Source organism: Muscardinus avellanarius, assembly GCF_963383645.1.
Source record: "Muscardinus avellanarius genome assembly, chromosome: 2".
NCBI lineage: Eukaryota > Metazoa > Chordata > Mammalia > Rodentia > Gliridae > Muscardinus > Muscardinus avellanarius.
Genome location: NC_137787.1, coordinates 108,866,470 through 109,126,659, shown reverse-complemented (window position 1 = coordinate 109,126,659; position 260,190 = coordinate 108,866,470). Strand labels below are relative to the sequence as shown.

Genomic DNA, 260,190 nt, shown 5'->3' with positions numbered 1-260,190 from the left:
TGAGTTTGAAACCCAGGGTCATTCGACCTCCAAGCTACACCCCCTGCTCTATTTTATATTCTATTTTATATTATTTTGAAACAGGGTCTCACTGAGTTGTAGAGGGCCTTACTAAGTAGCTGAGGCTGTCCGCAAACCACGATCATCCGGTCTCAGCCTCCCGAATGCTGGGATTACAAGCGTGAGCCACCACGCCCAGCTCTTATGTCTTATTCTTTACAAATAATTTGCAGTGTTTTAAAAACCCTCTGTCAATTTGTTTAATCTTCTGATTTTTGTTTTTACTTTGATAATCATAAGCAACATATTTAGCTGAAATCCTCAAAGAGATCCTGTGGGGGCCAGGAGTGACACAGCACACTTCATAATGGGAAAACAGATACAAATAGACACATAGAGTCACCAGATGGGCCCAGACAGACTGGATGGGAATTGCTGTCTGTTGTCTAACAAATAGGGCAACAGGACAAGAACTCATATGTACAGAAGGAGACAAGTCCCCTAGATGAAATTTTCTGGTCTTCACTTAATGGTGATTTCAGCAAGAGAGATGCCCTGAAGTCCCCACGAAGGAACCAACCAAATGCCTCTCACTAAAAAGGATGGGGCTAGATATAAAGAATCAAAGGGCCATGAAGTACACTCCAAGGAGAACTTACCTAGATGGCCAAGGTTGTAACAACTTACTATATTCAGTTTTCCCCCCATTTTTACCTAGAGAATGAATTTTACCTTGGTGTCTGTCTCAGACACACACATGCACTTGCCATTCATACACACCTGACTTGACACCTAATGAATTCCAGTTTTGTGTACTTTGGTCACTACTCTGGGAATTCCAAAGGGAGTGATCAGACCCCTCTGATACAAGACCAGACTAAACCCCAACGTGGCTACCATGATTCAGATGTCAGCGCTGGAAAATGACCTGTTCCATCTTGGGCCTAAGACTTCAGTGGCTGTTAACCATGGAGTCAATCGCCTCCAGGCAAGGTCTTCCACATGGTGGCAAAAAGGCCTCCAGTGTGCTCAGTGGATGGACATTTGCAATGGGGAGACCAACTCCCAAGCCACAAAGGGGGGAAGCAAAATTTGGTCTATGGTATGGACCATACTGGTCTGAAAGTGCCTCCTGGATAGCTTTGCCAAAATACTGCAGGAGGCTAGGCCCTGGAGACAAGAAAGGAGACAGAGGCAGAAGTGGGATAGCAGGTTACTTTATTCACCAGTGTGGCTCAGTAAGCAAAGCTCTGGATCTGAGCCCCGAGCTCAGAACATGCAAATTCTTTTATCCATTCTGTCACTTGATTTTCTTAGGGGAGAGGTGAGTGTGAGACTTGTTTTACCTAGTGCGAGATGCAGAAACCAAACAGCAGTTCGTCTGTGTATTGTTTATCTCATTTTCTAGCAGTTCTGCCTGGGAAAGTTCTGCTAGTTCAACTTTGAGGGGCCCTGTGAAGGCTTTATTCTTGTATCTTGTTCCTAGGCTTCTTGCCAAGAGTAATCTTTAAGGACATAATCGAGTTCCTGCCTCAGTAATGGTCATTAAGATCTTGCATTTTGCCTGTAGTGGTGGTGCACACTTGTAATCCCAGCATTCAGGAGGCTGGGACAGGAGGGTCAAGGTTTGCAGGCAGCCTCCGCTACTTAGTGAGGCCCTCCGCAACTTAGTGAGACTCTGTTTCAAAATAAAGAATAAAAAATAGGGCAGGGGGGATATAGGGTGGGGGAGACGGTAGCTCAGAGGTCTAATGCCCTGGGTTCCATCCCCAGACCTGCCCAAAAAAAAAAAAAAAAAAAAAAAAAAAAAAAAATCTTACATTTCTTAAATCAATGTATCAATGTTTAAGTAGAGTTGACTATCAGCAGTTAGGAATTTTGGGTTTGGGTTGTAAATAATGTGAAAAGGAAATTTTCTGGCATTTTCATGAACTTTTCTGGTTTCCACAGACTTCTGAGTCAGTCTTGCATCCAATTTTTTTTTTTTTTCTTCTTGTTTTGGTATTGGAGATTGAACCCAGAGGCATTTTACCTCCAAGGTATACTCCCTCAGGCCCCCCCCCCCTTTTTTCCTGCTTTGAAACACGGTCTAGCTAAGTTGCTGGAGCTACCCTTGATCCTGTGATCCTCCTGTCTCAGCCTCCTTAGTACTGACATCACAGGCCTGTGTCAACGTCGGGGCATGTTCAGCTTTTCTACCCTGTGTCCACACACACTGTTGGTCAATCCACCCTTCTCCTGTAGGAGATGCTGCCTTTTTCTTTTGCATATTGCCAGTGTAAATGGGGAATTTTAATTTTGGGGCTTCCATTATGTTTCATTGACCTAATTGTTCATTAGTGCATTGGCACCACGCATTTAAATTTCTTTTTTTCTTTTGCCGCATGGAGCTTGATTGCCATGGCAGAGCCTAATGGCCTAATGGAACTCAAATGGAAGTCCATTCTGATTGGGGAGAATATTCCCGCTGCCATCACCTCCTTCCACGGTTAAATTTCTTAAAAACCCTGCTACCAACAAAGTGCCTACTAAGTGGGGCCTTGAGGTAAAAATAAGACGATAAAGGAACGGCTTTGCTGCCTGGACTCTGCACTCGTCCCGGAGGAAGAGATTCCGGGTGGACGCGGGTCCCAGCCGCGTCCTGTGCGGCCGTCGGCGGTCAGGAGGGTCAAAGCTGCCTTTTATGGTGCTGTTGGTGGGTTTCCGGACTGTGCTTCAGCTAACGGGGCTGCAGGCGGCGAGAGCCCAGCAAAGTGACCCTCAGTCGCCGTCCAGCGTCGCGGAGGCCGCGAACCTGCCTGAGTCGGAGGGATCCCGCTAACGAGCGGCTGCTCGGGAGGTGCTCGCCCGGCTGTTTTAAGCATCACATATTTAAAATGGAGGAGCTCCCCTAGCGGCTCCCATATGGTCTAGCGGTTAGGATTCCTGGTTTTCACCCAGGCGGCCCGGGTTCGACTCCCGGTATGGGAACGGTTTCTTTTAACTTCTTAACTCGAAGACTTCCAAGAACCCAGTGTGAAAATCACAGAACTTTTGAGTGTTTTGCTTCCAACTTGAAAATGCGCGTCAGAAGTTTGGCTTCCCAACACTAGCACACCTCAGGCCAAATTTGAAATTCCTCCTCGTTAAAATCCAGAGAATCTGAGGACTAGCGAACTGTGGGCTTATATAAGCACAGCATCAGCTCGTGACTTTGTCTAGCAATAACTAGCTAATTATATTAGATGCTATCTACATTGTAGATGTGAATAGAAGAATAAACGTTGAAGTTTTTATTAGATGCTCCGTGGCAGACATGTAGACATGCTTTACCCTCCTTGGTTTTGGGCTTTTCTCTCTCTTTTTCTTTTTTCTTTCTTTGGTGGTACTGGGGATGGAACCCTTATACCTCCGGGCTGCACTCCCAGACCTATTTTATATTTTATTTGGAAACAGTGCCTCTTAAGCCAGCGAGGATGGCTATGAACCTGCGCGATCCTCCTGTTTCTGCCTCCCAAGCGTGGGGAATTACAAACGTGCGCCACCATGCCCGGCTCCTTCCTTCCTTTCTTCCTTTCTTCCTTCCTTCCTTCCTTCCCTTTCCTTCCTTCCCTTTCCTTCCCTTTCTTTCTTTCTTTCTTTCTTTCTTTCTTTCTTTCTTTCTTTCTTTCTTTCTTTCTTTCTTTCTCTTTCTTTCTTTCTTTTTCTTTCTTTCTTTCTCTTTCTCTTTCTTTCTTCTTTCTTTTTCTTTTTCTCCTTCCTTCCTTCCTCTTTTTCTTTTTTCCTTTCTTCTTTTTCATCTTTCTTTTTTCTTCTTCTTTCCTTCCTCCTCCCCCCCCCCCCCGCCATACTGGGGATCAAATCTAGGACATTTCACCAATGAACTATATCCTCAACCCCTCCCCCCTTTTTAAAATTTAGAGACAGGGTCTCACTAAACCGCATGGGCCCCCCACCCCCGTGGTACCGGAGATTGAACCTGGGGGCATTCTACCTTTGATCTATACCCACAGCTGCCCCTCTCCCTTTTTAAAATTTTTATTTTGAAACAGGGTCTTGCTAGGTTGCTGAGGCTGGTCCATCTCCTGTGATCCTCTTGTACAAGGGTGCACCATCACACCTGGTTTAATCTGCTGTTTTCTACAGCCTTTGAGAATGAGCTCTGGGAGCCAAGGTGACTGGGTGACTTGGTACCATTTTCTCTTGCCTGCCCTCAGAACAAAACAGCTTTGCATTTGACATGAAGTAGGTAATACCTTTAGGATCACTCAGGCTTAATTTTTTCCCCTCAAATCTTTATTTATTTTCTGTGGTATTGGGGATTGCACAGGGACATTCTGCCTCCAAGAGCTACACTCCCAGTCCTATTTTTTATTCTTCTTCTTCTTTTTTTTTTTTTTTTTTTTTTTTTTTTTGCAGGGCTGGGGGTGGAACACAGGGGTATTCTACCTCCAAGCTACAACCCCTGCCCTATTTTTTTTTTAAATTTCTTTATTTTGAAACAGGGTCTCACGAAGTTGCAGAGGGCCTCACTAAGTAGCTGAGGCCATCCACGAACCGTGATCCTTTGGTCTCATCTTCCCGAATGCTGGAATAACAAGCGTGCACCACCACGCCTGGCTTTTATTCTTTATTTTGAAACAGGGTCTCACGAAGTTGCAGAGGGCCTCACTAAGTAGCTGAGGCCATCCACGAACCGTGATCCTTTGGTCTCATCTTCCCGAATGCTGGAATAACAAGCGTGCACCACCACGCCTGGCTTTTATTCTTTATTTTGAAACAGGGTCTCACTAAGTTGTGGAGGGTCTCACTAAATAGCTGAGGCTGGCTGCAAACCTGCGATCCTTAAACCCTGTTTCCAAATAAAAAATAACAAGGGCTAGGGGTGTAACCCTGAGATAGAATGCTCCTGGGTTCAGCCTGGAATATTGGCTCACATTTGTCATCCCAGTACTTGGGAGGCTGAAACAGGAGGATCACAGGTTCATGGCCAGACTCAGCTATTTAGTGAGGCTGGAGGTGTAGCTCGGTGGTAGAATGACCTTGGTTTCAACCCGCAGGCAGTACCACCAAAAATAAATAAATAAATAAATAAGTGAAAAATAATTGTTGCAGAGCGAGGCGTCAGAGCACATGCTTGTAATCACAGCTACTCAATTGTCTGAGACAAGTTCCAGGCCAGTGTGGACAATTTAGTGAACCTCATTTCAAAATAAAAAATAAACTGGGTGTGGTGGTGCACACTTTTAATCTCAGCATTTGGGAGGCTGAGACAGAAGGATAGCAGTCGTGAACAGCCTTAGCTACTACTTAGTGAGGCCTTTTGCAACCCAGTGGAAAAATAATAAAATATAAGGCTGGGGGTATATTTTGGAGGTAGAATACCTCTGAGTTCCATCCCCAGTACCCCCCCCAAAAAAAAAAAAAAAAAAACAGCCATAATGGTGCACTGCCCCAGCAATTTTTTTCAGTACTGGGGATGGAAGCTAAGGGCATTCTACCTTTGAGTGATACCCCCAGCCTATTTTTTTATTCTTTATTTTGAAATAGGGTCTCACTGAATTGTTACGGGCCTCCCTAAGTAACTGAGGCTGCCTGAGAACCTACGATCCTCATGACTCAGCCTAATACTGAGATTATAAATATGTGCCACCATGCTCATCGTCTCAGCAACTTAATGAGGCTGTCAGCAACTTAGTGAGATACTATTTCAAAATAAAAAATAAAGTAGGCTGGGCATGGGGGGCACAAGCTTGTAATCCTAGTATTTGGGAGGCTGAGACACAAGAATCGCAGGTTTGCAGGTAGCCTCAGCAACTTACAACCTAGTGAGACACTGTTTCCAAATAAGAATTTAAAAAATTGGGCTGGGGGTGTAGCTCAGAGATAGAATGCCCCTGGGTTCAGTCCCCAGCATTGCAATAAACAAACAAACAAACAAACAAACAAACAAATGGCCTTGGGGATAGCTCAGTGGTAGAACACTACTGGGCTTAATCCTTACTACAAAAAAAAAAAGTGGTATATGTACATCTGGCATAAAATCGAACAGGTAAAAAGCATACCCTTTTCTTTTGTGTTTGAAAGTGTTCTCTGAAGTCCATCGTAAACAATGGAATCCCTCTCAAGATGGAGTTCCTCCCTGCTCAGCAACTGCTTGTGAGAGCTTGTTGGTGCAGTCATGGGGATGGAACTGAGGACCTCCTGCATCTTGGGCAAGTGCTGGACAACTGAGCCATATCTGAGCCCAAGCCCATCCCCCCAGTTTTGCATAGTTTTGAAAGTACTGGCTTTTAAACTCAGAAGCACTCTACCACTGAGCTCTACCCATAATCCTTCTTTTTATCTTGAGACAAGGTCTTGCTAAATTGCTGAAGCTGCCTCCAACTTGTGATCCTACTGCCTCCGCCTTCCTACTATCAGGGTTTAAAGGCCTGCAACACCAGGTTAATCTGTTTCTAAGAAATCTCATTCCTGTTGGCATTTTTATAAAAATATACCATTCAGCAGGGCATGGTGGTGTACACCTGTAATCCCAGTACTTGAGAGGCTGAGACAAGAGGATAGAAGGTTTGTGACCAGGCTCAGCAATTTAGGGAGACCTTGCTCCTAACTTAAAAAAAAAGGCCTGGGGTATAGCTAAGTGGCAGAACGCCCCTGGATTCAATCCCCACCACATGTGTGCACACACACATCATTTAAATTCACATGAAATTGAATGGCTTGACTTGCAGTCTAGTTTTATGCTGCTTATTATTGAGAACTAGCTTTAGTTTAGACTGAACATGGGGATGGGGTGGGAGATTAACATTGCCTGCATTCGAAATTGAATGAGATGAGCCTTCATGCCCAACACACCTTCCAACTCAAATGACTATAGTGTTTAGGATTCTGGCCATAAACTACTGATTCTGGATCTTTTACAGGTAGGTCTGAAAAAGAGTCAGCCTTAATAAATATTTATTGACTGGGAGTGTAGCTCAGAGGTAGAGAACTGGCCTAGCTCGTGCAAGGCCCTGGGTTTGACCCCTAGCACTGCACAACAAATGAAAACAGAGGGCTGAGACCCCGCAGAACCCTGAGGCTGCCTCCAGTTTTGTAGCTGGGTGCCCAAAATGGTGCCTGGGGATGGAACCCAGGGGCACTCTACCCCGAGCGACACCCCCTGCCCGATTTTTTATTCTTTATTTTAAAACAAGGTCTCACTAAGTTGCAGAGGGCCTAAGTAATGGTGTTTAAATTGTTACAAATTTATGGATTCTCTTCAGGTGTGCTCCAGTTTTGAGAACCGAGAACGAAGTGTTATATCTACCTCTTTCTGTCAAAGTCTATTACTGGCAGTTAAGACTTTGTGCATCAAAATGCTTTTTTGTGTGTGTATGTGTAGTAGAGATGGAACCCAGGGGCCTTCTACCTCCGGATTACATCCCAGGTCTATTTAATATTTTATTTGGAAACAGGATCTCACTAAGCTGTTGAGGCTGGCTTCAAACCTGCGATCCTCCTGTCTCAGCCTCCCAAGTACTGGGATTACAAATGTGCGCCACCACACCTGACTTTCCTGCATTTTCTTGATCAAGCTTTTAAGAGAATTATGTTTGATGGCCTGAAACCACTGTGCCCAGCCTGTTCTGAGATAGAGCATCTTTTTCTTTTTTCTTGGTACTGGAGATTGAACTCAGGCATTCTACTTCCAAACTACATCCTCAGACCTATTTTTTATTTTTATTTTGAAACAGTGTCTTGCTAGGTTGACGAGAGTCTCACTAACTTGCTGAGGCGAGCCCAAATTTGCAGTCTTCCTATCTCAGCCTCCCAAGTGTGCGCCACCACGCCCGGCTGAAACAGCATCTTTTAACTCAGATACTTGCACCAGGCATCCTGGTCTCCTCCTAACATCATCACTTTATTCAGGGTGAAAGAAAACAGAGCATGTGAACAGCTCCCAGGGACGAGAAGCGAGAAGGTGAAAGGGTAAAGGCTAGAAAGCTGAACATGTCTGGGTACAACAGGATTTTCCAATCACAGACAATTAAGCTGAGCCTGTTTACCTGGGCTGTTAGTGCCAGTTGTGACTGCTGGCAAGAAGACAACCTCCGAATGTCACTGTGCAGTTTAATTACTATCACGAAATCTTCCCTCCTTCCTTTACTTGCCTTCTTTCCTTTTTTAAGTTTGGGGATTGAAACCAGGTGCACTCTACTGTTGGTCTGCCACTTCTTACCCTCTCCTTGGGGCCTTGTTGGAATTTGCATTTTTTTTTTTTTTTTTTAGTAAACATATCTACTACCTCTTAAGTCGTCTCCCAACTGGTTAACTTTCCCCTGAGGACATGCACCATGGAGACAGAGTAAGCAGCTCCAGCTCCCATGCAGGAAAAACAGAAAGGCAATGAGAGGCCCCCGCCAAGTAAGCTTGGAACCTTCTGTTTCCTGAGATTCCCAGTTTGCCGCGTGCACGTTCCAAGTGTCCCTCCGGCCCCCCACAGGCTGCTCTGAAAACCTTCTTGCTCACTGGGCGGCTAGCCATCACTCCTGGGCCCTCGGTCACTCCCGTCAGCAGTGACTAAGCTTCTGTCCTACTGTGTGACCTCTGTATGCCGGCCTGGTGCCCCAGAGGATTTTTGGCAAAGATCCACTGGATATACGTGTGAAGTTTGTTTCTATAGCATTAGATGAGTCTCCTTTAATTCTGTCTTATACACATCACGGTTTTCATTTGTCCATATCCCTCCAGGGATATGAATATCCACCCTGCTCCATAGTACTGACCAACTAAAAAAAAATTATTTCAAGATTTTTTTGTTTTTATGCATGGTGAATGGTTTAAATGTTTATTAACATATATTTTAAAAATGTTTTTATATTTTTCCCTATTTTTTCACTATCATTTTGTTACTTTGCTCTATTTTGTTTTGAAACAATTTCTTACAGTTTCTTCTCATTACTTTTTCTATACTTTCTTCTCTACAGCCAAATTCCCTCATTCTTTCTTTCCCTCTTTGTTTCCTGAATCTATTTTTTTCTGCCTTTGGGGTCGTTAACTTGCTACCTCTCCTCTGTCTTTTTTCCATTGAATATTAAAAACTTTCTCTTGCCTTCCTAGCCCATATTATTTTTTCTTAGTGAATCACATTGCTACCATCATTTAGAAATAGTTTTTAAGTCTTTGTCCTTACCATTACTGCTATTACAATGAACAGCTGTCCTAGTTGGAGCCTGGTGTTTAAAATTGTCTAGTTTGTGACTGGATGTTGTCATTGCTGACCCCACCATTCCCGTTTTGGGTGTCTTTAAATGGGCTCCTGGGCCAGGTGTGGTGGCACCCAGTTGTAATCCCAGTATTTGGGAGGTTGAGGCAGGATTGCGGTTCGAGGACAGCCTCGGCTACTTATTGAGTCCCTCTGCAACTCAGTGAGACCCTGTTTCAAGATAAAGAATAAAAAACTAGGGCTGAGGGTGTCGCTCAGAGGTACAATGCCTTGGGTTCCATCCCAGTACCGCAAATAATAATTTAAAAAAGGGCTCCTGGCATTTAGTTTAATGTCTATTGTTCATCACTGTGATGACGTGTTCTTAGGGTAGATGTTTTGCTGCTGAGCTATTTCCCCAACCAGGTAAGAGATACGGACTTTGGTACACCAATCATCAGCAAGAACTAATGGGGGGACTATACTACAAATAGAGGTGCAAACCAAAGGATCCTCAAACTGGCTGATAATGGACTAAGCTCTGAAACCACCAGCCCCAAATGAACCCTTCTTTTTTCTAAATTGTGCATGTCATATATTTTGGTCACAGCGAGAAGAAAAGCTGACTAGAACAGAAGACATCTAGAATTAGGAGGACATCTAGATTAGGCTCCTTCAAAGTTCCAGGCCGAGAATCTTAATTTCCAGCTTGCAAGGCCCAGTGGTCTATGGCCCAAGATATGTGTGATCATAAGAAAGCCTGAAATATCAGCCGTGAAAACCAAGAGCATTTGAATATTCCTAAATTGGCTTAGCATGGAACTCTGAGGGAATTGGGAATTTTAAGGGCCAGGCTGGGATTCTTCATTTTGATAGTTCTGGGCCCACTGCATCAATAGCCCAAGATTTGTGCAACTGTAAGTTCACCTAAAGCAGCAGCTATGAAACCAGTTATAAAAACATTTGTAAGCTAGACTAATATTGAATTCTGAGAGCAATAAACATTTTTATTTATTTTGGTGTTGCGGCCTTCTACCTCCAAGCTACACTTCCAGCTCTTTCTGTAATTTTTTATTTTGAAACAGGATCTTGGTAAGTCGTGAAGGATCTCACTTAAGTTGCTGAGGCTGCCCTCAAACCTGTGATCCTTCTATCTCAGCCTCCCAAGTATTGGGGTTGCAGGCATGACCTCTACACTTGGCAAATGTTAATTTTTCTAATAGCCAGTTTTTCCATTTCCTCCTTCCTGGGTTCAGTGGTCTGAAGAGCTTAACATATGCATGACTGTAAGAATACTTAAAATAGCAGCAGTGAAACAAAGTTACATGAACATTCCAAAGTTGGAATTAAATTGAATTCTAAGAGAGGGCACTGAGATTTTTTTTCATTTTTTAAGTTGTTTTCATTAAAATTTTTTTTTGAGGTACTGGGGATGGAACCCAGGGGCATTCTACCTCTGAGCTACACCCCCAGCCCTATTTTGTATTCTTTATTTTGAAACAGGGTCTCACTGAGTTGCAAAGGGCCTAAGTAGCTGAGGCTGTCCGCAAACCGCAATCCTCTGGTTTCAGCCTTCCAAATGGTGGGATTACAAGCATGTACCACCATACCTGGCTTCTTTTCTTTTAAACCCAAGGGCATTCTACCTTTGAACTATACCCCTATCCCTATTTTATTCTTTATTTGTAAACAGGATTTAACTAAATTGCTGAGAGCCTCACTCATTGCTGAGGCTGGCTTTGGACTTGGGATCCTCCTGTCTTAGCTTCCCCTGGAATGACAGGTGGTGCCACCAGGCCGAGTTAAATTGTGCTTTGGCCCATATGTGTAGTATTATAAGAAAGCCTGAAACAGCAGCCTTGAAACCACAGCTATTGGAACAGCCCTATGTTGGGTTAGCATTAAATCCGGAGAAAGAGCATTAGGAATTGTCCTTTTAAAAACTAGGTTGTAGCTGGGTGTGGTGATACATGTTTGTAAGACCAGTACTTGGTAGGCTGAATCAGGAGGATCACAGGTTCATGGCCAGCCTTGGCAATTTCATGAGGCCCTTTGTAACTTAGTGAGACCTCCGTTTCAAAATAAAAAGTAAAATAGGGCTGGGGGTGTAGCTCAGAGGTAGAATGCCCCTGGCTTCAATCCCCAGTACCACAAAACAACAATAACAAAAAAACCCAAACAAAAAAACTAGGTCATAATTTCCAGTTTCAGGCCCACCAAGGATGTACTGTTACCATGAGTCAGTACAGAGCCTTGGCAGGTATACCCCAAACACAAGTCATTAAGCAGATATATAGGGCTGGGAAGTAACTAAGTGGTGAAGCTTTGGTCTATCGTATGCACTGCCCTGCATTCAATCCCTAGCACTGTAAAAAGAAGAAAATGGAATGCATTTGTTCATACAACTCTTAAAAATATAATAATAATTCTCCTATCCCCCCATAAGAATAAAGTCAAAAGTCAAGATAATTTTTTTTTTTTTTTTTTTTTTTGGTGGCCTGAGTTCTACCTCTGAGCTACATTCCTAGACCAATTTTATTTCTTATTTGGAAACAGGGTTTCACTAAGTTGCAGAAGGCTTCACTAAGCAACTGAAGCTGGCTGCGAACCTTATGATCCTCCTGTCTCAGTCTCCAAGTACTAGGATTACAAGCATGCACAGCTCACACTAAATTTTTCTGTAGAGTGACTAGATCCTTTAATTTTCAACATCTCTTAAGTTTTGAACCTGATATAAAAAAAGAACAAAGAGCCAGGCGTGGTGATACATGCCTGTAATTTTAGTACTTGGGGGGCTGAGACATGAGGATCTCAGGCTTGTGGCCTGCCTCAGCAACTTAATGAGACCCTGTTTGAAAATAAAGAATAAAAAAATAGAGCTGGAGGTATAGTTCGGAGGTAGAATGCCCCTGGGTTCTATCCCTAGTACCACAAAACAAACAAACAAACAAACAAACAAACAAACAAACAAACATAGATATCAATATGGACTTAGAAAAAGAACCAATATAGGTATATATGAAAGCTTTGACTTTCTAATGGAATAAATGCCAAAATAAAATAACTTATTTGAGAAAAGCAAGTGAACTGTTTGATGTCAATACTAAGAATGTAGGGACAGATATTCTCATGTTTGGATGAAGCATAAACTGGTATAATCTTCTCCAAGAACAGACATAATATAACAATGCAGGTGCTCTTTTACCTAGTAGTCCTACTGCTAGGAATTTATCTTATGCATATGCAATGACTAACATAATTGTGTGTGTAGCCCAAATTGGAAATAATTGTGAAAATCTATTAAGAAATTAAGTATGGTATACCCATGAGGGAGTACTAGGCAATAATGAAAAAGTGAGGTGGGCTGGGCAGCCACTTAATCCCAGCTACTTGGGAGGCTGAGGTAGGAAGATTTTCTTTTCTTTTTTTTTTTTTTTGGTGGGTCTGGGGATGGAACCCAGGGGCATTTGACCTCCGAGCTACACCCCCTGCCCTACTTTTTTATTCTTTAGTTTGAAACCGGGTTTCACTGAGTTGCAGAGGGCCTCATTAAGTAGCTGAGGCTGTCCGCGAACCGTGATCTTCCAGGTCTCAGCCTCCTGAATGCTGGGATTACAAGCGTGCGCCACCATGCCCTGCTAAGATTTTCATTTTCAGGCCAACCCTGGCAATTTAGCAAGACACTGTCTCAAAAAAAAAATAAATAAAAATAAAAATAAAAATAAAAAAATCTGAGATGTAGCACCTGAATTCAATTTCCAGTACCACAAACCCACACAAAAGGAATGAGGTAGGCCTGAATATGCTGATATGGAAATATTCCAAGATGAAAATGAACAAATATATACATATATACAAATGTACAAATAAACATTTTTCTCAAGAAAACACAAGAAACTGGGCAGACGTTGCCACTGGCAGTCAATCTCTTCAGACATTCCCTAATTTCTAAATACCCGTCAGTTCTTACTTGCACTCCCTTCCCTCAAATATACACATTATGAGCCAGGTGTGGTGGCGCACGCTTTGTAATCCCAGTACTTGGGAGGCTGAGAGAAGAGAATCGCAGTTTGCAAACAGCCTCAGCTACTTAGTGAGGCCCTCTGCAATTCATGAGACCCTGTTTCAAAATAAAGAATACAAAATAGGGCTGGGGGTGTAGCTCAGAGGTAGAATGCCTCTGGGTTCATCCCCAGTACCCCCCCCCCACACACACACACAACACTATGTGAGCCAGTCTTTACTAGAAATATCATACCTAGCGTTCTCCCCATCCCACCTAATTACTCATTAATGAACACAGTATTGTTAGAAAAAACCAACAACTCCCATAAAATAATCTTGAAAACTCCTATATTTCAGATTACTAAAACACATCTTTATTTTGCAATTGAACATTGAATCACAGAGTTTTTTCATGTTTGTACCTGAACGACTATTCCTCCAAATGAAAGACAATGAAATATGTGCAATAACATTTCACATGATATAAATTGATTAGGACTAAACACTTTAATGCAAACCAGCATTTTTATCTTATTTGCTGTTGATATTTGTAGATGTTTTAAAAAACATAAAAGGCAGGAATTCTGATTTTTCACTGAAATTAAGACAAATACAAAAGGCCTTTCAAGTAGACTGTAAGTGCAGGGAAGAATGCTTAGTGGTAATTTTGGACTTATCTCTGTTGACTGAATTCAAGCTTATAAATTTTAAATGAACCCTTAGCTTCTTTGCCCCTTATGAGAGCAAACCATGAGCCCCCCCCCCCCCAATGAGGGTAAAAGGCAGTCTGAAAAATTAAGGGACTAGTCCATTTTGTAACCAGTTCAGTGGAAACAAACATGAAACAGCAAGAGAAATGTAAAATTATAATAAGGAAATAAACTAGACTTTTAAATAAGCAGCTTTTCCACTTCATATTTACATATAGCACCTGTTACAAGAAAAAGATACCAAATTAAAATACCCTCTACATATTTTTAAAACTATTTAAAAATATCATTGAGTATACAGTAAACTATATCAGTCCTAAAATTAAATCTATACTGCAGAAAATAAGGACTAGCTTTTCTTATTTGAAAATATTATAACATTGTCACAACCACAATATCCTGATGCTAGAGAACACTGGGTTGGATGGTTTTTATTTTTGTAAGCAGATATATTTTACCAGGAGAAGATGCAAACAGCTTAATGTAAACTGTTTAGCATCTGAAATCCTGTCCTTTAGTTATAAATGGTCAGGATTTCTTGTCCTTCTCTACTTGTGGTACAGTATATACTTAATCCCTAGGTACTCCACAGAAAACAGATTTCCAAGTATTCATGTAATGTACACAAAATTTGAAGCAGGAATGATTACAGTAAACCAAGCTTGTGTGAAGCTAGCTGAGAGAACTCAAGAGTCCAGTAACACAATCAACTGGGTAGCCTTTATTGTACTATATAAATCACAGAAAGGTGGCAAAGCTAAGATCACATGAGTATCTCTTAAATATCAAATACACCATTACTAGATCATTGTAAAGCATTTAAAACTTGGGTCCAACCTAATGAGCTCTAATACCAATTAATTTTCTCTGTATTTACAATATTTCTACGATAGATTTAATCTTTAAATGTATAAATTAAGTCAGTAGTAAGCATGAAATAAAGTGCTATTTGAAATCCAAGAAATCAACTTTAGCAAGAAAATTTGACCTATTCTACAGAATACAAGAATTAATAATCTTGCCAACTCACTGAAGGATTGGGAAAGACAGGTGACAGAGGGTCACATAATTGGGCAGGAATTTCCTTGCCTAGGAAGGCAAGTAAGTGGAGCACTACAGTTCAAGAGTACAACCCAAAAGTTTCTTGTGATGAAGGTAAAATGGGCTCAATTTTGAAACCACAAACCAGCAATTATTTGGGTCTAAAGGTGAGCAGGGATCTCTCCTCTTTCATGGCTTCCTGCTAATCATTTAGCCAGTGGCATATAACTTATGCTTATCACTAGTGCTAGATTTTTGGGAACTCTCAAGGTTGAGGGAGTCTGACACAATCTTTTAATGGCTATCACAAAAGATAATATGGGAAGATTTACCTTCCAGTTGGTCAGGGTATTTACAGAGTAAAAGCAGTGATTTTTAAAATGTTGGCGTGTTGGAAGCAGGAGTCAATATAGTCCCAACAGAATCAAGTTTAATGAGTGACAGTAAGTACTACCTTCAAAGAAGTCACTGGATAAACTAATCATGCCTATAGAAATTGGTTTAAAAATAAAGTTTTTCACTCAGCTGCATTAATAAACTCTTATTAAGACACCTCTGCTTCAAGTCAGAGTTGGGCCCAATAGTCTATGACACTAATAATAAAAAAGTCAGAACCATTTTTTTGGGTCAGTGGCCTCTGCACACAATTATGGCGGTGAATCTTAGGCACAATTTTCTGGTTTCACCAAAGTCAGATCGTCCCAATGATGTCCTCACTTGTAGTTGCCAGTGACAAACCTTGAAAAGTTTTCCCCATGGTATAGCCACACACCACCATGATTAACCCTAAACACAAACACCTTCCACACCCCAGAGATCGAAAATTAAAACATTTTACATTTAAAAAGTTACATAAAAATTTCTATTCTAGAGCCCAAACAAACCAATAGGAAAAACAATGTATATATTTGAAATGATTCAATGATTGCTCATTTATAATGAAAAATGACTTTTCTACTAAAATTACTTTTTTATGATGTGTAATATTCTTCCCTTTCTTCTTTCCAATCCACTGTGGATTTTTTTTAAAACAAAGAGAGTGTTCTTAGAATCAAGTCATAATTCTAATAACATTTGAAAGATACATTCATTTTCTTTACAGCATGAAAGACATACAAATAGCATTTTATCCCTTTAAAACAATCAAAGTAAACATTTTCAACATTTTGTCAATAGAAAAATACCTTCTATATCATTTACACAACAATAGATAGGAAAACTCTACAGTGTTTGACTGAAACTTTATGAGCTTAACAAGGCTTTCAAACATTTTCATTTTTGGATTGGAAATTTAAAAAGGTTTCAGGAAGTTAAATATTTGAACTCTTCCTGAAAATTATAGTCTTTAATTTGCAAGATGGCTAACTTTCACTCTGCAAGTTAAAATTTTATTTACTTATTGAAGCACTGAACCATATCTAACCAGTGCAGATGGGCAGCACCTCAGCAGTATTAGTTCTGGATGCCTGGTTAGTTTGGATGACTATAATAAAAACAATGATGACCCAGTAATCAGCAACATACTGCAGTTAAAAAAAAAAAAAAGCAGCAAATTAACATAGGGAAACAGTTAAAATTTTGGTGTCTACCCAAAATAAGTTCACCAAGAATGTGAAAATAAGACATCTAATTTTTGGCAGAAATAGGGACTCTTAATGTTACCAGAAACAAGACAGGAGTCCCTGTCAGGGAAGCACGACCAGCAAACTGAGTCAGGGTCCTAATTCGGATTACGACTGCAGCCTACTTATAATTTCTAAGTTAAGTGACATCTCCTCAGGTTGTCACAGTTATGAAGTAAAAACAATGCCTGAGTACGTTTCTCAAGTTGAAACAGACTAAAATTCAAAAGCATTTGTGATATTCACGTTTCAGTTACTGAAGTTTCGGTATAATGTAGAGAACACTTGACTGAGAATTGGAGAACTTAGATTGCTGAAGACCTGACTCTCTTACATCCATCACCACTGCGGGCCTCTGTCTCCTTGCCTATAAGAATAAGAAAAGTGGAAACTGGACAAAATATTTCAATTTCCTTTCAGTTCTAAAGTTATAGTACTTCTAGTGAAATCAGGAGACTTTTTCTCAAATTCCTAATTAGACCAGATCAGACTTGCAGCCAATGATAAGCAACTGTCTTCTAAAAAAAGTTCTCCCTGCTTGTGGGCATAAGCCTTTAAGAAATAGCATGCAAATATAAATGAACTAAACTCTATGTATAGGTATCCATTAGTACCTGAAATCTTCAAGCAAATGTCTTACTGGCTTCATATAACTTTATGCATTTAAATCAGTTTCCATATAATAAATGTTGTCTTTATTTTTAAATCAAAATGATCAACCATTTCCCTTACTCCCATTTGTCCTAACAAATCATAAGGAAGAAAAATTTTTGAGGTTGTTTGCCTCAATTTTAAATTGCTGCATTGGCTTAACAAATACAACTGGTTCTTCTTGTGAATGAAAAGTCTATTCCAAAAATAATCTTTATCCTATTTACAGTATTGACACAAAACAGATGCTCAATAAAATGCTTCAACACTGAAAAGCCAACCTAAATCAGAGAGAAGTTTTTCACTCAAACTTCTTGCCATTTACAAAAGCTCCTTGGATTTACCAATACTGATTTCCACCTGTCAGAACAAAAACCAGCACTCTTTCTCAAGTGATGTGGGGGAGGGTGGCTAGAGGAGCAGGAGAGTAGCTTAGACATAAGAAATTTGGCATTTTACCACACAATATTACATTGACATGGATGGAGTCTAGAGCTACTAGGTATACGAAAGCTAGCTTTACTTCTAGAAACCTACTTTAGATTGATAAACAGTTTTAAAAATTCTTAGGTGTAATAGATAAGTCTTATCTGTTAGGTATATAGGGAAGCTTAATTAATATAGTCATTTAAAAAGTATGAAGCATAATTCATTTTGAATTTAAGTAAGATCCTAATAAGTATGCCTTTTTAAAAGTCTCTCTTGTACACAATACTGATAGGTGATAGTTCCCAGATGGAATATTCATATGTGAGAAATATAAATATAATACTATGCTTCTAATGCAGTATCACTTAAAGACAGGCATCGATGATTTAAAAGGGAGTGGTGCCCATTGCCAACAGTTACCTCACAAGTGTAAGCAAAACCTAAAGGTAAAGAAATGCCAAACAAAGTATCTTCTTTATGTCTACACAACTGTTATCTTTTTGCCTGTGGCTATTACATTTTGTCCATGCATTTGGAACAAATTTTAACTCTGGCAAAAGAAAACAACCCTCAACTGCAAAACAGTTTACTATGGCAACCCTCAACATAACTTTCCTTTTTCACTTTTCAACTTGTTATGTTGGAGAGTGACTTTAATTACACTTATCTGTTGGTAGAGAATGGAATGTTCGAATAAGACTATAGTTAATTTACTCTCTTATACTGTCTCAACTGTGAAACCAGGGAATAGATGGGAACTTCTCTTTGATGTAAGTTGTATTTTATTTTCTTTAAAAAGATTTGACATGTTTTAATATGATAACTCATCTGGCATCTTGGTTATTAACGTTCAGAAGCTTAACTTTCTAAACTTTATTATTATGGATTTTGAGTATATAAAATGACATCATTTAGATTTTATCAAGGATATTTACATGTACATGTTCCTCCTCATACTAAGTGGCATTCCAAAATATCTACCACTGGGACTATCAACTTTACCAAAAATATACAGAAATATTCAGAAACTACGAGAAAATGAATCTAACAATATCTATATAAACTAATTATATAAAGTAATATTTGAGTAGGTGAGCAAATTTTCACTTTTATTAAATGGGAATTTTGAAGTTCTCTCTGTATACTTAAAACTCTAAAAACCTGAAGAATACATATAAGGACATGTGTGTGCATGTGCACGCAGAGTGTCTATGTTTACATATCCTTAAATAGGAGTCAGATCCTCAATCAGGCTGGACAATTGAATGTCTCCTTATTAACATGCTTAAAACTTAATAAGTACATAAACTGGAGTAATTTAATTGTATATAAAAATGGAAAAAACCTCACTTTAGTTATTGAGGGGGCTATATCTAGAATCAGTAATATTTAATTCCTCATTTGAAGAATCTCAACCAAAAGACCGGTGTGAAAAAGCTTGATATTAACTGAAATGAATATTTAAGAGTAAATACTTTAGTTATGAAGGAAAATAAACCACAACTCATTAACTGCTCTCTAACTTAATCTTAGAGTATCAATGTTTTATCTTTAATGCACATGTCAGATGCCATTTTAGGGATAAAATAAATATGAAATATGAATAATAAAGCATCATTTTAAATTGAGCTGAACTATAACCCCTGTCCCTCAGTAAAGGAATGTGCATATTTGAACAATTTCATAGCAGCAGAGCGTGCACTCAGAACACAAATTATTTTTGCATCTTATGGCAAAATACAAGTATTGAGTAAGAACTAGAATCTTCCTTACCCTTCTTTGACTGCATAACTGTCAATACAACAAGCTGTTTTTTTAAAATATGAACTTATTCAAAATGCATAAAAATGTAATTAATGTACAATATACTTACATACCTCCTTAGTGGGGTCAAATGAGTGCCTTTTTCATTAGACATACAAAGATATCTCAAGGCACTTAAGGGGTTAAGACACAATGCATGCATTCTTTTACATCAAGTAAGTGAAATCACATGATTTGGAATAAGCCAACCTTATGATAAATATAAGCTACATTATTAAATCCAAGAAAAATTGTAGATTCATATTTATACTTTTATAAGATGCTGGTAAATGGACAATGTGCAGCATTTCCTGGGAACAGCAAATTCCACCTTTCTTCTTCTGAACAGCAGGTCTCTAACAGGGAGTGTGTGGGGAAAGATGTGCTGCATCCATAGGCAGTGTATTGGCTAATACTGAGAATATTGCTAAAATAAAATCTGGTAATTGGTAGAGTAAGTACATGAACCACTGGAAAAGACCAGAGCTGACTCCTGTTGTTTACTTCTTTTTGCTTTCAAGATATAGTTGTATAACAGAGATGATGAGAATTCTGAGCCTTGTTTATGGCAATTCTACCAGAAGGGGACTGCATGGCACCACCACAAAATTTCATAAATTACCCTGAACATACTCAGTTATTCATTATTTGTTCGGAGCAAAGCATGAAATAGTCTTCAAACACATGAATTAGAGATTTTGAAAGAGTGACATTTTTAAACATAAAGTGCAACAGTGCTGAAGTTTTCAAAGTTTTTCTGAGTTCTTCATTTTCCTGTGAGATGCCATTTTCTGCAAGCAGTATTATATGGCACATCAGTGTAATGAAAAGCAGTTTTCCAATACATATACCAGACCTTTTCTTTTCTTATTTATTTGTTGATGTCATTAAGGGTTTAATAAAGCCTTCTTCATAAACTTTCAAAATAGCTTCACAAACAAATCTGTATTGACTCTGAAAAATAAAATATAAAAAAAGAATTGATCAAAAGAAAAAAAAAAGACAAACATCTCACTTGGCTTGCTTATAAAAGAAATACAAAATAAAACAGCATAGATACACCATTTTTTTCTTGAGACAGCCAAAAATAAAGTCTGACAATGCATTTTAATGGCAGAACACACTCATTTATTGCTGGAAGAGATGTTAAAATATACCTACAAATAGAAATTTGAAAGCATCTATAAATGGTATTAATTTACATTTTTTAATCCAGCAATCTCACTTCTAGAAATTTATCTGAAAGATAAGGTACGAAAAAAAAAACCCTGAAAATACTTATTTACTTCCTGGTTATTTATAATAATCGAAAAGGTGGAAATGATCCAAACTGCCATCAATAAGGGTATGGGTGGCTGGGTGTGGTGATACATGCCTGTAATCCCAGCTACTTGGGAAACTGACTCAGAAGAATGGCAAATTCAAGATCAGCCTGGACAACTGACTGAGATCTTGTCTCATTAAAAAGGAATTAGGGGCCGGGCATGGTGGCGCACGCTTGTAATCCCAGCATTCAGGAGGCTGAGACTGGAGGATAGCGGTTCGTGGACAGCCTCAGCTACTTAGTGAGGCCCTCTGCAACTCAGTGAGACCTGGTTTCAAAATAAAGAATAAAAAAAATTAGGGTAGGGGGTGTAGCTCGGAGGTAGAATGACCCTGGGTTCCATCCCCAGACCCGAAAAAAAAAAAAAAAAGGCTGGGTGTGGTGGCGCACACTTGTAATCCCCGTACTTGGAAGGCGGAGACAGGAGGAGGATCGCGCAGGTTCAAAGCCAGCTGTGATGGCTTAAGAGACCCTGTTTCCAAATAAAAAAGTATAAAAATAGGTCTGGGAGTGTAGCCCAGAGGTAGAAGGGCTTCCAGGAACCCCAGTACCACCAAAAAAAAAAAAAAAAAAAGGAATTAGGGTTCGCTGGGTATGGTACACATGCCTGTAATCCCAGTAAAGGGACAGGAAGATTGCAAGTTTGAGGACCACCTCAGCAAGTAGTGGGACTCTCATCAACCTAGCAAGACTGTTTCAAAATAAAAATAAAATATGGGTAGGGATGTAGCTCAGAGGTAGAATGCCCCTGGGTTCAAGCCCTTGTACTAACACCACCACCAAAACAACAAAAACAATGGGCTAGGGTTGTAGCTTGGTTGTAGAGCATTTGCCTAGCATGTGTGACATCCTAGGTTCATTTCCTAGCACCACAAAGACGGTGGTGAGTTGTGAATGGTATACCCTCACAGCGGATTACTACCTAGCTGAGAAAGAAGGGAATACCATGAGATTATTCTAGGATTTTTTTTTTTTTTTTTTGTGTGTGTGTGTGTGTGTGTGGTATTGGGGATAAAACTCAGGGGCTTTCTACCTCCAAGCTACCCCTTCAGATCTATTTTATACTCTATTTGGAAATAGAGTGCACTAAGTAGCTGAGAGTCTCACTAAGCTACAGAGGCTGGCTTTGAACCTGTAATCCTACTGTCTCAACCTCCCAAGTACTGGGATTACAAGTACGTGCCACCATACCCGGCTTGAATATTTTGTTAAGTAGAAAGAACCAAGGTATATAGAATATAAAAAACATATTACTTTTTATAAAAATGGGAAATATAAACATCTGTCTCTATGCTTTATAAAAAAGCGAGAGAATAAATCATAAAAAAAAAGAAAGACAGGCATGGTAGTACAGTCTTAATTTAGGAGCCAGGCGGATCAGGGTTTGCGAACAGCCTTAGCTACTTAGTGAGGCCCTTTGCAACTTAGTGAGACCATTTCAAAATAAAGAATAAAAAAATAGGCTGGGTGTGTTGCTTGGAGGTAGAATGCCCCTGGGTTCATCCCCTGTACTGCGGGGTGGGGGGTAATCAGTACTTGGGAGACTGAGACAGGAGGATCACAGGTTCATGGCAAGCCTCAGCAACTTTGAGGCCCCTTAGTGAGACTATTTCAAAAAAAAAAGAATAAAATAGGGTTGGGGGTGTAGCTCAAGGGTGGAATGCCCCTGGGTTAATCTCCAGTAAACACACACACACACACACACACACACACACACACACACACACACACACACACACTTCTGTAAAGAGATGAGGGAAGTGAACAGGAGAGTAAGAGAGATTAGATTTCATTAAAAATAGTTTCTTCTTTTATAGAATTTACTTTGTAATCCTATATAATATTATTTTTTCTTTTTGGTACCGGGGATGGAACCCAGGAGCATTCTACCTGAGCTACACCCCCAAGGCCTGTTTTTTATTCTTTATTTTTTGAAAAAGGGTCTCACTGAATTACAAAGGGTCTTACTAAGTAGCTGAGGCTGACTGCAAACTGTGATCCTCTGGACTCTGCTTCCCGAATGCTGGGATTACAAATATGTGCCATCATGCCCGGGCTCCTATAATTTTTTTTTTTTTTTTGCAGTATTGGGAATGGAACCCAGGGGCATTCTACCTCCAAGATACACTCTCAGTCCTATATTTTATTTTTTATTTTGCAACTTAGGCTCACTGAGTTGCAAACAGACTCACTAACTAGTTGAGGCTGTCCGCGAACTGTGATCCTCTGGTCTCAGTCTCCTGAATGTTGGGATTACAAGTGTGCGCCACCATGCGTGGCTTAAATTGTTTTATATTACACAATTAATTTAAAAATCTCTGATTATTGAAAATAGAAAACAAATCAATGAGCCGGGCGTGGTAGCGCACGCTTGTAATCCCTGTGCTTGGGAGGCAGAGACAGGAGGATCGCAAAGGTTCGAAGCTAGCCGTGCGCACTGGCTTAGGAGATCCTGTTTCCAAATAAAAAATGTAAAAATAGGTCTGGGAGTGTAGCCCGGAGGTAGAAGGGCTTCCAGGAACCCCAGTACCACCAAATAAATAAATGAATGAATAAATAAATAAATAAAACAAATCAATGCATATATCTAGTTGATGACATAATCACACAAAGGGAAGTTACTTCAAAGGACTTTAAAAGTAATTTGTGTATCTCCTGTAGGCTCTATTACAAGGCCAAAAAGAACTGGAAAAACTGAAAATCATACTGTTTAAGGTGATAATGTTAGTTTTGGGGTGTGTGTGTGTGTGTGTGTGTGTGTGTGTGTGTGTGTGTTTGCAGTGCTGGGATGGAACCTAGGAGCATTTTACCTCCAAGCTATACTCCCAGCCCTATTTTTTATTCTTTACTTTGAAACAGGGTCTCATTGAGTTGCAAAGGGCCTCCCTAAGTAGCCAAGGCTGTCCGTAAACTGGGATCCTCCTGTTTCAGCCTCCCAAATGCTGGGATTATAAGTGTGTGCCACCATGCCCAGCGTGCATATGTGTGTGTGTGTGTGTGTGTGTGTGTGTGTGTGTGTGTGTTATACTGGGAATCGAACCCAGAGGCATTGTACCTCTGAGCTACATTCCCAAGCTTTTGAAAAATTTTTGGTTTTGAAACAGGGTTGTTTGCTGCAGCTGGTCTTGAACCTGATCCTCCTCTCTCAGCTGCTCAAGAACTGAGACTACAGGTATGTACCACCAGGCCTGGCCTGGTATCATTCTTAAACTGTGGTTGTGCAATGTAAAATAAAACAAAAGAGTACTTAAAATAGCCTTCATTAGTGGTATTAGAGAGAACCAAATTCTTGTTATAAAAGAAAAGAGAGAAAGATGGAAGATAAAGAGGTTAAATAAAAACACTGTGGTTCTAGCCGGGTGTGGTGGTGCAAGCTTGTATTCCCAGTACTTGGGAAGCTGAGACAGGAGGATTGTGGTTTGAGACTAGAGTCAGCTACTTACAACTTTCTGCAATTTAGTGAGACCTTGTCTCAAAATAAAGAATACAAGCTGGGCGTGGTGGTACATGCTTGTAATTCTAGCATTTGGGAAGCTGAGACAAGAAGATAGATGTTTGTGGACAGTCTCAGCTACTTAGGCCCTTTGCAACTCAGTAAGACCGTTTCAAAATAAAGAATAAAGCTGGGCATGGTGGCGCACGCTTGTAATCCCAGCATCTGGGAGGCTGAGACCGGAGGATCGCAGTTCGCGGACAGCCTCAGCTACTTAGTGAGGTCCTCTGTAACTCAGTGAGACCCTGTTTCAAAATAAAGAATAAAAAAGAAAAAAGAAAAAAAGGGCAAGGAGGTGTAGCTTGAAGGTTGAATGCCCCTGGGTTCCATACCTAGACACCCCCCCACACATAAAAAGAATAAAAAATAGGGCTGGGGGTGCAGCTCAGAGGTAGAATGCCTCTGGGTTCCACCATCAGGACCAAAAACAAAACAAAATAAAACAAAAACAAAATAGGACTGGGGGAGTAGCTCAGAGATACAATGCCTCTGGGTTCTATCTCTAGTACCCCCCCCCCACACACAGACACACACACACACAAGCTACTGTGACTCTGAATCAGAATTAACTTATGATAAATGTGTCTGGCAATTGAGCACTTCAAGAAATAAATAAAAGCCAACAACAATAAAAACCCCTATCTTAAAAATCAGTCAGTGTTTAAAATCACTTCTTAGTAAAAGAACCACAAATTTTTGGAGAAACTATTGATTCCAAATCTAGGGCATAAAATGTAATAAGTCAGACCTAGAGATAATTTTTTTTTTTTTTGAAAGCAAAGAAGATAACAAAGTTACTAGGGTCTGGCTAGTACAAAAGGACTCAGGAGCCAAGGTGAATAGATTCCCATTGAATAAAAATGAACAATTCAGGCATCATTAAGAAACATAGTAACAATGAGTTGAAACACATCAAATTAAGTTTAAATTCAAGGTTTCAAATAATACCAAAATAAATAAAACTTAAGTCATCACACCATGATAGGATGATACTTGAAAACCTGGGATGAGAATATAGCTCAGTGGTAGAGTGCTGGCAAAGCATGTTTTAGAGGTCCTGGATCCAATCCCCAGCACTGGGGGGAGGGGGGATAATAGGATGGGGAAGGGGGGAGGAAAAAAGGAGAAGATAGACTTGTGTGTGTGTGTGTGTATGTGTGTGTGTGTGTGTGTGTATGTATGTATGTATGTATGTATGTATCTATCTATCTATCTATCTATCTGGTGGTACCGAAGGTGGAACCCAGAGGCTTTCTACCTCCAGGCTATACTCCCAGACTCATTTTATATTTTATTTGGAAACAGGGTCTCACTTAAGTTGCTCAGAGCCTCACTAAGTAGTTGAGTCTGGCTTCGAACCAACATCCTCCTGTCTCAGCCTCCCAAGTGCGGGGATTACAAGCGTGCGCCACCACGCCCAGCTGGAGAGACTTGTAAATAAAGGGAAATAAGGCATTTAGTTTACCTTGCCCTTTATATATAAATTACCCTACTCACTGACCAAGATGAAAAATTTTCCTTTAAGGAATTACTTCAGCTAATAAAGGAAAAAAATTTGAATACGAATAATGATCAACTAAGAAAGACAGTTACATATTGTGCTTCTGAAGAAATAATATACTAAGCCGCTCACGCCTATGGATCCATTCAACTATTTTAGAAAATACAGAGAACACCACTATCAGGATATAAATAACCCAAACCCAGATTCTCAGGGACTATATGGTGCAAATAACTTGGTTTGTTCACCAAATAAATTGTAAGAAAAAAGACAAGAGATGGGCCAGGCGTGGTGGTGCACGCTTGTAATCCCAGCACTTGGGAGGCTGAGACAGGAGGATCGCACAGGTTCGAAGCCAGCCTCAGCTACTTAGTGAGGCTCTCAGCAACTTAGTGAGACACTGTTTCCAAATAAAATATAAAATAGGTGTGGGAGTATAGCCCGGAAGTAGAAAAAAAAAGATAAGAGATAGAGGATGAAGCTTTTGATAAAAGAGGAAATATAAACTAATCAAAATATGCAGAACTATTTGAATCCTGATTTTAGACAAACTGTAAAAACAAAAACCCAGCATGGATGTTTTGATCTAGCAATTTCACTTCTGGGTATATATCTGAAAGAAATGCAGAGACATTTGTAGATACATGTTCATAGCAGCATTATTCACAACAGACAAAAGGGAAAAGCAACCCAAATATCCATTGATTGGTAAATGGATAAAAAAAATGTAACACACGCCAGGCATGGTGGCACATGCTTGTAATACTTACACTTGGGAGGCTGAGACAGGAGGATTGCTCAGGTTCGAAGCCAGTCTCAGCTACTTAGTAAAGCTCTCAGCAATTTAGTGAGACCAAATAAAATATAAAATAGGTCTGGAGTACAGCCTGGTAGAATGCCCCTGGGTTCCATCCTCAGGACCAAAAAAAAAAAAAAAAAAAAAAAAAAAAAAAGTAACACACACATGTATGTATGTATGTACAAAATGGAATACTATTAGGCCTTTAAAAGAAAGGATATTCTCAACCAATAACAACCAAAGAAATAGAAATGGCAATAAAAATTCTTCCACCAAAGAAAAGCCCAGGCCCAGATGGGTTCCCAGCTGAATTCTACAAAACCTTCAGTGAAAAACTAATACCAATACTTCATAACATGTTCCGGGAAATTGAAAGAGATGGAACTCTTCCAAATTCCTTCTATGAGGCCAGTATCACATTAATCCCCAAACCAAATAAAGATACCTCAAGAAAGGAAAACTACAGACCAATATCCTTAATGAACATAGATGCAAAAATTCTAAACAAAATACTAGCTATACGCATTCAAAACTATATCAAGAGAATAATACACCATGACCAAATCGGTTTCATCCCAGAAAAACAAGGCTGGTTCAACATACGCAAATCAATACATGTTATTCACCACATAAATAGAACCAAGAACAAAAATCACATCATCATAGCAATAGATGCTGAAAAAGCATTCGACAAAATCCAACACCCATTTATGTTAAAAACACTGCAAAAAATTGGGATAGAAGGAAAGTACTTCAACATCATCAAGGCAATATACTGCAAACCCAAAGCCAACATTATATTGAATGGGGAAAAACTGCAAGAATTTCCGCTACAGTCAGGAACAAGACAAGGATGCCCACTATCACCACTCCTTTTCAATATAGTCCTTGCGACTCTTGCTGCAGCAATCAGACAAGAGAAGGAAATCAAAGGAATCCACATAGGAAGAGAGGAAGTAAAATTATCCTTATTCGCAGATGACATGATCCTTTATCTGGAAGACCCAAAGAACTCAACCAAAAGACTTCTGGAGCTGATCGACAAATTCAGCAAAGTCGCAGGTTACAAAATCAACCTAAAGAAATCAGTGGCCTTTCTTTATGCCAACAATGAATCCACAATGAAAGAAACAAAAACAACAATTCCATTCACTATAACCTCAAAACCAATAAAATACCTAGGAATAAACCTAACCCAAGATGTAAAAGACCTCTACAACAAAAACTATAAAACATTAAAGAAAGAAATAGAAGAAGACCTTGGAAGATGGAAAGATCTCCCGTGCTCATGGATAGGCAGAATAAATATCATCAAAATGGCCATTCTGCCAAAACTGATCTATAGGTTCAATGCAATTCCCATTAAAATACCAGTGACATTCTTCAGAGACCTAGAAAAATCAATCATGAACTTCATATGGAGAAATAAAAGACCTAGAATAGCCAAAGCAATTCTCAATAACAAGAAACACGCAGGAGGCATTACAATCCCAGACTTCAAACTATACTATAGAGCAATAGTAGTAAAAACAGCATGGTACTGGCACAAAAACAGATAAACTGACCAGTGGATTAGAATAGAAGATACAGAAACAAACTCACACATCTTTAGTCAATTAATCTTTGACAAAGGGGCCAAACACATACGCTGGAGAAAAGACAGCCTTTTCAACAAGTGGTGCTGGGAGAACTGGCTATCCATTTGTAAAAAGATGAATCTAAACCCCTATATCTCACCTAACACAGGAATCAACTCAAGATGGATTAAAGACTTAGAAATTAGACCTGAGACTGTGAAGTTAGTAGAGGAGAGCATAGGTTCAACACTACAACATATTGGCACAGGCAGTAACTTTCTCAACAAAACCTCCAAAGCTCAGGAAATTAAAGCAAGAATAAACAAGTGGGATAACATCAAACTAAAAAGTTTCTTCTCATCAAAGGAAACTATCAATAACCTAAAGAGGAAGCCGACAGAATGGGAAAGGATCTTTACCAGCCACCATTCTGATAGGGGGCTAATATCCAGAGTATACAAAGAGCTCAAAAGGCTCTACACTAGCAAAACAAACAACCCAATCAAGAAATGGGCAAATGAACTAAAGAGACACTTCACAAAAGAAGAGATACAAAGGGCTAATAGATACATGAAAAGATGTTCTTCATCACTGGCCATCAGGGAGATGCAAATCAAAACTACACTGAGATTCCATCTAACCCCAGTCAGAGTAGCAAGCATAAAGAAATCAAACAACAACAAATGCTGGCGAGGATGTGGGGAAAGAGGAACTCTTTTACACTGTTGGTGGGAGTGCAAACTAGTTCAGCCACTATGGAGATCTGTGTGGAGATTCCTAAGAAAGGTGGGAATAGATCCACCATATGATCCAGCTATACCATTCCTGGGTATCTTTCCAAAGGGGTTGAATTCAGAGAAATACAGCAACATATGCATACCTATGTTCATAGCAGCACAATTTGTAATAGCCAAAATATGGAACCAACCCAGATCACCATCAACAGATGAATGGATAGCAAAACTGTGGGAAATAAACACAATGGAATTCTATTCAGCCATAAAGAAGAACAAAATTATATCATTTGCAAGAAGATGGAAAGCCCTGGAGAGCATCATGTTAAGTGAGATCAGCCAAGCACAGAAGGAGAAGATAAACATGTTTCCTCTAATATGCCCAAACTAGAAAACACAAAGGATACCAGTGGGACTCCAGATATTAGTGGGGAAATACTAGCTAAGTTTTAATGGAAAGATAGGAGAGGAGAAAGGCCGATCTTGATTAATGAGGGTCTACACCTGATCATGTGTAAAATTATGAATAAGACATGGTTAACCTGGACAACCATTGGTGGGAGGGGGGAAGAGAAAACGGGGGTGGGGGGGGGAAAGGGCACCAAATATAGTGTAAATGTATACTATTTATGTTCAATAAAAAAATTGTTAAAAAAATAAAAAAATAAAAGAAAGGATATTCTGACATATGCTACAATGTGGATGAACCTTGAGGATATTAAGTGAAATAAACTAGTCAGAAGAAGACAAATACTATATGATTTCACTAATATAAGAGGTATATTGAGTAGTCAAATTCAGAGAAAAAGGAAGCAAAACAGTGGTTACTAGAAGCCAGAGGAAGGGGAAAAAGTAGAGGAAGGGTATTAAGTTTTGGTTTTTCGATTAAGTTTTGGAATTGATGGTAGAATACAGTGAATATAATTAACATTACTTAACTGTGTACATTATTAATGGTTAAAATGAAGCTGGGTGTGGTGGCTCATTCTTGTAATCCCAGGACATGGGAGGGTAAGACAGGAGAATTGCAGGTTTGAGGCTACTGCATGGTAACTTAGCAAAACTCTGTTTCAAAATAAAAAAGAGTTAGGGGTATAGCTCAGATGTAGACACCCCTAGGTTCAGCAGTTATGCCTCACCCATACACAAAGGTTACAATTTTATGTCATGTATATTTTACCACAATCCAAAAGAAAAAAAATATGTAAAATTATAAAATTAAAACTACTGTTGGCAAACTGAAAGCTTTATCCTTAAGTTAAGGAAGAGAAAAGTATCCTGGTCTCACCACTTCTATTCAACACTGGATTGTAGGTTCCATGTAGGCAACTTACATAAATATGAGAGAGCCAAAGCCGGGTGTGGTGGCGCACACTTGTAATCCTAGTACTTGGAAAGGCTGAGACAGGAAGATTGTGGTTCGCTGAAAGCCTCAGCTACTTAGTGAGACCCCGTTTCAAAATAAAGAATTAAAAAAAAAAACCAACAAATAAAAAACCAAGAACAAAGAAGAAAGAGAAGACAAGGGACAGTTAGCTTGGAAAGAAAACTATCTCAATTTGCAGATGACATACTCTTGTAAAAAGAATTCTAAGAAATTCACTCACCCACATTAAAAAAAAATTACTGGTTCATAAATTATTTCAGCAAAGTGTAGGCTATATGGTCAATGTATAAAATCAACTACATTTCTACAACATTATTAAAATAAATTAAAGATCTAAATAAACAAAAACAATCTGTAGTTTGGAAGATGAAAAATAATGCAATCATTATTAAATTTAGTTAGCTTTTCTACAGAAAGGACAGACTGATTCTAAATTCCATATATACATGAAGAGATGGCTGGGCATGGTGGCGCATGCTTGTAATCCCCACACTTGGGAGGCGGAGACAGGAGGATCACGCAGGTTCGAAGCCAGCCGCGCTGGCTTAAGAGACCCTGTTTCCAAATAAAAAAATATAAAATAGGTCTGGGAGTGTAGCCCAGAGGTAGAAGGGTTTCCAGGAACCCCAGTACCACCAAAAAAAGAGTCAAAGGGACTTGGAACACTTAAAATAAGTCTTGTGCTGGGTTGTGGTGGTACATAAAACCTGTAATCCTAGTACTTAGGAGGCGAAGACATGCCTGCCGGTTTGAGGCTAGCCTTAGCAACTAAGCAAAACCCTGTTTCAAAACAAAAACTAAGAAAAGGGCTGGGGGAGCCAGGTGTGGTTGCTCAGGCTTATAATCCTAGTATTTGGGAGGCTGAGACAGAAGGATCACAGGTTCAGAGCCAGCCTCAGCAACTTAGTGAGGCCCTCTACAACTTAGTGAGATCCTATTTTCAAATAAAAATAAATGTCCCTGGGTTCCATCCCCCAGTACCACATACACACAGAAACAAAAGGAGTGAGGAGATATAGCTCGGAGGCACCAAGAAGAGCTGGAGATTTATATTTCCTAATTTTAAATTTTACAACAAAAGTATATTAATAAAACTAGTGTGGTACTAGAAGAGGAAGAGCCATACAAATCAGTACAGAAAAAAAAGAAAATCCAGAAATAAATCCTTTCATTTTGGTCAAACATTTTTGCAAAGGGCTCTGAGACAATTCAAGAGGTAAGAAGAGTCCTTTCAACAAATGGGGCTTGGACAACTGGACATGCACATGCAAATAGTAAAGTTGGGATCCTACCTTATATCATATATAAAAATTAACTCTAGATGGATGTGGTGGCACAAGCCTGTAATTCCAGTACTTGGGATGCTGAGAAAGGAGAAATGCAGGTTCTAGGACAGCCTCAGCAAGCAGGGAGACTCAACAACTAGTGAGACCCTATTTCAAATGCCCCTGGGGTTTAATCCCCAATACCAAAACCAACCAACCAACCAACAACTCAAAATGAACCACACTCTTAAATGTGAAAAAACTATAAAAGACTCTTAGAAAAGAGAGGAGTAAATCTTTGTGACCTTGGGTTACCTACCAGGCAATTTTTTTTTTTTTGGTTTTTGCAGTACTAGGGATTAAAACCAGGGGCATTCTACCTCTGAGCTACACCCCCAGCCCTATTTTTTTATTCTTTATTTTGAAACAGGGTCTAAGTTGCAGAGGGCCTAAGTAGCTGAGGCTGGCCATGAACCTAGGTCTTCCAGTCTCAGCCTTCCAAGTACTGGGATTATAAGTATGTGCCATCACGCCTGGCTCGGCAGTGGTTTCTAATTATAATAACAGAAGCATTATGTAATAAAAAACAGACAAACTGAATTTCATGAAAATAAAAACTTTAGTGCTTCAAATGATAAAAACAAAATGAGAGAATAGGAGAAAAATGTTCAAGTCATAGATTTTTTTTTTTTTTGTGAGTGTGGTACTAAGGGTGGAACCCAGAGGTTTTCTACCTCCGGGCTATACTCCCAGACCTATTTAATATACTTTATTTGGAAACAGGGTCTCACTAAGTTGCTGAGAGCCCCACTAAGTAGCTGAGGCTGGCTTCGAACCTGTGCGATCCTCCTGTCTCAGCCTCCCAAGCGCGGGGATTACAAGTGTGCGCCACCATGCCCGGCACAAGTCATAGATTTTAAATGGGATGTATACCCAGAAAATATAAACTCAAATATAAAACGATAACCTCACTAGAAATAGTTAAAAAAAAAAAAAAAGCCAAGCGTGGTGGTGCACACTTGTAATCCCAGCATTTGGGAGTCTGAGACAGTGAGACAGGAGGATAACAGTTCGCAGACAACCTCAGCTTTTTATTTATTTATTTTTTTAATTTTAATTTTAATTTTTTTGTGGTACTGGGGTTCCTGGAAGCCCTTCTACCTCCGGGCTACCCTCCCAGACCTATTTTATATTTTTGAAACAGGGTCTCTTACGCCAGCGCGGCTGGCTTCGAACCTGCGCAATCCTCCTGTCTCCGCCTCCCAAGCGTGGGGATTACAAGCGTGCGCCACCACGCCCGGCGCGACAACCTCAGCTTTTTAGTGAGGCCCTTTGCAACTCAGTGAGACCCTGTTTCAAAATAAAGAATAAAAAATAGAGCTGGGGGTGCAGCTTTTACCGAAAAAAAAAAAAAAAAAGGTAAAAAAAACCCGGCTATAAAAATCCTTAACATCATTAGGTATTAGGAAAATGTAAATCAAAGTCACAATGAAATACCATTTCATATCTAGCAGTGTGCAAAAAAAGTCACATGAGTTTTGATATTAGGAAAACAGAATCTCATATATCATTATTGCATATATAAAATACTGCAGTTGGCTGGGGCTGCTGCTCAGTGGTAGAATACTTGTCTAGCATGAATGAGGCCCTGGATTTTATCCCCAGCACCAAAAAAAAAAAAAAAAAAAAAAAAAAAAAAAAAAAAAGAGTCACTCTGTAAAGTCTGGCAATTTCTTAAAAGGTTAGCTATAAAATTATCATACGATTTAGTGATTACAATGCTAGGCATACTCAAGAAAAATTAAAGTATGTTTACATAAAATGTACAAATGCATGTTCATGGCACCATTACCCATAAAAACCAAAGAATGGAAACAATCCAGATGTTCATTGATGAATGAATGAATGAATGAATGAATGAATGAATAATGTGTGATAGTAGCATAAGATTCAGAAATAAAAGAAATGAAATTCTGATACATAATAATTAAAAGAAGCAAACTATGATTTCATTCATATGAAACATGAAGAATACAGCAGTCTTTGTATGGGGGGAGGTTTTAGGGGGAATTAAGGAGAATATGAGGGGAAATGGAATAACTGTTAAAGAGTGTAGAGTTTCTCTGTTAAGTGATGAAAATGTTCTAAAATTAGATATAGTAACAGTTGGAAACTTCTGTTATGTGCTAAAAAAACTACTGAAGTAAATACTTTAAAAGTGTGAATTTTAAGCTGGGTGTGGTGACGCACACATAATCCCGTACTTGGAAGGCGGAGACAGGAGGATCGCACAGGTTTGAAGCCAGCTTCAGCTACTTAGTGAGGCTCTCAGCAACTTAGTGAGACCCTGTTTCCAAATAGAATATAAAATAGGTCTGGGAGTGTAGCCCAGAGGTGGAAAGCCCTTGGGTTCCATCTCTACTACAAAAAAAAAAAAAAAAAAAAAAAGGTGAATTTTAGGGTATATAAATTATATTTCAAAAAAGCTTTTCTATAATAAAGATATAATTTTTATGCAAAAACTGGAAACTTGAATACTATTTGGTAACTTTTGTGTGTGTGTGTGTGTGTGTGGTCCTGTGAATTGAACCCAGGGGGCATTCTACCTCCAACTGACTGACATCCACAGCCCTATTTTTTACTCTTATTATTTATTTTTGTGGTACTGGGGATGGAACCCAAGGGCATTGGATACCTCCAAACTACACTTCCAGCCCAATTTTTCAGTCATTTTAAAATTTTGAAACAGGTTCTCACTGAGTTGCAAAGGGCCTCACTAAGTAGCTGAGGCTGTCTGTGAACTGCAATCCTTTGGTCTCAGCCTCCCAAGTACTGGGATTACAAGTGTGCATGCGATACCATGGCTGGCTGGCTGGCTGGCTGGCTGGCTGGCTGGTGCGCGCGCGCATGCTCTCTCTCTCTCTTTCTCTTCCTTTCTTTACTCTTTCTCTTCTCTCTCTCTCTCTCTCTCTCTCTCTCTCTCTCTCTCTCTCTCTCTCTCTCTCTCTCTCTCTCTTGTGGTACTGGGGTTCCTGGAAGCCCTTCTATCTCCGGGCTACACTCCCAGACCTATTTTTACATTTTTTTTTAAATTTGGAGACAGGGTCTCCTAAACCAGCGCACGCGGCTGGCTTCGAACCTGCGCGATCCTCCTGTCTCTGCCTCCCAAGTGCAGGGATTACAAGCGTGCGCCACCACGCCCGGCTACTCTTTCTCTTTTCTTCTCTCTTTCTTTCTTTTTGTGGTAGTGGGATGAAACCCAGGGGCATTCTACCTCTGAGCTACACCCCAGGCCTATTTAAAAAGGGTCTCACTGAGTTATGAAGGGCCTTGCTAAGTAGCTGAGGCTATGTGATCCTCAGGTCTCTGCCTCCCAAATGCTGAGATTACAAGCATGCACCACCACACCAGCTATTCTATATTTTTGAAACAAGTTCTCACTGAGTTGCAAAGGGCCTTAATAATTAGCTGAGGCTGTCTGTGAACTGCAATCGTCCTATCTCAGCCTCCCAAATACTGGGATTATGAGTGTTGTGCCACTATGCCCAGCTCACTATTTGGTAATATTAAGAATTTTTTATTTGTCACTTTGAGGTGACAATGGTATTTATTTAAAAAGGAAAACCATAGGCTAGGTATGGTGGTGCACACTTGTAATCCCAGTACTTGGGAGGCTGAGATAGGAGGATTACAGGTTTGTGGCTAGCCTCAGCTACTTAATGAGGTCCTCTGCAACTTAGTGAGACCCTATTTCAAAATAAGGAATAAAAATTGGGGTTGGAACCAGGAGTGGTGACACACGCTTGTAAACCCCGCGCTTGGGAGGCGGAGACAGGAGGATCACGCAGGTTTGAAGGTAGCCGTGCTGGCTTAAGAGACTCTGTTTCAAAATATTAAATAGGTCTGAGAGTGTAGCCCGGAGGTAAAAGGGCTTCCAGGGACCCCAATACCACCAAAAAAAGGGGGGTGGGTTGGGGTGCAGCTCAGAGGTAGAATGTCTCTGGGTTCAATCCCCAGTACTAAAAAAGTAAATAAATAAATAGGAAGGAAAAACAATCTAATCTTTTACAGATATACCTTTGAGCTACACTCCAACCTTATTTAAATTTTTATTTTGAAACAATGTCTAGCTAAGTTACTGTGAGCTGGCCTCTAACCTGTGATCTTCCTGTTTCAGTTTCCCAAATATTGGGATTATAGGCATGCACCACCATGCCCAGCTCACAGTAGTTTAATTAATATAAAATATAATCTTAACACTGATTCTAAAATTTCATGATTCCTCCCCCTCCTTTGATTCCTAAAGCATAATTAGACATTGGTGGAAAATAATAAAATAAACTTAATTTCTAGGACTTTTATTGTTACAATGTAAGTTCTTATGAGAAATAAGTTCTTACTCCACTGCAGCTGTCTCACTGAAAGTAAGCCTACAGGATTCTCCAGTTCAGTGATACTGTTCCCATTCCACATGTGTAATACACAGCAAGTTTCTCCGCATCTGTTTAAGCACTCAAGAATTAACACAGTAGACACCATGCATATTAGGAAAATTATTTCTATAAAAGGTCAGATATTAAATATTTTAGAAATCGAAGCCATAACTTTGCTGTTATGTGTCAAAGCAGCTGTTATGGTCTGGATATATAATACTCCTTGAAGATTTCATATATTGACATTCAGAGGTGATCCATAGATGTCACCTGGACTATGATGAACTGAAACTTAAAAGCCTCCAGACCTTTAAGTTGTGGATGTCAGGTATATTAGGTCACACCAGGAAGAATACGGACTGAAACAGCAGCCAAAAATAATGCATAAATAAAAACATGTGGCTAGGTTCCACTAAAGCTTTATTTACAATAAAAAGTGGCAGGAATCCCTGCTTTAAAATAAAAAATAAAAGGAACTGGGGGCATAACCTGGAATGCCCCTGGGTTCAATCCCCAGCACCAAAATAAAGGAAATATAATTTAGAATATACATTGATAAAAATGATAATGCTGAAGATAAAACATTACATATAAAGTACTGGACTTACAGGTGTCTGGATCATCATGGCTCGCTGGTCTCTCATTGTCCTTACAATGTCTAGAGGGTAGACTGGCTGGTTGCATTCGATAAGACACATAGCTGTTTCCATTGTAATAAGAACCCCGGTTCTACCAATTCCCGCACTAAAAGGACAAATAATGCATAAAATCTTACTGATCCATAATACAAAGAACAATTTCACTTTAAGGTATGATATTATAGAAGTAGCAAGTTACTTTCTAAATAATAGGCTTATTATAACCTTCCTTAAAATGCAAAGTAAGAGAATTATAATAAATCATTCACTAATGCATAAAAGATTTTTTTTTATCTTAAATAAGTAGTTTTTTTTTCTTCTGGTACTAGGGGCATTCTACCTCCAAGTGACACCACCAGCCCTATTTTTTATTCTTCATTTTGAAACAGGGTCTCACTGAGTTGCAAAGGGCCTCACTAAGTAACTGAGGCTGGTTTCAAACCTGAGCAATCCTCTTGTTTCAGCCTCACAAATGCTCAGATTATAAGTGTGTGCTACCACGCCCGGATAGTTTTTTTTTTTAAAGTCATTTATTCATTGCTATACTGAGGGTTTAATTTCAGAGCTACATTCTCAGCCCTATTTTAAATCTTTATTTCTGAAACAGGGTCTCTTAGTAGCTGAGGCAGGTCATGAACTTGTGATCCTCCTGTCTCAGACTCCCAAGTACTGGGATACTTGGGATATACCTGGCATTTTCATCTTAATTTAAATTTACCTGGCATTTTAATCTTAATTTAAATTTAATCAGATTTAAGAAATACTGAAAGTATAATTGGCAAACATGAATATAGCAGCTCCGTGAGACTTAGGATACGAAATGCTCCGTGAGACTTAGGATACGAAATGGCCAAACAGGTTTCACCTTTCTTGCCACTTTGTTCCTCAAATATTGGGTCCTCAATCTATTTTGATGATTTGAAAGTTTACTTCTTTAAATGTGTTGAGGAAAGCCAGGCGAGCTGGCGAGCATTCAGGAGGCTGAGACAGGAGGATCTTGGTTAGTGGACAGCCTCAGCTACGTAGTGAGGCCCTCCGCAACTTAGTGAGAACCTGTTTCGAAATAAAGAATAGAAAGTAGGGCAGGGTGTGTAGCTCAGAGGTCGAATGCCCTTGGATTCCATCCCCAGATCCAAAAAAAAAAAAAAAAAAAAAAAAAAAAGCTGAGCAGACCAAAGATATCCCAAATGTCCCCTGAAGAAATCACTTTAGGAAGGAAATAATTTCTGTCTTATAATCTCCCTGTGAGTGGAAGTCAAAGTTGGAGTTAGTGTATTTGGCTCTTTGAAGGCAGAGGCAGAATGGGAGCTGGGTTGGTTGAAAGGAAGAATAGATTGCCGCTGTTCACCCACCCAGTGCTCTTGGAAGTGGCATATTGTACAATGACATCTGGTGGAGTAATTCCAAGAAATGTAGTAATACCCAAAGAATGCCCTAAGAAGGGGTATGGGGGCACACATCTGTAATATCAGTACTTGGGAGGCTGAGACAGGAGGATCATAGGTTTGTGGCCAAGCTCAGCAACTTAGTGAGACTATTTCCAAATAAAATAGGGCCGGGGGGGGGGCAATCCCCAATAAAACACACACACACACACACACACACACACACACACACACACACACACACGGAAGAAACACCTTGCTAAAAGGGAGGGAATTTAAATTTCAGATTGCATCCTAATGCCTATGTTATGATCTGAACCTGTGCCTTAAAACTCATGTGCTGAACTTAGTGACCAACGTGACCATATTAAGTGTAGGCAGTCTAGGGGGTGATTAACTCATGAGGGTAGCGCTCTCACAGATGGGAGAAGAAACCTCATAAAAGGGCTTGAGGGAGTGGGTTCACCTCTATGCCTTCTATCCATTCCATCCCCTCTGCCATGAGGAGACAGCATTTGCCCCCTCTGGAGGTTGCTGCATAAGGGCACTATCTTGGATGCAGACAGCAGCCCTAACCTGATACTGAATTTGCAGATGCCTTGATCGTGGATTTCTCAGCCTCCAGAACTATGAGAAATAAATTTCTGTTCTTCATAAATTATCTAGTTTCAGATATCTTGTTATAGCAGCAGAAATAGACTAAGAGAGCATACAATACTGTTCGAAAACACATTCTAATTTCAGAGATGTTGAAATATAAAAAGCTTCTAATAATCAGTGTAATAGTTACTATTTCTATCTCTTATCATATAGTTTCTTCCAATTATGTCAGAATATATCCTTTATTTTCTACCCGCAAAGCACAGATTTAAGTAATTATTACAGTGACAATCACAATATAAGGACAAAATGAAAATGCATTCCTTTATAAAAAAAGATCTAGTCAATTATTCATTAAAAAAACACAGGAAATAGAATACCTGCAATGAACAACAATAGGTTCTTCTTTGCCGGCCCTCTTATTTCGGACATGACAAACAAAATCCAGAAAATCACTTGAATCATCAGGGACTCCATGGTCAGGCCAGGCTATGTACTGGATCTGAGTAAGTGGACGACTCTCATTTTTCTAAGTGCAAATAAAAAATTATGTACCTTGACTCAGGAATTTTCTTTAATATAATAAGCCAGGTGTGGTGGCACATGCTTGTAATCCCAGTACTTGGGAGGCTGAGAAAGGAGGATCCAGGTTCACAGCCAGCCTAAACTATTTAATGAGGCCCTCTGCAACTTAGTGAGACACTATTTCAAAATAAAGAATAAACAATAGGGCTGGCGGTATAGCTTAAGAGGTAGAATGCCCCCGGGTTCAATCCCCAGCACCACATACATAAATAAATAAATAAAACATGCCATTTTAAGTGTGTGTGTGTGTGTGTGTGTGTGTGTGTGTGTGTGTGTGTGTGTTGTTACTGGGGATTAATTCTTAAGGTGTTCTACCTCCAAGGTATACCCCCCAGCCCTATTTTACTTTTTTTTTTTGGTGGTACTGGGGATGGAACCCTTCTACCTCTGGGCTATACTCCCAGACCTATTTTATATTTTATTTGGAAACAATGTCTCTTAAGCCAGCAAGGCTGGCTTCAAACCTGCCTGATCCTCCTGTCTCCACCTCCTAAGCGTGGGGATTACAAGTGTGCGCCACCACACCCCACTTACTTTTCATTGTAAAACACTTCACTATTGAGGCTGCCTTCAAGCCTATGATCCTCCTGTCTCAGCTTCCCAAGTACTGTGATTATAGTTGTATACCACCATGCCCAGCTTAATTTAAAAAAGAAAACAAAACCAACTACTACTCCCTTCAAAAATATAATATGTAAACATAGTATAACCCAAAATGTCAACAAAAAGGAAAAAATTATACTAAGCAATGTCCATTTAAAAGCACTGGTTATTTGCATTACCACCATTACAATAAAGAGACCTAGAAAACCCATGAACTAAAAAGTAATCAAGACTCAGGGTAGCATCCATCTGTCCATCATTCATTAATGTACATATTTATTTATGGGTGCAAATTTATTTTCCCAATTATATTTGCTTCAAACTTTAAAAAGTAATTGTCTTGGCTTAGTTCTGAGATACTAAGGGTAAATATAAAGAAAAGCCACTATGGTATATAAAACTGTCCCTCAGGTGCTAATCTGTAAGTGGAATTTAATACAAAGATAACTATTTTCTCTTTCTTTTTGAGGCACTGGGGATTGAATGCAGGCAGGGCCTCACTCATGTTAGGCAAGTACACTAACACTAAGATATATTCCCAGTCATTTTTTTTTTTTTTTTTTTTGTGGTACTGGGAGTGGAACCCAGGGACTATACTCCCAGACCTATTTTATATTTTATTTGGGAACAGGGTCTAAGTTGCTGAAAGCCTCACTAGGTAGCTGAGGCTGGCTTCAAACCTGTGTGATCCTCCTGTCTCAGCCTCCCAAGCGCTGGGATTACAACTGTGTGCCACCACGCCCGGCTTTCCCAGTCAGTTTTTAAAATTTTGAGACAGGAGGGATCTTATTAAATTGCCTAGGCTGGTTTCCTTTCTTTTGGGTAGATACCCAGAAGTGGTATTGCTGGATCATATGGTAAGTTTGTTTCCATGTTTCTGAGGATCCTCCATACTGTTTTCCAAAGTGGTTGCACTAATTTGCAATCCCACCAACAATATATTAGAGTTCCCACTTCTCCACATCCTCGCCAGCATTTCTTGTTGTATTTTGAATGATTGCCATAGAGTAGGAGATAAGTGAAATCTCAGAGTAATTTTTATTTGAATCTCTCTGATTGCTAATGATGTTGAGCATTTTTTCATGCATTTATTGGCCATTTGAATTTCTTCTTTTGTGAAGTGTCTATTTAGTTTTTTGATTGGGTTGTTTTCTTAGCACCGAGATTCTTGAGTTCTCTGCATATTCTTTGTATATATACTAGAATAGTTTCTGTATATTCTAGTTCTCTGTATATTCTGAGTTCTCTGTATATTCTCCATATTAGTCCTTTATCGGAGGAGTAGTTGGCAAAAATCTTTTCCCATTCTGTTGGGTCTCGGTTGAGATTCTTGAGTTTCCTTTGCTGTACAGAAGCTCTTCAGTTTCATGCAATCCCACGTATTGATTAGCCTTTTAGTTTCGTGTGCCTTTGGGACTTGATAAAAGTTTTTATCTGTGCCTATGTGTAGCAGTGTTGGACCTATGGCCTCTTCAAGGAGCCTCAAGGTCTCTGGTCTAATTTCCAACCTAATGCATGTGTATCTATGTTCATAGCTACACAATTCACCGTTGCCAAACTAGAGAACCAGCCAAGATGTCCATCAACAGATGAATGGATTATAAAACTGTGGGATATGTAAACAATGGAATTTTACTCAGTCATCAAGAAAACTTAATTACATCATTTTCAGGGAAATGGATGGAACTGGAGGACATTATGCTAAGTGAGATCAGTTAGTCACAAAAAAATAAGAAATCGGATGCTTTCCCTAATATGTAAAAGCTAGGGGAAAAAAGGGTCATAAGAGAAACTCTAGATGAAGAAAGAGATTCTATAGATAAGCAAATAAGGTGACCTGAGGGGATAAAAGGGGGAGCCAGGTGTGGTGGCACACAGCACCAGCATTCGGGATTGTAATTCCAGCATTCGGGAGGCTGAGACAGGAGGATCGCAGTTCATGGACAGCCTTAGCTATTTAGTGAGGTCCTCTGCAACTTAGTGAGATCCTGTTTCAAATAAAATATTAAAAAACAGGACAGGGGGTATAGCTTGGAGGTAGAATGCAACTGGGTTCTATCCCCAGACCTGCCAAAAAAAAAAAAAAAAAAAAAAGGGGGGTGGGTGGGTGGGAGGGAAATTCTCTAATGCACATGATGTATTTTGGCGGGGGGGTGGGTGTGTGTGTGTGTGGATCCCAGAGGCTTTCTAACTCCGGGTTAAACTCCCAGACCTATTTTCTATTTTATTTGGAAACAGGGTCTCACTAAGTTGCTGAGAGCCTCACTAAGTAGCTGAGGCTGGCTTCGAACCTGTGCGATCCTCCTGTCTCCGCCTCCCAAGTGCGGGGATTACAAGTGTGCACCACCACGCCCAGTTCCTTTTCTTTCTTAATATTGAGGGGACTGTGAAAAAGCTCTTTTTTTCTTTTTCTTTTCTTTTCTTTTTTTTTTTTTTTGTGGTACTGGGGGCGGAACCCAGGGGCTTTTCTACCTCTGGGATATACTCCCAGACCTATTTTATACTTTATTTGGAAACGGGGTCTCACTAAGTTGCTGAGAGCCTAAGTAGCTGAGGGTGGCTTCAAACTTATGGGATCCTCCCCTGTCTCAGCCTCCCAAGCACTGGGATCTCCTCTATTCTTTTAAAAAAGGTAAATAAGCCAGGTGTGGTGGCACCCGCTTGTAATGCCCATGCTTGGGAAGCTGAGACAGGAAGATCGCACATTATTGAAGCCAGCCTCAGCTACTTAGTGAGGCTCTCAGCAACTTAGTGAGACCCTGTTTCCAAATAAAGTCGAAAATAGGTCTGAGAGTATAAAACAAAACAAAACAAAAAAAGGGAAACAAGCCAGGCATGGTGGCGCACACTTGTAATCCCCACGCTTGGGAGGCAGAGACAGGAGGATCGCGCAGGTTCAAAGCCAGCCTTAATGGCTCAAGAGACCCTGATTCCAAATAAAAAATATAAAAATAGATCTGGGAGTGTAGTCCAGAGGTAGAAGGGTTCCATCCCCAGTACCACTACCACCACCAACAAAAACAAACAAACAAAAAAGGGAAACAACATGACAGCTTTCAATTTCTTTTTCACTTTCAGAGACATACCCAAATATTTTACTGATAGTACTTGATAGTACTTGGAGAACTGTTTTATAACCAAACATACTCCTGGTATAATTGTTATGAACAGATAATGTAGTAAATAGTAATAAGTATTATTTATCAGAATCTCTTTTCAATGACTACATGTAGAAATTGGAAATGCATTTATTATAGTATAGAAGCATGTGCTTTATAAAATTCCAACGTATCTCAATAAAGCAGAAAAACAGTTTAGTGATTTTTATAACACTTTCTAGTAACCAGTACTCAGATTAAAAATATTTTCAGATTTCAAAGTTTTTACAATGAACACAGTTCTTTATTATATTATTGTTATTGTTATTATTATTATTTTTCATGGGAGGACATTCAAGCTGCCGATGTTTCACCAGCATTTACACTGTACAACAAAATTTTTAATGTGGCATGAGGAGCTTAAAGGCATCTCGTGACTTTAATTTGCACTTCCTTAGTGACTACTGGTGCTAAGCATCTTTTCATGGGTTCATCTGCCATGTATATTTCTTTTTGGTGAAGGGTGCAAACACAATAGTTCTAATAAATGAATATCCTGCCTTCCTACCTCCTGGTTAAACAGTGTCATTTTCCTGAAGATATAGGCAGGGTTTCCTTCTTCAGAGTGACAGGTGACTTGGTAGCATCCATAGGACGAACTTCCTGTGGGTTCTGGCCAATATTGATGACACTTAACCTGACCAAGAGAATTTAACAAACAAATTATGCACATATAAATTTAACTTTTCCAATTTTTTTTTAGTTGGTTGGTTTTACAGAATTGGGTGATCAAATCCAGGGGCAAGCCGGGCGTGGTGGCGCACACTTGTAATCCCAGTACTTGGGAGGCTGAGACAGGAGGATCCCAGGTTTGTGGCCAGCCTCAGCTACTTAGTGAGACCCTGTCTCAAAATAAAGAATCAAAAACAAAACAAAAATAGGACTGGGGATGTAGCTCAGAGGTAGAATGTCCCTGGGTTCAACCCCTAGCACTGCAAAAACAAAAAACAAAAAGCAACAAAAAAAGTTCCTGGGTTCAGTCCTTAATAGAAAAAATAAAAATAAAAGTTTTCCAGGTTTATCCATGTTTTAGCAGGTATCAATACTTCATTTTTTTATACTACATTTCTATTTATTGTCAAATATCAAGTATAGGAGTATATTACATTTTATTTACTTATTATTTATTTATTTATTTATTTATTTATTTTTGTGGTACTAAGGATAAAACCCAGGGGCATTCTACCTTTGAGCTACAAACCCAGCCCAACTTTTTATTCTTTATTTTGAAATGGTCTCACTAAATTGTGAAGGTTCTCACTAGATGAGGCTGGCCACGAACCTGTGATCCTACTGTCTCAGCCTCCCAAGTACTGGGATTACAAATGTATGTCACCAAGCCAGGTGTGGTGGCGCACGTTTGTAATCCCCACGCTTGGGAGGCTGAGACAGGAGGACTGCACAGGTTCGAAGCCAGCCTCAGCTACTTAGTGAGGCTTTCAGTAACTTAGTGAGACCCTGTTTCCAAATAAAATATAAAAAAGGTCTGGGAGTATAGCCCGGAGGTAGAAAGCCTCTGGGTTCCACCCCCAGTACCACCAAAAAAACAAAAACAAATGTACGTCACCATGCTGGCTGTAACATTTAGTTATGACTTACTCTGCCACGTTCAACTTGTGTAGTCAACATTACAACCATGGAGGAGCCTTGTTCCCAAGTCATTTGCCAAAAATCTGTGCAAGTGTGTGGTAATGGCCCTTGACAAGCAATGTACTGATTTATAATACTTGAAGAAGGAATTTCCATCTAAAAAGAAAAAGATATCAACATAAAATCTCTTGCATTATTGCTTTTCACTATGATTGGCAATATAAAAATCACTCACTGATTGTTATATTGAAGGCAACTAATCTCAAACTATCAATCAGTAAAAAATCTCTATCAACAATTTCTTTTTTCATTTTTCTTGGTACCAGGCATTGAATCCAGTAGCTACAAACCTGGCCTTAATTTTTATTCGTGTGTGTGTGTGTGTGTGTGTGTGTGTGTGTGTGTGTGTGTGTGTGTGTAACCCAGAGACTTTCTACTTTTGGGCTACACTCCCAGACCTATTTTCTGTTTTTTATTTGGAAACAGGGTCTCACTAAGTTGCTGAGGCTGGCTTCGAACCTGTGTAATGCAATCCTCCTGTCTCAGCCTCCTAAGTACTAGGATTACAAGCATTTGCCTGGCTTATTCTTTATTTTGAAATAGATTTTCACTAAATTGCAGAGGACCTCACTAAGTAGCTGAGGCTGGTGGCGAACCTGTAATCTCCCTGTCTCAGCCTACCAAGTACTGGGATTTTAAGTGTGTAACACCAACACCTGGATTCTATCAACAGTTTTTTATTTTACCTGTAGAAGAAATTTCTTGGCAATATACAATAACACATATTTATCTTTCAACTAGCAGAAAGAGGAATTTAAATGTAAATATTTCCCAAAAGACTTTTACAGTTTTGAGAGCATATTTACAGAGAACCTTGTTTCGAAGTAAAAAAATTAGTAAAGAAAAATATTTACCTGTAAAGAGTTTACTGGTGAATTCTAGAGGAAGAAAAATCCTCCCATTTGTTTAAGCTTGGAGTTTGGATATAAAACTTTAAAGGATATTAGAAGAATTTTTAAATTTACTGTTTTCAGAATGAGGTAATACAGTGAATATTTTGGGGAAGATACATCATCATAAACATTTGAGGTTAAAAAAATAAGGTGATATTGTACATGACAATTTAAGGACCACTAAAGGATGAACAGAGAAAGAAGTCTCTCCCATTTTAGTCTCTAGAGTTAAAAGCTGGAACCATTTCCCTAATATCTAATACATCCTTTAAAAATATTTTGTAACCAACTTAAAAATGTACATGTTAAGCCATCTTCCTATTTTTCTATAAAACTATCTTAAAATGGTAGTTTATCATGGTTGGAACCCAATCCAGTATTTGCTCTAGAAACAATGATTTACTATTTGCTAATTCAATATTTACAAAGACTTTATAGAATATAAGTGAAACAAGACTGGCTACGTGCCAACAACTGCTAAAGCTAAGGAATGTGTATCTGAAGGTTCAGTTTACTTTTTGCTGACATTTTGTACATTTGAAATTTTATGTATTACAAATGAGTGACACTTTTCCCCCCCTCAGATTGCGAGTAGGGACCTTCCTTACAATGTTATGTTCTACACAGTTGACCATTCATTAGATAGCCTGTTACATCTCCAATGATTTAAAAGGCACCTTTACCATAAATGAAGGTCTAGTATTTATGTTTGATCTGTTTCTGAACTTGACTATTTTATTTGACAGCTCTGTCCGTATACTAGTACCAAACTATTTTCTTTACTATAACTTTCTTAATATTTTCTCAAAATCTGGAAGTTTTTTTTTTTGTGTGTGTGTGTGTGGTACTGGGCATGGAACCCAGGGGCATTCTACCTCCGAGCTACACCCCTAGCACTAGTTTTTATTCTTTATATTTTCAAAGAGGGTCTCACTGAGTTGCAAAGGGGCCTTGCTAAGTAGCTGAGGCTGTCCACCAACTGTGATCCTCCTGTTTCAGCCTCCCAAATGCTGGGATTACAAGCATATGTCACCACACCTGGGTTGGAAGTTTTAATATTCTATATCAAGATGAGGCTTTTCAAAAAAAAGGGAATTAAGCCTCAAAGTTTATGGTGGTCCCTTATTATTTCAATTAACAAAGATATAAGAAAATAAAAACTTACATTTATATAGTTTGCATTGATGTAGTCTTCATTACCTTTTAAAATGACTCGTGTAGCATCATCTGAAAAATTTTAAAAGAAACAAAAAAAATTTTTAAATTGTTGTTGTTTGGTTTATTTGGTGCTAGGAATTGATTCCAGGACCTTGTACATGCTAAGCACTACCACTGAGCAACACTCCCAGCCCAGAAACAATGTTTTCAGAAAGTTATTTGAAAAAGATTAAATTTAATAGATTATAGGTACTTACAAGGCGAAATGTCTCTGTATCTATTTTTGGAAATGTTCTGAGGTAATCTGGCACAAGACATTGTCATTCCAGGTTTTTTCCGATACAGTTGCTTAAAAAAAAAAAAAAGTATCTGTCCAATAACCCCTCAACAATTTATTTTGCATTTCAGACTTGTTTCTGTACTAATAGAAAACAGGTTTTTTTCCTTTGAATATTTCATCCATACCACAATGGACCTCAGGCTAGTAAAATACTGAACCAGAATTGCAAAACTGAGTTCTGTAGTTTTTGACATTATGTATCATACTTTGAAGAATGGTAAAATAATTGAAAAACATTTTTGCTTACAGCAAGAAGTATCTAAAAAGTTCTGAATAGCAAATCTTCAGAGAATACTTGGCTTCCATTTGATTTGGAGATATTTACAGTATGTGAACTGATAAGTGCTCTAATGTTTTATAATTACAAACACTACACATATACATCAGAGCAACAAATATTGAGAGGCATTTAAGAAAATATAAACCTAGCTTTTTAATAAATAAAACAAATCAGGCTCACATAATCTAAATAAAGCATTTAAAGACCACTATATGATTATTAATCAAAACTCAGGGAGCATTCTTGTTCTTCAGGTAGAGTGATCTGAGAGTTTCATGACTATGCTGACAAAAACTAGAGAAAGATTATGATAAAGTATAGACCTCAAATATAAAAAATATTTTCCTTTAACTCAGAATTTAAGTCTACTACAGTCTAGCCTCATGTTCTATCTTTCTTAACTACTTAATTACAAAAAATTTAATCTGATGACACATATACAAAATTCCTTTATCCCCATAGTTTTAAAAAACAGCTATCTATACAATCATAACTTTATATAATCATAAGTCAGTGTTATGGGAGAAATTTTAAGACAATGTATTTCAGATTTTTTTTTTCCTGGTACTGGGGATGGGCATTCTACCTCTGAGCTACACCCCCAGTTCTACTTTATTTTTTATTTTGAAACAGGGCCTCACTGAGTTGCTGAGGCTGGTCTTGAACCTGCGATCCTCCTATCTCAGTCTCTCAAGTACTGGAATTACAAGTGTGAGCCACTGGTATTTCAAACATTTCTCAGAATACCATTTTAATTTCTAAGTTATAATGAAAGTAGGATGATCAGGTAGTGAGAAACCATGAAACTAAATAGAAGACATGGGCAAGCATTATTTTCTATGCAACTGTTATTACTTACATCAAATTGTGTCAAGACTGTCCCAGTGATAAGTCCTTCAGCTAGTTGGATCATAGATTCTTGCAGTGAATGGTCATCCTGATGGACACTATCTAGTGGGGTTTTGTCAGGAATATACTGGAAATCTGGCTCATTTTCTAGCTTTTCTTCTACTACATCATACACAGCTAAAACAAAACAAGAAACACACACAGAAATCTTAATGGAATTCCTAAGAATCTACTAGATATTTTTCACTTTTGTGTCAGAAATATTTATTTCTGAATAATTAAATGAATCTGATTCCAGTAAATAGGAACTGAGAAGAGCTATGCAGTTAAAGGACTTTTCTGTACCTTTGGGTATAGAAGAGTTCTACTTAACCATATGTCCGAAAATGTGTGAAAATTGAAGAGACATTAAGAAAAAGAGGAGATGCTCTTAGAATAGACCTACGTTGCCGGGCGTGGTGGCGCACGCTTGTAATCCCCGCACTTGAGAGGCGGAGACAGGAGGATCACACAGGTTCGAAGCCAGCCTTGCTGGCTTAAGAGACCCTGTTTCCAAATAAAATATAAAATAGGTCTGGGAGTGCAGCCCAGAGGTAGAAGGGCTTCCAGGAACCCCAGTACCACCACCACCACCACAAAAAAAAAAAAAAAAAAAGACCTATGTTTAAAATTTGTGGGATGCTCTTAGAATAGATCTACTCTTTTATTTGTGGTATCTAGGGCAAGAATACACATAGAAATCTATATACTATATGTCTCAATAAATTGAACACACTGCTAAACAATGTATGCTCTATCCTTTTCCCTGACATATTTAAAAAACAATCTGTGAGGCCAATCTCCGTGCTCATACTAGTATGAAAAGAGTTAGACAGACCCAGGCCTATAGCCAAACAAACATCTCTTTTCACTCTCAGCTCCACTGTGCCACATAGGGCTGCTAAGCACACAATTAAACGTCCCAGCCCACATGTACTCTTACATCTCTCTAGACTTTCTTTTGCAAACTACTGCCTCTTGGCCACCTGTTGGCCCAGGGAACACATATCATGTGATCCAGCCTTGGGAGAAATGAATATGTGGAAATTTCCCATGACCACCTAAGAAATGGGCTGAGGGCCTATATGGGCAGAATGAAGGTTTAAGAAAAGTGTTTTAGAAAGGTAGAAGTGGCTACAGGTGATGGCTTAAAAAATCCCCTTAGTCTTGTACAATTCTGACCCCACTGGAAAAGACATGGCTGAAGCAGAAAAGCAGAGCCTTCTAAAATGTGGAATCAAAGACAAGGGCCTCTTCCACCCTTGCCTAGGGGTCTGGTTTATCCTCAGATATGTATACATCTTTTAGAAAAAGAAATTTCTAAACTAAAGAAAAGACAAAAATATATGACATTTTGCCCAAGAACTAATGGGGGGAAGATCAGAAAAACAAAAACACAATTTAGCAAACACAATTTTTTTTTTCTTTTTTGCGGGTCTGGGGATGGAACCCAGGGGCATTTGACTCTCAAGCTACACCCCCTGCCCTATTTTTTATTCTTTATTTTGAGACAGGGTCTCACTAAGTTGCAGAGGGCCTCCGTGAACCATGATCCTCCAGTCTTAGCCTTCCAAATGCTGGGATTACAAGCGTGTGCCACCTCGTCCGGCACCACAATTTTAAATATATATATATATATATATGTATATTTTTTTTTTGTGTGTGTGTGTGTGGTACTGGTGCTCCTGGAAGCCCTTCTACCTCCGGGCTACACTCCCAGACCTATTTTATATCTTTTATTTGGAAGCAGGGTCTCTTAAGCCAGTGCGGCTGACTTCGAACCTGCGCGATCCTCCTGTCTTGCCTCCCAAGCGCGGGGATTACAAGTGTATGCCACCACTCCCGGCACAATTTTAAATTTTGATTATAAGCTGTTTTAAGTAAAAATGGGTATGACAGACAACACTGAAATGGAATAGTGATCCTGGCCCAGATTCTAACTCTAAAACAGTAAAGCCAGAAGTAGGGCACAGGTGGGATCCTCTCTTAGTTTAGAGCATAAATAAGGCAATTTGAAAATATAAGAAAGACATGCCTTTGCCATCACATAGATTTTTGTTCATATTCTGGTACTGTACTGGGTCATCAATCTGAGAGCATATAACTGAATGTCTTGTACCAATGTGTCTTAACCCTAAAATTAGGATAGTCATCTATGATGGATTAAATGAGAACATACAAAAAAGCATAGGTAGATAGAAAGCCTTTAAATTATTATTTATTGTTATTATTTTAAAGTACTTTAGGAGCTATTATCAAAACAGAGTAAGTAAAACAGAATATTATTCTTGGCATAAATTTTAAGAAAGTTTATGTGACAGGAAATACTTTTTAATGAATGAGTCACCTTAGCATCAGACGAAAATTAACAAGTTCCTTGAAAAACCAAAATAGAATGTTCTGTTGAAATCCCTTTAGTTTTTCTTGAAAGCCAATTATAGACCATGAACAGAGAACACAAAGGAGAAAAGCTCAAGTGAAAATGCCTGTTTTTACCCAAGAGATAAAAAAAGGATTTTTTTTTAAAGTAAAAAATAACCTTTTTATAGCCGGGTGTGGTGGTGCACACTTGTTAATTCCAGAGCTTGGGAGGCTGAGAGAGGAGGTTCGCACAGGTTTGAAGCCAGCTTCAGCTACATAGTGAGGCTCTCAGCAACTTAGTGAGAATCCTGTTTCCAAATAAATTATAAAAAGTAGGGCTGGGGATGTAGCCCGGAAGTAGAATGCTTCTGGGTTCCATCCCCAGTACCCTTAAAACAAAACAAAATAAAAAAACCTTACAAAATCTCATAGCATTAGGTGTGGTAGATAATAGGTAGAATTATAGTTACATTTTACTTTTCTATGGTACATGGTAACATGGCATGAGCCAATAATTACTGTGCCTAAAACTTATGATTAATAGTAAACTGGAACAATACTAGAAGAATTTTTTCTTAAGAGGAGATTAATAGTGTTGAGGGACCTTGAAAACTATGTCCTATAAACACTGGCTGAAGGCTCTACAATTGTTAAACTAGAGAAAAGAGGGAGAGGTTTCTGCTTTTAAATATTGTCAAAAAAGCTGGGCGTGGTGGCGCATGCTTATAATCCCCGTGCTTGGGAGGCTTAGACAGGAGGATCACATAGGTTTAAAGCCAGCCTAAGCTACTTAGTGAGGCTCTCAGCAGCTTAGTGAGACCCTGTTTCCAAATAAAATATAAAATAGGCTTGGGAGTATATCCTGGAGGTAGAAAGCCTCTGGGTTTTATCCCCAGTACCACCAAAATAAATAAACAAACAAATAAATAAATAATATGAAAAATTGAAGAGAGACTAAATTTATTTGGCATAGCTCAAAGTGACAGAACTAGGAACAACAGGATTGAAAGAAGAGGGACTTTGATTTCAATTAATAGTTCAAAATACACAGGGGTGGAAAGCACTGCTTCAGGAGCCACTGAGCTTTCTACATTGTTAAGATGCTTTTGAGGGTGCTATAGAGACTTATGCAATTGGCTAAGAAACGTGACCTTGTGATGCTTAATGTTCTCCAAACCTAGAACTCTGCCATTATGAATTAACAGGTGAACAGCAAACAACATGATTAGGCAGGTGGACTTCAACTACTGAAAACATAGATAAGGTTAAAAAAATTTATGCTTATTATGAAAAATTTCTAAATATTTTACTGAGTACTTAATACTACTACTAGAGCAACTAGAAGAATAAACATATTTTAACTATGTTAGAATAAGGGAGAAAAAGCCTTTTAGAAGATAATATTCTAGCAGAAACCTGAATAAAATGAAGTCCCAAGTCATATAAAAATCAAGAAGAATTTGTTGGGTAGAGGGAATAGTAAGTATAAAGAGCCTGAAATACAATGAACTGAAACACCTAAAGAACAATAAGAAGGCCAGCAGACAGAGTACACAAGAGGAGTGGGAAGTAAGGGAGCCAACAATCTGAATTTTTCTCCAAGTGTGAATGGAAGCTACTGTGCTCTAAAGAAAAACTGATATGATTTATAGTGGCTGCTCTGTCCAATAAAAAGTATTAATGAAGCCAGGCGTGGTGGCTCACGCTTGTAATCCCAGCATTTGGGAGGCTGAGACCAGAGGATTGAGGTTCATGGACAGCCTCAGCTACTTAGTGAGGCCCTCTGCAACTCAGTGAGACCCGGTTTCAAAATAAAGAATAAAAAATAGGGCAAGGGGTGTAGCTCGGAGGTCAAATGCCCCTGGGTTCCATCCCCAGACCCGCAAAAAAAAAAAAAAAAAAAAAAAAAAAAGTATTAATGAATTATGACAAAGATCCAGTGCTACAGAGAGTACTTACCATTAGGTCGAACTAGAAGCACAAGCTCCCCAGAATGTATCTCACAAGAAGCTTTAATAAACAGCACAACTTGATCGTGAGTATGTTCTGTAATATCCCGACCATTAATCAGTACAACTTGGTCCCCTTCATTCAATCGAGGGACACAGAGGTCAGCCTGTAATGTAAGGCAGGTAAGGTTTCAGATCTGCAAGTGGCTTCCTGAAAGTACAGGAATTCATTTTTATAGACTCTATTACAGGAAAATGAAAACTACATATAGAAAAGCATCTATGCATTCATTTATCTATTTCAAAAAGGAGAAATCTAGTTTTCTCATGAAGATACTATTTTTTCCTCTTCTTCCTACCTGATCATCTGATTATACCAAGGTACATACATACAGGCACCCCTAACTTTGTACTATTTAGATACATACAAATCTCAGTTACCATGACTTAAATAACACTCATCTCCCAACAACATGGTTCAAATTTTAGTTACCATGATGTGTTAACTGACTGCATAAAGTAAAAACTTTGTTGCTAGCTCCTCAGTCCAAAAATCACCTCATAAATAGGAGATACACATCATGATGAGTGACTATATCAAAGCTTTCAAAGTCTATTGGTAATTTGTCAATGCACATCTGTTTTCAGTTCATGGTCAGAAAGCAAGGTATGTATAGTTGTGTTCTTCATCTCCCAGTGATCGACCCATATTAAAATTGAATAATTTAGAGCTGGGCATGGTGGTGCATTGCTTGTAATCTCAGTACTTGGGAAGCTGAGACAGGAGAACAGGTTTGCAACCAACCTCAGCTACTTGGTTAGGCTTTCCACAACCTAGTGAGACCCTGTTTCAAAATAAAAAGTAAAATATATGGCTGGGGGTATAGCTTGAAGGTAAAATGGTCCTGGGTTCAATCCCTAGTACTGCCAGAAAAAAAATTTACAGAGGGAATTGATTAAAAAAGATGGGCAAAGAAACAAAATGTGATTAATCCTGGAAGTGAAATTTGAATCAAACATAAATGGAGTTAAAAATAATACGTGACTATGGAAATGTTGACATTACTGGTGTTTGAGAGATTCTAGATAAGCAGCTCAAGAACTCTTGTTGGCACTTTCATATTAAGTTAGAAGAATAAAATGTTTGGAGTGGATCCAAAGGTAGAGAGGTTCATGAAAATTTTGTCTAGGCAAGAAAAGATGCTCACTCTGTACTCTAAGTTTTGTGACAAGGAGACAGGCTCTATTCAAATTATTTATAAGTTTTCACAAAGAAGTAAAACTTATTATTTCTCAATGTTTCTTATGGGTTGAATTACATGATAAATGAACTGTATCAATATTTTCTCATTCATATATGCTTTATAAGAAACAGGAAGAGAGATTTTAATGCTTAGATAAAGAATTTAAGGGCTGGGGAGGTAGCTCAGTGATAGAGTGCTTGCCTAGCAAGCACAGGTCCATGGGTTCAGTTCTCAGCTCTGAAGAAGAAGAAAAAAAGGATTTAAAAGTCATGGGAACAACCACAATGATTTTTTCCAATTGATCATCAAGATTGCTGCCTGATGAAAGATGGCGACCAAGAAAAGCGGGGCTTAAGAGCCCTGCTAACAACCAATCTCCATTACCACAAAATCAGCGCCTTTCATAGCCAGAAAACACCATCACCAGAGAAACAAAAAAATCACCAGGCTCCAGAGAGAAAGCGGACTGAGAACAGAACTCAGAGCCACAGAGAAGATACACCGGCCTCACGCCCGAGGATGCGGCAGCAGCGCCATACTGCCGGCGGCAGCGGCGAGTTCACTGGACAGCTACAGCAGTCGAGGTGAGCCGCTGCAGAACAGCCAGGCGGGATTTTTCAGCGCAGGGAGCATCTAAAGCTCCCAGTGGCTGAGCTCAGCACACGCTGCAGGGACTCAGAGTGGAAATCAAAACCAAGAAGAAATACGCCAGCCTCACGGCCAAGGGCGTAGCAGCGGCGCCATATTGCCACCGGCGGCAGCAGCAGCGAATTCACCGAGTCCAGTACAGCTACATCTGCGAACTCAAGAACAGTGAGTCAAATTGCGGGCCACAGAGGAGAAATCCCAGTACTGTACTCCCAGGGACTTGACCCAGTGGGGGAGTGGCGGTGGCAGAGATATCACACCATAGGAGAATGTGCAACCTGGCACCCCCCACAGTCTAAAGCAGCCTCTATCGACTCTCTGGGTCGGAGACTCTGTGATACAACCCAGTAAAGGAGTAGTGGGGTCTGAGATACTACAGACTCGAGATCCAGAGCACCTTAAGTGAAGCCGTAGTTACCCAGGGAAGAACCCAGAGAAGGCACAAACTTCCAAAATCATGGGAAAGAGGAATAACACTGGAGCAATGAATGCCCACAACCCCACAACATCAGAACCCGATAAAACAGAAAATCAGAGATTTCTAGAAGATCAAATCAGGAAAATAACTGTAGAAATAATAGAGGTGCTTCGAAAAGAACTCAGAGAGAGCCAAAAAGAGATAAAGGATGCAATTAATGAAGTAAAGGCCTCAATTCAAAGCACAAACAACCGATTAGAACACATGGAGAACAGAATCTCGCTCTTAGAAGATGATCATTCCAAAAATGAACGCATAGTTTCTAATCTAGAAAAAAAAATCCAACAGCAGGAATCTGACATTGAAGAAATATGGGCCCATTTTAAGAGAGCTAACCTAAGAATAATTGGAATAGAGGAGGGAAAAGAAAGTGAAACCAAAGGGATCAACAATCTCTTCAAGGAAGTAATAGCAGAAAATTTTCCAAATATAGAGCAAGAGGTTGATACACAGGTCCAGGAAACTTATAGAACTCTCTTTAGACAGGATCGGAGAAGAGGATCTCCACGCCACATAATTGTCAAAATGACCAATGTGGAAGCCAAGCAGAGAATCTTAAAGGCAACAAAAACAAAGGGCCAAGTGACATTCAGAGGCAAACCAATTAGAATCACTCCAGACTTCCCAAACCAAGTCATGAGAGCCAGAAGGGCTTGGAGTAACATATTCCAAACTCTGAAAGAAAACAACTTCCAGCCAAAAATTTTCTACCCAGCAAAACTTTCTATCAAATTAGATGGAAAAATAAGAAGCTTCCATGACAAACAGAAACTGAAGGAATTTATGTCTTCAAAACCAGCGCTAGAGAAAATACTCAAAGAGATTAACTACAAAGAAGAAATAGGTAACACACACCAGAACCAGAGAAACAAGATTTTCCATCCAACAGACAACTAAGATTGGTTATCTGTGGAGATTCATTATTTATGTTAGTCTTTTACCTATCTCTAAATTGTAATGTTTGCCTTTATTGTTAATTTTTAGGATTTCTAGTTGGAATATTAATATACCTTCAGATATAGCATTTGGAAATATTTTATCCAATTCTATTAGTAACTTTTAACTCTGTTTACATTGTCTTTGGATATACAATATTTTTTTATTTTTTAGGGTGTTTGTATACTCTTCTGTTGCCTGTGCCATTGAAATCATATCCAAGAAATCACTGCCAATTTCAATGTTGTGAGGTTTTATGACCCAGATTTTCTTCTAAAAGTTTATAGTCTTAAGATTTATATTTAGGTCTTTTATCTATTTTGAGTTAATATTTGTATATGGGATTAGGTAAGGGTCCAATTTTATTCTTTTCCATGTAATTATTATTATTCAACAATATCTAGTTAAAAGATTATTATTTCCACCACCAAATGTTCGTAGAAACCTTGTCAAAAATAACTTGACAATATAGGGAAGAATTTAGCTCTAGGCTTTTATTTAACTCCAGTGGTTTATATATCTGCCTTTAGAACAGTACTACACTGTTTCAATTATTGTAGCTTTATATGGTTTGAAATCAGAAAATATATATCTTCTAGCTTTGTTCTTTTTCAAGATCGTTTTGGGTATCTAGAATCCATATTCCATATTAGGATAGATTTTTTTCTGAAAAATAAATAATATAAATATATGATAGTTTCACCTAAAAAAATAGAAAAAAATATTCTCTGGTAAGAAAGAAAGCAAAAAGAAATATTGAAATGCTATCTTTAAATCATCAAACGCTTGGTATCAGACAAATGAAACTGTTATGTGAGATTATCATTTTTAATTTTGGATAAATTGCTATAATACTAGATGTTAACCACTAAGCCAAGCATGGGAAGGAGGGATGGGGAGGGAATGGGGTGGGGATCGGGTGCTGGCTGACTGGGTGATGTGTGCATGTATGTCTACAAAAGTATGTACCCCACTATGATGTATGAATACAGTGCACCAATAAAAAAAAAAAAAAAAGATTGCTGCCTGACGCCAAGTGTGATGGCACATGCTTGTAATCCCAGCATATGGGAGACTGAGACAGGAGGATCACAGGTCTGCAGCTGCAGGTCTGCAGCTAGCCTCAGTCACTTAAGTGAGGCTCTCTGCAACTTTGTGAGATCCTGTTTCAAAATAAAAGAATAATAGAGCTGGGGTGTAGCTCAGAGTACACGTGTAATGCCTCTGGGTTCCATCCCCAGTATATATATATATGTGTGTGTATATATATATATATTGCTGTCTGATGAAAAATCAACAAGACAGGAAAAGATGGAGGAAAAGAACAACACACAGTATCTTAGCAGGTCCCCAAAGGTAAATTAAAGAAGCATTTGTACAGCAATATACTGACGGAAGAAGACCTTAAGGAAAACATGGTGGGAAAATTGGAACTACCAACTAGGCAGGAAAAAAAATTCTGATTTCTAAAATATAAAGAGACGCCAAGCTGGTACACGCTTGTAATCTCAGTACTTGGGAGGCTGAGACAGTAGGATCATAGGTTCAAAACCAGCCTCAGCTACTTAGTGAGGCTCTCAGCAACTTAGTGAGACCCTGATTCCAATACAATAAAAACAAAAAACAGACTTAAAACTAACACAGGGCAACAGAATGGGCTAGCAACTTGGGACTCTCTGCGGCTTAGCAGGTCTCCACAGGCCAAAAGACAGTTTTCTCAGTCCTTAACAAAAACAGAGACCCACCAAATTGCCAGTGGTCAAAGCAGAGTGAGCTCGAATGAAATGAACTAGGTTTGGCTGGTCCCAGAGTCTATAGCTTAAGTGAAGCATAGTTTCACAGGAAGAGGTAATTGGAGCACAGATTATATAGACCTGTAAGAAGCTCTTTGTTTAGACTTTCCCAACCAGCAGCAAACTAATATTCCCTGTAGAATACTGTTCATTTAGCCGGGCGTGGTGGCGCACGCTTGTAATCCCAGCATTTGGGGCACTGAGACAGGAGGATCATGGTTCACGGACAGCCTCAGCTACTTAGTGAGGCCCTCTGCAACTCAGTGAGACCCTGTTTCAAAATAAAGAATAAAAAAATAGGGCTGGGGGTGTGGCTCGAAGGTAAAATGCCCCTGGGTTCCATCCCCAATACCGCAAAAAAAAAAAAAAAAAAAAAAAAGGAATACTGTTCATTTTTTCTAGTTTTTTCTTTTCCGTCTTTTTGCAACAAAGTGAACATCCACATACAACTGACAGCCTGCCAGGTATGGAGATGCATACCTGTAATCCCAGTACTTCGAGGCCGAGACAGGAGGACTGCAGGTTAGAGGACAGCTTTAGCAATGTAGGGAAACTCTCAACAACCTACCAAGACTCTGTTTTAAACCAAAAGAGGGCTGGGGGTATAGCTCAGAGGTAGAATGCCCCTGAGTTCAATCCTTAGTACCAGAAGAGGGGAAATGAAGTTAATAGGGAGGGATGAGAGACAGAAGTGAAATGTGGGGAGTACTGTAGGAAAAGGATAGGAATTGAGATGAGGGTGAAAAAGGAGAGATGGGAAGATCTAAATAAATGACAAAATACAAAGAATTTGACAGAACTCCAGTACAATATAAATTGTATGCGGGGGGGGTATTGAAGTTGATAGTATCAAATAATTCACCATTCTTATCAAACAACTGCTCAATATTCTTTCTGGAGAATCTGAGGCACTGCTCACCCCACTGTGCAGGAACTTCTATGCTACAAATGTCACTGTTTGACATTACTTATCAAGTCCAGATGCCTCAAAGCAGAGTCTAGTTTGCAAGTAGAATGGGCAGGGATCTTTTTCTATTGAGGGGCAAATTTCATCCTTAACTCGGATCTATTGTTGTTGCTGGTACTGCTGCTGACCTCCTGGCATGCCCCTGTCTTCAGTTAGATCAAGTGGAGCTGTCCCCTTGCCCAAGGAGTCCCCAACAGTGTGCTTACTGTCAGATTCCTGCTCCTGCTGGCCAAGGTTCTTATTTTGGGCATGAGGCTGGGAGGGGTTTTTTGTTGTTGTTGCCACCAAACAAGTATTAGCAAATTCAAAAAACGGATACAATTCCTTGAATCTTTTCAGATCATAATGGATGAAATTAGAAACAAACAGCGAGAAGAACCATGAGAATTACATAAAGACTAAATGATACACTTCAATGAGGACCGTATCAAAGAAGAAATAAGGGGAGATATTAAAAATTCTTAGTATCAGCCAGGCGTGGTGGTGCACGCTTATAATCCCCGCGCTTGGGAGGTAGAGACAGGAGGATCGCGCTGGTTCGGAGCCAGCCTTGCTGGCTTAAGAGACCCTGTTTCCAAATTTAAAAAATATATAAAATAGGTCTGGGAGTGTAGCCCGGAGATAGAAGGGCTTCCAGGAACCCCAGAAAAAAATTCTTAGTATCAAATAAATAGATAAAGCCTACCAAAATATTTGGAACACTACAAAATCAGTTTTAAGAAGAAACTATGACACTGAGTGCCCAAATTTGCCCCCTCCCTGAACTCCAGAAAGATTCCAAATAAATAACCTAATAATGCATTCTCAAGGTCCTAGTAAAACAGGAAAAACGTAATTCCAAAGTCAGTAGGAGACAGAAAATAATTAAAATCAGAGCTGAAATTAATGAAAAAAATAAAAATATTACAAAAGGTTGCATCTTTGAAAAGATGAAAATGGATAAACCCTTAGCTAACCTAACCAAAAGAAAATGACTTAAATCAACAAAATTAGAGATAAAAAGTTATCAACACAGACACCCTAGAAATCTAAACGATCATTAGAAACTATATTGAAAACTTATATTCTAATAAACTAAAAAACTTAGAACAAAGTTCTAGACACAAACTACCCACATTAAACCAAAATGATTTAGGAAACTTAAACTAACCAATGATAAACAAAGAGATTAAAGCAATATTTTTCCAAAAAGAAAAAAGACCACAACCAGACAGGTTCCAAGCTGAAATCTACAAGAATTTTTTTTTTTTTTTTCGTGGTACTGGGGGTGGAACCCAGAGGCTTCCTACCTCCGGGCTATACTTCCAGACCTATTTTATATTTTATTTGGAAACAGGGTCTCACTAAGTTGCCAAGAGCCTCACTAAGTAGCTGAGGCTGGCTTCGAACCTGTGCGATCCTCCTGTCTCAGCCTCCCAGGTGAGGGAATTACAAGCATGCGCCACCACGGCCGGCTTCTACAAGACATTTGAATAACTAATCCCAATGCTCCTCAAATTATTCCATGAAAGAGAAAGAGATGAAACAGTCTCAAGCTCATCCTATGAAGCTAGTGTTATCTTGATATAAAAATGAAATAAAAACAAAAGAAATAAATTACACATCAATATTATTTTTATTATTTTTTAGAGCACTAAGGATGGAACTCAGGGGCATTCTACCTCCAAGCTAAATCCTCAGCCCTATTTTTTATTCTTTATTTTGAAACTTGGTCTCACTAAGTAGCTGAGGCTGGCCACAAACCCACGATCCTCCTGTTTTAGCCTTCCACCGAATCCTGGGACTACAAGTGTATGCCTCCATGCCAAGCCAAATCAGTATTCTTAATAAACATAGATGCAAAATGTCTTTATTTTTGTGGTACTCAGGGTGGAACCCTGGGGCATTCTATCTCTGAGTTACATCTCCAGCCCTATTGTTTATTTTTCATTTTGAAACAGTCTCACTAAGTTGCTAAGGGCCTTATCCTAAGTAGTTGAGGCTGTCTGTGAACCTGCAACCCTCCTGTCTCAGCCACCCAAGTGTTGGGATTACAAGCATGCACCACCATGCCTGGCTGGAAATTTTCTTAATAAAATACTAACAAATCACATTCAAAACAACATCAGGAATATTGTGCATCACAACCAAGTTGATTTCATTCTGGGATGCAAGGTTGGTCCAACGTATCAAGTCAATGGATGTAATTCATTATCTACATAGAACTAAGAACAAGAATCAAATGATCATTTCAATAGACCCAGAAAAAGCATTTGACAAAATCCAACACTTGAAGCCAGGCGTAGTGGCACCCACTTGTAATCCCCGCGCTTGGGTGGGAGGCTGAGACAGGAGGATTGCACCAGTTCGAAGCGAACCTTAGCTAATTAGTGAGGCTCTCAGCAACTGAGACCCTGTTTCCAAATAAAATTGAAAATAGGTCTGGGAGTATAGCCTGGAGGTAGAAAGCCTCTGGGTTCTACCCCCAGTACCCCCCCCACACCCAACACCTATTCATATTTTTTAAATATGCTGAAATTAGGGATAGAAAAACTTATCTCAACATCAAAAAGGCAATATATGATGAAACTAAAGACAAAATCATACTAATGGGAAGAAACTAAAAATATTTCCTCTAAAATCAGAAACAAGGCAAGGATGCCAACTATCACCCCTCCTATTCAATATGATTTTACAATTTTAGCGAAAGCAACTGGGCAGGAGAAATAAAGGGATACAAATAGGGAAAGAAGTGAAATTATCTGTTTGCAGATGATATGATCCTATACTTAAAAGACGACAAATATTCAACCAGAAGATGTCTAGAACTGATACACAAATTCAGCAAAGTAGCCACACAAAATCAACTTCAAAAGCCAATAGCTCTTCTATGTATCAATAACAAATCCACTGGAAAAATATATGAAAAACAATTCATTTATAATAGCCTAAAATAAAATAAAATACTTAGAAATAAATCTAGCCAAGAAAGTAAGACATTTACAATGGAAATTACAGTTTACTGAAGAAAGAAATTAAAGACCTTAAAGATGAAAAGATATTCCAGGTTCTTGGACAGGCAAAAAAAGTATTGTCAAAATGGCCATACTACCAAAAGCAATTTACATATTCAATGCAGTCCCTATCAAAATATCAATACTATTCTTCACAAAAGTAAAAAAAAAAAAAAAAAAAAAAAAATTCTATGAATCCTAAAATTCATGGAGAAAAAAAGACCCAGAATCACCAAAGCAATTCTGAGCAATAAGAATCATGCCAGAGGCATCACCATACCTGTCTTCAAATAATATTGCAGGGCTATGGCAATAATACCATGGTACTGGCATAAAAATACTTATAGGTCAATGGAATAGAAGATACAAAGACACACTTATGGCCAGCTGATTGTTGACAAAGGTGTCAAAAATAAACACTGGAGAAAAGGCAGCCTTTTCAACAAATGATATTTGAAAAACTGGATATCCAGTTTTCTTTTTTGTTGTTGTTGGTTTTTTGTGGTATTGGGGATGGAACTCAGGGGCATTCTACTTCTGAGCTACACACTCAGCCCATTTTTTTATTATTTTCAAACAGGGTCTCACTGAGTTGCGAAGGGTCTCACTAAGTAGCGGAGGCTGACTGCGAACTACAATCCTCCTGTCTCAGCCTCCCAAAAGCTGGGATTACAAGCGTGCGCCACCAAACCTGGCTGGATATCCAGTTTTAATGTGAGGGTACCAAATTAAGAAGCTTCTGCACAGTAAAGGGAACAATCAAGAATGTAGATGGCTACTTTTATTCTGGTAGAAGACTAGTATCTAGAATATATAAAGAACTAAAAGAAAAAAGACAACAAAAAATTAATAAAATGGGCAAGAACAATAAACTTCTCAAAAGAAGAAATACAAATGGCTGACAAATTTATTTTAAAATGTCCAATATCATTAGCAATCAGGTAAATGCAAATCCAAGCTACACTGAGAATCTAACTCCAGTTAGAATGGCAACCATCAAGAGTACTTTAAACAAAGCCAGGTGTGGTGGCTCACACTCGTAATCCCAGGATTTGGGAGGCTTACACTGGAGGATCAGGGTTCACAGAAAACCTCAGCTACTTCGTGATGCCCTTTGCAACTGAGTGAGACCCTGTTTCAAAATAGAGTTAAAAATGGGGCTGGGGGTGTAGCTTGAAGGTATAATGCCATTGGGTTCCATCCCCAGTACCACAAAAAAAAAAAAAAAAAAGAAAAAAAAAGAAAAAAAGAAAAAAAGAAAAAGAAAAAGAAAAAAGAAAAAAAAAAAGAAAAAGAAAAGAGTTCAGAGATGCAGGGCATGGTGGCACATGCTTATAATCCCAGCATTTGGAAGTTGAGACAGGAGGATTGAGGTTTGAGGACAGCCTATTTTACTTAGTGAGGAACCCTGTTTCATTTCTTTTTATTTATCTATCTATCTATCTATCTATCTATCTATTTATTTATTTATTTTTGGTACTGGGGATGGAACCCAGGGGCATTCTACCTCTGAGCTACACCCCTATTTTTTATTCTTTATTTTGAAACAGGTTCTCACTGAGTTGCAGAGGGCCTCACTAAGTATCAGAGGCTGTCCATGAACCGAGATCTTCCTGTCTCAGCCTCTCAAGTGCTGGGATTACAAGTGTGTGCCACCACGCCTGGTGGAACCCTGTTTCAAAATAAATAAAAATTAGGGCTGAGGGTGTAGCTCGGAGCCCTGGGTTCCATCCCCCATTACCACCAAAAATAAATAAATAAATAAATACATTTTGAAATAGAATCTTACTAAGTTACCCGGGGCTGGCCTTAAATTTGTGATCCTCCAGCCTCAGGCTTACATGTTATCATGTTGCAGGTGAAAGTCACCATGACAGCATGTTCTATCTTTTCTACTTACTGGAGAAATACATATCTTACTGTCATGAATCAGACAATTGAAAGGGCAATGAAGAAAGTGAAGAACAACAGTGATTCCAGGTGATGTACTGTTAACACATCTGGCATGTTTCCAGGCTTGCTATATGACCCAATGTACACTTTAAAAAACTGGGTCATGGCCAGGCATGGTGGTCCACACTTGTAATCCCAGCTCTTGGAAGGCTAAGAGAGGAGGACCACACAGGTGTGAAGCCAGCCTCAGCTACTTAGTGAGGCTCTCAACAACTTAGTGAGATTCTATTTCCAAATAAAGTATAAAAAACAGGTCTAGAAGTATAGCCTGGAGGTAGAAAAGCCCCTGGGCTCTAGCCCCAGTACCACACACACACACAAAAGAAAGCCTGGACCATGAAGCCAGGCATGGTGGTCAGTACTTGGGAAGCTGAGACAGGAGGATCGTGCAGGTTTGAAGCCAGCCTCAGCTACTTAGTAAGGCTCTCAGCAACTTAGTGAGACCGTTTCCAAATAAAATATAAAAAATAGGTCTGGGAGTTTAGCCTGGAGGTAGAAAAGCTCCTGGTTTTCATCTCGGGATGAGTACCAGAAAAGAAAACAAACAAACAAACAAACAAACAAACACGAACCTAGGTCATGTGGGTGAGGAAGCACACATCTACAACCCCTGTACCCTGGGATCCACAATCAATCTAGAACTGTCCTATCATGAACAGAAAGTTCAACAGATTATTAAAACTAAATGATGAGTAATGGTGGATTTGTTATAAAGGGCACTGGGGGTACATATAGTGTTTTCCCTTTTTTTTAGAATGTTCATATTTAAAAAATTTAAGAATGTTCTTATAGTATTTCTATTTAAAGTAATTTTTTTAAAACAGAAAGCAGGCAAATATAATATATTTGAAACTATTCTAAATATAAAATTAGTAGGCAAACAAAATCTCATAAAACTATAACTCTATTTACTGTTTGTTGTTTAAACACTGTTTTGATAGAACCTGTTAACATTTTGGAAACACTGAGTCATTGTTTCTTTATAAGATAAAGAACAAATAACAATTAACTTGCCAGCAATTTAAGAATCAGGAAACATCAGTTTATACTCAATAAATTAAAAGATATAATTAACATTTTCCTTTATTTAAAATATAATAAAATATATTCTTGAAAACAGAATTTACTTGGAAAGTAGGAATTACTCACAGGTGTTCCTGGTGCTACTCGGGACACAATTATAGGCATCTTCTGATCATACCCTCCCTCAAAAAGAGAACAAGTAATTAGTTAATTATGAAAATAAGATCTTCATGGAAAAGCTGAGTAAAACAAATTCCAGATTACCTTTACATTGAATCCAAACCTTCCATTTTCATCAGGTTTCATTTTGATTAGAACAAGATTATCATTTGGAATACCACCATTAGGCTTGAAAAGACAAAAATAAATAATATATAATTTTCTGTATTTATAACCTATCTTGACTTACATAAAGTGTGCTTTTTGTTTGCTTATGTTATCATACCTAAAAACCATTAATTCTAATTGAAATATTCAGTAATGTACTTTTTTTTTTTTTTTTACTAATAACTGTTTTATTCTCTCATGCCTTCTTAGTAAGAAAAACACTGGCAAATGGAAAGAAATTTGTCTCTATTTCCTTTAATTCCACCCTACTAGTCAGGTTTCCATCTCTACCACTCCACTACAACTATTAATTAAGGACACCAATGATTTTCACACTTCTTGGTTCTTACATCATTTGACTTAACCTGTAGCATTTAATGAAATTATTCATTAATTACTTTATGACTTTCTTCATACCAGCTGGTTGCTTACTTTGCCTTCTGCCTTAATGTCTGCATCTGCTCAATCTCCTTTGCTTGTTTCTTTTAGCTCCCTCATTTTTACAATTGTGAGGACTAAAGGCTCAGTGTCTAAAATCTCCTGCTTAGATTTCCCTCCCTCCCTCCCTGCCTCCCTCCTTCCCTTCCTTTCTTGTGGTACTGGAGATGGAACCTAGGGGCCTTCTTCTACCTCCGGGCTACAGCCCCAGCCTATTTTATATTTTATTTGGAAACAGGGTCTAAGTTGCTGAGAGCTTCACTAAGTAGCTGAGGCTGGCTTTGAACTTGTGCGACCCTCCTGTCTCAGCCTCCCAAGTACTGGGATTACAAACGCATGTCACCATGTCCAACTCCTGTTTAGATTTCTACACACATTTTCTTAGTGATCTTTGTTTTGTGGTTTTAAATACCATCTACGTCACTGACTACTTACCAGTGTTCTAATTCTCCCTTCAAGTTTAGAATTATACATCCAACTGTCTTCCTCTCTAATTGGATTCCTAATGGGCATTTCAAACTTAACATGTCACAAACCGAGCTCCTGATATTTGAACTGTACCTCTCCATCTGCAGCCTTTCACATCTCAGTAGAATCAAGGATAACACCAGTGTTTTTAGCCTGAAGAGTTATAAGGATGAAAAGTTGGCATTTACTGAGATATGAAAAGCTGCAGATGGGGGATTCTAACAACTTGACATTTTGTCATGGTAAAAGCATATTCTCTGAGGCAAAACTACTAGAATAATTTATAAATTATTTTTTAAAACAAAGTGATCATATTCTAGAAACCTGTACTTAAATTCAAAAGTTTGATAGAAATCATAGAGTCTCTGTGCACTAAGGAATTATATAATAAAATTAGTGGTACTTAATACATTATCAGCATTTATTCTAAAAGTGTAGGTATGTTTTATTTTTATTTTTAGTGGTACTGGGGGTGGAACCCAGAGGCTTTTCTACCTCTGGGCTATACTCTTAGACCTATTTTTATACTTTATTTGGAAACAGGGTCTCACTAAGTTGCTGAAAGCCTCACTAAGTAGCTGAGGCTGGCTTCAAACCTGTGTGATCCTCCTGTGGCAGCCTCCCAAGCGCTGGGATTACAAGCATGTGTCACCATGCCCGGCTGTGTAGGTATGTTTTACAAGACTGGAATTAACACAAATTTGTCAAACACTAATTTTTTTTTTTTTTTTTTTTACTAAGGTACTGGGGATTGTACCCAAGGGTGCTATACCACTGAGCCACATCCCCAGCCCTTTTAATTTTAAGTCAGGGTTAGGGTCAGTTGCCTAGCTGGCCACAAATTTGTGATCCTACTGCTTCAGACTCTACAGTCTCTGGAAATACAGAGGTGTGCCACTGTACTTGGCAAGAACTTAAGTTTCTGAACCAAAAGGTATTTTACAAGTGAAAATAAAAGGAAACTCATAGTTGAGTTACCTCATGGTATAACTCATGAACAAAGAATATGAGGAAAAAGAGAAAATACTATAATTTTTAACTAAAATGTGCTATAGTGACAAAAGTAACTACATTTAGTATTTTAAAATTTCAAAGAAAGAGTATTTAAAGAAGCTACTTACAGTAGACTTTTCAGGAGAAGATGGAATATCAAATGTTTCATTCGTATGGTTTTTCAGATCTTGTTGAGAATGTGAATAATAAATTTGGTTCCAACTGTTTTTCTTAGATTGTTTGGGTGGTAAAGCTGGAGGCTGCCCATCTTCAGGGGTCTCTTGTGATCTAGATAAGAAACAAGGGGAATATATGTGTATATGAAGTGGTTTTATAGTTTTGTTTGTTTAATCTACTAGGGATTAAACCCAGTAGTGTTCTACCTTTCAGCTATACTCCCAGCCCTATTTTATTTTTCATTTTTCCCCCCCTGGTACTGAAGATTGAACCCAAGGGCATTCTACCTTGGAGCAGCACCCCCAGCCCTTTATTTTATTCCTTATTTTGAAACAGGCTTTTACTAAGTTGTGGAGAGCCTTACTAAATAGCTGAGGCTGGCTGTGAAACTGTAACCCTCCTGTCTCAGCCTCCTAAGTACTGGGATTACAAGCATTCGCCACTAAGCTTGTTTATTTTTCACGTTGAAACAGGGTCTTACGAATTGCTCAGGGCCTTGCTAAGTTGTTGAGGGTAGATCTCAAACCCGCAATCCTGTCCCAGCCTCTCAACTACTGGAAATATAGGCACTCATCACCATGCCCAACATGGAATTGATTTAATTATCTATCTATCTATCTATCTATCTATCTATCTATCTATTCTATCATTGGTACTAGGGATTGAACCCAGGGGTGTTTTACTCCCATCTACAATCCAGCCCCTTTTTTGTTTTAAAGTATTCTCACTAGGTTGTTGAGAGTCTTGCTAAATTGCTGAGGCTAGTCTTAAATCCACACTCCTCCTGTCTCAGCCTCTCAAAGCCTCCCAGGTACTGGGACTATAGGCATGTGCCATCACATTTAAAAAGAGTTGTTTTTTAAAAGTTAGGGCCAGGACTTCCGGGAAGATGGCGACCGAGAAAAGCAGGGCTTAAGAGCCCCGCTAACAACCAATCTCCATTACCACAAAACCAGCGCCTTTCATAGCCAGAAAACACCATCACCAGAAAAACAAAAAAACCACCAGGCTCCAGAGAGAAAGCGGACTGAGAACAGAGCTCAGGGCCACAGAGGAGACACACGCGCCCGAGGACGCGGCAGCAGTGCCATACTGCCGGCGGCAGCGGCGAACTCAACGGACTGCTACAGCAAGCCGAGGTGAGCCGCTGCGGAACAGCCAGGCGGGATCTTTCAGCGCAGAGAGCATTTAAAGCTCCCAGTGGCCGAGCTCAGCACACGCTGCAGGGATTCAGAGTGGAAATCAAAACCAGAGAAGAAAAAATACGCCAGCCTCACGGCCGAGGGCGTGGCAGAGGCGCCATATTGCCACCGGCGGCGGCAGCAGCAGTGAATTCACCGAGTCCAGTACAGCTACATCTGCGTACTCAAGAACAGTGAGTCAAATTGCGGGCCACAGAGGAGAAATCCCAGTACTGTACTCACTGGGACTTGACCCAGTGAGGGAGTGGTGGTGGCAGAGATATCACAACATAGGAGAACGTGCAACCTGGCACCCCCCATAGTTTAAAGCAGCCTCTATCGACTCCCTGGGTCAGAGACTCTGTGATACAACCCAGTAAAGGAGTAGTGGGGTCTGAGATAATACAGACTCGAGATCCAGAGGACCTTAAGTGAAGCCATAGTGACCCAAGGGAAGAACCCAGAGAAGGCACAAACCTCCGAAATCATGGGAAAGAGGAATAACACTGGAGTAATGAATGCGTACAACCCCACAACATCAGAACCCGATAAAACAGAAAATCAGAGATTTCTAGAAGATCAAATCAGGAAAATAACTGTAGAAATAATAGAGGTGCTTCGAAAAGAACTCAGAGAGAGCCAAAAAGAGATAAAGGATGCAATTAATGAAGTAAAGGCCTCAATTCAAAGCACAAACAACCGATTAGACCACATGGAGAACAGAATCTCGCTCTTAGAAGATGAGCAATCCAAAAATGAATGCATAGTTTCTAATCTAGAAAAAAATATCCAACAGCAGGAATCTGACATTGAAGAAATATGGGCCCATCTTAAGAGAGCTAACCTAAGAATAATTGGAATAGAGGAGGGAAAAGAAAGTGAAACCAAAGGGATCAACAATCTCTTCAAGGAAGTAATAGCAGAAAATTTTCCAAATATAGAGCAAGAGGTTGATACACAGGTCCAGGAAACTTATAGAACTCCCTTTAGACAGGTTCAGAGAAGAGGATCCCCACGCCACATAATTGTCAAAATGACCAATGTGGAAGCCAAGCAGAGAATCTTAAAGGCAACAAAAACAAAGGGCCAAGTGACATTCAGAGGCAAACCAATTAGAATCACTCCAGACTTCCCAAACCAAGTCATGAGAGCCAGAAGGGCTTGGAGTAACATATTCCAAACTCTGAAAGAAAACAACTTCCAGCCAAAAATTTCCTACCCAGCAAAACTTTCTATCAAATTAGATGGAAAAATAAGAAGCTTCCATGACAAACAGAAACTGAAGGAATTTATGTCTTCAAAACCAGCGCTAGAGAAAATACTCAAAGAGATTAACTACAAAGAAGAAATAGGTAACACTCACCAGAACCAGAGAAACAAGATTTTCCATCCAACAGACAACTAAGATTGGTTATCTGTGGAGATTCATTATTTATGTTAGTCTTTTACCTATCTCTAAATTGTATTGTTTGCCTTTATTGTTGTTAATTTTTAGGATTTCTAGTTGGAATATTAATATACCTTCAGATATAGCATTTGGAAATATTTTATCCCATTCTATTAGTAACTTTTAACTTGTTTACATTGTCTTTGGATATACAATTTTTTTTTTTTAGGGAGTTTGTATATTCTTCTGTTGCCTGTGCCATTGAAATCATAACCAAGAAATCACTGCCAATTTCAATGTTGCGAGGTTTTATGACCCAGATTTTCTTCTAAAAGTTTATAGTCTTAAGATTTATATTTAGGTCTTTTATCTATTTTGAGTTAATACTTGTATGTGGGATTAGGTAAGGGTCCAATTTTATTCTTTTCCATGTAATTATTATTTTTCAACAATATTTAGTTAAAAGATTATTATTTCCACCACCAAATGTTCGTGGAAACCTTGTCAAAAATAACTTGACAATATAGGGAAGAATTTAGCTCTAGGCTTGTATTTAACTCCAATGGTTTATATATCTGCCTTTAGAACAGTATTACACTGTTTCAATTATTGTAGCTTTATATGGTTTGAAATCAGAAAATATATATCTTCTAGCTTTGTTCTTTTTCAAGATTGTTTTGGGTATCTAGAATTCATATTCCATATTAGGATAGATTTTTTTCTGAAAAATAAATATATAAATATATGATAGTTTCACCTAAAAAAACAGAAAAAAAATATGCTCTGGTAAGAAAGAAAGCAAAAAGAAATATTGAAATGTTATCTTTAAGTCATCAAAAGCTTGGTATCAGACAAATGAAACTGTTATGTGAGATTAACATTTTTAATTTTGGATAAATTGCTATAATACTAGATGTCAACCACTAAGCCAAGCATGGGAAGGAGGGATGGGGAGGGAATGGGGTAGGGATCGGGTGGGGGCTGACTGGGCGATGTGTGCATGTATGTCTACAAAAGTTTGTATCCCACTATGATGTATGAATACGTGCACCAATAAAATAAAATTAAAAAAAAAAAAAAGTTAGGGCCAAGCTACACACACACGAGTTAGGGTCAAGTAACCCAAATAATGATGATGTCTAATAAGAGATGGCCTTTGAATACCATATTTATTTGCAAAGTGCCACTTTTAAGTAAAAACTTTCTCACCTTAAAGTAGTAAATATAATTTATTAATTTATCATCAGTTATATGATTACATTTCTTTGAGGTTTTCAATGTAGTCATGAGAAAACAGAGAATAAAGCAGGCAAAAAGAAATCAGAACTGCAAATTGGGCTGTGCTGCCATAGACAAAACACCAGGTATAATCGAAAGGACTAAGTCAGTCTTTTCTTCCTTCCTGTACTAAAGAGTGAGCTCATGGGTGTTCTATCACTGAGACACATCCCTATTTCTTTTTAATTCTGAGACAGGAATTCACAAAGTTGCCCAGGCTGGCCTCAAACTTGCAATCTTCCTGCCTCAGTCCCCTAGAAGTTGGGACTATATGCTTGAATCACCGTGCCCAGCTGGTGTATTCTCTTTGTAACATGACTCATGAGAGTAATGAACTCAATAATGTGACAAGGACTAGAAGAGTATTGAAGTCCTCACTGCAGAGACAAAACTGAATGAAAGAGTCAAGTGTATGGTTTAAGATGAGAAGGCAATATACAATTGGCACTAGAGTATATAATTCTCAACGGTGGTAGCAGGAATTAACAACAACAACCCACAACAAATTAGATATCATAGGCACAATTTCGAGGTAGAAAGTTCTTTAAACAACAAGTACAATATATATAACATTAGTTGTGAATTTTCCACAAAGGCCAGAAAGGAAGCCAGCAGTTTAACTTGTGTCCTAGGAAGCAGACAGCCATGGAATTGGAATTTGGAAGAAAGTTAAGAGAATAGAAAAGAGAAAAATGGTTCTTGAAGCACTGACCATTACTATGGTTATTATCTATCTCTGACATGGCAGGAGGGCCTTTCCTGGGAAATAAAAGGATTACCAGCTCATTGCCTAAAGATAAGAGAGTTGATATATCAAGCCATGAGGTTGGGGCTGTGGTATTTGGGCACATACTTCATCTAGTATTTACTGACTTTTGTTGACTAACAACAGATGCCTAGCATTTAAGCTGTAAGGTCTTGAGAAAGTGGAAATATACTGAATTATATAATTGTTCAAAATATTCTTCATCCTCCCAGCTGCCATTAAGCTTGACCATGTGACTTGTTTTGGCCAATAAAATGTGGATAGAAGTGCAGGGTGTCACTTTTGAAAAAAAAATTATTATTATTATTATTATTATTATTATTATTATTAGCAGTACTGGGGATAGAAGCCAGGGGCATTCTACCTCTGAGCTATATCCCCAGCCCTACTTTTTATTCTTTATTTTTTTTAAAAAGGGTCTCACTGAGTTGCAAAGGGCCTCACTAAGTAGCCGAGGCTGTCCACGAACCACAATCCTCTTGTCTCAGCCTCCTAAATGCTGGGATTACAAGTGTGTCACCATGCCTGGCTTGAAAGAAAATTTTAAGAAACAGTTCGTGATTCCTTCTACTTTTTTCCTTCCCATGGCCAGGCGACTAGCTATGTCCCAAAAAGGGACTACTGTCACTTCCATCCTGGAATGAAGATAATGTGAAACAGTGCCACAACTGTCATATGACAGACAAGAAAAAAATAACCTCTGTTATAAGACAGTATAAGTTAGGTTCATTTGCTATCACAGCATAATTTAGCACAAGATAACTGAAAGGTCACTAACAGAATGGCCCCTGGACACACTCTTTATTAGTAGAGAAGGTGTGAATTTCTTTAGAGGTTGGCTGCTAAAAAAAAAAAAAAATCTGGTAGATATGGGGATTAACCAATGGTGTGGTTGTACATTTCCCCAGAGAAGATTTTTTTTTTTTTTTTTTTTTTTTTTGCGGGTCTGGGGATGGAACCCAGAGGCATTTGACCTCTGAGCTATGCCCCCTGCCCTATCTTTTATTCCTTATTTTGAAACTGGGTCTCACTGAGTTGCGGAGGGCCTCACTAAGTAGCTGAGGCTGTCTGCGAACCATGATCATCCAGTCTAAGGCTCCCGAATGCTGGGATTACAAGCGTGTGCCACCACGCCCGGCTCCCAGAGAAGATTAAGAAAACAGTTTTGAAAATTTCTAATAAAATATAATCACTAAGTCAGTAAATAGCAGTAACCTATACGCAATCTAGATATCTGTACAGAAGTACTTCAGAGCACAAATGCTCTAAATTCTGAAAGTCTATAAGGACATCATCACAACACACACTCACCCTTTTCAGCAAAAATTTACTGCTGTTTGCCTTAATGGCCGGGGAATCTAGATTCCAAACAGCAGTTTTTACTCTGTTCATTTCTACTGCCAATAACCCAAATCCCTAAGGATTAATACATTCAAGTGTTTCTAGACTAGAGAAATACTTCTGTAATTCAGAAGAGATCTCCATAGATTGCCTACTACATAGGATTAGGATAGATTAAAATGAACATCCCGGCTGGGCGTGGTGGCTCAAGCTTGTAATCCCAGCATTTGAGAGGCTGAGACCTGGAGGATCGCGGTTCGCGAACAGCCTCAGCTACTTAGTGAGGCCCTCTGCAACTCAGTGAGGCCCGGTTTCAAAATAAAGAATAAAAAACAGGGCAGGGGGTGTAGCTCAGAGGTCAAATGCCCCTGGGTTCCATCCCCAGACCCGCAAAAAAAAAAAAAAAAAAAAACCAAACAAAAAAACATCCCTGGCCGGGTGTGGTAGTGCACGCTTGTAATCCCAGCATTCGGAAGGCTGAGATTGGAGGATCGCAGTTCGCAGACAGCCTCAGCTAGTGAGGCCCTCTGCAACTCAGTGAGACCCAGTTTCAAAATAAAGAATAAAAAATAGGGCAGGGGGTGTAGCTCAGAGGTCTAATGCCCCTGGGTTCCCCCTCCCCCCGACCTTAAAAAAAAAAAAAAAAAAAAAGGACATCCCCTTAGTAAAACCTTACAGATTTCAGAAGTAGAGGATGAAGAGCCGGGCGTGGTGGCGCACGCTTGTAATCACCGTGCTTGGGAGGCTGAGACAGGAGGATTGCGCTGGTTCGGAGCCAGCCTTGCTGGCTTAAGAGACCCTGTTTCCACATAAAAAGTAAAAAAATAGGTCTGGGAGTGTAGCCCATGGGAGTGTAGCCTGGAGGCTTCCAGGAACCCCAGTACCACCAAAAAAAAAAAAAAAAAAAAAAAAGGTAGAGGATGAAAAGTCTCTAAAACTTATCAAAACCAAAGTCACTGGACTTCCATACATAATAAACAGCAGGTCTCTAAGCTAACTGAAACCTAAATATAATCACTTAGGCAAGATGATTAAAAATCACTCTGTATGCCATTCATTCAAGAGACTTTTGATCTCATCACATCATCAACAGGATTATAAGTTTGCACCACCACGCCTGGTTACAAAATAAGATTGTGCTAAAACTATTAAATCTTATATTTTCAAAATAGTTTCAGAAGTGATTTTTACTGTGTACTTCTGATTAGAAATCATTTCACTAAATCAATGGTTATAAATCCATGGCTGGAGTGTCAATTTTGGTCAACAGACAACTGGTTCATTCATCAGTTTTGTAAAAGCCATGTGTTAATGACTACATTTTAAAACTTAAATACAAGTTTGGATTTTCAGAATAAAAACTTTAGAAGCTCTAGGAAGAAGACTACATTTCCAGATGTCTTTTAAGCACTGGATAAAACCAAGTGGTAGTAATTGCCGTTGATGGGGCATGGGCACTCCAAAGAAATTCCCACCCACTATTGCTCATCAAAATCCACTGTGTATTTGAGAACAATCTTTCCTTAAACTTTCAGATAGACAGGAGGCACATTCAGGAAGGAAGCTCATGTATACAGACCTGGGTAGGGATATAAACCAAATTCTAAAGAAAAGGTAAGGAGAATGTAGTCTAGACAGAAGTAGAAGATAGAACAGTAAAACTATTTTGGGACGCAAACCCAACTACCTTCTTCTTGTATTTTGCAATATTCCTATTAAAGTAATTTCTCACAAAGTGGCAAATAAGCTTTTCAAATATCTGATAGCTTGATAGTTAAGTTGGTATGGGGAGCTATTCTTTTCTGTCTGCAGGTCTGAGGATGGAACCCAGGGGCATTCATACCTCCAAGCTACACCTCCTGCTCTATTTTTTATTCTTTGAGATGGGGTCGCACTAAGTTGCGGAGGGCCGCACTAAGTAGCCAAGGCTGAACGCAAAACCCTCTCTAAAGTAAAGGCTAAGAGCTATACTACTCTTTGGTATCTTTCCAAAAGAATTAAAGACAAGATATGACAATGATATATTCATACCCATGTTTATAGCAGCACAATTCAAAACAGCCAAAATATGGAATTAATCTACATGTCCTCCAACAGATGAATCAATAAAGAAAATGTGGTCTATACACATAATAGAGTTTTACTTAGCCATAAGAAATAATGCAATGTCACTTGCAGAAAAATGGATGCAACTAGAGAATATTATGCTAAGGGAGAGCAGCCAGTCTCAGAAAGGCAAGAATCATGTCTTCTCTCATATGTGGGAGAAAGAGAAAACTGGAAACAAAAGAGACTTCAGAAAACTTAGGAGTCCAGTAGAATAGTGGAAGGAGGTCAGAGTATTAAGGAGGGGAAGGGAAAAGAAGGCTTGAGGAGAGAAACAGATGAAATAATGTTATGATTATCTATGAAGACATTATTACCAATCTCACTTACATATAAAAGAAAGGAGGAGTGGGGAGCAGGGCAGAATGCAATGGGAAACATACCAAGTGATATGTACATATAAGAATGCATCACTTTGAATCTCAGTAGATGTATAACTAAAATACATCAATAAAGTCAGGCATGGTGGTGCACGCTTGTAACCCCGTGCCTGGGAGGCTAAGAAAGGAGAATTGCACAGGTTAGAAGCCAGCCTCAGTTCTTAGTGAGGCTTTCAGCAACTAAGTGAGACCCTGTTTCCAAATAAAAATATAAAAAAAAATGGGTCTGGGAGTGTAGCCCGGGGATAGAAGGGTTTCCAGGAACCCCAGTACCACCAAAAGTAAAAATGGGCTCAGAGATTAGCTCAGTGGTAGAGTATATGCTTAGAATGCTTGAGGCCCTGGATCCAATCCTTAGCACACACAAAAAGTAAAAAATCATAAATCATAATGTATAGATAAAATCCCTAAAAGTACTGACTCTATTTCAAAATAAAACAATAGTGCTGAGAGTGTAGTGCAGGTTATCTTAAAGCTTATCTTTAAAAAAATCTAAACCAAAGATGGCGACCGAGAAAAGCGGGGCTTAAGAGCCCCGCTAACAACCAATCTCCATTACCACAAAATCAGCGCCTTTCATAGCCAGAAAACACCATCACCAGAAAAACAAAAAAACCACCAGGCTCCAGAGAGAAAGCGGACTGAGAACAGAGCTCAGAGCCACAGAGGAGATACACGGGCCTCATGCCCGAGGACGCGGCAGCAGCCTCATACTGCTGGCGGCAGTGGCGACTTCACTGGACGGCTACAGCAAGCTGAGGTGAGCCGCTGCGGAACAGCCAGGCGGGATTTCTCGCCGCAGGTAAAATCTAAAGCTCCCAGTGGCTGAGCTCAGCACACGCTGCAGGGATTCAGAGTGGAAATCAAAACCAAGAAGAAATACGCCAGCCTCACGGCCAAGGGCATAGCAGCGGCGCCATATTGCCACTGGCGGCAGCAGCAGAGAATTCACCGAATCCAGTACAGCTACATCTGTGTACTCAAGAACAGTGAGTCAAATTGCGGGCCACAGAGGAGAAATCCCAGTACTGTACTCCCTGGGACTTGACCCAGTGGGGGAGGGGCGGTGGCAGAGATATCACACCATAGGAGAACGTGCAATCTGGCACCCCCCACAGTCTAAAGCAGCCTCTATCGACTCTCTGGGTCGGAGACTCTGTGATACAACCCAGTAAAGGAGTAGTGGGGTCTGAGATACTACTGACTCGAGATCCAGAACACCTTAAGTGAAGTCATAGTGACCCAAGGGAAGAACCCAGAGAAGGCACAAACTTCCGAAATCATGGGAAAGAGGAATAACACTGGAGCAATGAATGCCCACAACCCCACAACATCAGAACCCGATAAAACAGAAAATCAGAGATTTCTAGAAGATCAAATCAGGAAAATAACTGTAGAAATAATAGAGGTGCTTCGAAAAGAACTCAGAGAGCCAAAAAGAGATAAAGGATGCAATTAATGAAGTAAAGGCCTCAATTCAAAGCACAAACAACCGATTAGACCACATGGAGAACAGAATCTCGCTCTTAGAAGATGATCATTCCAAAAATGAACGCATAGTTTCTAATCTAGGAAAAAATATCCAACAGCAGGAATCTGACATTGAAGAAATATGGGTCCATTTTAAGAGAGCTAACCTAAGAATAATTGGAATAGAGGAGGGAAAAGAAAGTGAAACCAAAGGGATCAACAATCTCTTCAAGGAAGTAATAGCAGAAAATTTTCCAAATATAGAGCAAGAGGTTGATACACAGGTCCAGGAAACTTATAGAACTCCCTTTAGACAGGATCGGAGAAGAGGATCCCCACGCCACATAATTGTCAAAATGACCAATGTGGAAGCCAAGCAGAGAATCTTAAAGGCAACAAAAGCAAAGGGCCAAGTGACATTCAGAGGCAAACCAATTAGAATCACTCCAGACTTCCCAAACCAAGTCATGAGAGCCAGAAGGGCTTGGAGTAACATATTCCAAACTCTGAAAGAAAACAACTTCCAGCCAAAAATTTCCTACCCAGCAAAACTTTCTGTCAAATTAGATGGAGAAATAAGAATCTTCCATGACAAACAGAAACTGAAGGAATTTATGTCTTCAAAACCAGCACTAGAGAAAATACTCAAAGAGATTAACTACAAAGAAGAAATAGGTAACACACACCAGAACCAGAGAAACAAGATTTTCCATCCAACAGACAATTAAGATTGGTTATCTGTGGAGATTCATTACTTATGTTAGTCTTTTACTTATCTCTAAATGGTATTGTTTGCCTTTATTGTTGTTAATTTTTAGGACTTCTAGTTGGAATATTAATATACCTTCAGATATAGCATTTGGAAATATTTTATCCAATTCTATTAGTAACTGTTAACTCTGTTTACATTGTCTTTGGATATACAATATCTTTTTTATTTTTTAGGGAGTTTGTATATTCTTCTGTTGCCTGTGCCATTGAAATCATATCCAAGAAATCACTGCCAATTTCAATGTTGTGAGGTTTTATGACCCAGATTTTCTCCTAAAAGTTTATAGTCTTAAGATTTATATTTAGGTCTTTTATCTATTTTGAGTTAATATTTGTATATGGGATTAGGTAAGGGTCCAACTTTATTCTTTTCCATGTAATTATTATGTTTCAACAATATTTAGTTAAAAGATTATTACTTCTACCACCAAATGTTCGTGGAAACCTTGTCAAAAATAACTTGACAATATAGGGAAGAATTTAGCTCTAGGCTTTTATTTAACTCCAATGGTTTATATATCTGCCTTTAGAATAGTACTACACTGTTTCAATATTGTAGCTTTATATGGTTTGAAATCAGAAAATATATATCTTCTAGCTTTGTTCTTTTTCAAGATCGTTTTGGGTATCTAGAGTCCATATTCCATATTAGGATAGATTTTTTTTTCTGAAAAATAAATATATAAATATATGATAGTTTCACCTAAAAAAAAAATAGAAAAAAATATTCTCTGGTAAGAAAGAAAGTAAAAAGAAATATTGAAATGTTATCTTTAAGTCATCAAAAGCTTGGTATCAGACAAATGAAACTATTATGTGAGATTATCATTTTTAATTTTGGATAAATTGCTATAATACTAGATGTCAACCACTAAGTCAAGCATGGTAGGGAGGGATGGGGAGAGAATGGGGTGGGGATCGGGTGGGGGCTGACTGGGCGATGTGTGCATGTATGTCTACAAAAGTTTGTATCCCACTATGAGGTATGAATACAGTGCACCAAAAAAAAAAAAATCTAAACTATGGAGAGAAGAAAAATGGCAATGGAAAGACACAGCATATCTCACTAGCTGAAACAAATTAAAGACAACTACTGAGAAGGCAGTGTCTTAATAAACAAAATAAATATAGCTTACGACTCAAAACAGACACAGGGACTACGGTGGGAGAAATCCAGTAACTCTGAAGTGTGAGATCCACTGCAACACTGCAAAAGAGCGAGCGGAAGGTCCTGCTGCAGACGCAGGCAGCTGCTGGCACCATCACGGGCCACCGGCCCAAATGGGCTACCCGAGCAGCCCCAAGAATTTCAGAAAAAAACCCAAGAGTTTGAAAGCGGCCATAGAGCTCCAACATCTTAGGCTGCGAGCTCACCCAAACACCTGAGCGGCACCATTTGCCCACCAGAGGTGGCACCCGCAGAGGCCTAGGGAGACCTTCATCGACCCAGAACCAGACCTGATTACACCATGTGCGCAAAGAAAATCAGCAGGATCAAGAGGTGCAGCCAGCTCACCAGAGCCTAGGCTGGGCTGCCAGGTAACAGCATGAGCTCAGATGAGCCACAGGTCCCAGTGTGCACCACTGAGTACCACCGGACATGGTGAGAACTGTGTGTGACAATTGTGCGCTAAGGGACCAGGGAGACACAGGAAAGGTGCTTAAGGCACGATACCTGAACAGGGCCACAAGGGGTCACTCCAAGCAAATAAGAGATATTGGAATATACTCCAGAAGCTATCACAGCAAGCAGGCATTCAGAAATTATACCGACCGGCCCCATGTTAGTAAAGTAGTAGGACTGTTTCTTTTTCTTCTTTTCTTCCTTGTTTTTGTTTGTTTGTTTTCAGTTTTGGGGGGTTTGTGGTTTATTGTCTTGGGGGATTTTTTTTCTTTTTTCCTTTTATTTGGGTTTCTTGTCTGTTTGGTTGATTCACATTATTATCTCACACAGTTGCTAGTTCCATTTTATTTTAATCCTGTTGTTTTTCTTAATCCTATTTGTGCTCTTTTGGTTGCTTATTTTTGTTTTTGTTGATGTTGTTTATATTTGATATATAATAGTTAGCCTTTGTATCTTATTTTGTTATTTTACTCGTATTTGTTTGCTCCTTCCCATTCCTCCTACAAAATTCTCCACTCCAGCCTAGCTACTATCTTCTCTCAAAGCTCTCTTTGTCCTTTAACTGTACCTCTTTGTCTAAAATTCAAACTTTATCACAACTCCATACTTAAATATTCTACTAAGTAAAAGAGTCCTACTATCCAAACTTCTCCCATTCTCAACCGGATACAACCTTAGTATATTTAAATTCTTCCTCAACCTGATTATATCCTCTACCTTACCCGACTCTTGCATCCATCACCCTAACTACTCCACCATCACTCAACTCTCACCACTGGATAAAGTACTGCTTACCTGCGGACTCTTCTAAATTCTTACTACTAAGCCTGAATTAAACATAATACCCACAAACGATGGGAAGACATCAGAAAAACGGGCCTGAGAACCTTGAAAATATGAGGAATAGGAAAAGTGATGAGATAACAGAAATCACGAATACTGACCTACAAGAAATACAAGAAGGGGAGTTCTGAGTCTTGATCTACAATATGATGAAAGGATTTAAAACAAGTCTATAGGAGATGAAAAAAATTAGAAACACTAAGAAAGAATCAGAAGGAGGTCTGGAATGAAATGAAAAGAGTCAATAAATGAAATGAACATAGCAATAGAAAGAAATTCTGGAAGATTAGATTAAATACAAAGTAGAATATCACAGAAGACAGTTCATCCAAAACCGAAAACATAGTCAACAACACACAGAAGTCATTACAGCAACAAAACCTAAATATCCAACAACTATGGGACAACATGAAGCGTCCTAACTTATGGATAAAAGGCACTGAAGAAGGGATAGAGGTACAGATCAAGAGCATTCGTAATCTCTTCAGAGAAATAATTTCAGAGAATTTTCCAAACATGGAAAGACACTTGGATCTTCATGTCCAGGAGACATAAAGAATACCATTAAGACAAGATCAAAGAAGGACCTCCCCACGCCACATAATAGTCAAAATGACCAACATAGAGGCCAAGGAAGGAATCTTAAAAGAGTGAGAACAAAAGGATGGGTGACATATAGGGAACAACAATAAAAATCACCCCAGACTATACAACCCAAGTCATGAATGCCAGAAGAGACTGGTATGATGTGATTCAGACTCTGGAAGAAAACAACTTCCAACCAAAACTGCTATATCCAGCAAAACTATTATTCAAAATTGATAGAGAAACAAAAGTGTTTCAAGATAAATAGAATCTCAAAAAATTCATGAATTCAAAGCCAATACTAGAGAAAATACTTAAAGAAATAAACCATGAAGAAGAAAAAAGAAGCAGACTTCAGAACCAGTGAAGAGAGAAAGGCAATCAGTGGGACATCTAAGTAAATTAGAAACAACAGGCTACCAAACAGAAGACAGAACAAAAAATGACAGAAAACAAAAATCATATTTCAATAATAACTTTGAATGTCAAAGGACTTAACTCACCAATTAAAAGACATAGACTGGCAATGTGGATTTAAAAACATAATCCAAATATATGCTGTTTGCAAGAAACTCACCTAAGAGCCAAAGACATTCACAGACTGAAAGTGAAAGGATGGAAAAAGATATACCATGCTAATAAAGACCAAAAATGGGTAGGGGTAGCAACGATGATCTCCAACAAAACAGACTTAAACACATCAGAAGAGACAAATCAGGGCACTTCCTGTTATTAAAAGGAACAATCCACCAAGAAGATATGATAGTAAATGTTTATGCCCCAAATGTGGGTGCACCCATATTTGTAAAACAAACCCTCCTGGACATCATATCTCAAATAGACCCAAATACAATAATTCTGGGAGACTTTAACACACCTCACACACCACTGGATTGATCTTCAAGGCAAAAGATGAGTAAAGACTAAAACTAAAGGAAACTAAAAACCAAATGGATCTAATAAACATATACAGAATATTTCAACCAGAAACTACAGAATACACATTCTTCTCAGCAGCCCATGGAACCTTCTCCAAAATAGATCACATCCTGGGACAAAAAGCAAGAACCAGCAAATTCAAAAGATGTAATATAATTCCTTGCATCTTTTTTAGACCATAATAGAATGAAAGTAGAAATCAACAACAGGAAACCCAAAAGAAACTATTTAAATACATGGAGATTGAATGATATACTACTGAATGATGAATGGGTAAGACCAGAAATTAGGGAAGAAATAAAGAAATTTTTGGAAATAAATGAAAATAGAGACACAATTTACCAAAATCTATGGGGCACTTTGAAGGCAGTATTAAGAGAAAAGTTTATATATAGCATTGAGTGTCCACATAAGGACAGAGAATCGCCAAGTAAACAACCTACTGACACAACTCAAGGACCTAGAAAGACACAACAGTCTAATCCCAAAGCCAGCAGAAGGCAGGAAATTATTAAAATCAGATCAGAAATAAATGAAATAGAGAACAAGAAAACAAAATTCTGGTTCTTTGAAAAGATTAGTAGAATTGATAAACTCCTGGCCAACCTAACCAAAAGAAAGAGAGAATCAACTCAGATTATTAAAATCAGAAATGAAAAAGGAGACATCACCACAGACAGTGGAGAAATTCAAAGGATTATCAGAAACTATTTTGAAAATTTATACTCCATTAGACTAGAAGAAATGGAAGAAATCGATAGATTTCTAAGCACATATAACCTACCTAAACTGAACCAAGAGGATATAACAAGCCTAAACCAACCAATAGCAAGCAAAGAAATAGAAATGGTGATAAAAATTCTACTGTAAAAGAAAAGCCCAGGCCCTGATGGATTTCCAGCTAAATTCTACAAAACCTTCAGTGAAGAACTAATATCAATACTTCACAACTTGTTCCGGGAAATTGAAAGAGATGGAATTTTCCCAAATTCCTTTTATGAGTCCAGTATCACATTAATCCCCAAACCAAATAAAGATACTTCAAGAAAGGAAAATTACAGACCAATATCCCTAATGAATAAAGATGCAAAAATTCTAAATAAGATACTAGCTATACACATTCAAAACCATATCAAAAGAATAGTACACCATGACCAAGTTGGTTTCATCCCAGAAAAACAAGGCTGGTTCAACGTACACAAATCAATACATGTTATTCACCACATTAACAGAACCAAGAAAAAACACATCACCATATCAATAGATGCTGAAAAAACATTCAACAAAATCCAACACCTATTTATGTTAAAAACACTGCAGAAAACTGGAATAGAAGGAATATATTTCAACATCATTAAGGCAATATACAACAAACCCAAAGCCAACATCATACCGAATGGGGAAAAACTGCAAGAATTTCCTCTAAAATCAGGAACAAGACAAGGATGCCCACTATCACCACTCCTTTTCAATATAGTTCTTGAGACTTTTGCCGCAGCAATAAGAGAAGGAAATCAAAGGAATTCAAATAGGAAGAGAGGATGCTGGGCGTGGTACGGTGCACGCTTGTAATTCCCTTGCTTGGGAGGGGGAAGACAGGAGGATCATGCAGGCTTAAAGCCAGCCGTGCTGGCTTAAGAGACCCTGTTTCCAAATAAAAATATAAAATAGGTTTGGGAGTGTAGCCCAGAGGTAGAAGGGCTTCCAGGAACCTCAGTACCACAAAACAAAAACAAAAACCAAAAAAAAAAAAGGAAGAGAGGAATTAAAATTATCCTTATTTGCAGATGACATGATCCTTTATCTAGAAGACCCAAAGAACTCAACCAAAAGACTTCTGGAGCTGATTAAAGAATTCAGTAAAATTGCAGGATACAAAATAAACCTAAAGAAATCAGTGGCTTTTCTTTATGCCACAATGAAAGAAATAAGAAAACAATTCCATTCACCATAACCTCAAAACCAATAAAATACCTGGGAATAAACCTAACCAAGACCTAAAAGACCTCTACAACAAAAACTATAATAACATTAAAGAAAAAAAAAAACAGAAGACATTGGAAGATGGAAAGATCTCTGTTGCTCATGGATAGGCAGAATAAATGTCATCAAAATGGCCATTCTGCCAAAAGTGATCTATAGATTCAATGCAAATCTCATTAAAATACCAATGACATTCTTCATTGACCTAGAAAAATCAATCATGAATTTTATATGGAGAAAGAAAAGACTCAGAATAGCCAAAGCAATTCTTAGCAATAAGAACCATGCAGGAGGCATCACAATCCCAGACTTCAAATTATACTACAGATCAATAGTAGTAAAAACAGCATGGTATTGGCACAATAACAGGCATACTGACCAGTGGAACAGAATAGAAGATACAGAAACAAATCCACACACCTACAGTCAATTAATCTTTGACAAAGGGGCCAAACTCATACGCTGGAGAAAGGACAGCCTTTTCATCAAATGGTGCTGAGAGAACTGGCTATCCATTTGTAGAAAGATGGAACTGAATCCTTATCTCTCACTGTGCACAGAAATCAACTCGAGATGGATCAAAGACTTAGAAATTAGACCAGAGTCTATGAAGTTATTAGAGGAGGACACAGGCTCAACACTCCAACATATAGGCACAGGCAGTAACTTTCTCAATAAGACCTCCCAAGTTCAGGAAATTAAAGCAAGAATTAACAAGTGGAATGGCATCAAACTAAAAAGTTTCTTCTCATCAAAGGAAACCATCAAGAACCTAAAGAGGAAGTCTACAGAATGGGAGAAGATCTTTACCAGCCACCACTCTGATAGAGGGTTAATATCCAGAATATACAAAGAGCTCAAAAGACTCCACCCTAGGAAAACAAACAATCAAGAAATGGGCAACTGAACTGAATAGACACTTTACAAAAGAAGAGATACAAATGGCCAATAGATACATGAAAAGATGTTCAATATCATTAGCCATAAGGGAGATGCAAATTGAAATTACGCTGAGATTCCATCTAACTCTAGTCAGATTGGCAAGCATAAAGAAATCAAGTAACAACAAATGCTGGCGAGGATGTGGGGAAAGAGGAACTCTTTTACACTGTTGGTGGGAGTGCAAACTAGTTCAGCCACTATGGAGATCAGTGTGTAGATTCCTTAGAAAACTGGGAATAGATCCACCATATGATCCAGCTCTACCACTCCTGGGTATTTTTTCCAAAGGGGTTGAAATCAGAGAACTACAGTAACATATGCATATCTATGTTTATAGCAGCACAATACATAATTGCCAAAGTATGGTGTAGGACCAGAGTGGAGCCATGACAGGCTTCATCCATACAGCAAACGCTAGGCCTGACTTTCAGTTTCCCAGGAATACAACTAACAGTTAAGTGTCAGTTTTGGCACCTGGGTCAGGATGAAAAACTCCCAATCAACCTCAGGAGGCACAAATCAAATGGGAGGCACCAAGTATCTTGTCCAGTTGCTTGTGATAACAGCAGCAAAGATTCCTTTTCGTTTTAGATAACTTCTTTGTAAATCACAGCCTGAGTGACTGAAATGTATAAAACTGCCTTGAAAGAAAGACTCGGGGTCCTTGTCAAGACTCCACTGCGTTGGAGGGACTTGGACCCTAGCTTGAGCTAGTTCCCCAATAACCCCCCCTTCCTGTCTTTGCACTATTGTGTGTGGTGGTGGTCTCTCTCCCCCAGGGGTCCCGGACTTTGAGTATAACAATGGAACCAATCCAGGTCTCCATCAACAGATGAATGGATTTCAAAATTATGGGAAATACACACAATGGAATTCTACTCAGCTATAAAGAAGAACAAAATCACGTCATTCACAAGAAGATGGAAAGACCTGGAGAACATTATGTTAAGTGAGATCAGCAAAGCACAGAAAGAGAAGGGACATATGTTTCCTCTAATATGCCCAAACTAGGGAGCATTGGGGATACTACAGGGACTCCAGATAAGGGAAGGAATATTTCATCTAAGTTTGAATAAAATGATAGGAGAAGTAGAAGGCTGAATTTGATTAATGGAGGAACTACATCCAAACATGTGTAAAAGAATGAATATAGCATGGATACCCTGGAAACTCATTGTTGGTAGGGGGAAAGGGAAAACGGGGTGGGGGGAATAGGGCACCAAGCACAGTTTAAATGTATACCACTTATTTCAAAATAAATAAATTAAAAAAAATCTAAATTATGTATAAGTTAAAATGCTAAACATCAATTGCTAAAGTATTCTTGGCTCCTTAAAAGCAGCAAAAGATAATATATTTGAGTCTATTAAATGTATTTTCAGCTGGGTGTATTCCCAGCATTTGGGAGTCTGAGACAGGAGGATCCCAGTTTGTGGACAGCTTCAGCTACTTAGTGAGGCCCTTTGCAACTCAGTGAAACCGTGTTTCAAATAAAGAATAAAAAAACCGAGATGGGGCTGTAGCTCGGAGGTAGAATGCCCCCTGGGTTCCATCCCCAGTACCATAAAACAAAACCAAAACACAGGAACAATTTAAGATTGCATTCATTGCATTCTTCTGGATGTTAAATAAACATTAAATTAATAAATATAGAGTACTAAGAGTTAAAATTCTAATTGGTATGTGATTATAATATAAGGCTATAGAATTTTTAGGTTGTGTTTTGACAAACAAGTATTAAGAACATAAAATGTTTTATCTTATTTAAAAGAATTAATATATCTACATTCAAACATTTTTATAAGGTTTTTTTTTAAGTTGAAAGTTTAAAAACTTGTTACAACAAAAGGAAACCCAATAAATAATAGTAGGTATCTATAGGTATGAGGTGTTTTAATGAAAATGTTAAAAGAGGGAAATGCTTTTAGATGGGAAAGGATTTTGTATGGCCAAATTCTGTTTTAAATGACTGAATTATCTCATAGGGGGAAGAAAGAGCAAAATCACAAAGTTAAGCAAGTCTTAATGATTTTATAGGATAAAATTTAGGAGAGAAATTTTGTATGTGTAGTAAAGCTGTTTAAAATTCATTTTACCTAGACTGCTGCAGCCTCTGGAATTAATTTCTTTCTTTCTTTCTTTCTTTCTTTCTTTCTTTCTTTCTTTCTTTCTTTTTTTTTTTTTTTGGTAGTACTGGATGGAACACGGGTATTCTATGTCTGAACTATATACCCAGTCCTATTTTATTTATTTTGAAACAGGTTCTCAATAAGTTGAGGTGGTCTTTGATAAGTTCCCGAGGCTGGATGCAATCTGTAATCATCCTGTCTTGGCCTCCCAAGCACTGGGATTACGGTGATTATATTACCATACTTGGCTTATATACTCCATTTCTAAATAATTTTTTTAAAATAAGTAAACTCCAGGTTCACTACCCCAACTTCTTGACCACAGTGCTATAATATCTACACAAATATTTGAGTATAAGCACTAAATATAAAGAACAATCAGCAACCAGGGGTTAGAGAAAAAGGAGAAAACAAAACTCTTAGGGATAAATATGTACATTTACAAATATATAAACATTCAGCAATTGCATAAATACCATCTTGTATCAAATACCCTAATTTCCCAGATTACTTCAAATTAAGCAATTTGAAGCATTTGAAAATACAAAATTAGGAAGCAAAATAAAAAAGTTCTTACAATGATGATTCCAGAATTATGCTATTAGCTTGTGTTGATGATGGAGATCTCTGATTCACAAAATTTTCACTTGGGGAAGTATGAACCACATGGTCTACCAAATGACCAACTGAAGATGGTCGCAATCGGGTTCCCTCTTGTGTGAATACAGAATTGCGACTAAATGAAGAAGAAGAAAAACTGAATAAAAATATGGTTTAATTAAACTTTTCCAAGTTTCTTAATTCTATGACTCCATAAGTCATTGGGTAGTGTTTTGGAAACTATGTTGACTAAGGGGAGTCTCTGACATAAACAGAGAGAACACAGAATGGGAAGTCAGGATCTGAAATGCAGTCAACAACCTGCTACCAGGATAATCATTTATTATCTCTACCCTAGTGTCTATATTTTAGTATCTTAGTCGAAATTTACAAAATTGATTAAAGTAAATGCCCTAGAAACATCTAGTCCTAATTATCTTTCAATTCTTATATTTTTATTTATGGGATACTGAGTCCTAAGAATAGACAATGACTTGTATTTCCATCCTTAAAAGTGTCTTTTATATAACTATTGCCATTTTAATTAATAATTGCAATAGATATTACAACATATTGTGTACTAGGCACTGTTTTAAGAATTTTATAAGCCAGGCATGGTGGTGCATGCTTGTAATCCCAGTATTTGGGAGGCTGAGACAGGAGGATCATGGTTTTGGAACAGCCTCAGCTACTTAGTGTGGTCCTTTCCAACTCAGCGAGAGACTGTTTTAAAATAAAGAATATGCCGGGTGTGGTGGCGCACGCTTGTAATCCCCGCGCTTGGGAGGCAGAGACAGGAGAATTGCGCTGGTTCAAAGCCAGCCTTGCTAGCTTAAGAGACACTGTTTCCAAATAAAAATATAAAAATAGGTCTGGGAAGTGTAGCCCCGATGTAGAAGGGTTTCCAGGAACCCAAGTACCACCAAAAAATAAAAATAAAAAAAGTAAAGAATAAAATATTGGGCTGGGCATGCATCTCGGAGGAAAAATGCCCCTGGGTTCCATCCCAAGTATCTCAAAAAAAAAAAAAAAAAAAAGAATTTTACATATTACTTCATTTAATCTTCAACACTGTATGACAGCTATTGTAACTTTGTAGATGAGTAAAATGAGATGAAAATTAATTAACTTCTCCAAGGTTCAAACAACTTAGTTTTCCTGTTTTTTAACCAACACGCTGTGCTGTCTCTTTAAGAATTAAATAATTTTTGCCAGGCATGGTGGTGCATGTTTGTGATCCCCGTACTTGGGAGGTTTAGACAGGAGGATCTGGGATTACGGGCAGCCTCAGCTACTTGGTGAGGCCCTTTGCAACTCAGTGAGACCCTGTTTCAAAGAATAAAATAGGGCTGGGGCATAACTTGGAGGTAGAATGCCTCTGGGTTCTGACCCCAGTATGCAAAAAAAAAAAAAAAAAAAAAAAAAAAAAAATTAAACAATTTTCAAATCATATCTAAAATTGTTCTGTTACTCAGAAAACTTAATGAGAGCTACTGCTAATCAGTTACTTGAATCATCTGGTTTAAATTTACTGTGTCTTCTACAAATCACTATAATCATTTATTGGTGCTAAAAGAGCAGAAAAAGGAGGTTCTGAAATTTCTTCAAACACGCTGATGAATCTCTGAGTACATGCAATATTTTATAAGGAAAAAAGACTTAGCAACCTGCAATTGAATTGGCAAGTTAGAAACTAATGAATCAAGTTTTTTTTTTTTTTTTTTTTTTGCGGGTCTGGGGATGGAACCCAGGGGAATTTGACCTCTGCGTTACACCCCCTGCCCTATTTTTTATTCTTTATTTTGAAACCAGGTCTCACTGAGTTGCAGAGGGCCTCACTAAGTAGCTGAAGGTGTCCGCAAACTGTGATCCTCCAGGTCTCAGCCTCTCAAATGCTGGGATTACAAGCGTGCGCCACCACGCCCGGCTAGGAATCAAATTTTTCTAGCAGTAAGAAAGACACCTAGGTATAAAGTTGTGTAAACCATCTAGTTCATATACATACCTTTTATGTTCAATATGGTAGTTTATTCCTCAGACAACAACACCTACCAGTTTACTTTCAGAGGTTAGTACAAATTTATTGAACATTAATGTGTATAAAATATTTCTAAAGGAAGAGTTATTCAAGTCTTGTATAAATTTAAGTATAAGTTAACCTTTCAGGTTAACCAAGTATGTTAATATGCTGAGACACATCTGTTTACCATTATTTTAATTACATATAACACACTTGTTAATTTTATAAAATTAACACAATCAGCATCTTTGGCTATAGGCTTCTTATGTATTACTAGTAAGTACACCAAAAATATACAGCTTCTGGGAAAAATGCTAGGCTGAAGGATATACTCAGTAAGTACTGAATCACAAGTTCTTAGCACAGCTACACCTAAGCTTATGAGCATTAGTGTTGGAAATTCTTTTCTAGGTCACAGAAAGAATGAGGTGGGCTTTTCTGTTTTGCTTTTGCAGTGAGAAACCAGGGTCTTGCACCTAGGCAAGCACTCTACCATTGAATTACATCCCCAACCCTGGGCTGGGTTTGTAAGTAAGAGAAAGGCAATCACCACTAAGGCATATTTATTTACTTACATTTACTAATTTATTTTTTTGTGGTACTGGGGATGGATCTCAGAGGCATTCTACCTCTGAGCTACACACCCAGCCCAATTTACTTTTTATTTTCATACAGGGTCTTGCTAAATTTTTTAGGCTGGTCTTGGATCTGTGATCCTCCTGTCTAATTCTCCAAAGTACTAGGATTACGAGCGTGTGCCACATGCCCTGCTTAAAGTATTTTTAAACAATTATGCTTCCTCAGAAATTCTGCTGGGAATGTACATGGAAAATGATTATATAGACAACAATCATATAAGATTTAAAACCCACTAATAGATCTTAACTAGTTCCCTAGTTACCCTTACTGTAAATATCAACTACTGAGGAAATTCAGGGTCCTTCTTCAATACTCCTCATTCCTCAAGGCTATTCCATGCCACTTTTGCAATGAACAGCAGGAAAAGAACAAATAATGCTCTGAAACAACAAAAATATTTGACCCAAAGAGCTAATTTCTTAAACATATTTTGGCCTTCAGGCAATGAAAACATATAGCTAATAGTTAGAAATCAGCAAAATGGAAACTTGAGGACAGTTTGTACTTACTGATTAGGCGTTCCAGGTGGAGACCGTGATGGAAGGCTTTGTGTTTCTAACTTGTCATCAGATATTGAATTTCTGCTTACTACTTCCCAATCCATTAATTTCCGTGCCAAAGGCTTACTTGGAGATCTGTAGAAATAATTTAAATAATATTTTGTTTTATAGGCCAACCTATGAATCAAACCCTAAAATTGTTTCAATAGATTATATTCTAGTCAACATCTTACTTATAATAAATTAATTCATTTAGATGTTATTGACCAAATCATTTCCTTAAAAAGTACTTTTCTTTTATTAGAAAGTAAAGACAGGCCATGAAAGAATATAACAGAGAATAGAGAAGAAAAAGAAAATATGAGAAGAAAAAAAACAAACTAAATGTTTTCTCAGATGTTCTCAGTATTATTGCTATTGCCCATTCCTAGAGTATATGAAACTTTATCTTTTTTTGGATGTACTGAATAATTTCTACCAATTTACCTGAATGTCTTTAAATCCTAAAGCTCTGCCTCAGCGACTATAGGACAAAAAAATGGTAATTACACATATGACATTTTTTGGGGAGGTCCTGGGAAGTGAACCCAGAGGCATTCTACCTCCAAGATACACTCCCAGCCTCTTTTATTGTTTTGAAACAGGTTCTTGCTAGGTTGCTGAAAATCTCACTACATTGCTGATGCTGGTCTGGAACCTGTGCCCCCCCCTGTTTCAAACAACTCAAGTACTGAGATTACAGTGTATACCACCAAGCCCAGCTACATCTATTTGTAGTTCTACGTTTCTTATATATAGTAGACAAGTAAAATTTTTTCATTTCTTTTTTACAAAAATATTTTGGGAAGATAATTACTGTGTCTTGAGGTAAAGAGTAGAATAATATGTTTTATTACCTATTTATATAAGTGTCAGCTACCATAATGATAAATATGAGAACTAAAAATAACTGTTAAGAAAAAGATCTTGATATCTTTGCAAGATCAAAAGATACTGATTTACACAGAGATCATAAGCCCTTAGAATATTAAAAACGTTAACTAAGCCAGGCATGGTGGCACATGCTTGTAATCCCCGCGCTTGGGAGGCGGAGACAGGAGGATCACGTAGGCTCAAAGCCAGCCGTGCTGGCTTAAGAGACCCTTTCTCCAAATTTTAAAAAGTATAAAAATAGGTCTGGAAGTGTAACCCGGTGGTAGAAGGGTTTTCAGGAACCCCAGTACCAAAAAAAAAAAAAAAAAAAAAAAAAAAGTTAAATAAGTCTTTTTCATATTAAAATTCAGATATTGGCCAAAATTCACTAAAAATGTATGACATCTATTTAAATGACTTTTAGACATGCAGAGTTATATAGAGGCTAATAAGTTACTTATATCAAATATATAATAAATCATCTTACGAAAAGCTTATTTTTATTGATGTATATACAATCAATGTTCTTTTCTACAATATATCATAATAAAAAAAATATACCCTGTGATCCTACTAAAAAAACTAGGTAATAAAAATTTAGGTGAAGACCAGTGAAAATCCTATAAATTGTTTTAAAGAGGACTATATTAATGAATTGTTTTAACAATTAATGAATTTAGTTTAATGAAGACCAGGATTCAATGGTCTTCATTATGTGAATTGTGGATTTTTCAATAAAATAAATTAGTGCACTGAAGAGCTTTTCCTTTTTAGCTATCAGGATTGCTCCCTCACAGTTGGCCTTCTTTAATTTCGCTCCTCATATACTATGTATATACATTTTTGTATAAATAAAAAATTATCAAGCAAGGCACAAAGTAATATTACATTGAAACAACAAAATCATTACATAGCAAATTCTAATTTCACTGCCAGCCAAAAATTCCTTTCCAATATGTTAAATATGTAATATGAAAGATAGACTGGCCTAAAAAGCATAAGGTTAATTAAACAGTATTCCAGAAAGTGTCATGCACATAGAAGGAAGCATTAAAATAATTATGAGCTGGGCATGGTGGCGCACACTTGTAATCCCCGCGCTTGGGAGGCAGAGACAGGAGGATCGTACAGGTTCGAAGTCAGCCTCGCTGGCTTAAGAGACCCTGTTGACAAATAAAAATATAAAGTAGGTCTGGGAGTGTAGCCTGGAGGTAGAAGGGTTTCCAGCAACCCCAGTACCACCATACACACACACAATACTTATATGAGTAAAAAAGAACAATAATCAATATTTAAAATCATGATGAGTAGGCCTGAATCCTAGGTTTGGCCTTCCATTAGCTAAATCATTTAAGTTTATGTATTTAAATTTACTAGTACACTGCAATTTTTGTTGTTGTTGTTGTTGTTGGTGGTGGTGGTGGTGGTGGTGGTGTGTGTGTGTGTGTGTGTGTGTGTGTGTGTGTGGTACTGGGATGGAACCCAAGGGCATTCTACCTCTGAGCTACACCCCAGCCCTATTTTTTATTCTTTACTTTGAAAAAAGGTCTCCCTAAATTGCAGAGGGCTAGGAAGCTGAAACTGTCTGTGAATCAAGAGCCTCCTGTCTCAGCCTCCCAAGTACTAGGATCACAAGCATGAGCCACCATGCCCAGCTACTATGATGTTTATGATCTTTCTTACCTCTAAATTTTATGATTTTCAAGTATCTAAATTTTCAGTGCAATGTTTCAGTCTATCAATTTTATGAAACCATGATTAACTTACTTATGAATGCAAACCACAAAAGTGTTCTATTACTTCAGGAATTCATAGCTAAAACTTCTTTGGCATGATGACATATCCTTAACTTAAAAACTGCCGGGTATGGGGGTGTATGCTTTTAATCCCAGTGCTTGGGAAGCTAAGACAGGAGGATCGCACAGGTTCAAAGTCAGCCTCAGCAACTTACTTAGTGCCGCTCTCAGCAACTTAGTGAGAACCTGTTTCCAAATAAAGTATAAAATAAGTCTGGGAATACAGCCCAGAGGTAAAAATAGCCCCTGGGTTTTACTCCAGTACCACCAAAACAAAACAAACAATAAAAAAACACACAAAACTAATGGGCATTTTCTTAAAGAAGTGGAATGTTATCAGTCAAAACAAAAATAAAAAACTTGACTTAGATTTCATTTTCTGCAAATGCACTCAAAGCAATTTAAGCATATTTACCTTAACATGAGTTGAAATGGAAAATTATTCATCTTAGTCAAAATAAAATGAAAATATATTATCTCATTGAATTTTTAAAATAAAAACTTAAACTTAGCCATAACTTTCCACTTACGGATGTTCCAATAGTAAAAGCCCCTAAGGTTTACAAAAATATTTTCCCTGATATATCACACTACTAAATGGAAGCTATGAGAGTTCACTACCTGTAGTTAGATTATCAACTACTTTCATTTTCTAAGAAAAGAGAAAAACTCTTTTGAAGGAAGAAAAAATCCAGCACACTCACCTAGTATAATGTGTCAGGACACTTTATTCTTGTTAATGAACTAAACATGTCTGGAAATGTTTTGAATTTAAAACTAAACTTCAGGTTAATTTTACTTTATTAACAGTTTTAACCTCAGAGACCCACCCACTTGAGCTTGCTGTCTATATTTCCTGTTGAGTGTAGAAATTTCAAAGAAAAAAATACCACACTGCAGTGTGTTTACAATGTGGTAAATTTATTTTCTGACCATGGCACCTTATTTTTCTGTGTATGAGAATTTTGTTTTGCTCTCTACTTAGCATATTATTATATGATAATTGTAAAAGTATAAATTCAATTCAAAGAGTTAATATATAAAAATATAGAATAACATTTATTATTGCTAAAATATTATTATATGAAAAGTTTAAAAAAATCTATTCTATCTATACTGCCAATAAAATTTTTTTTTTTTTTTTTTTTTGGTGGTACTGGGGTTCCTGGAAGCCCTTCTACCTCCGGGCTACACTCCCAGACCTATTTTTACATTTTCATTTTTGGAAACAGGGCCTCCTAAGCCAGCGCGCGCGGCTGGCTTCGAACCTGCGCGATCCTCCTGTCTCCGCCTCCCAAGCCCGGGGATTACAAGCGTGCGCCACCACGCCCGGCATACTGCCAATTAAAATTTTAAGAAAGACAAGAATTCTGGAATTCTCTAATACTTTACTAAAATGGCCCATGCCTATTAAAACCTCATTCCACTAATGACTCAATGAGAATGCATATAATTCCAGCAAAACAAAAGGAATAGAATATTCACTTGAGGATTAATCATACTGGAACTTTAGATATCTATTAATTGAACTAAGCAAATTGTTTTTATAAAATAATCTATTAACTTCACTTTTTTGTGTGTAGTACTGGGGATGGAACCCAGGGGCTTTCTACCTCCGGGCTATACTCCCAGACCTATTTTATATTTTTTAAATTTGGAAACAGTGTCTAAGTTGCTGAGAGCTGGCTTTGAACTTGTGTGATCCTCCTGTCTCAGCCTCCCAAGTACTGGATTACAAGCATGCACTACCACGCCTGGCTTAACGTTTTAATAAAATACATACCAAATGAAAAACTAAGATGTAGGTATAACTCCGTATCTCTAAACTGTGATATAATTAAAAATATTAAAACATATTTATAAAGAAACCATTTGTAGGGCTGGGGCTATAGCTCAGGTATAGCACATGTACAAGGTCTCAGGTTCCATCCCTAGCACCAGGGTTGGTGGGGGACCACTTACATGTGATATTACCCTTAAGATATAAATACATCTATAATTCGGTGCTCAAAGATATCATACTACAACCCAACTTGTCATCAAATCTCACATTTCATATTTTGTGTAACTATTAAGTAAGAAAAAAGATTGTTATAAAAAAGGTTTAAGAATATTGTTATGGTAGTTACAACACTAAGGAAAATATTTTGATTTTAAAAAGTACTGAAATGAGTATTGCAAATAAGGTACTAAGAACTGAAAGATTCTAAATTAGAACAATGAAGAATTATCCTCTCAAGAGCAATTTCATATGAACATTTACTGTACAAGTCTTTAGTAGTAACTAGAAAGGATGGTGTCTAGTTCTGTAAGAGGATTTTGAGTAACTACGTAATTGTCTCTCAGGATAAAAATCTCTGTTCTAACTTTTTCTCTCTTCCAAAATAACCAAGCAACTGATATGACACTAAGACTTATGCTGAATAGAGAAAAAGAAATTTCCCTCCTTAATCTAAAAATATAATAAACTGATTTCAAAACTTTTCTGACCAAATGATGAAATGAATTATCCAAATTCAAGTAAACTTAAAGAAAGCAAAATGCTATATCCCTGACAAGCTGAATCTTTCCCCTATCATAGCATTTCAGACAGTTTTCCTGTTGGGTAGATTGCTCACAGACAAATCTGAATAAAGGTAACTCCAGAAAAAAGAAAATAAATTTATCACTCAAACAGGGAAAAAAATTTTTTTCAATAAAGTAATTTTTAAATTTTCAAATAAAAACTCCTTACTTCAAGGAGTTCTACTCTGGAGGCATTGAAAACTAATTCCTGTCTTTAACATACTTCTATCCAGTCGGTTATCAACTTTTGTTAGATACCTCTAATGTCTCCTATTCTTTATTCCATTGCCCGTGTTTTAGTTCAGGCTTTTATCATTTTCACTTGTATTACTGCAATTACCTTCTAATTGTTCCCCAGACATCCAGTCTTTACTTATTCCATTCTATATCCTTGCTCTTAAAACTATTTTCTAAGCTGGGCATGGTGGTACACTCTTGTAATCCAGCATTTGGGAGGCTGAGACAGAAGAATCTTGGTTCAAGGACAGCCTCAGTTATTTAGTGAGGCCCTTTGCAACTCAGTGAGATCCTGTTTCAAAATAAAGAATAAAAAATAGGACTGAGGGTGTAGCTCAGAGGTAGAATGCCTCTGGGTTTCAACCCCAATACTGAGAAACAAAACAAAACAAAACCCAAAAAACTATTTTCTAAAACATAAATCTGATAATGTCATTTTCCTTATTATTTAACAAGTTAGTTCTATCAGACCCTAAAAAGTAAAGACAATAAAAAGCAAACAAATGAAGTTATTTCTTAACAAAACTATTTAAATATAATATGGAAATGAGCTAGCTAGATAACATTATGAAATAAGCCACTGTATTTCTCAAAAACGTTTAAAAGTGAAAACTTCCAATAAAATGTTATATTAATCACCTACTTGATTCAGCCGATTCAAAGTAACAATATTTGGCAGATGACTAATTCTCATATGTCTAAAAATGAATCAATGAACTAGACAAACTAGTTTATCATTCCTTCAACATAACTTATTGTATAATTATGTGTAATTGTTTAAAAAAGTTTTAATAATTTTATTTCTTGTAAAAAATTCAGACACTGAAATAGAATTGGCTTACCTTGCAAATACCCTGTCTTTATTTGCCTTTTCTTTGCCATACTGAACTGACTGGACTTCAGTTCTCCCACTGAAATACATAAATATGCACAATATCTTAAAGAGAACTACAAGATAAAATGACAACATACAACATGATTATATTACAATTTTGTATGAGACAAGACATTTATATAATGAAGGGGAAGGGAGCAGAATAAGACTAGACTACATTCCAGGTCTACTTGTATAGATGAAGATTAATTATAGTTCCTTCAATAATAAACAAAGATGTGTTCCACAGATACTTCATTTTCTGAAATTTATTTTATGAGTGAAATAATTTTGCATGAGAGGCATTCCTTCCCTGTTATGTCCTGCAAAGATACTCTCTCTAGAGACAGAGATAGGTTGCCATGCCCTACCTCAAACAAACCCCTGCTCTCCCTGCTACAGGTCTAGGATGTAGCTAGTGTCTCCACTATTCTAAGTAAGAAGTTAAAATATGGAGGATATTGAGAACTGTTCTTTTTCTGGGCAAGTTTTTCTTCCTTTCAGACTGCTTATGATCATAAATATGAGAACTGGTTATAGTTTCAATTCCTTCAATGTTCAGATACAGGGCAATTCCAGATTTTTGAATGCAGAAAGGAACTAAGAAGCCGGCTGTGGTGGCGCATGCTTGTAATCCCAGCATTTGGGAGGCTGAGATCGGAGGATCGCGGTTCGCAGACAGCCTCAGCTACTAAGTGAGGCCCTCCACAACTCAGTGAGACCCTGTTTCAAAATAAAGAATAAAAAATTGGGGAGGGAGTATAGCTCGGAGGTCAAATGCCTCTGGGTTCCATCCCCAGACCCACCCAAAAAAAAAAAAAAAAAAAAAAAGGTTCTCAAAGAATTTTATTATTTGGAACATTCCATTACTCAATTTTGAAAGAATGTATTCTAGTACTTAAAATATAACCACGTACAACTGTAGTTATCTAATTCATATAAAAGCAGCCAAATAGCCTGGCGTGGTGGCGCACACTTGTAATCCCAGAATTCAGGAGATTTAGACAGGAGGATCGTGGTTCGTGGACAGCCTCAGCTATTTAGTGAGGTACTCCGCAACTTAGTGAGACCCTGTTTCAAAATAAAGAATTAATGCCGAGTGTGGTGGCACACGCTTGTAATCCCAGCATTCAGGAGGCTGAGACCAGAGGATTGTGGTTCTTGGACAGCCTCAGCTACTTAGTGAGGCCCTCTGCAATTCAGTGAGACCTGGTTTCAAAAAAAAGAAAAATAGGGCAGGGGTGTAACTCAGAAGGTCTAATGTCCCTGGGTTCCATCGAATGCCTCTGGGTTCCATCCCCAGACCCACCAAAAAGAAAAGAAAAGAATGAATTAAAAATAGGGTAGGGGGTGTATCTCGGAGGTCGAATGCCCCTGGGTTCCATCCCCAGAACCACAAACAAACAAACAAAATGCAGCCAAATATAGATTTCCAAACCTACATAAGCAATTTTATAACAATTTCCCCTGAATAAGTATCAATGAATTTGAATTGAACAGCATATTTGTATCATTTTAATAAAAAATAAGAACAGCATATTTGAATGCTCATAATTGAAGTTTCCTAAGAAATATATTTCTTATAAGAAGGAGGTAAAATGTTAAGGTTCACCACTGTTCTGTCTTAGCCTCCTAAATTATTGGGATTACAGGTGTGTGCCATTGTACCTGCCAGACCTATTTTATATTTTATTTGGAAACAGGATCTCACTAAGAGTCTCACTAAGTAGCTGAAGCTGGCTTCGAACCTGCGCGATCCTCTTGTTTCAGTCTCCCAAGTACTGGTATAAAGTGTGCACCACCACACCTGGCTTTTTAAAATAGTATTTCAACATTTTAAGTATAATAGTAACAGTACTGCCAACCACTGTTGATTAGGAAAAAAACAAAAACAATGTTTATTTAGCACATTCAAGTTAAGAATATGTCCAATTAAATATGTCATGCTGTCATTTCTACATATTTACAAGACTTAGTCATTTTGACAACTTATAAATACTTTAGAAACATTTAAAAAGTTCTAAGGGACCACAAAAACAAAGCATAAATGTTAAAACTATAAATATGTATGGTTTGTATATATACACTAATTTCATGTGAATTTATCTGCCACAGGCCTCAATTCTGTCTTTTTCTGCTCTGCTATGTGTAGCAAGAGACTATGAGTGATCAAATTCTATTTCCTAAATTACTTTGCCACTTGTCTGTTAGGTTCTACTTTTAGAAAGCACTGGTAGAAGATCAGAAAGTAGAGAAAGTAGCCGGGCATGGTGGCGCATGGGGGAGACAGGAGGATCGCGCTGATTCGAAGCCAGCCTCGCTGGCTTAAGAGACCCTGTTTCCAAATAAAAAATATAAAATAGGTCTGGGAGTGTAGCCCAGAGATAGAAGGAAAGTAGAGAAAGAGGCCAGCTGTGGTGATATATGCCTATAATCCCAGTACTTGGGAGACTAAGGGAAGAAGATAACATGCTGGAGGGCAGTGTGCAGTTATTCAGCAAGACCCTATCTAAAAATAAAATAAGGCTGGAAGTGTAGCTCAAAGGCAGAATATCACTGAGTTCCATTCCCAGTAACTCCCTTCGACCCAAAAATAGTAGAGAAATGCAGGGCAGCAAAACAGAAGATGCTGATGACTGCTTTTAACAGTCATGGGGACAGGGCATAATGAGAAACAGCATCTTTATACATGGCTTCATCATGTATGAAGTTGATTATTAAGTCAACTTGATGAAGTTGATCTTCATCATTGATGAAGTCAGTACTTCTCTAGTACACTGGGAATGGACTGTGACAGTGGCTCTAACAGTGTCCTACCAGGTCCAGGCCTGGAAACTCCAGCCCAGAAGTGACCCAAGCTTTTTTTTTTTTGGTGGTACTGTGGATGGAACCCTTTCCCGGGATACACTCCCAGACCTATTTTATATTTTTATTTGGAAACAGGGTCTCTTAAGCCAGCGAAGCTGGCTTCAAACGTGCGTGATCCTCCTCCTGTCTCCGCCGCCTCCCAAACACGGGGAATTACAAGCGTGCACCACCACGCCCGGCATGACCCAAGCTTCTGATCCTCGGGCATTACCCTTTCTTCCTATTTGCTTCTCAATAACCTTCTTTTCTCTCTTTTGCCCAACACTTGTATAAACAATTCCCTCAATTAAATTCTTTTGTTTGAAATATCAAAAGGGCTTTTAATTTTGTGACTCCTGACAGATATTAGTTGTCTAGTGAAATGGAAAATTACAGACAGGCATGGTGGCACACACCTATAAACCAGTACTTGGGAGGCCGAGACTGAAGGATCACAAGTTTGAAACCAGCCTCAGCAACCTACAAAGATCTCGTTTTAGAATAAAAACTAAAAAGAGGACCTGTGGGTATATGAGAGACAGAATGCCTTGGGTTCAATTTCCCAGTAAAACACACACACACACACACACACACACACACACACACACACACACACACACACACTTAATCAAAAGGTTATATTAACAAATTGAATTTCATAATAAAGGACCAATTTAAACAATGAATCACAGCAAAGTTTATATTGCATATTGTCCATACTACAGTCTTTAGGGGCCTAAAATGCAAAACTGTCCCAGTTTAGAACATCAAATTCTAATAGTAAGATCTTTTGAACAATTAGAGTGAAATAAATACATACACAAACACTTATATGCTACTAAAGCAACATTGAAAAGCATAAAATTTTTTTTATGCTACAAAAAATCATAAACATCATTAATGGTAAAAAATCATTCTAGAATTCACATAAACATTAAAAAGGCACCAAATATAGATATATTTTATTATAATGCGATTATGGGATATATATCACTTTTCTTTACCTTTTTTTTTTTGGTGGTACTGGGGATCCTGGTAGCCCTTCTACCTCCGGGCTATACTCCCAGACCTATTTTATATATATATATTTTTATTTGGAAGCAAGCCAGCGAGACTGGCTCCAAACCAGCATGATCCTCCTGTCTCCATCTCCCAAGCGTGGGGATTACAAGCGTGCGCCACCACGCCCGGCCACATGTCACTTTTATACTTTTTTTTTTTGGTGGTACTGAGGATGGAACCCTTCTACCTCTGGGCTACACTCCCAGACCTATTTTATATTTTTTATTTGGAAACAGGGTATGTTAAGCCAGCAAGGCTGGCTTCGAACCTGTGTGATCCTGCTGTCTCCACCTCCCAAGCGTGGGGATTAACAAGCATGTGCCATCATGCCCGGCCACCTTTATACTTTATATTGGTAAAATGCAATTCATATATCATAGTGAGATTCAAGGTGATACAAACGTACATGCACACATCCCACAACCATTGTCATTTTTAATTTGTATTTTATTAAAAAAAATTTTTAAGCTGGGCATACTGGTTCATGCTTGTAATCCCAACATTTGGGAGGCTGAGACTGGAGAATCATGGTTCATGGCCAGCCTCAGCTACTTAGTGAGGCCTTTTGCAACTCAGTGAGACCCTGTTTCAAAATATAGAATAAAATATAGGGCTGGGGGACACCAGCTACAAGCTCAGAGGTAGAAGGTCCCTGGATTCTATCCCAAGTACCGAAAAAAAAAAAAAAAAAAATTAAGGCAAGTCAAGAAATCCTCTTGCCTAACCACCCTTCTCCCCCAATATCTGGGACTACAAAGAAGGAAAAAAAAAAAAAAAAAAAGAAAAAAAACTAGAAAAACCTTAAGAAGTTGATATATTAACTTAAGTTGATATATTAAGCCATGGCATATGCACGTTATCCCAGTACTTGGGAGGCTTGAGAGGGGAGAATCGTAGGTTCAAGGACAGCCTCAGTAAGTAAAGAGACTCTTATCAACCAAATGAGACCCCTGTTTCATTTTTTTTGTTTGTTTGTTTGTTTTTTGCAGAAGTGAGGATTGAACCTAGGGGCATTTTACCTCTGAGATACACACCCACTCTTAATTTTTTTTTTTTTTAAATTTAAACAGGGTCTCACTAAGCGGCAGAGGGCCTTACTAGTAGTTGAGGCCAGATACAAACCTGCAATCCTTCTGTCTCAGCCTCCCAAGTACTGGGATTATGAGTGTGTGCCACCATGCCTGGCTGTTTCAAACTAAGAAAAAAAAAAAATAGGGCTGGGATTTAGCTTGGAGGTAAAATACCGCTGAGTTCAATACCCATTACTAAAAAAAAAAAAAAAAAAAAAAAAAAAAAAAAAAAAAAATCTTGATGTATTAATATTTAAAGCTATATGTTAATAGGGAGTCAAATACCTCCTCCCATTGCCCCCCTTTTAAAAATTTATAGTGGTGTGTGTGGTGGTGCACGCTTGTAATCCCAGTACTTAGGAGGCTGAGACAGGAGGATCCCAAAGGTTTGAAGCTAGCCTCAGCTACTTAGTAAGGCTCTCAGCAACTTAGTGAGACTTTGTTTCCAAATAGAATATAAAAAGGTATGACAGTTTAGCCCAGAGGTAGGTAGATCCATCCTTAGTACCACAAGAAGTTATATAGTATTTATTTTACTTCATGAAAGTTTATACCAGTTTAGGCTGGGCATGGTAGAGCACGCCTGTAATCCCCACACTTGGGAGGCAGAGACAGGAGGATTGCGCAGGTTCGAAGCCAGCCGTGCGCGCTGGTTTAGGAGACCCGGTTTCCAAATAAAAATGTAAAAACAGGTCTGGGAGTGTAGCCCAGAGGTAGAAGGGCTTCCAGGAACCCCAGTACCTCCAAAAAAAAAAAAAAAAAAAAAAAAAAAAAAAAAAAGAAAAGAAAAGAAAAGAAAAGAAAGAAAGTTTATACCAGTTTAATTTTATTCTGTAGTCATCATTCTCACAGTTGTCAAGAATGCTAAAAAAACTTTATTCTTAATGCTTTTACTAGAATTTTGCTTGAGTTATTTTGATTTTCTTTTGGTTGGCTTAATTTCACAATTAAGTAGATATTTTCCAGGGGATCTAAGACATTACATTACATAAGGTTTTACATACTGAACAATGTATGCTATGCTAATTTTGGACTTGAATGGCAACCTGGTTATGCTTAATATTTTTTATTTTTTGTAGTAGTGGGGATGGAACCCAGGGCATTCTACTTCGGAGAGACACCCCCAGCCCTATTTTTATATTCTTTATTTTGAAACAGGGTTTCACTGAATTGCAAAGGGCCTCACTAAGTAGCTGAGGTTGTCTGTGAACCTGGATCCTCCTGTCTCAGCCTCCCAAATGCTGGGATTATAAGCTTGGCTTATGCTTAATATTTTTTAGTCACTTTTTTCTTTAAGATTTCACAAGCAAAGGGTGGTCCATAAACTTTGTAAGCTAAAACAAATGGCCTATACATTCTTTAAAATATTTAATTCAAACAGATAAAACTCTAGCAAGACTTATTAATAAAAAGGGAAGACCAGAATTATCAATATCAGTGAGACAAGTGATAGTACTATAAATTCTAGAGATGTTAAAAAGATAATGGGGAGTACTAGAAATTTTATGGTAATAAATCAACAACTTAGACAAAATGAAAAAATTTGTTGCAAGACACAAACTACCAAAGTTTGCTCAGGGAGGAAGAGAAAATCTGAGTTGTCTTATCTATTAAAGAATTTTGAATGGGTTGTTCAAAACCTTCCTCTAACTATAACTGTCCCAAAAAGATTAATTGGTAAAACTATCAAACATTTTAAAAAAGAGACAAGACCATTATTATGTAAACTGTTCCAGAAAATTTAGGTTCCCCAACTCCTTCAATAAGGCCAAAATTTTCCTGACACCATTACCTGATAATACCACTGTAAGAAAGAAAACTACAGATTAATATCTTTCATAAGCACAGATGCAAAGATTCTAAACAAAATATTAACAAATTGAATACAACAGTATATTAAAAGGCTATCATACACAAGTGGAATTTATCCCAGGAACAGATGGTAGGCTTAACATTTGAAACTCACAAAGAAATTCATCATATTAATAAACTAAAATAAAAAACAATACAATCATCTCAATAGTTGCAGAAAAGCATTTGACAAAAAGGAATATTCAATCCTAATTCCCATTTTTAGCAAATGAAAGACAGAGGAAAATCTTTCTCAACATATATAAGGCATCTTAAAAAAGAAAAACAAAAACAAACAATCTAGGTGTGGTGGCGCATGCTTGTAATCCCAGCATTTGGGAGGCTGAGACTGGAGGATCACAGTTTGTGAACAGCCTCAGCTACTTGGTGAGGCCCTCCACAACTTAGTGAGATCCTGTTTCAAAATAAAGAATAAAAAATACGCCAGGGGGTGTAGCTCGGAGGCTGAATTCCCCTGGGTTCCATCCCCAGATCCATAAAACAAAACAAAACACACATACAAAACCTATAAGCAATATTATACTATACAAGTCTGCATGCTTTCCCTTAAAATGAGGAACAAAGCCAGGATTCCTGTTCCAATCACTGGACTGACCACAACTCAACATTGTAATGGAGGTTCCAGATGGAACAATAAGGGAAGAAAAGTCTTGAGAGAGCATCAGAATAGAAAGGAAGAAATAAAACTGTCTTCATCCTCTCAAATCTGTTGCGAGTTATAAAAGGCTTCTACAATAAACAAAGTTAGTAAAGTTTCAAGAAACAAGATCTCTATAAATAATGCATTTCTATACAAAGGAAATAAATATATATAAAAAATTAAAAAATATGATATGAGAAAACTAAAAAATATTTAAGGGATAAATTTAACAAAGATGCAAAAAAAAAAAACTATACAATATACATCAAGAACTAAAATCACTTCTGGAAGAAGTAAAAGTAGACTTAAATAAAGAAAAAGTCTGTGTTTCATGAGATGGAAGATTCAGAATTTTTAAGATGTCAAATAAGTCTCCAAAAATTGATATATAGATTCAGCACAATCCCAACTTAGCTCCAGGAGGCTTTTTTTTTTTGGGGGGGGTAGAAATTAATAAACTAATTCTAAAATTAAGATGGAAGTACAAAAGGCCTAAAACATCCAGAAAAACTTTTAAAAAGAATAAAAGCCAGGAACAGTGATGTACACCTATAATTCTAATACTAGAGAATCTAGACAGGAAGATCCTAGGTTCCAGGCCAGCACAGAGTAATTTAGGGAGACCCTATTTCGAAATAAAAACAAATTTTAAAGGGCTGGGATATATTTCGGTAGAACATCCCTGGGTTCAAGCTCCAATACAATCAAAAAGAGAAAAGCAAATTGGAGGCCTAGTACTACTGAACTCTAGGACATAAAATTTAGAAAGAGAACTACAAAAATATGAGCAAAAAATATTTTTGACAAAGATGAAAAAGAACAAAATACCCATCAGCAAAGTAAAAAAAGATTTCAACCCACACTTCAAAACAAATTTAAGAATCATATCTAGCTGGGCGTGGTAGCGCACGCTTGTATTCCCAGCATTTGGGAGGCTGAGACCGGAAGATCCTGGTTCGTGGACAGCCTCAGCTACTTAGTGAGGCCCTCTGCAACTCAGTGAGACCTGGTTTCAAAATAAAGAATAAAAAATAGGACAGGGGGTATAGCTCAGAGGTCAAATGCCCCTGGGTTCCAATCCCAGACCAGCAAAAAAAAAAAAAAAAAAAAAAAAAAAAAAAAAAAAAAATCCAAATGTCTAAGACTTAAGTATAAAAGCAAAAACCATAAACTGTTAGAAAACAAAGGAATATACCTAAAACAGAATAAATCGTTGTGACCATGAGTAAGGCAAAGATTTCTTACATATTACAACAAAAGAAAGACCCATAAAAGAGCAAACCAGTAAATGGGGTGTGGTGAGGCATGCTTGTAATCCCAGTACTCAGGAGGCTGAGACAAGATCGCAGGTTCATGGCAAGACTCAGCACTTAGTGAGACCCTGTTTCAAAATTAAAAAAAAAAAAAAAAGGCTGGAGGTGTATCTCTGAGGTAGAAGAACCCATGGTGCAATCCCTCATATAACACCCCCCCCAAAACACCCAAAAGCGAATTAGAACTGAACTTTATAAAAATTTAAAACCTATGATCTTCAGAAGATACTGGTAAAAACCTTGATGAGAAGCCAGGCGTGGTGGCGCACGCTTGTAATTCCCACTCTTGGGAGGCTGAGACAGGAGGATCGCACAGGTTTGAAGTCAGCCTCAGCTACTTAGTGAGGCTCTCAGCAACTTAGTGAGACCCTGTTTCCAAATGAAATATAAAATAGGTCTGGGATTATAGCCTGGAGGTAGAAAGCCTCTGGGTTCCACCCCCACCCCTCCAAATTGATGAGGATAAAGAAGAGCTAGAATTCCTTCTTCTTCTTCTGGGGATGGAACCCAGGAGCATCTGACCTCCAAGCTACACCTCCTGTCCTATTTTTTATTCTTTATTTTAAAACTTGGGTCTCAATGAGTTGCAGAGTGCCTAAGTAGCTGAGCTTGTCTGCGAACTGCGATCCTCTGGTCTCAGCCTCCCGAATGCTGGGATTACAAGCATGCACCACCATTTCTGGTGCCTTCTTTTCTTTTTTTAAGGGAAGTGACATCAAAATCAAGGCCTCAGGCCTAATGTTAGGCAAGAGTCCTACCACTGAGCAACACCTTCAGCTGAGATGAAATTCTCATACACTGCAGGTAAGTAAATATGTTAATACAATTGCTTGGAAGAAATGTTTTGACAGTTTCTTACAAAGTTAAACACTTTTCTATCACATGAGCTGGCCATTCCACATCTAGGTGTTTACTCAAGAAAACTGAAAGAAAATATTTGTACAAAGACTTCTATCAGCATGTTCACATTAGCTTTGTTTGTAATATCTCAAATCTAGAAACAACTATTTGATGACCATCATCAAACGAATGGGAGGCAAGTTATAGAAAATCTAATAAACTACAACTCTGCAATGAAAAGAAACATCAGTACAAGCAACAACACGATGACTCTTGAAATAATTATGCTGAATAGCTGATGAGACTTAAAAAGAACATTTCATCTATTTTTCAATGTATATAAAGTCCTAAACATCTATACATGCAGAGCAGACCAGTGATTGCTTGAGGACAAAGGATGGAAGAAAGAGGTCACAGAGGAGCGGGACGTGGTGGCGCACGCTTGTAATCCCAGCATTCAGGAGGCTGAGACTTGAGGATCACAGTTTGCAGACAGCCTCCACAACTTAGTGAGACCCTCTGCAACTTAGTGAGATCCTGTTTCAAAATAAAGAATAAAAAAACTGGGCAGGAGATGTACCTCGGAAGCAGAATGCCCCCTGGGTTCCATCTCCAGACCCGCAAAAAAAAAAAAAAAAAAAAAAAAGTCACAGAGGGTTGAGAAGGACATTTGAGGGGTGATGGGTATACTTGTTATCTTGACTGTACTGAAGGACTAATTAAGTTTTTTTTTTTTAAATCAGGTAATTCTTGAGCTAGTACTTATTAAAATCTATGGTAGACATTCCTTTCTGTTTCAGTGATGATGTTCTCCCAAACTGTTTTCTTGAACTAACTTTTCTGTTTATATTTATCATGTCTAGACTTTGCTGTGGTAGGATTTGGATTACTTCTTTCACTTTTCTTCTCATCTGAGAACTATTAGAATTGTAGTTGAAGGGATGATTGCTGCATTCAATTCATTTCTTTTTAGCTCAAGTGAAATGGGCCATGAGACAGGAATGTAGAGAAAGAGAGACCTGTAGAGATGGCTAGACAGATATGTAAGGGCAGAGGGGAGAAGAAAGCTTCCATTAGAAGAAAATAGCAATTGGGTAATTACCCCAGTGGTTACTTAGGAATTAAATTCACTGAAGGAATACCCTTAGAGTTGGTACTGTTCTCTCATTTCATATAAAGTATTTGAGACTCTTCCATCCCTGCTGATATCTAGTACCAGTTAGATAAGGCCCTGCATTTTCGTTGATTTTCATCACTGATCTGACATACCCCCCCAAGTAGACTGTTTACCTTTAAATTTACAAGTCTTACCACTTTATTTTTCTCAGTTGCTTTTAGGAAAATGAGAAGGGAGTTAAACCTCATATCAAGTCACTTAAAAATCTGTTTTTTTAAAATTAAATATTTAATTACTGCCACTCAACTTTTTCTTGTGAAGAATATGTATTTTTAGTTCTATATCCTGTACTAAGCTTTATGCTATTATTTTTACAAACACAAGTTAGTGTTTATAAATGTTTGTGGTTTACTGTATATAAATCTTCTTTCAGGACACATGTATAGTTCTTATGAACTATACATGAATTAATTAAACATATAATGGTCAGGATTTATTTATTGAAGGTGAAAACCCTTATTTTGTGAACACAGACAAAAATGAGAACTATCTGTTTTACTAGAAGAACATAAATAAATTTTTCTACATGAGTCTTATCAGGTTTCACTTTAAGTCTAGCTTTTATGGACCTTTTAAAAGAATTCCATGGACAAAACAGCTTCTCAAAATTCAGTTATCCCCCAAAGACTACTGCTTTCAGAAAAAAATAAAAGCAAACAAAAATAAGATAAAGAGAACAGTATGGACAGGAGAAATAATCTAATGTTCTTGCACAGAGGGTAATAATGGTTGGCAGTAATTAACGGCAAATGTCAAAATACCTAGGGGAAAGGGCTTTGAATATTTTAAATTCAAAAGAAATAAGTGGGACTTCCGGGAAGATGGCGACCGAGAAAAGCGGGGCTTAAGAGTCCCGCTAACAACCAATCTCCATTACCACAAAAAGAGCGCTTTTCATAGCCAGAAAACACCATCACCAGAAAAACAAAAAAAAAACCACCAGGCTCCAGAGAGAAAGCGGACTGAGAACAGAGCTCAGGGCCACAGAGGAGACACACGCGCCCGAGGACGCGGCAGCAGCGCCATACTGCCGGCAGCAGCTGCGAACTCAACGGACGGCTACAGCAAGCCAGGTGAGCCGCTGCGGAACAGCCAGGCGGGATCTTTCGGCGCAGACAGCATTTAAAGCTCCCAGTGGCTGAGCTCAGCACACGCTGCAGGGATTCAGAGTGGAAATCAAAACCAGAGAAGAAAAAATACGCCAGCCTCATGGCCGAGGGCGTGGCAGAGGCGCCATATTGCCACCGGCGGCGGCAGCAGCAGTGAATTCACCGAGTCCAGTACAGCTACATCTGCGTACTCAAGAACAGTGAGTCAAATTGCGGGCCACAGAGGAGAAATCCCAGTACTGTACTCACTGGGACTTGACCCAGTGAGGGAGTGGTGGTGGCAGAGATATCACACCATAGGAGAACGTGCAACCTGGCACCCCCCATAGTTTAAAGCAGCCTCTATCGACTCCCTGGGTCAGAGACTCTGTGATACAACCCAGTAAAGGAGTAGTGGGGTCTGAGATAATACAGACTCGAGATCCAGAGCACCTTAAGTGAAGCCATAGTGACCCAAGGGAAGAACCCAGAGAAGGCACAAACCTCCGAAATCATGGGAAAGAGGAATAACACTGGAGTAATGAATGTGCACAACCCCACAACATCAGAACCTGATAAAACAGAAAATCAGAGATTTCTAGAAGATCAAATCAGGAAAATAACTGTAGAAATAATAGAGGTGCTTCGAAAAGAACTCAGAGAGAGCCAAAAAGAGATAAAGGATGCAATTAATGAAGTAAAGGCCTCAATTCAAAGCACAAACAACCGATTAGAACACATGGAGAACAGAATCTCGCTCTTAGAAGATGAGCAATCCAAAAATGAACGCATAGTTTCTAATCTAGAAAAAAATATCCAACAGCAGGAATCTGACATTGAAGAAATATGGGCCCATCTTAAGAGAGCTAACCTAAGAATAATTGGAATAGAGGAGGGAAAAGAAAGTGATACCAAAGGGATCAACAATCTCTTCAAGGAAGTAATAGCAGAAAATTTTCCAAATATAGAGCAAGAGGTTGATACACAGATCCAGGAAACTTATAGAACTCCCTTTAGACAGGATCGGAGAAGAGGATCCCCACGTCATATAATTGTCAAAATGACCAATGTGGAAGCCAAGCAGAGAATCTTAAAGGCAACAAAAACAAAGGGCCAAGTGACATTCAGAGGCAAACCAATTAGAATCACTCCAGACTTCCCAATCCAAGTCATGAGAGCCAGAAGGGCTTGGAGTAACATATTCCATACTCTGAAAGAAAACAACTTCCAGCCAAAAATTTCCTATCCAGCAAAACTTTCTATCAAATTAGATGGAGAAATAAGAAGCTTCCATGACAAACAGAAATTGAAGGAATTTATGTCTTCAAAACCAGCGCTAGAGAAAATACTCAAAGAGATTAACTACAAAGAAGAAATAGGTAACACTCACCAGAACCAGAGAAACAAGAGTTTCCATCCAACAGACAACTAAGATTGTTTATCTGTGGAGATTCATTATTTATGTTAGTCTGTTACCTATCTCTAAAGGGCATTGTTTGCCTTTATTGTTGTTAATTTTTAGGATTTCTAGTTGGAATATTAATATACCTTCAGATATAGCATTTGGAAATATTTTATCCAATTCTATTAGTAACTTTTAACTCTGTTTACATTGTCTTTGGATATACAATATTTTCTTTTATTTTTTAGGGAGTTTGTATATTCTTCTGTTGCTTGTGCCATTGAAATCATATCCAAGAAATCACTGCCAATTTCAATGTTGTGAGGTTTTATGACCCAGATTTTCTCCTAAAAGTTTATAGTCTTAAGATTTATATTTAGGTCTTTTATCTATTTTGAGTTAATACTTGTATATGGGATTAGGTAAAGGTCCAATTTTATTCTTTTCCATGTAATTATTATTTTTCAACAATATTTAGTTAAAAGATTATTATTTCCACCACCAAATGTTCGTGGAAACCTTGTCAAAAATAACTTGACAATATAGGGAAGAATTTAGCTCTAGGCTTGTATTTAACTCCAATGGTCTATATATCTGCCTTTAGAACAGTACTACACTGTTTCAATTATTGTAGCTTTATATGGTTTGAAATCAGAAAATATATATCTGCTAGCTTTGTTCTTTTTCAAGATCGTTTTGGGTATCTAGAATTCATATTCCATATTAGGATAGATTTTTTTCTGAAAAATAAATATATAAATATATGATAGTTTCACCTAAAAAAACAGAAAAAAATATTCTCTGGTAAGAAAGAAAGCAAAAAGAAATATTGAAATGCTATCTTTAAATCATCAAACGCTTGGTATCAGACAAATGAAACTGTTATGTGAGATTATCATTTTTAATTTTGGATAAATTGCTATAATACTAGATGTCAACCACTAAGCCAAGCATGGGAAGGAGGGATGGGGAGAGAATGGGGTGGGGATCGGGTGGGGGCTGACTGGGCGATGTGTGCATGTATGTCTACAAAAGTTTGTATCCCACTATGATGTATGAATATAGTGCACCAATAAAATAAAATTTAAAAAAAAAAAAAAGAAATAAGTGTTCGAGGTGATGAATATATTAACTGCCCTGATTTGATCATTACACACTATATACATGTATTGAAATGGCAAACTATATCCCATGATGTCAGTTAAAAATAAAAGTGATAAAAAAAAAAGTAAGATAGGCTGGGCATGGTGGCGCACGTTTGTAATCCCTGTGCTTGGGAGGCAGAGGCAGGAGGTTTGCGCTGGTTTGAAGCCAGCCGCGCTGGCTTAAAGAGACCCTGTTTCCAAAAATAAAAAAGTATAATATAGGTCTGGGAGTGTAGCCTGGAGGTAGAAGGGCTTCCAGGAACCCCAATACCACCACACACACACAAAAAAAGATAATTTTAGGAAAAAGGAACCCAAGGTTATTGTTCAATGACCAAGTCTGATGAAGTCTGGCCAATGACTGCTCTGAACTTTTTATAATAAAAGGTTTAACAATGCAAAAGCATGCTAAATTCTAGATAAAAGAAAAACTAAAATAATTATATCTTGGCTTTTATAAACAAACATGGTTTAGAACAAAGAAGTTTTTATATAAATAGTTAATGAAAACACAATGGATATTATTACATCTATCTAGACTGTGAATAATAAATGTGGTTACTTTAACTTTAGAAAACAATAACCATAAATATAGCAAATAGAATGGGTTTCTCAAGCCTAGCCTAGCATATATCACTAGAAGCTATAGACCTTCTTACAGACAGAAACATCGTGGCTGCATTCCATGGGGATTTTGACTCTGTAGGTTCATATGAATTAACAATAATTCTATGGTCCCACAATTGAGATCTTTAATTTTAAGTGAGGGAAGGAAAGCATTAATACAAAATTAGTACTTACCAGTACCGGAATTTTGAACCTAATGTAAAATAATGTGCAAAAAAATTCTTTTGAGGTGGAAGTGGTCTGTCCAAACGGAAGAATGTGTGATGTTCTACACATGCTTTCCACAAAGTTTTACAAGCTCTATAATTCACCATATTAAATCCCAATAATGTTTCTCTAGATTCGTGCTGTAATAAATGACAAAATGCAGAGAATATCAGAAAAATGTCAGAATAAAAGCTTCATTTAACTTTTATTTGACAGATAAAATATTTTATTCCTGCAAGCACTAACCCTCTACCATTTGTTGTTGTTTGTTCAATAAAAAGGCAGTAAATTGAAAATATTTGGAAAATGTAGATTTTAGTAATATTACAATTCTTAGGAACTTTATTTTAGTCAAAGAAATAAATTTTAAAATTTGATATATATCTGCTTTGAAAACTTAGTTATGATTCTGTTTTAAAGTATAATTAAGGTAAATAAATTATATTTTCAGATATATCACCAAACCCTTCAATGATCTCTTAATATTACAAACTGTCTTGATTATAAATATGTAAATAATATTTAGCACCTCTGAGAGCTACTATAAAATTTAAATTTTAAAATAATTAGAACTACAATAGAATCATTTCTCTAACTTTCTTCAAGGATCTGGCACAACTGACTACATAATTTCCATAAAGAAGAAAGTACATATGCCAAAAGATCGATATAGCCTGGGATGTAGCTCAGTGGCAAAGCACTTGCCTGGCAAATGTACCGCCTTGTTCGATCCCCAGTCCAAAAAGACAAAAAAGAAAAAGAAAAAGAGAAAAGAAAAAGAAAAAGACCCTTTAAAGAAAATAAGCAAAAGATCGATATATACTCCCTTGCACCAGTAGTGCATGCCCCATATACTTAACCAACCAATCACTGGTTGGTTATCAGTTCTTTTTTTTTTTTTTTTTTTTTGTGGTACTGGGGTTCCTGGAAGCCCTGTTACCTCTGGACTACACTCCCAGACCTATTTTTACATTTTTATTTGGAAACAGGGTCTCTTAAGCCAGTGCGCGCAGCTGGCTTCGAACCTGCGCGATCCTCCTGTCTCTGCCTCCCAAGCGCGGGGATTACAAGCATGCGCCACCACGCCCGGCCTTATCAGTTCTTTTTACTTAGCTGTCCTGGTGGATAGAGGTAGCAAACTTTGGTTATAACTTGCACCTCCTTGATGACTAATGAGGTTCAATACCTTTTCATGTTCATGGCCACATGAACATCCTTATTTGAAGTGCATTTAGGTTACTAGCTTTTTTCTAATAGTTTCCCTATTAAAATCAGGAACTTGTGTGCATGTGTGTGTTATTTCACTCGTTTAAAAATATCATTTATGGCCGGGCGTGGTGGCGCACGCTTGTAATCCCCGCGCTTGGGAGGCAGAGACAGGAGGATCACGCAGGTTCGAAGCCAGCCGCGCGCGCTGGCTTAGGAGACCCTGTTTCCAAATAAAAATGTGAAAATAGGTCTGGGAGTGTAGCCCAGAGGTAGAAGGGCTTCCAGGCACCCCAGTACCACCAAAAAAAAAAAAAAAAATAAAATAATAATAATAAAAAATAATAAAAATATCATTTATGAAGAGTTATCAACTTAAAAAATAGTCCAAATAACCAATCTGTTTTTGAGGTTTCTATCTTTGTCCTGTTCAAGACATCTTTGTCTATCAAAAGGTCATAAAGATATTTTTCATGAATAAACAACAGTAAAATACCCAACTATAAGCAGTACAGTATCATGTTATAAGTTAATATGCTTAAAATATTACTTCTTGACCACCAGAAACTTAATTCTCAATTATGGTTAACAGCTGATTTGTATACATCAACATACATCATTTACAAGTTATAACATATACCATAAACATATGCAAATTGACAGGGACTATCTTATAGTAAGTATGATGCAGTAATGCTTCTCAGTGTCAACAGTATCTAAGATTCATATGTTTTCCCCTGTTTTGAAAGTTGGCATACATTTGAAGAAGCCGGTATGTGATTTTGACATTCTATTCACTGTATTCAGAATGTAACTTTATCCCCAAACAGTAAACAATGGACACAAAATGTTGTACTGAGAGATAAGTACATTCTATGAAGGTTGAGTATTTAAAAACAAAAAGACAGCTAGGTATGGTAGCACACATCCATAATACCAGTACTTGGGGAACTGAGACCAGAGGATGGAAGGCTCAAGGTCAGCCATATCAAGTTGGAGAGACTCATAGCAACCTAGAGAGACTGTTTTAAAACAAGAACCAAACAAGGGCTGGCGTGTAGCTCAGAGGTCAGCCCTTAGTACAACTGAAAAACACACACACACGCTTTAGTAAGAAAATAGTAACAAGAACCCTCTGCAGAGTATACCTATACACTGCCTTTAATGAATTACTAGTTGGCTTTTGTTGCTGTTACTAATTCCAGGGAAACACATACCTAAGAGAATTATTAAATAACATGAAAATGGTTGACATTAACAGAAGAATGAATAAATAAAGTATCGGGCATTGATTCCATAGAATACCGTATATTAATAGAATAAATATTCTATGTGCAATGACATGGATGAATTTTTTTTTTTTTTTTTGGTGGTACTGGGGTTCCTGGAAGCCCTTCTACCTCCGGGCTACACTCCCAGACCTATTTTTACATTTTTATTTGGAAACAGGGTCTCCTAAGCCAGCGCGCGCGGCTGGCTTTGAACCTGCGCGATCCTCCGTCAAATTAATTAATTAATTAAAAAGGGTTAAAGGTATAGTTCAGAGGCAGAATGCCTCTGGGTTCAATCCCCAATACCAAGTAGAGAAAATTCTATATTTTGTTAATGTAAATGATAAACCAGTAACAGAGTAGATCAATTTACTCTGATAAAATGTAGTTTAATTCAAATATATTTTTAATGTTTCAGATACATTTTATATACATGTACACATACCAACAACTTAAAATTTGCATTTCTATTAAACTATAAGTAAAAAGATAAGGTTACGATAGATGAAACTACTTCCAACAATGTAATTTCAATGAAAATTCAGTTTGTTGTACCTATATCTAAAAAGGCCACTATCACTTCAACACAGGGAGAAAATACATTATAAGCTCATGACCTAGAAACTAAACTTGTTTCCTAAAATGAAATAAGCTTTTATACAAAAGGAAGTGCAGTAGATTTAGTAGAAAAAAGAAAAAAGAAAAAGAAAATGTTCTGTTACTGCCATTAGGAATGGACTCTGAACTGACAATGAACATCATGTGTAAGAAATCAGTTTCTAGGTTCAAGAAAGAACAGAAGAAATGTCTAGAAGAACTTTAAATCAGAACCACAGACACACTGAAGAAAAAAATGCACCCTGGCCATAAGAAGTGAATTTATTTACCTCAGTAGTTATCAACAGTATTAACTATACTTTCACTTGTAGTGGTAAAAGAGTCTGTCATTAATGACTAGATATTTCTTAAAAGATTTCATTTATACCAATAATTGTGGGAGCAATACTCACCAATTCTTTTCTAAGTTGAATAAAAAACTGTTTGCATTTAAAAGAAATCTTTATAATCTTCAACCTGGACAAAAGGGAATAAATTGAAATATCTTAAGTGTTGAATGAAAATAAAATATTGACAAAGTAAGAAGTAACTACAATAATGACTTTTTATATTTGTAATAAACATTTACCATGTATTCTCTATATAAGTACAGTATATCAATAATCTAAATGTTTTATTTCATGAAAAAATAATTAAAATTAATGCACTCAACTGTAGAGAATTTTATCAAAATACCTACTGTAAACTCTTTTTCCCAATTTAGTATCTAGAGAAATATTTGTTACAAATTAAAAATTAACTTATCAGTAATATAGTTATTTACTCTTTAAAACTGTGATACTTGAGGAAAAATAAAAATTTCAGTATTATGCACTGGCCCTAGAAACATTTTTATTTGATTTTTAAAAGCATGATTATAGCCGGGTGTGGCAGTGCACGCTTGTAATCCCCATGCTTGGGAGGCTGAGACAGGAGGATCGCAAAGGTTCAAAGCCAGCCTCAGCTACTTAGTGAGGCTCTCAGTGACTTAGTGAGACTCTGTTTCCAAATAAAATATAAAATAGGTCTGGAAGTATAGCCTGGAAGTAGAAAGCCTCTGGGTTTCACCCCCAGCACCACCAAAAAAAAAAAAAAAGCATAATTGTAGCTGGGTGTGGTGGTGCACGTTTGTAATACCAGCATTTAGGAGGCTGAGACAGGAGGACTATGGTTTGCGGACAGCCTTAGCTACTTAGTGAGGCCCTTTGCAACTCAGTTAGACCCTGTTTCAAAATAAAAAATAAAAAAATAGGGCTGGGGCTGTAGTTCGGAGGTAGAATGCCCCTGGGTTCTACCCCCCAATACTGCAAAAAAAAAAAAAAAAAAAAAAAAGCATAATTATAAGCCAGGTGTGATGGCACACACTTGTTATGCCAGTACTTGGGAGACTGGGAGGGGAGAATCACAGGTTTGAGGCCAGTCTCAGTAACAGAAAAATCCTGTGTTAAAAAAAAAAAAAAAAAGGACTGGGGGTATAGCTCGGTATAGCTCAAAGGTAGAATACCCCTTAGTTCAATTCTCAGTATAAAATAAAAACTATAATTATAACCAGGTGTGGTATTCACCTACAATCCCAACTACTCAAGAGGCTGAGGCAGGAGGACAAGGCAAGCCTAAACAACATAGTAAGACTGTCTGGAAATAAAAAAATAATTAAGGGGCTAGGAATGTAGAGCCCTCAACTAGCATTTGCAAGGCTCCCTCCAGGTCCAATTCCCAATATTGCACCCCCGACATACAAAAGGCATACTAATATATTTTTTATTTCACCTTTCTACATTGGTTTTCTTCTTATACACAACTCACATAACACTATGAATTCTCAACGATCCATTAGTATAATCAATGAGTCAAATCGATTTGTCTCCTTACTACCACCATATTAATAAATGATCATTTTGACCTTAATACTTGATCATGAGGCCTATGACATTCAATCTTACTTAGCAGAACTTGCTTTGGAATTCTGTCTCAATTTTTTAATGAACATTTTTTTCATGATAATTCTAAGTTTTGATCTCCATGACTCATGATCCTATTTATCCATGAAGCTCTCAGCATTCCAAATGAACCTCTCACACCTCAGTCACCTATCAAGGTAAATGGACTGCTGAAGGTAGGAATAAGAGATATGTGCTTGTTTTTTATGTTTGAAAATTTTTATTTACTTCCAGATTTTTCACTGAACAGGGACATAACAATATGGGATAATTCTTCTGTCATATGACAGAAGACATTACTTCCAGAAAGTTATAAAAAGATTGGGTAAAACTAAGACTATATTTAGGCTGGGCATGGTGGCGCACGCTTGTGATCCCCACGCTTGGGAGGTGGAGACAGGAGGATGACGCAGGTTCGAAGCCAGCCACGCTGACTTAAGAGACCCTGTTTCAAAAAATATAAAATAGGTCTGGGAGTGTAGCCCAGAGGTAGAAGGGCTTCCAGGAACGCCAGTACCACTAAAAAAAAACTAAGACTATATTTAAGAAAACAATGTTACCAGGTACCTTATTTTTCAATCCTATAAAGAGCCACATATATTTTAGAAGTTAGAAATTAATTTCCATTATGAGCTGTCATATAAGCAATAAAAACAAAAACCTCTATTCATTTCTAAATTAAGAAAATTTTTAAGTGTTTCAAATCATCCCAATTTCACAAATTACACAAAAGTACCACATAAGAAAAGAAAATTCTTGCACTGGATGTTCTTTGGCATGAAATCTATTTTGTGGAATTTGTATTTTATTGTAAACCTATTTTGTGTATATAGCTATAATAGTTTTCTCCAAAAACATCAGTGAATAAAAATATTGAAATATCTATTTTTGTATAATAATGCTATATAAAAGCCAGGCATGGTCACGCATGCTTGTAATCCCAGCATTCAGGAGGCTGAGACTGGAGGGTCACAGTTTGCAGATAGCCTTAGCTACTTAGTGAGGCCTCTGCAACTTAGTGAGATCCTGTTTCAAATTAAAGAATAAAAACTAGGGCAGGGGGTGTAGCTCGGAGTTCGACTGCCCCCGGGTTCCATCCCCAGACTTGCAAAAAAAAAAAAAAAAAAAAATATATATATATATATATGTTTCTTTTGGTTTCTATATTCTTGGCTTATCTTTTTCAGTGCATTTGCTTTCAACCATTCTCTCTTTATGCTTTAGATATCTCTTTTATCAACAGTATGCAGATTGACTTTTAAAAAATCTGTTCTGAGTAAGCCAAAGAGAAATGAAAGAACAGTAAGTACATGAAAACATGCCCAAGATCATTAGCCATTAGTAAACCGTAAATAAAAATTACAATGAGCTATCACTTCACATCCACCACAATGACTGTAATAAAAAGGCAGACAACAAGTGCTGGGGAAAATACGGCAAAGTTGAACTTATATATACTGCTGGTGGGAGTGAAAGTAATGTAGTCATGTCTGAAAACTAATTTAGCAAACTCAGCAAATTCCACTTCCAGGTGCATGAGCCCTACAATGAAAATATATGTCCATACAAAAACATACTCACATATACTCATAGCAGCACTCTTAATGGCTAAAAGGTAGAACTGATAAGCAAAATGTGGTATATGACCACAGAAAGGAATATTATTCAGGAACAAAGAAAAATGTAGTACTGACATATGCTACATTATGGATGAAGCTCAAAAACACGCTAAATGAAAGTCAGTCACAAAGGACACAAAGCATTATGATCTCATTTAACCATAGGCACATCCATTCACAGATAGACAGACAGACAGGCAGAGGAAGGAAGGAAGGAAGGAAGGAAGGGAGGGAGGGAGGGAGGGAGGGAGGGAGGGAGGGAGGGAGGGAGGAAGGGAGGAAGGAAGGAAGGAGTTGCCAATGGTTGGAGTTGGCTAAGAGACAGGGGAAGGGAAGAGGAGTGACTCCTAATGATTATAATGTATCTTTCAGGGTTAAGAAAAAAGGATTCAAAGTTATATTATGGTGCTATCACAATATAAGCTATACTTTGAACCACTGAATTATATACTTTAATAAGTGAATTTAGAGTATATTAGTAATATTAATAAAGTTGTTTAAAAATCCACTTTGATAACCTCTTTCTCCTTTTTCCCCCCAGTGGTACTGAGGATTAAACCCAGGAGCATTCTACCTCTGAGCTACATCCCAGCCCTATTTTATTCTTTATTTTGAAACAAGGTCTCACTTAGTTGCAGAGGGCTTCACAGGTTGCTGAGGCTGACCGATAATCTCTTTCAATGTAAATGTTTCTTTTCTCTTAAGAATCTAACATTTTCCACAAGGTAAGTTTACTAGCAACAAATTCCTTCAATTTTTGTCTGAAAAAGTCTTCTCTTTGCTTCTGAAAGGGAAAGGAATTACAGACTTCTAAGTTAGTGGGCTTTTTCTTTCAACACTCTTAAATAATAACTCCATTCTCTTCTTGCTTGCATGGTTTATGAAGAAAAATTCAATGTCATTCTTAACCTTGTTCCTCTATGAAGATCTTGTTGCCACTTGCTTCTTAGTTCAAAAATTTGTCTTAGATATTCTGCAGTGCCAATATGTTATATGTAGCTATAAAATTTGGGGAATATTAACCTGCTTAGTGTTCTCTGAATTTCTTGGATCTGTGTCATTAATTTTGGAAATGTATCAACCTCTATTTCCTGCCTTCATTTCCTTTCTTCCTTCTGTCCTGTGGATTGAACCAGGGACAATCTACTTCCCAGCTAAATATCCCAGCCCTTTTTATTTTTTTATTTTGAAGCAGCCTCACCAAGTTTCCAGGAGTCAAGCTAAAAGTGCTAAGGCTGGGCGAGAACTTGTGATCCTACTGTCACAGCTTACCAAGAGTACTAGCATTACAGGTGTGTGTCACCACACCCAGCCTATTCGTTTATCTCTATTCTCTTTCTGGTATTCTCCTTACCTGGTGGGCTGGCCAGCCTGCCTGCCTGCCTTCCTTCTTTCCTTCCTTCCTCTTTGCTTTCCAATTTGGAAAGTTTATACTGACACGACTATTTTTTGGTTGTATATACAATGTATTGAGACTATCAAAGGCATTCTTCATTTCTTTTGCGAGTTTTGGATTTCAAGCATTCCTATTTGATCCCTTCATCTATCTGGTTACATTACTCATCAGTTCTTGCATGTTGTATATGTTTTCCATCAATGTTCTTTGCACTTAATTAGTCACTTTAAATTCCTGGTATGATAATACATATACATACCTGAATCTGGTTCTGATGCTTGCCTGCCTCTTCTGTGTTTTTTGCCTTTCAGCAATGCCTTGTAATTTGTTTGCTGAATGCCTGATATGACATACTGAATAATAGAAATTGGGGTAAATATCCCTTTAGTTGAAGTTCTATGTTAATCTGGCAAGAGGAAAGGCTATGTTTACTGTTTGTTATAAACAAACTATAAGTACAAAAAACTACGTAAAAGAAGTTACAATTCCCTTTCATATCTTTGTTTTAGTTTCCCTAGAGACTCTGTAAATAGTCTGAATCTTACAGTTATTTCAGTTGTAGCCCCGTTATTATATAGGAGCTTTCTGATATGGGTATAAAAGTGCAGCATTGGGAGGACTCATTCTTTAATCCAATGATTATGTCTCAGTGGGTTTGTGGTCTGGTTATGATCTTCAGTGCTTCTCAGTTCACCCTCTCCTTACGTGAGACAAAAAAGCAGAAGCACCTCCCCCTTCATTTTTGGTAAGGTTCTGAGGAACCTCAAGTTTAGGTTACTTGCTGGCAAAATAGTTTCCCTAAGGGCAGGTATTCACTAAGCAGAACAGAAAGGTCTGAGCATCTTTCAAAATAAGTGACTTTTCCCTTCCTCCTGCCAGACCATTAGTGGACCTCCCCCGCCAAATCTTCATCCTGAGGACCTGGAGAGGTACCTGGGGTTTTCCTAAGGCTCGGGGTTCTTCTCCCAGTAGTTTTTTGTTTGCTTACCATTTTTTGTGGTACTGGGGGTGGAACCCAGGGGCTTTTCTATCTCTGGACTATATTCCCAGACCTATTTTATACTTTATTTGTAAACAGGATCTCACTAAGTTGCTGAGAGCCTCACTCAGTAGCTGAGGCTGGCTTTGAACCTGTGCAATTCTCCTGTCTCAACTTCACAAGCGCTGGGATTATACCACGCCCGGCCTAATGCTACTCTGTCTCTCTCTCTGCCTAATGCTATTCTCTCTCACTCCCTTCCCCCCTCTCTATGTGGTATTGGGGATAGAACCCAGAGCCCTTATCCCTCCACGTTACACCTCCAGACCCATTTTATATTTTATTTGGAAACAGGGTCTGACTCAGTTACTGAGAGCCTCACTAAGTTGCTAAGGCTGGCTTTGAACCTGTGATCCTCCTGTCTCAGTCTCCTGAGTACTGGGATTACAAGCATGTGCCACCACACCCGGGCCTTGTTTATTTTATTTTGTTTTGACCTCTCAATCTAGTTCAGATTCCCTCACTATCCAGGAATTGTCAACTACCCTTCAAGTATTCCTAACAATTCCCAGCTCTACCAGTTTTCTAATGCTGGTCATTCTCTGTATTCATCTCTCTCCAGTTTTCAAAGCAGCAGTTGACCCAGCATTCTCAATTCTGTGAAGACTCTAAGAAGAGTTGCTGATTTAATTTTTAATCAGTTTTTTCTTGTAAGGAATGTGACTGTAAACATGTAAATCCTTTACAGGTCAGTCTGGGGATTAGAATTCTTTTCCCCTTTTCAGTGTTTTAATGATGTCTTTGATTTTGATAAAGTACACTTTTATAGAACCAATGAATCTCTAATTTTGCTATCCAACATTTTTCTAAAGTATGAAGTTGAGCTAGATAATTTAGGGATAATCACACTTGGAAAATATATATGAGGGAACATACACTATTTGCTCTACATGTAGGTCTAGTTTTGGAGAATGACAAAAGACTTGAGCTTAAATCTCTGCTTCATACATAGTTATCTAATTTTGGGCCACCCAACTGCTCTGGTATTTTTCCTTTACTATCTGTTAAAAAATGTTAATAATACTAAACTTGTAGGGTTTCAGTTACTGATAATTACACTAAAATTAATGATTAAGTTCTTAAACTTCCACTCTTGCTCTAACCTCCAATGTTTAGATTAGAAATTCAATAATTTTAGTTCTTAGCCTAAGCATCTTATTTTTAATGTTAATAAGAAATAGAAGTAATGAAATACACATGGTACAATATTGTACCTATAATAATCAGTTCTCATAATTTTATGGTTTCCTAAGGTAATTTACATAGTATTTTGCTAAAATATAAATTTAAAGGTAATGACAATTCTATGAATACTAATCTGAATGGTAATGAGATTAATATGGTCTCATCCACATGTACTTATATATAGCCTTTGTAAAAATAGGTCTACAAATCTGATGGCTATCAAAGATACTAGAAGGACAGTGGGTATTCATTCCTCAGTGGTACGGCACTTGCCTAGCATGCACAAGACTTTGGGTTTGATCCCTAGTACCGCTAAGAAAAAGAAAAAAAAGATACTGGACCTTAAATCATGGGTTCTTGCTGTCTATTTGTAAATATTTCCCAAATGTATTACATATCACATGTTCTATGACAATGTAAATGTATAAGACTGTTCACAATTCGAATTCAATTTCTTCCTTTCTCAAGGAGTATCATTAAATTCTTATTCTCTTGCTTCTCTCCTCAAACTAAAAGAAGAAAAAAGCAAGCAAATATCCCATCATTTATTTCATGAACTAGCCATGTTCAGGACTTCTACCTTGAATACTCTACATTCATTAAATGAGTTCAATAATATTCACTGTCCCCTTTCAACTGAGGAAATTTCGACTCATTCTCTAAAAGCCATCTCAAGTATCACAGGGTTAATAAAATACTCTAAAAAGATTGCATTCATTTTTGTTTCCACAGTAATTTGCCAAATGCTCTTCTAGAATCTTCTGAAGAGAATTTATTTCTAATTTTGAAATTTAGACAAAGTACAAAATAAAAAGTGAAATTAATTTTTGCATGCTATATCTGCACTTTGAAGGTAGGGACCTAGGAATCATGTCTTTGTTTTGTATTAGTCACTGATCATGCTACAATTTTGGTTACACAGAAAATATTTAAAAGATGTGAGATGAAACACTACATGATCTTTGGTTTTATCAGTTTTACAGAGGTATCTTTATATAAAATAAATTTGCCAATTTTAGGTGAACCATTTAATGAGTTTAATAAATTTGTTCAGTTGTAATAACCACAAAATTCAATAAGTAATGGTTCTTTCATCCCCAAAAGTTCCTTTAGCGCTCCTTTGTGGTTAAGACTTCTCCTATTTTCAGCCTTGGACAATCACAGATCTTTTGAATCTGTAATTTATGTATTTAAGAATTTCACACAAATATAAAGAGTAATACAGTCTTCTCTATCTTACTTCTTATACTTAGTATGTGCTTTGAGGGTAGGATCATCCATATGATTTATTTTATCAATAGCTCATTTCTTTTTATGCAGAGCATAATTCCATCGTGTGGAATTGTGTAATACATTTGTGGATATGTGTAATACATGTGTGGATATGTAATACATTTGGAAAATATTTATAATAGACAGCAAGAACCCATGATTTAAGGTTCAGTATCTTTTTTTTCTTAATTATGTACCACAATTTATCTTTTCAACTGATAGAAATTTGGATTTTGATCTTGTGTTAACATAATACTATAGCTACGAATATTATGTATAAATCTTTGTATGAGATTACATTTTCCCCAGTAAATATCTAGGAAAAGAATTGCTAGATTACATGGTAAATCTGTTTTTAATTTCAAAGAAACTTCCAAATTGTTTTCCCAAAGTTGTTGCATTTGTTCACATTCTCATGTGTAACAGGAGATTTCTAGGAGATTTTTTTTTTTTTTGCCATCACTTGGTACTGTCAGTCTCTTTAAACTGCTATTCTACGTAGATGGTATATATATTTTAAATTTGCATTCCATTAATGACTGAGAATTTTTCCATGTGCTTATTTGTCATGTGTATATCTTCTTTGGTGGAAATGTCTATTCAAATACCTTACCTATTATTTCTAATGAGGTTGTCTTACTGTTGTGCAACAAGAAATCTTTATACATATTTTACACATAAACCCTTCAGGATTTACAGTCATTCCAAAATACTGTATCTTCCTTTTTCATTGTCTTAGGTATCATGAAGAATAAAAGTTTTCTTTCTTTTTTTTTTTTTTTTGTGGTACTGGGGTTCCTGGAAGCCCTTCTCCCTCTGGGCTACACTCCCAGACCTATTTTTACATTTTTATTTTGGAAACAGGGTCTCCTAAGCCAGTGCACGTGGCTGGCTTCGAACCTGTGCGATCCTCCTGTCTCTGCCTCCCAAGCGCGGGGATTACAAGTGTGCGCCACCACACCCAGCTAAAAGTTTCCAATTTTGATGAAACACATCTTGCCAATTCTCTATTGTATTATTCATGTTTTTGTGACTTATCCAGAAAATTTCTTTTTTTTAATACCAAAGTTGTGACAGTTTGTAAAATATTTGATTCTGTTAGCCATCATATTCCCACTAAAGTGTTATTAAAGTGACTAGATGCAAAAACCTATTAAATAAAAATAATAAATACTGAAAGATCAGGATCAAATCTTTTAAGAGGTATTTAAGGATTAATATAATTGTATTAATTTTAATTTTGTTTCAAGGAAAAAAATCATTATATTAAAAAAAACACCTTGACTAAATCAATCACCCTCCCTCAACATTACATATACATTAGATATAATCAAAATTATATATATATATATATATTTTTTTTGTGTGTGTGGGGGTCTGGGGATGGAACCCTGGGGCATTCCACCGCCAAGCTACATCCCCTGCCCTATTCTTTATTCTTTATTTTGAAACAGGGTCTCACTGAGTTGCAAAGGGCCTCACTAAGTAGCTGAGAGTGTCCTCGAACCACAATCCTCTGGTCTCAGCCTCCCAAATGCTGGGATTACAAACATGCGCCACCACGCCCAGCTGATTTTTTATAATTTTAAAGTTATCCTCTTAAAGGGAAGTGGAAAAGCCTATCTCTCTTTTTTTTCTTATTCTGGAACATAAAAATAACAGGAGTGACTCATTCTAAATAATAACGAACAAAGACAAAATGCTAGAGACAGCAGAGCAATAAGACAAAACAAACAATAATTTCAAACACCATGGAGCAACCATACTTTGCTTGCACCAATTTAAACCACGGTAGCACTGGTTTTTGTTGCACTAGTCATGTCTATGTTTCAGCTAGTAAGCCAGCATTCCAATGCATGTTTAATTGAAATATTATATTTAAAATACTATACTTAACATGGGAGAAGGCATACAATAAATTCTAATATTACAATTGTATATATTTAGAGAGTCTCAAAGGGAAAAGTCATAATACTTATTTTTATGTATATAGGACAAGAAATGGGGGTTCAACTCACGGTGTTCTACCTCTGAACTATATCCCCAGCACTCTTTTTATTTTGAAACAAGGTCTTGCTAAGTTACTGTGCACTGGCCTCAAACCTGTAATCCTTCTGTCTCAGCCTCTCAAAGTACTTACTGAAAATATAGTTGTGTGCTACTGTGCCTGGAAGAATATTTTTTTATAAGCCATGTTGAAATAAACAGACTATTTTGGTATCTTCTCGTAGGTTAAAATTCAGCAGGATAAAGTATAAATTGTACCCACAAGTAAGCTGACAGTATTAAAATAGTTAATGGTAACTTTATTTACTATAAATGATATTTGGTAATATAATGATTTAAAAAATACTGATGAAATTCTTACCATGGAAAGGTATTCATTCGTACCCTGTTCTTATAAATCAGAATTCCTCCTGACATCACTCCAATCATAATTTCATTATTACTTTGATCCTTAAAAATAAATGAGTAAACACATAACAAATCTAAAATAATGGGCTTTGATTGTTAGAGATTCATTTTTTAAAAACAGTTTTTAAGTACAATGTGACATTTTCAAAGATAGCACAGACTAACATTATAATTACAAACCTAAATAGCAATTATTGCATCATAAAATAATGGATAAACTTCAAACTTAAATATTATATTATTATTTAAATTCACTATTGTAAAACAAAAATATCAGAATTTCTCATAATTTATTAGTCTTTGAGGAAAGGGAACCTGTGATAAAACAATATTTACAACACAAGAAAAATAAAATACATAAAACATCATGGGAGCATAGGATAAAAAATAATTTTTAGAGTTTCAAAGATCCCAGAGAAGAACATTTGAATTGTATCTTAGGGAATGTGTAAGAGTTTTCATATAAATGACTCAACGTGTGTCTGTATGTGTTAAATTACTGGAGATTGAATCCAGAGGCATTTTAATTAATTAATTTATTTATTTATTTGGGTATGGGGATGGAACCCAGGGGCATTCAAGCTCCGAGCTAAACCCCCTGCCCTATTTTTTATTCTTTATTTTGAAACAGGGTCTCACTAAGTTATGGAGGTCCTCGCTAAGTAGCTGAGGCTGTCCTCGAACCACGATCCTCTGGTCTCAGCCTCCTGAATGCTGGGATTACAAGCGTGCACCACGCCTGGCTCCAAGGGCATTTTAACTCCAACCTACACTTCAGTCCTTTTTATGTTTTGTTTTGAAATAAGGCCTTCCTAAATTGCTGAGAGCGTATACTGCTTGAGCCTTGATCCTCCAGTTTCAGCCTCACAAGTGCTGGAATTATAGGTATGTACCACCAAACCTATCTTAAACTGACTCAATTTCAATTAACTTATCTGTACTGAGAAAATGAGTAGATTAAAATATTTTTTTAATGGCAATCAATCTTGAAAGTTTTGCTTTTCACTTGAAACATTCTATAGATAGCCTAATATAGTAAGCATATAAGTAATAATTGGTGTAATTACTTATATGACAAGTAATAATTGATAATAGTACAATTACTGTTTTAAGTGTAATGTGGAATAAAGCAAATAAATTTTTATAAGATATGTGAATTTTAGAATCTCTTAAGTGCTCTAAGAACCAAAATATTCTGTGTATCTCAGCATGAACACACAGAATAAATCTTAACTATGTACAATTAAAAGGCCCAGAAACAATGACCAATCCAGCGGGAATAATCATCCTTAATACCCACACCAGACTGAGATTCTGCAATATCCCTTTTCTTAAAAGAAACCAGGGTTTTAACAGGCACAGTGGTATAGACCCACTCCTAGCACCTGGGAGGCTGAGAGGAGGAGCACAGGTTCAAGGACAGTCTCAGCAACTGGTAACAAGTAGTAACACTTTCAAGAACCTAGTGAGACACTGTTTCAAAAAAAAAAAAAAATGGTTTTTTGGAGAAATGGCTGAAAGCATGTCTGTAGCAGAAAATAGACAAGATGAGCCTGTAACATCTTAAAATACTAAATAGCATGTAAGTTTTTAAATATGTTTCAGGTCACTTTGAAAAGATTTAGGAACTGGAAGAAGAGCTCCTCCAGTGACCAGAGATAGGCCAACTTAAGCCTTAATAAGGAAAATAACTATACTGTACTGAAACCTATCAAAAATATATATTTGAGTTCCGGGAAGATGGCGACCGAGAAAAGCGGGGCTTAAGAGCCCCGCTAACAACAAATCTCCATTACCACAAAATCAGCGCCTTTCATAGCCAGAAAACACCATCACCAGTGAAACAAAAAATCACCAGGCTCCAGAGAGAAAGCGGACTGAGAACAGAGCCACAGAGGAGATACACCGGCCTCGCTCCCGAGGACGCGGCAGACGCGGCAGCAGCGCCATACTGCCGGAGGCACCGGCGAATTCACGGGACGGCTACAGCAAGCCGAGGTGAGCCACTGTGGAACAGCTAGGTGGGATTTCTCCGCGCAGAGAGCATCTAAAGCTCCCAGTGGCCGAGCTCAGCACACGCTGCAGGGATTCAAAGTAGAAATCAAAATCAAGAAAAAAAACGCCAGCCCCATAGCCGAGGGCGTAGCAGCGGCGCCATATTGCCACCGGCGGCAGCAGCAGCGAATTCAGCGAGGCCAGTACAGCTACATCTGCGTACTCAAGAACAGTGAGTCAAATTGTGGGCCATAGAGGAGAAATCCCAGTACTATACTCCCTGGGACTTGACCCAGTGGGGGAGGGGCGGTGGCAGAGATATCACACCATAGGAGAACGTGCAACCTGGCACCCCCCCCACAGTCTAAAGCAGCCTCTATCGACCCTCTGGGTCGGAGACTCTGTGATAAAACCCAGTAAAGGAGTAGTGGGGTCCGAGATACTACTGACTCGAGATCCAGAACACCTTAAGGGAAGTCATAGTGACCCAAGGGAAGAACCCAGAGAAGGCACAAACATCGGAAATCATGGGAAAGAGGAATAATACTGGAGCAATGAATGCCCACAACCCCACAACATCAGAACCCGATAAAACAGAAAATCAGAGATTTCTAGAAGATCAAATCAGGAAAATAACTGTAGAAATAATAGAGGTGCTTCGAAAAGAACTCAGAGAGAGCCAAAAAGAGATAAAGGATGCAATTAATGAAGTAAAGGCCTCAATTCAAAGCACAAACAACCGATTAGAACACATGGAGAACAGAATCTCGCTCTTAGAAGATGAGAAATCAAAAAATGAACGCATAGTTTCTAATCTAGGAAAAAATATCCGACAGCAGGAATCTGATATTGAAGAAATATGGGCCCAGTTTAAGAGAGCTAACCTAAGAATAATTGGAATAGAGGAGGGAAAAGAAAGTGAAACCAAAGGGATCAACAATCTCTTCAAAGAAGTAATAGCAGAAAATTTTCCAAACATAGAGCAAGAGGTTGATACACAGGTCCAGGAAACTTATAGAACTCCCTTTAGACAGGATCAGAGAAGAGGATCCCCACGCCACATAATTGTCAAAATGACCAATGTGGAAGCCAAGCAGAGAATCTTAAAGGCAACAAAAACAAAGGGCCAAGTGACATTCAGAGGCAAACCAATTAGAATCACTCCAGACTTCCCAAACCAAGTCATGAGAGCCAGAAGGGCTTGGGGTAACATATTCCAAACTCTGAAAGAAAACAACTTCCAGCCAAAAATTTCCTACCCAGCAAAACTTTCTATCAAATTAGATGGGGAAATAAGAAGCTTCCATGACAAACAGAAACTGAAGGAATTTATGTCTTCAAAACCAGCACTAGAGAAAATACTCAAAGAGATTAACTACAAAGAAGAAATAGGTAACACTCACCAGAACCAGAGAAACAAGAGTTTCCATCCAACAGACAATTAAGATTGGTTATCTGTGGAGATTCATTATTTATGTTAGTCTTTTACCTATCTCTAAATGGTATTGTTTGCCTTTATTGTTGTTAATTTTTAGGATTTCTAGTTGGAATATTAATATACCTTCAGATATAGCAATTGGAAATATTTTATCCCATTCTATTAGTAACTGTTAACTCTGTTTACATTGTCTTTGGATATACAATTTTTTTATTTTTTTATTTTTTAGGGAGTCTGTATACTCCTCTGTTGCCTGTGTCATTGAAATCATAACCAAGAAATCACTGTCAATTTCAATGTTGTGAGGTTTTATGACCCAGATTTTCTCCTAAAAGTTTATAGTCTTAAGATTTGTATTTAGGTCTATTATCTATTTTGAGTTAATATTTGTATATGGGATTAGGTAAGGGTCCAATTTTATTCTTTTCCATGTAATTATTATTTTTTAACAATATTTAGTTAAAAGATTATCATTTCCACCACCAAATGTTCGTGGAAACCTTGTCAAAAATAACTTGACAATATTGGGAAGTATTTAGCTCTAGGCTTTTATTTAACTCCAATGGTTTATATATCTGCCTTTAGAATAGTACTACACTTTCAATTATTGTAGCTTTATATGGTTTGAAATCAGAAAATATATATCTTCTAGCTTTGTTCTTTTTCAAGATCGTTTTGGGTACCTAGACTCCATATTCCATATTAGGATAGATTTTTTTCTGAAAAATAAATATATAAATATATGATAGTTTCACATAAAAAATAGAAAAAAATATTCTCTGGTAAGAAAGAAAGCAAAAAGAAATATTGAAATGTTATCTTTAAGTCATCAAAAGCTTGGTATCAGACAAATGAAACTGTTATGTGAGATTATCATTTTTAATTTTAGATAAATTGCCATAATACTAGATGTCAACTACTAAGCCAAGCATGGGAGGGAGGGATAGGGAGAGAATGGGGTGGGGATTGGGTGGGGGCTGACTGGGAAAAGTGTGCATGTATGTCTACAAAAGTATGTATCCTACTATGATGTATGAATACAGTGCACCAATAAAAAAAAGGAAAAAAAAAAAGAAAAAAAAAAATATATATATTTTTTTAATCCATGAGTGCATACTCACTACTTTCAGAAATGGATAGATAAAAGGGAAAATTAAACAAAATTTTCTATCCCTTTACTATAATGTTGGGTACCTAAGGAATAAAAGTTATCTCACTGAATGACTAAAGACAAAAAGACACCATTAGGGTTCCTCTGTTTTGCAGTTGCATAGTACATCCATACAATGGAACACCACTCAGTATAAAAAGGAACACACTACTTAAGCATACTATAATTTGGGTAAATCTCTGTTACACTCAAAGAAGCAAAACTCAAAAGGTTACATAACATAGGGTACACTTATGCTTGAGAAAGAACACACCTAAAGGGTCAGAGGATAGACTAGTGTTTGTCAAGAATTAGGGAAAAGCAAAACTTTGACTAAAGTGGCATGGGTGTGAGGTGATGAAACTGCTTTGTATTATGACTGTTACAGCAGTTACAGAAATCCATACACATATTAAAATTCATACTCTTGACAAACTTTTTCATTATGTGGCTTAAATAAATATGCTACTTTTTCTAAGAATCTTCCTTACCCTCTTTTTCTAGATGTTCCTGCCATAGAACCCCATACAACCCCACAAGTAGTCTGTACTTTCCCTTCACACTCTACGAATCTGACAAACATGGATTCCATTTCTTCCTCCTCCATTACCATGCGAGTTCCATGAGGGCAGAGATGTTTCATTCACTAAAGCATTCTTAGCATCAGTGCTACATAAGGCATGGAAGGCAGACACTTCTACGACTCTTGGAGTTTGAGATAAGTAACTCAGCTCCTCTTGAAGGCAGAGAGAAAACATTTTACCTTGCTTGTCAAAGTAAAAAATTGCTTCAAATACACTTTTCCTTGTGATAATCAATTAAAACTTAAGTCTTCTCTTTATGTCTCTTTATCTACCTTTTGTCCTTTTCTTTTGGTGCCACAAAACGTCCCTTCCTATTTACTAAACATCTGCAGTCTCTTCTCTCATTATCCGTACAAAGAACACCATTTTTTAGCCTTTTAGTTTTAGACAAATTATGTTCCTAAATAATGCTGATAATTTAAAATTTAAATTCCTATTATCACCGGGTGTGGTGGTGCACTCTTGTAATCCCTGCACTTGGGAGGCGGAGACAGGAGGATCACGCTGGTTCGAAGCCAGCCTTGCTGGCTTAAGATACCCTTTTTCGAAATAAAAATATAAAATAGGTCTGGGAGTGTAGCCCAGAGGTAGAAGGGTTTCCAGGAACCCCAATAACACCATACACAAAAAAAAAGAAAGAAAAGAAAAGAAAAGAAATTCCTATTATCTTGTCCTATACATTTAAGGTTTTTGAGAAACAGTATCATAATAATTTAAATGAGCAAAATTACCTTAAATCAAAAGGCAAGGGTATATGATATCTATCTAGCCTTGTCATTTGAACAAAAATATTTAAATAAAATGTCCAACACCCTTTGTATTTCAGTGATAGCAATCACTGAAGATATAAAAATCAGTTAGAAAACTGCAAAGAAGCTGGATTATATGTGCATGCCTATAATGCTAGCTACTCAGGAGGCTGAGGGAAGAGGATCAGAAGTAGGCCAACCTGGGAAACTTAGCAAAAACCCTATCTTAAAAGAAAATAAAAATTTTTAAAGTGCTGTGGATATAGTAGCTCAGTGGTAGAGTACTTGAGTAACATGTTTGAGGCCCTGGGTTCAATCCCCAGTACCACCAAAAAGAAAACTGCAATGGAATAAAATACTTTTGGTGGTCTTTTCAGCATAGCTTAATCTACATATTTAATGACCAATCACTTATAAATTTTATTATAATAAAATTGCAGAGGAGTAAAATGTGTTTGATGATCTTATTTTTAAGCATAGCTTAATTCATGTATTTAAAATTTTGTCAATTGTAAACTTTACTATAATAAAAATCTAGTCGAACACATATTGACTTTTACATTTTATTTTAGAGAATTGTATCCAAAAATATTAAGCCCCAAATAAGGTAAGAGGGTTACAAGACATTTTAAAGAAAATATAAAGTTTGAGAGACTTTCACATTATAAATTCAGATAAACAGATTTCTACACCACAACACTCAAAATTACAAGATATAATTCTCTGAAAAAACAAACAAGTCATCTGGACTTCTAAGGGAGAGATGACATGAGCTTTGTGAAACATTAGGAACCGAAGCTCAGTTGAGCGTGGGGTCAAACGTTTGTAATATCAGTACTTGGGAGGCTGAGACAGGAGGATTGCAAGTTTGTGACCACCTTTGGTAACTTAGTGAAACCCTGTTTAAAAATAATAATAATAATAATGATAATAGGACTAAGGGTATAGCTTAGAGGTAGAATGCCCCTATGTTCAATACCAGTATACAAAAAAAAAAAAAAGAACTGAAACTTTTCCTAGAATATGCTTATGTAAGGCTCTAAGCATGATTTATTTATTTATTTATTTATTTATTTATTTATTTATTTATTTATTTATTTATTTATTTAGTGTGGTCCTGGGGATGGAACCCAGTCCTATTTTTTATCCTTTATTTTGCAGCAGGGTCTCACTGAAGTTGTTATATTTATTTAAAAGTACCTAGAGTACAGTTACTCTCAGTAGAATTATAATCATCAGTTGGGTTAACCATAGATTTATACTTTTGGTTGACAAATTGTTGACCCTAATAAGGGTATCAGCTGGAAAGAGAGTTTAAGGCCAAGGTTTTCTTTAGGCAACTATTTGGTCTCACTAAGGGTCTCACTAAGTTCCTGAGAGCCTTAATGCTAAGGCTGACTTCACACCTGTGGGATCCTCCTGTCTCAGCCTCCCAAGCACTGGGATTACAAGAATGTGCCACCATACCCGACTAACCTTTTTCTTTTTAGCATATCAAAGCATATTTATGTAATTTTCCTTTTATTTTTTATTTGTTACATTATATAGTCTCATGTCATAATGTAGATCAGGTTAAGCTGGACGTGGTGGCACACACTTTTAATCCCAAAACTTGGGAGGCTGAGACAGGAGGATCCAGGTTTGTGGAAAGCCTCAGCTACTTAGTAAGGTCCTCTGCAACTTAGTGAGACCCAGTTTCAAAAACAAAAACTAAAAAAATCAGGCTGGGAGTGTAGCTTGGAGGTAGAAGGGTTTCCAGGAACCCCAGTGCCACAAAAAAAAACCCCAAAAAAGTACTGTCTCCAAAAATTACCTTTATAACATAAAACCACCAGGGAGGAAAAACATAAACAACCAATTTTCTTATTAGGTATTTTATCTTTTATTGCAAAAATACATTCAGAGAAAATTTACAGTGCAATTATGTGAATCACAAATTATTCTATTCATTTTCTGTTTCAAAGTACTAAAAATATTTGATACTGAGTACTGAAGCCTAGCTCATCATCATCAAAGTAAGTTTTTTCACTTACCCTTGCATAGTGGAATTCAACTCCATAGAGTTCTAAGGTACGTGCTGTGTTCAGATAATTAAATTCTGCTTCTGCAGGAGATAAGCCTCTGTAAAAACATCATTCAGTTAAAAATTAGAGCAATCGAAATATGGCCAAATAAGCAAAAGGTCATTTGCCTGAAAAAGTGAGCAGTCCAATTAAATCTTCTACAAAATACCACGCAGACCTACTCCTCTTGGTTCTATATAGTAACATGTAACTTATTTGGAGTGCACACTTTCATAAAACAAATCATTATTTTCCAGAAGTACAAGATACAGCAAGCTTTACAGACTTATAAAAAACTCTATGAAATAAGAGTAAATCTATTTTAAAAACTTTACATCCAGAAAAAGTCTGAGAAGTATCCCAAGTGATTCGTGTTTTGTTTTGTTGGTACTGGGGTTCCTGGAAACCCTTCTAACTCTGGGCTACACTTACAGACCTATTTTATGTATTTTTTTGGAAACAGGGTCTCTTAGGCCAGCGAGGCTGGCTTCGAACCAGCTTGATCCTCCTGTGTCCACCTCCCAAGAGTGGGGATTACAAGCGTGTGCCACCACGCCCGGCCCCAAGTGATTCTTAAGAATACAAGCTTAAAGCCAAGTGTGGTGGCACCTGCTTGTAATCCCAGCATTTGGGAAGCTGAGACAGGAGGATTGTAGTTCGAGGACAGCTTCAGCTACTTAGTGAGGCCCTTTGCAACTCAGTGAGACCCTGTTTCAAAATAAATAAAAATAGGGCTGGGAGTGTAGCTCAGAGGTAGAATGCCCCCAGGTTCCATCCGCAGTACTGGGGGGGGAAAAAAAAAAAGAAAAAAAAAAAAAGAAGGGAGAAAGAAAGAAAAAGAATACAAGCTGAAGAATTACTTGCCTAGATTTACTTCTATTTCATAGACAGTTCTGATAATCCTGATTATCTGATGTTATCAGGCTATAGCACAACAAAAGCAATAAATTACAAAAGAAAGGCTATCAACCTTTTTTTCTTGGATATCAACTTTTGATTTACTAATAATACTAAAAAAGGGAGCCAACTAACTGCCAATGTAGTAAATGTGACTTCTCAAAAAGTAGACATACTTCCCTTTTCTATAAAATTTAAGTAAAATATATAGCTCCCCAGCTAAATTGAAAAATTCTACCTTTTCCTTTACATATCTGATAAATCATTGTTTTATACCAAACAGAAGTACATAATCATTATCTTATTAAATGTACAAACCTTTTCCTTACAGAAAAGATTTTTCATTATTGGTAAAATTTTTCAATCAGGTTTATCTTCAAATCCTTAATTCAGATAAGCCAAATGTTGAACTTTACTATAAAGGAATTTGTTTTTAGACCATAATAGTCTCCTTACCACATCAGTCATTCTATTAAAATTCTTAGTCATTAGTCTATTTTAGATCTGAGGCCAGCAAACCATTACTGGAAAGGGGTGTAATGTTTACATTACAGTAAACATTTTAGGCTTTAGGACAGATGGTCTTTGTTGCAATTACTTAACTCTTCCATTGTGTGAAAGCTGCCACAGACAACATATAAATAATTAAGACACTGTGTTCAAATGAATGTTTACTTATGGACACCGAATTTTATAAATTTTCAAATGCCACAAAATGCTATATATATATATTTTTTTTTTGTTTTTCCCCCAATCATTTAAAATGTATATAGGCTAGAGGTGTAGCTCAGCAGAATACTTACATAGCATATGCAAGACCCTGGGGGTTCTATCCCAACATCTTAAAAAATAAATAAGACCCAGGTGTGGTGGTGTACGCTTGTAATCCCAGCATTTGGGAGGCTGAGACCAGAGGACTGCGGTTCATGGCTAGCCTCAGCTACTTAGTGAGGCCCTCAGCAACTTAGTGAGACCCTGTTTCAAAGTAAAGAATAAAAAATAGGGCAGGGGGTGTAGCTTGGAGGTCAAATGCCCCTGGGTTCCATCCCCAGACCCACTAAACAAACAAACAAACAAACAAACAAGAACCCATATATACACACACACATATGTACATATATATTTACTTACATATATGATATTTATTTGGGGATATACCCATTTTTAGCCCATAGGCCATACAAAAATAGGCACTGGCTATAGTTCATCATCATGTTTTAGATATATGAGTTATTTTACCAAATGAAACTAAGTTTTCTTAATAAGAGCTAACATTTTTTTCAGTGCCTATTAATGCGAAGTACCATCCTGAAAATTTTGTGTGTAAAAACTCTTTTAAAGCTGGGCATGGTGACGCACACTTGTAATCCCCATGCTTGGGAGGCTGAGACAGGAGGATCGCACAGGTTTGAAGCCAGCCTCAGTTGGCTTAAGAGACCCTGTTTCCAAATAAAATATAAAATAGGTCTGGGAGTATAGCACAGAGGTACAAGGCCCCTGGGTTCCATTCCCTGTACCACCAAAAAACAAAACAAAACAAAACAAAAACTCTTTTAAGACTTAAAATAACTTCAGTGATAGTTCCCTTTATTATCCCCAATTAATATATAGGGAAACATAGAAGCAGAGACAGAATATTCAGCCAAGGTTCTCCAATAATAAGTATCCTTACCAGAAATTCATCCAAGGATTCTGCCCCTCTAGTTCAGAGTCTTATCTATTATGCAATACTGCTTAATTTCTTCTATGAGTATTTTGAATCATGTGTTAAAGCAAAATTAAATTCTGAACTAACAAATATTACCTTCTATAAAAAATAACCAATCTCTTCTTGAAAAATGTTATAGAAAATTAAGACTCACACACACAAAGGAGCTGAGTAGAGTTGTGAATAAAACAATGCTGTTTTTAAAGAAATACTTATTATAAATTGAGAATTACATAAAGTTCTTTTCTCCTGCCCATTACAAACATAGTAAGTTTCTTTCATATACCTAAAAAGAAAGAATTACCATGGAGATTGATCTGCATTAAACTAATAATTTTATATAATAGCAAACAAATTTCTGTTTACAAAGAGTGTTATGATTCTTAACAAATGAAAACAAGTCTTATATATTTTATAAAATAATATTTTTAATATAGATCCCCTATATTTCTTTATAATAATAATCTTATTTTATATAACAGCAATTATTCTAATATTAAGTAAATACATCGATAACTTTAGGTATAATTTAAAGTCTTTCTCCAGAAAGGATGCCCACAAGAAGTCTACCAAATAAGCAGTAAACTAAATAAATCCTTACATATGTTGCTGATGCAATTTTGCAATTTCCTTCTCAAAATCTTGAGGTTGATTAGGAATGAAAGAATAATCTGAGAGGTAGCCTGGCAAGTTTTCTGACTGATTGTAGTCTCCAAGTTCAGCTAAGAATGAAATGAACATGTTTGCACATTAAAATTTTTTCAGTTACTCTAGCCAAATCAGTAATGTCATCAATTGCATCATATTTCTAGAAATACTTGTATTTCTAATGTAACCATTAAATGGTCAATTGCTAATTTAACACTCTCTACATATAAAACTATTTCCACAAAAGTTCCTTTCAGGAATCAAAGCAATTGCTAACTTGTATTTCATTTCCTCTAGTTTCTATTTTTTCTGCATAGTAACATGTGTTATAAACTTCTATATTAAAAGCAATACACTATCAAAAAATATCACAAAATCATGCTTTTTTACTTAAAAATGGGTTGATACTTACACTGAACAGCAAATGAAGCTAAAAGGGCAGCAGTAGTATAAGGACAGGGTAATCTGATAAAGCAGAACAGAAAATACATAATCTAAGCTTAAACATAGTGTTTTCTCAAAGGTACTACAATTTATGTTATACTATTCACACCTTAAATTTCTGTGACTTTATTTTTTAATTTAAAATTTTTTTTTCTGTGTTACCCAGGATTGAACCCAAGGGTATTCTACCTCTGAGCTACAGCCCCAGCACTATTTGTTTAGTCTTTTTATTTTTTTTATAATTTTATTTATTTTTTAAATTTTTATTGGTGCATTGTATACATCATAATGGGGTAACAAACTTGTGTAGACATCCATGCATACATCATCCAGCCAGCTCCCACCCAGACCCCATCCCATTCCCTCCCTCCCTCCCATGATTGTCTTAGTGGTTGACTAGATATGAATAAGTACATTGTGTGCTATAGAGAGTTTCCTCCCCCCCCCCATCCCCACAGTTAGGTTGTCTTCTTTGCTCCTCTATAGGATTTCCTTTTTCATCTAGAGTTCTTCCTATGACCCATTTCTATTTAGCTTTCACATATTAGGGAAAGCACCCGATTTCTTATTTTTTGTGACTAATCTCACTTAGCATAATGTCCTCCAGTTCCATCCATTTCCCTGTAAATGCTGCAATTGTGTTTTTCTTTATGACTGAGTAAAATTCCATTGTGTACATATCCCACAGTTTTGTAATCCATTCATCTGTTGATGGACATCTTGGCTGGTTCCATAGTTTGGCTATGGTGAATTGTGCAGCTATGAACATAGATACACCTGCATTAGTTTGGTAGTTTGGTTTCCTTTCTTTTGGGAAGACACCCAGAAGTGGTATTGCTGGATCGAATGGTAAATTTGTTCCCATTCTTCTGAGGATTCTCCATACTGTTTTCCAAAGTGGTTGCACTAGTTTGCAATCCCGCCAACAATCATCATATTAAATGAGGAAAAACTTTGAGAATTCCCCCTAAAAACAGGATCAAAACAAGGACGTCCATTATCACCACATCTCTTTAATATAGTACTTGACATTCTAACCAGAGCAATAAGGCAAGAAAAGGAAATCAAAGGAGTACAAATAGGGAAAGAAGCACTCAAACTTTCACTATTTGCAGATGACATGATACTATATTTAGAAAATCCAACAAACTCCGCCAAAACGCTTACAGAGCTGATCAACAAATTCTGCAAAGTCTGGATACAAAATCAATTTTTGAGTCATTTTAAATTTGAAACAGGGTCTCGCTGAATTGCAAAGAGCCTCGCTAAGCAGCTAAGGCTGGCCATGAACCGTGATCCTCTCATCTCAGACTCCTGAATGCTGGGATTACAAGCGTGTACCACCATGCCTGGCTATGTGACTTATTTTTAACTATTAAGAAATAAACTTGACTTCCGGGAAGATGGTGACGGAGAAAAGCAGGGCTTATGAGCCCCACTAAAAACCAATCTCTATTACCACAAAATCAGCGCCTTTCATAGCCAGAAAACACTATCAGCAGAGAAACAAAAAATGTAATTACAAGGGACAGAGAAAAAGAGGGCTGGAAAAACGAGACACCAGAAACCAGACCGCAGTGCTGCAGCCGGAGCTGCGGTGTGGAGTGGCGGGCGACATCTTCTTTTGCAGCACCAGGCTCCAGAAAGGAAGGGAACTCATAATGGAACTCAGAGCCACAGAGGAGATACGCTGGCCTCACACCCGAGGATGCGGCAGCAGCGCCTTACTGCCGGGGGCAGCGGCGAGCTCACCAGACAGCTCTAGAATACGCACTCAATAGCCCACCATTCTCCAGAGAGGAGTGGCGGACAGCGAGCCGAGGTGAGCCGCTGTGGAACAGCCGGGCAGGATTCAGGAGATTTCTCGGCGCAGGGAGCATCTAAAGCTCCCAGGGGCTGGGCTCAGCACACCTTGGAGGGACTCAGAGTGGAACCCAAAACCAGAGAAAAAATAGGCCAGCCTCACTGCCGAAGGCGTAACAGCAGCGCCATATTGCCACCTGCAGCAGCAGCAGCGAATTCACCGAGTCCACTACAGTTACATCTGCGTACTCAACAACAATGAGTCAAATTGCGGGACCTGGAGGAGAAATCCCAATACTGACTCCCAGGGACTTGACCCACTGGGGAAGTGGCGGTGGCAGAGATATCACACCATAGGAGAACGCCCAACCTGGCACCCCCCATGGTCTAAAGCAGCCTTGATTGACTCCCAGGGTCTGAAACTCTGTGATACAACCCAGTAAAGGAGTAGTGGGGACCGAGATACCACAGACTCGAGATCCAGAGGACCTTAAGTTAAGTCGTAGTGACCCAAGGGAAGAACCCAGAGAAGGCACAAACTTCAGAAATCATGGGAAAGAGGAATAACAATGGAGCAATGAATGCCCACAACCCCACAACATCAGAATCCGATAAAACAGAAATTCAGAGATTTCTAGAAGATCACATCAAGAAAATAACTGTAGAAATAATAGAGGTGTTTTGAAAAGAATTCAGAGAGAGCCAAAAAGAGATAAAGGATGCAATTAATGAAGTAAAGGCCACAATTCAAAGTACAAACAACCGACTAGACCACATGGAGAATAGAATCTTGATCTTAGAAGATCATTCAAAAAATGAACGCATAGTTTCTAATTTAGAAAAAAAATCTGACAGCAGGAATCTGACACTGAAAAAATATGGGCCCATTTTAAGAGAGCTAACCTAAGAATAACTGGAATAGAAGAGGGAAAAGAAGGTGAAACCAAAGGGATAAGTAATATCTTCAAAGAAATAATAGCAGAAAATTTTCCAAACATAGAGCAAGAGGTCAATACACAGGTCCAGGAAACTTATAGAACTCCCTTTAGACAGGATCAGAGAAGAGGATCCCCACGCCACATAATTGTCAAAATGACCAATGTGGAAGCCAAGCAGAGAATCTTAAAGGTAACAAAAACAAAGGGCCAAGTGACATTCAGAGGCAAACCAATTAGAATCACTCCAGACTTCCCAAACCAAGTCATGAGAGCCAGAGGGGCTTGGAGTCACATATTCCAAACTCTGAAAGAAAACAACTTCCAGCCAAAAATTTCCTACCCAGCAAAACTTTCTATCAAATTAGATGGGGAAATAAGAAACTTCCATGACAAACAGAAACTGAAGGAATTTATGTCTTCAAAACCAGCGCTTGAGAAAATACTCAAAGAGATTAACTACAAAGAAGAAATAGGTAACTCACACCAGAACCAGAGAAACAAGATTTTCCATCCAACAGACAACTAAGTTTGGTTATCTGTGGAGATTCATTATTTATGTTAGTCTTTTACCTATCTATAAATTGTATTGTTTGCTTTTATTGTTGCTAATTTTTAGGATTTCTAGTTGGAATACTAATATACCTTCAGATATAGCATTTGGAAATATTTTATCCCATTCTATCAGTAACTTTTAAATCGGTTTACATTGTCTTTGGATATACAATATGCTTTTATTTTTTAGGGAGTTTGTTTACCCTTTTGTTGCCTGTGCCATTGAAATCATATCCAAGAGATCACTGCCAATTTCAATGTTGTGAGGCTTTATGACCCAGATTTTCTTCTAAAAGTATATAGTCTTAAGATTTATATTTAGGTCTTTTATCTATTTTGAGTTAATATTTGTATATGGTGTTAGGTAAGGGTACGATTTTATTCTTTTCCATGTAATTATTATTATTCAACAATACTTAGTTAAAAGATAATTATTTCCTCCACCAAATGTTCGTGGAAACCTTGTCAAAAATAACTTGACAATATAGGGAAGAATTTAGCTCTAGGCTTGTATTTAACTCCAATGGTTTATATATCTGCCTTTAGAACAGTACTATACTGTTTCAATTATTGTGGCTTTATATGGTTTGAAATCAGAAAATATACATCTTCTAGCTTTGTTCTTTTTTGAGATCATTTTGGGTATCTAGAGTCCATATTCCATATCAGGATAGATTTCTTCTGAAAAATAAATAAATAAATATATGATAGTTTCACCTTAAAAAATAAAAAGAAAGAAATATTCTCTGGTAAGAAAGAAAGCAAAAAGAAATAGTGAAATGTTATCCTTAAGTCATCAAAAGTTTGTTATCAGACAAATGAAACTGTTATGTGAGATTATCAATGTTAATATTGGATAAATTGCTATAATACTAGATGTCAACCATTAAGACAAGCATGGGAAGGAGGGATGTGGAGGGAACGGGGTGGGGATCGGGTAGGGGCTAACTGGGCGATGTGTGCATGTATGTCTACAAAAGTATTATTTTTATCCCATTATGATGTATGAATACAGTGCACCAATAAAATAAATTTTAAAAAATGTAAAAAAAAATAAACTTTTTTGAAGAAAGGAATTTATATTATGAGTAACCATTTTTGATAACTTGTTTAAATAATAATTAATTACTTCAGTAATACAGACCAGCAATACAGAATTGTAAGTATTTTTTAATTTAAATCTATTACAAGGAAATTAAAATGGCTTACCTTCCAGTAAGAATATCTTGTTTAATCTGCAAAAAATACTGGTACCTTAAAAAGAAATTAGTGGAATTATAACATTATAACATTTTCAGGTCTAAGAAACCATAATTAAACAATTTAAAAATTTGTTTTTATAATCTACATTTTAGTACATGTAATGTTAATACATGTACACATTGGTGCATTGGTTAAAAGTAAACTTTCATAAATTCATTAACACAAATTACAAAAATTCTTTGATACATAAATTTTATACTTTGAATATCTTATTTCTATTTACAAAACTTCTGAAGATTAAAGTTATATAAGATCTGGGTGTGGTGGCGCACACGTGTAATCCCAGTACTTGGGAGGCTAAAACAGGAGGATCACAGGTTAGAAGCTAGCCTCAGCAGCTTAGTGAAGCTCTCAACAACTTAGACATTGTTTCCAAATAAAGTATAAAAATAGGTCTAGGGTGATAGTCAGGAAGTAGAAGGCCCCTGAGTTCCACTCCCAGTATCACACACACACACACACACACACACACACACACACACACACACACACACACACACAGTTATATGAGCAAAGGAGAAAAGTTCTATGAGCAAGGGAGAAGATTAAAAAAATATTCTGAGAATTGGTGTATGCAGAAAGTAGATAAGCATAGAAAAAATATGAGCATCAGATACACAGGAGAGCCAGGCATGGTGGCCTACGCTTGTAATCCCTGTGCTTGGGAGGCTGAGACAGGAGGATCGCACAGGTTCAAAGCCAGCCTCAGCTACTTAGTGAGGCTCTCAGTGACTTAGTGAGACTCTGTTTCCAAATAAAATATAAAATAGGCCTGGGAGTATAGCCCAGAGGTAGAAAGCCTCTGGGTTCCACCTCCAGTACCACCAAAAAAAACCCCAAAAAACAAAACAAACAAAAAAAAAACCATAGGAGAGCTGACTACAACACACTTGAAACCAATGAAAGAAAACGATCCTATTTCTGCTGAAATAGGAAGAGACAGCTGCAAGGACAGATCTATGTGTTGATCATTTTATCATTGTGGCTTATCACAGAAGATCAACAGTCCACTTCCATTTGAATTACGAATATTCTCTCTGATCTCAAAAACAACGAAGCTCCTTTTTCTCCTATTGCCTTCAATTATTAGTGTCAAGTAATTTCTTTTAAAATTAATGAAAATATAAACGAGACTGCAAAATGGTATTGTCCTTCTGTCCCTGTGTAGGTAAGGCATTCACTCATTATTAACATTTGAGCAAAGTTACCTGTTCTGTATAATGTTGGCAGAAGAACAAATTTTGTGGTTTTAAATATTTAAGCAGGAAATTATAAGACTTTTTTTTCATCCAACTTTAAAAAAAAAAAGTACATATTCCAAGAGTCAAAATTCATTAAAAATCCTAGTTTGGCTAGTCATTAATAGTCCTATGACAATAATGAAATTACCAAAGAATGTAATTAAGGTTTTCAGAGAATCAGATATTCATTACCAAAAGAAAAAACAAAGAACAATGACAACAAACAGAAAAACAACAAAAATTCCTAATACAAACAGTTTCATATAAACCAGGTGTGGTGGTGCAGCATTTGGGAGGCTGAGACCACAGAACTGCAGTTTGTAGACAGCCTCAGCTACTTGGTGAGGCCCTCTGCAACTTAGTGAGACCCTGTTTCAAAAATAAAGAATAAAAAAAATAGGGCAAGGGATGTAGCTTGGAGGTCAAATTTCCCTGGGTTCCATCCCCAAACCCGCAAAAACAACAACAACAACAACAACAACAACAAAACAGTTTCATATATTAATCAAGTACATAAACTCCCCACGACACTTAAGAGACAATATTATAAATACTGTTCATTTAATCCAAGACAGTATATTCCTATCAGGTCTTGCTGGTTTCATATTTAAAACTTAAAGATGGGGTGGGGATATAACTCAGTGGCTGAGTGCAAAACATAACAAGACTCTGGCTCTGGGTTAGATCCTCAGCACCACACAAAAAGAAATAAAAAGGTTCCTGGAAGATCAACAACTTTACAGTTATGATTTAAAGAACATATATATCCTTGACATAATATTATAAATCCTGCACAAATAATGCCTAAACTAGATAAATTTTACTTACATATTAATTAAACCAAGAAGGATTATTAAAGTAGAAGTTTGATTCAAGTAGTAGGTAAATTAGCCTGTGATCCTGGGTAATATCATTTGCCTATGTATCTATGTGTGTGTGTATCTTGGAAAGTGTATGTATCTTGGAAAGTGGAATCAAATCTAATGATACCAGCACTTGTCAATACTGAATGACATTTAACTTTATAGAGACCCTCTGACTCCATTCTTTTCCCCACTAATTCAAAATGATATCACAAAGAATAAGGAAGTACAGCAGATGTTCTGTTTTTGTGGGATCCTGACTACTCCAGAAAATTTGGCAGCTGAGTATCTATTAATAATCATGTTTCGACTATCCAAGCACTTAAATTTTGAAAGAGCATTTCCTTTTTTTAGAATTATTTATATTTTATACTTGAGAAAGGTAAATAACATGTTAATATATTTTTAAAATATTGAGCTTCCTAAAATATATTAAGTTATAAACAAAATAACAAGAAACTTAGGGTAGAAGTTAATTGGATACATGGTTACTTTTTGAAATGCACTCAATTCCACAAATAATTGAACATTTCTTGAGCACAGTGTTAAGTTTTGTTAGTATGATCTTAATATACAAAGGTATGACATAATCTTGCATTGTTCACTTTGTACTTATTAAATGACTGAACTATGACTTTTTGTGTGTGTGTGGGTCTGGGGATGGAATCCAGGGACATTTGACCTCCGAGCTACACTCCCTGCCCTATTTTTTATTCTTTATTTTGAAACAGGGTCTCACTAAGTTGCCGAGGGCCTGAGTAGCTGAGGCTGTCCACAAACTGCAATCCTCCAGTCTCAGCCTCCCAAATGCTGGGATTATAAGGGCGCACCACCACGCCTGGCTTGAACTAAGACATTTTTTGGTGTGTGTGTGTGTGTGTGGATCTGGGGATGGAACCCAGGGGCATTTGAACTCTGAGCTACATCCCCTGCCCTATTTTTTATTCTTTATTTTGAAACAGGATCTCACTAAGTTGCAGAGGTCCTCACTAAGTAACTGAGGCTGTCCACGAACTGCGATCCTCTGGTCTCAACTTCCTGAATGCTGGGATTACAAGTGTGCGTCACCACGCTCAGCTGAACTATAACTTTTTTGAAAAAGACAGAAGGAGAGAAGGGGAGGGAATGGGGTGGAAATTGGGTAAGGGCTAATTGGGTGATGTGTGCATGTATGCCTCTACTATCTTGTACTCTCTTAAGAAGTATGACTACAATGCACCAATAAAAAGTTAAAAAAAGAAAAAGGTTTGGCTGTTACATATTCTTAGACCAAATTATTGATGCATGTTTGGATTACTGCCTCCCACGCTGCTTCCTAAATTATGGTAATGACAAAATATCCATCTCTAATTTCTTCTCTCACCAGCTTGAAAGGAGCACCTCCTATCTTGCCTTCTGTATCTGGCAAAACTCAATCCAACAATGAATGGAAGTTCAAAGTCATTTATATATGTTGTGATCCCTTCAAGGGGCCAAAATCCATAAAATACAAGTTCTTTGCATGAATGTCAAAAAAGTTAGCCAGAAGCTCATCAGGATTGAAGCCAAACCACACAGCGTATTTACAGTCTCTCGTATATATGGAATAGTCTATGACCTTATCTTTTAAACTTGGTTTATCAGAATTCCACTGAGGGGAGTCTACAGGCCAGGAGTACTGGGTATATGCCATAAATTCAAGGAGATTACCTTGGAAGTATGGATCTTCTTCTAAGTCACAAAATCGAAAATGCTTCAGAAGGCTATGGCCTTCTTTGCACAGCTCAATGTGAAATGACAGAACAAGATAGTCCTGCAAGTCCAGTGAACGTGGGAAAGAGACACACAAGTTCCACTAAGTCCACAGCTTGCCTGACTGGCTCCATTAATTCTGAGGTAGAATAAAAAGTATCACAGGAAGAGAGCAGATATTCTCCTGTTTCTGAAAGTGAAGGTGTCCCGGAAACACAGAACATCAGGGGCAGTGATGTTAAAATTACTATATTTGCTCCATTTTCTGTTTGCCCAGGGCCCACCCACCTATGGTTGGAGGTGAATGCAACAGTGGTGTTCTTGGTCAGCAGAAGATCATCCAACGTACTCAAAAGGCAGCCTAACTATATATCCAAATAGGACTTAGAGGAAAGTAGCTCTACTGGTGGATTTTCTGCTATAAGTCCATCGGAATTGGGCCATAGAGCATACTGATATTTTAAGGCTTGGATGTCTTCCTGCTGTCTGATGTCCATCCAGGGGCTGCAGGAAACAGGAGGTAGGCCATCAGGAACCTGAGGATCAGGAGCTAGGGTGATGTTCTCCAGGAAAGAATTTCAACTTCTGAAATTCCTTGGGGTATCTGAAGGGATATGTGGCTTATGATACCCAACAGCCAGGAAGAAAGGACTGGTGGATGTTTTCATCTTTTCCAACAATTATATAGCATATTCAGATTCTGTTTGTCAGGCAAGGTCCCTCAGGCCTATTGCCCACATCCACAGAGCAAAGCAGGTTAGCATGGAGTTCTCTGTCTTGTCCCCTATATGTCTTAGTATATTCATATTTCTCTGAGGAGGGATGATAGGGTGGGAAAGACCGGCTACATGGAGAATTATCACTATTATTAGAAGATATACCAGGGAGCAAGACTTTTCCAATAGACATGGTCAAGTAGCCAATCTCAAAGTACTGAGGAATGGTGGTGAAGTTTACCATGTGTACCTTCCAGTGGAGCTGAAATCATATAGGCAGGTGGTATCAAACCTCTTCCCAGTGAGGAAAGACACATGCTCAGGACACATACCATTTGCTGGGCAAAGACTTTCTGAAAAAAAGAGGCTGTGGGGTGCCAGCTGGTGGATATTTGGGGACCACACTAGCTTATCCCCATAACATTTCAGGGAGTGGCACAGGTCAGCCACAATGATGAGAAGTATATTCAGAGCATCTATGGCAAGCTGGCCTATGCTACAGATTCCAGGGTGGTGCAGACAGGGCTCAGGATCAGGCTCAGACAGAACAGGTGCAAGCCAGGCAGAAACACCATTTCTACTTCAGTGGGGCCACTGGGGGCAGGGGCGACAGTCTGAGGTGAGAGGGCTAGACAGCTGCTGCTATTGCTGCCACCAGCACAATGGGCCCACAGGGCTGGGCACAGGCCTTTAAAAGAGTCATTTCTTAACCCTGAGTATATATTAGAATCATCTAGGGGAGCGTGAATACCTGTGCTCCAGTCCCACTTGAGATCTATTAATAAGAATATCTATAGGTGTGGCCAATTAATATAATTCAAAGCTCTCCCAATTGCCTTTCATTTGTAATCTAGGTAGAGAATCATTGCTGTACGTTATGATAATTAAATAAAAACTAGCTGTGTACTGGATTTTGCCAAATAGAACCAGTTACAAAATTCTATAATGTTCCATTATACAGGGTTTTGAAATGTGAAAGCAAAGATAATCATTCAGGACTGATGGGTTGAGCACAACCAATGCCAAACTTAAATTCACTTTCTTTAATAGCAAGAAGTTATTTTGACTTAATTATTAGGGAGACACATTTATTTCCTGCTTGTGTTTTTCAATACAGGCTATAAAATCAGCATATTCAAATTCCATTCAGAAATTTAGACAGTTTTCTAAGTGAAGTAAATTATGAGCCTGGCTATAACTGACAATATTTTGACTGCTTATATTAGCAAACTTATCATAAGCATTAAATACATAAGAAACCAATTACTGTCATTTAAATTAATTTTCTATACTTTTAAAAGTCTACATAAAACAAAAGATGGACTATTCTGTTACTTAATTTCAAGATATTATGTGTATGTGCAAATAATAAAATGCAGTTAATATTACTTACTAAGTCAAAATTTTCATTAATTTAGAGAAGATTCCTTGGAGTCATGCAAAATTAAGGAACATTTTACTACACTGAAAATTATTTATTATGAGCTGGGTGTGGTGGCACATACTTGTAATCCCAGTACTTGGGAGGCTGAGACAGGAGGATTTCAGGTTTGTGGCCAGCCTCATCCAGCCTCTCCAATTTAGTGAGACCTTATTTCTTTGGGGTATAGCTTGGAGGTAGAATGTTACTGGCTTCAATCTCCAGTACTGCAAATATATGTATTTATTTACATATATTTATTATGATATAAAATTTTTAATGACTTAACAAGAACAAATTTTAACTAAGGCTATAATGCTAAATTAAAGGGCATATTATACAACTTTGTCTTTTTTTTATTTTGGGTTATACAACTTTGTCTTTTTTTTTAATTTGGGTGGTACTAGGGGTGGAACCCAGAGGCTTTCTACCTCCAGGCTATACTACTCCCAGATCTATATTATATTTGGGAACAGGGTCTCATTAAGTTGTTGAGAGCCTCACTAAACTACTGAGGCTGACTTTGAACCTGTGTGATCCTCCTGTCACAGCTTCCCAAGCGCAGGGATTACAAGTGTGCACCACCATGCCCGGCTTCAACTTTGTATTCTTGAAGATAAATTAGCTTGGACTTTATTACAGGTTGCAAATCTTAGGACTGCCTAATCTGGAACCTATATCCTTGAATTTTTTCATTATAAAAAGGTAATACTAAACCTTCCCCCAATAAATACACAGAAAAGGATTCTCAAGAATTTGAATCTTATTTTTCTCACTTGGTTTAAGTATTAAAGACCCTATAGATACCTAAGTACAGGCACCTAAGACAAATTAAGAATCTTTATTTTGCCAGGCGTGGTGGCACATGCTTGTAATCCCAGCATTTGGGAGGCTGAGACAGAAGGATCACAGTTCAAGGCCAGACTTGGCTATTTAGTGAGGTCCTTTGCAACTCAGTGAGACCCTGTTTCAAGATAGAGAATAAAGTCGGGTGTTTGAAGCCAGCCTCAGTTACTTAGTGAGGCTCTCAGCAACTTAGTGAGACCCTGCTTCCAAATAAAATATAAAATAGGTCTGGGAGTATGGCCCGGAGGTAGAAAAGTCCTTGGGTTCCACCCCCAATACCACAAAAAAAGAAAGAAAGAAAGAATAAAATATAGGGCTGAGGGTGCCTCCTGGAGGTAGAATGCCCCTGGGTTCCATCCCCAGTACTACAAAAATAAATAAATAAAAAATAAAAAAATAAAGAATATTTCTTTTGTTTCTCTACTCTAGCACACTGTTCTAAACAATATTAAAACCTAATATTCTATCTATAGGAAACTTTAAATATGATTTTTAAATTTGGCACTCATTTTTTGAAGTAATTCTGAATGTAGTCACTGATCTGTATTCTTATGTGAGAATTTTATAGGAGGTATAATATACTTTTTAATTTACTGCCATCTAACTTATTAATTCTTATTTTAATTTCCTGTGCCTTGGGGATTTGGGGGTCTTATTGAAAAAGTTGCTACCTGTGCTTTTATGTTGACGTGTTGGGCCTATGCACTCCTCTAGTAATTTCAAAGTCTCTGGACTAATTTCCGGGTTTTTGATCTTAGGTTGACTTTTGTGCATGGTGAGAGGTAGAATTTAATTCAGTTTTATTTTTTCCTTTTTTTTTTTTTTTTTTTTTGGTACTGGGAAAGACATCCAGGGGCTTTCAACCTCTGGGCTACTTACACATCTAGACCTATTTTATTTGGGAACAGGGTCTTGCTAAGTTGCTGATATACTCACTAAGTTACTGAGGCTGGCCACAAACATGAGATCTTCCTTTCTCTACCTCTCAAGTACTGGGATTATAAGCATGTGCCACCACGTTCAGCATAATTACCATTTTTCTACAAATATATAACCAGTTTTCCCAACACCATTTGTTGAAAAGGCTATCTTTCCTCCAATGTTGTATTTCTGGCACCTTTATCAAAAATAAGTTGGGTATATGTGTAATATTTGTTTCTATATCTTCTACTCTGTTCCACATGTCTATGTGTCTGTCTTTATGCCTATACCAGGCTCTGATCATCAAAGGAAACCATCAAGAGTTTAAGGAGAGAGCCTACAGAATGGGAGATCTTTGCCAGCTATTCTTCTGATAGAGAACTAATATCTAAAATATACAAAGTACTTAAAAAATTTAACACTAAAATAAAACACAAGTAATTCAATCAAGAAATGGGCAACTTTAGAACAGTACTACACTGTTTCAATTATTGTAGCTTTATATGGTTTGAAATCAGAAAATATGTATCTGCTAGCTTTGTTCTTTTTCAAGATCGTTTTGGGTATCTAGAATTCATATTCCATATTAGGATAGATTTTTTTCTGAAAAATAAATATATAAATATATGATAGTTTCACCTAAAAAAACAGAAAAAAATATGCTCTAGTAAGAAAGAAAGCAAAAAGAAATATTGAAATGCTATCTTTAAATCATCAAACGCTTGGTATCAGACAAATGAAACTGTTATGTGAGATTATCATTTTTAATTTTGGATAAATTGCTATAATACTAGATGTCAACCACTAAGCCAAGCATGGGAAGGAGGGATGGGGAGAGAATGGGGTGGGGATCGGGTGGGGGCTGACTGGGCGATGTGTGCATGTAGGTCTACAAAAGTTTGTATCCCACTATGATGTATGAATACAGTGCACCAATAAAATAAAATTAAAAAAAATTATATAAAAAAAAAGAAATCCATTGTGTTTATAGCCTATAATTTTGTAAGCCATTCATCTATTGATGGACACCTACGTTGGTTCCATAATTTGTTTATTGTGAATTGTGCTGATATATTCAAGGGTATGCATACATTACTATAATATTCTGATTTCAGTCCCTTTGGAAAGATACCCAGGAGTGGTATAGCTGGATCGTATGGGGGATCCATTCCAACACTGATTTCCATAGTGGATCGACTAATTTGCAATCCTACCAACAGTGTAAAAGAGTTTCTATTTCCCCACAACCTTGTCAGCATTTATTGTTTGACTTCTTGATGGTTGCCATTCTGATTGGGGTTAGATAAAATCTTAGTGTAGTGTGTGGTTTTGATTTGCATATCCCTGATTGCTAATGATATTAAACATTTTTCATGTAAAAAAAAAAAAAAAAAAAAAGAAATGGGCAACTAGCCAGGCATGGTGGTGCACGCCTGTAATTCCAGCATTCAGGAGGCCGAGACTGGAGGATCGCAGTTCGTGGCCAGCCTCAGCTACTTAGTGAGGCCCTCTGCAACTTAGTGAGACCCTGTTTCAAAATAAAGAATAAAAAATAGGGCAGGGGGTGTAGCTTGGAGGTCAAATGCCCCTGGGTTCCACTCCTAGTAAAACACACACACACACACACACACACACACACACACACACACACACACACACACACACTTCTATGTTCTCCTCAATGAAAAGATAAAGAACATGCTTTTAGATGGAAAAAACACTGAAAAGTCTCACTATATATCATCCCTTAGGTATAATTTCAACCTTGTCTAATTACCACAGTGCTTCTCAACCATGTTCACAAGTAGAAAAACACAGTACTTATATGGCTCAGGAGGTAGCTGTGGCTTGAGAGGGCATTCAAGAGATTCTAATCCTTACTGCCCACCCAGTCATTCAAACGGGAAGGAAACAGTTATTTAGGAATATCCATAATTTATTCTGTGTGCTGGTTGGGAAGCACAGAATTATCCCCATTTAATCTATTTTTGCCTAATTAACCACAAAATTTCATATGAAAGTTTTGACAATGTTTTCAAGAGATACACTACATAAACCCACCTTGTATACTCTTCTTGTAACTTGTTGGGGTCACTTACAAAAAATTTGACTCTAAAGTTCAAACTGTAAGGAGATCCTCCTAGAATTAATAAAAGCAGTTCTAATTAATCGAATCACATTAATCTTTTATCTTTATAAGGCACACGAGCAAAATATCAAGTAAATACGTATGCTCACTCTTTAGCTGCTTTCTTATTGGTTTGTTTGGATCCAGCCACCTCTGAAAAATAAATAAAAAAGACTAATTAACATAATTTCTTGCAAATTTATTCCATTTAAAGATTAACTAAAAGCTAGGCGTGGTGGCACACGCTTGTAATCCCCGCGCTTGGGAGGCGGAGACAGGAGGATCACACAGGTTCGAAGCCAGCCTCAGCTACTTAGTGAGGCTCTCAGCAACTTAGTGAGACCCTGTTTCCAAATAAATGAGAAAATAGGTCTGGGAGTATAGCCTGGAGGTAGAAAGCCTCTGGGTTCCACCCCAGTGCCACCAAAAAAAAAAAAAAAAAAGATTAACTAAAAATTGCATTTTTTGAAAAGGCCTAGGTAGAAAAAAAATCATTACAGACAACACTTCACAACAAATATAACAATACAGTGATAGAAATTACTAAATGTTTTTGTGGTAGCTTTAAGATTTTTATTTCAGCCAGGCATGGTGATGCACACCTCCCAATATTTGGGAGGCTGAGACAGAAAGATCGCAAGTTCAAAGCCAGTTTTAGCAACTTAGCAAGATTCTGTTTCAAATTAAAAATAAAATAGGGCTGGAGGTATAGCAAGAATGCCTCTGATGCCAGCCTCCAGTATCAAAACAAAAATTCTTTATTTGAATTTCCCATCAAATTATAATATGCAATAACTTCTATTTCAGAATTAAAGATGCTTGAGCTGGGCATGGTGGTGCACACTTGTAATCCCAGCATTTGGGAGGCTGAGACCAGAGGATTGGGTTCAAGGACAGCCTCAGCTACTTAGTACGGCCCTTTGCAACTCAGTGAGACCCGGTTGCAAAATAAAGAATAAAAAATAGGGCTAGGGGTACAGCTTGGAGGTAGAATGCCCCTGGATTCCATCACCAATACTACACACACACACACACACAAAAAATAAAAATAAAAATAAAAAAAGAAAGAAGTAAAGACTGATAACTGCCGCAACCTGAAGACCCGAAGTGATTTCTATAAATTTAACTATTTTATCTGGCAAGTTTAAAAAATTCTATTTAAAAAAATATATATATTGGGCTTTGTACTCTCAAAAAGACAAAATTCTAACTATGGAACTAGAAAGCTTACTTACTAAGAGATGTCCTATAATTTCTACCCTATTCCTTAAAAAAAAAAAAAATGAAGCCCTCCCCTCAAAAAAAAAAAAATCAAGAATTTCTTAAAAGATTATGTTTAGTTTGGAAGAATGGCTACTTTTTGTGTGTAAAGATTTTAAGCAATCTCAACATTTCTGAATACTAGTTAAGCTCTATTTCCAGAAAATCAGTAACTGAATTCAGAAAATATTTCTACAGCCAACATGTTAAAATTTAAAAAACAAAAAACGAGCCAGGTACGGTGGCACACTTTTAATCCCAGTACTTGAGAGGTTGAGACAGGAGGATGGCAGGTTCAAGGTCAGCCTCAGTAACTTAGTGAAGCCCTCAGTAGCTTAGTGAAACCCTGTTTCAAAATAAAGAATAAAAAAATAGGGCTGGGGATATAGCTTGGAGGTAGAATGTCCCTGGGTTCAATCATCAGTAGGGCAAAAGGAAAGAAAGTCCCAAATGAGGATGTGTTTCCAAAACACTACAAGGTATGTGTCACTGTTTGCAAACCTAACTCTACCACTGACATTTGATTCTGTGTAAGTCACGTATTTATTTATTCATTTATTTACAGTGCTAGGAATTGAACTACCCAGGGACTCATTCATATATGCTTGGCAAGCAACTCTTTTACCACTGAGCTACATTCCCAGCCTCATTAGGTTGTTTTTGGTGTTTACTGGGGATTGCACCTGGAGGCATTCTATCTCTGAGCTACATTCCCAGACCTATTAATTAATTAATTAATTAATTTATTTATTTATTTATTTATTTTTGTGGTACTGGGGGGTGGAACCCAGGAGCTTTTCACATCTGGACTATACTTCCAGACCTATTTTTTATACCTTATTTGGAAACAGGGTCTCACTAAGTTGCTGAGAGCCTAAGTAGCTGAGGCTGGCTTCAAACCTGTGCGATCCTCCAGTCTCAGCCTCTCAAGCACTGGGATTACAAGCGTGCGCCACCACGCCTGGCTTCCCTTTTTATTTTTTTATTTTGAAACAGGGACTTGCTAGATTGCTAAGAGTCTTCCTAAGTTGCTAAGGCTGGTCTTGAACTTGAGATCTTCCTGTCGCAGCCTTCCAAGTAATGGGATTACTGGCATGAGCCACCATACTTGCTTGGCTACCCCATTAGATTTTTTAAAAAGTGTGTGTGTGTGTGTGTGTGTGTGTGTGTGTGTGTGTTACTAGGGATGGAACCCAGGGGCATTCTGCCTCTGAGTGACACCCTCAGCCTTAATTTATTCTTTAGCTTTTGAAACAGGGTCTCACTGAGTTTCAAGGGACCTCACTAAGTAACTGAGGCTGTCCTTGAACCACGATCCTCTGGCCTCTGCCTCCCCAATGCTGAGATTACAAGTATGTGCCACCATGTTTGGCCTAAAATTTTTTTCTAATTTTTAACTTTCAATTTTTTGGTACTGGGGATTGAACCCAAGGGTATACTACCTCTCAGGTATATCCCCAGCTCTTTTTATTTTTTATTTTAAAACAGGGCTTCACTAAGTTGGTAAGGCTGACCTCTAACCTGAGATCCTCCTGTCTCAGCCTCCCAAGTAGAGATTTACAGGTGTGTGCTGCTGTGTTCCATTAAATTATAAAGAACTAAAAGTAAACTATGCATCTTCATTATCAAAAACACAATACATCAAATCCAGGTGATTCTACCTTCAAACTATACTTAGAATTTACCAATTCTTCTCTACCTACTCTGTCACCATCTTTATTTCTGGTGTAGGTTCTAGCCATTGCCTTTTAATTGCTTTCTCAGCATCTAACCATTTCAATCTTGAATCTCCACACAGAAGCTAGCTAGAGTCGTCTTTTAAAATATACACTTGATTTTGTTACTTCTTTGCTTAATATCTCTTGATAATTCTTCATTTCATGGTTCAAAGTCCTTACTATGGCTATTCTTCTTTATGGTAACTTCATTACTCCAACAATCATCCACTGTCTTTATTTAATTTGCAACCTGATTAGTCACTGGCTGCTGTAACCAGAGTGATAAAATAAAAGTTATAGCCAGACATGGTGATGCACGCTTGTAACCTCAGCATTCGGGAGGCTGAGACAGGAGGATCGCAGTTCGCAGACAGCCTCAGCTACTTAGGCCCTCTGCAACTCAGGGAGACCCTGTTTCAAAATAAAGACTAAAAAATAGGGCTGGGGGTGTAACTCGAAGGTCAAATGCCCCTGGGTTCCATCCCCAATACTGCAATAAATAAATAAATAAACAAAGTTTGATATATACATAAATCCTTAGGTAAGTATAACCTTATCATGAATTAAAAGGTACTCCATGATCTCATATAATACTCAAACCTCATCTCTTATCCCCCCTTCACATGGCTCTATATTCCAGGCAAATTAAATATTTTCAATTCTTTAAATGTAGCACTCCAATCTATTTATTCTGAATCTTTGCATATGCTGCCTCTTCCTCTTCTTTCTGAAACACGTCTCTTTATCTCAGGTACCCCTGTGTTATTTCCTAAGAAAGTAAAACAGGATTAAGACAGATTGCCCCCCCCCCAAAAAAAAAGCCATTCAAGAGGTTTATGCAAGAGGTAATAAGATTATGAATTAAGTTTTATAACAGAAACATATGAAAGAAATACATATGTGAAATAGTATCATGCACTTTAGCAGCTATATTATACTAAATGTGTACTGGTGAGATAAGAGCCATCCTCTATTTGACTTTTGATAAAATAATTCAAGAACTTTGAGGAATATAAAAGAAATCTTCAAAGGATAAATAAAACCATTCCAAATGAATAGTTCTTCAGTAGTCTTAACTGTTGAACTGGAGCAATGATTTTCAAACCGTGGTTCTCTGGGCTTGCAATATTAGCATCACAAGGGAACCTGTTCAAAAGGCAGTCTTGAGCTCTACCAGACATTCTGACTCAAACTCTAGGCACAGAGCCCAAAAATCTGTATTTTAAGAAGCCTTCCAGATGTTAAGAAAGCTCAAGTTTGAAAATTATAAGGTTAGTGTATAGAAATAGTAAGTTACTGAAGTATCTAACTACAACACAATGAACTTGCAGAAAGATAAAGCCAACAGTGACTGATAATCTACCCACTGTTCTACTGATGGACACTGTAACTCAATTTAGAAGAAAAAAATATATGGGAATAATATAATCTCAAGACGTAGAACAACAGCATAATGATAAAGGCTACCAATCCATAGCTACCTTTAAATGGTTATAAAATTAATAAAAGTAGGCATTATGAATTATAACCACCTTCTTGTTTTCCTTATTCAACATATATTTACTATTAGACAAAACATTATTAAAGCTAAAGCTGTGGTAAACAGCTTTTAAAGTATGAGAAGCCGGGCGTGGTGGCGCACGCTTGTAATCCCCGCGCTTGGGAGTATTGCACAGGTTCGAAGCCAGCCTCAGCTACTTAGTGAGGCTCTCAGCAACTTAGTGAGACCCTACCTCCAAATAAAAAATAAAATGTCTGGGAGTATAGCCCGGAGGTAGAAAGCCTCTGGGCTCCACCCCTAGTACCACCAAAAAAAAAAAAAAAAAAAAAAAGTATGAGAAATCTCAAAAAAGCAAAGCTTTTCTCTAAGTAATTTCCTGTAGTAGATTCTAAAGAAAAAAAGAACCAGCTATGATTCTGTTTTGTTACTTATGAAACAAGAACAAAAAAGCTGGGTATTTTTTTAGTTTCCTAATTATAAATCAAATTAAATTAATTTCAATGTCTATGTGCCAAATGGTTCTTCTATAATACATAAATATATCCTATATCTATAAAATATGTCCACATACATGTAACACATACACATACATGTTATATATAAATAAACTTTAAAAGTGAACTGGGAGCTAGCCAAGAGTAAAATGGTGCACACCTATAATCCCAGCTACTCAGAAGCCTGAGGCAGGATTCATAGCCAACTTCAGCAACTTGGAGAAACCCTGTTCCAAAGTAAATAAAAAGGGCTAGGAATATAGCTCTCAAGGTATGAGTAAAATAGGCTTCAAAGTATGAGTAAAATATGTTTTACCTTTAGTTTAGCTTAAAATAATTTATTTTCACTAAGACTAGCTGGTCCTTGGTTTGTTTTTGTTCTTTGATGTACTGGGGATGGAACCCAGGGGCATTCTACCTCCAAGCTACACCCCCGGTCCTATTTTTTATTCTTTTTACTTTTTTCTTTCTTTCTGAAGATCTGAGGATGGAACCCAGGGACATTTGACCTCCGAACTACACCCCCTGTCCTATTTTTTATTCTTTATTTTGGAACAGGGTCTCACTAAGTTGCCAAGGGCCATACTGAGTAACTGAGGCTGTGCGTGAACCATGATCCTCTCATCTGAGCCTCCAGAATGCTGGGATTACAAGTGTGTGTCACCACGCCCAGCTCTTTTTACTTTTTGAAATAGGGTTTCTCTGACTTGCGAAGGGCCTCACTAAGTAGTTGAGGTTGTCTGAACCGCGATCCTCCCATCTCAGCCTCTTGAATGCTGGGATTACAAGCGTAAGCCACCACTCCCAGCCCTTGGTTTATTTTTATTTACATCATTCTCTTATTTTATTTTTCCTGGTAGGTTTGTAATACAAATTAATAAATGATGTCAAAAAATTGTAGCTCTATTTAACATTTCCTATTTACTTTCCACTAACGATTCATTCAGTGAACTAAGGATTCCGACTATGACAGAGAAAAAAACAAAAAAGTAAACCAAAAAAAAAGAAAGAAAGAAAAATACCCTTGCTTTTTCCTCATACATATTACTTATATTTTCTATAGACATCCTATTAATATAACCTTGTAAGTAAAATTCTTTTTTTCTTTTTTTGGTGTTTTGGTGTGTGTGTAGCACTGAGGATTAGATCCAGGATGTACCTCTGAGTACACTACCATCAATGTACTGAACTATGTTTCAGTACTTTGAAACATGGTCTTGTTAAGTTACTTTGCACCGGCCTCAAATTTGTGTTTCTCCTGTCTCATTCTCCCAAGTACTGGGATTACAGGCATGTGCCTCAGAGGATACTGTATTTTTTGTAAAAAAAAAAAAAAAAAAATCTCTCCTTGTACAACCACATAAATTTACAAAGAGCCGGGTGTGGTGGCCCACGCTTGTAATCCCCGTGCTTGGGAGGCGGAGACAGGAGGATCGCGCAGGTTCGAAGCCAGCCGCGCGCGCTGGCTTACGAGACCCTGTTTCCAAATAAAAATGTAAAAATAGGTCTGGGAGTGTAGCCCGGAGGTAGAAGGGCTTCCAGGAACCCCAGTACCACCAAAAAAAAAAAAAAAAAATGTCTAACTGATAAAGTAAACTCATCACATTACCTTCTAGTTCCATGATATGAGGTTTCTATGATGATGATGATGATGATGCACATTCTACCTATGAGCTATATTCCCATTCCTATTTTTCACTCTTTATTTTGAAATAGGGTCTCACTAAGCTACAGAGGGCCTCCCATGAACTTGCAATTCTGTCTCAGCCTTCCAAGTACTGGTATTACAAGTGTGCATCATCACACCCAGCTCAATGATACATTGTTTCTATTAAAAATGATACTGAATCATAAGTAAAAATGCCAAAGATTAGTGCAGCTATGAGATTTCCTCTCATTTGGGAAGGTCTCTTTTAAATATTCATACTTGGGAAACTTACACTGAACACATTAAGCGTTAGGTTAGAAATAGCTCTCTGTGAGTATCACAAAAAAGTATCTATTGAAGTCAAGAGACATAAATTAGACTTACTTTTAGGTTGTCTGAGACATACAATTAATAAAACTGACAGTAGACTTATAGGTTGACTTATAATTATGAAATTTTAAAGGTAATAATCTGATAAATTAAAACATGAAGAAAAGGGGAACAAAGTTAAATAACTCTGTTCAAATAAAAATTTTAAAACTCATCAAAACAGTGAACATTATAAATAAAAACTAAAATAAAAATGAAAGGCAATAGCTTAAACTTACTGGGTTGCCTGTGGGATCATCGGCCAACTGTAAGCCAAAATAGTCTCGCTCAGTCAAATCGAGATGCTTGAAGACTGTATCCAACAGAACTTGCCCCAGGTAGTGTTTCTGGAAGAAAATAAAACGAAATCAATTCTGATAGGCTACATATACTAGGCTTTTTAACTTGCTTCACTTTTTGTTCTTTTCTATTAAAATGGCAACTGTTTCTATACCAATGATTTGGTTCAAAGTAGATTTCAAATGTGCCACAATACTTTTTAGGCATACTGGTTCAGAGTACACAATAAATATAAAGATATAAAGAAAGCTTTGAAAATGTGTCCTACTTCCAGGATATCATCATGGTATTTTTGTTACTTTTATGTTGTCGTCACATTAAATGAACTATATATCCATATTATTATTCTTACGCTTTTTTTTTTTTTTTGGCAGCACTGGGGATGGAACGCAGGGGCATTTTACCTCCGAGCTACACCCCCAGCCCTATTTTTTATTCTTTATTTTGAAACAGGGTCTCACCGAATTGCCGAGGGTCTCACTAAGTAGCTGAGGCTGTCACTGAGTAGCTGAGGCTGTCCGCGAACCATGATCCTCCTGTCTTAGCTTTCCGAATGCTGGGACTACAAGCATGCACCACCACACCCGGCTATTATTCTTAGGCTTTTTATTCTTACATTTAAACTATGACTGGAAAAGTAATATTTTTGGTAAATTACAATGTTGTATAAAAAAGTACTACAGAAAGGAAAACAAAGATGGTAAAAAAAAAAGATATATGTAGCATTTAAGAAAGGATTACTATTTTCATTATAAAAGTGGAACCTTTTAACCTCATACCAAACCTATCATGCTGACAATATTATTTGTGTGCTTTAGTAAAAGTATAACTTCCCCAAGTTCCAAAGTTACTAAATTATGGTACAAACACAGGACTGGATAATTTCCTAAAAGAGAAATAAAACTGACAAAAGCACAGGAAAATAAAAAATAAGTTTATTAATAAAACTGGGAGCCAGGCATGGTGGGCGTGCTTGTAATCCTAGTACTTGGAAGGCTTAGACAGGAGGATCATGCAGGTTTGAAGCCACCCTCAGCTACTTAGTAAGACTCTCAGCAACTTAGTGAGACCCCATTTCCAAATAAAATATAAAATAGGTCTGGAAGTGTAGCCCGGAAGTAGAAAGCTCGTGGGTTCTATCCCCAGTAACACATACACAAAAATAATAAATATGAAATAAAATAAAACTGGAAAATTACAATGGAATGCAATGAGTAAATAATGCAAAAAAAACCCCCAGTGAGTAAAATAAAGATACTTATTATGGATAATATTTTGGCTAGATAAGATCTGTTGGGAAAACAATTTGGATATATTAAATAAGATCATTAATAATACTGGCTATTTCTTCTCTTTTGTGGTACAGGGGATTGAACCCAGGGGTATTCTACCTCCCAGCTACACCACAGCCTGGTTTTTTATTCTTTATTTTGAAACACAGACTTACTAAGTAGCTGTGATCCTCCTGTCTCAGCCTCCCAAGTACTGGTATTACAAGCATGCACCACCATGCCAGGCTAATCTTCTAGCATGCTAAACTGAGCGGCAAGATAAAATTCAACACGGCGGGGGGGGGGGGGGGACACAGCTATTCCTATCAGTAACAAAGTATTATTAAGATTATATCTAGAATATAATCTCAATAAATGTAAAATTTTGACATTTCCCAAAGGAAATGTCAAGTGATGCTTTGGATGATGCTAATTTTTTTTTTTTTTTCTTGTAGTACTGAGGACTGAACCCAGGGGCATCTACCTCGGAGCTATATCCCCAGCCCTATTTTTTCTCTTCTCTTTCTTTCTGTCTGTCTGTCTTTTTTTTTTGGTGGTACTGGAGATGGAACCCAGGGGTATTCTACCTCCAAGATACATCCTCAGCCCTATTTTTTATTCTTTATTTTGAAACAGGGTCTTACTGATTTGCAAAGGGCCTAAGTAGCTAAGGCTGTCTGTGAACCGCGATCCTCCTGTCTCAGCTTCCTGAATGCTGGGATTACAAGCTATTTTTTATTCTTTATTTTGAAAAGGTTCTCACTAAGTTGCAAAGGGCCTCACTAAGTTGCCGAAGCTGTCTGCGAATCATGATCCTCCTATCTCAGTCTCCCAAATGCTGGGATTACAAGTGTGGGCCACAATGCCAGGCTGATGCTAAATTTTAATAAAGAACATTAAATGATTAAAAGTAGTCAGGTCTTTTTTTGATCACCCCCCCAGATTGGTTGGAGGATGTTGCTGACAGCCTTGAAAACTTATTTCATCTAAAGCCAGGACCACCTAAACTGAAATCGAACCAGCAGCAACAGAATCACTGGTCATATGGTCTGGTTCTCCCAGGTTATAAATACCAGGGCCCTGGAAACAGCCTTGACCATCATGATCCTGTCAACCAGACTGACACAACTGGAACTGTGCTAAGCATACCAGAAACTGTTTATGGGGGGAGGGGTAACCTTTATCTGGTTTATAACCATGCAGAGTTTCAGAAGAAACTTAGGACAACACCTACTTTGGAGGCAACCTTGGCAAAGCTGTTTTCCAGGCCAAGAAAAGGGTTCTCAAGCCCTTTGACTTGGTCAAAGAAGGCGTCAAATGGCACCTGGAAAAAAAGAGACCCTGACAGATAAAGTCCTCCATCCCCCACACCCTAATAGTCTTCAAGAGTCTTCAGAGCCCACAGAAGGTCCCTTATTGGAGAGACATTTTGGAAACTCATCAGCGACAACGGTTTCATCTCTTCATCAGGAAAAGCAGAACCTTCCAGTAATTTGGGATCTGCTATAATGTCAGCAGGAGGTGGCCCCCAATAGATGATAATCAACAGGGCTCTGATGGAATGGGCAATTCCTTAGGAGATTGGCACTGCGATTTTATCTGGCTGGGGAATCGAGTGGTCACCAAGTCCACTGGAACCTGCCCAGATACAACCTCCACCAATATCTCCAAATCACCTCCAATGGGAGTAACTATCAACTTGGAGATGCCTACTTTGGCTACAGCACCCTCTGGTGGTACTTTCATTCTAACCGCTTCCACAGTTACTGGAGCCCCTGAGACTGGCAGTGACTCATCAATAACCACTGGGGATTCTGACATGCACATCAAAATCTTCAATATCCAAGTCAAGGAAGTCATGATGCAAGATAGTTACCACCATCCTAATAACCTTACCAACATGGTTCAGGTCTTTTATGGACAATAAGTACCAGCTCCCTTAAGTTAGCAGCAGTACCACAGAAGGTAGCCTTCCAGACACCAAGTCTTCGTCCTCCCCCAGTATGCCTAAGCAACAATGAATGACACTCCCGGTAGCGGATCAGCCACCATGTTTAATCCCACACAGTTCCTTCTTTTGTTTCAAATATTTCCTATCTAAAATGCTGAGAATGAGCCGGGGCATGGTGGCGCATGCTTGTAATTCCAGTACTTGGAAGGCTGAGACAGGAGGATCGTGCAGTTTCAATGTCAGCCACTGAGGCTTGCAGCAACTTAGTGAGACCTTATTTCCAAATAAAATATAAAACAGGTCTGGGAGTATAGCCTGGAGGTAGAAGGCCCCTGGGTTTCATCCACAGTACCACACCAAAAAAAAAAAAAAAAAAAAAAAAAAAAATGCTGAGAATAGGCAACAATTTTTGTGTGTGTGTGGTACCAGGAGCATTCTACCTCCAAGCTACACCCCAGACCTATTTTTTATTCTTTATTTTGAAACAAGGTCTCACTGAGTTGCAAATGGCCTCACTAAGTTGCTGAGGCTGTGTGCTAACTATGACGCTCCTGTGTCAGCATCCCAAATGCTGGGATTACAAGCATGTGCCACCATGCCTGGTCTAACAATTTTAAATTTACCTATGACTTTGAAGAAGTATCTTGCCACACAGGCTTTTCTCCCTGTCAGAACTTCTTCAAATTATCCAAGCCTCTGGTGGACTAGTACCTGTGGAAACTTCAAGGTACAAAAGCTATGGGAGAATTTCAGTTCCTGAAAATGGTGGCTGAAGAGTATGCCACTCAATACAAAAACTGGTTTACGGGAACGCATGAGCAATCAAGAATTTAACACGACCACTCTGAACAGCAATAGGCCTAATCCTAGCCATCAATATGCAAGGTGCTGATGCTCAATTCCTAGAGAATGACTTTTATGAGTACTATGCCTGCTGGGTTGACCATCAAGATGGAAGGCAATAATTGCTACAACTCTCACTTGGCTACTTCCGGCAAGACCAATGTTCCCATTCAAAATGTTCTCATTACCAGTGAATAAGAGACTGCGCCAGTCAACACCTAAGCTGGACAATTTTTGTGTGTGTGTGTGTGGGTCTAGGGATGGAACCCAGCGGTATTTGACCTCCAAGCTACAACTCCTGCCCTATTTCATATTTTTATTTTGAAACAGGGTCTCACTAAGTTGCAGAGGGCCTCACTAAGTAGCTGAGGCTGTCCGTGAACCATGATCCTCTGGTCTCAGCCTCCCAAATGCTGGGATTACAAGCATGTGACACCATGCCTGTATTATGCTGGACAATTTCTGGTGCAGATTGCTAACAACAATCAAGCTGATGGCACCACCCCAGGTGTACAAGATGTCAACTTTATTTATTTATTTATTTGGGTGGTACTGGGGGTGGAACCCAGAGGCTATACCTTCGGGCTATACTCTCAGACCCATTTTATATTTTATTTGGAAACAGGGTCTCACTAAGTTGCTGAGAGCCTCACTAAGTAGCTGAGGCTGGCTTCGAACCTGTGCGATCCTCCTGTCTCAGCCTCCCAAGCGCGAGGATTATGAGCGTGCGCCACCACACCCGGCTTAAGATATCAACTTTAGAGGAGTGGTCCTGGGCTCCATCTGGATGAACTGAGATGTCTACCTCCAAGGACTCATTTGGTCCAAGATTCCAAATACGGGAGCTCATTTCTATCCTCTGGCTATCAGGGGATTTGGACTGAAACGTCCCCCTCCCATGATGATCATCAAGAGTTCAACTGAGCCGAGCAACGTCATTAGCCTTCTCCATGTTCCGGTCAACAGTCTCATCTCTCAATATGCCACAGGTCAAGTGCAATGGAGATTGGGAGTTGCACAAAAACAGCCAGAGGTGGAACTGAGGGCCTAGCAAATGCGTTTTCATCACTCAATGACTCAGCAATATATAAGGGGGAAAAAAGCTGTTAATGATTTACTAGCCATAAAACTATTAGCCAATTAAAGCCAGCCAGATGTTAAAAAATGATTGGCCATAAAAAATATAAAGTCCAATGCATTTCCAATATCTTTCATGCTGAGCTGGCTTGCTTACTCATCAATATATCTGAGTCATCCTTGCAGCTGGTACCCTTTTACCAGATTGTGATAAAATTGCCAATGAACTTTGCCACCAATGTTCTAGGCCTGTACGAAGAAGTCCAAGACAGGTAGCTCAATTTTTGAGCAAAACTGCCATCTGAATCTGACATGGATTCTATTTTGATTGACGATCTATATGTGGGCTTGCCAAGAAGATCCACTATGAGATGAACATCAAGTGGTTTACCCAGGTAAAAAAAATAAGGACTTTAAATATTTTCACCAGCTGGAAAAGGAGGAGAATGGCCACCACATTCACATGGTGTTTAAATGTGGGACCAATGATCTGATGGTAGTGGGCCAGTATACGAACCAGATGAAGAAACAGGTCATCAATTGGGTCTACACAGGAAAAGTTCCCGCCATCAAGGACTGAACACACATTTGTAAAAGAAAGCATTAGTGGAGCTACGCGCATGCAAGACCAGGGCTTCATACAGACGTACCTGTTGCCTAAGTGCCAATCAGCTGCAGTGGGTGTGGAATTCCATGAGTAAGTATTTAAGTGTGATGCTCACAGGAGCTCTCTTGCATACTCTCTCATTTAGGAGCCAAATACTCCACTGAATAAGAGTAAAACTGCTGATCAACTGGATGGTGGAGAATGGAATTACTATGGAGAAGCAATGGATCCCTGAGAATCAAGAAACCTACTTCAGTTTCAATGTGAGCTCCAATAGCAGGTCACAGATAAAGTCAGCACTGGACAATGAGACCAAGGTCATGACACTGACCAAGAATGTGGAGGACTACCTGATTGGGAGTCGCCTGAAGACATTACACAGAATTGGATCTGGCAGATTTTTCCTAGAACAGCTATGATCTGGCCTATGTTGGTGGCATTCTTGTTGGCTGGTGTCAGCACTGATTTTGGAAACGCAACACTGTCTGGCTCTATGGGCCTGCTACTATCAGCAAAACCAATAGTGCCGAAGCCATTTCTCAAGCTGCCTCATTCGAGAGTGCATCAACTGGATCAGTGAGAACTTTCCCTTCAACGACTGCCTCCACAAGATGATCATCTGGTGGGAGAAGCAAAAGATGACTTCAACCTCCAAGAGTGCCAAGTGATCAGGAGCACAAAGGCTATTTTGGGCAGCAGTAGGTGCATGTTGACCAAAAGTGCAAGGCCTCGCAGCAGATCAACCCCACTCCCAATCATAGTCACCAGCAACACTGACATGTGCATGTGGTCAATGGTAACAGGACCACCTATGAACACAAACAGCTGCTGCAGGACCGGACATTTAAGATCCTACTGGTCAATGAAATATTATTTATATAAGGCAAATATTAGAAAACAGAGTAGTAAATAGTGGTGTTATTTTACCACTATTTTTTCTTTTATTAGCTACAGTCATTTGGAAGCTTCCAGCTGTAAATCAAAATAAAATCTCAAAGCTGAAATATTAAGGGCATTTTTTTCATATAATGGAAAGTATAAAGGCACAACAGATTCCAGAACTAGCTAACTTACCAAAGAAGAAACATAATCAATAACGATATTTCTTTCCAACTCTCTTAGCTACATTCCAGTGATGACCCTATATTTGGGCCATTTAGCAAGATTATCATCCAATTCCAAGATTCATACCCACACATAACAATGTTCAAAAAAACAAACCTCCTTACAAAGTTACCTTACAAAGAGCTTCCCTTCATGTCCTACTTAGCAGAACTGGTTCAAATGACTATTTGCCAAACTCATCAATGGTAGAAAGTATGTGCTTCAAACAGTGCTTCTCAGGTTAATGAACACATATTATCCCAGTACTCGGGAGGCTGGGACAGGAGGATTACAGATTACAGGAAAGCCTCAGCAAGTAGTGAGACTCTCATCAATTTAGCAAGACCCTGTTTTCAAATAAATAAAATCAGGCTGGGGGTATAAAGTTCCACTGTGTTCAATCCCCAGTACCACACACACACACCAAAACACCCAAACCAGTGCTTCTTAATGCTGTTGCTCATTCAATTGTCGTGTGTGTGTGTGTGTGTGTGTGTGTGTGTATTTTTTTTTTGGTGTTACTAGGGAGTGAACCCCCTCCCCCAGGGCATTCTACCTCTGAGCTATATCCCCAGTCTTATTATTATTATATTTTTGGTGGTACTGGGGGTGGAACCCAGAGGCTTTCTACCTCCGGGATATACTCCCAGACTTTTTTTTTAATATTTTATTTGGAAACAGGGTCTCACTAAGTTGCTGAAAGCCTCACTCAGTAGCTGAGGCTGGTTTCGAACCTGTGCGATCCTCCTGTCTCAGCCTCCCAAGCGGGGGGGGGGGGGGATGATTGCAAGCGCGCCACCATGCCCAGCCCTCCAGTCTTATTTTTATTTTAAAAAGAAGCTCACTAGCTGGGCGTGGTGGCACATGCTTGTAATCCCCGAGCTTGGGAGGCAGAGGCAGGAGGATCACACAGGTTTGAAGCCAGCCCCAGGCGCTGGCTTAGGAGACCCTGTTTCCAAATAAAAAATGTAAAAATAGGTCTGGGAGTGTAGCCCGGAGGTAGAAGGGCTTCCAGGAACCCCAGTACCACCACAAAAAAAAAAAAAAAAAAAAAAAAATCTCACTAAATTTCAGAGGGCCTCACGTAAGTTGGCCTTGAACCTGAAATCCTCCAGTATCAGCCTCTCAAGTATTAGGACTACGGGCACATGCCACCCTACTCAGCTTACAAGGATTTTTTTTTTAGTGTTGATGTCACCTACCTTCCCATCTCCCACCTATTCTGATTAAATTAATCAGAGGAAGAGACCAAGCATTACATTTTTAGAGCGCTACTGAGGTGAGACTAATGTACTTTATTAGAAAGACTCATTTCTTGCTATTCCCCTCCAGTTGATCATAACTAACAGACATACTAAAACACTTAATTTTTTTAAAAAAATCTGATATAAAGAAAAAAGATGACAAAACCGTGGGCAGATCATTTATAGCTTCTGTACAATAATACAGACGTTGAGAATAAAGTCAGAAAGATAAACATAGTGGCACACTCTTATAACTCCAATACTTGGGAGGCTGAGACAGGAGGATCACAAGTTCGAGGACAGTCTCAGCAACTTAGGCCCTCCACAACTTAATGATACTCTGATTCCAAATAAAAAATAAAATACAGCTGGAGGTGTAGCTCAGTGGTACAATGCCCCTCCGTTCAATCCCTAGGACAAAAAAAAAAAAAAAAAAGATAAATTAAGAGACTACAATTGTACAATTGCAGTAAATCAAGTATCATGGAAGGCTTAAAGACTAGGGTATTGTTAAAAGAGAATGAACTCGCCGGGCGTGGTGGCGCATGCTTGTAATCCCCGCGCTTGGGAGGCAGAGACAGGAGGATCGTGCAGGTTCGAAGCCAGCCACGCACGCTGGCTTAGGAGACCCTGTTTCCAAATAAAAATGTAAAAATAGGTCTGGGAGTGTAGCCCGGAGGTAGAAGGGCTTCCAGGAACCCCAGTACCACCAAAAAAATAAAAAAAAAAATAAAAGAGAATGAACTCAAATGGACCTATTAAAAAAGCAGAATTGAGAATTGGCAGGATGGGACATTATAGATGATGCATTCAGGTATCTGGATTGGTCAAATGTGTACTTGGTGGTGCCATTCACTTATTTTTTTTTTAATTTTTAATTGGTGCACTGTATTCATACATCATAGTGGGATACATACTTTTGTAGACATACATGCACACATTGCCCAGTCAGCCCCCACCCGATCCCCACCCCATTCTCTCCCTATCCCTCCCTCCCATGCTTGGCTTAGTGGTTGACATCTAGTATTATAGCAATTTATCAAAAATTAAAAATGATAATCTCACAACAGTTTCATTTGTCTGATACCAAGCTTTTGATGACTTAAATATAACATTTCAATATTTCTTTTTGCTTTCTTACCAGAGAATCTATTTTTTCTATTTTTTAGGTGAAACTATCATATATTTATATATTTATTTTTCAGAAAAAAAAATCTATCCTAATATGGAATATGGACCCTAGCTACCCACAACGATCTTGAAAAAGAACAAAGCTAGAAGATGTATATTTTCTGATTTCAAACCATATAAAGCTACAATAATTGAAACAGTGTAGTACTATTCTAAAGGCAGATATATAAACCATTGGAGTTAAATAAAAGCCTAGAGCTAAATTCTTCCCTATATTGTCAAGTTATTTTTGACAAGGTTTCCACGAACATTTGGTGGTGGGAATAATAATCTTTTAACTAAATATTGTTGAAAAATAATAATTACATGGAAAAGAATAAAATTGGACCCTTACCTAATCCCATATACAAGTATTAACTCAAAATAGATAAAAGACCTAAATATAAATCTTAAGACTATAAACTTTTAGGAGAAAATCTGGGTCATAAAACCTCACAACATTGAAATTGGCAGTGATTTCTTGGTTATGATTTCAATGGCACAGGCAACAGAAGAGTATACAAACTCCCTAAAAAATAAAAAACATATTGTATATCCAAAGACAATGTAAACAGAGTTAACAGTTACTAATAGAATGGGATAAAATATTTCCAAATGCTATATCTGAAGGTATATTAATATTCCAACTAGAAATCCTAAAAACAACAATAAAGGCAAACAATACCCTTTAGAGATAGGTAAAAGACTAACATAAATAATGAATCTCCACAGATAACCAATTTTAGTTGTCTGTTGGATGGAAAGTCATGTTTCTCTAGTTCTGATGTGTGTTACCTATTTCTTCTTTGTAGTTAATCTCTTTGAGTATTTTCTCTAGCGCTGGTTTTGAAGACATAAATTCCTTCAGTTTCTGTTTGTTATGGAAGCTTCTTATTTCTCCATCTAATTTGATAGAAAGTTTTGCTGGGTAGGAAATTTTTGGCTGGAAGTTGTTTTCTTTCAAAATTGGGAATATGTTACTCCAAGCCCTTCTGGCTCTCATAACTTGGTTTGGGAAGTCTGGAGTGATTCTAATTGGTTTGCCTCTGAATGTCACTTGGCCCTTTGCTTTTGTTGCCTTTAAGATTCTCTGCTTGGCTTCCACATTGGTCATTTTGACAATTATGTGGCGTGGGGATCCTCTTCTCCGATCCTGTCTAAAGGGAGTTCTATACGTTTCCTGGACCTGTGTATCGACCTCTTGCTCTATGTCTGGAAAATTTTCTGCTATTACTTCCTTGAAGAGATTGTTGATCCCTTTGGTTTCACTTTCTTTTCCCTCCTCTATTCCAATTATTCTTAGGTTAGCTCTCTTAAAATGGGCCCATATTTCTTCAATATCAGATTCCTGCTGTCGGATATTTTTTTCTAGATTAGAAACTATGCGTTCATTTTTGGAATGATCATCTTCTAAGAGCGAGATTCTGTTCTCCATGTGTTCTAATCGGTTGTTTGTGCTTTGAATTGAGGCCTTTACTTCATTAATTGCATCCTTTATCTCTTTTTGGCTCTCTCTGAGTTCTTTTCGAAGCACCTCTATTATTTCTACAGTTATTTTCCTGATTTGATCTTCTAGAAATCTCTGATTTTCTGTTTTATCGGGTTCTGATGTTGTGGGGTTGTGGGCATTTATTACTCCAGTATTATTCCTCTTTCCCATGATTTCGGAAGTTTGTGCCTTCTCTGGGTTCTTCCCTTGGGTCACTATGACTTCACTTAAGGTGCTCTGGATCTCGAGTCAGTAGTATCTCAGACCCCACTACTCCTTTACTGGGTTGTATCACAGAGTCTCCGACCCAGAGAGTCGATAGAGGCTGCTTTAGACTGTGGGGGGTGCCAGGTTGCACGTTCTCCTATGGTGTGATATCACTGCCACCGCCCCTCTCCCACTGGGTCAAGTCCCAGTGAGTACAGTACTGGGATTTCTCCGCTGTGGCCCGCAATTTGACTCACTGTTCTTGAGTACGCAGATGTAGCTGTACTGAATTCGGTGAATTCGCTGCTGCTGCTGGTGGTGGCAATATGGCGCCGCTGCTCCCATTCACTTATAAAAGGAACAGTGTAAGAAACACTGCAGTACACAGGAAAGTCAGTTTCAAAACCAAAATAGCCGGGCGTGGTGGCGCACGCTTGTAATCCCCGCGCTTGGGAGGCAAAGACAGGAGGATTGCGCAGGTTCGAAGCCAGCTGTGCGCGTTGGCTTAGGAGACCCTGTTTCCAAATATAAAAATGTAAAAATAGGTCTGGGAGTGTAGCCCGGAGGTAGAAGGGCTTCCAGGAACCCCAGTACCACCAAAAAAAAAAAACAAAAACAAAATAAAAAATAGGACAGGGGGTGCAACTTGGAGGTCCAATGCCCCTGGGTTCCATCCCCACAACCGCAAAAAAAAAAAAAACTTAATATTTGAATAGTATGAGTCAACCAAAGGAAGAAAGGGTAGAAAAGTTAAAAATTCAACTCAAAAGTAATATGAATAAATTAGTATTAGTCCACTATTTTTTGCCAACAATACAATGCCACAGATTGGGTAAGTTTTAACCAAAAGAAGTTTATTTTAGCTCATGGTTATGAAGGTGCATGGTCAAGGGGTCACACCTCATGCTGGCCTTCTTGCTGGCAGAGTTCTAAGGCAGTGCAGTGCATCACATGGCAAGAGAGGTAAGGCGTGTATCTGGTTCTGTCTCTCTCTTTTGGACTCTCTCCCTCTTCCCATAATCACTAGGATTTGCCTAGTGTATGCAATGCCCTGAGTACCTCAATACCACCAAAAACAAACAAAAACTTCACTAAGATTTAATCATGGGAGCTCTACACCAATGACTTTAATTCCAAACACCTTTCAAAGACCCCATTTCTATAGCCAAATTGTCAATTTATAAGATAGAAGGAGGAAAAGCCAAATAATACAGAATTCCAAAAATAAAGTATGGATTCTACAGTTGAAAATTGCAGGGTTCTATAGTTTTGCTATATATCAGTCAACAGAAAACTATTCCTATACAGAAAAGAGCCCCAAGAAGTAAAGAGTTATGGCTAATGAAGTTCATAACAAAACCAAATACAAACTATTGCCAAACACTGTGGGTGTGTGTGTGTGTGTGTGTGTGTGTGTGTGTGTGTAGACTCATTTACTCATTATAACAACCCTATGAACTAAGTTCTATTAAGACTTTAAGAGTGAAGGTGCTGAGCCACAGAGAGTGAGTTATGTGGATCTAAAGTCACCTACAGCCGTTATGTAATACTTTGCTTCAAATAATTATTTTGCCTTTGTCAACAATGAAAAACTATTATACTTAGTCCTTCCATCTGAAGTGTTAATTACTTAAGCCAATAATACACAATTGCTTTGTATAGCCTATTTTAAAATACCAACTTCCTTTTCCAGCAATATGGCAGACTAGATAAGCAAAAAGTCATGCAACAGAATACCTAGACATGCTTAGCAAAACATAATAAATATTACTTTAATTTCACTGTTCGGCTGAAAAGAAATCCCCAGCACGCAGAAGGGAAAAAATAGAATTTGGGTGTAAACTACACTATGCTGTCATAAAAAGGCTTGTTAATGAAAAATATGGGTTTATCACACACAGGTGTGACAATGTGCAGGCTCGAGAGCCAAATAAGGTGAAATACAGAACTAAGGCTTTCCTGTCTAGGCACCAGTGATGCACACCTGTAATCTCAGTACTGGAAGGTTAAGACAGGAGGATCAGTTTCAAAGCCAGCCTCAGCAACTTAGCAAGACCCTGTTTCAAAATAAAAAGGGCTGGTGTTTATCTTGGAGTTAGAATGAAAGTTCAATCCTCTGTTTAAAAAAAAAAAAAAAAAAAAAAGGAAAAAGAGTTTCTCATTGAATGCCAGCCCCTATGGATGGCAACACTCTCAGTAAAGGATAAACTAGGGGGAGAAAGGTCCTCCCACCAGCTCAGAATGAGAACAAAGAGGTTTCTCTGTCTTTACCTGGGATTTCGATGAAGAAGAAAAGGGCTCTCCTAAAAATTCATTACCATGAGACTGCCTTTACATGGATTTGAAATTTGATTTTACACTTTCTACTGTTTACAGAATCTCAAAAGTGAAAGACTGTGATGGCAAAAATAGAATTGGTTAAAAACAAAATATAAGTCAAGAAACACACCCCCCCCCATTACTGGGGATTGAACCTAGGAGCATTCTACCTCTAAGCTACACTTCTAGCCCTATTTTTTATTCTTTACTTTTTTTTTTTTTTTTTTTTTGGTGGTACTGGGATTCTTGGAAACCCTTCTACCTCCGGGCTACACTCCTAGACACCTATTTTTTTAATATATATTTTTATTTGGAAAGGGTCTCTTAAGCCAGCACAGCTGGCTTCGAACCTGCCCGATCCTCCTGTCTCCGCCTCCCAAGCGTGGGGATTACAAGCGTGTGCCACCACACCCGGCTATTCTTTATTTTTTTTATTATTATTATTATTTTTTTTTTTTGGTGGTACTGGGGTTCCTTGGAAGCCCTTCTACCTCCGGCTACACTCCTAGACCTATTTTATATTTTTAATTGGAATCAGGGTCTCTTAAACCAGCACAGCTGGCTTTGAACCTGCGCGATCCTCCTGTCTGCGCCTCCCAAGCGCAGGGATTACAAGTAAAGAATAGCCACCATGCCTGGCTATTCTTTACTTTTAAAACAGGGTCTCACTAAGTTGTGGAGGGTCTCACTAAGTAGCTGAGGCTGGCTGAGAATTTGCAATCCTCATATCTCAGCCTCCCAAGCACTGAGATTCAAGTGGGTGCCACCACTCTCAGCTTAAGGAACACATTCTTGACCCTGACTATGGATAATTCTCAGAGTCAATGTTTACCAGAAATCAAGGTTACAATACAAAATTGTATGACAGAAGAGGAATCAACTTATCAACAGCAAGAGTTACCAGAGCTAAATCACACCCCTTTAGAACTTCGAATAATGGAACTACGGAGATTATAAACTTGATAATAAGTATTAAAAACATAAAGCAATTTATTCTACGCTATATAAAGACTTACTGTTAAGCTAAAATAATTTGACATTATGGACTGGCACAAAGACCAAGATGACAATTAGAATAGGAGAAAAAGACTAGAAAACAGACCACACGCTATTTACAACTAAAAAGCGTAAGGAAAATGGGAGAAAGAAAATCAGCAAATGCTTTAAATCTCACACATAAAAAATTTTACTAAACCTATTGAGTTCTAACAACCTTCAAGGAGCACATAAGTTCCAATTTACCTAAACTTTTCCAAAGAACAGAAAAGTAGGAAATGTTATCCAAATAGTCGTGTAATTCGGAATGAAAAAATATAAAGGTAAAAGACACAAAGGGGTGGAAAAAAATCTCTAATAAGTATCAGCTGACTTGGCAATAAAATCAGGATTTCATGGAGAATTCAGTGTCATAAACACAAAAGATGTAATTAATAACAAAAACATGAACAGACTAAAAGAATGAACTAATGCAAATGCCTCCTTATGCTGGTGGAATAATTATATAATTTTTAAAAATTCTTATCTCAAGTTCTACAGAAAATGTCAAGATGAATTTAAACTAGAACTATTAACTTTCTAGAAGAAATTATACAATAGATTCCCTATTTTCACAGTTGAAGAATATCTTTCTAGCCAAGCATGGTGGCACATGCTTATAATCCCAATACTTGGGAGGCTGAGACAGGAGGATCACACAGGTTGGAAGCCAGCCTCAGCTACTTAGTGAGGCTCTAAGCAACTTAGTAAGACCCTGTTTCCAAATCTAATAAACTATAAAATGGGTCTGGGAGTGTAGCCCAGAGGTTTCACCCTGGGTTTCACCCCTAGTACCAAAAAAAAAAAAAAAAAAGGAATATCGTTCTATTTTCATAGTTGAGAAAGCTTTTTTTTTAAAAAAGAAAAAGAACTACAAAATGAACAATAAAGAAAAAACAGTAGTAAATTATGAAAAAGACAAGCCATGCAAACATACATCAAAAGAAAGGAATGTCTATGTTAACATCAGATGAAGTAATGATTGAGAGCAAGAGTTTAACAGAGTGGAATTACAAATGACAATAGGGATGCTCCACCACCAAGACACAGGAATCCTATCTGTGCATGTGCATGCGTGCGCACACACACACATTTCTCAATTTCAAACTTTCTATGAAACTATAGAAATCAAGATGATGTCATAAAGACAGACATTGGAATAGGAAAGAAAAGAATTGAGAGTCCAGAAATGAACTATTATATTTATTGTTACAAGGGTGTCAAGACCATTCAAATGGGAATGAAATGTCTTTTCAATAAATGCTGCTTAGATGAATAATTATCTACATACAAAAGAATAAAACTGGACCCTTACCTTACATCATATGAAAACTTAACTCCATATGGTTCAAGGATCTAATATTAATATCTAGAAAAATATAGAAGTAAATCCTTGTGACCATTTTTTTAGATAAGCACATGAAACAAAAGAAAAAGCCAGCCATATTAGAATCCCCAATGGTTAAAACTTTTGTGCTTCAAAGAATATCAAGGAAGTGAAAAGATAACCCACCGAATGGGAGAAAATACATATTGATCATATACCTGATAAGTGACTTGCATTCAGAGTATGTGAAGAACTCTTACAATTTAACCATTTAAAAACAATTATAAAATGGGCAAGTGATTTTATTACGCATTTTCCCAAAGATATACAAATAACCAATACACTCAAGAAAAAATGGCTGAAGGACAGGAAAAAGATAGAAAACAAATATCAATCAAATAATGCTAGAGAAAGTTTTAGTATCAAATTTAAAAAATTTAAGGAAAAAACATTTTTTTTTAAGCTGGACGCGATAGTATGCCCCTTTAGTCCAAGTTATAGGGTGGGGTGGTGAGGCAGGAGGATCTAAAGATAGAGGCCAATTTGGGTAACATAGCAAGACCCCATTTCAAAAAGGTTAATTAATTTAAAACACTGCTAAGTATCAAGGAAACCATTAAAACTATATACTGATAAAAATGTACAATCTGCCAGAAAATGATTGCAGTTCTTAATTCAGACACACGAGTAAAGTAGCCTCAAAAATACAGTGTTGCACGTTTATAATCCCCACACTTAGAAGGCGGAGACAGGAGAATAGCTGTCTTAAGAGATCCTGTTTCCAAATAAAATATAAAAAATAGGTCTGGGAGTGTAGCCCGGAGGTAGAAGGGTTCCATCCCCAGTACCACCAAAACAAAACAAAAAGAAAACAACAACAAAAAAACAAAACAGTGTTAACTACAATGACATACCATTTGACACTACTATATTTTGTTGTTTAAAAAACAAAAAAATCTGGGCACAGCGGTGCACACCTGTAATCCCAGTACTTGGGAGGCTGAGACAGGAGAATCATAGGTTCAGGGTCAGCCTCAGAAATTTAACAAGGGCTTCAGCAACTTTGTGAGACCCTGTTCCAAAATAAAAAATAAAATAGGGCTGGGAGTGTAGTTTGGAGGCAGAATGCCCCTGGGTTCAATATGTAGTACCTCTCCCCAAAAAAGAGGAAACTAACAAGTATTGTCAAATACATGGAGAAACTGGAACCTCTGTAAATTGTTGGCAGGAATTTAAAATGGTACAGCTGCCATACAAAAGAGCACTTTGGCAGTTCTTCAAAACTTTAACAAAGAACTACCACATGATCCAGCAATTTTACTCCTTGAATATACACACTCCCAAGAAATGAAAAGAGATTTGCCCCTATACTTTCATACCAGTGCACAGTACATCATTATTCACAGTAAGAAAAGTGTGGCAATAATTCACATGTCCATCAACAGGCAAATGGATAAAGAAAACATGGTTATATCCAGCCAGATGTGGTGGCACACCAGGACTTGGAAGTCTGAGAAAGGAGGATTGCAGGTTCAAGGACAGCCCCAGCAAAATAGTGAGATTCCCAGCAACCCAGAGAGACCTTGCTTCAAAACAAAAAATACAAATAGGCTGAGTGGTGCAGCTTGAAAGGTAGAATGCCCCTGGGTTCAATCCCCAGTATCAAAACACACACAAAAAATGTCCACACAACAAAATTTTATTTAGGAATGATAGTGCTGCTATATACTACATGAATGTACAGAAATGAAATGCTAAGTAAAATAATCCAAACACAAAAGACAGATATTATATGATTTCATTTACATGAGATGTCTTGAACAGGCACATTCATAAAGACAGATTAGAGGTTAATGGGCTGGGAGAAGGAGAGAATAAGGAGTTTATTGCCTATGACCATGGAATTTCTTCCCTTCTTTTTTTTTATTTGGTACTGGAGATAGAACCCAGGGGCATTCGACATCCGAGCTACACCCCTAGCTCTATTTTTAAATGCTTTATCATCATCGTTATTATTATTTTTATTTTTATTTGTGGTACTGGGGGTGGAACCCAGGGCTTTTCATGTCTGGGCTATATTCCCAGGCCTATTTTATATTTTATTTTGAAACAGGGTCTCACTAAGTTGCTGAGAGCCTCACTAAGTAGCTGAGGCTGGCTTTGAACCTGTGCAATCCTCCTGTAATGTAGTGGCAACAATGCAATCTTCTATATTTCTGTATGTACAAATACACACAACCATGAGTGTGGATTTAATTTGCTAACAATTTGAAAATTTTCTAAATTTTTTTCATGAGAAACTGGTCTATAATTTCTTTTTTGTATAATGATATTATTAGCTGTGAGTATGAAGGTTATGCTGACTCCATGAAATGAGTTGTGAAGTGTTAACTTCTCTACATTATCTGAAGGAGTATGATACTGGTGTTTTTTTTTTAATTAATGTTGGAAAAATTCACTAGTTGAAAGTAAAACAATGAAATATTAGCATCAGAATAGGCTAAATATCAAGTGTTAGAATGTGGAACAAATATATTCTAAAAAACGGAGTATACATATGTTTCAACACTTGGGAAAACTGTTTCAAAGTACCCCTGAAGCCTGATAGAGCATTTCCATTCTTGCAGATCCATACATTCACCAATGTCCATGTGAAATTATGGTCAATTGTGATTCTTGGGGGGGATATTTTATTTCTTGAGTTTGACCCTAGGAGGCATTCTACCACTGAGCTACATCCCTTGCCTTTTAAAAATTTTGAGACAGTGTCTCAGTACGTTGTTTAGGATGGCCTAGAACTGACTATCCTCCTGCCTCAGCCTCCAGAGTAGCTGGAATTGCAAGATATGCAACACTACACCCAGACATTCAGTGTCTGACATAGGTGAAAGGAAAGTCAGTGAAGAAAATTCCATTAAATGATGGTGTACCAACTGAACAGCCATTTGCAGAGGGGGGAAAAAATGATCCATGATCTAAAATTCACACCTTATGTCAGAGGTCAACAAAATATGTTAAAGAAAAAACCCAACATTTATTTTATTTATTTATTTATTATGTGGGGAGGGAATAACTGGAGATTGAACCCAGGTGCACTCTCTCACTGAGATATTTTTTATATTTTATTTTGAAACAGGGTCTCACTAAATTGCCATGGATAGCCTTGATCTGGTGATGAAGATACTGTCTCAGCCTTCCAAGTACTAGGATCATAAGCGTGTACCAATGTGCCCATCTCGGCTTTTTTTCAGTCAATCATTCATTCATTCATTCATTCATCATTCACTTATTTATACTGGGGATTTAACCCAGGGGCATTCTACCTCCTGCCCTATTCTTTATTCTTTATTTTGAAACAGGGTGTCACTAAGTTGCAAAAAGCCTCACTAAATAGATGATGCTGGCCACAAACCTGGGTTTACAAGTGTGCATACCATGCCCAGCCAGCTTTTATTTATTTTTATTTATTTATTTTGCAGTACTAGGGATGGAACTCAGGGACATTGCACTTCTGAGCTATACCCCCAGTCCTATTTTTTAGTCAATTTATTTATTTATTTATTTAGTTAGTTAGTTAGTTATCCCGGAAGCCCTTCTAACTCTGGACTATACTCCCAGACCTATTTTATATTTTTATTTGGAAACAGGGTCTCTTAAGCTAGCACAGCTGGCTTCGAACCTTCGCGATCCTCCTGTCTTCACCTCCCAAGCACGGGGATTACAAGTGTGCGCCACCACGCCCGTCATAGTCCTTTTATTTTTTTAAATGGAGTCTCACTGAGTTGTGAAGGGCTTCCCTAAGTAGCTGAGGCTGTCTGTGAACCGCGATCCTCCAGTCTCAGCCTCCTTAAGTCTGGGATTACAAACTGGTGCCACTATGCCCTACTCAGTCTTTATTTTTAATACAGTCCTGGAGTTAAGAATGGTTTCAACATCTCTAAAGGGTTGTTTAAAAAAAAACGTGAATGAGATCATATGTGGTCCTCAATACCTAAAATCATCATCATATATCCTTTTATAGACTTTGCCAATCCGTATAAAAACTGACTCAAGATGAATTATAGATCTAAATAGTACTATTATAAATCATGAAACCTTTTATTAAAGTACTGGAAATCAAAGGCAGGGCATCAAAAATGCTAGTCAAGGGCTCTACCATTAAAGTATAAGAAAAAATATTTTTCACCTTGGTTTCATAAAAGAATTCTTGGGTAAGGTATCAAAGGCACAATTCATAAAAGAAAATTATAAATTGTCCTTGATCAAAATGAAGAACTTTTTCCTCAGTGAATAACACTGTTAAGAGAAAAAACACAAAGGAAAGTACCTGAGACAAAGGGCTGTGTCAAGAAAAATAGCAAATAAACCCAATTCAAATTGAGTAATGGATATGAATAGACAGTTCTACAAAATAATACAAACAGTTAATAAGCATATAAAAAGATGCTCAACAACACCATCCATTATAAATGCAAAATCACACTGGGCCTGATGGGGCATGCTTGTAATCCCAGCATTTGGGAGTCTAAGACAAAAGGATTGTGGTTTGTAGCCAGACTAAGCTACTTAGTGAGGCTCTTTGTAACTCAATGAGACTTTGTTTCAAAATAAAGAATAAAAATGGGCCTGGGGGGTGTTGCTCAGAAGTAGAATACCCCTGGGTTCCATCCCCAGTACCAGAAAAAAAAAAAAAAAAAAAAAAGTCATGTCAATAAATAAAAACAGTGATGGGCTAAGGGTGGCTAGGTGGTATAGAACTTACCTAGCACAAGGAAAGGCCCTGAAGTAGATCCCTGACATACTACACACAAAAAGGTTCGCGGACTGCCTCAGCTACTTAGTATGGCCCTCTGCAACTCAGTGAGACCCGGTTTCAAAATAAAGAATAAAAAATAGGGCAGGGGCTGTAGCTCGGAGGTCAAATGCCCCTGGGTTCCACCCCCAGACCCACCAAAAAAAAAAAAAAAAAAAGTGAATCCAAGTTGTTAATTAACTTAGTGCTATAATTATCTATTCAATGTACTACATACCTATTTATCTCCAGATCTCTATTATATGTGAAAAATTAATAACTGCTTTGAAGTTTACCATAAACAAAATAAAGAAACCATCTAATGTCTACACATTCAGAAAAATTTTGTCATAATATTACTACTAATATAACAGCTGCTGCTTTTCTTTAGGGAAATTAAATTGAGACATCAAAAATTATGTGTAGTCAAGACTAATAGAAAAACAGTCATAAACCATTACTAAGAAAAAACTTAAGAGGAAAATATGTTACTAAATTCCCAAAAAGAAAAAGTTATAGGATAAAGATTTTTCAAGATGAGTAATCTTAATATACATGTGGCTGCAAAGTGCATGTGTATGCAAAGTCCAGCTTTTACACATTTTGAAGCAATATTAAGTTTAATAGAAAGAATGTTTAATAAGGGCAGACATAATTAAGATTAAATGGATGTTGTCTTTAATACAAAATCAAATTTCTAGTATATGGATAGTGAACTATCTAATTTGAATTAGGAATAAGCATTCTAGATGGATGCAAAAAAATTTCCTCTCTATAGCACTGTGATCAGCAGAGCACATCCACCAACACCAACCTCTGGCCAAAGTGCCAGACTGAGCAGCAGGACTTCCTCAGAGGGATTCTTGAATCCTCAGGGAACTCAGACATAGAATTACCTGGGGGGTAGAGGACAAGCAGTGAGGCAGCAGAGTATGTCATGTAGCTTCCTAAAGCAGCAACAAGCATAGCCAGGCATGTTGGCGCATGCTTGTAATCCCAGCATTTGGGAGGCTGAGACAGGAGGATCGCAGTTCACAAACAGCCTCAGCTACTTAGTGAGGTCCTTTGCAACTCAGTGAAACCCTATTTCGAAATAAAAAAGAATAAAAAATAAGGCTGGGACCAGGGCCAGGTGTGGTGGTGCACGCTTGTAATCCCTGCGCTTGGGAAGCAGAGACAGGAGGACTGCGCAAGTTTGAAGCCAGCTTTGCTGGCTTAAGAGACCCTGTTTCCAAAAATAAAAATATAAAATAGGTCTGGGAGTATAGCCCAGAGGTAGAAGGGTTCCATCCCCAGTACCACAAAAAAATGGGGGGGGGTGCTAGGGATATAGCTCAAAGGTAGAATGCCCCTGGGATCTATCACCAGTACTGGGGGTAAAAAAAAAAAAGCAGCAGCAACCACATCCCTTTTTACCAGTAACAGACTTTTTTGTAAGGTCTAGTAGGAAAGAGCTGTCATACATCCTTTCCCAAAGAACAGACATATATTTCTCAGATGAACATGCTATCAAACTTCAGAACACATAGAGAGGAAAAGAAATAAAGTAGGACCAAAGACCTAGCTGTTACCTAGTTTTATCAAATTAATCTAGGCCACCAGTGGCCTACACACAGTCCTTATATTTTTTATAAAATGCAAAAAGCATTGTAATGTTAAAAATATTTAAATGGTTATCCCATCAAAGGATATAGAATAAGTCACAAAGTAGTGTATTTAACAACAAAGTATTTCATGGACACTGTGAATAAGGTACAGAAACAGAGTGTGGGCTAAAATATTTATGAAATATTTTTAAAGTACTAATGTGGTAAATAATTATTAATAATCAGCCAAGGAAAAATGTTTTTCTGATAATAGCTAAGATCAGCTTAATTAAAGTTAGGTTTCTCTGAATTGAAATCTTTTAAAATAACAAACTTAATATGGGGTTTCATCTGTGGGGGAAAAAGTGCCTATCACCAAATGAATATACCTCAGACTATTTTGATTTTTTATGGTGTGTGTGTGTGTGTGTGTGTGTGTGTGTGTGTGTGTTGTTGTTGTTGTTGTAGTAGTAGTAGTAGTAGTAGTAGTAGTAGATCATTCATATTATCATCATACTGGGGATACACACCTAACCTTTTTTTTTTTTTAAACAAGGTCTTGCTAAGCTGCTGAGAGTCTCGCTAAATTACTGAGACTGGTTTCTAACCTGTGATCTTCCTGTCTCAGCCTCCCAGGTACTAGGATTACAGGTGTGTGCCACTATGCTCAGCTATATTTATTTTTAATTGAGAACAATGAATCAGAGGACACAAGAATATATTAAATGTTTCAAGTAAAACCTCACTACTATAAAATGAAATATGGTCTCATATTTTAAGACATCAGGATTTTAAATTTTGGTCAGATGGAGTAGCTGGTATGGGAATACTTTCCTGCCATGCACATCTACAAAAGCTGGAACAAGACAGGTAAATGTAACCTGCCTATATAATCTCAGCCTTTGAGTCTTCCAGCTAAGGCCTGGCATATAAAGGAGCAGAAATAAACCTTCTAGGTATAAATCCTGAGGATAATAAATGGTTGTTTGATGCCACTAAGTTTCAGGGTATTTTTCCCCTTTTTTGCATTTTTCACTTTTTTTGTTTAATAGATTTTTATTAGTGCATTGTATTTATACATCATAATGGGGTAAAAAACTTGTGTAGACATAAATGCACACATCACCCAGCCAGCCGCTACCCAGTCCCCACCTCACTCCCTCCCCATCCCTCCCTTATATGCTTGGTTTAGTGGTTGACTTAGATATGAATAAGTACATCATGTACTTTAAAGAGTTTCCTTCTCCCTCCCCCATCAAAAAAATAAAATACTTAGGAATAAACTTAAACAAGGAGGTAAAAGATCTCTCCAAAGAAAATTATAACACATTGAAAAAAGAAATCGAAGATCTTAGAAGATGGAAAGGTCTGCCATTCTCATGGGTAGGCAGAATAAATATCATTAAAATGGCCATCCTTCAAAAAGTGATCTATAGATTCAATGCAATGCCCATTAAACTACCAAGATTATTCCTCACAGACAGAAAAATCAGTACTTAAATTTATTTGGAATAAATAAAAGCCCAGAATAGCCAAAGTAGTGCTTAGCAATAAAAACCATGCAGGAGGCACAATACCTGACTTTAAACTATACTACAAAGCCATTGTAATAAAAACAGCATAGTACTGGCACAAAAACAGATACATAGACCAATAGGGCAGAATAGAAGACCCAGAAACAAGACCACACACTTTCAGCCAATTGATTTTTGACAAAGGGGCAAAAAAAAAAAAAAAAAAAAAAAAAAACCACTGGAAAAAAGATAGCCTCTTCAATAAATGGTGCTGGCAAAACCGGTTAACCATATGCAGAAAATTGGAAATTAATCCCACTTTCTTAACCTGCACAAGAGTCAATTCAAGATGGATCAAAGACTTGGAAATTAGACCAGAGACCTTGAGGCTCTTTGAAGAGGGCAAAGGTCCAACATTGCAACATATAGGCACAGATAAAAACTTTCTCAAGATGACCCCAAAGGCACAACAAACTAAAAGGTGAATTGATACGTGGGATTGCATGAAACTGAAGAGTTTCTGTTCAGCAAAGGAAACTGTCAAGAACCTCAATCGAGAGCCAACAGAATGGAAGAAGATGTTTGCCATCTACTCTGATAGAGGACTAATATCTAGAATATACAGAGAACTCAAGAAACTCAACACTAAAAAAACAAATCATCCAATCAAAAAATGGGCAAGCGAACTAAATAGACACTTCACAAAAGAAGAAATTCAAATGGCAATAAGTGCATAAAAAATGCTCAACATCACTGGCAATCAGAGAGATGCAAGTCAAAACTACCCTGAGATTTCACCTAACTCCAACTAGAATGGCAATCATTCAAAACACAAACAACAACAGATGCTGGCGAGGATGTGGAGAAGTGGGAACTCTAAGACATTGTTGGTGGGATTGCAAATTAGTGCAACCACTTTGGAAAACAGAATGGAGAATCCTTAGAAGAATGGGAACAAATCTACCATTTGATCCAGCAATACCACTTCTGGGTATCTACCCAAAAGATAGGAAACCAAACTAATGCATGTGTATCTATGTTCATAGCTGCACAATTCACCATAGCCAAACTATGGAACCAGCCAAGATGTCCATCAACAGATGAATGGATTACAAAACTGTGGGATATGTACACAATGGAATTTTACTCAGCCATAAAAAGAAATACAATTGCGGTATTTACAAGGAAATGGACGGAACTGGAGGACATTATGCTAAGCGAGATTAGTCAGTCGCAAAAAGTAGGGAATCTGATGCTTTCCCTAATATGTGAAAGCTAGGGTGAAAGGGGTCATAGGAGGAACTCAGATGAAAAAAAGGAGATCCTATAGAGGAGCAAATAAGGCAACCTAACTTTTTTTTGTGGTACTGGAGATTGAACCCAGGGGCACTCTTCCTCTGAGTTACATCCCCAGCCTTATTTTTTATTCTTTATTTTGAAACAAGGTCTCATGAAGTTGTAAAGGGCCTCACTAAGTAGCTGAGTAGCTAAAGCTGGCCAGGAACCTCGATCCTCCTGTCTCAGCCTTCTAAGTATTGGGATTACAAGCATACACGACCACAGCCTAAACAAAATTCAACTGAAGATGGATCAAAGACCTAGAAATTAGACCAGGAACTTAGCAATTAATAGAAGAAACCATAGGGCCAACTAATTATCTACTATGAACTAAAAAAAAAAAAACCTTAACACTAAAAAAAAGGTAACCCAATAAAAAATGGGCAAATGAACTCAAGAGACAATCCTCAAAAAAATGAAATATAAATGGTAAAAAAATTCAACACCATTAGCAGAAAAATACAAATCAAATCTACACCGAGTTTCCATCTAATTTCAGTTAGAATATCAATCATCAAGAATATGTAATAATAAATGTTGGCAAGGATGTGGGGAACTTACACACTATGGGTGGGGTTGTAAATCAGTACAACCACTATGGAGATCAGTATGGAGGTTTCTTAAAAGACTAGTAAAAGCACAAGTTCGAAGCCAGCCTTGCTGGCTTAAGAGACTCTGTTTCCAAATTTAAAAAAATATATTAAAAAATAGGTCTGGGAGTGTAGCCTGGAGGTAGAAGGGGTTTCAAGAACCCCAGTACCACCCAAAAAGAGAGAGAGAGAGAGAGACGCACACACACACACACACGCAAACACACACACACACACGGAATAGAACTACTATATGATCCAGCTATACCACTCCTTGATATCTTTCCAAAAGAATTAAAGTCAGAATACTAAAATAAAACATGTTTACAGAAGCACAATTCACAAGATCCAAATTATGGAACCAACCCAAATGTTCATCAAGAAATGAATGGATAAAGAAAATGTAGTACATATACACAGTGAAATTCTAATCAGCCATAAAGAACAAAATTATTTCATTTGTAGGAAAATGGATGGAACCTAAGAATATTACACTAAGTGACATCAACCAGTTTCAGAAAGTTAAAAGCCATATACTAAACTTGAATGAGATAACATGCCTAATACATACTTTCATTAAGAAAACTTTTCAAACTATTCTACAACTTAATGGTTCTAGTTTTAAAATATATCTAAATTCAAACTAATAACCAGTTATGACCAGTTATGGTATTGGTAGTGAAGATAACAGTGATTATTATGAAAAAAAATGAAGAAAAAAATACTTACATTTACTTTGAAAGCTTGTACAGTGTTATCCAGAAGAAGAATGTTGCAAACCACCTCTGTATGCTGTCTGTCTCGGGCCAACTCTGATGCTCGTACATTGTAAGTTCTGCCAGCAGGCAATCGGAAACGCGAGGTCATTACTGTCCACCCAAGAGCTAAGTTTAAAAAAAAAATTTACTAAGTAAAAGGATAGTGAAAGATACCATGTAGCTTAAAAGGTAAAGTTAGTGTGTGTGTGTGTGTGTGTGTGTGTGTGTGTGTGTGTGTACATACATAGGAGGTACTAGGGATGAACCCAGGGACATTTTACCATTTTACCTCTGAGCTATACCCCCAGCCCTATTTTTTATTCTTTATTTTGAAACAGGGTGTCAGGGTGGCAAAGAGCCTCACTAAGTAGCTGAGGCTGGCCATAAACTGCAATCCTCCTGTCTCAGCCTCCCAAATACTGGGATTACAAGCATGTGCCACTCTGTCCGGCTTGTGATATATTTTTAATTAAAATTTTGGCTAGGAAACAGAGAAACTGTGAAACACTCAGATAAGACCTGTAGAAATCTATATATCTATAGCTACATCTATCTATATATATCATCTAAACTAAAAGTACAAACCACCTTGAAGAGAGCTTTATTTTTGAAATTTTATTATTTCTTTCTTTCTTTCTTTCTTTATTTTTGTGGCACTGGGGGTGGAACCCAGGGGTATTCTACCTCCAAGCTACACTCCCATCCCTATTTTTTCAGTCTTTTTATTTTTGAAACAGGGTCTCACTGAGTTACAAAGGGTCTTGCTAAGAAGCTGAGGCTGTCCACGAACAGTGATCCACCAGTCTCAACCTCCCAACCAAATGCTGGGATTACAAGCGTGTGCCACCATGCCCAGCTAAGAGCTTTATTTTTTAACTATTCCATTGGGAAGACAATATACAAAATTTTCAGAAAGCCATATTTCAATTCCAAATATGTAAACTTGGGGGGACATATCCACCAAAGCAAGTTGAATGCTACTCACTGAGAGTTATTTAAAAATACTTTAAAATAATAAAAAGATTAGCTTAAGCAGACTCTTTTTAAAAAACTTAAAATTCTAAGGAAACATGAACATTTTAAATTTGTTTTTCTTTTTTTAAAATTTTTTTATTGGTGCACTGTATTCATACATCATAATGGGATTAAAAAACTTGTGTAGACATACATGCACACATCACCCAGTTAGCCCCTACCCAATCCCCACACCATTCCCTCCCCATCCCTCCTCTCCATGCCTGGCTTAGTGGTTGACATCTAATATTATAGCAATCTATCCAAAATTAACAACGATAATGATTCATCTGTCTGATATCAAGCTTTTGATGACTTAGAGATAACATTTCAATTCTTTTTGCTTTCTTTCTTACCAGAGGATATTATTTTTCATTTTTTAAGGTGAAACTATCATACATTTATTTATATTTCAGAAAAAAATCTATCCTAACATGAAATATGAACTCTAAATACCCAAAACAATCTCGAAAAAGAACAAAGCTAGAAGATGTACATTTTCTGATTTCAAACCATATAAAGCTACAATAATTGAAACAGTGTAGTACTGCTATAAAGGCAGATATATAAACCAGTGGAGTAACATAAAAAGCCTAGAAATAAATTCTTCCATATATGGTCAAGTTATTTTTGACAAGGTTTCCAGGAACATTTGGTGAATGAAATAATGATGCTTTCACTAAATATTGTGGAAAAATAATAATTACATGAAAAAGAATAAAATTGGACCCTTACCTAACACCATATACAAATTTTAACTCAAAACAGATAAAAGACCTAAATGTAAATCTTAAGACTATAAACTTTTAGAAGAAAACCTGGGACATAAAACCTCACAACATTGAAATTGGTAGTGATTTCTTGGATATGATTTCAAAGGCACAGGCAACAAAAAAATAAACTTCCTAAAAAATAAAAAAACATTGTACATCCAAGGACAATGTAAACAGAGTTAAAAGTTGCTGATAAATGGGATAAAATATTTCCAAATGCTACATTTGAAGGTATATTAATATTCCAAATAGAAATCCTAAAAATTAGCAATAATAAAAGCAAATAATAAAATTTAGAAATAGGTAAAAGACTAAAATAAATAATGAATCTCCAAAGATAGCCAATCTTAGTTGTCTGCTAGATGGAAAATCTTGTTTCTCTGGTTCTGGTATGTATTACCTATTTCTTCTTTGTAGTTAATCTCTTTGAGTATTTTCTCTAGCGCTGCTTTTGAAGACATAAATCCTTCAGTTTCTGATAGTCTTTGAAGCTTCTTATTTCCCCAATTTGATAGATAGTTTTGCTGGGTAGGAAATTTTTGGCTGGAAGTTGTTTTCTTTCTTTTTTTTTTAATTTCTTTATTTTTTATTGGTGCAATGTATTCATACATCATAGTGGTATAAAGAAAATACTTTTGTAGACATACATGCACACATCGCCCAGTTAGCCCCTACCCGATCCCCACCCTGTTCCCTCCCCATCCCTCCTTCCCATGCTTGGCTTAGTGGTTGACATCTAGTTTTATAGCAATTTATCCAATATTAACGATGATAATCTCACAAAACAGTTTCATTTGTCTGATACCAAGCTTTTGATGACTAAAAGATAACATTTCAATATTTCTTTTTGTTTTCTTTCTTACCAGAGGATATTTTTTTTCTTTTTTTAAGGTGAAACTATTATACATTTATTTATTTTTCACAAAAAAATCTATCCTGATATGGAATATGGACTCTAGATACCCAAAACAATCTCGAAGAAGGACAAAGCTAGAATATGTATATTTTCTGATTTCAAACCATATAAAGCTACAATAATTGAAACAGTGTAGTACTGTTCTAAAGGCAGATATATAAACCATTGGAGTTAAATAAAAGCCTAGAGATAAATTCTTCCATATATTGTCAAGTTATTTTTGACAAGGTTTCCACGAACATTTGGTGGAGAAAATAATAGTCTTTTAACTAAATATTGTTGAAAAGTAATAATTACATGAAAAAGAATAAAATTGGACCCTTATCTAACACATATACAAATATTAACTCAAAATAGATTAAAGACCTAAATATAAATCTTAAGACTATAAACTTTTAGAAGAAAATCTGGGTCATAAAACCTCACAACATTGAAATTGGCAGTGATCTCTTGGATATGATTTCAATGGCACAGGCAACAGAAGAGTATACAAACTCCCTAAAAAATAAAAACATATTGTATATCCAAAGACAATGTAAACAGAGTTAAAAGTTACTGATAGAATGGGATAGAATATTTCTAAATGCTATATCTGAAGGTATATTAATATTCCAACTAGAAATCCTAAAAATTAGCAACAATAAAAGCAAACAATACAATTTAGAGATAGGTAAAAGACTAACATAAATAATGAATCTCCAAAGATAACCAATCTTAGTTGTCTGTTGGATGGAAAATCTTGTTTCTCGGGTTCTGGTGTGTGTTACCTATTTCTTCTTTGTAGTTAATCTCTTTGAGTATTTTCTCTAGCGCTGGTTTTGAAGACATAAATTCCTTCAGATTTTGTTTGTTGTGGAAGCTTCTTATTTCCCCATCTAATTTGATAGAAAGTTTTGCTGGGTAGGAAATTTTTGGCTGGAAGTTGTTTTCTTTCAGAGTTTGGAATATGTGACTCCAAGCCCTTCTGGCTCTCATGACTTGGTTTGGGAAGTCTGGAGTGATTCTAATTGGTTTGCCTCTGAATGTCACTTGGCCCTTTGTTTTTGTTGCCTTTAAGATTCTCTGCTTGGCTTCCACAGTGGTCATTTTGACAATTATGTGGCGTGGGGATCCTTTTCTCTGATCCTCTCTAACAGGGGTTCTATAAGTTTCCTGGACCTGTGTATCAACCTCTTGCTCTATGTTTGGAAAATTTTCTGCTATTATTTCCTTGAAAAGATTGTTAATCCCTTTGGTTTCACCTTCTTTTCCCTCTTCTATTCCAATTATTCTTAGGTTAGCTCTCTTAAAATGGGCCTATATTTCTTCAATGTCAGATTCCTGCTGTCGGATATTTTTTCCTAGATTAGAAACTATGCGTTCATTTTTGGAGTGATCATCTTCTAGGAGCGAGATTCTATTCTGCATGTGGTCTAATCAGTTGTTTGTACTTTGAATTGAGGCCTTTACTTCATTAATTGCATCCTTCATCTCTCTTTGGCTCTCTCTGAATTCTTTTCGAAACACCTCTATTATTTCTACAGTTATTTTCCTGATTTATAAATCTCTGCATTTCTGTTTTATCGGGTTCTGATGTTGTGGGGTTGTGGGCATTCATTGCTCCATTGTTATTCCTCTTTCCCATGATTTCAGAAGTTTGTGCCTTCTCTGGGTTCTTCCCTGGGTCACTACGACTTCACTTAAGGTGCTGTGGATCTCGAGTCTGTGGTATCTCAGTCCCCGCTACTCCTTTACTGGGTTGTATCGCAGAGTCTCAGACCCAGGGAGTCAATCGAGGCTGCTTTAGACCATGGGGGGTGCCAGGTTGGGCGTTCTCCTATGGTGTGATATCTCTGCCACCACCACTACCCCAATGGGTCAAGTCCCTGGGAGTACAGTACTGGGATTTCTCCTCTAGGGGCCGCAATTTGACTCACTGTTGAGTGCGCAGATGGAGCTGTAGTGGACACGGTGAATTCGCTGCTGCTGCCGCCGGTAGCAATACGGCGCTGCTGCCACGCTTTCGGCTGTGAGGCTGGCATATTTCTTTTCTGTTTTTGAACTCCAGTCTGAGTCCCTGCAGGGTGCACTGAATCCAGCCCCTGGGAGCTTTAGCTGCTCCCTGCGCCAAGAAATATGCCGAATCCCACCCGGCTGTTCCGCAGCAGATCACCTCGGCTCGCTGTCCGCCGCTCCTCTCTGGAGCTTGGTGGGCTTTTGAGTGCGTTGGTCTGGTGCCGTCCAGTGAACTCACCGCTGCCGCCAGCAGTAAGGTTCTGCTGCTGTGTTCTCGGGCGTGAGGCCGGCGTATCTCCTCTCTGGTTTCTGAACTCCGTTATGAGTTCCCTTCCTCTCTGGAGCCTGGTGCTGCAAGGCAAAATGGTGCCCGCCGCTTCATACCGCGGCTCCAGCTGCAGCACTGCGGTCTGGTTTCTGGTGTCTCGTTTTTCCAGCCCTCTTTTTCTCTGTCCCTTAAAATTACATTTTTTGTTTCTCTGCTGATGGTGTTTTCTGGCTATGAAAGGCGCTGATTTTGTGGTAATAGAGATTGGTCGTTAGCGGGGCTCGTAAGCCCCGTTTTGCTCCGTCGCCATCTTCCCGGAAGTCCCTGGAAGTTGTTTTCTTTCTTCTGGATTTCATGACTTGGTTTGGGAGGTCTGGAGTGATTCTAATTCAATTGCCTCTGAATGTCACTTGCCCTTTTGTTTTCGTTGCCTTTAAGATTCTCTGCTTGACTTCCACATTGGTCATTTTAACAATTATGTGGCGTGGGGATCCTCTTCTCTGATCCTGTCTAAAGGGAGTTCTATAAGTTTCCTGGACCTGCGTATCGACCTCTTGCTCTATGTTTGGAAAATTTTCTGCTATTATTTCTTTGAAGAGATTATTGATCCCTTTGGTTTCACTTTCTTTTCCCTCCTCTATTCCAAATATTCTTAGGTTAGCTCTCTTAAAATGGACCCATATTTCTTCAATGTCAGATTCCTGCTGTCTGATTTTTTTTCTAAGCTATAAATTATGCGTTCGTTTTTGGAGTGATCCTATTCTAGGAGTGAGATTCTATTCTCCATGTGGTCTAATCAATTGTTTATACATTGAATTGAGGCCTTTACCTCAATGATCGCATCCTTTCTTTTAGACTCTCTCTAAATTCTTTTCAAAGGTCTTGTATTATTTCGACAGTTATATTCCTGATTTGATCTTCTGGAGATCTCTGAATTTCTGTGTTATCAGGTTCTGATAATATGGGGTTGTGGGCATTCATTGCTCTATTGTTCCTCTTTCCCATGATTTCAGAATTTTGTGCCTAGTGAAGTGTCACTACGACTTCACTTAGGGTGCTCTGTATCTCGAGTCTGTGGTAATCTCAGCCGCCACTACTCCTTTACTGGGTTGTATCACAAAGTCTCAGACCCAGGGAGTTAATCGAGGCTGTGTAAGACCATGGGGAGTGCCAGGCTGGGCATTTTCCCATGGGGAGCTGCGACTAGGGTGTGGTATCTCTGCTACCGCTACTCCTTCACTGGGTTGGATTGCAAAATCTCAGACCCAAGGAGATTATCAAAGCTGTGCAAGTCCCTGGGAGTGCAGTACAGGGATTTCTCCTTTAGGGCCTCTAATTTCACTCACGGTTATTGTGCACACTGATCTGGAGCTGTCATGGAGCGTGGTGAACTCTCTGTCGCTGCTGGCAATATGGCACCACTGCCACATCCTTGGCCATGAGGCTGGCATATTTCTTTTCTGGTTTTGAGCTCCGTTCTAAGTCCCTGGAAGGCATGATGAGCTTGGCCACAGGGCGTTTTAGGCGTTCTTTGAGCTGAAAGAACTGTTGAATTACACCCGAATGATCCGCAGCTGCTCACTTCAGCTCCTTGTTTACCACCTTTCCTCTCTGGAGCCCTGGTGCTGTGAGGGAAGATGGTGCTGGCTCAGCTCCGCCGCCACATTTCGGGCTTGATTTCTTTTCTGGTCTCTGGTTGTTCTTCTAGTCTTTTTTTCTTTGTCACTTGTGTTTACACTTTTTTTATTTCTCTGTTGCTAGTGTTTTCTGGCTATGAAAAGCGCTGATTTTGTGGCAATAGAGATTGAGTTTTAGCAGGACTAGTAAATGCTGCTTTTCTTGGTCGCCATCTTCCCGGAAGTCCTAAATTTGTTTTTCAATATAATAACTTCATCTTAACTATCCCCAACTCAACCTAAAAGAGCATTACTCTCAAAAAACAAAAACAATTATTTAAAAACTTATGGATACCAAAATGTGCTTTTGAAGTTTTAGCCTAAGAAGTAGGGGAAAAGCTGAATGTGGTGCACACATGTAATCCCAGTACTTGGAAGGCTGAGACAGAAACATCCAATGTTTGAGGCCAGCCTCAACAATTTAGCAAGACTGTTTCAAAATAAAAAGTAAGAAAGGGCTGGGGTGTAACTAGAAAGTAGAATGCCCAAGAGGTCACTACCCAGTACCAACAGTAACAACAAAAGAAGTGAGGAAAAGATAGATTGAGTATAGAAGAACAAAAATACTGATATCAACACCAGATCGTAAAAGACAATGAAGTTGTAGCTTTAATATTCTGAGAGTAAATTATTTGTAATACAGATCTAGCTACCCAGAAAACTAACATTCATGTTGGAGGAAAAAGACCCAAAGACATTTTCAGGCATTCCATGATTCAAAGTTTAAAATCCATAAAACTTTGCCTCAAAGACAATTTGAAGCCTGTCGTCATGGCACACACCTATAAGCCTAGTAATTGGGAGGATGAGACTAGAGAATCACAGGTTCAAGCAACTTAGCAAGACCCTCAGCAACTTAGTAAGACTCTTTTTCTAAATAAAAAAATAAAATAGGGCTTTGGATGTAGAATGCCCCTGGGTTCAATCCCCAGTATCAAAAAAAGAAAATTAGATAAAAGAACTAAAGTAGGAAGAGACATGTGTATTTAGGACTTTTTAATATTAGTAAGCAGCAAGTAGTAAGCAACATGAATGAGTACAAAAATTAGTAATAATTTAAAAACCTAACATTTCAAATTGGTGGTACTCATTAGTTACTGATTTCTCATAGACTATTAATGTCAACAGATTAAAGATGAACGTAAAAGTCAACATTATGATAACCAAGTTTTGAGGACATTTTATATTCATTTCCTGAAGTTTGTGTAGTAACTAAGTGAAGTATGGTCCTGTTCATTGCAAGTAGGCTGTCAATCAATTAGGGATGAGGAAGAGTTTTAGGCCACTTACTGCCACCAGCCAAAGCCATATTCCAATTCAAAATAAGTAAATTTAGGAGTAGCCATTCTAGCCTATTCATTATAATATGAAGTAGCTAACTAAGAAGAGCCTAAAGAAACAATACTTTTTGTTTTGGAGGTAGAAACTAAAAAAATACCTCACAACTAAATAATCAGATTAAAATATGCACCATGTAGCCCTCCACTTATAGGAAGACACCCACCATCCTGGGAATACCCATTAACCATGTCTCATTAAGACAATGACCTTGCGGCATCTTACTGTAATCTGTATTCATCCTCTTCTCCCCAACAATGTTGTGGCTTTGAAAATCAACAAACTAGCCTATAATCTATTCACAAAGGGTATCCCCATGACCTAATCACCTCTCAACCAGACCTCACCTCTTGCCACTACCTCTTAAAACCATTACACGAAGGGTGGGAAGTACCAAGCTTCTAGCATATGACCTTTGGGGAGACAAACTAAAGCAGGTGCTATGACTATTCAAAGGGAAAGAACACCATTTTAAAAAATAGTTTTGAACAAACTGAATATATGTAAAAGATGGAAGCTGCAACCTTAGCCTACACCACATATAAAAGTTAAGTCAAAATTGACCTAATGGTAAGAATTAAAACCATAAAAATCTCAGAAAACAGAAATGTTCCATGACACTGGATTTGGCAATAATTTCTTAGATATAACATCAAAAGCATAGGCAACAAAAATAGGTTAAATTAAATGAACTTTGTTAAAATGTTTTGTGCATAGTTTAGGAAAAATAAGTCATATATCTGAAGGTCTAATGTTAAGAATGTATAAAGAACTGCTACAACTCAACGAAAATAATTTTTTAAAAATCAAAGGTAAAGCCAGGTGTGGTGGCACACACTTGTATGCCAGTACTTGAGAGGCTGAGACAGAAGGATGGCAGGTTTGCGGCCAGCCTCAGGTACTTAGGGTAACCCTCTATAACTTAGTGAGACCCTATTTCAAAATAAAGAATTAAAAATAGGGCTGGAGATGTAGCCCGGAAGTAGAATGCCCAGGGGTTCCATCTCTAGTACCACAAAAACCAAAACAAAACAAAAGTCAGTGGTAGAGCATGTATTTAGCATGCATGAGGCCTTGAGTTCAATCCCTAGCACCACCTCCCAGGCCCCCCCCAAAAAACAATTTAAAATGAGCACAAAAATTGAGTGGACATTTCTTCAAAGATATTCCAAGTGGCCAAGAAGCACTGGAAAAGATGCTTAGTTTCCAATCATTAGGGAAATGCACATTAAAACAGTGAGATACCACCTCACACCAATTTGGATGGCCACTACTTTAAGAAAAAGAAAATAATTATGGCAAACATAAGAGAAAATTGTTAGTATACAGTGTACGTGTAAATAGTACACCCACTATGGCAGTTTCTCAAAAAATTAAAAATAGAAATATTATTTGGCCTTAAAAAAGGAAGGAAATCCTGGCATATGCTACAACTCCTATTAATCTTGAGACATTATACTAAATGAAATATATCAGTTCACAAAATGATAAATAGTATATTTTCCATCTATATGAGTTATCTAGTATAGTCTAAGACAAGAGAGAAGTGGAGATTAAGTTTTCCATACAGAATTTCAGTCTTTAAGAGATGGAGTTCTAGAAATAGATGTATGATAATGGTTCCACAAAAATGTGAATGCACCTAGTGTCACTAAACTTAAAATATTGAGATGGTATGTTTTATTGTGTATACTTAACAATTAAAAATAATTTTAAAAGCTGGGTATGGTGGTACACACTTGTAATCCCAGCATTCAGAAGGTTGAGACCAGAGTGTCCTGGTTTGCAGACAACCTCAGCTACTTAGCGAGGTCCTTTGCAACTCAGTGAGACCCTGTTTAAAAAATAAAAAAGGACTAAAAAGTAGGGCTGGGGGTATAGCTTAAAGGTACAATGCCCCTGGGTTCCATCACCAGTATAGAAAAAAATAAAATTAAATTCTACTATATTGAGGTGCTGTTTCTGTAGTTGTAAGTTTTATATGTGTTCTTTTAGAGGTATGTCAAGTATTCAGTGAAAATACTATGGTATTTTTAATCTGGTAGAATTTGTGGTATTAGCTTTTTTATCTATTGTGATTTCATCTCATATTCAATGCTCAATTGGAGTTCTTCCTTTATGATCTTTTAAAAAATATGTATATGTTTCCAAAAGTCCTGGCAAAATTTAACATATGAAGATGAGTAATATAATACCATCAAGTAAATCGGTGGGAAAAAAAAACCTAAATTTTCTTATAAACATATTGGTATAAATATAGAAAAAGGGGGTTAAAGATTAAAAATAAACACTGCTTAATTATTTTTTCCAAATACAAGTTTATGTTGCATGAGGAATGATAAAAACTTTAACAATTGAATACCATAGTGCCTCTAGAGGGCAGCATGCTGCTTTTAAAACGTTAGTACTTAAAATGTCTAATACTAGTCTCCAACATACTGGGCTTTAAAACTAGAGGTGGAAAACATACACTGTCTTAGGAACACATACCAAATGCCCTTGATCTATTTTTATATATAGTGTATAGACAGATATTAATTCTATTTCTACAGATGAAGAAATTGGTTTATAGAGGTGACATAACCTTCCCAATGTCACACTGCTAGAAAGAACTTCCCAATGTCACACTGCTAGAAAGATCTAGTGTGCCACACGACATATTGCAATTATTCTATATCTCGAGGGCTTAAATATTTAACCAAAAATATATTAAACCAGTTGGAGTGGTGCACACATTTAATATCTGTACTTGGGAGTCTGAGACTGGAGGATCACACGTTCAAGGCCAGCCTCAGCAACTTAGTGAGACCCTGCTTCAAAATTAAAAAAAATAAAAACTAAGGCAAGAATCGAGTTTGGTGGTGCATGCTTATAATCCCAGTACTTGGGAGGCTGAGACAGGAGGATCGCAGATGTAATCGCAGTACTTGGGAGGCTGAGACAGGAAGATTGCAGATTTGCAGCCAGCCTCAGCTATTTAGTGAGGTGCTCTTCAACTTAGGAAGACTCTGTTTCAAAATAAAGAATAAAAAATAGGGCTGGGGTGTAGCTTGGAGGTAGAATGTCCCTGAGTTCAATCCCTGGTACCGCAAAATAAGTAAATGAATGAATGAATGAATGAATGAATATAAGGCTAGAGATGTAGCTCGAAAATAGAATGCCCCTGGGTTCAATCACTAGCACCAAATATAAATATGTAAATATACATCACCAAATATCCACTATCTTTCAGGCTCTACAATAAGCACTGTGGATCTCCTAGAGTCCATGTATTAGCTAAGGCTATAGGATGTATTTGAAAAGCAATTTGGAACTTTTAAAAAGTAATGTCTAAACACCAGACAAGACTACTATTTTTTTCTTTTCTTTTTTTTTTGGTACTGGGGTTCCTGAAAACCCTTCTATCTCCGGGTTACACTCCCAGACCTATACTTTCATTTGGAAACAGGGTCTCCTAAGCCAGAGAGGCTGGCTTCGAACTTGGGCGATCCTCCTGTCTCTGCCTCCCTAGCGCGGGGATTACAAGTGTGCACCACCACGCCCAGCCAGATAATACTACTTCTGATAGTAAAATTACTATTGGTAATAATATGTACCAATCTTGAATATTAATACTACCGCTTAAACATAAAGTCTATGAAATGTATTTTTCTTTTATAAGATTCCCTAAAGGCAGAAGTAATGTGTACCTTTGTATTCTCTTAGCACCTAGGACTGAGCTTTGAACTCAGTAGAATTCAAAATATGTTTAAAGCCCAGCATGGTGGCACATGCTTGTAATCCCAGTACTTGGGAGACCTGAGACAGGAGGATTGCAGGTTTTCAGCCAATTTGAGCTAATTAGTGAAGCCCTCCAGAACTTAGTGAGATCCTGTTTCAAAATAATCAAAAATAGGGTTGAGGGTGTAGCTCGAAGGTAGAACGCCCCTGGGTTTAATCCCTAGTACCAAAAAAAGGTATTAAATTATCCAGAAGCATCAGTATTAACTTGGGTCTCTTTCCCTCAGTGTCCTTCCCCAACTGGGGTTTTAGAATTCTAGCAGCCATGTGGATTGATGAGACAGGAAACTGACAATTTCTTTAGAAAAACTAATCACCAACCCAGGAAAAGATGTTAAATTCTAAAGCCTACAGGTCAACAACACAAACACCAAAACACACTTTCATGCACCAGTTTTCTAGCAGCATTTTGGTGTCTCTCCCACCGCTGCACCACTCACTCTAAGCCTACATTATAAAGGTATAGGACTTAAGCTAGACCTACGCAATCAACAGAATGTCAACTGAAGACTAGGGTAGCTCTCAAGATATCTATATTCAAAGAGAAGTTTTGGGTTTTATAGTGCTAGGAGTGAAATCCAGGGCCTTGTATATGCCAGGCAAGTGCACAGAAGAATAAAAAATAAAGATACCATTGAAAAAGAGACATTAAATTGCAATTCCTTCATCTGATCCACTGCACTCTTTCTACTGTTTCCTCAGTCTTTCCACCTCAACATTATTTCCAGAAAATTTAAAAGGGAAAGAAATCACATTCAACTATTTTAAAATGTGTGTTAAAGGATGGGCAGAGATTACTTTATAGCTTAGATGCATTGGCCTCAAACTTTCCAGCTTTTTTTTGTTGTTGTTTTAGTTTTGGTGGTTCTAGGGTTTGAACCCACAGTCATTCTACCTTCAAGCTACACTCCCAACCATATTTTATTTTTATTTTGAAATAGGGTCTTGCTAGGTTGATAAGAGTCTCACTACTTGCTAAAGCTGTCCTCCAACCTGTGTTCCTGCTGTCTCAGCCTTCCAAGTACTGGGATTACAAGCATGCACCACCTCGCCTGGCTTGGCCTCAAACTTTCAATCCTCCTGAGTAGCTAGCATGCTCCCCACTGCCAGGCTCCTGTTAATGATATCAGCAGAAAAAAGATTACAGGCAGACTGAAAAGCAGTATTAAGAATTTTGCTGCCGGGCGTGGTGGTCATTCAGGTTTGAAGCCAGCTGTGCTGGCTTAAGAGACCCTGTTTCCAAAAATTTTAAAAAAGGCATAAAAGAGGTCTGGGAGTATAGCCTGGAGGTAGAATGGCTTCCAGGAATTCCAGTACCACCAAAAAACAACAATAATAATTTTGCTAACTGGGCATGGTGGCACACACTTGTAATCCCAGTATTTGGGAAGCTGAGACAGGAGGATTACAGGTTCACCAGCCTCAGCTACTTAGTGAGGCCCTCTGCAACTTAGTGAGACCTTGTTTCAAAATAAAGAATAAAAAATATAGGGCTGGGGGGTATAGATTGGAGGTAGAATGCCCCTAGGTTCTTAGTGAAGCCCTCTGCAACTTAGTGAGATCCTGTTTCAAAATAAAGAATAAAAGATAGTGCCCAGTGTGTTGGCCCACACTTGTAATCCCCACTCTTGGGAGGCGGAGACAGGAGGATCACGCAGGTACGAAGCCAGCTGCGCTAGCTTAAGAGACCCTGTTTCCAAATAAAAAAGTATAAAAATAGGTGTGGGAGTGTAGCCAGTAGGTAGAAGGGTTTCCAGAAACCCCAGTACTACCAAAAAAAAAAAAAAAAAAAAAAAGATATGGCTGGGGATATAGCTCGGAGACAGAATGCCCTTAGGTTCCCAGTACTTAAAAAAAAAAAAAAGGGTTTTGCTGTTTTATTTAGCATAACCTATTTTCCCCAACCTCTCCTGATAGCTTCCTAAGTCAGTGTCAAAGTAGAAAAATTTTCTTACTGCAAAAATGAATAAATGCAAATAATATGGACAAAGCACATCCATTCAGTCAATTAATAAGCTCTGAAAATAAAAATAATTGTTTCTATGCTGTACTTCCATTTGGAATTCCGTTAAGAAAGGATCTTTAAAGCCTAAGGTCATTCTTTTCTATTAAATGTTATTCTACCTGTAATAGTTGGATACCCAATTGATGCAAGGTAAATTCTGATATTCTAATTGGTATATAATTAACTATTCTGGGATAGTCATTCTATTTTTTTATTCTCATTTATTTTTATTGGTACATTGTAGTCATACACCTTAATGGGGTACAAATGGTAGAGGCATACATGCACACATCGCTCATTTAGCCCTTCTCCAATTCTCACCTCATTCCCTCTCCCTCCCTCCTCCTCATGTTTGGCTTAGTGATTGATATGTTTGTGAATGTACAGCATGTAAATCAGGGAATTTCCCTCTTACCCTCTCCCATCCCCCTCAGTTAAATTACCTTATTTGCTCATTTAAGGTTTCTCCTTCTTCCTCTTGAGCTCTTCCTGTGACCCCTTTTCTCCCTAGCTTCCATGTATTAGGGAGTACATCTGATTTGTTACTTTTTGTGACTGACTAATCTCACTTAGCATAATGTTCTCCAGTTCCATCCATTTTTCTGTAAATTATGTAATTTTGTTCTTCTTTATGGCTGAGTAAAATTTTATTGTGTACATATCCCATGGTTTTGTGATCCATTCATCTGATGGTGAACATCATAATTGGTTCCATAGTTTAGCAATTGTGAAATGTGCAGCTCTGAACATAGATATGCATACATTAGTTTGGTAATTTGGTTTTCATTCTTTTGACTAGATACCCAGAAGTGCTATTGCTGGATCATATGATAGGTTCCTGTCCATACTTCTGAGGATCCTCTATATTATTTCCCAAAGTGGTTATGCTAATTTGCATTCCCACCAACAATGTATTAGAGTTCCCACTTCTCTACATCCTCACCAGCATTTGTTGTTGTTTGTGTTTTTTCTTTCTAAACTTTTATTATTTTTTATTATGTTTATTAATTTTTTTATTAGTGCATTGTATTTATACATCATAATGGGGTAAAAAACTTGTGTAGACATAAATGCACACATCACCCAGCCAGCCCCCACTCAGTAGTCATTCCATTTTACTAAGCCTCAATTTCTTCATTGTAAAATAACAGACTTTCTTATGCTCTATATTCTGTACTGTCCTTTATGATCTGTACTGATTATATAGTAGCCATGCCATATATGACTAAGCATTTGAAATATGGCTCATAGGACTTATGAAATTTTCAGTGCTGGGGACTGAAGCCAGTGCCTTACATATGCTAGGTAAGCACTCTAACCCCAGCCCAAGAATTTTTTCAAATTAAGTTAAATTTAAGTGACCACATTTGTGTAGTGGTTACCCAACTTAAAAGTGTAGGACTTATGATCTCTAGATACTCTTCTAGTTCTAATATATAATCCCCCCCCTTTTTGGGGGGTGGTACTGGGGTTCCTGGAAGCCCTTCTACCTCCAGGCTACACTCCCAGGCCTATTTTATACTTTTTTATTTTTGGAAACAAGGTCTCTTAAGCCAGCGGGACTGGCTTCAAACCAGCGCAATCCTCCTGTCTCCGCCCCCCAAGCGCTGGGATTACAAGCGTGAGCCACCACACTCGGCTAAAATATAATCACTTTTAATTATCCACATTCTAAAAAAAAAAAAATCTTTCTCCTTAAAATTGGATGACCAAATGAACTTACACAAATAATAACACAACCACAAAGGTGGAAATGATGCAGATAACTGTTAAGCACAATATTCTTGTGTGTATGTAGCACCAGGGGTTGAACCCAGGGACGTTAAACCATTGAGTTACATCCCTAGCCAGAGACACCCCCCCCTTTTTATTTATTTTATATATTTCACTTTGAAACAAGGTCTTGCTATGTTACCACATGCTTATCTCAAACCTATGATCCTCCTCTCTCATGTCTCCCAACTGCTAGGATTACAAACATGCACCAAAGTACCAAGCTCAAGCAGTGTTCTTGACCAGGATTTACAAACTTTTTCAGAAAGAAGCTAGATAAAAAATATTTTTGGTTTCACAAGTCATATGATCTCTGTGGCAACTACTTAATTCTTCTACCTATCTAAAGCACGAGATCAGCAATAAACAAGTAATGGAGGACTGTGGTGCATGCCTATATTCCCAGTACTTAGAAGGCTAAGACATGACTTAGACTCTCAGCAACATAGTGAGATTCTGTTTCAAAACAAAAAATAAAACAAAGGAAAAAAAGGACTGAGTGTGTCACATGGCAGTAGAATGCCCCTGGGTTCAATCTCCAGTACCACAAAATAAAAAACAACAAAAACAAATGAGCATGGCAGTGTTCCAACAAAACTCAGATACTGAACTCTGAATTTCATGTAAATTTTCATACTACAAAAAAAATTGTTCTTTTGATTTTTCTCATAATTTAAAAATGGAAAAGCCAGACGTGGTAGTGCATGACTGTAATCCCAGTACTTGGAAGGCTAAAACAGGAGGCTCACAGGTTTGAAATCAGCCTAAGCAACCTAGTGAGACTCTCAGCAACCTAGCAAGACCCTGTTTCAAAAACAAAAAAAAATAAGCTGGGTGTGATGGCGCATGCTTTTAATACCAGTACTTGGGAGACTGAGACAGGAGAATCACAGCCTCAGCTACTTAATGAGGCCCTCTGCAACTTAAGTGAGACCCTATTTCAAAATAAAGAATAAAAAATAGGGCTGGGGTGTAGCTCAGAGGTAGAATCCCCATGGGTTCCATCCCTAGTACTGCAAAAGGGAGGGGGGGTGCGCTAAGGGTGCAGACTGGAAGTAGAATGCCCCTGAGTTCAATCCCAGTACCACACATACACAAAGTAGAAAGCATCCTTATTTCATAGGCCATAAAATCAAAAGTAGTGAATCTGTCTGACCTGCCAGTTTTCTAGCCCTTGCTCCTGACTATAATCACAGAATATATTCTGAGGATAAATCAAAAGAAATATTAAAAAAAATACCCTAGAGAACTTGAGACTTATTTTTAGCAAGTTCATGATCAATGGCAGTCCCTTCTTTCCTTCCTTCTTTCCCTTCTATCCTCCACCCTCGCTCCTTCCTTGACAGGGTCTTGCTATGCTGCTCAGCCTGGCCTTCAACTACTCCTAGGCTTGAGTGCTTCCTGCCTCAAATTTGGGCCTATAAATATGCACCACCATTAGCCGGGTGTGGTAGCACAGGCTTGTAATCCCAGCATTCTGGAGGCTGAGACAGGAGGGTTGTGGTTCACAGACAGCCTCCACTACTTAGTGAGGCCCTCTGCAACTCAGTGAGACCCTGTTTCAAAATAAAGAATAAAAAATAGGGCTGGGAGTATCACTCAGTGGTAGAATGCCTCTGGGTTCCAGCCCCAGTACTACAAAAAATAATAATAATAATAATAATTTAGTCATGATATCACACCGACAACACAACATCTATGTAGATGTCTTGCCGAATATGCTTAATCTAATGAAAAATGAAAATAAAAACAGACACAGACTTAGATTCTTGCTCTCTAAATCCATATTGAGAGACAATTTATAAAGCAACTTCTGAATTCTTCAAGAATGTCAGGTAGCCAAAGGAAATACAGAAGAAAAGGTAAGAAAGTGCTATACATTAAAACAACCAAACTGACATCACAATGAGCAATGCGCAATCCTTAATCCAATCCTGAGTTTGAGAGGGTAGAGTTGTTTGGACAACTGTGGAAATTTGGATTTGAACTATATCTCAGGTAATGGCACTGTCTCCATACTAAACTTTTTGAGTGTACTTATATGGTTATTTAGGAAAAAGTGTTTGTCTCTAGAAGATGCACGTTTGCCTGCTGAAACATTTGGGTAAAATGTTATTATGATCATGATGTGTACATTTCCCAATTAGAAATATTAAAACTATACACAGAGAGAGATATATAAAGCAAAGTAGGAACTGGTAAATCTGTATGAAGAATATATGGATGCTCAATATTTGATTCTTGCTACTTTTCAATAGCCATGAAGTTTTTCAAAATATGTAAGAAAAAGGTAAAAAAAAAAAAAACCATTCTTTTCAAAGTATTTTTTTAAGACTTAACAAAAGCATACACAATAAGACTACTGTTACCCAAAAGCACCAAGCAATTAGTCACTCAAAAAGTTTTCTGAGCTGGGCATGGTGGTGCACGCTTGTAAACCCAGCATCTGGGAAGCTGAGATTGGAAGATTGCTGTTGGAGGACAGCCTCCACTATTTAGGCCCTTGCAACCCACTGAGTCCCTGTTTAAAAATAAAGAATAAAAAATAGGGCTGGAATGTAGCTCAGAGGTAGATATCCCTGGGTTCCAACCTCAGTATTAAAAAAAAAAAAGTTTTCTGGATAGCTGACAATTCTTTACACTTATCTCTGTTGTTTTACGGTACTGGGGATTGAACCCAGGGGCATTCTACTTTTGAGCTACACCTCTAACTTATTTAAAAACAAGGTTTTACTAAGTTGCAAAGGGTCTACTTGCTGAGGCTGACTGCAAACCTGTGATTCTCCTGTTTTAGCCTCTCAAGTACTGGGATTGTACAAGTATGCACCACCACATCTGGTTTATACTTCCCATTTTAGGTGGAATGTTCTCTAATGAACTATTTAGATTCCTATAATTTTAATTTATTGTATAGTGTTTTGGAATATAACTATACAATAAAATGCTGACACCGGACTAACTTAGCTTACTGCTCTAATATTGTAGTCAATGAATGCTCCCTCACACTTTCTAAATTGAACTTGGCAATATAAAATAGAATGGGCCAGATTCCCTCATGACATCACCACCAAAACTATGAGCTATGAAACTGGTACCTGTAGAAGAAAAATAAATAAAATGTTGCAATAGTTTTGCTCTAAGATTTATCTCTCTAGACTTATTTATACCAAATACATCCATATGGTAGTTATTATGCAATACCTTAAATAAGAAAATTCTCACTTAAGAAATGGTATACTACAAAGCACAGAAGTACCACATGCCTATAAATTCCAGTGACTCAGGGGTTTGAGGCAAGAGAATCACCAAGTTGGAACCAAGCCTGGGCAACTTAGTAAGACCCTGTATCAAAATAAAAATAAAAAGGGCTAGAGCTAGGTGCAATGGTCCACATCTATAACTCTACTACTTGGGCAGCTGAGACAGGAGGATCACAGGTTAAAGACCAGCCTCAGCAACTTAGCAAGACTCGCAGGAACTTTAGCAAGACCCTGTTTCAAAATAAAAATAAAATAGGTCCAGCGGTGTAGCCCAAAGGTAGAATACCCATGGTAAACACAGAGAGAGACGGGGGGGGGGGGGGGGGGGGGGGGGGCGGGGGCGCAACGGCGCTCGGGGGAGAGAGAGCGAGCCCATGCGCAGGCTGGGGATGTAGCTCTGAGGTAGAATGCCCCTGGATTCAATTCCAGTACCAAAAAAGGTGGGGGAGGGGTTAGGATGTAGCTCAGTGGCAGTACAACCCTGGGTTCATTTCCCAGTACCAAAAGATTAAAATATCACTTGAGACATGAATGCACAGCACTGGACCTGTACACAGATTTGCTGCTACACAAGCAGCATTTTCTAATGTCTTTTGTGTATCCTCTACTTAAATGTTCATAAGAATTTCAATTTATAATATCAAAATACATTTGACATTCATTAACTATATATTAAATATAGAAATCTAATTTGTATCATTTCTTGCATCAAATTTGAAGATTTTCCTTTGCTCCTATTTTAATCTTTGCAATTTATTATATCCTGTTCTAGATTATGGCATTTAAAGTACCCTGTGTTTTTTGCCGGGCGTGGTAGTGCACCCTTGTAATCTCCACGCTTGGGAGGCGGAGACAGGAGGATCGCGCAGGTTCCAAGCCAGCCGGGCAGGCTTAAGAGACCCTGTTTCCAAATTTTAAAAAATTATAAAATATGTCTGGGAGTGTAGCCCGGAGGTAGAAGGGTTTCCAGGAACCCCAGTACCAAACACACAAAAAAAAGGTACCCTGTGTTTTTATGTGTGACAGCAAGTAAAAAAGACAGAGACTAAGAAAATGACACAGACACACCCAGATCCACTAAGGTTCACACAGAGTTCTCTAAATCTGAGCCTTCAATACACCTGGTTAATCACCTAATATGTGAACAGATCCTAATTGTAAGACACAGTACTAAATGCTAGAGAGATAAGTATACACTCAGATTTGTTCTCAAAAAGGTGCGTGCGCGTGCGCACACACACACACAGGCTCACAGTCTAGTTAAGGAAAGAAACTATGTAATTCAGTGAACTGGTACTAGGGAAGATGGTAACAAATCATTTTAGTGAGTCAAGGAACTACTTTTTCACTTACCTGTAGGCTCATTACCTAAACAGTATAAACAACTTCAGCAGCCAATTTTCTCCCCCCCTTTCCTCTCCTCATTTTCTAAATTTTTGTTCTGTCGTTCCCTCCATATAAGATTCTAATAATTGATGTGCATTCATAAACATATCAAAGTCAATCACTAAGCCAAAAATGAGAGGGGAGAGAATGGGATGGGAAGTAGATAAGGGCTAAATGAGTAATGTATACACACACGTATGCCTCTACCATTAAGATGTATGACAGTAATGCACCAATCTAGAAAAACTGAAAAAATTCCAATAATTAAATCCAATCGTCCACTAATACCATTGGTCAATGACAATATTCTCTATTATTATTTAAAAACAACCAACCTTATCATCTTTTCAGCTTTCTTGTTCCTTTCTCTTTTAACAGAAATTATTCTTATTAAGTGTTTAATATGGAGATATAAAATAAAATGACATTAAAGGCTTTTGAGCAAAGGAACAAGGTCATCTCCTTTACAATATACATAGATAGGCTTTCAGCTTGTGCCATTTTTTATTGATATTCAAGAAATCAAAAACTTGCATGTCCTCAAGCATGCTACTATGTTATCAGAAAATCAATTAATATCTATAATATAAATTGGTAAAAAAAAAGTTATTAAGACCCTGGCAGATAAATGAACAAAGAATTTGGAGAATACATGCAAAAAGAGATGATTAGCAAGTAAATATGAGAAAACTTCAACCACATTATCAGTTTTAAAATACCTTCTATTAAGTAACATTCTTGGCTAGTTCTAGGGAATAGCCAATATTCAACCACACTGCTATTTAAAGTTTCAGAAGATAACCAAAAGATACACTCTAAGTGGAATGAATGAAGACTAATAAATAGCTTCACATGGGTTTAGATCAAGCTTGGCTGTCAAGTTAGTAATAAAAAACTTTTTTTAAATAAAGACTTGAGCCAGGTGTGGTTGCACATGCTGGTAACCCCCGCACTTGGAAGGCAGAAACAGGAGGATCGTGCAGGTTTGAAGTCAGCCACACTGGCTTAAGAGACCCTGTTTCCAAATTAAAAAAAAAAAAAAAAAAAAAAAAAGGATAAAAATCAGTCTGAGAGTGTAGCCTGGAGGTAGAAGGGTTTCCAGGAACCCCAATACCACCAAAAAAAAAAAAAAAAAAAGACTTGGAAGCCAGGCATGGTGGCACACTCTTGTAATCCCAGTACTTAAGAGGCTGTTGAGACAGGAGGATCACAGGTTCAAAGCCAGACTCAACAACTTAGTGAGGCCTTCACAATTTAGTGAGACCCTGTTTCCAAATAAGAAATAAAGCCAGCCATGGTGGTGCACGCTTATAATCCCAGCATTTGGGAAGCTGAGACAGGAGGATCCAGGTTTGCAGACAGCCTCCACTACTCAAGTGAGGCCTTTTGCAACTCAGTGAGACCCTGTTTCAAAATAAAGAATAAAAAAATAGGGCTGGGAGGTGGCTCATATCTAGAATGCCCCGGGGTTTCATCCCAGGTATCACACACACCAAAAAAAGGAATAAAGTTGGGCTCAGGGTTAGTATGCTCCTCTGGGTTCAACCCTAGTGCCATAAATAAATAAGAAAGACTTGGGGGATTTCGGATTTGCATAAAAGGAACTGTTGATTGATATAATTCATTTAGCAAGTATGCTAACATAAAAAACCAGAGTTATGGCCAGGTGCAAGGGAGATCACAATATAAGAATCATCTGAAATGATTTCTCCAACTCACAAGCCCTTCTAATAGAAGATACCCCATTTCCCTAGTACTTCTGTAGTAAACCACTGTAATTACTGCAATATATATTGGTCTGGAAAAATAAGATAAACTGGAAATATAAATAAACCAACTACAGAGATTTTATTACAATGTAAATAAACCAATTTGTAAATCTTTAAAGTCTGTAATATTTTGCTTCCATGCAAGAAGAAATATTTAAAAAGCAAACAGACAAAAAGAGCATCAACATTAGTTGTTTGTGTATATGGTACTGGGGATTGAACCCAGAGGCATTCTACCTGTCAGCTACACTTCCAACCCTATTTTATTTTTATTTTGAAACAGGGTCTCACTAACTTGATAAGAGTCTACTTGCTGAGGCTGTCCTCAAACCTGTGATCCTCCTGTTTCAGCCTCCCAAGTACTAGGATTATGTGTGTACCACCACACTGGGCTCAACATTACTTTTATTTTATTTATTTTTTTGTGTGTGTGGTACTGGGGGTGGAACCCAGGGGCTTTTATACCTTGGGGCTATACTCCCAGACCCACTTTTTTATACTTTATTTGAAAACAGGGTCTCACTAAGTTGCTGAGAGCCTCACTCAGTAGCTGAAGCTGGCTTCGAACCTGTGTGATCCTCCTGTCTCAGCCTCCCAAGCGCAGGGATTACAAGCCTGTGCCACCACGCCCGGCTTTTAGTCTGTTTTCAGTCCTAATCTCACCACATCATCATCATCATCATCATCATCATCATCATCATCATCAGGTACTGATGTTCCTGGAAACCCTTCTACCTCTGGTCTACACTCCCAGACCTATTTTATACTTTTTTAAAATTTGGAAACAGGGTCTCTTAAGCCAGCGCAGCTGGCTTCAAAGCTGCCCGATCCTCCTGTCTCTGCCTCCCAAGTGCAGGGATTACAAGCATTCGCCACCACACCCGGCTCACATTCTTATTTTTATTTCCCCAAGTTTAATTTATCATCCCTCACCAGGAACACTGTGACAGTACCCTTACCTATCTCCCTGCTCTACTTCTGACCTCATTTTTGTACCCTCCTTATATCTTTGAATAATTACCTAGAAGTCAGGAGTTACTTTTCAAAACCTTTATTTAGTGTTATTCCCTATTCAAACACCTAAAATTGTTCTCTTGTTACTTTAATACTGATTTCCCTGGCAGTATATCAAAAGGATATTTCTCTGTTTCTCTCCCTCTCCTCACGCTAATTCACTCACACACACGTGTGTGTGTGTGTGTGGGGGGGTGTTGAGTAGAAGAAAAAGGTGGACAGGGAGATTTTAACTTGACCTTATTTATGCTTACTTTAGGATCTGGGATTAGTTTTATTTTTAATTGCACAGTATGGATTTCAAGAGTGAGTGGGTAAACTTTGTAACACTTAGAATCTCTAAAACTGCTTTTCCCAAGCCTTTGGTATCAAATAAAATGATATATTTTAGCACACTGGGATAAACCAAGGAAACTATTTACAGCCAAAACAAACCATCCTAAAGGCTCTGATTTGCCCAACTAGAAGCTCTATTCCAAAGATCAAATGGAACCTCTATTCCAAAGATCTTAACATGATCCCTTCTCATTGCTCAAAAACAAGAACCCTCAAAAGGCTTCATCTTTCACAATAGTCACCACACATGCACAGAATTTACAACAAGACAATCTGCATTCCTGCAAATATTCTGTGAACCTTTCTTCTGACTTTTGGTATAAGCTATTCTCTACCCAGATAAATTCCAAGTCATCCTTCAAGACCATATTCAAATGCCACTTCACTTCCCTTAGGTCTTATTACACTGTCACTCTGAACTGTATTTGCTGACAAGTGTTATCACCCTAGAATTTGAGCTCAAAAAAATAAGGCAAGAATCATGCCTTATTTAACTGTTTATCGTTGCTCCTACTGTAGCATATATTCAGATGTTTGCTTAATTATCATGCAAAGAAATACTCATTATATCATTATAATAGAAACTCAAATATGTGTTTAATTTACATGTAAAGGAATTTTACATCATTCTCCAATAAACCCAAGTTTTCAAAAATATATTGATCAAAACACTTAAGTACAACTATACAATCAAATTTGCATTTTTTTCAAAATAGGAACACACACTGTAGATATATTTGTAAAAGATTTGGCATAAACCTGGACCATATTATCCCTCAACTCTACATTTTTAGACTGGAGGGTAGGGGAGGAAGTTCAGAAGTAAATGACTAATCAGTTATGGTAAATCACCTGAATATTTAAATTATATGGGGATGGAGCCGGGCGTGGTGGCGCACGCTTATCATCCCCGCGCTTGGGAGGCTGAGACAGGAGGATCGCACAGGTTCAAAGCCAGCCTCAGCTACTTAGTGAGGCTCTCAGCAACTTAGTGAGACCCTGTTTCCAAATAAAATATAAAAAAGGTCTGGGAGTATAGCCCGGAGGTAGAAAGCCTCTGGGTTCTACTCCCAGTACCACAAAAAAAAAAAAAAAATTATATGGGGATGGGAAAATAGAAAAAAAAGTAATATTAGTTGCTACTTACTGATCATCTGTTTAAAAGACAATGCTAGATGCTTTATGTATATTATCTTAATCCCTACAATAAACAGTCAACTGGCTCAGACATTACATATTTTGCTCAAGATTTATTTATTTATTTATTTATTTATTTATTTATTTATTTATTTTGCAGTACTGGGGATAGAATCCAAGGGCATTCTACCTCTGAGCTACACCCTCAGCCCTATTTTTATTCCTTATCTTGAAACAGGGTCTCCTTGAGTTCCAGTGGGCCTCACTAAGTGGCTAAGGCTGTCTACAAACTGTGAACCTTCAGTCTCAGCCTCCCAAATGCTAGGATTACAAGCGTGCACTACCATACCCAGCTTGCCCCACCATACCCAGCTTGCCCAAGGTTTCTGAGACTAGATTCCATACTAGATCTATCTAACTTCTGCAAAGGCTATACTATATAAAGTTTCTAATATATTAGACTCAAATTTTTATCTTGACCATACAACTTCAGACACACAAAAATAAATACATTTTCTGTATAGATAAGCATAGATTATAATATGTATATGAACAACTGTTTGTAAAGAAACAAAAATACTAGAATGGTAATTAAGAGCAAATGTTACAGGATTTATCATTTACTTTTTTTTTTTTTTTTGCGGTACTGGGGATGGAACCCAGGGGCATTCTATCTCCGAGCTACACCCCCAGCCCTATTTTTTAATTCTTTATTTTGAAACAAGGTCTCACTGAGTTGCAAAGGGCCTCACTAAGTAGCCAAGGCTGTCCAAGAACCACGATCCTACTGTCTCAGCCTCCAAAATGCTAGAATTACAAGAGTGCACCACCACGCCCAGCTTTTATCATTTACTTTTAATCAGCAACTTTTAAAAACAGAATTGCTGAACAAGGAAATAAATGCATGAAACAATACAAAAGAACAATCTTTGTTTTTCATTTTCTTACATTCAACAGATAACATAAAAGCTTAAGAAGAACTGAAAAATGTATTAAACTATATCTAAACAAGCATATATTCCTTGCTACCAAAGAATAGCATACTTGCTACCAGGACTGATCATTATGACTGAAATTAAGCAGCATTCTTTAGAAAAGTTGACTTTTTTATTTCTTATTTTTATTTATTTATTTGTGTGTGTGTGGTACTGGGGGTGGAACTCAGAGGCTCTCTACCTTCGGGCTATACTCCCAGACCTATTTTTGGAAACAGGGTCTCTCTAAGTTACTGAGAGCCTCACTAAGTAGCTGAGGCTGGCTTCGAACCTGTGTGATCCTCCTGTCTCAGCCTTCCAAGTGCGGGGATTACAAGCGTGTGCCACCACGCCTGGCTAGAAAAATTGACTTTTGAAGTAGGCTTACCAAGGTGGCAAATGGACTAGAAATGGGGGAGGGGGCAGAGGGAGAGTGGAGGGGGAAGAGAGAGGTTTATATAGAGAAAACTAGAATGGAGAGAAAACAAGAATGTGTTAAGAAAGAATGTGAAAGAGGCTTTGTAAGGTAAAATTAAGGAATCTTCAAGGCCCAGCAGATAAGTTCAGAAAGAACTTGATAAACACCAGGGAACTGACACATATTCTTAAATGGGGATGTGGCTGGCTGAAAGTCTTTAAAGATACAAACTTTGTTCCACCATAAAGTACTGCCTTAGGTTACACAATGTTTTCAACGAACAACTGTGTAGGGGGTGCTTCATTATTATTTATGTGTGCGTTATATACACTCTTCCCAAAAAAGAAACTAAACAAAAATGTTTGTATAAAGGATGAGTATACTGGGGAAGGGTGAGCCTTTCAGATATACCGTTTCTGAATACGAAATGTCACTGTATATTTTAATAAAAATTACAAAACTTTAGAGGAAGATGAGAGCTTGGAGATAATCTTTTAATGACATCCTCTTCATTTTCACAAGAGAGTAAATGAAAGCTCAAAACTAAATAACCAAACTGGGCGTGGTGGTGCACACTTATAATTCCAGTACTTGGGCAGCTGAGACAGGAGGATCATAGGTTCCTGGCCAGCCTCAGCTACTTAGTGAGGCCCTCCAAAACTTAGTAAGATCCTGTTTCAAAATAAAGAATAAAAAAATAGGGTTGGGGGTATAGTACTGAGGTAGAATGCCCCTTAGTATAACTGAGAAAAAAAAAAAGAAAAAAGAAAAAGAAAACTAAATAACCTGCCTAATGTTACATATAAACTTGTGGAAGACTGCAACTAGAACTCAGATTTTCTAGGAAGATCTAAAGTTGTGCTGTTTAATAATATATCTACTAACCACATCTGGCTATAAATTAAAATGATTAAATACAATTTTAAGTTAGTTTCTCACATATAATAGTCATATTTCAAGTGCTCCATAGCCACACAAGGTTGACAGCTACCATACCTAACAGTACAGAAAGAGAATATTTCTAATTGTCAATTATACTTCAAAATAAAGCAGATGGGGATTTCCATCACTGTAGAAAGTTTAATTGGACAGCATTCATCTGGAGAATAAGCTTTAGAGCCAGGCATTGGAGCCCACACCATAATCCTGATAACTTAGGAGGCTGATAGAATCCTAGGTTCGAAGACAGACCCCACAATTGAGACCAGTTCAAAACAAAATAAAAAATTAAAAGGCTGGAAGTATAGTTTGGAAGTAGAATGCTCTCACCCCATGCACACTACTAGTAGTAGTAGTACTAGTAGTAGTAGTAGGAAGAAGAAGAAGAAGAAGAAGAAGAAGAAGAAGAAGAAGAAGAAGAAGAAGGGGAAGGAGGAGAGGAGGAGGAGGAGGAAGAGGATGAGGAGGAAGAGGCCGAGCCCCCCCCCCCCCCCCCCCGCAGCAGCAGCAGCAGCAGCAGCAGCAGCAGCAGCAGCAGCAGCAGCAGCAGCAGCAGCCGCCAACAGAGACAGCAGCTTTTCAGAGTCAGCTAGATGTGGCTTAAATTTCAATTCCTAGGAGTATGACTCTGGACAAGTTATCTAATTTCTCTTTGCTTCAATTTCCTGGGGGCGGGGTAATATCTTCCCCTCCTCTTTTCCCCCATCCCATTTTACATTTGACTATAACTGGCTTCTCATAATAAGGATATGAAATAAATCATCATTCTGTTTTTAGACAACAGTACTGCCACACAAATATTCTACAGTGCTTCATTATATTTCTTCTCACCATCTGTATTAACTAAATATTAAATGAAGAAACAAAAACACCTCCCTCTACAGTACTTTCCTGGCAAACAATAAAAGGATTTCCAAAATGCTAAACTAATCCTCTAGGCTCCCCAATTTATTCTAATGAGCCAGTAAATTTAACATATCTGGACTGCAGCATATGAAAACTTTTGTAACTCACAACAACCCAGAGAAACAAAATTCAACTGAGTCTGTAACTAGTGCATTTCTCCCAAATTTTCCTAATAATATAAACAATTCTTCCAAGAACTTTGAATTATTTGCCTTTAAACATTCACCAAACAAGAGTCCAACTTTTTTTTTTAAAGCATAGTTGTTTAAAAGTGACCATGTTAGCACTCCCAGGGAGAAGAAAAGTTCTTTCAGTAACAGTGTCTCCTTGGAATTACCAGCAGTCTTTCTTCCTTAATAATAATTTACTCAAAAACAAAGCCAACATTCCCAAACATTACTAAACAATAACAGCATACATTTCACTGCCACTTTAAAACTCAATTATGTTTGAGAAAAATAATATACATATATATATATTTTTTCTTTTTTGCTGGTCTGGGGATGGAACCCAGAGGCATTTGACCTCTGAGCTACACCCCCTGCCCAATTTTTTATTCTTTATTTTGAAACAGGGTCTGTCTCACTAAGTTGCAGAGAGCCCCACTCAGTAGCTGAGGCTGTCCCTGAACCACGATCCTCCAGTCTCAGCCTCCCAAATGCTGGAATTACAAGCGTGCGCCACCACGCCCGGCTAAAATATTTTAAAAATACAAACTGCAGAGTTTATTAACAGCTGACAGGGATCATGTAAGTTTTTTAAGAAACTGTAAAGATTCATTTTTTACTATCCCACATAAATTTATTATTCCACTTTATGTATTTAAGAAAAGGTAGACATCTATACCCGAACTCATGAAATATAACTTGTGAGATTCTGTTTTTTTATAAATGCTTCAATAATAATGGACACTGGTCACAGAATAGTTCAAATGAATTTTCCTGAGGCTGCCATTCTAAGTACATCCGACCCAGAAAAGTATTTTTAGCAAATGTGTTCAATCAAAGCTGATTCTATGCCTAGCCTAAATTAGAAATTAGGTGTCATAAATTTAAAATAACAATGTTACTAGGGATATTTTAAAGACATTCAATTAGGACAGAAGGAGAGAGACAAATCTGACACAATTTACCCACTGCTCAGAAGCTAAGATATTAGAAAAGAGGTAATAAGAAAGTCCCATCTTGCCAGGCATGGTGGCACAAGCTTGTAATCCCAGTGCTTGGGAGGCTGGAGAATCGCACAGGCTCGAAGCCAGCCTCAGCTACTTAGTGACACCATATTTCCAAATAAAGTATAAAATAGGTCTGGGAGTATAGCCCAGAGGGGGGGGGGGAAAAAGCCCCTGGGTTCCACTCTCACCACAGGGAAAAAAAAAAAAAAAAAAAAAAGTAAGTCACATCTTTATTACTACTTCTGAAGAATCTATGACTTTTTAACTTACTAACCTACTCAATATTTTAAGAACTATAAAATAGTGTTGCCTCCTTGTTTGAAAAACTCTTGTCACGCCAGGCTTAGTGGCATACACTTGTAATCCCAGCATTCGGGAGGCTGAGACCGGAGGAAGGGTCGCGGTTTGCTGACAGCCTCAGCTACTTAGTGAGGCCCTCTGCAACTTAGTGAGACCCTGTTTCAAAATAAAGAATAAAAAATATGGCAGGGATTGTAGCTCAGAGGTCGAATGCCCTTGGGTTCCATCCCCAGATCCACAAAAAAATAAAAATAAAAAAATAAGTAAATAAAAACTCTTGTTAAATGTTTAAAACAGATTACCTAAATCATAAATAGTCCCATATACAAAAAGAACATGTTGTTATTATAAATCACATTAAGGGACCATGGAAGTGTAAATGCAAAATGTGATAAAGATATGTATGCCATAAAAAAGTATAAAAAGACACAAAAACACTATTGTAATAAGTGGAACCGAATTTTTTTTTTTTTTTTGCGGCATTGGGAATGGAACCCAGGGACATTCTACCTCCGAGTTATATCCCCAGCCCTATTTTTTATTCTTTACTCTTTATTTTGAAACAGGGTCTCACTGAATTGCAAAGGGCCTCACTAAGTAGGCTGGCAAACCGTGATTCTCCTGTCTCAGCCTCCTAAATGCTGGGATTACAAGCACCCGGCTCCAGAAATTTATTCTAACAACAACAAAAAAAGGTAGTGTCCACAAAATGAGTGAACTTTATTATGAATTACTAAAGATGTTCTGTACAAGACAATCTTTGCTTTCAAAAAAGTTTGCCTTTTCTTTAAAAAAAAAATCGAATCTATGTTCATTCAATACAAGATTTACCTGATAGGTCTACTCTATTCAACTAAGCACACTTTGGGATCATTTATTTTAAGGTCATCCCCTCTCCCTTTAAAAATAAAAATCATTTTTCCCCTCTAGCACATTGTTTCAGAAAACTAGGATTAAAAATTCCTAGTTTTTACTGCCCTGGTTTTTACTGCCCTAGTCTTCTTTCTATTCAAATGGTCTTTACAATTTATGTCGGAATCATTGGCTTTTGGATTTTAAATGACTCACTAGCCCTACTGTTTCAACTAGGCCCAAGAACAGAACTCAATTTTACTATTACTATTTCTTATTCGAAAATTATCTGATTTATTGCAGGTATGGCAGGTCCTCCTAGAACAAAGCTTTGAAAAATCCTACAAGTCGTCCTTGTACACACTGATGTCACTCTATGATGCAAGCCCAGACATAAAGTCTCCCATTCTAAGTTTCACAAGAAACATCCATGCACACATCCGTGCAACCGTAAACTGTTCCATTTTAAGGAAACCCTGCGAAATGCATAGGCTCACCTACTTAGCCACAACTCAACTTTCTTTTTTTTCAACTATAAAATCCTAAATACGAGGATATAGTGGCAGAAGCCTAAGAGGCTTAAAACTTCAATGGCAGGTATACTGTGCTCCTGCAAGAAGCACTCATATGAGCCAATCAATGAAAAAAAAAAAACTCATTCTACTAAGAATTCTACTCGCAATGGAAAACTGCAGATTCTAGAGCTCGCACAGAGTTCAGGTACGGTAGAAGAGTCTATCTCCGCACCTCTCCCGTCCCTTTCCTTTCGGTCGCCCATAACGGAGGTTACAACTCCAAGCTCTGGGATCTCCGTCCGACCGGAGAGGTCCCGGGAAGAACGGCGGAAAACGTCTATTTTCCTTCCGTTTAAAATCAGCCCGGCACCTCCGGCTCGCCCTCCCCGCAGCCCCCCGCGCGCCCAGCGAGCCGCCTCGCAGACGGGCCGGAGGACGGCGGGTCCCGGCACGCTTACCTCGTAAGCCAGCCGCGTCTTCTCGGCTGCAGAGGAAGCGCCGAGGCCGGGCGCGCTCAGCGCCCCCCGCGCCGCCGCCGCAGCCGCCGCGCCTCGGCCCCGGGCCGCCCGCACCGCCTCATGCTGCGGGAGGCGGCCGGAGGCGGGCGGCCCGCGCCGCTCCCGCCCCCCGCGGGATGAGCTAATCCGCACCCCGAAAAAGTGCCGTGGGGGAGGGGAGCTCGGCCCCAAGCCTCGGACCCTGCGGTCAAAGCCAAGTCTCTTCCCGCCCAACTCCGGCCCAATTTCAGCCCCGGGGGGCGCGGGAGTCCCGGGAGAACAATGTAGGGGCCGCGAGAGGCGGAACGGCGCGCGGGGCGGCGGGAGCGGGCGGGTAGCGCCGGGCCGCGCTCGTGTGTGAGAGTGCAGGAGACGCTCCGTCACCCCCTCTCTTCCCTCCTCCTCCTTTTTCTCCTCCTCCTGCTAGGTCTCCTCCTCCTCCCTCAAGCACACCCTATCTCCTAGGCCGCAGCATAGCAACCGAACATGGCGGCTGCGCAGGCGCGACCAGTCAGCAGCCGAGAGCGGCGGCGACGGTCTCGGGAGGCAGTCTCGCGAGAGCGGAGGCCACGCCCCCTCCGCCAGCGCCGGGAGGGGAGACTGCACCAGCCCCGGCGCGGTGGAACGCGCAGGTGTGAAGGAGGCGGGGCTGCGAAGGCGGGAGGGCGGGGCTACCTGGCCCCGCCCGCGGCCGCGCCTCCGCGGACCGAGGGACCCCAGGGGCGAGGGAGGGGGAAAAAAAGGAGGTGTTGAAGGGAAAAAGCACAGCCCCTGGCACCAGCTCGTCCCAATTTCAGTGCTAAAAGAAGAGGATTTGTGGTTCCGTTTCCTCTCCTAAATATAGGCTCCCAAACAAAGCTGAAACAATATTCGTTTAGATGCCTTTAGAAACAAAATGTTTAGGTGCCTCTGTGTACCGGGAACAATGTGCTTCTTTAAGTTGAATTAATACATTCTAATAAAATAATTGTGAATTTAGTATTATCACGCCAGGCACCGTAATATTTTCTTGGTGAAACAAATTTGTTAGTGATGGGACAGGTGCCTATGGGCCAAGCAGTTTTACTTGGGAATCTAGGGATTTATGGACAATAAGCTCCCTTTCCCGCCCCCACGGCCTTTTTCCTAGTTGTTGCTCTTATCATTCTTGCCCTAATAGCATCGGCCTTTACATATATATATATATATATTATATAAAAAACTTTCTTCAAAAGCACTTTCCCTCCAAGCCAACAAAATGATAATTAACCAATCAGGAAAACTGTACCATTATGTGAAAGATGGCAATTTATCTTCACTGTCATCTCCCCAGCACCTACCCTTAGTTCTACTTATGCCTCTGTCCATGCTATTGCCTGTACTAAAATGTCCTTCACCCCACACCCACTTACCAACACCCACCCATCCTCCAACAAAGATCAGGTGGCAATTCCACCAAAGGTAAGAAGTAATTTTATCCCTCTTTCACTTTTTAACACTGCCAGCTTCAGATTTATACCTCCCTTTAATTCTTTCACCATCTGCATGGTTTTGTACCATGGGAAGCCCTATGTGTGTCATACTATTACTCCATGCTCTGATATTGCTACTACAGCTGGAGGAAAAAGCCTCTCTTTAGTCATCGTTGTATCTCCTCTAATGCCCGATAACACTGCTTTGTCAAAAAATAAAAAGTAGCTGGGCGTGGTGGCACACACTTGTAACCCCAGCATCTGGGAGGCTGAGACAGGAGAATCACAGTTCGCAGGCAGCCTCAGCTACTTAGTGAGGCCCTTTGCAATTCAGTGAGAACCTGTTTCAAAATAAAGAATAAAAAATAGGGCTGAGAGGTGTCTCTTGGAGGTAGAATGCCCCTGGGTTCCATCCCCAGTACCAAAAAATAAAATAAAATTAAAAAAGTAACAAGTACGTCAAAACAATTAAATTCTTGAATCTCTAATGGGAAGGATTTCAGGAAGATAATTGAAGTGGAGATGGTTCTTCCTCATTTTTCAAATCTGATAATTTGTTATGTTTCTGGGCAATACCAGTCAGGTCTAGATTGTCTTTGTTGATCCCCTGTAAAGCTTGGTAACTGGCTTATCGACTAATCTTCCTATATTCAGACTCTCTCTCTCTATACCATTCCTCTACTGCCTTTTGTAAAACATAGCATTTATGTTTACATAACATATGAATCTGACTTGTAACATAAGTATATCTGGAGTCTCAACATTGGTGAGGGCTGGAGGAGGACATCCTTTGTTTTGAGAAACTCCTCAGGATGAGCCTTTTAGATAAACAAATATAAGCCTCATATCCATCTACTGTTCTTTAAGAAAACTGTGAAGGACCTGGCATCATGGCCCAAGTCTGTAATCCCAGTATTTGGGAGGCTGATATAGAAGGATTTCAGGCTCAAGGCCAGCCTTAGCAACTTAGCAAGGCCCTCAGCAATTTAGACCCTGTTTCAAAAATAAAAAATAAAATAGAGCTGGGGGTGCATCTCAGAGGTAGAATGTTTTGGGTTAAATCCCCAGTACTACAAAATGAAAAAAAGAAAACTATGAAGGCACTTTTTTAATGGAGATATAATTCATATACCATAAAATTTACCCTTTAAAATATGTAATTCAAGCCAGGCATGGTGGCCCAGTCCTATAATCTCAGTATTTTAGAAGCTAAGACAGGAGAATTACAGGTTCTAAGCCAGCCTCAGCAATTTAGTAAGGCTCTCAGCAACTTAACGAGACCCTGTTTCCAAATAAGAAATTTAAAAATAGGGCCAGTGGTGAAGCTTGGAGATAAAATGCCATTGGGCTCTATCCCTAGCACCACACACACACACACACACACACACACACACACACACACACACAAATAGATAAGTAAAAATAAAGTGTGAAATTAAGTACTTTTTTAGAATATTTACAAGTTGGATAACCATTACCACTACCTAATTCTACCTCAAAAACTATCTCAACTAATTATCACTACTATCTAATTCTTCCCCCCAAAAGAAATCTTCTATGTTAGCATCACTCTCAGTTCTTTCCTTCCTCAGTCTTTCAACAATCACTAATTTACATTTTGTCTCTATGGATTTGCCTACTCTGAATATTTTATGTAAATGAAATTAGTTCTCAAATAGGGAACTAAGTCACCAAATAGGCCCCTTTGGAATCACCCATACTCACCAGAATTCTAAGTTCACCTGAAATTTACCTATCTGAAACCCTAGAAAGAAAAATATAAATAATTGTAAAAAAAAATAGAGCTTTAGAGTGAGGCATATTGCTCATTAAAGATAAAACTGAGAAGCCAAGTGTGGTGATGTACACTTGTAATCACAGCATTTGGGAGGTTGAGACAGGAGGATCACAGTTCGCAGACAGCCTCAACTACTTAGTGAGGCCCTTTGCAAATCAGTAAGACCCTGTTTCAAAATAAAGAATAAAAAAATAATAGGGCTGGGGGTATAGCTCAGAGGTAGAATGCCCCTGGGTTCCATCCCAGTACCACACACAAAAAAAGAGATTAAACTGAGAAATAATAATAATACTTCTCAAACTTTATTCTTCATATCCATTACATGGCATCTTATTAAAATACACTAGGAATGGGGCTTGAGACTGCTTTTCTAACAAGCTCTCTGGTCTCTAGACCACCTTGGGGTAGCAAGGGTATAGACCACTGTTGTTTCTTAAGCTAAAGCCAAAGAAAATACATTTGTAAATTCTCTAAAGTATGTAATTTTTTCTCTTATTTAAATGATTTTCTTTTTAAAATTAGTACATTTTAATGTCTATTCAAAAATCACTTGATTACCACCTTTCACCAAACTGCACTTTATTTTGTATTTGGCACCAATTGCAACCATAGTAGTGAGTTCAATAGTATCATCTCAAGAGGCAATTTAGCATCATTTACCACACTGCATACATAATATTAACTGTATTGTACTTTTTAGATTTAATTTGTAAAATCCCTCACTTGGGAGGCTGAGACAGGATCACACTGGTTCGAAACCAGCCTCAGCTACCTAGTGAGGCTCTCAGCAACTTAGTGAGACCCTGTTTCCAAATAAAAAATATAAAATAGGTCTGGGAGTATAGCCCGGAGGTAGAAACCCCCCAGTTACACCCCCAATACCACCAAAATATAAAAATAAAAAAGATGATAAAATAAGAGCCAGGCGTGGTAGCACACACTTGTAATTCCAGCGCTTAGGAGGCTGAGACAGGAGGATCACATAGGTTCAAAGCCAGCCTCAGCTACTTAGTGGGGCTCTCAGCACTTAGTGAGATGCTGTTTCCAAATAAAATAGAAAATAGGTCTGGGAATATAGCCTGGAGATATAAAAGCCCCTGGGTTCCACCCCAGTACCACCGAAAAATAAAAAAATGATAAAATGATTATATTGATGGAAGATATTTCAAAACAGCCAAGTATCTAAACTCCATTATGTATATTGATGTCCATATCCACATTCAGCAAATTATACACCAGATTTTGGATGAGGAAAGCAAAATAAACAGGGAGACTTTATAGATTTGCAGGTTTCCCAGAAAAGCATGTGTAAAGCTATGGTCCAGAGAGATGGTGCTGTGAAAGGAAGTTTGGTGGCTGAAGAGATGTTGAGTTTTATGTAGGAACAAATAAAGGAATGTAGTGAGGGTAGTTTAAGCCCAAGTGTGTAACTGTGGGAACAAGGACCTAGCAGTGGTGGCTATGATTGAAAATGGCCAAGCAGAGGACAGGATTAAGACAAACTCAGGCCGGGGGTGGTGGCGCACCTTGTAATCCCAGCATTTGGGAGGCTGAGACTGGAGAATGGAGGTTCCCGGACAGCCTCAGCTACTTCGTGAGGCCCTCCTCAACTTAGTGAGACCCTGTTTTAAAATAAAGAATTAAAAAAAAATAGGACAGGGGGTGTAGCTCAGAGATCCAATGCCCCTGGGCTCCATCCCCAGCACTGCAAAAAAAAAAAAAAAAAAAAAAAGACTAAAAATAAAATAGGGCTAGGGGTGTAGCTCAGAGATACAATGTCCCTGGGTTTCATCCCCAGTACTGGGAAAAAAAAAAAAAAAAAACAGGCTCAGCAGCAGCCAGGATGGAGACAGTCCCGGTGGCAGCCATGATTGAAATGGGCCATCACCAGCTGTGATTGAAATGGGCCCAGTGGCAGCGATTGAAAAGGGCATGACTACTTTTCCAGTGGTAGGTTTAAGGAGATCACATAATGCAGGCTTTTCTAGAATAAGGGGCCGTGGAGGCTTCCCTCAAGATTTCAAAGGAATGCCTGGGAAGACATGTGTGGCAGGATTGGAATACCTGCAATCAGGCCCAGATGGGGCAATTTGTGAAGCTGTGAGGGTGAAGCCAAGATTTAAAGAAATCCCCCTGGAATTAGAAATGCCAGAAACATGGTTTGACTAATGAAAGGTTGCAAGATTCGAGCCATGGAGTCAGGCAATAAGAGAAAGTACACTGCCAAGTACACGGTCGGTTATGATCAACCAGACCACAGAGGTAGGACTGCTAAGACTCCTGGGAGGTCACATCTTAGCACCATGTGCCCCAGATGCCTGAAATGGAGATCCGTGATTAAATGTTGGCCCTTCGGATTTCAATCCTGTTTTGGTCCCATTCCTTCTTTGTATGCATCTCAGAGGAGACTTTAGATTTGGGGATTTTAAGTAATGCTGGGGCTGTTGAGAATATGGAAACTCTAGGAGATAGACTAAATGTATCTGCATTATGAAATGAGCACAAGCTCTTCAGGGATCAGGGGCTTCAGAATGCTATGGTTTAATATAGAACGGCCTCTGAAGAGCTCACATGTTAGGAGTTGATGTAATCAAGCCACAGAGTCTGTGAAGCCATTGTGGTGGGATTACTGGGCAGTACTTGGGCCGGTGGGGTGTGGCTGGAGTGGGTGGGTCCCTGGCAGTGTGGCCTTGAGGACTGTGCTTTTGTCTTTGAATCCCCTTCCTCGCTTGCTCTCTTGCTTCTGGCCTCCATGATGTGAAAGCAGAGCCCTTGCCCTCTCCCTCTCTCTGCTTCCCATCGCCATGCCTTGAGCTCCGTAGACATAACTTGATCTCACATGGACTGAAACTGAGGTAAAAAAAAAAAATGTGAGCAAATAAACTTTCCTTCCTTTATGTTGGGTGGTCAGTGGTCTTGGATTATGGCAATGAGAATGTTGACGGAGACACTTGGCAAAATCCTGTTTCAAAAATAAAGAGGGCAGCCAGGCATGGTGGCGCACACTTGTAATCCTAGTGCTTGGGAGGCTGAGACAGGAGGATCACACAGGTTCAAAGCCAGCCTTAGCTACTTAGTGAGGCTCTCAGGAACTTAGTGAGACCCTGTTTCCAAATAAAGTATAAAATAGGTCTGGGAGTATAGCCCGGAGGTAGAAAAGCTCCTAGGTTCCACCCCTAGTACCACAATAAATAAATAAATAAATAAATAAAGCAATCTACAGTATTAAAAAAAAATGGCTGGGTGTGGTGGTACATGCCTGAAATCCCAATACTTGAAAGGCTGAAACAGGAGAATTTCTGGTTCGAGTTGCTCAGCAACTTAGTAAGACTCAGCAACCTAGTGAAACCACTTTAAAACAAACAAACAAACAAACAAACAAAAAAGGCTGGGGTATAGCTGGGAGATAGAATGCTCCTGTGTTCAACTCCCAGCACCAAAAAAAATGGCCTCAGTCATTACTGGATATTGATAAACTACTATTGACTGTGATTTTTTTTTTCTTTCTTCACCCTGCCTTTGGCTGTGTTTTGGAGAATGAATGACAGCAAGTATTGCGACCATACTCCAAAGTGATTGGCAGGTCCAGACTGGCCTTTCTGCATGGTGTAGTTGGTGGTATCACCTCTCATAACCCTGGATGGCTAAGGCCAAGAGGGAATAAGCACTTGTCCTGGGCCTTGACAACAAACTCAGACAGCAGCAGAGGAAGAGAAGCTTTGACTGGGCACTGTGACAGATTCACCAGCCAAGTCACCATCAGCAACTTGGGAGGACCCTTTTGGAGTAAATGAGTCATTTAGGGCCACTGGGAATTTCTAGGGTGGAGAACCTCAAGGGAAGGTTAGACTTCACTTGCTAGGTAGAACTCAGAGTGATATGATTGGTATTTTTTTCCATATTGGGGGTGGAACCCAGGGGCATTCTACCTCCGAGCTATGCCCTAAACCCTATTTTTTAATTATTTATTTTGAAACAGGGTCTCACTGAGTTGCAAAAGGTCTCACTAAGTAGCTGAGGCTGTTCACGAGCTGAGCCACAATTATCCGGTCTCAGCCTCCCAAATGCCGGGATTACAAGCATGTGCCACCATACTCGGCTGAGCGATAGGAATTTTAACTTTAAAAACCATATAACTTGGCCGGGCCTGATGGCACACACTTGTAATCCCAGTGCGTGGGAAAGTGAGAATGGAAGATCACAGGTTCAAGAACTACTACTCAGCCAATAGTGAGACTCTCATCAACCCAGGGAGACTCTTCAAAATAAAAGCAAGATAGAGTTGGGGGGGGGGTGTAGCTTGGAGGTAGAATACCTCTGGGTTCAATTCCTGTACCAAGCTGGGCGTGGTGGCGCACGCTTGTAATCCCCGCGCTTGGGAGGCAGCGACAGGAGGATCGCGCAGGTTCGAAGCCAGCCGCGCGCACTGGCTTAGGAGACACTGTTTCCAAATAAATTGTAAAAATAGGTCTGGGAGTGTAGCCCGGAGGTAGAAGGGCTTCCAGGAACCACAGTACCACCAAAATAAATAAATAAAAAAAATAAAAAATAAAAAATAAAAAAATCAATTCCTGTACCACAAAAAACAAACAAAAAAGTATATGACATAAAGCAACAACTTTAATTATGTTCCCTAAGCTGATGACGTAGAGCATACAAAGTACATGTGATTTCGAAGAAATTTGATTGCTAACCTGGTGTCGGGCATAAGACCTCTGTTAGATAACCTGGATAATTAAAGGGGAATTTCACCTTTTTACCAGTTTGGAATCTTTATGCCTAACTTAAAGCAAAAAGAAAAAAAGAAAATTTAGAAAATTTAAACTTTTAAAGAATATGTCTTTCTTGTTCAATAAGTTCAGAATTCTATGGCTCAGATTCCTTTTAGTCTTAGAACTACTTTAAATATGCTTTTTATATTTAAAGAAACTATTTTATTGAGTTCTTTTTTATTGGGTTCACTGTAATTTTACATCATATTAGGGTACAGAGTGTTAGAAAATACTCGCACACATTCTTGTTGCCCTCCCCATCGGTCCCGCCTCCACCCCACCTCCCAAGTCTTTCAGATTGGAATTGGCAATTTTGTATATAAAGAAACTATTTTTAGAAGGCAGGCATGGTGCACACTTGTAATTCCAGTACTTGGGAGGCTGAGACAGGAGGATCCAGGGTTTTGGCCAGCCTCAGCTTCTTAGTGAGGCCTCCACAACTTAGTGAGACCGTTTCGAAATAAAGAAAAAAAAAAAAGGGCTAGGGGCATAGCTCGGAGGTAGAATACCTCTAGGTATAGTCCTCAATACCACAAACAAACAAATAAATAAATCTATTTTTTTGTGATACTGGGGTGGAACACAGGGACTTCTCACTAAGTTGCTGAGATCTCCACTAAGTAGCTGAGGCTGGTTTTGAACCTGTGTGATCCTCCTGTCTCAGCCTCCCAAGTGCTGGGATTACAAGCGTGCACCACAATGCCCAGCAATAAATCTATTATTAAGAATTGAATAGTATATACCTCTGAGGCAGTGGCTCAAATGCATCACTCTGTCTACGTGGGTCTCTGTCTTCGCTTGTCAGCAATTCCTTCCTTCCTTCTTTCTCTCTTTCTGTCTTTCTTTCTTTTTCTCTCTCTCTTTCTCCCTCCCTTTCTTTCTTACTTTCTTACTTTCTTCTTTCTTTCTTCTGAAGAGCATCAGAAGACCCAAAACAGCAATCCTGGGATTGAGACTACACAGAAAACGTAAAAACGCGCGCGCGCGCGTGTGTGTGTGTGTGTGTGTGTGTGTGTGTGTGTGTGTGTGTTGGATTGAACCCAGGAGCATTCTACCTTTCAGCTACAACCCAGCCCTATTTTAATATGGAAACAGGGTGTCATTAAGTCGCTGAGGGCCTCATTATGTTGTTGAGGCTGACCCCAAAACTTCTATTCTTCAGTCTCAGCTTCCCAAATACTGGGGTTACAGGTGTGTGCCACCATGCCCAGCATAAACACCTTTTTAAAAGTAAGACTTCCTCCTACTCTAATCTACTACCCAAAGGTAAGCACCATTAACAGTTCATGTGTACATTCCAAAATGTTATCTGCATATATAAGCTAAATATAAAAATACATCTGTTTTCCCTTCATACAAGAGATCATATCATAATACTGTATTTCACTTACAGACATATATAGGACTCATTCCTTAATATAACATATAGATACATGTCTTTCTAAGTGCAATATATTTAGGCATCTCTAATAAATGGGTATTTAGACTGTCTCTAGTTATTTGCTATTACAAGCAATACTCTGTAAAGTTTTGTATCTATATTAAAGTATTTTCTTTAAGATAAATTCCTGGGAATGCAATTGAGGAATTGAAATGCATAAGCTTATTTATTGTTGATAAATGTTGTGAAATTAGCTACCTATTGCACCCACCAACTAGGGGTGAGAATTACCATTATCTGCCTCTTCTGTATCATTTCTAGGTTTTGTATTTTCACCCAGCCAGGTGTGGTGGCGCACACTTGTAATCCCAGCATTTGGGAGGCTGAAACAGGAAGATCGCGGTTTGTGCACAGCCTCAGCTACTTAGTGAGTCCCTTCGCAAATCACTGAGACCCTGTTTCAAAATAAAGAATAAAAAATAGTATTGGGGATGTAGCTTGGAGGTAGAATGTCCCTGGGTTCCATCCCTGGTACTGTGAAAAAAAAAAAAGACTAAAAAATGGGGCTGGGGGTGTAGTTGGAGGTACAATGCCCCTGTTTTCAACCCCAGTACCGCAAATATATATACATACATACATAGATCTATATATCTATATCTATATGTGTGTAAGATGGGTGGGGTGATGCATGCCTATAATCCTATAATTCCAGTACTTGGGAATTTGGGAGGCTGAGCAGGAGGATCATAGATTCAAAGTCAACCTTAGCAATTTAGGAAGACCCTGTTTCAAAATAAAAATAAAATAGACCTGGAGGTATAATGCCCCTGGGTTCAAGCTCTAATATCACTAATGCACATGTATATATATATATATATATATATATATATATACACACACACATATACATATATATGTATATATATGTATATATATGTATATATGTATATATACACATATATGTATATAAACCCATATATGTATGTAAATTCATATTTATATAGGTTCAATCCCCAATATCACTAATACATATATATCCATATATATGTACATACATCTATATATGTATATATAAAAATCCATATAAATGGATTTTCCCAATACCATACATACATACACACACACACACACACATACACACACACACACAAATACACACACACAGGCATGGTGGGGCACACCTATAATTATAGTACTTGAGAGGCTGAGGTTCAAGGATGGCCTCTGCAATTTAGTGATACTCTCAGCAACCTACCAAGACTCTCAAAAAAAACCCCCAAATTTAAAAAGAGCTAGGGCATAGCTTGGATGTAGAATGTCCCTGGGTTAAATTCCCTATAACACACACAGATATACACAGACACACACACACACACACACACACACACACACACACAATAGCCAGGTGCAATGGACAAAGTTATAATCTCAGTGCTTAGGAGTCTGAGACAGGAGAACCACAGGTGAGAGTCTACTTTTGAACCTGTTTCAAAATTAAAATGGGCCCTGGGTGTAGCTTGGTGGCATAATGCCTTGGGTGTGTGTATGTGTGTATATGTGTGTGTATACATATATATGTATATATATTTAATCTATGTGGGTGTGCATATTATATATATAATCTCACATACTTTTTGCTAGGCACTGGGAATACAGGTAAGCAGTAGCCCTCGCCCTCAAAGCAATATTTTTCATTCTTAGGGTTGTGACCCATGAGTGGAATGTGGGATTGATTTGTGTGTAAGATGGGTGGGGTGATGCATGCCTATAATCCTATAGTTCCAGTACTTGGGAATTTGGGAGGCAGAGCAGGAGGATCATAGGTTCGAAGTCAACCTTAGCAATTTAGGAAGACCCTGTTTCAAAATGATCCGCATTTTGGGGAAAAAAGGAAAAAAACTAAAACAGACTATAAAATATCAAAGTACATCACACAACATGAAGATAAGCACTGTACTATGAGACTTTACCTGCGATTGTGTGTTTGTGTGTTCATGGGTTGAGATGTAAAATGTCTTTTGTTCTTACTTGGATGTGGTAGTCAAAACAGTTTGAGAGCTTCTAGCCTGAAAGGAACATTAGTAAATAAACAAACCATGCAGATTAGAATAAAAAGTGCTTTCACAGACCAACTGTAAACCTTATGAGGATAGAACTTCTATGTTTTACTAACCATTAGTTCATCATAGCCTAAACTAATATCCAAGATAAAATCATCCCACATTATGATTGTGTGTGTGTGTGTGTGTGTGTGTGTGTGTGTGTGTGTGTGATATCCTTTTTATGTGTGTGTGTGGGGCTGGGAATCAAATCCAGGTCTCTTCTACCTCTAGCCCCTATTTTATTTTTATTTTGAAGCAGGGTCTCACTAAGCTGCTAAGGCTGGCTTCGAACCTTCAACCTTCCTGTCTCTGCCTCTCAAATAAAAGGATTGCAGGTGTGCACCACCATCATTCATGCCTGGGAGGGGAGCGAGCCTGGGGAGAGTGGTAGAGGGCAATCAAGTGACTAGCACGCAGGTACCGTTCCTTTCTAGTTGTTGTCTCCCCACCTCCTTTGGAGATGCTGAGGATAGAGCCTAGTGCTCTGCACATGCTAGACAAGTGCTCTGCCACTGAGTTATAGCCTCCAACCCAGTGTGCTCTTGTTTTGCATGGTTTCCATTGGGACAAAAAGTATATAGAACCAAATGTTGGGCAGGGTCTGGAAGAGGGAATCCCGAGGGCTCTTGAGTTGCATTTAGTAGATTCTTTGACCAACTGGGGAACACTAACGTGAGGAATCTTCTTCTTATGAGATAAAGGAAAAGAGGAGAGAGTGAGAGAAAGGGAAAGAGAGGAATGGGCAAAATCCTTGCATGATGTATAAATGTTACTTTATTTGTAGGTAGGTAGAAGGGTAAGTTTATTGTTTTGTGTTCTTCGTGTGTTGACTTTATCCATAGGACCTTTATCATCAGATTGATCAGACTGAAGAATCTGACTAATCTTCACTGCTTTGTAGCATATTACTCAGAATGTGATACTGCATTTTCAGGTGTGTAATAAACACCCGCTCTGGCTTGCTGACCTGTTTAAGTCATTCATTCAACTTGTTGTCATCGAATCCAATCAATTTTAAGGATTCCCATCCCTGACTGCATGTTAGAAACACAAAGGAGAGTTTGATAGATACAGATGTCCTCATGCCACCCTGGCCACACCCCTATTCTCTTTTCATCCATCAGGGTGGGACTGAAGCATCTCTCTAGTTATGGATGTAGAATTGTTTTGATCTCCCAAGGAGATTCTGTTGAGTAGCAGGGTTGAAGGCTATAGTGCCTTATAGACACCAAATGTCATACAGCATCCATGTAAAACAGGGATCCCTGCCCTTAATCAGTTCCTTTCAAACTATTTGAGGGGAAAAGCCAAAAACCATCACTGACCAATGCTTTTTTAAAATGTAAATAAAAATAAATTACTATGACCAAGGCATAGTGACACACCTCTGTAATCCCAGTACTCGGGACTCTGACACAGGAAGGTCCCATGTTTGAGGCCAACCACAGCAACTTGGGGATACTGTGTTTCAAAATAAAAAAGAGGGCTGGGTTATAAGTCAGAGGTAGAATGCCACTGGGTTCAATCCCCAGTATAAAAATAATAATAATAAATAAATAAATAACCATTGAATGAAGTGAAAAAGCAAAGACATCAAATATAAACCCCAGTTTTTATTAGATTCACTGGAAATTGATTATCTTGACAAATTTCTCAAAACTTCAAATGTCCACATTTACCTCCTGTGGACTGGTCACAAAGCATTTCAAGCACTGTGCTTGGACTCACATTGCTTGAGGGTCTGTTCTAGAGGCAAGAAGACAGGGGAGATGTGAAGCCTAAGACATGAGAGTAGCTGGACACACCGGTGACTCTTGGTGTGTGTGTGTGTGTGTGTGTGTGTGTGTGTGTGTGTGTGTGTGACTGGAGATTGAGCCCAGGAGTATTCTCTCTCTGAGCTAGACCTCCAGTACTACTTATTATTTTACTTTGAAACAGAGTCTCACTAGGTTGAAAGTCTCACTACTTGCTGAGGCTGTCCTCAAACCTATGATCCTCTTGTCTCAGCCTCTCAAGTACTGGAATTACGGGCATGAGCTACTACACCCAGCTTCTTGTTGCATTTAAAGAACAGGTGTGCTGGCTCCTCAGCCCCTGCCTCCCAGACAAAAAAAGCCCCATGGAGCACCAGAGCCCAAGCTTTACAGAGCCTAAGCCTTGATCTAATCAAAAGACAAGCATTGGTCAGGCTCTTGAGTGCTGTTCATATGCCGAATTAAAAAAAACAACTAGTTATAAAACAAAGATCATTCTTCTTAAAAGGAAATGTGGCTTTCTAAGGACTGGTCACTGATATTCACTGTAACAATATCCTCTCTCCAGTACCAAGATCCCCAAACATGAAAAAGTTACTTAGGGAAGAGAGAATGACAATCTTCCTTGCCCCAGAACAGACCACTTCTTTCTAATGATGACGATCCTCATGTACACCCGACACAGGGGTCTTTCCCTTGGACAGTCTAATAAGTTTAGATAGACTTTGACAGCCTGTCACATTTCTAGGACATTCCCTCTGCTCATCACTACCTCAAACATGAAAGTTCAAGGTACCAGTTTAAGTTACTGCTTTCTCCAGTTTTAAACCACTTCTAAGGATATCTTAAGTCACCTTGATTAGACTCGAGTGATCCCCACGTTTTTATTGGTGATAAATTTATCAACTCTTCCTAGCATAAATTTGGCTCACAGATGATTCATCCATCACAACCTGACCCCTCCTTATTTTTTTATTTCCTTTTTCTGTTTTCTTCTTTTTTTGTGGAGGCAGAGGGGTGCTGGAAAATGAACCGAGGGGTATTCTACCTGCAAGCTCCACCCCCAACTCTATTTTATTTTTTTATTTGAAAACAGGGTCTCCTGAGTTGCTGAGAGCTTCTCCAAGTTGCTGAGTCTGGCTTTGAACCTGTGATACTCCTGTTTTAGTCCCGCAAATATTGGGATTACAGGTGTGTGCTACCACTCCTGGCTGAAGAATTGTTTCTTGAAAATTAAACTTAAGCCGGGCGTGGTGGCACAAGTTTGTAAATCCCCGCGCTTGGGAGGCAGAGACAGGAGGATCACGCAGGTTCAAAGCCAGCCGTGCTGGCTTAAGATACCCTCTTTCCAAATAGAAAAGTATAAAATAGGTCTGGGAGTGTAGCCCTAAGGTAGAAGGACTTCCAGGAACCCCAGTACTACCAAAAAAAAAAAAAAAAAAAAGAAAGAAAGAAAGAAAGAAAGAAAGAAAGAAAGAAAGAAAATTAAACTTAAGTGTATGAGCATTTACTGGTAGGTGATGAATGTATGTAAGAAGGAGACTAAGTCGGGCGTGGTGGTGCATGCTTATAATCCCAGCGCTTGGGAGGCTGAGACAGGAGGATCACACAGATTCAAAGCCAGCCTCAGCTACTGAGTGAGACCCTGTTTCTAAATCAAGTATAAAAAAATAAGTCTGAGAGTATAGCCCAGAGGTAGAAAAGCCCCTGGGTTCCACCCTCAGTACCACACACACACATGAAAAGAGAGAGAGAGAGAGAGAGAGAGAGAGAGAGAGAGAGAGAGAGAGAGAGAGAGAGAGAGAGGAGAGGCAGACACTAATAACAATGAAGTCAGTGACTTAAGAAAAGTTAATTTTGTGATATTGAGAAGGAGAAGGAGATATTAGATTTGGGCTCAGGTCAAACCTGGTAGACCAGTTAGAACAGTGACAATATTTCCCTTTGACGGCCATGTCAGAATTGCCTGAGATGCTACGTTTTGTACCCCCTCGCCCACTCAGTTCTGACCTGTCACTCACACCTTTCCCAGGTCCTATTCCTGCTTTATAAGAATTGCCATGGGAGCACCAGCACCAAGAGAAATCCTTCCTGTGCCAAAGTGTAGGGGAAGAAACTTCACAAGTCTGTTGTAATTGTCCTGATGTGAGATATCAGAAACCTAATGTGCTAACATTATATATTTAACCAATTTAAGCAATAGTTCCAATTTTATATCTGTACTTTTGCTGGAAGTAAAGCCAAACTTCTAATAGATTATAACAAATGGTTATCCCAAAATTTTACTACCAGTCACCTGGTTAAAGTTTGTTCTAATTTCTACTAAGGGTGGTTAGTTTCCCTGCTTATTATATTACAGTGATCTTTTATTGAATGTTTGATATAACACATAGTTCTACTGTGACCTACTAGCATTCATGGGAAACTATCTACACTGTCTGTATTACAAGAAATTTATAAGTTATAAGATTTTTTTCTTCAATCTGAACACCTAGGAATACATTAAAACAAAAATTAAGATTGTGTTCGCTCTTTAGAGTGAGCTCACTGGAATTTTTTTTTTTTAAAACTACCCATCATGAATAAGATAAATAATGTTTCCTTGACCAAAACAAGGCAAAGTCATAATTGGTGAAAGGACAAAGTTTGACCACACCAGAGACCGCCTCATAGCCAAGAGATTTATTAGGGAGGGAGCTGGTATGGATGAGGGAGCGAAGGAAAAAGAGGAAGAGCGTGTGCTGGAGTCCGTTTATATAGGGGCTTGGTGTTACATATTTGGGGCTAATAGGCTATGGAAATGCCCTTTGAACTAATTGGCTAGGTTCCCATAAAAGGGGGTCCTGCGGCCAGATAATTGGCTTGAGGTCGGTGGGGGATATTCCTTTCACTGGTTGGCCAATGGGCACCAGGAGGGGGCAGGTCCCAGGTAAGTGACCAGGTGCATCGGAGGGGGATGGTAGCTTAATCGGTCAGCCCAGGGCCTCTTTCTGGGAAACTCAACTCATGGAGGTGGGGGGCCGCTGAGGTAAAAACTTAATTCATCTAACAATTGGCACTTTAGGTTTTCCATATTTAACTCCTAACTTGTTTAGATTCTTCTAATACCAACACTTTCTCTGAGGATTAACAAAGTAACACAATTTAGAGCACTTTACTTCCTCTCTGGGAATCAGGTTCAGAAAGGGTTGGGGGCAAAGCAAGACTTAGAGCTGAGGCTTGAATTTTTTGTGCATTACCCCTTCTTATTAATGACAATACAATTAATGGACCAGCCCAAACAGGTCTGTGTACCTTCCTGAAGTACAGACCCAGGAGTCCCTTGGCACAAAAATAAAGATTCTGTAGTAAATGCAAAATCATGTATAAAAGAAATTTTCAATTAGAGAAAATTGAAAGTGTAGATGAGTCATAAAGATTAAATCCCATAGGAATTTAGAGGCTGTCAAAATCAAATTTAGAATTAAGCAAAGGCATTTGAAAGTGGGCAAAAGAAATACAGTGTCTGACAAATCATTATCACTTTTTAAAAAAATTTTTTATTGGTGCACTGTATTCATACATCATAATGGTATAAAGAAAATACTTTTGTAGACATACATGCACACAATGCCCAGTTAGCCCCACCCGATCCCCACCCCGTTCCCTCCCCATCCCTCCTTCCCATGCTTGGCTTAGTGGTTGACATCTAGTTTTATAGCAATTTATCCAATATTAATGATGATAATCTCACATAACAGTTTCATTTGTCTGATACCAAGCTTTTGATGACTTAAAGATAACATTTCAATATTTCTTTTTGCTTTCTTACCAGAGAATTTTTTTTCTTTTTTCTTTTAGGTGAAACTATCATACATTTATTTATTTATTTTTCAGAAAAAATCTATCCTAATATGGAATATGGACTCTAGATACCCAAAACAATCTCAAAGAACAAAGCTAGAAGATATATATTTTCTGATTTCAAACCATATAAAGCTACAATAATTGAAACAGTGTAGTACTGTTATAAAGGCAGATATATAAACCATTGGAGTTAAATAAAAGCCTAGAGATAAATTCTTCCCTATATTGTCAAGTTATTTTTGACAAGGTTTCCACGAACATTTGGTGGAGGAAATAATAATCTTTTAACTAAATATTGTTGAAAAATAATAATTACAAGAAAAAGAATAAAATTGGACCCTTAACTAACACCATATACAAATATTAACTTAAAATAGATAAAAGACCTAAATATAAATCTTAAGACTATAAACTTTTAGAAGAATATCTGGGTCATAAAACCTCACAACATTGAAATTGGCAGTGATTTCTTGGATATGATTTCAATGGCACAGGCAACAGAAGGGTATACAAACTCCCCCAAAATTAAAAAAAATATATTGTATATCCAAAGACAATGTAAACAGAATTAAAAGTTACTGATAGAATGGGATAGAATATTTCTAAATGCTATATCTGAAGGTATATTAATATTCCAACTAGAAATCCTAAAAATTAGCAACAATAAAAGCAAACAATACAATTTAGAGATATGTCAAAGATTAACATAAATAATGAATCTCCACAGATAACCAATCTTAGTGTCTGTTGGATGGAAAATCTTGTGTCTCTGGTTCTGGTGTGTGTTACCTATTTCTTCTTTGTAGTTAATCTCTGAGTATTTTCTCTAGTGCTGGTTTTGAAGGCATAAATTCCTTCAGTTTCTGTTTGTTGTGGAAGCTTCTTATTTCCCCATCTAATTTGATAGAAAGTTTTGCTGGGTAGGAAATTTTTGGCTGGAAGTTGTTTTCTTTCAGAGTTTGGAATATGTGACTCCAAGCCCTTCTGGCTCTCATGACTTGGTTTGGGAAGTCTGGAGTGATTCTAATTCATTTGCCTCTGAATGTCACTTGGCCCTTTGTTTTTGTTGCCTTTAAGATTCTCTGCTTGGCTTCCACAGTGGTCATTTTGACAATTATGTGGCGTGGGGATCCTCTTCTCTGATCCTGTCTAAAGGGAGTTCTATAAGTTTCCTGGACCTGTGTATCAACCTCTTGCTCTATGTTTGGAAAAATTTCTGCTATTACTTCCTTGAGGAGATTGTTGATCCCTTTGGTTTCACCTTCTTTCCCCTCCTCTATTTCAATTATTCTTAGGTTAGCTCTCTTAAAATGGGCCCATATTTCTTCAATGTCAGATTCCTGCTGTCAGATATTTTTTCCTAGATTAGAAACTATGCGTTCATTTTTGGAATGATCATCTTCTAAGAGCGAGATTCTGTTCTCCATGTGGTCTAATCGGTTGTTTGTGCTTTGAATTGAGGCCTTTACTTCATTAATTGCATCCTTTATCTCTTTTTGGCTCTCTCTGAGTTCTTTTCGAAGCACCTCTATTATTTCTATAGTTATTTTCCTGATTTGATCTTCTAGAAATTTCTGAATTTCTGTTTTATCGGGTTCTGATGTTGTGGGGTTGTGGGCATTCATTGCTCCATTGTTATTCCCCTTTCCCATGATTTAGGAAGTTTGTGCCTTCTCTGGGTTCTTCCCTTGGGTTACTACGACTTCACTTAAGGTGCTCTGGATCTCGAGTCTGTGATATCTCAAACCCCATTACTCCTTTACTAGGTTGTATCGCAGAGTCTCAGACCCTGGGAGTCAATCGAGGCTGCTTTAGACCATGGGGGTGCCAGGTTGGGGTTCTCCTATGGTGTGATATCTCTGCCACCGCCCCTCCCCCACTGGGTCAAGTCCCTGGGAGTACAGTACTGGGATTTCTCCTCTAGGGGCCACAATTCGAATCACTGTTGTTGAGTGCGCAGATGGAGCTGTAGTGGACTTGGTGAATTTGCTGCTGCTGCCGCCGGTGGCAATATAATGCTGCTGCCACGCCCTCGGCTGTGAGTCTGGCATATTTCTTCTCTGGTTTTGAGCTCCGCTCTGAGTCCCTGCAGGGTGTGCTGAGCCCAGCCCCTGGGAGCTTTAGATGCTCCCTGTTCCGAGAAATCTGCTGAATTCCTCCCGGCTGATCCACAGTGGCTCACCTCGGTTCGCTGTCCGCCGCTCCTCTCTGGAGCCTGGTGGGCTGTTGAGTGCGTTCGTTGGAGCGGTCTGGTGAGCTCATTGCTGTTGCAGGCAGTAAGGTGCTGCTGCCGCGTCCTCAGGCATGAGGCCGGCTTATCTCCTCTCTGGTTCTGAGCTCCGTTATGAGTTCCTCTCCTCTCTGGAGCCTGGTGCTGCAAGAGAAAATGGTGCCTGCCACTTCATGCCGCAGCTCCGGCTGCAGCACTGCGGTCTGGTTTCTTTCTGGTGTCTCATTTTTCCAGCCCTCTTTTTCTCTGTCCCTTGTAATTACATTTTTTTGTTTCTCTGCTGATGGTGTTTTCTGGCTATGAAAGGCGCTGATTTTGTGGTAATAGAGACTGGTTGTTAGCAGGGCTCGTAAGCCCCGCTTTTCTCTGTTGCCATCTTCCCGGACGTCCAGTATCACTTTTCTTTATTGCTCCTATGTCCTGTTTTGTTTATTTTCAGATACCTGTTAATCCTGAAAAAGCATCAGTGGTATCTGCATATATTTGATGGAAAGCAGGATACAAAGAAGACTTCTCAGTCATTTCTGTACCAGCATTGGAAATGGCCTAGGAAGATTTGAGAAAGCTATGATTATTAATATATTTCAAAAATTGGGTGAGGGGCAAATCTGTGCAAGGACTTGGTTTCTGTCTAAAAGCAGGCAACTATTCCAATGTAAATTAACCTAGCTAAAGGTGATTAACAAGTCAATAGGAGAGGAGAACTAGGCCTTTCTCTACCTGAAGACAGATCTTAGGAGAGGAGAACTAGGCTTTTCTCTATCTAAAGACAGATCTACATGATAAGCCAGCTAAGATGGTAGGAGGGGTCGGCCTTCATGAAAGGAGACACTTTGCCACACCTTGGTAGGGGAGGTACCATACAGGGTTAAGGGGAGGTACCTTACAGGGACATTCACTACGTCAGAATTACACAAATAAGATGGAGGTCATGGGTATAAAAAATCCGGTCCATGTGCTTTATCTGCAGAGTGGTGAGTTGGCCCAGGCCACCCTCCCCCCTCATGCCATTTTGGCATGGGGCTGTAACTATTTTCTATATTTCTATTGTCTGTATTTCCATCTTTTTAATAAACTTCTTTAAATCTTCAGCAACTGTCCAAGCTATGCATATTTATTCTTAGGTTAGGACAAGAACCCACAGTTTTTCTGTTTTTGGTCATTTGGGGTTTTGTTGTGGTTTGAGGGAAATTGTGTACAGGACCCTAGCAGGGGTCCCCGGGCAACAGTTTCCCCACAACCATATTCTCCCCAATCCGTAACAATTTCCTATTTACAGTGGTCCAGTTCTCGGGAAATTGGGGAACTTACTCTAAAAATCAGGTTGGGCCGGGTACCAAGACACACACATGAGAAGCTGAGATGGGAGGATTGTAGATTTGCCAGCTTTAACAACTTACTGAGACTCTCAGCTACTTAGTAAGGCCCTATTTAAAAATAAAAATAAAAAGGTCTAGGGGTATAGCCAGGAGGTAAAATGCCTCTGAGTTCAATCCCCAGTACAAAAAAATAAATTAAAAAATAAAAGCCAGGTTGGGGCAAATGCATTCACAGGCTTGAAATAATTTACAGAATCAAGTTTCCAAATTGCTAATAAAGTCAGGTTAAGAAGTTAAAATCATAGGAGTTGTATAGACTTGCTGTAGCTCATACATATCCGTGGACAAATGCACACTTAAATTAAGGATGTTGGGCTGGGTTATCAAAAGTCCCCCTCTCTGAGACTTACAAATAGATTCTAGTAGAAAAATCTCAGCCAGGTGTGGTGGTGCATCTTGTAATTCCAGTACTTAGGAAGCTAAGACAGGAGGATCTCCGTTTCAAGGACAGCCTCAATAAGTAGTGAGACTCAACCTAGTGAGACCTTGTTTCAAAAAAAAATAAAATAGGGCTGGAGGTGTAGCTAAGAGGTAGAGGTGGCCCTGAGTTTAATCCCCAGTACCAAAATAATGATAATAATAATAACCTCAGTGCCCAACAACAGTGAATTTAGTTAATTTAGTCATGGTTCATCCATGTGCATATAGAATGCTAGTCGAGCGTTAAAAATTGTGCTTATAAATAAGTTTTACTGATGTGGAAAAATGCTTATTATGTAATATTACTTAGAAAAAGACCAGGATGCAAAATTATCATATGTAGTATGAACTCAGCTTAAAAATGACAAGAAGAGGGAAGATGAATAGATAGACACAGGGGATCTTTAGAGCAATAAGTGTACTAATAATACTACCATGGTGGATCATGTCCTTACACACTTGACAACATTTACAGAATGTACAGCACCGAAAATGAGATCTAATGTAAGCTTGGATTTGATAAACTGTAAATATCAGCTCATTGATTATAATACATGTACAGTAATAATGTTTGAGGTTAATAATAGGGGAAACTGTGGGTGGGAGGGGTGGAGAGAAAGAGTATATGGAAATCCTCCTACTGTCTGATCCAAATTTTTTGTAAACCTGAAACCAAATTAGAAAGGAAAGTCTATAACAAATGCATAGAAAATGGATTTGAGGAAAATACAAAGTATCAGACAAGTGATGTCAGGAATTTGAGAGTGGGTTAGCTGGGTGTGCCTGTTAGAGGTCTCGTGTGTTAGCAGTCAAGATGTCACCCAGGAGAGGAGGACTGGAATGGGGCCTTAGGGTCCATTTCCAAGATGGCTTACCACATGGCTGGCTCTCAATTTTTTTTTTGGGGGGGCAGTATTGGAAATTTAACCCAGGGGCATTCTACCTCTGAACTACATTCCCAGCCCTATTTTTTTGGGGGGTGGTGGTGGTACTGGGGGTGGAACCCTGGGGCTTTTCTACCTCCGGGCTATGCTCCCTATCTTATCATTTATTTGGAAACAGGGTCTCACTAAGTTGCTGAGCACTTCACTAAGTAGCTAAGGCTGGCTTCGAACCTCTGCGATCCTCCTGTCTCAGCCTCCCAAGTGCAGGGATTACAAGGGTGTGCCACCGCGCTATTTATTTTTGAGACAAAGTCTCACTTGATTGTGGAGGGCCTCACTAAGTATCTGTGATCCTCCTGTCTCAGCCTCCAAGTACTGGGATTACAAATGTGTGCTACTATGCAAAAAATAAATAAATAAATAAATAAAGATAAAGATAGCCCTGGTTTAAGAATGCTATGGTAGTAAATTGAGAATTTTTCCAAGTCTGCTTTGAGCTTGCAATATTTGAAATTATTCTACATATCATAATTTCTCCATATGTGAATGTTTTATATGCTTAAATAATAAGAAAGTGAGGAAAATATTTTACAGAATCAGATGTGCTCTTAATGGGAAAAGACTAGGAGAAACATCAACCCAAAGAAGAGATAATTGGAACTACAGCTTCACTTGGTTTCTAGGGAAGAGAGAAAGTTATTTTACATAAGGCATCTGGTTTTTATTGTTTACAAGCACACACAGTCATATTAGTACCATTCTTCAACTTAGTCATTTTGAGAAACTATATGTGTTAACTATTTCTCAAATACTACCAACTGCTATCTTACTTTATCACTCAGGTTCCTTTATGAGAGGGTGCTGATATCTGTTCTTTATGCATATTCTGCCACCCCAGCCCCTATTCTAAACCAATTTGGTTGAAGTAAGAGGTAAACTAGGGCCTCTAGCCCACCAGAATTTGGTTTGGCTTTGTTGAGTGCCTTCTCTGTGCTATACCATACCATGACTGGGGCTTGCAGAGATGAATATAACATGGTCCCTTCACTGAAGAAATCTGTGGATCTAAAAATTCCATACACCTATTCTCTCTGTCTTTACAAAGATAAAGTTTCCTACTATTCATGGAGCTGCGACCCAGTAGTGGAAGGCCTATTTGTACCGAAATGAAGCACACACTCCAGTTTCTGCAATACACCTTTAAAGTCATCCTTGAGCACCTAGGACTGTGAACAGACAGGCTTAAATACAATTCAAGGAAAGTAAGGTGAATGCTGTGCATGTGAAACACTGTACTCCAGCTCAAAATCAAGTTTACCCAAATGGGAAGACAGGAATACTCCTATTTTGAAGCTCATATATGATGAAGGCATGATGCTTTTGAAAAAAGAAAAAATGTCAGTCTCTTTGAAGCTATTTACAAGCTCTTTAATTTACAGAATGGTGGATTTAACTTTGCTCTGACTTGCTTTGGTATTGATGTCATCAAACCAATTAGTTCCTGGATAAATTCAGTGGAGAAAAAAATATCCTCAAAGTATCAACAGGTTTTTTTTTTGTTGTGGTGGTGGTGAAGGACATCCCATTGGCTTTATGCTAACATTCTAGAATTAGTCCTCACATTCTGTGTCATCCACCAAATAATTTGCAATACATTTATTCATAAATACAGTATATGTTCTGGTGTACTAATATAAATATAAATAAATTAATTTCCATGACCAACAATCATGAAGAGGCAGGGTCCCTAAGTGATTAAGAAGATGATTCCTGGTGGTAACCTGCCATAGCCTGTTGTCTTCCTCCTATAGATTACCTGGCTGGCCATGTTACCCTGATGGAGCTGAACTGTTAGCCTACTGGGCCTGCAGACACCATACCCAAGCACTAGGCCCCAGCCTTGTACCAGGGCCTATGGCAGCCCAGTTTCTCCAGCCCTTGCCTGCCTGTTCCCAGCTTCTGTCCCTGCCCTCTGCCCAGTCAGGTGAGTTCTCCTGGGCCTCACCCTGAACCTTTGCTAGAGCAGGTGATAGAGCCAGTCCCACTCTCCAATATGCCACAGACTGAACCCTGAAGGTGATGTTGACCTAGCCCATACCCTTAGCTACTTTGATAGTCCTTGGAAGAAGAAGACAGGGGTCTCTATCTGTATGTCTGCCTCTCTGAACTGAGCCTGAGACACGAGCAAATTCCAGCCTTTGTATTATTGCAGTGCTGAATTTTTTCACTTAAGCTATTTAACATTTTTAATTTTAATGACAACGATGGTTCCTAATATTTATGGTTGCTTATTTCTCTACTAAGCACTTTATGATGTACATCTCAATCCTCTCTATTACACCTTGAGGGAGGTTCCATTATTCTCTCCTCTTTAAAGAGGAGGAGATTAGGACAAAGAGACCTAGGTAGCTTGCCCAAAGTTACAATAAGTGGGCAGCAGAGTTAGATTGCTTGATCTTGGAGCTCAGCCTCCCTGTGACTCAACTTCCTTATTTGTGAAACATGAAAAATAAAAACTGATCAAGAGTCATCACTTATACAAGGCCCCTCTGAGATTTTGGCAATGTAGTTCCCTTCTACTGTCTTTCCTTTTATCTGTGTGTGGTTCTGGAGACTGAACCTGGGTGCTCTACCACTGAGCTACATCTCAGCCTTATTTTATTAAGACAGAGTCTTGCTAAATTGCGTTGGCCAGCCTTGAACTTGTGGTCCTGCTGCTTCAGACTTCTAAGTAGCTGGAATTATATGTGTGTAGCATTGTGCCCGGTTGGGAAAAGAGGAATTTAGATACCAATCTTGAGTACTGTTCCTCTGAGTTAACATCCGTGTATAATTTAGAACCAAACAGAATTATTTGGAAAAAGATTCAAAATGACTGAAACAAAACTTCTTTTTAAAATGTGAAACCAAATGCCTGACCACACTCTGGTTTTCTCCACCCTCTCTTCAAATAATTTGAAAGTTTGTTTTTCCCTTCCTTCCCTCATTCATGACTCTCCTGGCATCCTTGAGAATAGCATCCTTGGAGTGGCTTTTTTTCTTTTCTCAGTCTGTGGGTTTACTTCATTCCAGATGGTTCTTCTCAACCTGCTTTTCAAAAGAAAACCAAAATTATTTTTAAACATAATTTGGATACTTCCAAGTAAAACAAATACCCTAACTGCCTGTGGGTCACAAGTCCTGTCCTGCTTTGGTGGCAGGAAGACCACAAGATGTGGAGCCAGTAAGGCCAACTCTGAAGACACATAGGGCCCTGAAAGCTGGCCTCATGGGCCTGGCCTGTCTTCCTCTTCCTCTTCTTTACACATTTGTTTTTTTCTTGGCAATGCTGGGGTTGAAACCCTGGGCCTCACCCATGCTAGGCAAGCTCTGTGCCCCTGAGCCACACTCCAGCTTCTCTTTTTAACTTCTTGGGCATCAACCTCAATGCCCTCTGCCTGCCACTGGACTGTTCACCTGAGAAACCCACTTTCATCCCATCAACCACACACTGAGCTTAGGTGTTCTACTAAAATTTTATCAGCATCCTTTTCTCCCTAGGAATAAATGTGATATAATGATTCATGTTAAGGTGACTTTATTGCATACTTTTCTTCCCAGTGAATACATTATCAGAAACCCACAATGCCACAACCAAGTGGCCACTAATTCTGGCTGCACATTAGAATCATCTAAAAAATGTATTAAAGTATAGATTCCCAAGCCCCACCTACCCTAGATCTGGAGAGGAGTAATGCCCAGGAAACTAGATTTTAAAAAAATTAGGTTTTAGCTGGGCGTGGTGGCGCATGCTTGTAATCCCAGCATTCGGGAGGCGGAGACTAGAGGATCGCAGTTTGCGGACAGCCTCAGCTACTTAGTGAGGCCCTCCGCAACTCAGTGAGACCCTGTTTCAAAATAAAGAATAAAAAATTGGGCAGGGGGTGTAGCTCGGAGGTCAAATGCCCCTGGGTTCTATCTCCAAACCTGCAAAAAAAAAAAAAATAGTTTTTTTTGTTAATCTAAGCATTATAGAAATGTTTTAAGTGAAAAACAAAAACTTACCCTCCCATCTCCTAAAATGATAAATGTTTAAGGAGAAGGAAAAGCTAATTGCCCTGATTTGATCATTATACATTGTATACATGGATCAAATTATCATACCGTGCTCTATAAATATATACAATTATTACATGTCAATTAAAATACCTGGAGCTGGGCACAGTGGTGCAGGCCTGAAATCCCAGTACTTGGGATACTAAGACAGGAGGATTGCAGTTTTTTTAAAAAAAATTTTTAATTTTTATGGCATTCATTTTTATTTTTATTTATTTTTAATTTATTATTGGTGCATTGTAATCATACATGATACTGGAGTACAAGATTTGAGAGGATATACAAGCACACATCATCCAATTTGCCCTCATCCAATCCCCATCCCATTCCCTCCCCCTCCTTTGATTCCATGTTTGATTGGTGAATATCTTTGATACGTTTGTTTACGTACCTCCTGAGTTTTAAAAAGGTTCCATCCTCCCCCATCCCATACCCTTTGACTGGTCACGTTAATTGCTTCTCTATAGAGCCCTTTCTGCAACTCTCTGTTACCCCTCTTCTTCTGTAACTTTCTGTTACCCCTCTCCTCCTAGATTTTGCTAGTTAGGGGAAGTATCTGGTTTTTACTTTCTGTGATATTTCTCTGTGCATGCCGCATTACAAGTTCCAATCCCACTCTTGATGTCCCCAGTTGAGGCCTGGTCACCTGGAGGACTCTGATCCCAACCTCGCTGGCTCCAGCACAGGCCTTGCCTCATGGGAGGCCCCGATCCTGGCATCGCTGGCCTCCACACCAGCTTAACCCCTCTGCTGGCTCCGATCCTGGCCTCGGAGGCCCAGCACCGGCCTTGCCTCACGGCAGGCTCCAGTCCTGGTCTTGCTGGCCCGGCACCGGCCTAACCCCTCGGCAGGCTCCGATCCTGGCCTCAGAGGCCCCAGCACCAACCTTGCCTCACGGCTGGCTCCGATCCTGGCCTCGCTGACCCCGGCACCGGCCTAACCCCTTGGCAGGCTCCTGGCCTCAGAGACCCCAGCACCAGCCTTGCCTCACGGCAGGCTCCGGTCCCAGCCTTGGAGGCCCCAGCATCGGCTTTGCATCATGGCAGGCTCCGATCCCAGCCTCGCTGGCCCCGGCACTGGCCTTACCCATCAGCAGGCTCCAATCCAGACCTCGAAGGCCCCAGCACTGGCCTTGCCTCATGGCAGGCTCCAATCCCAGCCTTGCTGGCACCAGAACAGGCCTAACCCATTGGCAGGCTCCAATCCAGACCTCGAAGGCCCAAGCACTGGCCTTGCCTCACGGTAGGTTCTGATCCCAGCCTCAGAGGCCTCAGTAATGACCTTGCTTCACAGGAGGCTCCGATCCCGGCCTCGCTGATTCTGGCACCGGCCTAACCCCTTGGCAGGCTCTAATCCCGGCCTCGGAGGCCTCAGTACTGGCCTTGCCTCATGGCAGGCTCTGATCCTGGGCTCGCTGGCCCTGGCCTTTCCCCTCGGTAGGCTCCGATCCCAGCCTCAAAGGCCCCAGCACTGGCCTTGCCTTGTGGCATGCTCTGATTCTGCCTTGCTGGCCCGGGAACCAGCCTAACCCAACAGCAGGCTACAATCCAGACCTAGAAGGCCCTAGCACCGGCCTTGCCTCGTGGCAGTCTCTGATTCCAGCCTCGCTGGCCCCAGAACCAGCCTAACCCATCAGCAGGCTCCGATCCAGGCCTCAGAGGCCCCAGCACCAGCCTTTCCTCACGGCAGGCTCTGATCCCGGCCTTGCTGGCCCTGGCACCGACCCAAACCCTCGGCAGGCTCCTATCCTGGCCCCTGAAGCCCCAGAATTGGCCTTGCCTCATGGCAGGCTCCAATCCCGGCCTCACTGGCCCCAGCACCGGCCTAACCCATCAGTAGGGTCCGGTCCCTGCCTCGGATACCCCAGAACCAGCCTTGTCTCACAGAAGGCTCCAATCCCTACTTTGCTGTCCCTGTCACTGGCCTCACCCCTCAGCAGGCTCCGATCCAAGCACCTTCTTTACTCAGCAGGTTGTCCCATTTTCCTGAGGGTGCATGGTGGTGGCATTCTGCCTCTGAGGTTATTTCTTCAAAAGTTCCGGTGTATTGCATCAGAACTCTGCCTCCCCTGAGTACTGGCCGCTGCCATTGGCTCTGCCTCCACCATTTCAAATCTTTCCCAAGCTATTTTCCCACACTGCATGTTGTCCAGTGTTCCTAAGCATGCTCAACGGTAGCATTCCACCTTTGGGGTAATTTCTTCAGAAGATCAGGGTGGTTTGGATCCTATCTCTGCCTCTCCCAAATACAAGTTTCCACCTCCATTGCGGCCACCACTGCCCACACCACCTTCCTCCTAGGTCTCCGCTAAACTCTCTTCTAACAGGTGATGTCCAGGATTCTTAAGGATGTAGAGGAGAAGCAGTCCTCTTTCGTGGGGATTTTTTCCAAAAGTTCCAGTTCAGTTGGATATGTTTTGTCTGCATCTCCAGTATCCTGGCTGCTGCCACGGCCATCTTGACCCCTCTCCGATATTTTTCTTTTTTTTTTTCTTTTCCTTTTTTTTTTTTTTTTTTAAATAAGAGAAGACAGTATGTGTGGTTTGAGGAAGTTGTGGCTGTCAGGCATTCAGTAGCAATGAATTTTTTTTCTTTCCTTGCTTCCAAAAGTGGAGTTCAACAGTCTCACTGTGCAGAGCAGATACTGCTATTCTAAGCACACCACGGCCTGGTGTAGTACAGCAGAGCTGGATTCCTCTGTACCCGGTTGTTAGGTCTCCTGTTTGGTACCGGGCCTCCTGGAACTTGGGCTCAGCCTCCTGCCTAATACCATGCCTTCCTGGGGGTAGGTTGGGCCACCCCCCCACTCCCCCCCCACCCCCGCCCAGGGCCCAGGGCATTGCGGCCTGGTCCTCTGAATCTTCTGGGGGCCAGATGTGCCCCGCTCGACCCCCGCCCCGGGGGCCCATGTTCTTGCGGCCCAGACCTCCGAACATTCCAGGAGCAGGCGTGCCTTGCTGGACCCGGCCTGGGGCCCAGGGCCTTCTGGCCCTCCCAGATCCTTGGGGGGGTAGGCGTTCCCTGCTCGACCCCCGCCAGGGGCCCAGGGCCCTGCGGCCTGGCCCGCCCCGTCTTTCCGGGAGCCAGGCATGCCCTCTTGACCCCCGCCCGGGGGCCTAGGGCCCTGCGACCTGGCCTGAACCTTCCCAGGGGGCAGGTGTGCCCACTCTATCCCCGCCCGGCCCGGCCCGGTCCAGGATTGCAGGTTTGAAGATAGCTTCAGGAATTAGGCAAGGACCTCAGCAATTTAAGTTGGTAGAATATTCCTTTGTCCATTCATCAGTACAAAAAAAAAAAAAAAAAAAAAAGCTGGGCACAGTGATACACCCCTATAATCCCAGTTGCTCAGGAGACTGAGCCAGGAAGATCCCAAATTCAAAGACAGCCTCAGAAAACTAGTGTGAACTTGTCTCAGAATTTTATAAAGACTGAAGAGCCAGGTGTGGTGGCACACATCTGTAATCTTAGTACTTGGGAGGCTGAGACAGGAGGATCAGAGGTTTGAGACTAGCCACAGCAATAGTGAGACTTTCAGTAACCTAGTGAGAACCTGTTTCAAAATAAAGAATAAAAAAGGCTGAGGGTATAGCTTGGAGATAGATTGTTTCTGGGTTCAATCCTCAGTACCAATAAAGAAATGTAGCTCAGTGGTAAAGTAGTCTGGATTCAATCCCCAGCATTAATAAGTAAACAAATAAAAAAACATATTTGGGGGAAGGGAAGCTTTTCCCTAAATTATACTCATTTTAACACACTTGTTTGTGTGAAAATGCCTCAATAGAGCCCTTAGGTCTTCTGTTGAGTTTTGTCAGCCCACATTTCAGTAGGAGCATATGGGAACCATAATCACAAAGATAACATCACAGCATCAGACCCCTGAGATGACTTCATGTGGCTGGGACAAGATGCAAAAGAGGTGAGGCCCAATGAAGAGGCTGCCTCAGAAGCTGCAAACTTTGGAAGGAGTATCATAGTATCTCACTCCTCCTATGGGACACATCTAGGAAAGCCCATTTAAATAGCAGAGAAAGGCACATTTTGAAGAACAGTTTCAAGCACACCCCTCTGAAATGCATCATTCACTTGAGATTGGGCCTGAAGAGCTTTCCAATGGACCTTGGCAGGTGAAGTTTACCTGGAGGTTCCTCAGAAGTAACACAGAAGAGAGTGAGAGAAAGAGGGCACATCTCAGGGGAATGGTTTTAGGAATAAATCTGGGACTTCATAAAGACAGCAGGACCTGGGTATCTCTTCCCTTCCCTCCCCCCACTCCTCCTCCTCCTCCTCCTCCTCCTCCTCCTCCTCCTCTTTCTCCTTCTCCTTCTCCTTCTCCTCCTCCTCCTCCTCCTCCTCCTCCTCCTCCTTTTTCTCCTTCTCCTTCTCCTCCTCCTCCTTTTTCTCCTTCTCCTTCTCCTTCTCCTCCTTCTCCTTCTCCTTCTCCTTCTCCTTCTCCTTCTCCTTCACCTTCTCCTTATCCTTCTCCTTCTCTTTCTTCCTCTCTCTCTCTCTCTCTCTCTCTCTCTCTCTCTCTCTCTCTCTCTCTCTCTCCTGGGCAAGTATTCTACCACTGGGTTACTTCAAAACCCTCATTTTATTTCATGATTAATCTAATATCTAGTTTTTCCCTGTAAAATGAGATCTCCTCTGATTTTTATTTATTTTTTACTATTTTTGTTATCTTTTCCCTTGCAGCCAGTGTCAAGGCTTAGTTCTGGCTTTCTCATGCCTTAGTGGGTGATGTTACACAAGCTTTTAAATCTGTCTGGATACCAGTCTCCCTATTTATGAAATGAGGCAAGTAAGATCAGCAAAATGATGATGATAATAATGATGAAGGTGATTTTTTTTTTTTTTTTTTGGTACTGGGGGTAGAACCCAGGGGATTTCTACCTCCAGGTTATACTCTCAGCCCTATTTTTATACTTAATTTGGAAACAGGCTATCACTAAGTTGTCGAGAGCCTCACTAAGTAGCTGAGACTGGCTTTGAACCTGTGCCATCCTCCTGTCTCAGCTTCCCAAGCACAAGGATTACAAGCGTGAGCCACCATGCCTGGATGAAGGTGATTTTTGGCGGTGGTACTAGGGGCTGAACCCAGGGCCATTCTGTATCTGAGCTATATCTCCAGCCCTATTTTTGGGGGTGTGTGTGGTATGGGGGATGGAACCCAGGGACACTGTACCTCTGAGCCACACTCCCCAGATCTAGTTTTTAGTCTTTTTATTTTTTAAAATTATTTATTTATTTTTTCTTTTTTTGGTGGTACTGGGGTTCCTGGGAACCCTTCTACCTCTGGGCTACACTCCCAGACCTATTTTTATACTTTTTTTTTTTTTTTCGGGTCTGGGGATGGAACCCAGGGGCATTCGACCTACACCCCCTGCCCTATTTTTTTTTTTTAATTCTTTCTTTTGAAACCAGGTCTCACTGAGTTGCAGAGGGCCTCACTAAGTAGCTGAGGCTGTCCGCGAACTACGATCCTCTGGTCTCAGCCTCTCAAATGCTGGTTTTACAAGCATGCACCACCACGCTGGGCTTATATACTTTTTTTATTTGGAAACAGGGTCTCTTTCAAACCTGCGCGATCCTTCTGTCTCCGCCTCCTAAGTGCAGGGATTACAAGCGTACGCCACCATGCCCAGTTTAGTCTTTTTATTTTTGAAACAGGGTCTCACTGAGTTGCGAAGGGCCTCACCAAGTAGCTGAGGCAGTCTGCGAACCGCGCCCCTCCAGTCTCTGCCTCCTGAATACTGGGATTACAAGCGACCACCATGTCCAGCCCTTTTTTTTTTTTTAATTTGAAACGGGGTATTACTAAGTTGTAGAGGGTCTCTCTAATTTGCTAAGACTGCCCACAAACCTGCACTCCTCCTATCTCAGCCTTTCAAGTACTGGGATTACAAGCAAGTACCACTATGCCCAGCCAAGTAAGATAATTTTAAAAGTCCTTCCTGGTTTTAAATTTCTAGGTTCTGTGCCTATGATCATTCATAAACCACAGAGGATTTTTATATGCTTTTATTGATACATTATAGTCTTACATCCTAATGTAAATCATGTTGACAGTGACATCACATAGAATTTAAACACACACACACACACACACACACACACACACACACAAATGAATCCAGTCCTTTAGAGAATAGGTGGTGGAATCTCAATATCTAACTGGTGTTTCCTATACAAACTTGTTTTCCTGGAGTATGGAGCCTTCTTTCTTTCTTTCTTTCTTTCTTTCTTTCTTTCTTTCTTTCTTTCTTTCTTTCTTCTCTTCTTTCTCTTTCTTTGCAGTACTGGGGATTGAACCCAAGGGCATTCTACCTCTGAGTTACACCCCAGCTCTATTTTTTATTCTTGTACTGAGGATGGAACCCAGGGGCATTGTACCTCTGAGCTACACCCCCATCCCTATTTTTTTAGCCTATTTATTTATTTATTTATTTATTTATTTATTTATTTTTGCAGTACTGGGGATGGAACCCAGGGGCATTATACCTTTGAGCTACACCCCAGCCCTATTTTTTATTCTTTATTTTGAAACAGGGTCTCACTGAGTTGCAGAGGACCTCACTAAGTAGCTGAAACGGTCTGGAAACCGCGATCCTCCTGTTTCAGCCTCCCAAATGCTGAGATTACAAGCATGTACCACCACATCCAGCTAGCCTTTTTATTTTTTGAAACAGGGTTTCACTGAGTTGCAAAGTGCCTCCCTAAGTAGCTGAGGCTGGCCATGAATCTGTGATCCTCCTGTCTCAGCCTCCTACATACTGGGATTTTAAGTGTGCACCACCACGACTGCTTTTTTTTTTTAATAAAAAATTACTTTTACAAGTGCATTGCATTTATACATTTAGTAAGGTTCAGTGTGATATAAACATACATGCACATAGCTCTTGGTATATTTCCTCTGCATCTCATCCTGCTAGCCCTCTCCTACCTCCTGGCACATGTGAGCTATTCCTTTTAAGCTTTTCTGTGAATCCATAGATTTGGAGCATTTGTCCTCCATGGCTTGAGCTTGCTTTCTTCCACAATTACCAACACATTGTCACTTATCTCAGTAGGATATTGTGCAATTCAATGTGTTATAATAATAATATCTTATATGTATCTGAGCTTAAACAGTGTGCCAAAAGTGGTATTTTGGAAAGCACATGGTTTTTCAGGAAGAGAGGCCTGGGTTGGAATTCTTCCTTGTCACAGGTGGGGATTTGGTTGCACATAGACCTACTTCTGGTTTACTGAAGCAGAGAAAGACTTGATGTTAGGATCAGTGGGCATTACATAAGATCATGGGAGAGGTGGGAAGCTCTTCCTGGGGAAAGTTACCAAGCAAGTGAGGCACAATCCAGAGACTTCCAAGGAAGCCACCAACATGGAAAGAAACTAGCTTCTGTATGTCACTGCCACTTCATATAATCCCTAAATGACCCTGTGCTTGGCTTGTCTTACCAAAGGTTGAAGCTTTAAGCAACCAAAGAGAAAGAATAGGGATATCTTTCCCTTCTTTTTTATTTCCATAGTGGGTGGTAAACCCTTCCTTGTACTTACCTTGTTTCTCCCAAATAAGAAGCACATCCACAATTGGACATCCATGTGCAAAGAGAAAGAATCTTGGTTTTTACCTTGCATTATATAGAAAAATTAACTTGAGTTGGACCATAAACCTAAATATAAGATTGAAAATCATGTGGGCTGAGGATATGGCTTGGTGGTAGAACACTTAGCATACATGAGGCCCTTGGTTCCATCTCTAGCACCACACATAGAAAAGAAAAAGGGAGAAAAAAAGCCCCAGAAAACTTCTAGAAGAAAGCATAGAATTGGTATACTGATTCTATGATCTCTAAGCAGCCCAAATGACAAATGGCTATCACATGGTTCCAACAGCTACTACTGAAGGCAGTGTGACTTGATCAAATAAAGAAGAGGATGATCTTCATCTCTTGAGGCAGCTCTGTGAATCCAGTGGAAACATGAGTAAAACCCTTAGCCCAGGGTCCCACCCTGTGGGTAGTGATGTCCCCTGAGCTAACTGGAAGTGTGGGCATTCCCAGGTGCCTGGCCTCCAGGTATCTATCTGCCTCCCAATGGGTGTCTGAGAGGAGACAGGTTGTTCTAGTCAATATAATAAATAAATAATTTATTTATATGTAATATATATATAAAATAAATATATAATAAATAAATAATTAAAAACCTGACCATGTAACTTAGAGATTTATTTGCTTTCTATTTTGGGCTCAGTCCATGTGAGAAGGGGACATCTCAGTGCTTGGTAGCAGGAGGCAGACAGAGGAAGAGTACATGGGCTGTGCTCCTACATCATGAAAGTCAGAAGCAAGAGAAAGAGCAGGGGGAGGAGGAACCATCTATATAATTCCAAGGTCGCACCCCAGGGACCCACCTCCATCATACCCTACTGTCCTGGGTCACCACCCAAGTAAATGCATTATTTGTAAAGGCTTGATCTACTGCTGGGATTACAACCCTCATGACTCAATTACATTAACTCCAAACATTAATAAATGATCTCTTTAGAGAAATTCTCTAACTATAACACAGGTCATCTTGATACCTCTTGGTTTTTGTAGTTTGAAAACTCTGAGATTCATTTCCTCCTTGGGGACATGGTAGCTGTGGGGAGGGCCTTGAGAGAGATGATTGCATGAAGGTTCTTCTAAGGCATCCCTAAGAGCTCCAAACAATAATTGTGGTGAAACTTATAGGAGGGGATTGCTGCTGTGTCAGCAGGTGCGAGTCAGGAGAGGGAAACCTCTGTTCATGTGAATTCATTTGTCCCTCTGCTACTGGGTCTAAGAGAATGTGGGAAGCACATATATCCCCTCATCATATTCTCATCATAGCGCTTCAAGGTATGCCAAGCCAGTACTTGCTGGCTCATTTTATTTGTTCCAGAGGGAAAAATTAAGGCCAGAAAACTAGAAGAAACTTGCATAAGGTCACTCAGCTCAGCTGTGGGATTTGTCCTGACCCAGAGCCCCACATCCTTCCCACCACCTAACACTTTTTCCTTTCATGGTACCTCCATTATTAGAACACCTGTATATTCTTAGCTAACAATGGAAAATATAAATAAACACACAGTCATTTCCCCACACTTCCGCAGAGGTCCGCTGCAGATGGCCGAGCCCTTTCTGAATACAGCATGAAAAGGCATCTTGCAGAGTGGAGAGAGAGCATTAGCATTAACCATCATGGAATGGAAGAAATTGAGTTTGCAGGGAAGGAATGGACTTTAGGGAAGGTGGGCATCCTGGGGCCACTGTCAGGAGACCCTTAGTGTTAGGAAGTCAGGCTGCCATTCCTAGGGCCTAGATGGAGGCTTCTACTGTGCTGAGGAACAGGTGTTTGGACTTGTCACCCAGGGTGAGCACTGTTTTCTGTCATCCCCCAAAGAGACAGGACTGAAACTCCAAGTGCATTAGTAGCAGGCCAGGATTCTGCCCTGGCCCTGAGGCCAAGGCCAAAGTGGGGGGATGTGAGTGATGCTTGTAAAGCTGGTGTGAAATTGTCCATGTAACAAGCCAAGGAGGAAGAACCAAAATAGACCCTGTGCTATAGTTTGGATTTTGAATGTCCCCCAAAGGCCCATGTGTTAAAGGCTTTGTCACCAGCCTGTGGCACAATTGGGAGCAGGTGGAACATATAGAATGAGTAGATGATTGTGCTCTCTTATATGTGGAAGCTAGAGAGATGTTCAGAAATAAGGGCCATATCAGATAGATGAGCAGAGACTTCAGAGCAGTGACTGGGGGATTAGGAAAGGGGGGGGGGAGACAAAAATCACAAAAAATGCAATAATAGAAATAATGCCATGAACGTATACAAAATTGTCAATTCCAATCTGAAAGTCTTGTGGGGTGAGGGTGAGGTGGGGAGACTGCTGGAGAGGGGAGCAAGAGTTGTGTGCATTTACTTTTCTAATACTGTACCCCAGGATGATGAAAAATTACAATGCAACCAATAAAAAAAAAGAGGTGTACATTTAGTAACATTGACCAGAGGTGTATAACTCATGGAAGCCAATTCCCATAATGGTCCAAAGAAGGCTTTAGGTTGAAGTCCAGACATCCCTGTTTATCTAGACCTCGGGAGCCTAGTCCAGGTCTTCCTGTCCCTTGCTTGAAGATGGGGGTGCACAGAAGCAACTAGAGCCCCAGTTCCCAGCTGCTGACCTGGTGGGTGCCAGCTCAGATGGCTTTGTTAGCCTCGAAAGGGCCCTCTGGGCTGATTGGACCCATTTCCTGAAGTTCTCAACTTTCTTTGCTTTCTTCCTTTCAGTGTCAGGCTATCCCTTGGGATCCTGTGGCCAGGATGCATCCGGGAAGAGAGTTGACCTTGGCTTTCTTCCTTTTTCCCTTGACTCCTTCCATGTCAAACAAGGCTGTTGGACTGGACCAACTCCCAAGTCCCTTCCTGCTTGGGCCTGACAAAGGTGGCTACAGAGACATCTGTGCAGGGCCTCTCCCTGAAATCACTTAGGAGGCCTGCGATTGCTCCACATGCCAGGTTCACACAGCTCTTCTCCTACAAGAGCCAGGATGGCTTACTGGGTGAAGTTGGAAAATCAGTGGAGACTCTTGGAACCATGGGGAAAGGGACAGGACTGAGAGCAGATACCCTAAGATGCACCTGCTCCCTGTGGCAAGTCCATCAGACTCAAGACTGTTTGCCAAGTGGCTTTTTCATCCTGTTCTCAGGATGACAGAAGCTCATTGTTCTAAGAGAAGCCACTTTGGAGAGACTGCATGCTCAGGAGTGACCCTGGGAAAGGTGGTCTTCAGAGGAGACAGCGGGTCTTCCTCTGTAAGGGTGTAAGAACTTATCCTGGTATTTGTTTTCTATTGATGCCCTAACAAATTATTACAAATTTAGCAGCAAACAACATTTTTTTTAAGTGTTCTCCTAACCGGGTGTAGTAGAGCATGCCTGTAATCCCGGTACTTGGGAGGCTGAGACAGGAGGATCACAGATTTGAGGACAGCTTCAGCAATATAGTGAGACTCTCAGAAACCTTTTGAGACTCTATTTCAAAACAAAAAATTAAAAAGGGCTTAGCTGGGTGTGGTGGCGCACTGTTGTAATCCCAGCATTCGGGAGGCTGAGACCGGAGGATCTCAGTTCGCGGACAGCCTCAGCTACTTAGTGAGGTCCTCTGCAACTCAGTGAGACCCTGTTTAAAAATAAAAAATAGCCGGGCGTGGTGGCGCACACTTGTAATCCCAGCATCTGGGAGGCTGAGACCGGAGGATTGCGGTTCGCGGACAGCCTCAGCTACTTAGTGAGGCTCTCTGCAACTCAGTGAGACCTGGTTTCAAAATAAAGAATAAAAAATAGGGCAGAGGGTATAGCTTGGAGGTTGAATGCCCCTGGGTTCAATCCCCAGTACCACAAAAAATAAAGTGTCCCCCTGCTCTGGGACAAGAAGAGTAAACAACACAATTTATTATCGCACTTCTGTTTAGTCAGACAAAGGTGTCACTAGGCTGCCATTTTGCTCTAGAGACTTGGGTGGGGGCAGATCCATTTTCTTGTCAGTCAGCAGGATTCAGTTCCCTGAGGGGTTGTAGGATGGAAGTCTTTATTTCCTCACTGGCTGTCAGATATCTCTCTCTTGTCCTCATACATCCCAGGGTGAGCCCTCCGACTCCTTCCCATGAGCCAGCTCTAGGACCCTTTTCGGGTGCCACATCTCTCCCTCTGACCTTTGAAGGGTTTATCTGATCAGATTGAACCCACCCAGATAATAAAAAATAATCTCCCATCTGAAGTTATTAATCTAATCATATCTGCAAAGTGCTTTTTGCTGTGGAAATTCATGTATTCACAGGATCCAGAGACTAGAGAGTGGCCATCCTTAGGGGGCTGCTCTTCTGCCCGCCCCCCCTAGTGAGGTTAGGCTATGAGATTTGCTGACCCTCCACTAGAAGTGACATCAAGCAGTGAACCAGGCAACTCACATCACCTGTGAGGGTGGGTAGATGTGGAGTCTTGTGAACTGCAGCAAGCCAACGCCAGCTGGCACTGTGCAAAGCAAGACCGGAATGTGTCTGTCACAGGCACACTGTGGTCAAGCCATCAGATACACTGAGGAATTCATGTTCACATGGCTTTGTGAAGTGCAATTATGGAGGCTTGCTCATAAAGCCTTTTTACAAGATCTGGCACAAATGGAACCTACTCAGCTTGCTTTTCCTGTTTCAGCTTTTCCAGGTATAGTCAAGATCCTTTGGAACTTGGCCCCATCCCCTTAGACCAGTGTGGCTTAGTCCCTCTTAGCCTCTGACCTACAGACTGAACCTTCGAAGGCAATGCTACTTGACCTGGATTCCTCCTCTGCATCCGCACCTGCAGTTACCTCAGCCTGCAATGCCCAACCCCGTCAACTCTTGTAAGGGCCTCGCAACTCCTCCTACGTAACCTTGTAACCTTCTAGCCCCTCTTTGCTCACAGCACATCTGAGGACATCAAACATCGCCTGAGAGCTTTGGGAAATGCAGTTCAGGCTCCACACAACACCTACTAAAGCCTGCTTTTTAGCACAATCCCAGGGATTCATAAGCACTTTAAAGATTGGGCAGCCCTCGGTGGTTGCCTGATGGAATAACTCCTCTTCTGTGAAACCTTCTTGATCACCCACAGCCCCAGTTTAATAGTCTTCCTGCTTTCCTTGTGCTTCTCTTGGACTTCTTTCATAGGATGGGAATACAAATGGAGGTTGTGCTAATCAGATGTTTATAACAAAATTCCTGAGAAAACCAACTTTAAATTGAGGAAAGGTTTAGTCGGGCATGGTGGCACACACTTATAATCCCAGTACTTGGAAAACTGAAATAGGAGGATCATTGATTTAAAGTCAGCCTCAGCAATAACTTAGTGAGGCCTTATTTACAAATAAATAGTAAGATAGGGCTGGGGGCATAGCTCAGAGGTGGAATGCCCCTGGATTTAATCCTCAGTTTAAAAAAAAAAAAGAAAGTTTGTTTTTTAGTTCAGTTTTAAAGGTTTTTCTTTTTCTTCCTTTTTAGTACTGGGAATTGAGTCTAGAGGCATCCTATCTCCAAGTTACGCCCTTAGCTCTTTTAATTTTTATTTTGAAATGGGGTTTCACTAAGTTACTGAGAGCCTCACTAAATTTCTGTAGCTGGCTTTGAACCTATAATCCTCCTGTCTCAGTCTCCCAAGAACTAGGATGACAGGTTTGTACCACTGTGCCCAGCAAGTTTTAAAGGTTTTAGCCCACAGTTAGCTCTGCTTTTAGACCTATGGTAAGGCAGCACAATATGGCAGGAAGTATTTGGTGTAGTAAGCTACTCACCTCATTGCAGCTGGGAAGCAGAGATAGAAAGAAAAGGGGCTGGAGTCCCAATATCCCCTTCAAGGGCACCCAATGACCTCACTTCCTCCCTCTGGGCCTACCTGTGTGTATGGGGGGTGTGCTTGGAATTGAACTCAGAAGTAGTCTACCTTTGAGCTATACCCCCAGCCTGATTTTATTTCTTATTTGGAAATGGGGTGTCATTAAATTGCTGAATGTCTCGCTAAAATGCCGAGGGTCTCCTCAAACCTGTGATTCTCCTGTCTCAGCCTCCCAAGTACTGAGATTACAGGCATATGATGCCACGCTTGGCTCAAGGCCCTACCTTTGAAAGGTTCCACCCTCTCCAGTAGTGTCATGGGCTGGGGACCAAGGTTTTAAGGGAGTTGAGGGGACATTTATGATCTAAACTATAGAAGATGGTAAAAGAGACTTTTTCTATTACTTAGAAACTTCAGTGGAGAACTTAAAGGCAAAGAAAAAATAGTAGGTGCCAAGAAAATCACACCCACATGAGGTATGGTGATCCTGTGGCAAACAAATTCAGAGCCCTTCATTCACTCCCAGCCTGTGATTGGACAAGAAGTCAGGCAAGGCTGCCTGAGAGAGGGCCTAGGGGGCTGTGTGTTCTTGCTACACTTTGCCCTCCCGTGGCAGAGGGCATAAGTGCTTCCCCCTCAACTCAAGGGTGTGAAGAATCTTCAAGGCAGGTTTCCTTGTGTCTTTAGGGGACTGATTTGAGAAGTCAGGGCTAGTGGGAAGATGGACTGGAGTCTTCTTGAAAGAGACATCACCCACAAAAGCTGTCTGGAGGAACAAAGAGGCCTAGCAGAGAGCTGGGCCATTGGAGAACTAGAGGCCACAGGGCTACTACTGAGACCCCTCCTGCAACATTCACATATCTCAGCCTGATAACAAAAATTTTATTGATTTCACAAATAAAAATATAAACCATCCATTTAAGTTGAGTTTAATGTAAACAGTGAATACAGTTTTAATATAAATATGCTACATATACTATATGAGACATACTTCAATAAAAATTATTTATGTATCTGAACTTCAATTTAGGTTGGGATTCTGGTTTTTATCCAGCAGCCCTAAGTCAGGAGCTTTGCAGCAGAAATTTTAGTGATTTCTCCAAGAAACCTATTGAAGGCCCCCAAAGAGAAGTCATCTACTGAATCCCAGGGTCAGGTTACTATTGGAGCAGTCAAATAGGGTCCTTTTCATTCCTTTATCTTTGCCCCTCTCAGCTCCCCCACTAGTCACCCTGGCTAATAAGCAGGAGGTGGAGAGAGGGAGGGTATGGGTAGAGATGAATACATCTTGCCACTTTAGGCTTCCAAGCCAGTCTAGGGGATACTTTAAATAAAATTAAATAAATTGATTATTTCCTGGACCAGAAATAAACTACTGTTCTTGTGACTTAAAGGGACCTATTATGCCTGCTTAGGATATTATGTCCATATGTCCATGCCAGGGTGGTATCACCAGTAATACACACACACACACACACACACACACACACACACACACACACACACACCTTTGCTAGAAAGCAGTTTGTCAGCACATATTAAAAGCCTTAAAAATACTTAAATCTCCCCTTAAATATACACTTACTTTGGCTTGAGAGTGTTAATCTTAAGGGAATATTCCTAAAAGTAAAAAAAAAGTGTTGTGCACAAAGACACAAATATTTCCTTTCCTTTCTTTCTTTCCTTCTCTTTCTTTTTTTCTTTCCTCCCTCCCTCTGTCCTTTTTTCTTCCTTCCTTCCTTTTTTCCTTCCTTCCTTTCTCTCTCCCTCCTTTCTCTTTCTTAAAATAGATTTTCTTAAAATCTCTTTTTCTTTTTCTATTCTCTTTTTCTTTCTTTCTCTTTTCTTTCTTTCTTTCTTCCCTCCTTTCTTTCCCTTCCTTCCTTCCCTCCCTCCCTCCCTTTCCTTCCTTCCTTCCTTCCTTCCTTCCTTCCTTCCTTCCTTCCTTCCTTCCTTCCTCTCTTTCTTTCTTTCTTCTTTCTTTCTTTCTTTCTTTCTCTCTTTCTTTCTGTACTGGGGATTGAATACAGGGGTATTGTACCTCCAGGCTACACCCCCCAGCCTGATTTTGTTCTTATTTGGAAACAGGATCTTACTAGGTTGCTGAGAGCCTTGCTAAGTTGTTGAGTCTAGCTTTGAAAACATGCAATCCTCCTGTCTTAGCCTCCCAAGTACTGGGATTATAGGTGTACACCGCTGTGCCCCGCTTTATTTTTTTTATTTTGAAACAGGGTCTTGCTAAGTTGATGAGAACCTCACTAAATTGCTAAGACTGGCCTCAAACCTGTGATCCTCTTGTCTCAGCCTCTCAAGTAAGTATTGGGATTACAGCTGTGTTCTATCACATCTGGGTTATTTCTTTTTTCTTTTCTTCCTTTTTTAAGTGAACTGTTCTAACAATAAATTGTTATCTAAATCAAGAAACATTAAGTTGATGGGTATTATTATCTTTGAAATTTATAGAAGGTTTTTCATAAGATACAAAGTGATTCTTAAATAATGTTAAGCATAACAAAAGATACAAATATATGCATACAATTTAATCTCAGCTAGATGATAATAATGCCTACATTGAGGGAAATCCTGGAATATGCATTATTTTTAAAAGTTCAATCTTGGCCTGGGGATGTAGCTCAGTGATAGAGTGCTTATCTAGCATGCTGAAAGCCCTGAGTTAAATCTCCTGCAACACACACACACACACACACACACACACACACACACACACACACCTTTTGTATACACATACATTATATAGCATAACATCTTCCTATATCAGTAAATATAGATCTATTACATCATTTTAAGTAGTTGTATGATATTTCTTTGCATATATCAACCCAAATTTAACTGATCTATTTTAAGACATTCAAACAGCTTCCAGAGCTGGGTGTGGTGCACACCTGCTGTAATCTCAGTACTTGGGAGACTAAGACAGGAGGATTGCAGATTCAAGGACAGCCCCAGCAATGTAGCAAGACTCTCAGCAACCTAGTGAGACCCTGATTCAAAACACAAACAAACAAAAATAAATAAATAAAATAGGGCTGAGGGTGTAGAATGCCCCTAGTACTAAAAAAGAAAAAAAAGTGCCAGACTTTCAGACTTGCAAGCACACTGCAGTGAATGATCTTGCACATTCATCTTTAGCCCGTTCACCAACTATTTCTTCAGGACAAATTCCTAGAAGTGGAATTGCTGGGTCAAAGGCAGTTTTAGAGCTTTTGAAATTTATTGCTAAATAACCTCCCTGAGAGACTATAAAGTTATACTTCCACCAGCAGTGTGTGAGTGCATGCCCTTTCTCTATGTGTTTGCCAACACCAACTTATGAAGTTGCTTTATAAATTAAGAAAGTAATGTAAAAAATATGCCTGCAACAGGTTTTAAACTTATTAAAGTTTTTATTATACAATGCTCATTCGCTATAACTTTGAGAGAGCTAGCTAGCATTTCTGGGGCTGTTACCACATCCCAGACAATGTGTTACCTGAACTAACTCTTGTAATCCTCCGGATAATTCCATCTGGCAGGTACCATCACCAACCCATTTCACATGTGAGGCAACAGAAAAGTGAAAAAGCGGCTCAGGTAACAACGTCAAGGTGACCAGTGAGTGAGCTGAGATTGCAGCCCACCCACCGGCTGCATCAGGCCACACAGATGCTCGTTGAGGGTCCCAGCTGAGATGCTCTGAAGTGCCCAGAGGGACCTTTCAGTTCAGGATTCCCCGTGGCCCTGGAAATCCCTCTCATTTCTAAGCGAGGATGTTTCTGTTTAGGTAGAGGCTCCAAACAGAACCATTTAGAAGTTGCCAAGAATCTACAAGCCTGGGGTCCTATGAAGGACCTACTAAGAGGGGACCAGCCAGGCCTGCCAGCTCTGGCCACGGACACCTCGGGTTGAAAAGCCCTGAGAAAAAGGGTCTGGGGAGAGAGCTGTGGAGGGTGACATGCCTCCTGCCATGGGTCAGGCAATGGACTCCTCCTGGTTTGCCTGGGACTGTTCTGGCTTGAGCACTAGAAGTCTTGTCTCCTGGGGAAGCCCTCAATTCTGGGCACAGTGGGACAGGTGGATCCATATCCTTGGGGGAAAGTTTTT

General features: G+C 38.7%; 1 protein-coding gene and 1 pseudogene across 2 annotated transcripts; both read right to left on the bottom strand.

Annotated features, from left to right (window-relative positions):
• Positions 1 to 20,297: 20,297 nt before the first annotated feature.
• Positions 20,298 to 185,686, bottom strand: PTPN4 (protein tyrosine phosphatase non-receptor type 4; the record flags this gene model as incomplete). The annotated part of the gene is made up of 26 exons (XM_080688801.1): positions 20,298 to 20,384; positions 36,552 to 36,687; positions 38,947 to 39,095; positions 43,421 to 43,549; positions 44,512 to 44,658; positions 46,621 to 46,682; positions 46,871 to 46,961; positions 48,093 to 48,259; positions 52,442 to 52,598; positions 64,593 to 64,649; positions 64,731 to 64,814; positions 66,821 to 66,980; positions 87,172 to 87,330; positions 90,363 to 90,488; positions 96,706 to 96,774; positions 111,995 to 112,167; positions 115,515 to 115,578; positions 125,921 to 126,009; positions 133,917 to 134,004; positions 137,153 to 137,273; positions 137,612 to 137,664; positions 142,146 to 142,190; positions 151,999 to 152,077; positions 152,176 to 152,218; positions 159,295 to 159,402; positions 185,549 to 185,686. The coding sequence occupies 26 exons, from the start codon at positions 185,684 to 185,686 to the stop codon at positions 20,298 to 20,300; spliced, it is 2,781 nt and encodes a 926-aa protein (XP_080544927.1).
• On the bottom strand, positions 145,748 to 151,733 carry LOC308279854 (iduronate 2-sulfatase-like; annotated as a pseudogene). The gene is made up of 3 exons: positions 151,715 to 151,733; positions 147,332 to 147,525; positions 145,748 to 147,287 (listed from the first exon to the last, which is right to left on the bottom strand). The product of its transcript is annotated as an iduronate 2-sulfatase-like (transcript).
• Positions 185,687 to 260,190: the final 74,504 nt, after the last annotated feature.